Source organism: Eucalyptus grandis, chromosome 8 (genome assembly GCF_016545825.1).
Source record: "Eucalyptus grandis isolate ANBG69807.140 chromosome 8, ASM1654582v1, whole genome shotgun sequence".
NCBI lineage: Eukaryota > Viridiplantae > Streptophyta > Magnoliopsida > Myrtales > Myrtaceae > Eucalyptus > Eucalyptus grandis.
The window spans coordinates 53,101,781-53,390,138 of NC_052619.1; the positions used below are offsets into that span (position 1 = coordinate 53,101,781).

General features: G+C 38.9%; 16 protein-coding genes, 3 long non-coding RNA genes and 2 pseudogenes across 37 annotated transcripts; 10 read left to right on the top strand and 11 right to left on the bottom strand.

Moving 5' to 3' along the window:
• Window positions 1–3,426: 3,426 nt before the first annotated feature.
• On the bottom strand, window positions 3,427–8,368 carry LOC104415037 (probable serine/threonine-protein kinase At1g54610). The gene is made up of 7 exons (XM_010026262.3): window positions 7,967–8,368; window positions 7,192–7,476; window positions 6,738–7,055; window positions 6,171–6,398; window positions 5,111–5,211; window positions 4,629–4,737; window positions 3,427–4,073 (listed from the first exon to the last, which is right to left on the bottom strand). Exons 1-7 carry the CDS (start codon window positions 8,351–8,353, stop codon window positions 3,771–3,773), a joined length of 1,731 nt encoding a protein of 576 aa, XP_010024564.2. The 5' UTR covers window positions 8,354–8,368; the 3' UTR covers window positions 3,427–3,770.
• Window positions 8,369–24,101: 15,733 nt separating this feature from the next.
• LOC104415038 lies at window positions 24,102–26,344 on the bottom strand. The gene is made up of 4 exons (XM_010026264.3): window positions 26,069–26,344; window positions 25,783–25,941; window positions 25,364–25,612; window positions 24,102–24,622 (listed from the first exon to the last, which is right to left on the bottom strand). Exons 1-4 carry the CDS (start codon window positions 26,138–26,140, stop codon window positions 24,347–24,349), a joined length of 756 nt encoding a protein of 251 aa, XP_010024566.2. The 5' UTR covers window positions 26,141–26,344; the 3' UTR covers window positions 24,102–24,346.
• Window positions 26,345–27,383: 1,039 nt separating this feature from the next.
• Window positions 27,384–29,723, top strand: LOC104415041 (divinyl chlorophyllide a 8-vinyl-reductase, chloroplastic). Of its 2 annotated transcripts, none has more exons than XM_018861814.2 (2): window positions 27,384–28,967; window positions 29,561–29,723. In XM_018861814.2, exon 1 carries the CDS (start codon window positions 27,577–27,579, stop codon window positions 28,837–28,839), a length of 1,263 nt encoding a protein of 420 aa, XP_018717359.2. In that variant the 5' UTR covers window positions 27,384–27,576; the 3' UTR covers window positions 28,840–28,967; window positions 29,561–29,723. The 2 variants fall into 2 exon arrangements, with proteins under 2 accessions (XP_018717359.2, XP_039156930.1); XM_039300996.1 differs by having other exon boundaries at window positions 29,564–29,723.
• Window positions 29,715–30,216, bottom strand: LOC120287718. Its single transcript, XR_005545980.1, has 2 exons — window positions 30,062–30,216; window positions 29,715–29,934 (listed from the first exon to the last, which is right to left on the bottom strand). It is a non-coding gene; the product is annotated as an uncharacterized LOC120287718 (long non-coding RNA).
• Window positions 30,217–30,512: 296 nt separating this feature from the next.
• Window positions 30,513–32,779, bottom strand: LOC104415039 (CASP-like protein 1). Its single transcript, XM_010026266.3, has 3 exons — window positions 32,467–32,779; window positions 31,175–31,301; window positions 30,513–30,955 (listed from the first exon to the last, which is right to left on the bottom strand). Exons 1-3 carry the CDS (start codon window positions 32,727–32,729, stop codon window positions 30,719–30,721), a joined length of 627 nt encoding a protein of 208 aa, XP_010024568.2. The 5' UTR covers window positions 32,730–32,779; the 3' UTR covers window positions 30,513–30,718.
• Window positions 32,780–33,671: 892 nt separating this feature from the next.
• On the top strand, window positions 33,672–34,497 carry LOC120287717 (annotated as a pseudogene).
• Window positions 34,498–36,077: 1,580 nt separating this feature from the next.
• LOC120285854 (CASP-like protein 1D1) lies at window positions 36,078–38,355 on the bottom strand. Its single transcript, XM_010026265.3, has 3 exons — window positions 37,999–38,355; window positions 36,697–36,823; window positions 36,078–36,477 (listed from the first exon to the last, which is right to left on the bottom strand). Exons 1-3 carry the CDS (start codon window positions 38,295–38,297, stop codon window positions 36,253–36,255), a joined length of 651 nt encoding a protein of 216 aa, XP_010024567.2. The 5' UTR covers window positions 38,298–38,355; the 3' UTR covers window positions 36,078–36,252.
• A 2,665-nt stretch (window positions 38,356–41,020) lies between these two features.
• LOC104415043 lies at window positions 41,021–45,936 on the bottom strand. Of its 2 annotated transcripts, XM_039301131.1 has the most exons (11): window positions 45,638–45,932; window positions 45,068–45,166; window positions 44,828–44,982; window positions 44,648–44,741; window positions 43,671–43,741; window positions 43,472–43,578; window positions 43,192–43,313; window positions 42,797–42,885; window positions 42,343–42,402; window positions 41,802–41,906; window positions 41,021–41,626 (listed from the first exon to the last, which is right to left on the bottom strand). In XM_039301131.1, exons 1-11 carry the CDS (start codon window positions 45,819–45,821, stop codon window positions 41,510–41,512), a joined length of 1,203 nt encoding a protein of 400 aa, XP_039157065.1. In that variant the 5' UTR covers window positions 45,822–45,932; the 3' UTR covers window positions 41,021–41,509. The 2 variants fall into 2 exon arrangements, with proteins under 2 accessions (XP_039157065.1, XP_039157066.1); XM_039301132.1 differs by lacking the exons at window positions 41,021–41,626; window positions 41,802–41,906; window positions 42,343–42,402; window positions 42,797–42,885 and adding an exon at window positions 42,892–43,091 and having other exon boundaries at window positions 45,638–45,936.
• A 41,884-nt stretch (window positions 45,937–87,820) lies between these two features.
• Window positions 87,821–90,753, bottom strand: LOC104415637. The gene is made up of 3 exons (XM_039300387.1): window positions 90,662–90,753; window positions 88,701–89,059; window positions 87,821–88,623 (listed from the first exon to the last, which is right to left on the bottom strand). Exons 2-3 carry the CDS (start codon window positions 89,055–89,057, stop codon window positions 88,063–88,065), a joined length of 918 nt encoding a protein of 305 aa, XP_039156321.1. The 5' UTR covers window positions 89,058–89,059; window positions 90,662–90,753; the 3' UTR covers window positions 87,821–88,062.
• A 15,850-nt stretch (window positions 90,754–106,603) lies between these two features.
• LOC104415067 (disease resistance protein RPV1-like) lies at window positions 106,604–204,330 on the top strand. 11 transcript variants are annotated; one of them, XM_039298768.1, is made up of 7 exons: window positions 106,604–106,858; window positions 196,516–197,227; window positions 197,540–198,674; window positions 198,889–199,236; window positions 199,317–200,947; window positions 202,401–202,548; window positions 202,881–204,330. In XM_039298768.1, the coding sequence occupies exons 2-5, from the start codon at window positions 196,614–196,616 to the stop codon at window positions 200,868–200,870; spliced, it is 3,651 nt and encodes a 1,216-aa protein (XP_039154702.1). In that variant the 5' UTR covers window positions 106,604–106,858; window positions 196,516–196,613; the 3' UTR covers window positions 200,871–200,947; window positions 202,401–202,548; window positions 202,881–204,330. The 11 variants fall into 11 exon arrangements, with proteins under 11 accessions (XP_039154702.1, XP_039154698.1, XP_039154699.1 ...); XM_039298764.1 differs by lacking the exon at window positions 106,604–106,858 and having other exon boundaries at window positions 196,124–197,227; window positions 202,881–203,645; window positions 203,771–204,330; XM_039298765.1 differs by lacking the exon at window positions 106,604–106,858 and having other exon boundaries at window positions 196,124–197,227; window positions 202,881–202,983; window positions 203,169–204,330.
• Window positions 106,853–108,383, top strand: LOC120286514 (toll/interleukin-1 receptor-like protein). Its single transcript, XM_039298775.1, has 2 exons — window positions 106,853–107,618; window positions 107,967–108,383. The coding sequence occupies exons 1-2, from the start codon at window positions 107,050–107,052 to the stop codon at window positions 108,352–108,354; spliced, it is 957 nt and encodes a 318-aa protein (XP_039154709.1). The 5' UTR covers window positions 106,853–107,049; the 3' UTR covers window positions 108,355–108,383.
• Window positions 108,396–112,738, top strand: LOC120286513 (disease resistance protein RPV1-like). 2 transcript variants are annotated; one of them, XM_039298773.1, is made up of 5 exons: window positions 108,396–108,738; window positions 108,868–109,055; window positions 109,279–109,629; window positions 109,711–111,577; window positions 112,522–112,738. In XM_039298773.1, exons 1-4 carry the CDS (start codon window positions 108,519–108,521, stop codon window positions 111,439–111,441), a joined length of 2,490 nt encoding a protein of 829 aa, XP_039154707.1. In that variant the 5' UTR covers window positions 108,396–108,518; the 3' UTR covers window positions 111,442–111,577; window positions 112,522–112,738. The 2 variants fall into 2 exon arrangements, with proteins under 2 accessions (XP_039154707.1, XP_039154706.1); XM_039298772.1 differs by having other exon boundaries at window positions 108,396–109,055.
• Window positions 114,735–123,301, bottom strand: LOC120286516. 4 transcript variants are annotated; one of them, XR_005545148.1, is made up of 8 exons: window positions 123,096–123,301; window positions 122,033–122,099; window positions 121,676–121,748; window positions 121,426–121,586; window positions 119,046–119,117; window positions 115,976–116,170; window positions 115,353–115,441; window positions 114,735–115,192 (listed from the first exon to the last, which is right to left on the bottom strand). It is a non-coding gene; the product is annotated as an uncharacterized LOC120286516 (long non-coding RNA). The 4 variants fall into 4 exon arrangements; XR_005545149.1 differs by adding an exon at window positions 117,759–117,808 and having other exon boundaries at window positions 114,735–115,441; XR_005545150.1 differs by having other exon boundaries at window positions 114,735–115,441; window positions 121,676–121,963; window positions 122,049–122,099.
• Window positions 135,383–165,997, top strand: LOC108954723 (probable chromatin-remodeling complex ATPase chain). 3 transcript variants are annotated; one of them, XM_039298777.1, is made up of 5 exons: window positions 135,383–135,400; window positions 161,921–162,045; window positions 162,146–162,249; window positions 164,789–164,901; window positions 165,168–165,319. In XM_039298777.1, the coding sequence occupies exons 2-5, from the start codon at window positions 161,974–161,976 to the stop codon at window positions 165,284–165,286; spliced, it is 408 nt and encodes a 135-aa protein (XP_039154711.1). In that variant the 5' UTR covers window positions 135,383–135,400; window positions 161,921–161,973; the 3' UTR covers window positions 165,287–165,319. The 3 variants fall into 3 exon arrangements, with proteins under 3 accessions (XP_039154711.1, XP_039154712.1, XP_039154710.1); XM_039298778.1 differs by lacking the exons at window positions 135,383–135,400; window positions 165,168–165,319 and adding exons at window positions 160,557–160,987; window positions 165,329–165,997; XM_039298776.1 differs by lacking the exon at window positions 135,383–135,400 and adding an exon at window positions 160,557–160,987.
• LOC120287343 lies at window positions 145,314–147,363 on the top strand. Its single transcript, XM_039300119.1, has 4 exons — window positions 145,314–145,389; window positions 145,729–145,924; window positions 146,017–146,685; window positions 147,011–147,363. The coding sequence occupies exons 1-4, from the start codon at window positions 145,314–145,316 to the stop codon at window positions 147,012–147,014; spliced, it is 945 nt and encodes a 314-aa protein (XP_039156053.1). The 3' UTR covers window positions 147,015–147,363.
• Window positions 147,566–151,945, top strand: LOC120287344 (disease resistance protein RPV1-like). The gene is made up of 5 exons (XM_039300120.1): window positions 147,566–148,102; window positions 148,167–148,240; window positions 148,320–148,468; window positions 148,782–150,491; window positions 151,519–151,945. Exons 1-4 carry the CDS (start codon window positions 147,566–147,568, stop codon window positions 150,413–150,415), a joined length of 2,394 nt encoding a protein of 797 aa, XP_039156054.1. The 3' UTR covers window positions 150,416–150,491; window positions 151,519–151,945.
• On the bottom strand, window positions 169,821–173,070 carry LOC120286517. Its single transcript, XR_005545151.1, has 3 exons — window positions 173,003–173,070; window positions 172,751–172,910; window positions 169,821–170,228 (listed from the first exon to the last, which is right to left on the bottom strand). It is a non-coding gene; the product is annotated as an uncharacterized LOC120286517 (long non-coding RNA).
• Window positions 204,331–223,231: 18,901 nt separating the features above from the next.
• On the bottom strand, window positions 223,232–228,533 carry LOC104440334 (lipase-like). The gene is given in 11 exon segments (XM_039298774.1): window positions 223,232–223,760; window positions 223,923–224,011; window positions 224,577–224,597; window positions 224,599–224,772; window positions 226,291–226,452; window positions 226,543–226,615; window positions 226,918–226,985; window positions 227,306–227,358; window positions 227,488–227,574; window positions 228,365–228,440; window positions 228,515–228,533. Coding segments are annotated over 10 exon segments (1,014 nt in total). The 5' UTR covers window positions 228,438–228,440; window positions 228,515–228,533; the 3' UTR covers window positions 223,232–223,546.
• Window positions 228,534–264,494: 35,961 nt separating this feature from the next.
• LOC120287345 (disease resistance protein RPV1-like) lies at window positions 264,495–265,112 on the top strand. The gene has a single exon (XM_039300121.1). The coding sequence runs from the start codon at window positions 264,495–264,497 to the stop codon at window positions 265,110–265,112; it is 618 nt and encodes a 205-aa protein (XP_039156055.1).
• A 172-nt stretch (window positions 265,113–265,284) lies between these two features.
• On the top strand, window positions 265,285–267,828 carry LOC104417484 (disease resistance protein RPV1). The gene is made up of 3 exons (XM_039300123.1): window positions 265,285–265,464; window positions 265,963–266,031; window positions 266,113–267,828. Exons 1-3 carry the CDS (start codon window positions 265,285–265,287, stop codon window positions 267,826–267,828), a joined length of 1,965 nt encoding a protein of 654 aa, XP_039156057.1.
• Window positions 267,829–273,532: 5,704 nt separating this feature from the next.
• LOC120287346 lies at window positions 273,533–283,945 on the bottom strand (annotated as a pseudogene).
• Window positions 283,946–288,358: the final 4,413 nt, after the last annotated feature.

The window sequence follows — 288,358 nt, forward strand, 5'->3', positions numbered from 1 at the left end:
AACGCTCTGTCCACGGGGGATCCACGCGCAAAAAGAAGATCGACCAGAAGCGTTTCGTTTCGGATAGGGTCATGTTGGTGGAAGTATAGAGATAAAAAGAAGTCTCAGAATTCCTAGAATCGTCATGACAGAAATGTTTCCAGCATGAGATAAGACACTACATTGGAATGTGCGTACAGTGCCTTAGAAAGATCAACACAAATGAAGCCTACAACTTTGAGCATCTTTTTGTCATAATATGATGAAGCCTTCAACCCAAAAAAAAAAAAAAAAAAAAACATGATGAAGCCGGCCCATGGGTTCAATGGTTAGCTTAAATTCTATAGGGTCAAGGAGGAGGCGGTCCCGGGGGCCCGCCGGGCCCCCCTGGAGGCCCACCGGGAGGCCCAAACGGACCGGGTGGGCCGAAACCTGGCCCCGGGCCAAAACCAGGCCCTGGTGGAGGTGGGCCAAAAGCAGGGCCAGGTGGAGGTGGCCCAGGTGGGGGCGGACCAAAAAAGGGCACAGGTAGAGGTGGGCCTGGAGGAGGCGCCGGAGGCCCAGGGGGGAGTGGAGCCGGACCGGGCGGCGGAGCAGGTGGGCCAGCAGGAGGCCCGCGCGGGGCGCCGAAGCAGTCGTTCACCAGCCAGCAACAGCACACGACGTACAAGCTGCACCGAAAAATAGTATCACAGGAAAGTGAGAGTTAATTCCGATGTCAGAGAAAAAGAAAACTTGCAACATTCCCGGTTCAGCTGAGCTTCTTTTTTTTAAATCTTTTGTATATCAATTGTAAAAATCAAAAGTTGAAGAAAGTGAGATAACACCGAGTCACCAACCACCATCTATAATAAGGTATACTTTCGAAATTTTATTCCTCAAGCCGAAGGTGCCATAAGAGAAACAGGCATATATAGGTCTGTGATTAAACGCCAAATTCAATTTCTCCTACAATTCATAAGGTCAGCGACGTTACGAAACCTAAATATCAAGCCACGTCTTCGTTCAACCCGCATCTTAAGGGGAATTACTTACCTACTATGGAGCTCTCTATTGTATGGAAAATTGAAAATGCGAAAGCCGGGTTTTTCTACTCCGATATGAGCAATCGCCATTTGTCGATACGGGAGCAAGCTATCGACAATCGCTTCACCAGGGAAAGTACATAACGTAGCAGAATTCTCTCGGGTTTCGGTAAGGGTTTGGATTGTCTCAGTACCTAGGTAAGCTCGCACGCATTTGACAAGGCGTAATTTCAATGATCGACCATTTACCGAACGACAAGACGAGGCCAGGAGCCGAGACACTTACCAGGAAGACAGGGTGGCGCACAAGCCATCAAAGAGGCCCCCGAAAAAGCCCACCGGCCCCGGCCAGGGACCCGGACCCGGACCCCGGGAGGACCGGGCGGGCCCCAGCCAGGCCCAGGAGGACCGGGCCCAGGCCCGCCAGGACCACCGGGAGGTCTCATTCCCGAACCGAAACCCTCGTGTTATGTCACCTTCGCGCGGTGCAGAGCCACCTCGAGTTGCTAAAACCAGGAGCAGTTTCGGGATTCGCTCTCGTGCAAAAACTAGAGGCGGACGATCTACAGTTGGGACGGACAAAAAGCGGTGAACACTAGAGACTGCGGAGACGCAAGTGGAATAGAAAAAGGAACTAAAAGCAATGGAGTTTGAGATAGTTTGTGAGGGGGGCTGTTGTGTGGAAGGTAAATATATACACAGAAGGCCACCCAAGGGACGGTCCGATCTTCTCAGGGGTCGTATTTAGTGGTATTGGGTCGAGCGATGGACACGTGGAGGGGGCTTTCTCTTTATTCTACCAGGTTCTAGACGCCTTTCCGCTTTGCAAATCCGCCTGTCAAACCTCTTCAACTGCTCGTCCTATTACCTACCTTTCTCCGCGTCTCCATCTTGCACTGAATTTCAACTTTGAACACACCACACCCAGCGAGAGGGACGATGATGCCTTTAGTCTCTCCCTCTCGAGCATGTCTCTCATGTGGGTTTCTTAACGGTGAGAACTGGAGGTGGGTCAGATGGGGAATGGCAGCACAGACCATCTGGCTAGTCCATGCACAGAAAGTATACGGGTGTAAAACTTGAAGCGGTTGTATAACACGCGTCCTTCAAATAGAGAGATCCATCTTAGGATTCCATCGTTCTCTCTTGCAGCACGCCCATCACTTTCGCGGCTTCACTGTCATTTACGTATCTCATGCGGCACTAGGAACAAGTATGATTCCAAAGAAGAACCGAGAGCCTAATAATCGGACCTAAAAAAATCAGCCCAGTTTCAAGTTTTAAAATATGCATGATAAATTTCAAATTTCAAAATTAAATAATCTATTTCAACAGATAAGTTTTAAGGGAAATCTGGATGAAATTTGAAACAGTTTACTCTTGCACAGCACACAATATTGGCCTGGAGGCACAGAAGCAATAAAATGCGACATGAATGGAATGGAACGATTTAGAGGAACGAGAGCATTCAGGACGTGGCACTACTGGGTTTGTTTTATAATTAGCGAACAAGATTTGAGGGAGCACGAGTATCCACGAGCTCTTGGTACTATCGCCCGAACAGCTCGGCTTAGGTTACCGCACCTGCTGTCTAGAACTAGGATTTGCAATTACCAAGAGGTTTGGGAATTAAAAAAACAAAAGGTATAGGAAAACGTCACTCCAAAGGAGTTCTCCGTTTGCCTCCTTAAAGGCAGAAAACTGCTTCCTCCAAGATTGACAAACTCATTTTACGATACAGTGGCACAAGCAGCACTGACTATTTCCTACGCATTCGCAAAAGTAGCTCTTACTCATGCAAAGAAAGATCCAATTAACGCGAAAAATCAATCCAGGACCTTCAAGGGTTGAGATAAGATTACGGTTATGCACAGACGGTTAGTCAATGCCCTTGAGATTATGGATCAAAGACTGCATAAGATGCAATCCAATGCAAACACACGTGTTCGAGTTTTCTATAGTGTTGGTTGTTGCACTGAGTCAACCTGAGAACTTCATAGCACAAGGAGTTGGAACAGATAGTAAGAAGATGAACATTTGGCGATACATCAAGAGCTTACCTTACATTACAGAAGGACAACAAAACTGCGGCGTCCGCGAAATCCGCTTCTTAAAAACATGGAGTGACAAACTTGACTCTTGAGAGCAATCGGTTTAATTAAATGCATTCTATGTACCGTAACCAAGTGATGTGTTCATAAATACAACAAGAATTCCTTAACAGGTTCCGTTCTCAAATCGTGACTTCTTAGAGTAGAAAATCATCAAACAAGTAGAGAAATTCAAACAAATACTCAGACAAGAGGAATTCCAAACAGCAACAGCAGTCGTAAGCCACCGCCACTCTTTAACAGTTGAGAAAATTCCCATCATTTAAAGTAGCTAAGAGGAAATCATTTGCTTCAAAAGAGCCATGAGCTCGTTTAGGAACCTAAGCAACTTGGCATAATTCAAAAACTAGGGTATACATATCAAATTAGTGATACAAGATCCACTTTCAAGGAAGAATAGATTTGAAAATAACCTAAATAGAGTATTCCGCGAGAGGAGAAAAAAGAAGGGGAACAAATATAGTTAGAAGAGCTTCTTCCCAAATCACAAATTTACATAACAGGAGGAATGATAAAAATCGTGTAATAAATGGTACCTCTCAACAAAATATAACTCTCTTGCCTTGAACATAGAGTAGCCGAATCCAGTCTTCCTAGCATCCGGAATATCCTCATGTGAAAACAAAAAAAGGAGAAACTGTATCATCTGTCCATCTCAATCTTTCATCCGAAGTTTTGCCGCTTCTTTTCTCAACTGTGCATGCCCATCCCTCTTTGAGTGTTTCTTTTTCCGGGGAGCAACTACGGCACCGGAGTCAACCAATGGTCCCGACCAAGTTTGGAAGGATGTTTTTGGATAGGAAAAATTCGTGGAACTGAAAGGGACATCAGGCGGCTCAAAAACTGGATCAATATGATGTGAAGTACCCAAAGGATAGCCAAGCGCCCCATCTTGGTGTGGAGGAGGAAATTTCTCACTCTTGCTCTTTGCATTGGCATGTGAAATGAGACGCCGTCTCTGGCATAAATGAAGAATACAGACCACAGTAATACATAAATAAGTTTCCAAAGAATGCTTTCCTCAATACTATTCAATGACTATGCAAGAATAGGACATGGGGCACACATACACGGGCATCAAATTATCAGAATGCATAGAAATTATGCTATCTATAAACACTTTTTTCTTGCCATAACAAAATGTGATGCTTTTATTAAGACATACACAGCATGTCAGGAGCCTTAAAAGCTGTGAAATTCTACTTAATAATTTTGTTAGGGCCTGCCTCAAATCAAGGACTCCAGTGTAATCCATTAGTCACAATTAGAAAAACAGTAGCAACTTCTAAATTGGAGTGTAAGAGCTCTCCCAACCAGCTTCCTTTCTCCTTCCAAAGACAATAGAAAAAGAGAACATTCTGCATGGCATTATGGGGCAAGTAGAAACAATATCATCATTGTCATGCCAATGAGACATCCATGCAGATGGAAGGAATGCAGCATCAACAAGTCCAGATTAACAAGGTAGACAACATCAGCAATCAATACATAAAAAGTTAGCTTATCTGCATACATCAAGATTGGCTTGAAGCTCGGCATTGGCTTCTGGAGCAGGCATGGCCCTAGGACGAGGGCGTGTTTTCTTGACCCCGTCAATATTACCTTTGCCAGCAGCTCTCAGTCTGAAAGATGAAGCTCATTTTAGTTATGTCCCAAAAAGAATGTAACTGGTAAAGCTTGACTACATTCCAAAAACAATGTTTTAATATTAGAGGGCAGGACAAAGAATGATAAAGGTAAAACTCCATAAACAAGAACATCCTAAATAAGGCAAGAGAATGCTTTTAAAAAGGTTAGACTGCTAAGCAATCATCACGCAAGAAAAGAAATCCACGTAATATCAAAGCAGGGCGATCAAATTGAAAAAGTTTAATGAGGATAGCATGTGATATCCCCATTCTGATTTCAATATTTTTAGCTCTATCTAACTATACCTTTCTTATGCCTAATTCATTTGGTCCTCTATAGTCAAAACATATATAAGTATATATATACCTTCTAGCTTCTTCATCCCGTAATTTGGCATCCATTTCCTTGCTTGGAGGGTACTTTGGAAGGCTGGAAGGTTCACAAGCATAGGGCTTGGTTGTGAAAAACTGCAACAGAAGCAAAAAGTTGCCATAAATGATGCCATGCAGGTTTCCAAATTGTATATTTGAGGCCAGTAAAACATCATACAGCTCATTTTTCTTAAACAAAAGCATCACCAGTGATTATCAAATAAAGCAAGTGATTGACATAGGAATCTAAAGTTAGGAATCAATTAGAGCAATCAGAACCCAGATTCACAGAGCCTGATAAATCTTCCCTCTTTTTGCCTTCAATGACCTCACTTTAACAGCCAAAAATGGAAACTACCAATGGAATTCTGTCTGCTATAATAATAACTACAAATGATCTCATTGGACATCATTTAACAAATGGCCTTCCAATATTCAAGAGCATGAGGAAGTCCCAATCATTCTATTATTATTCAAATTAACATTTATCAGACCTTATGATAAATTATATTGGAAATGACAGTTTATCCAGAAGAATCCACCAACTCTTGCTCTGTGTGAGTCTCAGTATACCAAAATCCCCAACCAAATGCTGCTAGTTTGGTTTTGCTTGGTAATTTCAACTTTTTCTCATACACTGCCATACTTGAATTGAAATTGCACAACAAAATAAACAAGTGCAAAGCATGTGTCAGATCAATAGCCTCAAACCTAAGTGATCAGCATCTATCAAAAGCCAAAAAAATACGAGCTAGCCCAATACTCTCAAAACGGATGGTTCTAGAAAGGGGAAAAAAGACCTTCGAAAGACATGGTTTTCATCATCATAGAACAACTAGAAAGAACAAGTCAAATATTTGACAAATTATACATTTAGAGCCTATTTCTTTTATAAAAGCGAAAGCTTGCATCAAACAGAAAGCAGGACATATCTCATTGGTAGAATTAAGTATTATTAACTGAACTAACAAAGTAATGATTCACTGCACAAAGATAACATCTAAATGCAAGAGCAGAAACATAATATAGAGCAAATAAAGTGCAAGAGGACTCACTTCACTTCTTAGTGCAGCAGTAGCATTTAGGCGGTCAGCTGGGTCAATTGCAAGAAGGGTTTCAATCAGAGGTAGAGATGGTGGTGGAAACTCCTTAAATGTCTCCGCTATGCAGCGTTTATATGATTGCTGGGGCTTAAAGATGGTTGCATGAGGCAACTTTGATTTTCTCCAATATTCTTCTGAAGGAGAACCACATAGCTTAAATATTTTGTGCAGTTGTTCCACCTAGGCAAAACAAACAAGCACAGTGAGTGTCATTCATAATCTTGAAAAGCAGTGAAACTTCATCATGTTAAGCATTGTACTTTGATGATTGAGCTGAATACAACAAAAAAATTTATCAAATGAGTCTAAAAAGAAGAATTACATCGGTTTCACTATTTATTGGAATGTCAGTTGTTAATTAAATTGCAGAAAGGCAAAATGCTCCAGCGCAGAATATGTTTGTCCCATAAGAAGGTGGAATTCTAACACTCATGGGTTCAAGAAACAAAAGCCCTAGGCAAACCTGGATAGTGCAAGAAACATTAGCAACCGAATTAAGCGATACAGTCAGAAGTTAACCTCAGTTCGACCAGGCATAATAGGCTTTCCAGCTAAGAGCTCAGCCAGGATGCAACCCGCACTCCAGAGGTCCACGCCCACACCATAATCAGTAGCCCCAAGAAGAAGCTCTGGTGGCCTATACCACAGAGTAACCACCCTACTAGTCATATGTTGCTTGTGATTGGGATCAAAGAAAGAGGCTAATCCAAAATCAGCGATCTGAAGAATTCCATCATTGTCAATGAGTAGGTTTGATCCCTTGATGTCTCGATGAAGAACATGGCGATTGTGGCAGTGTTCCAGTCCAGATAACAGCTGGTGCATGTAACATTTGACCTGCAATCCCATTGAGGTAGCAGTGGAACAACTTTAACCGAAGTTTTAAGCATCTCTTCAAATAGGGACAACTTCAGGAAAGCATAGAGTTTCAACTGTCCACCATCGAAACTGGAAGCTGTGGAATCAATCTTACCTGAGACTCGGTGAATTTGATCCCAGGGCTCGCAGCAAGTCCAGCCAAGTCATGCTCCATATATTGAAATACAAGGTACAAACTACACGACATTCTTGAGGTCACCAGACCCTCCAACTTAATAACATTGGGATGATCCAGGCGCCGTAGTATCAAAATCTCTCTTGCCATGAACTTTACACTCTCCGGTTCCAAGTTATCGAACCGCACTTTCTTCAAAGCGACAATCTTCCCTGTTAAAGTATCCCTAGCTTTATAGACATTACTGTATGTACCTTGCCCAATCTGAAAATTTCACAAAATAATAGCTAAGAAACATAAATCTGAATATATTTCACCTCATAGCTATTAAATACAAACTGGATCTTAACGAAGCCAGAAATAGAAAGTTCATCAAAGACAAGCAGAAATCTCCAATCCTAATTCTCACTCATTCAACCGGACAAACACAAGAACTTGAAAACAACAAATGAGACAAGCAGATTGTCCAATATCCATCTAAAAAAATCCACCCATTGACCTCCAAGTGCACGAAACAATCAGATCACCGAAAAACCATCTCGTTTCTGTCCAGATATAGAGCAAAACATCACGTCTGCCAGTGACATAGACGCCCTCAGCTATGCAAACAGTTTAACAGTATCTCGCGCACTTCAAAATCATCAGCAAAAGGCAGCAATCGCTGCATTGTTACCTCCCCGGGCTCATCACACCAAGACATAGACGAAATCCGAAGCACGAAGCACCAAATCGACACCGCATCAGGAGCCATTACCTTATCGAGCTTCTCGAAGCTGTCCGCCCGCCGCGGCGTCCATCCGTTGATGGCTTCCCCGGCGACCTCCGACAGCCACGCCGGCCACCCGGCGGCGACCTGCTCCCCGTAGAGGTGCTTCGGCGGGTTGCTCCGCCTCGGATTCGGCCTCGCGACCCGGCTCCTCTCCCCCCGCACCCGCGCATTGACCCCGTCCTCGACCGCCGCCGACGCAGTCCGCCGACCGCTCCCGTTCCTGACCTCCCCGACCTCCAACTTCGCGACCTTCACCCGGACCACCTCCTCCTCCTCGGCCTCGACCTCCTCGCTCTCCTCCCTCGCCCGCTCCCTCTCCCTCGCCCTCTCTACCGCCCGCCCCGACGCCTGCTTGCCGAACACGCACCCCATCGCGCCCGCATTAACCGCCCCCTCCTCATCGACTCATCCTCCCCCCCCCCCCCCCTCCCCGCAAGCAACGCCGATTCTCGCGGCTTCCGCGCCCGCTCTCCCCTCCAAAACCCTAGAAAGCGCGGCGATGCGAGCGCGCGGAGGAGAGCGATGTCCAACTCAGCTCGCTTCTCCTTCTTTCCACTCCTCCTCCTCCGCCGCCTGCTCCTTCGTCGCCGGCCGTTTTCTCGCCGGAGCTTTTTCCGATTGGAGAATGCGGGCGGGTCAGAGCTGGAGACGAAGCATCAAGATCAGGCAGCAGCGAGAAAGGAAGAAGGAGAAGGAAGGAGAGAGCGTTTTTTTAGCTCTTTTTTTTTTTTTTTTTTTTTTTTGGGGGGCGCTGTGGGGAGAGACAAAAGCAAGAGGAGAGTAATGATTAGCAGTGTTTTGGTCTGCAATAGAGGAAAGAGGGAAGAGAGAGAGAGGGGGGAAGAGAGAGAGTGTGGCACAGTCAATTTAGTCAAAAAAGAGTGAGCTGATAATAAATTAAATAATTTATGACACGTATAAATAAACAAAAAGGGGCAAAGCAAAGGCAGCCCCAGGAAAATAAAAATTGAAAATTAGTGAAAGCAAATTTGGGGTCCGTTTATTTCAAGGATTTTTCTGACTTTCTGATATTTAGATGACCAGAAACTAATCGATTTATTAAAAATATTTATCATGAATTGAAGATAATAGAAAATGGATTTCCTTTCAAGTGAAAAGGAAATCACTTTCTTAAAACTATCAAATAAAAAATGGGCTATTTTCTTTAAATGATTCTTATCAAATGTATTTTCTTTATTATAAATTTTCAGTGAAACAAATACATTTTTAATAACATAGACAAGTGTTGGGTTAACAATTAGCTTATTAATTATGCATTATAACAAGAAACCCAATTTCCAAAAGAATTTTATGAAGTAGAGTTGATGAGATCTCATTAAAATGATCTAATTTTTATTTTAAGATACGCGATGGATATTTACTTAATCTATAGGACACAAGAGTAGGTTATGTTCGAGCACAAGGAGAAAATTATGGTCAATTTCAAAGAATATTAACCAAGTATTTTTATAAAAAGATATAATAATGCGAATTTAGTTATTCGATGAGTGTCCGATAATATCCAAATGAAATCTTAGCTTTATTATGCGGTGTTGCGCCCTCATGATTGATTGAGAGAGACTTCGGTGGGAATTAAAGTTGCATGGGAAGCGAAATGGCTTCTCGCTTTTTTATGGCGATTTTTCCCTCTTCTCATTTTTTTAGGTTAAAAAATGCAACCCCACGTCTTAACATATATATTTTTTTTTATTTTTTATTAATGTTTTTGCTGGGAATTAATTCATATTTTTTTATTTTTCCAGAGCCCCGTCATGCAAAAAGCCAAAAACGACTGCGCTGTGCACTGTGCCGCGCACGCTAGACGAGTCAATTTCGTTCGATCCCCAAAGCTGAGGTGGGGCCGCTTATCCGGTGCGGCGACGACTACCATTTTGCATGTCTCCAGCCAATAAGAGATCAGAAATAACCAGAAATAATGACACAAACACTTCCTTTAACTTTAATTTGATGTGCAATGTGATTTTTAACTTTTCAATTTTTTAATGTGATCCTTCAACTTTATTCCAATATTCAATATAGCTTGCAAAATTTATATAACTAAATTTTGAGGGCTATAATTCAAATATCACAAGGAATAAATTAAAGCTCAAAAATCGCATTATATATTGTGTCATTTTTCCAAGAAATAAAAAGATCAGATGAAAAATGATAATTTTACTTTTTCTTTTTCCTTTTTAGCTTTGAAAACATGATTATGTGACAGTGAAGATGATGTGGCCATGCAAGCGAAATGGGGACAAGGAAGTCCTTTCTTGCAGCAGCATGCAAGAAATCTCGGTGTCGTTTTCGTAGCAAGCTGTATTTGTCTTGTGGGACTATGGATAGGCCAGTATGCTCTAATTATTTTTCCTTCTTTTTCTTTTCTCTTTCTCTTTTATGTACAAGTATTATTGTTTTTATTTTTCTTTTCTGGACGGTGTACAAAGTATTATTGTTGGTGAGTAGTGCTTATTTGCTTTTTTATATACTTGTGTTGAAAAAGCCATTGCAAAGAGTGCAGTTATGCTTTCCGAGAAGTTCGAAATTGGCGCATTTTCGGGATAGAATTTGCGTTGAATCTCCAATTATTAGCCCTCACATTTCAAGCACGATGACGGAAGATAGCGATGCTCATCTTGGTCGGGTTAACGCGGCAATTAGGGTTTCTGTAGCCATTTGTCTAAATTAAAATTAGCGATGTTGGACTTGATTTATATATATGATATAATGTTAAACACTAACTAAAGAGAGAAAATCTGAATAAAGCATGACATCATGGATGTAACCCGTATATTGACAAGAATTATAATGATTTCATTACAAGTTGATTGTTTGGCTTAAATAATAAAAACCTTTGGTGCTTTATGATCACCCGAATTGAAATGATGATAAAGCTAACATGAATTGTCGACATCAGAGTAAATCCCATGGACGTAGCACATTGTATGTGCTCTAAACTCTCTTGCTTTACAAGGCTCGAAGTTCACTTACATTAAGTGCGAAGGAGATAAATTATCTAATTGGTTAAAAGAATAACGAGGCACTTGATTTAGTTGAGAAGTGATCGATTTCAAGTTGGCTCCACTCTAGAATTGGGATGTGGACAGGATTGGTCAATCCTAATATGATTCCCGAATTGATTCAATTCTCAGGTTGGATCAATCCAATTTAAGATTTTGACAATTTCCTTTTCTTTATTCTTTAAAAGAAAAAAAATATATAAAATGAAAAAAGATCAATCCTAGCAATTGAGTTCCGCACCTAGAATCAAAAACAGCATAAAACTGGCATGTTTGGTCCATTCAATCCAATTCTTACGCCGATCTAGTTCCAATGCACACGCCTAATTTGGACGCGACATGTCATTTTTACATCATGATTTCTCCAACTATAGATGGTAGTGGGTCATGATTATCACTCCATGTACGTTGTCTTCTCATATAAGGTGATGTTTGGATCCAGCCGTGTCTGTGACCAGTGATTACAAGCTTAAACATGATTGTCCTTTAATTTTGATTAAGTTTACTCGTAAGTAATATCTATAATTTGTAACTCACCGATTACAGTTGTGCTTGGAGAACTTCTTAGACTCAAGCAAGTGTTAGGTCAGATTTGAGAATTTGGCGCATGCAAGCTCGGATGACTAGGTGGATGACCTTTGGGTTCAGTGACCCGATCCTCATGTCCTTGATTAGCTGATGCCAGTTGAGTTGCAAGAACCAGCTGGCTTGGAGCAGGCTGGACATAGGCCGCGCCGAGCTATAGCTCTGTTTATTGACATAAATTAAGAAATGAACACATCTCGGCGGCTAAAAGTTGCTCGTGTAATGTTTATATCGTCGGTGTGCCATAAAAGTCTAAAATTTATGGCTGGACTTTCCAAACCACGAGATGCAGTAGAATAAATCTTTTTTTCTTTCAGTCCATCTCTTCCACGAAGAAGTATGCATAGAAAAGGTTTCATCATTTCTGGATCGATATTTTGGCACAATTTATGAAAATTATCAATGAAATCTGTTTCAGCGTTCTCTCTCATCGGTGTTATTCTGTGTATTAGATCATACAAACATTACCACTCTCGTTTAATTCCTTACACTTCCGCAATTTTCTTTTGGGTGCCAAAAATTTGATATATATTTGATAGGAATTTTAAAATGTCATTCTCAGTTTTATTTATGGACTTTTATATTTTGGGTAATCAATAATCGCCTATGATGAATAGTGCCATTTACTTCTTTTTTCGGAGGTTGTTTCCTTAAATGATAAATAAATATTTGGAATAGATGCACCTTGTTTAATAATTTATAATAAATGATGTTGTTTAACATACTCTTTTGTTTTATGCTATAATGTGAATATTAAACAAATGTTCATAATATAGTAGCAATTTCTGTAAATAAGTAAATTAGTTGGGCTGAAGGATGCTATTTGATATGAAAGTGAAAAACTCAGGATCTAAATGGTAGGTTTCAAAAGTAGGAATGATGTTTTAATATAAGGTGCAAACCTCATCCTTTTTCTTTTTTTTCCTTTTTTGTGATTATCCTATACAGTTAGTACCGTTATGATGTTAGAGTTAGGCTATAAATATATAAAAGTTGTCCTTCTGCTGACTTTAAATTAGAAAATCCATAAATAAATAGGCCTTCATAATGCTTAAAGTGCACTTTGAAAATTGAAAAATGTCATTTTAGAGCTGTTATTTTGCTGAAATAATTATAAGAAATATCATAGTTTCTTTAGGCCTTTTTGCTTGTTTAAATATGTGCATTAGAAAACTCATTGCTTAAAGCCAATCCATAGATTGAATATTGAGAGAATCGATATGGGCAGACTCGAAGGCCGGAGAGCTAGGACCTATTGAATCAAGAATCAATGCCCCAAGCGCGTCATAATTTTCTAAAACACTTTCAAAAAATAATTAAAAATAATTATAATTTTTTCTTGAATATGCTGCTTTCAAAATCCTTATTGTATTTGGCGAAAGGGACGAAAATTCCCTCATCTGAGTAGGCCAAATGGTAACGTGGCCATGTTAATTTTAAAAGTAAGCATTATCATCTAAGAACGCGTTACTAGCCAATTGCACATGCATACCTGTCACAAATTCATGCATACTTGTATAAGTAATTGCATACTTTAAAACACAACGTTAGGGCGTAAAAAGGCAAAGGAATTACCCTGATTATGTCTTCGAAAGAACGAGAATGGCATCAAGTAATTTTAAGTAAATATTTAAGAATTGCATTTAGAGGCCTCAAATGGTGTGGGACTGAAACTTGTGGGGATGCCGCCCCTTCCCCACACGTGACCGAACCTCGCGCCGCAAGCTTTTTCTTATCTTCGCAAATGAGAGATGCCTCCGCATGTGCACCTAGGTGTCTAATTAATTTATATATATATGTATATGTATATATGTATATATTTCAAATTGAATGGTGGGACTCCATCTTTTATTTTGAATAAGTCATAAGTCTCCATTTTTCCAAAATTTTCTGCACTCCTTTTCAACTATTTAACCGCAAATTCTACCAAACGGGACCTTAATATTAGAGATGGGGGAGGTGCTACAACACTATAGAAACTTAAATAAGTTTGCGTTTGTCTTTTGATATATGGTCACTTATGAGCAATCTAGATGACAAATATGTTGGAGCTTATTTAATCCAAGAAGAATGTTTTATTATCAGATGGATAATTGTGTAGATCTTTATAGTAGATTACATCGGAATATCAATTATTATATAAGCTAATTATATTTTTTTTTAAATACCAATGTTTGTAACATCGATCCAAACTTACACATGACCTCTAAAGGGTGGGTGAGCACAACACACGGTGAAATTAGAGATGCAATTTTGATCAATGCTAAACAATAAAAAAAATACATGGTTGCACACGAAAATGAAAAGGAAAATAAGGTCGAAGGAAGAAAAAGGAAAGGTGAGATCTATATGTGAGATTAATTTTCTTCTTTCCCTTATTTTTTTAATAACTGAGGGACACAAGTGTAGAAGTTTGCTAACTTTTCATTGACTATCTTGCAAATATCTTACCAAAATATTTGGTCTGTACAGATAATTTAGGTGGGATTTGAACACGTGACTTTCAAAAAACGTAGCCCTAAAAGCTTTCTTTACTCTAGCTCGGTTTTGCAGATGATAGTCTCTATTTACACCAGGTCCTAAAAGCAAGATTGCATCCGGATGATGATGGAAATAAAGCGACTTTCAATTATTATTTCTGACTGTTCGCGTTAAATGGCACGCATTTTTGCCCCTTTTATGTTTCAACCCGCGTGCGTAGCAGTCAGCCTAAGCCCAAACGTTCGGATTCCCCCTCATTAAATTCCATTCCGAGGAAAAAGTAAACGCATGTGTTAGGACCGTTGGGCCACCAACTTGACCATCTCAATTAATTTAACTAAAACGTCAATAACAAAGCCTAGTATTAATTTCTTTTTCCAGTTTGGTAGATTGACATTGGACTTTGAGATTTGGACCGGCTCTGTCTAATAAAAATACCCGCATACGCCTATATATCGTTGTTAAACTTATTTGCACAATCTTTCCTCGTGATGTTTTGGTATGCACGTACATATATGTATGTATATACACATTGTTTTTTTTTTGTGAAAATTAAAAAAAAATAAATAGGAAAGAACCCTTTGATGGTTTGGTGGAACTGTGACCTCGCATTCCCCTCCACTAAAAACGACCCCCCTATTAAAGAGAGTTGGTGGCAGTACATTAGGCAGCAGGTCTTGGGTTGACCCCAGCGTTGATATGATGCTCTTTTTTACAATACTTTTTGCGTTAAATGTAAAAAAAATGAAGAGAGAAAATAGTAGCCAATTGACCACTCAACTATACACACACTCACACACGCACGCTTTTATTATGTTTGAATAGACAACTAAATTAACCCCTTCTTTGACAGGCTCTTGGGTTGAGCTTGGTGGTGTTTTGTTCAGTAGGAATTTCTAAGTCTATGCAATTCTTGAAGACAAGATCCTGAAAAAACGAGGAAATGAGACAAAACGAGGTTGGTGAGTTAGGTGAGTATATTCGCTGGATTATTTCTAACAACCTATGGCACCTCATTCCCTGTCGATGGATTCAACCCGCTTGACAAGGTAGTAGAAAAAGAAAGCGAGATTGAACAGTTGAAAAAGCCCTTAATTTTATTTGCTCAAACACGTTAAGAAAGGAACTAACTTTGAATGATGTTTCTTCTCTTATAGGAATTTTGCCATGTCTGAAAACAGAAATGCAGCTTTCAACCCTCTAAAGAAAAACCCTTTCTCAAAGTCGATTTGCTTTTTTATCTATCCCATCACTTGATCAATGGGAAAAAAACTCAATATAAACGTATCCGATAAATGACAAAGATATATGGCAAATTTTCCGTTGACATGAACATGTGACGATTTGAAATCAGATCTCACGCAAGAAAGAAAGATAAACGCGCCAATAACCATTAGACTCTTATTTCCCAATTTTCTTGTAATGATGGTCCATTATTCCACCCAATGGCCTGTGTCTCTTTCATTCTGCTGAGTTTCTTGTACTGAAGCATAGCATGATGGCCGAAGATCAATTCTCTATCTCAAGGACCACCGAGGAAGAGAAATACTCTTGGGAGTCTTGCGAGGAACGCCTGAGAAAGACATGAGAGGAGGAGACGAGGGTGGGGTCTCTTTGGTACGGTTGGTATTTGGTCGCTCGACATGATGAGGGCAGAGGGAGATGGTCGGGACAAAATTAATCAACATGGGACTCCTAATGCCTCTTTCCAAATAATGCCGAGCTTGACGTAAAGTCTCCATCTTGTTGAGAGAGGGTATCTTCTAAGGATAAAATCTTCACCATCCTAGCCATCATGAGTTCATTAGAGTATAGATGTCTGTCGTTCTCTCTTTCTCGTACAATAATAAGATGATATCTCTTTAATCGGCTCTCAATGTTTCACAAACTGAATAAAAGTCGTCTCTTAGAATCTATTCAGTGGCAGGCCAACGATACCAAACCTAGTGGATTCAATCGCGATATGAGCTCGAAGAGATTGCATCTAATGGAAAATTCAATATGGGAACTACACACTTGAGAGGTAAAGACTTTCATGCAGATGTGGCAATGCAAATTTGGATATTAGAAATTCACAAAGATTTTCAAATGCTCGCTTGTGTGTATAACTTGTAAAAGGATTCAGTTCAAGCCAAATGTTGCGAAATGAGGATAGGGAAAACCATTCGGGTGGGGGTCATGCGTCTCGATACTTCGTGTGGGGGAATTGGGCATCTTGTAATATGAGATCACAATCACAACTAATAAAATTTAATCTTGCATGACCTTTTTCTATTTTCTATTTTCTATTTTTGCAATTTTCAGCTAAATAATAAAAACAAAAGAAAAAAAGGAGAAATAATTTAGGGCTTTGTGTTATTTTATTTTCTTACTTTTATACACCATAAATCTCTCGTATAGTAGAGATTCGTGCTTGTTTTTATCGTTACTAGTGTTTATAGATTTTCAATGTCCTAGTGGAATTACAAATGCAACATATTTTGTAACATTTGAATAAATATAAGGGACAGTCGGGCCTCAAGGCTGTTTCATAGGCTTGGCCCAACCACTGATCGGGCTTGGAAAGCCGGCCTAAATATTCCAGCCAAGCCTACCCATTAATGGGCGGTCCCGGGTGGATAGAGGGCGGGCCGGGCTTCGACAGGATACAATAAAACCCAAATTTCTAATTTGGAGGGGAAAATAGTACAGAACTCATTCGTGAACTACTAAAATAAATGGTTAACACAATGAAAATTTCCAAATTGGTATACTAATGACAAATTTACCATAAATTAATTTTTTAAATTAAAAAATCTTAAAATGGTATACTTGTGACAAATTTAGCATTGATTAGTTTTCATTAAATTTTATAATTAAATTACTGAATTTAATGATATGTGATAGTTGAATTAGTGAACCGATTTAGAGTTTTACCCTTTATTTGTCAGAGGTGAACTAACTTGTGATTTTTCATGGTATTACAAATTTAGGTAAATTTGTTAGAAATGAATCAAATTAGGATTTTTAGTTATCAAAAAATTAATTTTGGATAAATTTGTTATAAATATACTAATTTATAATCTTTTTATAGTCAAAAAATTGTTTATGATAAATTTGTCACATGTGTATTAATTTGAAATTATTTGTGGTATTAACCCTAAAATAAAAATGCACAAAGATCTAAATTATTCTCTTGATTTTCGGTTTTATTTAAACTTTTAGCCGAAACTTGCCGCAAGGGCAGACCTATGATGGATCAGTTGACCGGGCCCAATAGCCATCTGAATATTCTTGGTCTTGAGCGCGTGTTTTGCATGCCGTGGTCGAAGCGAAATGGGAAGTCATCCTCCTTCGTCTCCTGAAACCCTAATCTAGAATCATCTCCACACCGCTTCTATAAACCAATCTCCCCGTGAGATTCTTAAGATCATTAATAACTACTACAGGTGATCAGTCTATTAGTCTCACTATTCTTAATTCCTCCACTGTAATATCTCCTAACCACAAGAAAAATCACGAAAAACTTGGAAATTCTGGAGAATAGAAACGGTGCAACTTTTTCTTCTTCCTCTCGTTGATTTCTCTTCTCTCGACCGTGCCAAGTCACTTTTCAAACTTTTCAAACTGTCTCTCTCGGCGGCACTTCTCACACGGGAAGTGAGAACGTGCAGTTACTTGCTTGGTTCTTGCGTGGGAGACCGAACTGACCAGGCTCTTGTCGAGCTGGCGGAAAGGTACTCTTGATCCGTCGGTCCACGGAATCCATCCCCAGCCATGATTGAGCAACCGGTAGGAAAATTAATCCACGGTGGAATTCTCGCTATTTATGAAGGGTGTTTCCGGACTTAAGCCAAAGTTTATGCTTGACCCGAGTTCAAAGATTGATTTTTGGACAGAATCTAGAAGTCATGTTGACACGGGCCGTTGTAATTTCTTAATTCTCAATTATTTAGGTCATCCCTGTCGCACAACTTTACTCCATGTCTATACAGTATTTTATTCCTCATTCTATTAAATTAATTACTTGGAAGGTGATTCGCCAGACTAGATTGAATCATGAAATTTACAGGCAATCTGTTTTTTAATAGAAAATATATTGTTGCTGTCATCATAGATATCGTGCTGTTTCTTTTTAGGTTGTTGAGTCGGATTTGAGTCTTCTAATTGTTACCCTTTCTTGCAAATTCATCAAATTATAATTTGAGTCCTCTAGGAACTTCAAATCATATTTCCATTTCTTTCTTCCTCGGCTGTTTTCTTTTCTCACCAAACTTTGTGGAAATTCGGCATAAGCAAACTTCCCATTAATTTCCCAAATCTGTTTTCTTCTCTTTTGCTCCTGTCAATGTGAAAGATCAAATCTTCATCGACCCCTTTGAAGGGTAAGGCCTGGTCTTTCTTTATAATTTACATATGATCAAGGCAAGAGTCACACCCCAACAAATCATACCCAGAAAATGAAAAGAGAAAATAAAAAAAGCAACTCAAATACGACAACTGAAGTATATGCCATGAAATTACACTAAACCAATGATCAACGGGTAGAATCAGATCCTTCGAGGATCAGAACAAAAACTTGGCCCTACTAGATGATGCGAATCTGATCGTCAACACGATATGGACTTGCTCGGTTACAAGGGAATTTCCTTTAGAAGTCAAGGTCAGCTTAGGCACTATCTGTAGATTACGAGCTATAAAAATGCAGCTAGGAAGGTTGAAGAGGCGTAAAGCAACTTGGCATCAATTGTTAAATGGGGAAAACATACTGCAAGTTCAACACCGGCAGCGGCATTGATCTGAATGGGTTTCTGGTAGTGGTGGTTCTTTTCCTACTGTTCATGGTTCTGTGCGTGGCTCCCCCGAGGCGGGGCTACCGCGTCTATCGCTTCCCATGAAGATGGGCTGATGCTGTTCATTCGCTGTCTGTTGATCATGTATGTTTCTCTCCCACTGTTGCCCGACTTATGGAGAGAGAGAGAGAGGGAGAGATGGCAAAGCCTGAAGCTACTTTGTTGTCTTCTTTCTTTGCAATGAGAGTTTTCAACACTTTATGTATTGTAGAAATTTTGTTTGTTAAACTGTCTATATAGAGTTCAACATTATAGTGGCTACAGAACTTACAATACGAATAGAAAAATTTATAGTTTTATAATTTCTTTGGTCTTGGTCTTGGTATGTAGACTGTTTTCATTCTGCTTCGTCCTCCTTTAGTTCCACCAGCTTCGAATGTTTTCTTTAGCATTAGGTATAAAGAAGACCACTCATCACCCACCGTCCAGCGGAAGAGAAGCATTTCGTGTGGGCAGTTTTGCGACGTGGCCCTGACGCAAGGAGAAACCAGGCAAAGAATTTTTTTTATTTTTCCTTTCTGAAACATAAACGCGAGAGTTGTTAGGAAATGGAATGTAACATGATACAGACATTGTGTTTGACTTGTGCATAGAATACTTTCTTCTATGGTTTACCATTACTTGTAATAAACTGCATTGGAACATCATCATCATCATCATCATAAAATCAAATCTAACCTAATAAACAAAGTCAATCTTCACAGATCAAACTGTGCAGTTCCTTCAAGTCATCTTCCCCTTTCCTTCTTTTCTTGTTGGTTTGCTGACGAATTTTGTTGGAAACCATTAGCAAACTTCCCATGAATTTCCCAAATTTGTTCACTTGCCTTTTGCAATAGTAGAGTCTTGCCCCTTACTTGAAGGATAAGACCTGGTCTCTCTCTAATCAAATGTACGATCAAGAGCAAGAGCTACCCTCACATGTGGAACACACCCATAAAAATAAAAAAGACCCACCCAACAACAACCACCACCAATTCACTTGAGTCTGACAGTTTGGACTCGGTCAATGCCTCGGAGAGTCCAGGTCAGCTTAGTTGGGAAATTCATGTGCTTGTTTTGAAATGTAAAGATAAGTAGATGTCTTTCTCTAATATTAAGATTGTTCATTATTTTAGAGACACCAATTTTGTAGCGAACTGATTGGTAAAGCCCATAAGAGAAATTACTTACCTTTGCATTGGGTCTTGTCCTCCCTAAGCACTTTTGGAGCTCTGATGCCCATTTATGGAGCCCTACAATCTTTGCTTAGTGAATGATATATTTCTTTTTCTGAACAAAAAGGAAAAAAAAAAAAAAAAACAACCACCACCAATTATAATAAGAAATTGTAATAAACCAATAATCAAATGGAGGAACCAGCTTGCGCTCAAATCAGAAGAATTATGGCTCTCAAAGATAAGCATATTTGTTTATCAACTTGGTTAATTCTGATGGACTTTCCATTTAGTTCAAGGTCAACTGCGGTCGTCTATACTTCATAATTAGATTATCGGCACCCACCTATCGTATGAATAAATAAATCTATATATATAAGTCCAAGTTGTGATGTTGATTACTTATATGTATTCAAGTTGTGCTGATTCGAGAGAAGAATTGAAGAAACGATTGAGCCAAGGAAATTCTGGAAAGTTGAAGAGGTGAAAGAGAGATATCGATCTCAAGTTGTTCATGGGGAAATTGATCATCAAGTTCGAGAAAGGTGGTGGTATCGATTGGAACGGATTCGTTATAGCAATGCTTATTGCTCTCCTGATCATGGCTTCTTGCATCATCAGTCCCAGGAGACGGGTCGTTTGCGTCTATCGCTGCCGGTGACGACGGATCGACCACGGTTTCTCTCTTGCTTTCATCTTTCGCTTGGGCCGTCCCTAGAGATCATCGCGGTCTTCTTTTCGTAGCTGAGGTCTGGCGACAGAGATTGTGAAATCTGTTTGTTCTTTGGAAGTTCCTTCTTTCTCTCAGCAGACATTTCGTTTGTCACTCTCTCTATTGACTAATGACGAAACATCCTGGCTGGTTACCTTTCAATGTGGAAACAATCAATTTGTTGTTGTTTGTATTTTTTTGGTTTTTTGGTATTAAGTTTGCCTTCATTATCTTCGGTTCATTCTTATTTACCAGCTTCAGATGCATTCTTAAGCTTGGGGTCTTAACTTTTTGCATTCAAGAGCAAGGTGACTCAAATCTAAAATCAAAATTAGCCTAATAAACAAAGTCAATCTTAACAGATCAAACTGCGCATTTCCTTCAAGCTTCCCTTTCCCTTCTTTTCTTTCGGGTTCGCTTACGAAATTTGTTGGAAACCATAAGCAATCTTCCCATGAATTTCCCAAATCTGTTCACTTCTTTTGCAATGGTCAGTATGGAAAGTCTTGCCCCTTCACTGAAGGGGCAAGGCCTGGCCTTTCTCTAATTGAAAGAACGATCAAAGGCAAGAGCTAACCTGACATAACGTACTCATAAAAGGAAAAGAGACCCACCTAACAACAACCACCACCAATCAAAAGCAAGAGCTACCCTAACAAAACATACCCATACAAAGAAAAAAACAGACCACACCCAACAACAACCACCACCAATTAACACTAAGAATTATAATTAACCAAAGATCAAATGGAAGAACCAGCTTGTGCTCAAATCAGAAGAATTTTGGCCCTCAAAGCTAAGCATATCTTGGGGGAAATTAACACAAAAGTCTTATATCTATTGCAAATTGTACCATTTTAGTTTTAAAATTTCAATGTGACCAATTTAGTTTTAAACCTTTTAATAATTTGTCAATTTAGTTCTTGTAATCGATTTTGGTAGAAAATCACTGATAGTTTAATCAATGTTGGTCATCATATGTGACTTGATTGACATTGATGTGGGTAATTCTTTAAAATTAATTTTTTTTGTTTATTATTATTATTATTTCCTTTTTTTCTTCTCTTTTTTTTTTCCTAACCCTAGGCTAGCCAGGGCATCGACCCTCACCTATTGGTTGGGGAGGGTGTTGCAACCCTTGTTGGATTTGGGCCAAGGCCGACTCCCTCTTGTGGTTGACAAGGAATGCGACCTAGGGTTAGGAAAAAGAGAAAAAGAAAGGAAGAATTTTTTTTGATTATTGTTTAAAAACTTTAAAAATTATCCACGTTAGCATTTATCATGCCACATGTGACCGGTCATGCCACATGAGATGTTCGATGGTCACTACACCGCTGTGTTAGCGATTTGTAGCCCAAATTGGTCAAAATAATTAGATTGATGAATTGCCAAAATGTTTATGATTAAATTGGCAAATCGTCAATAAGTTTATGATTAAATTGACATAATTGAAAGGTTGATGACTAGATTGATATAGGTTTATGACTAAATTGGCCAAATTGAAACGTTTATTACTAAATTGGCATAAGCATGATAAATTTAAGAATTTTTTGGTAATTCTGTCAAACTTTGCTAGGACTAATGGAATTTCCATTCAATTCTAGGTCAACTGTGGTCGTCTATACTTAATAATTAAATTAGCCTCCCTTATAATATGACTAATTAAATTAACACATCAAGTTGTGATGATGATTATTTGTACGTATTCAAGATGTGTTGATTCCTTCACTACCTAATCCTCTCATACACCCACGAAATTCCAGAAAGTTGAAGAGGTGAAAGGGAGACTGATCTCAAGTTGTTGATGGGGAAATTGATCATCAAGTTCGATAAAGATGCTAGTGTCGATTGGAAGGCATTCGTTATGGCAATGACTGTTGCTCTGCTGTTGATGGCTTCTTTCATGATCAGTCGCAGGAGACGGGCCGTTCGTGCCTATCGCAGCCGCTGACGACAGTTCGACCGCAGTTTCTCTCTCGCTTCTGTCTTTGGCCTGTGTCGGTCCTTAGAGATCATTGCCGTCTTCTTCTAGTAGCCAAGGTATGGTGACAGAGATTGTGAAAGCCATCTGTTCTTTGGAAGTTTTTCTTCTGTCCCTCTGCAGACGTTTCGCTTGTCCCTTGGCTCTCTCTGTCGGCTATTGAGGAAATATTCTAGCTTGGTTGGCCTTCGACTGGCTTGTTTTGTCTTCATTATCTTCGGTCCATTCTTAAACTTCCAGCTTCGAATGCATTCTTAAGCTTGAGGTCTTTAACTCTTTGCATTCAAGAGCAAGGTGACTCAAATCTGCACAAAGCTTTTCAAAGAGTTGGAGGCGTGTAGTTGCTTAAATCTGATGAGGGTAAGAATTTATTTTTTGCCCATCTCTTTTCTCATGAAAAAGAAAAATAAATTCAGGATAATGAGACTTGAAATCGATGGCATCATTCTTTTATAAGCACAAAGGTGAGAAGAGACATTAATGCTAATGACCATTTTCGAGCATCATCATAAAGATTTCTCACCCATTACGGAATGTTCGATTTGAGTCATAATTACTTTCTACAGCACTAGCGATCCACTATGGAATGTTCGATTTGAGCCATAATTACTCTCTACAGCACTAGCACCCGAGGGTTAGCCGCCAATGAGCAGAACTTAATTGCATTCAGATCAATGCTTAATTCTTTCTTATTCCACAAACCCATCATTGGATCGGGTTACACTTGCACAAGCCATTATTGCGTGTGACCAATGCATGAATTCCGTCCGCATGTCAACTGTTGAATCTGGTGAGCCCCTGTTTTAGATTTGACCGACACTAGATTCAGTGATCCAGAAAGTCTTTAGATGCATTGCAATGATATCTGCCTGCGCTTTGTAATTCTCCTGTCCCAGTAGTTTCATCAAGCATGTGAGACGCTGAGGAGCAAACACAAAGGGAGAATGCATTCCGAAAGAGAATGAATGCATAAAAATGTCTCCATGTTTTCGGTCATTCTTTGCCGTCTATAGGTCCAATCGACCCAGCTCCGTAACTCGTGATTTGATTTTCCACGAAAGCTAACGTAGGAAAATTACGAATCTAATCCAAACATGTTCTCGAGACTGGAATCAAATAAGCTCGGTGAAGGCTAAGTACAAATAGTGGAATTCCAGAAAACACAGGATAGACTTTTTCGATGGTTCCGCAACTGAAACACAGTATCACATCACGGTAAAAGGTGTACGGTGCAATGAAGAGATGCCGAAGACCTGCATTGCCTTTCTAGATCTTACCAGATGTTCGAATCACCACGTCACAATAGAAAATTTTAAAGGACATCAACATGTAGAGAAAGTGAACTCGATGAATGTCCCAACTTGAACAATTGCCAAATTGAACGACTCCTTGAACATTTGATAAACCAAACAACTCCATGGTTATCCAGTATCTTCAGAATTTATTGATATGGTGGCGAGGATTTACAACATCCTTTACAAACACAACATACAGGTATGCACACTAACATGCACAAACCCCAATCTTCTTAGACACCAGTACATACCATGATCATACTTCTGTGGTACAACCAGATGTCTATATCAATCATCGTTGATCACAGACTTGCGCGCTCCGGGAAAGACCAGGAAGTGCTAGTAGAATGGAATACGGAAATTTGGACGCGAAGGACCTCATGAATGGCACCTCGATGAAGCACGCTGAGGACCTCATTTTCCTGAGGCAATGCTAGATCTTGCAGGGAAACTGAACGAGAATGAGACTCGTCTCGCATTCGGAAGCCATAGAATAATCTGCCGAGCTTCCACCATTTGACACTCACTTGACGTTGTGAGATCTTGCTATTCTGAAGCGCTTCCATGACATGCTTAGCCTGCAAAATTTCTATGATTATTTTACCATGGAGTAAACTCCAACCAATCTCCGGAGTCTCTGTGACATGTTTCAATGCATTGGATAATGATAGAGTGATATTCCTAACTGACAAGCCAGAATGAGACCTCTACCCTTAACAGAACAGAAATCAACAGGCGTATTAGCAGAGAATCCCATTATGCTTAGCCCATACCTGTTCATCTGCATGGTGCGATTCCACAAATCAAAATCAAGTATCTCATATTCAAAGGCAGGGCATTACATATAGTATGCAAATTTAAATTTTTCATTTGCCATTCTTCTTTTCAGCAGTATGTAGCTAAATAAGAGGCCAGATGAACAATCAAGCTGTAAATATCAACTTCGAGATTGACGAAATTTGAGACTGACCCAAATACAATCTTCAAAAAGCAAGTTTTCACATAGAGTGATGCACAATTTTTGCGAGGAAAGGTTTATACCATGTACACAATCTTTCATTTTCCCAACAGATGAGATGACTTGCTGAAGAGATCTTTCCCCTCAATGTAAGAGGAGAAGAAAAATGCTACAGCCATGACAAACACAAATTCCTGCTTTTGTTTCTGGACATTTTAGCACCATTCAAAAGTTCTACACACCGCATATCCAGCAAAGCCAAAACATCATAGTCTGCTCAATGACAGTAATTGAAAGCAAGATGCCCATTTGGCAGTCACGTGCGTCTTTCCTCGGCGCCCCAAAGTAAACAGTTGCTTACCGGCACTTCGAGCCAGTGCATGCAGTAATGTAAGCCGACCAAGTTCAGCAGCACATTCACTTCCGGCCTGAACAGAAACATTTCGACGTCCTCGAATCCGAGCCGCATAGAGCTCAAGTGCTCGATCGCTTTCAGGTAGTCCCTGATCTCTAGCGAATCAGAAAACAGACATTGCTCGACGTGCTGAACAACCAACGCAGCTCGCTCGGCCATCTCGGCATGCCAATTCACGTAAAAGTCCCTCCATCCCTACTTTCAAAATTCCAATCACCAACAAAGTACCCAAAACTACCATGATCAGAATTTCTCCCTCCTCGCCGACAATTGCGCAATCATCAAAATAAGCAATTTTCATCATCAAAAGATTAACACGAACCCAAACCCAAAACCCGAGACCCGATGTTGAAAGAGAAGATTACCTTGAAAGAGGAAGAGTCGCCATGATCAGCCGATGAAGATTCAGTCCACGAATCCAGAGAAGGCCATCTCCGTCGCGCCAGAGGCTCCCACAGGAAATCCGACCCGCACAAGTCCCTCCAGAATCGGCTGCAACTTCCCAGAGCGCACAAATCGCCCACCTGACGATCAAACCCAAAGACCCAAATACGCGAAAGGATCAACAATCAAACAATCGAGTTCTCTTGATCGGTGCGACGATGTAAGAGGCATAAAAAGAGATGAGTCGGCAATGAATTGCTCCGGGACCTGGAGGCAAGACGCGATTTTGAGGGCGATATCTTCTGGCAGGGAGGCTTGGATGCTTCCCGGCTGCTCCATTTCCACTTCCGGCTTCGCCCGCCGGAGCGGGGGGAGAGAGAGAGAGAGAGCGAACCGAACGGAGCGAGCAAGCGTGAGAAACGTGAATACTATGATGCTGTGGTGATGACGATGGTGGAGTTGCACGTGAGGAGAAGAGAGAGAGCTTGCTTCCGGCAGATGAAATGGGGAAGCTTTTGAAGCTTTCCTTCAATGGCGTCAGCACTCAAGCTTGCTTCCACGCGGATGGCGGAGATGGAGGAAGTCGCCCGAGCCGACGCGTGTGATAGGCCGGGTCGGGTGTCGAATCATAGGCCTTCGACACGAGGCCTGGCTCGGCCCGTAAATGGTGTCAAAACTAAACGGAAAAATCGAAACTGAAACCGAATTGAAATCTCATATATTTTCGATTATTTGTATAACTGAAAAACAATCATTCTTTTTTTCGATTCGATTAACCTAAACTAACTGAAATCATAAACACAAATTAAATTTCCAACTTAAAATCTCTTTTCTTTCTCATCTTTTATTCAGTTCAATTTTATTAAATAACACAAAAATAAAGAAAACCGAAAAATTGAAAAACCAAATTGATGGATAAAATTCGCATCTCTATCGATTCAGTTCGGCTCGATTCGGATTTCCTAAAAATTGAAATCAAATCAAACCGTTCACACCCCTAGAGCTCATATTAGAATTAGAGATTTAAATTTGAGATGATTCGCCCAACCCGACTAGCTTTCGGGTCGGTTCCAAATTTTTCTTCTCGTTTTATCCGAAAACCTTCGTAAATTTAAACATGGTTCATGGCTTGGACTTACAAAACCAAATGAAATAACAAGACCAAGAACTCTCGCGTTGAAGTCGTGAGCCTATTGATCTCTCGAACCGTTTTCCCAACCACTAGAAGCCCTCGTCTCCGAGGTCGGCTTCAGCCATGAATAAGTACGATTAAGGTCACTTCTTGAGTAGAATCAAACGAGCCCGAATTCGACGACAGATGGGCTTTACCTTATCGGTTTTCAGCTTTTGAAATAGCGAACCGGTCCTCTTCGAAAACGACCTGTAATTGTATAGACCGGGCCCCCGGGCCGGTCCCAGCCGGTTCAGGGCTCTATTTTGGATTTCCGGCTCGACTAATGTCCTTGGATAGTGAAAGGCCGAAGTGTTTGGTGGGCAAAGCGATAATTCGGAAGGCTCAGGAGGGCCGGATTGCAATTTACAAACTTCAGAAACTCTGCTGACTCGTCATCATCCCACATCCGATGATTCTTGCTGCTCTCGTCGTTGCTTCTCCACCTATCGTCTAGATTTCGTCTCGATTTCCTGAACCCAAGATTCCCAACGGCCGTGAAACACCATCTCGACCTCAAGGGCAGTCATCCCTTTCCAGGAATGCGTCGGTGAAGCTCGACCCGTGCTTCAACTGAGACTTCTTGGAGCTCCAAGAAAGGAAAATGTCACTTTCCCTGTCGTCCAGTGCGTTCAGTATTCAACCCACGAGGTATGAAGCCCTGAGAGCGCGTTTCTCTTCTCAATTCATCAGCCCGATTCAGGTGAGCTCGAGCACGCACGCCCGTTCGGTCTCGCGTGTGAACTCGCCTTCCTTCTTCAAGTTCAGCCGAGAAAGACTCGACCCAGTTGCTGCTTCGGCAGCATCAGCGGCTGAAACAGCGACGGCACCCTCTTCTTTTAGGGACAAAGCCCCCAAGGATATTAACGTTTTGGTGGTGGGGTCAACTGGGTATATTGGGAAATTCGTGGTGAGAGAGTTGGTGAAGAGAGGGTTCAATGTCATAGCCGTTGCTAGGGAGAGAAGTGGGATCAGGGGTAGGAACAGTAAGGAAGAGACGCTGAACGAGTTGAGAGGGGCTAATGTGTGCTTTTCGGATGTGACGGACTTGGAGACCTTGGAGAAGTCTGTGGAGGGGTTGGGATGCGGTATTGATGTCGTGGTATCTTGCCTCGCTAGCCGGAATGGCGGAGTGAAGGATTCTTGGAAGATTGATTATGAGGCCACGAGAAATAGCCTTCTTGCTGGCAGGAAATTTGGGGCTGCGCATTTCGTGTTGCTTTCTGCTATTTGCGTGCAAAAGCCCCTTCTTGAGTTTCAGCGGGCGAAGCTGAAGTTTGAGGCTGAATTGATGAAAGCAGCCGAAGAGGACGGTAAGTTCTCATATAGCATTGTGAGACCTACAGCATTTTTCAAGAGCTTGGGGGGTCAGGTTGAGTTGGTGAAGGATGGGAAGCCTTATGTCATGTTTGGAGATGGAAAGTTGTGCGCTTGTAAGCCAATGAGCGAGCCAGATTTAGCTTCTTTCATTGCGGACTGTGTGTTGAGTGAAGAAAAGGTAAACCGGGTTTTGCCAATTGGTGGGCCAGGGAAGGCTTTGACGCCTCTTGAGCAAGGGGAGATTTTGTTTAGACTTTTGGGGAAGGAGCCCAAGTTCTTGAAAGTGCCGATCGAGATTATGGACTTTGCGATTGGTGTCCTGGATTTCTTGGTTAAGATTTTTCCAGGATTGGAAGATGCAGCCGAGTTTGGGAAGATTGGACGGTACTATGCTGCGGAGAGTATGTTGATTCTGGATCCCGAGACAGGGGAGTACAGTTCTGATAAAACGCCTAGCTATGGGAAGGACACATTGGAAGAGTTCTTTGAGAAGGTTCTACGGGAAGGAATGGCAGGTCAAGAATTGGGGGAACAGACAATTTTTTGAACGATTGGTGCTGTGAAGGAAATGGGTTCAATTACCAATAATTGGGTTAGGCAGCTTCAGTTTTGTAACATTATCTCACCTAAGTTGCGGATCCTTACCCGGAAACTGATCAAGCACCTGTATAATCTGTGAGTAAGATATGTATGTAACGATTGATTCTTACTGCCAATGCACACATTCTGTTATTCATAACTTTGAAGTTATTGATGTCTCGTGCATGGTATTCACCACATTGCATAAAACTATGGATTAGATGTTAGAAATGATTCGAAGAGTAATAAGTTGCATCAAAGATATGGTCCGATGGCAGAAACATATGCTGGCAGTGGAAAACTCATTTAAGTAAAAAAATCAGAATATCAAATGCCCTTGACTAATTATTACTGCTTTGTGAATACTTGCCTGTTGAATTGTTGAGGCCTTCTGTATTCTAGTCGTGATCCGTTTGGATAGTTGCAATTCTTGAAGTTACTTTTAATGTGGTCCTGGAGGAACAATTTGAACAGTTTTGAGATTGATCTTAGATGCATTAGAAAAAATGGAAACATGAGAAAAAAGAAATGCCTTGCTAAAGCAAGAGGAGGTTGGGGTTTTGTAATATGGCTGTCTTTGGCGAAGAACTTTTTGTACGGATGGTTCTTTTTTATTTCTTTTTATTTTGTGTTCATGTTGTGACCCTGGCATGTTCAGCGAATAGCTCATTCTGACATTTTATTTGCAGTAGACACTTCTAGGCAACCCAAAATCTTTGCAGAAAGTCTCTCAGTGAGCATCAAGGTACTTGTGGAAGTCTGATACACATCTTGATGCTGCTAGCTAAAAACTTGGTGTTCTTGCTACATGTCATATATTGAATTTAGGCCTGAATGAAAGAATTTTCAACATGTTCTAGATTTTAGGAATTCTTTGAGACCATTTACACCTGCAGTTCCCGTTCCTGGGCATAGGAGTTAGGTCAGAACTGGAATATGCGAATATGACACCATAACAAGTCCCAAAGCATACTCTTGTTGCTTGCGTCGGTTGGTCATTTCATTTTGAAATTTTCCCAGGATTGTGAAGTATCTTTTCGTTAGATATGGTCTATATGCCAACCTGAGTCAAAACAGGAAATTTGGAAGGTGGCATGCTGGGAAAAAATGGTTGAAAGAGCTAAAAGAGGATGATTTGGCTGCAAGCCAATATCTAGGTGCTAAGAATCGATAGACTTGAATGAGCATACCTCTTCATTGGGTTTCTCCTTGTTTAGCTTTGTGTCATGTAAATGCCATTCGTGTTATATCAGAACAAGGACCTTCTGTGGAAGGAGTTTGTAATGCCCACTTCTTGCTGAATCAATGGCATTGCTTTGGCCAGTATCTTCTCCTCAAAAAAAATTCGTCATTAAATATAATTCTTCTTGGACATAAAGAGTCAAAGAGTGATGGTTCTTGGTCCAATCGGTCAACCTATTTTGCGTTTCTTTGCTACTTCATGCTTTGTATAGGGCCTCTAAAAACCAATCACTTTGGTCCTGGTTAATTCCTGTTTTTCACATATTTTGATGTATGGCGCCCAGCAAAATGTTCTCCTCTTCATGAACCACTCGTCTTGTGAAATTTGAGACGAACTCAAATGTAGATAGAATGTTAGAACCCTTGACGAGTGGGGAACAATATCTGATGGGCCCGCTGTAAGAAAAAGATGGTACATCACTATAAATGCCAGAACAAGACGTATGCAGTGAAAATACAGAGGACAGATGCCCCCTTTTTTTTATTCACGAGCAGAACACATCTATGATCTATCTACCTGTACTTGAGGTACAAAACATGGACAACATTTTCACAGGGGGAACATGAACGGCGAGGCCAATGTCACACTCAAAAGTGTGAGATTTCTACTGTGGGATCTTCTTTTGCAGAGAGAGGATGGAGAGGATGATGAGGAGGATGAGAACCAAAGCAGCCAGGATCGAGACTGCAATGGAGGTCTCAAGGTGCTGACAAAACTTGTCATAGACATTGCAAAACTCGTCCCATCTCTCATGGCTGTTCCCCTGGCGGTTCCCCTTCAGCCATATGTATGCAACCCCTCCTGCTGTCCCCGTTGCTGAGGCCACTAATCCCAGCATCACCTGGGCATTTCACAACCCAGTTTGATCAATCTCAGTGCCACACTGAGCTTGCTCATGAATTATGAGACATTCGTGCTCTTGGGCTGCTAGAAAAGCACGGTCCATTCCTTTACTTGTCACGGTTTTAAAGGAGATACTCGAACAAAAGTTTGTTCATTTACCAAAAGTGAAAATAAAAATAAAAAATAGAGTGCTAAAGTTTGGTGCTTGAGAGCTCACCACATCCCAGACCACAAAGAAGAGGAGGAAGCTGGCTGAGAAGGCCGGCTTCAAGACGACCGAGATGGACGCGAGTGCCGTGATGATGCTGTAGAGGCAAGCCACTGAGAAAGCCACTACAAAGTATCTGCACAGAAATTAACTACTGTAAAAAAGGTGAAATTATTCTTGGAAAGCTTGATTGTTATTTAAAAATTACAGCGAATAAACTGTCATCCAAACAAGATCGGTTCTTGCATGGGTTCCAGGTAGGGAAGGGTTCAGTTACTTGTCGCGCTATGCTATCCGAGATAACTTCCACGCAGTTGCGAGTGCATAGTACTATTGATTTTATCAATTACATCGAAATAAAAGTAAGTTATTAGGTTTCTAAGGAGGACCGCTCACTTCATAAATGTGTGGAAAGTGATTGATTTGGTCGTTGATTTAATCTCTCGTCTTCATTTTTGTTCGTTATGGGGCGACAGTCTTCCAGAGGACATAAAACAAATGGTCAAAATTACATACGAACAACTCGTCACGTGCATAGACCTTGACATTTTGTCTACTGCATTGATATTTATTGTCGCAGCTCATGTTCTTTGTTCTTACAAGACACCCCGGATTAGTAAGCCACGTCGAGCCAATCGATGGACATGTTATTAAAGTCTTGGCAATCAAAAAATTTCTGGTTTTATTTTTCTGGACAGTTGAATTTCAATTATTTGGATTCTCTGGCACGTTTACGGCATTTCCCAGGCGTATAATCAGGACTAATAATAGTTCGTTTGACGTAAAATATCCTTGTTTTTCCTGCAAAAGTTGCAGAAAGATGTTCTTCAAGAACTTCACTTGTGCGGGACACTATTTCACTGAAAAGGAAACAGAACCAAGAACTTAAGCACACGCGCGTAAGAAAATAACGCATGATGATATCTACGGGTGGTTTAAACATCTCTCTGATAGAGACTATTCAGTATGGCAAAACTAGCTTCAAAAGGGGAAAGAAAGAGTTAACTTCTTGATGGGTATAAACCAACTTCTGCGAGCAAGACGGAGAGAGGTATGATCGAAATGAACTACAACCCTAACGTCGAAGGAAGGGATTAGTTCGGCCACGCTCTCGAGGAGCGTAGCAATCGGTGTTCGGCATCTTCTTAATCAGGCAAGGAAGAAGTAGCTAGCAAAAGGAGTGAGAAGTAGAGCTAGGAAGCAAGGGAAGCTGGGCAGGTCTAGAGTCTTTATATTTTTCAAATCCCTTACTCAAAAACAGTAAGAAATGCATGGAACCTTATGAGTAACTAGCGACTTACATGAAAGCAGGGTAGTTATCGAACTTAGCCTCCGCAAGTGCCCCTGAGAATGGTCCTGGAAAAGGATCTTCTCTCGTTTGCTTGCTAAAGACCATGACCAAGAGCGCGATCAGCGTCAAAGCAAACAGCAACCCTCGAAGAGCCGTGAGCAATCTTGCCACGTGTGGAGGACCTGCAGGCGGAGGCGGGGCCTCCACTTTTGGCGGTGGCGCCTCAGCTGGCTTCGCCGCCTCAGGATCGGCTACTTTCTCTTGGGTTGACATGGTTGCTCTAGGTGTAAGCTGGGCTTGAGTCTGTGGTTATGGCCGCAATAGACGCTTGGTCTATATATACATGTAGAAGTGGCAACGACTCGATTCTTTTATATTTTAATTTATCTGTTTTTGGGTTAAATAAGGATGTGAAATTTGAATGATTTTGATTGGTTGGAGTACCAGGTACGCAAAAGCCAGATTGGATGGTTACATATTCTTGCATCTATCACTGAGTTGGAAGGGTCGACCCGGACAAATGAGAAGACCAAAGAACTGTGGACACGCGCAATAACGATGGTCAATTTCAACGGTGTGCTTACGAACTACTTGAGATGAAGTTGGGATTCCTAAATATCTAGTCCGAGCATTAAACCAGCGCGAATTCAGGATTTAGTACACATGATGACTAGAGGATATTGTCATCAACCAAATAGAAGGGTATTACTAGGACCGTCAAATGGGTGAGTCAGGTTAGGCGGGGCTCGAGCTCGTTGATGTCAGGTAAGCTCGGCCTTGCCATAGACCGACAAGGCTTGAGCTCACTGATGAGGCTCGACCTCATCAGAATTTGGTGAGCTCAGGCCTCACCGACTTATGGCAAGGTTCGAGCTCGCCTGTAGCTGGTCGTTGGCCACGGTAGCCTTCAATTGGCCAATGAAGAAGAAAAAGAAAAAGAAAAAGAAAGAAAGGGAATTAAAAAAAAAAGAAAAGGAAATTGAAAAGTAATAGATTTATTGTATTCATTGAGGAAGTTTTTTGTTAGGTTGTTCACTTAATATTGAAAATGGATCAGACGTTCTGACCCATTTTCGACCATATAACTCAGCTTAGAACTTTTTGGACTCATTTTAACTAGGCTTTTATATCTTTATAATCCACATGCAATCCATTAATATTAAATGAGTCAAAAAGTGGGTCATGATCCCATTTTGCCACCCCTAGGTATTACATATGGTCCCATCTTGCCTCGCTAGCCGGAATGGCGGAGTGAAGGATTCTTGGAAGATTGATTATGAGGCCACGAGAAATAGCCTTCTTGCCGGCAGGAAATTCGGGGCTGCGCATTTCGTGTTGCTTTATGCTATTTGCGTGCAAAAGCACCTTCTTGAGTTTTAGGTTGAGTTGGTGAAGGATGGGAAGCCTTATGTCATGTTTGGAGACGGAAAGTTGTGCGCTTGTAAGCCAATTAGTGAGCCGGATTTAGCTTCTTTTATTGCAGGCTGTGTTTCGAATGAAGACAAGATAAACCAGGTTTTGCCAATTGGTGGGCCAGGGAAGGCTGTGACGCCTCTCGAGCAAGGGGAGATTTTGTTTAGACTTTTGGGGAAGGAGCCCAAGTTCTTGAAAGTGCCGATCGAGATTATGGACTTTGCGATTGGCATCCTGGATTTCTTGGTTAAGATTTTTCCAGGATTGGAAGATGCAGCCGAGTTTGGGAAGATTGGACGGTACTATGCTGCGAAGAGTATGTTAATTCTGGATCCCGAGACAGGAGAGTACAGTTCTGATAAAACGCCCAGCTATGGGAAGGACACTTTGGAAGAGTTCTTTGAGCAGGTTCTTCGGGAAGGAATGGCAGGTCAAGAATTGGGGGAGCAGACAAATTTTTGAACGATTGGTGCTGTAGAGGAAATGGGTTCAATTACCAATAAATGGGTTTGGCAGCTTCAGTTTTGTATTACATTCTCACCTAAAGCTGCGGATCCTTGCCTGGAAACTGGTTGAGCATCTGTAAAATCTGAGTAAGATATGTATGTAATAGTTGATTCTTACTGACAATTCACACATTCTGTTATTCATAACTTTGAAGTTATTGATGTATCATGCACGGTATTCACCACATTGCGAGGAATTATAGATTAAATGTTAGAAATGATTTGAAGAGTAATAAGTTGCATCAAAGATATGGTCCAATGGCAGAAACATATGCTGGCAGTAGAAAACTTATTTGAGTAAGGAATCAGAATATCAAACGCCCTTGACTAATTATGATTGCTTCATGAATCCTTGCCTGTTGAATTGTTGAGGCCTTCTGTATTCTTGTCGTGTTCTGTTTGGATAGTTGCAATTCCTGAAGTTACTTTTAACGTGGTCCTGGAGGAACAATTTCAACAGTTTTGAGATTGATCTTAGATGCATTAGAAAAAAAGGAAACATGAGAAAAAAGAAATGCCTTGCTAAACCGAGAGGAGGTCAGGGTTTCATAATGCTGTCGTCTTTGGAAAAGAACTTTTTGTATGGATGGTTCTCTTTTATTTCCTTGTTATTTTGTGTTCATGTTGTGACCCTGGCATGTTCAGCGAATAGCTCATTCTGACATTTTATTTGCAGTAGACACTTCTAGGCAACCCAAGATCTTTGCAGAAAGTCACACAGTGAGCATCAAGGTACTTGTGGAAGTCTGATACACATCTTGATGCTGCTAGCTAAAAAGTTGATGTTCTTGCTACATGTCATATATTGAATTTAGGCCTGAATGAAAAGATTTATAACATGTTCTAGATTTTAGAAATTCATTGAGACCATTTACAACGGCAGTTCCTGGGCATAGGAGTTAGGTCAGAACTGGAATATGTGAATATGACGCCGTGACAAGTCCGAAAGCGTACTCTTGTTGCTTGTGTGGGTTGATCATTTCATTTTGAAATTTTTGCAGGATTGTGAAGTATTGTTTTGCTAGATATGGTCAATACGCCAACCTGAGTTGAAACAGGGAATTTGGAAGGTGGCATGCTGGGAAAAAAATGTTTAAAAAAGCTAAAAGAGGATGATTTGGCTGCAAGCCAATATCTAGGTGCTGAGACTCAATAGACTTGAATGAGGATACCTTTCCAATGGGTTTCTCCTTGTTTAGCTTTGTGTCATGTAAATGCCATTCTTGTTATTTCGGAACAAGGACCTTCTGTGGAAGAGGAGTTTGTAATACCCACTTCCTGCTGAATTATTGGCATAGCTTTGTAATGCCCACTTCTTGCTGAATCAATGGCATAGCTTTGGCCAGTATCTTCTCCATGAAAAAAATTTCTTGTCATTAAATATAATTCTTCTTGGACATAAAGAGTCAAAGAACGATGGTTCTTGGTCAAATCGGTTGACCTATTTTCTTCGCTACTCCGTGCTTTGTATAGGGCCTATAAAAACCAATCACTTTGGTCCTGGTTAATTCCTGTTTTTCACATATTTTGATGTATGGCACCCAGCACAATGTTCTCTTCATGAACCACTCGTCTCGTGAAATTTTAAACAAACTCAAATGTAGATAGAATGTTAGAACCCTCGACGTGTGGGGAGCAATATCTGTGTGGGGAACAATATCTGATGGGTCCATTGTAAGAAAAGATGGTACATCACTATAAATGCCAGAACAAGACGTATGCAGTGACAATACAGAGGACAGATGACACATTTTTTATTCACGAGCAGAACACATCTATGATCTATCTACCTGTACTCGAGGTACAAAACATGGACAACATTTTCACAGAGGGATCATGAGCAGCCAGGCCAAAGTCACACTCGAAGTGTGAAAATTCTACTGTGGGATCTTCTTGTGCAGAGAGAAGATGGAGAGGATGATGAGAAGGATGAGAACAAAATCAGCAAGGAGTGAGATTGCAATGGAGGCTGCAAGGTGCTGACAGAACTTGCCAAAGGCATCGCAAAACTTGCCCCATTGCACATGGCTGTTCCCCTCCAGCCATATGTATGCAACCCCTCCTGCTGTTCCCGTTGCTGAGGCCACTAATCCCAGCATCACCTGGGCATTTATTTCACAACACAGTTTGATCAATGCCAGTGCCACACTGAGCTTGCTCATGAATTATGAGACATTCGTGCTCTCGGGCTGGTAGAAAAGCATGGTCCATTCCCTTACTTGTCACGGTTTTAAAGGATATACTCGAACAAAAGTTTGTTCATTTACCAAAAAAAAAAACAAAAAAAATGGAGTGCTAAAGTTTGGTGCTTGAGAGCTCACCACATCCCAGACCACAAAGAAGAGGAGGAAGCTGGCTGAGGAGGCTGGCTTCAAGACGGCGGAGATGGATGCGAGTGCTGTGACGATGCTGTAGAGGCAAGCCACTGAGAGTGCAGCTACAAAGTATCTGCACAGAAATTAACTACTGTCAAAATGGTGAAATTAATTCTTGGAAAGCTTGATTGTTATTTAAGGATTACGGCAAATGAACCGTCATCCAAACACGATCGGTTCTTGGGCGGGTTCCGGGCAGTGAAGGGTTCATTTACTTCTTGTGCTGCGCTAACCGAAATAGATAACCTCCACACCGTTTGCGTGTGTGTAGTACTATTGATTTTTATCAGTTACATAGAAAGAATAGTAAGATATTAAGTTTGTAAGGACGACCACTCCCTTCATGAATGTGTGAAAAGTGATTGATTTGGTCATTGATTTTATCTCTTTTTCCTTCCTTTTTGTTCTTTATGGGGCGAGAGGCTTCCAGAGGACGTAAAACTAAAGGTCAAAGTAACATAGGAACAACTTGTCACTTACATAGACCTTGAAATTTTGTCTACTGCATTGATCATTATTGTCGCAACTCATGTTATTTGTTCTTACAAGGCACCCCGGATTAGTAAGCCAGGTCGAACCAATCGATGGACATGTTACTAAAGTCTAGGCAATCAGGAAGTCTCTAGTTTCTTTTTCTGGACTGTTAAATTGCAATTATTTGCCTTCTTTGGCATGTTTACGGCATTTTCCAGGCATATAATGAAGACAAATGATAGTTCGTTTGACGTAGAATATCCTTGTTTTTCCTGCAAATGTTGCAAAATGATGATCTTCAAGAAGTTCACTTATGTAGGACACTTCTTCACCGAAAAGGAAACAGAACCAAGAATTTAAGCACATGCACATAAGAAAGTAACGCATGACGATATCTACGGGGAATTTATTTAAACATCTCTCTGATAGAGACCATTCAGTATGGTAAAACAAGCTTCGAAAGGGAAAAAGAAGCTAACTTCTTGATGTGCATAAGCTAACTTCTGAAAGCAAGATGGAGAGAGGTACAATCGAAATGAAGTTCAACCCTAACGTAGAAGGAAGGGATTGGTTCAGGCACGCTCTCGAGGAGTGTATCGATCCGTGTTTGGCATCTTCTCAGTCAGGCAAGGAAGAAGTAGCTAGCAAAAGGAGTGAGAAGTAGAGCTAGGAAGCAGGGAAAGCTGGGCAGGTCTAGAGTCTCTGGGTCTTTCCAATCCCTTACTTAAAAACAGTAAGAAATGCATGAAACCTTATGAGTAACTAGCGACTTACATGAAAGCAGGAGAGTTTTCGAACTTAGCCTCCACAAATGCCACTGAGGGTGGTCCTGGGAGAAGAACTTCTGAGGGTGGTCCTGGAAGAAGAACTTCTTTCGTTTGCTTGCTAAAGACCATGACCAAGAGCGCGATTAGCGTCAAAGCAAACAGCAACCCTCGAAGAGCCACGTCTGCCGTGAGCAAGCTCGCCACGTTCGGAGGACCTGCGGGTGGAGGCGGGGCCTCCGCTTTTGGCGGTGGCGCCTCAGCTGGCTTCGCCACCTCAGGATCGGCTACTTTCTCTTGGGTTGACATGGTTGCTCAAGGTGTAAGCTGGGCTTGAGTATGTGGTTATGGCCGCAATAGATGCTTGGTCTATTATATATACGTGTAGAAGTGGCAACGACTCGATTCTTTTATATTTTAATTTATCTGTTTTTGGGTTGAATAGGGATATGAAATGTGAATGATTTTGGTGGGTTGGAGTTTCAGGTACGCAAAAGCCAGATTGGATGGTTACATACTCGTGTATACATCACTAAGTTGGAAGGGTCGACCCGGAGAAATGATAAGACCAAAGAGCTGTGGATACACGCAATAACGACAGTCAAGTTCAATGGAGTGCTTACGAACTACTTCAGATGAAGTTGGGTTTCGTAAATATCTAGTTCGAGCATTAAGCCAGTGCGAATTCAGGATTTAGTACACATGATGACTAGAGGATATTGTCATCAACCAAATAGAAGGGTATTACTAGAGCCGTCAAATGGGTGGGTTAGGTTGGGTGAGGCTCGAGCTTGTCAATGTCGAGCAAGCTCGGCCTCGCCAGTCTGAATTTGGTGAGCTCAAGCCTTGCCGACCTATGACGAGGCTCGAGCTCGCCTTTGGCTGGTCACTGCCACGGCGGCCATCAACCGACCAATGAAGAAGAAAAAGAAGAAAGAAAAGATATAAAAAAGAAAAAAATTAAGAAGAAAAGAAAATTGAAAAGTAATAGATTTATTGTATTAGTTGAGGAAGTTTTGTGTTAGATTACCCGCTTAATGTTAAAATCCATTTTCAATTTATATAACTCAACTTAAAACTTTTTGGACCCATTTTAGCTGGGCTTTTATATCTTTATAATCCACATGCAACCATTGTACCAAATGAGTCAAAAAGTGGGTCATGATCCCATTTTGCCACCCCTAGGTATTACATGCGGTCCCTAGATTTGGGAAAAATTGTTGGAAGCGATGAGATAATGAACTTTGGCTTGATATTCGATTTTGGTAGGTTAACTTTGGTTCAATTGATCCTTGACATAATGCGGAATTGCTCGTATTGTCCTTTTTTAATTCCTTTGCATCGAATCCATTTTGTAGTTGAAATAGCATGAACCACGTCTGGACCAGTTAATTTAGGTAATGCATTTATAGTTTTACGGGTTATACAACTCAGGCTTTTCTTTATCACACGCGCGAGTTTCTCGTAGAGATTCCTTCTTGTGAGGATCTTGGTTGTAATTGGGATCGGAAACACTTGAATGCGAATGGACTGGAGTGCCTCAATTTCCTTTTGCTGTTCATACTTTACAGTGGAACATCTCATCGTTTGTCCCGTGAAAGTATGCATACCGCCGAACCACATTAATCTTCCATGTCGGGTTTAATTTTCTTGCTTGGATCGTCCTGTTTGCTCTGTGCTTCCATGTTCTTGCGCAACATGCCGATAGCAGATCGTCCATGTTTTGAATGAGGAGATTCGGAAGGATTGACTTTCTTATTGCTGGACTTAAAAGAGATTGTGCCAAGTGAAAATTGAACTTGAAACCTCCCATATTCCAAGTTGCTACGTCATAGTTCTTTCATTACTGAATGACGGGAGACGTGATAACTTTCAAGACTACAATATGATTTATTTTTTCTTGCTCTAGAATTCTAGAATTTTCGGGTGTTATCTTAGAGATTCCAGAAATTTCATTTCCTTTCATTTGTTGTATGAATGGGTTTAGAGATTTTGTTTACTTTATTGAATAGTTCTCTAATTATCTTTTATTAGGACATCACTAGAATTTTTTGGGGCTATTCATATCCCTATTTGTCTCTTTACTAAGCAGATTTCGACGCTGAATCAAAAATAATAGCGGGAGCTTTTCTTTGCTGTGCTTCGTGGGTGTGCGGCTTTCGTGCTCTGCAATTGTTCATTCGTGTTTGCAAATTGCGGTTTGAGTTGTCCTCGTTTCCATTGCATCGCTTGGGCAACATCCAGAAGTTCGAGAGGAGATACTTTGCTAGGAAATGTTCGTCTCGTGTGAACTCCAAGTCTACTCTCTTTAAACTCGGATTGCAAAACTCATTTGGTAAAAGATAATCTTATGAAGCTTAGAGGGTTATTAATTAATTGAGTAGATCACTGAGTTGCCATTACATACCATATGTCAACCTTATTCTTTGCTAGGCAGCGATCATCTCATGAAATCTCATACTATTGAGATTTAAGTACGTAACTTGTGGCTTCAATGTGAATTTTGGGTAAAAGTGATTGAATGTAAGTAGGTAATATGCCGATCCACATATAAGCCAATATTTTTTTATTAGAAAAAATATCAAGAAAAGGAAGAAAAGAAATTCTATCCCCTGGGCCACATTCAACTTCAAGAACTTGCCTACCATCCATCAGTCAAATTGATAGCAACGGCGATGATGATCGACGATCAGCCGGTCAAACACAAGGAGAATGCCCCATCCCGACGCGAAAAGAACAGATGTACAGGTAGTAGTAGCAACTAAAATTCAGGAGGAATTACAATCCTCTAAAATTGTAACTCTAGAGGATTGCGTTTGTCACGTCGTGCACGCCTCATGAAGACAAAATGCATGCATGCACGTATGTGGGTACCAAAGCGATTTCTGATAGTTCCAATTTTCACATTCTTTTCTCATGATGTAACAAGGGCTGTACGTAGGTTCTGCATCTTTGGCACCACGTTTGGACAGTTCAATGAGATAAAATCAAGAAGCGATGGCGGTCCCGTATACCATCATTGAATCAGTCCAGATTGAATGCACTTCTTAATTCTGGACAGCGAAATTCTGTCAGAATTATAACGAAATAAGCCACAAAACTAGATTAAAATCGAAAGGACCACCATATTTATTGAAGTCGCTGTAACTGCCATTTGGTCCCAACTGAAATGCGTGTGCCAAAAGATACTCTCTGCAAAAACTAGTCATCTGAGGTTGTTCTCAGCAGTCAACTGTTGATGATGCAACCATTCTCTCCAATACAGTTAACTCTCTTGGGGATGGAAAAGAATCATTATCTGGAAGTACGGGAATGATAACATTCAAATCAAGGAGGAGCAGATCTTTTAATGGTTCAGGGACCTTCGCAAGAGAAACTTCAGATGCATGTTGCTCAAGACGTGAGTACTCCACTTGTCTTGCTTCTCAGAGGAATTGGCTGAAACTAACATGCCAACCTTAACAGTCCACATAGGAGACAGATCTGCAGCTAATGCATTCAATCTCCAATTCTGTCAAACTTTAACAAAGGGCACCTTCAGTGGTTAGTTCTTCCATGTTCACTTTCACCTCCAAGCCTGTGTTTAATAAGGAACTAACCATGGCCGGGATATCAGATTTGAGAGCAGCAGCTAACGCCTACATGAGCAAATAGGAGCGAGGTCATAAGAATTTTGAGATAGTTAAATGCAGCATATATACAACCAGCAACAGGAATGGTTGCGAAAATATCAATAGAGCAATATATAACTACAAACGAGCGATATTTCTACTTCTACCCAAAGTGAAATGGATATTTAGTCAAAGGAAGTACCTTGCGTTTGTCTTCTTTCTTCCGTTTGATAACCTCGAATGGCCACTCACTGATAAGCTTTTGAAGTTCAACCATAATGCCAGACCTCTTAGCATCAGGTAAACTCTGGCATCAATCCAAGGTATTCACATAGTGAGACCCGAGAAGCGACGTCTGAATAAACAGAACCTACAAAGGGTGTATTTCCAATTTTATCTAATTCAGGAGTCTGAGATGATCTTTCAAACTCAACCACTAGGATTCCTGGAACTCAATTGTGTAATTTTAACCAGACAGTGTAGCAAGCCCCAAATATAAAAACCCAATCACCCAGTCACCCTCAATGAAAGGATCTGTCACAGTAATTTTATCTGAGCACATTATGGGGGACAATTCAGTAAGTCTTCTGCTAATTGTTTTATTACTTAAGAGGATATGGAAAATCAAGGGACTAGTTCATAGGCTGAGGTAATTTAGGATGGCAAGTCCTTAAGCTAGGGGATCATGCCAGATGGTGAGCATATTAATAATAGCTATAGATGCTCTGAGAAGTGAGAACCACCTGATTCAAGACGTGAATGACTGTAGCAGCCTCCTCAGGTTTTCCTTCAAGTAGAAGTCCCTGCACAAAAAAATGGATATAAAACCATTTGGTTCACCACAAAACAAGAAAATGACATTCAGTTAAATTTTCATCTTACACCGGAGTGCTAAAAAGCCCCAATAAATGCTTCCAAAAAGGGAAAAAGTAGTCATATCTCCTTTGGGTGTTGACATTGAATAGTCTCATGCCCAAAGGTGCTTCATGTCCTTGGATGTGAGCCCAAATTTTTTGTACTCAAGCATTAACTCACTCTTTTTTTGGCCATAGGTCTCTCACCTGGTTTACCAAGAACATTGTACTGATCTCTATCACAATATTACTGTTTTCCTATTATCAGATTTTCTAATGCAAGAAGACCTAGAGTTCTCAGGGTCTGATATTTGCGATTTCAACAGTTGTGTTTGTAAACTACCTTCGCACATGAGAACCCACTGCCCATGGTGTGCTGCTTCATGGACTCAGATCTTAACTTCTCAATTTTCCATAGAGATTCAACGTCTCCTAGAAAGGGTAATTTTCGTCAAACCACTAAATAAGATAAAGAAGCATAATCTCAGAACAAACAAAGAAACAGAGAGGTTGAAAGACACAGTCCAGTGAAAATTCTATTTGTATCTTATTTCTACCCTTTTGTTTAGGGAGAGAGAAATCATTGTACAGAAGAATATATTCAAGCACATCCCATCTTTTGTAGTAAGTGGCGGGACCTGGATGAGAAAACTACTTGTGGGAAGAAATGGGAAACAAAAATTGCTGAGGGACAAGGGCTTGAGAGCAGCAAAGGGAGACAGAGTGAGTGTTTCTCACCTACTTTTGCAGCAAACTCCATCCAGATGTCAAATGCAGCTTTATGCAATTTCACGCCACCCTTGACAAATCTCTTCGAATACTTTGCAAGCAACCCCCAATTGTCTGTATCGTTACAAATGCTGCAAAATTTTTCCATGGAAAAAAGGATATCAAATAACATGAGTAAACTATTAGATTGAAAGTAGCAATGCAGACAATGATTAAAATAAAAACAAGTTGATTAAATCCTTCTCAGGATAAACAGCATGAAAACAGGATAAACAGCACAGAAGTGAACCTGGAGACAATATCGGCCGTGCTGGGTTGCAATTGCAAGTTATTCTTCTTCAAAAGCTTCATTACTTCCTGCATGAGGGCAGCATCTCTGTGCTCTTTAGCATATTGCTGCATTGCAAGAGCCCAAGTTAGCAGAATAAATGTGTAAATGAAACAAATGGAAAAAAGAATCACTTGACATAGATACAATTCGTCATTACCAATAGATGGTTTGCAGAGCCAATTGTAGGGGTCAATCCATAGACATTATGCTCCCACAAGGCCTTCTTACCTACAATTTTGTCAACGCTTAGTTTCTATCATCATGGACTTATTACAGCAATCTCCTGACATGAGCTACACTATGGAACTAAATTTTGATTTGATTTATTTTTATTGAAAATTATGAAGAGCTTAATCACTAGAAACAGCTTGAACTGACAACTATTGAAGCTATCAGTTAAAAAAACACATCTGCAAAAAGTGAATGCTATTTGCTAAGCTTCAACAATGAATTCAACAACTTGAAGCAGAGGTGTCATTCAAGAAATCAAAGTCTTACAAAGCCAGCAATGTGTGAGAAGACCCATTTACAGAATAAGCGTTAGATGCATATTAAGTTGGATTAAGCGCAATAGTGTCCAAGTCATGAATAAGTTAACAAGTTTGTACATGTAAAATAAAGTGACCCTTTTAACAATTTAAACACATTGAATCATGTCGAGAAGGTTAACATGTTATTCACACAGGACAAGTTTATACACACATTTAACAATGTTCTATACTTTAAATTGAATATCCTTTTACACATTCACACATGAAAAACTATTTCTCGAATATGTTATGTGTCGTGTTAGTTCCATACACGTGCTTAATAGACGTGTTGCATCTGTGTAGGACAAAATTCTGGTTTACAATAATTGACGCATCCAGGAAAGAAAAAACACAAAAGCACAACTAACTACCTGCGGGATGGTCAAAAGTTCTCATAAGAACTGAATATGTTCTGAATATGTTCTCCAAGCATGACAGGCTTGAGGTAAAAAGATCATTTGAGAACAAGCAATATACAACAAAATGATTGTGCTAATGATAGCGTAAGTAGCAACAATTGAATGCAGAAGAAGAATCAGGTAAATATATCAGCATGATATAGAATTTTTGAACTTGGCACACAACTTGTGTAGATAAAGCTCACCAAAGTCAAGAGCCCTTGCACGCACACATGCTTTTGTGACTTCCCGACAAAGGTTGCAGTTAAAATTCTCATGAATTCGAAGATTTGACAATCTCTGCGATGAAAGAAAAAACAGATGAATTTATCAACTACTCAAAAATTAAAACTTCACTTCTCAAATGGAGCAAGAAGTAAACTGACAAATCTGCGTAGGTTCTGCAAGACATCAAAGAGAAGCTTAATATCCTCTCTGTTCTTGCAATTTTCAATCATCGACCACGTCCATGCGTTTGGAGCCATTGTTCTTTTCGTGTTAACGGACTCAAGAATTTTGTCATACAACTCCTTCACGGTCTCTGCATAATATGACAAGAACCAAATATCAGAGAAAGAACTACACAATATGTCAAGACACAAATTAGATGGGAAAAAGGAAAAAACCTGTGGGTTCCTCCTTTCCGGCACTTGCTTCGGAAGAATACTGTAAACTCGAAATTATTGAATAAGAGGCTGCAGGCAATCTATTGCCATGAACCGGCCCTGTGAATTCCAACGACAATCACATCAAAACCTTTCACTGCCAAGAGAAATGCAGCTCCGTTTTGTATCAACAAACTAATTCAACCCGGAACCAACATTTAAGAACATGAAGCAACTCGACTCAAAGAAGCAACTCGACTTGAAGGAACAATTCGACGTGATTAATCCTATTACAGAATCATGTCTCCAACATCAAATACACAAAGCAAACACGATGAAAACAATAAAAATACGACATCTCAATTAAACAAGCACAATCCTGACCAGGTGCACATTCCTCGAATGAGTTACTCAGAATTCTTCATCAATCATCAAACGCCCCCCTCCCCCAACAAAACCATATCCGGACATCAAACTCAACCTTAAAAAGCCCCCGCTAACAAAGAACCATCGCTCCGGCATCTATAATCCACGTCGAGATCCCTCGGCAGCAATAAACAAAAAAAATCTGACGGACGAGAAGCGCGCTACCTGCGAAACCGAGGGACTGAGTAGCAGAGGAGAAGGAGGAGCTGCGATCTCGACGTGCCTGCGCCCGAATCCGAGCGCATTCCGCGACTCGGCGGTCATTCGGAGGGACGAATCCAGCCGAGCCGAGATGAACCGGAGGCTTGAGAATGCGGCAGAGCCTGCGAGCTCTCGCGGCGGCGTGCATAGCTCCGGCGCGATCGAATCAACGAGCCGACGAGTTCCTCGCGCCGGAAGGTCCGTGCTGTTGCCGAGCGAGGTTTTTCGGCTGCTCAGGGTTTTGCAAGGAGGAAGAAGAAATGAGGTAATGTTCGCCTGCGGCGGCGTCTATGGCCACTTACGGTGTGGAACATTCAGAAAGCTTTTGCAAACGGCACTCTCAAATGGAAATGGACAAATGTTTAGAAATGCTTATTATTTAGCCTAAAAATAAATAAATTATGGCAAGTTGAGAGAAATTTAAATTCCATTTGGGAAGCAAAGTCTTTGTGGGATTAATTGACAACATCTTGATTATCCATTTTACTAACATTATTATAATTCATCTTCACAAAAAAAAAAAAAAACGATATCTAGCTTTCTAAGTTGATATTTTTGGGATTAATTGGCTCATTTTGATTTAGTGATTCCGGAGAGAATTTGTACGTGTATTTGGAATATCGTATAAGTTGAATTTTCTACACGATTAAGTGCAAACAATTTCATATTTGGCGACCATATGAATTTTATGGTTTATAAGGTAGATGATATTGGGAAAATATAAAAAACATGTCTCATTTTTTACTCAATGACTTATTACGTACCTCTAAGTTTAAATATACCAAATACATATGAGTTTTACCTTTGGAGACCCTTTGCACTTCCGCATCAATTTGCCTCGCATCCTTAGTTTTTCTCAAAAAAAGGGCCACCCCATATCCCAAATTCTTATGTCCAAAAATAAGTACTGAAGCCAACTGAAAATTAAACCATTCAAACGTGGAACAAAAAACTAAAATAAGTTTTCAAGAAGGGACGGTTTGATCTTTTCCATATTGGATTTTACTTAGATGCATGCGAAAGTTAATTGTAAACAAGGTTTTTCATTGAACTACCCACAGTAAGGTTGGGTTGAAAGCCAAAAAAAAAAACCACCGATAATAAGAAACGAGCTGTCGTTTTCTAGAATCGAGGGAAATACTCCCCTTTTTAACTTGAGCTGCAACTGTCTCCCCTCCACCCTCTATACACAACGGAAAAAACTCCTTCCTTTTGTCAGCCATGGAAACGGACCGCCTAAGCAAATCGAAACTCCAACAGACAGGAAAAAACCCAAAACTTCATTTCAATCTGATGCATAAAGGGAGAGAGGATCAATCCTCCAATCTAAATTCCTTTCGATTGACATTCTTTTTTACAAAAATGGGTTGTGGGGAGTCGAAACATGCTGTTGCCACCGGAAACACCATAACCAAAAGCAGGAGTTCAAGCGCCCATCCAGAGAAGAACAAACAAGTGGAACAAAACGTTCCTCAGATGGAAGCAATTGGGAATGGAGCGGCATTACTTGTGCGAAAAGAAATCAATAATGCGGTGAGCCAGGATACAGGAACTGCAGCTGATGTTAAGGACATAACTGAACATCCCGGGCCCAAACAAGAGAAGGGAACAGAGGAGAAGAGCCAAAGGCCGAGGATGAAGACAAAGAGGAAGAGAAGCATGTTGAGGAAGAGAAGGAGATTGAGCCAGAGCGAGAGTTAGAGCCAGAGATGAAACCGGTAGTAGAAGAGGAAGAGGCAGAGCCTGGGAGATTCGTATCCCGCAACTCGCCGGATCATTACTTCCGAGAAGAGATGAGGAAGCGCTGGAAGGGAACGCGTCTGAGGGGCTCTCCTCCGAGTACAACTCACCCTGACATGAACCGGTGAAGGAGGGCGAGTACGGTAAAGTGGTTGTGGAAGAGAAGAATCCAACTGGACTGGAAAAGGCAAAGGAATGGAAGAAGGAAATTGACTCCGCTCCTGATGAGGTAATTGAATGAGTCTTGTGAGATTTAATGGCTGAGTTCTAATAATAGAGACATGTATTCAGGATCAAAAGGTCACGGTTGCAGGTTCGCAGACATATGTCTTAACGTGGATTATGTTTATGCTGATCTACACAACCCGTTTTTTTCCCTTGATTTTGATACATTTACTGTGCATTTGGACGTTGACGCGAAGGCCAAGAAGTACAAACATCTCAGACTTGACTGATTGAGCTGGTTTTCTGATCGAGATGGTTGACTCTAGAAAAAGTTTACAGAACCATGTTTTCTGTGCAGGAAGTCGTGGCTGATTTAGCAAGTGGAGAAGTAGCGAAGAGCAACTGAATCGAAGAAGCAGCATTGTGAGAACAATTTCCATAACTAATCTCAAGCAGCCTTTTATGTGTTAGTTACTTAGAATAACAGTCATGTAGTTTGGTTCTAGATGCTGAAAATTATCAGAACAGAGAACAGACTTGAGGTTGGAGCCTGGAAGGCAATTTTGTATCATTTGATATGCGTGCATTGGGGCTGGAGAGATGATCCTAATTTCTATGTAAAAGAAACTCCCAAGGGATGCTGTCACCTTGCGGTGTTACACTCTCAGAAGACAGTTGAAATCAAAAGGATCCTTGAATCACATAAGGTGATCAAATCATAATCAAAGAGTCATGGAGGCTAGATTTAAAGTACTTAAAACAAGTACACTAGCTCAAATGCAATTTGAACATCTAGCTATATCTGAAATAATGACTACGACATTGGCACTTCATTTTAAGACATCAAGTGAATAGCGGCAGTGTATCAAAATTTTATTCTAAACTTGGAATACCTAAAACTAATGTTCTCACAATATCTGAATGCAAGTCCTTGGCGGAGAAAATTTCGTGACTGGTAGTTTGGAAAGTGGAGGGCCACATCTCCAGAACCACATCAGAAAGATCCAATTTTCATGCTTAGATATAAGTAGAGAAATTTTTTCCTAATTGTAGTCTGTGAGCTCGGAGCCTAGTATGATCACATTTTCAATGATCACTCAACGTGGACATCTTTATTTCTGAGATGCCTAACAATGTGGGAATGTGCCTGTCCTAATTTTGATGGATTAGTTATAACAGAAGCTGAGGTTCGGTATCAATTCTTCCCCAGATAGAGGGGATTCTCAATCATCCTGACTAGATTATTGAAAAAAGATATATCTATATCAAAATCATCCCCGAAATTGTTGATGACCCTTACACTATGCATTAGAAGATGAAAAACACGAAACCCCACTGCTCTTTGGCTGTATATCGGAAAAAAATAGAGTTACTGAGAATTGTTGAGTTTGTCACTATCAAATTACGTTGTGATTTTGGTTACTACAGTTAATCAAGTCTACTAATGAAGCATGTAAGTAATTTGTAATCTACTAGCGAAAATACTCATCCACTTATAAAAGCAAACGATTGTTCCTAATTTACAAGAGCATTTCAATAAGGTAAATCAATTTATTATTTTATTGATAACAAACAGTTGACTGGACTAAATAGGTACCAGTTAATTATAAACTGGTGATACTTCCAATTTATTATTGATTATTCAAATTTCTCATAAACAGAACAAAATTTCATCTCTAGCAAATGGAATTTTAGAAGTGTGAAAGATTTCAAACTCTCCAATCTAATGAATAGCTCGGGCTAATTTTTTGATCCAATCTATAGGATTTAAAATGTGTGCTTGAGGGTTGAAGGGATGATCGTTATTTCTATATATCATTCTCCAAATTGCTGCCGCCTTGTTCTCAATTCTATCAAAAGATGGAGTTAATAACAAAGGATCCTCAAATCACTTAAGGTGATCAATTCAAAATGACAGAGTCATGGAGGCTAGATTTATAATGCGTTTGGTAACATTTCTATTCCGAAAAACAATTTCTTTTCAGAAATAGTCTTTTTCTCTTTCTATTCTTTGAAATAATTTCTGAGTAAAAAATGCGTTTGGTAACTATAGAAAAGTTTTATTCTCACAATAGAAAAAGAATAGGAATACATTTGGTATGACTCAAATTTTATTATAACGTAGAATTTCTCTTAATTTTTTAAATAATTTTTTTAAATTTTTTTTGCCCTCTCTTCTTTTTCTTGCTCCTCCTCTAGCTGGCAGGTGGCGGCCAATGACCTGGCAACCGGTGGCAGCATACAACAGGTGACAAGGAAGAAAAAAAAAAAAAAGAAAGAAAATGACTTATTTCTAGAAATCATTTTGGAAACAACAAGTTACGTTTTTTCTTGTTACTCCTTGTTTCTGTACTAAATTTATCCCTTGGCTACTTTTCTATCTCGTGGAATAGAAAATAAATTGACGTTAGCAAATGAATTTCTGTTCTTTTTTAATTCCAAAGAATAAAAGAGCAGAAATTTAGAGAAATATGAACATTATCAAACAGAGTCTTAAAGTACTTGAAAAACACAGCTGTTCAAACGCAATTTTGATGTCGAGTAACCTCAAAATAATGACTAGAATATTGGCACTTTTATTAACACATCCAATGAATAATAGTGAACTTGGAATTCCTATAGAATAATGATCTCATAATGTCTACAAGTCTTTGGTAGAGAAAATTTCAAGATTGTTCCATTTTTGTTTCAAAGAATATATAATGTAAACATTTTTGAAGGAGTCATTTTTCAAGATAATGGCAATGTTTTCTTTTATATGGCGAATATTCATACTTACAATGCACATATCAAAACTCCTTTTTGGCCAGCAAAATTTAGAAATTTGCATGATTTCAAACTACAACCATCCTATTAAATGAATTGCGCCAGATAATTTTTTGATCCAATCTAGAGAAAGTGGATGCCCATGTCTTTGGAAGTGACATTAGGAAGTAATTATTTATATTATCGAGATCTGAAAAGATTCGGACTTTTTATTCTTTTTTTTAAGGAGGAAAAAAACTCTGCATTGTGGTATGTCAAATGTGAATGCAATCACATATTCTGTTGAGATGTAAAACTCCTAGGGAATTATTTAAGTTCTTGAGATTTGAGTCAAAAAAAATTTTAACCAGAAAAATCTGCATTGTGCTATGTAAAGTGGGAAAACATGCACGTTCTCCCCTTGAGATACAAAATTCCTTGAGAATAATTTATATTCTCGAGATTTGAGAAGAGTTTTTATTTTTATTTTTTGTTGATTGAAAAACTGTCGGAGATTCGAGAAGAGTTAGATTTGCTTTTTTAAAAGAAAACTCTGCATCGTACTATTCACGTTCTCCCTTGGGAAGAATCAATACGGTCCTGGATATGGGAAGGATACTTTGCATTAGTTGTTGAAAAACTCGAAAGAATCCCTCCTAATGAACCTGTTTTACGCATTACGTGTTAAAAAGCAACTAAACCAAGTAACATGGAAATCAATCAAAATTTATGCCATTAATTACATGCTCAACCGATTTACCGTTAAAAAAAAAAAAAAAGCTTCTGGCCACGAGGGCATTTTAGCAATTTGGCAGGAGCAAAATACAAATCCTGATGATGATGATCCACGGATTCCAAAAATAACGCGGCTTTGGCCATTTATGGTGTGCGAGTGGTCTGCGAGTGCGTGTGCGGATCAGGCACGGGAAGAACTCATGCGACCTGACGGGAGGCGGTTTTCCCTAAAATAGCCCCGACTCGACACCCAAATCCCAAAAAGTGACACTACAATTATGTACAAGCAAGGACGCTCTGCGGGCAAGTGCGTGGAGCATTCATCACGACACAATGTGGTCAGAAACTCCACGAAAACAAGGATTATTAAAATTCAAAAGAATAATAATGTCACGAAACTAGATTGAAGAATAAAGGGAAGAATTTGAGAGGAAAATTGTGCCTCTATTTTCATTGATTGTAGTCTGTTGTACAATACTGTCTATAAGCACAAGAAGGAATAATAATAAAAGAAAGTGTACATTCCTATAATCTCTCTATTCCTAAAATATAAACAATTTTATCTATTTATGATATATGTAAATCTCAAAAGAATCATATCTTCCAACACTCTCCCTCAAGCTGGTGGCCTGTATATGTCCAAGACGCCTAGCTTGCTTAGGAGATATGTATGTTGCCTTTGACAAATAGGCTTAGTGAAAATGTCCGCGAGTTGCTCCGTGGTTCTGATTCCTCTTGTCTTGATGACTCATTCTTGAATCTTCTCTCGAGTGAAGTGACAATCAACTTCTATGTGCTCTTTCCTCTCATGAACTATAGGATTTGCTACAAGCTTGAGAGCTGAATCATTGTCACGAATAATGTGGTTGGTCCTTTAACCTTTGCCCCGAGATCTAGAAGTAAACCTCTTAGCCAAACTATTTCACAAACAGTTTTGGCCATGGATCGATATTCGGCTTCTGCTAATGATAAGGACACAGTGGATTGTTTTTTTGTTTTCCATGAAAGTAGTGATTCCTCGAATTTGATGCAAAAACCAGTAATAGATCTCCTGCTCATTGGACATGTAGCATAATCTGCATCGCAATAAGCCGTCATCTCCATGTTGCATCTCCGGGAAAGAAGTATCCCCAATCCTGGACATGTCTTCAAATATCTCACAATTTTCATGGCCACATTTAAATGTAATTGTTTAGGACTATGCATGAATTGATTGAGAGTCTGAACTGCATAACAAATATCTGGCCTAGTCATAGTGAGATATATGAGCTTCCCTACTAGTCTCTGATATCCAGACGAATCCTTTAACAATGGGTCATCAGAAGTAGATATGCTAGAATCATAATCAGCCGAAGTTAGCTTGGCATTCTGCTCGATAGGAACAATAGATGGTTTGCAACCTGACAAACCTGTCTCTGAAATAATCTCCATTACAAACTTTCACTGACTGAGTGAAATTCCCTGATCTGAACGAGCTATCTCAATTCCAAGAAAATATTTAGGTGACCCTAAATCTTTAATATGAAATGTGGAATGCAGATATTCTTTCAGCTTCTTCACAGTGGAATCATCATTTCCCTTAATTAATATGTCGTCAACATAAGTCATTAGATAAATAGACGACATACCTTTCTTCCAAGTGAATAGTGCATAATCATACTTGGATTGTCTGAAGCCAGCAACCATAAGAGCACTCGTAAACTTGGCATACCATTGTCGAGACGCTTGCTTTAATCCATAAAGAGATTTACGGAGATGACATACCTTAGACTTCCCCTGTCTCCGTAATTTGGGCAGAAGATCCATGTATATTTCTTCGTCTAGATCACCATGCAAAAAAGCATTATGAACATCCATCTGGTGCAACGACCAGTCATGAAAGGCAGCAACCGATAGAAAAGAGCGAACTGTAACGTCTTTGGCTACTAGAGAAAAAGTCTCATGATAGTCAAAGCCTTCTCTTTGTGTAAATCCTTTGGCAACTAACCGGGCCTTGTACCTTTCTATGGAGCCATCTGCTCTATATTTTATTTTATACACCCACTTGCATCCAATTGGTTTGTGATAAGTGGGTAAAGGTACAACGTCCCAAGTGTGATTATCCATAAGGGCTTTTAGTTCTGCCTCCATAGCCCGTTGCCAACGTGGGTCATGCATTGCTTCATTATAACTAGAAGGCTTGTGCTCCTCATAAATACTATTCATGCAGCATAAATGCTCCGATGATAGCCTATCGAATGAAACGTAGGAAGAGATAGGATAATGAGTACCTGATGACCTAGAAGAAGCACATACGTAATCCTTTGTCCAAATTGGTGGACGGCTAGCTCGACCAGATCGCCTAGGTTCTTCATGTTGAGTCAAAGAGGACTTGTCAGTGTGACTTGGTTATGAAGGAGCTGCTATTGGAGAATCCCTTTCTGTTGATGGTTCTTCAAGTGAAGTTGCCTGAATAGCCTCATTGGAAATTGTAGTTGGTGTATCAAATAATTCCTGAAGTCTTGGAGGAGGAACAACAACATAAGATCCTCCTGGAGAAAGATCATCTTCTGATAGAAAAGGCTTATTAGTTGTCATCTCATCTTTAGAAGAATGATTCATGTCTTGGAAGGGGAAAATATCTTCATGAAATACCACATCCCTACTTATAAAGAATTCTCCTGAGGATGGCTCATACACCCTGTATCCTCGTTTTAGATTTGGATACCCCATGAATATGCACTGGCGAGCACGAGGTCCCATTTTACTTCAGTGCCCTACTGTAGTCACGTAGCATAGACACCCAAGAACTCTGAGATGACTCAGATCCGGCTTTCTTCCATATAGTATCTCAAAAGGAGTTTTTCCTTTAAGAATACGGGACGGCATACGATTGATTAGATATGCTACTGTGACCACGCAATCTCCCTAAAAATTTTCAGGGATAGATGCCTGAAACTTAAGAGCACGTGCTACTTCAAGAAGGTGGCGGTGTTTCCACTCAACGACTCCATTCTGCTATGGTGTGTATGTGCAAGAGCTCTCATGTAAAATTCCATTTAACGTGAATAAAGAACCACATTCACTATTAAAAAATTCTCTACCATTATCAGTGCGAATGTGTTTAATGGATTTCCCAAATTGATTTTTATATATGGCAAGAAAAGTCCTAATGTGAGAAAGAACTTGATTTTTGAACTGCATTAGGAATATCCATGTAGCTTGCGAAAAATCATCAACAATGGTGAGAAAGAATCGAGACCCATCATGATTCAGGGTATGATAAGGTCCCCAAACATCGATATGAACTAATGAAAAAATTTCTTCGACTTGAGAAGTACTGTTATGAAAAGGAGGACGTGTCTGCTTTGCTAATGGACAAATGGGACATTGTGGACAAGGAAATAAAGCAGAGTGACCCAATCTTTGATGATTAAGAAATGTCTTATTATTGATAGCAGAGTTACGCAAAGATTTATTGGAAAGAAATTTGAGATTCTGCGAAAAATCCATCCAAAAATATAGCCCTTGGAATACTCTACCCAAGCCCATTAATTTCCCAGTCGAAAGGGCCTGAAACAAACATTTATCATAATTGAATAAGATTCTACAAGAATTTTCTTCACAGGCTCGGGATACTGACACGAGATTGAAATGGAAATCAGGAATATAGAACACATTTTTAAGCACAATGAGTGGACTAAGAGTTACCGTGCCTATCATTTCAACTTGTGTGGTGTTTCCATTTGGGAGCTGCACCGATATGGAAGATGATAATTTTTTAATATTGGAAAGTAAATTCTTATCACAAACAATGTGATCACTAGCACCTGAGTCAATAATCCATGTACTTCTTGAAATTGAATTCATCAAACAATAAGAAGTACCTGTGAAACCCCCAGTCTTGTCAAAAGTGTCCAGTTTCCTTAGTGCTTCCATCAGCTCTTGATATTGATCATGAGAAATTGTCTTGTCTGATGGTTGCCCTAACACCTGAAAAACTATAGGAAATTTTCCTTTTTCTTTTTCTCCAGGTTTCCCATGCAGCTTCCAGCAATTTTCTATTGTATGATGTGGATGTCTACAATATTCGCAGTACAATTTACCTTTTCCTTTAGAATTAAAATTCCTCCTAGTCGAGATGGGCTTAGTCGTGGGCTGTAGGACTTGGGCCAGGGTTGGCCCAAAATTATTCTCCCCTCCATTTGCTGAAATTCCGGACAAAACATATAACCCATGCAAATTATTTCCGCGCGGCCCATTCGGCCCATGAAGGGTGAGACGTCGTGAGCCGTTGGATCCACTCGCTGCTAGCGACGGATGAAGACCATTGGATTGCCCTATAAAGCCCGAATTGTTAGGGTTGCCGTCGAGGAACCCTAGTTCTCCTTCTTGCTGTCCTTTGTTTCCTCCATTCTTCGGTGGAAGTCGAATCTGCCGTCTTGCAGCTAGAGCGACTTCGTCTCCCCCGGAAACCCTAAGATCCGCGGATCTTTGCTGATTCTCCTATTGGATGGCAAGTTGGTAGATTCGATTGAGGCTCGGCATGGGTTCCATCGTTAGGATTTGAGAATGGAATGAGAGGTAAGCCTCGTTGAGGATGAGTAGGAATCTCGTTGTTTTTTCCCTTTCTCGCATGACTTTGTACTGCTGTAGAATTGGCTCCGGCCATTCAAATTTTTCCTCGGCTGCTTCAAGCTCGTTCCACAGAGCCGAGAGCTTGTTGTAGACGGTTGCTATGCTCATATTCCCCTGTTTTAATTCTGAGATCTACTGTGTTAATGTAAAAATTTTCACCTAATCAAGCTTTCCAAACATTTCTTTAATATTATCCCACATTTGCTTTGAATCCTCCGTCGGGGGGAGACCGGCCGCGACTTCGGATGAAATGCAATTTCCTATCCAAGTCCTGATGAGTTGGTTGCATTTTCTCCAAAGTTGTGCCATCCTCTCGTCAGCAGGAATCAGAATTGTTCCGTCTAGAAAGCCTTATTTATCTTTTGTTACCAGTGCGCACTAGAACTCGCACGCCCAATTTGAGTAGTTATCGGCACCAGTTAGCTCTCTGTTGGTGAGTTTTAATTCTGGTCCGTTTGCGTTTGTCGTGTGAAGTGGGTCGTCGGGCTCCGGTGGACTGCCGGTAGGAAAGATATGATATGGAAAAAAACCGGGATTGGGGTAAGGACTTCCTCCCATGCCTGAATTGTTCGGTCCTATACCCTGATTTGTTTGCCCCACATGACCCAAATTGAGATAGGTCGAGTGGGGATTTGTTCCCATCTTGACTCTTGGTGATCCGCCCGTCTGGTATGGGCTGATGGCAGGGTTTGCCGCATCGACGGTTGGCGGACCTCCATCAGTCCCAACATTGCTTTGGTAGCTTCCTGGCTGTGATGAATGGAACCATGGATATGGTATCCACTGGTATGGATGGCCCATGAAGGGCTGCCTCATATTGAATTGAGCCGGGAATTGTTGCCATTGCACGTTTTGGGTTTGTGCCTGGCTGAATTGTTGTTGAGTTTGTGCCTGGCTGAATTGCTGTTGAGTAGCAGAAGTAATGGTAGACGAATCCTGGATACCTTGTTCTTCTGGCGTGGCCTCTCCAGCACGTTGGTCATTTGAGGTTGAGGTAGAGGTAGGGTCTTGTGATTTAGGCATGGTAAAGATTTCTTCCCTCTATAGTAACGATTCCTGTGGCAACTCTGTTTTGCAAATGGAGTTCCACGAGCGACAATTGAGAAAAAGAAGAGCGGAAGCGACTATAGGATCAGAATTTCATAGGCTCTGATACCATGTCACGAAACTAGATTGAAGAATAAAGGGAAAATTTGAGAGGAAAATTGTGCTTCTATTTTCATTGATTGTAGTTTGTTGTACAATACTGTATATAAGCACAAGAAGGAATAATAATAAAAGAAAGTGTACATTCATATAATCTCTCTATTCCTAAGATATAAACAATTTTATCTATTTATGATATATGTAAATCTCAAGAGAATCATATCTTCCAACAAATAACCGAAAGCATTCTGATTGCTCCCATCTTTTTAATATTTTATTTTAGCCATCGAAAGCACTCGATTGCTCCCATCTTTTTAGAATTCCACTAGTTTATCTACCCCGCTGTTGTATCTTTCCTTTTTCAATTGCGTTACGACGGTAGATAAAAGGGAAGAATTGAGTTGGGAAGGGCCACTTTGGTCTTAAAAAAAACCTGCACTCGTCAACTTTGACAGGCTTGAATGAATCAATTCTTACTGACCACTCCTAGCCAACTGGCCCTCGATCTTTGCATATATAGCCAATCTTATCTTCTATGTTAAATGACCCACAGAGATCCTCATTTGTAATTCTAACTCCTAAAAGTGATTTAGATTTCACAATGTGTTGTACTGATTTTGCTGCTATACTGTTCAATCTTGTCTTCAAGAGAAGATCAGAAGAGATCAATGGAGAGGAGGCAAATGATGATGCAGCTGCAAACGATGAAACAACAAGAGGCTCTTCTTCTACTCACACTTCAACAGAAGGTCAAGGAATGGCTACTTCATTAGGATATGACTATGAAGTATTCTTGAGTTTCAGAGGACCGAATACTCTAGCAGGTTTCACTGACTTCCTCTACACTAGTCTTGATAATGTAGGAATCCGCACATTTAAGGACGGCGAAGAGCTTTGCATGGGGGAGGAGTTTGCCCCAGAACTTCTCCAAGCAATTAAGCAGTCGAAGATCTCAATACCTATCTTTTTGAAAGGTTACGCCTCTACCGTATAGTGTCTCAAGGAGCTAGTCTAGATGGTCGCGTGCCAGAAAGCTGGTAGACAAAAGATCATGCCCATTTTTTATGATGTGGCACCTTCAGAGGTTCGACACCAAATTGAGGGTTATAACATGGCCTTTTCTTCACATAAAAACTAGAAGCGATATGATGAAAAGACTATTCAAGAGTGGAAGGATGCTCTCAATGCAGTCGCAGGAATAAACGGATTGGACCTGCAAAGCATGTCCAAGAGGTGACTTCTTTTAAAATTCCATCTCATCTACATTGGATCATTAAGACTTGTTGCATTTCATATGGTTTTTTTTTTTTTTTTTTTTTTGGGGATTTGAGTTAGCCCTGTTGAAATTGAATTCCGTGTTATTAAAGTTATACTGTAGAAATCACGTTAAGTAATGGCACAAGCCCAAATTTTTCCCATTTTATTCAAAGCAACATTTTTTCTAGTTCACTTCATTTTTTACCAACGCTAATTCATCTACAATGGAATAAATCCTTGAAGTGACACATTTCGAATTCAATATGGTCTTGTCAGAACTTAGTTTAATGTTTACATAATTTTCTAACTCATTGTCTTTTGCGTCCAACAAACTCTAGGTTACAAGGTGAGTTCACAAAAGAAGTTACCCATGAGGTTTTGAGGGAGTTGAAAAAGCCTTATTTGGCCATATTGAAGTCCTTGGTCAGTGTTGACAACCACATAGATGCAATCATGAAAATGATAGGTGTTGGGACAAGTGAAACGTGGATTATAGGAATCCACGGGATGGGTGGCATCGGAAAGATGACTATTGCCAAACTAATCTACAATAAGCTTTCACATGACTTTGGGCATTGTTGCTTTCTTCGTGATGTTTGAGAAACATAAAAAAATAAAGGCATTTGTTGCTTGCAGAATGACCTCATCTCTTACATTCTCAAAACAAAATGCATAGATATAAAAGACATTGATGAAGGAACTTAGACAATTGAAGACATGTTGCCCTTCTTCTTCTTGATGATGTGGAAGAAGAGAATCACATTGATGCACTTGTGGGTAAGCCTAATTGGTTGGGCAAAGGGAGCAAAATTATTATTATTACAAGAAACAAAGAGGTTCCCAAGCCTACAAAAGTGGACAGCCTTTATGAGGTTAATGGCATGGATCCCAATCAATCTCTTCAACTTTTTAGCAAACATGCTTTTAGAAGAGATTCTCCTTTAGAAGAATATATCGACCAATCCAATAGGGCAATAGGCATTGCTAAAGGTCTTCCGCTAGCTCTTGTAGTCATTGGTTCACTTTTATCTTCTTACACTACAAAGAAAAAGTGGGATAAGACATTGAACAAGTTAGCAAAGATTCCTCATGAGGATGTTCAAAAGAAGCTAAAAATAAGTTATGATGCATTAGGAGTTCGACAACAGCAAATATTCCTCGATATAGCTTGTCTTTTCATTGGATATAACAAAGATATTGTGGTTCATTTCTAGGATGAATCTAAATTTCCGGAAGAAGCCATAGAAGTTCTACAGAACATGTCTTTGATAAAGATTGAAGAGCATAATAAAGTGTGGATGCATGACCAACTCAGAGACCTCGGAAGAGAAATAGTTCATCTAGAAAGTAAGATTAAAATAGAGAAGCAAAGTAGGGTGTGGGATCCTAAGGAAGCATTGGATTTGCTGAGGATACATGAGGTAAAATCCCCCATCACTTATGGACATTTTTTTTTTTAAACCAGTTAATTTTTGTGTTCTTTAGCACCATTCGAACTTGCTCCATCAATATTTTTGTTCTTTCTTGATTAAAGGAACGATAGTACTCCAACCCCTTAAAACAGTGAATTTGAATAAATGCATTTCGCTTAAACTCTTTTGTTTTTAAAATTTTCCATTGGGCAAGGAAAAAAAAAAGTTGAAGCTCTTCGTCTCCACTTTGACCATGAGCGGCAGTACTATTTTACCTATAAGGACTTTGAGAAAATATCTAATCTAAGGTTTCTTCAAGTTGACGATTGGAAGGAATACTTTCGTGCAGAAGAGAGCTTCTTTGGCATGAATCGCTGTCAAATGTTCTTCCAATTGATAATTTCCAGGAGAATTCAGATCTCCTTCCACAATTATGATGGCTTTCTTGGCCTAGAATTCCCCCAACATTTAAGATTACAAATTTCTCCATGAAGAATGTGGTTATTCTTGATCTATCAAAGAGTAAAATTACGCACGATTGGAAGGGGTGGAGCCATATGAAGGTATGTTATATGCTATACAACACTTATCATTTCGTCTTATTAGATTATAAGTAATCTTTGCATAATTTTTCTTTTTCATAGGTGATGAAAAATTTGAAAGTTATGAATTTGACCAAATGTGTTTGCTTGGAGAGAACCCCCGACTTTTCTGCTCATTCAAAATTAGAACGTCTGATCTTACGAGATTGTCACAAATTAGTTGAAATTGACAAGTCGATTTGTCAATTGAAAAGCTTAATTTTTTTAGATGTAACATCTTGTGTGAATCTTCGAAGGTTGCTGGATGAGATGGGTAGAGATCTTGCAAGTCTCAAATACCTATATATGAGCGATTGTGAGTCGTTGGAGGGGCTTCCGAATACAATCGGAAATTTGGAATCATTGAATGAGTTGAATATAAGTGGAACGGGGATTAAGGAACTCCCTAATACGCTATGGACATTAGAGAAGCTTGAAGTAATAGAAGGTGAAATGATGCATCATTTTCATATGGAAATCGGCAATTGCATATATAGAAATCGATCTTTGAGGATCTTGAAATTGTATGGTACGACAATACACGTGGTATCGAGGCTTCCCGAAAGTCTTACAATTCTAAAGTTGTCTACATTTTACACAGATGAGCCGCTAGATCTCTCAAACCTGCCTAATTTAAAAGAATTATGGCTAGACTTCAAGCCATCTTCTAATGAATTATGGCTGAACTTCAGGGCATGTGATTCTGATGGGGAATCCGATGGGCCTGTGGAAGAGGCTCTTCCGATGCCATTGCGGACTGAGAATTTAAGCAAACTAGAATCCCTATCCTTGAGCTCTCGGTACGCGAACACCATACAAATAGATATGAGAAGTCTGCTCCTCCAACTTCGGGATCTCTCACTCTCAAGGTGCCCTAATTTGCGTTGCCTCCCGAGCCTGCCCTTCACTTTATCATCCTTAGAATTGGAATCTGAATGCTTGACCACCTTACCCATGGATATAAGTAGTTTCCTTCCTTGACTCCAGTCACTTTCACTCAAGTGCCCTAATCTGCATTGCCTCCTGAGCCTTCCCTGCGCAGTTTATTAGAGTTACATTTGTGCGCATTCAAGTCGGGTTGTTCCATGGAGGATCTATCGAATTTGAAGACACTATCAACTCTTCGCATCATTGATTGTGATGTCTCAAAGATTCGAGGCCTTGATCGTTTGGAGAACCTACAATATTTGGGGCTTTTGCATCTTCAACAGGTGGAGATATTACCCGATCTAAGTAATCTCAATAAATTAGGGTCGCTTGTAGTATTCCATTGTGGAAGTCTGGTTGAGATTCAAGGTGAACTCCCACCATCTTTGAAAAAATTGGAGATTAATCAATGTGGATCTTTACAAAAGTTGCCTGATTTGTCAAGCTTGGAGAGACTGCAACAAGTTAAAATATGGGGTTTCAGGAAATTAGATGTGGAGGATCTATCAAATTTGAAGACACTATCAATTCTTTCCATCTGTTACTGTGCTATCTCAGAGATTCGAGGCCTTGATAGTTTGGAGAACCCACGAGTATTGTCGCTTTTGGAACTTCAACAGGTGGAGATATTACCCAATCTAAGTAATCTCAATAAACTACAAACTCTTCAAGTATTTGTTTGTTGTGATCTGGTTGAGATTCAAGGCGAACTCCCACCATCTTTGGAAGAATTGGTTATTCGTGAATGTGGATCTTTACAAAAGTTGCCTGATTTGTCAAGCTTGAATAGACAGCAAAAAGTTAAAATAATGAAGCAAATTGTAGCTGCCGACTTCTTTCTTCTTCATTAAGTATACTTAATTCATAAGCAAGTGTAGTCTAGTAATCTAGAGTTTTCCAAAAATGGATCATATTTTAACAATTTGCAATAAGTCTGGGAAAAGATCGCATTGTCTAATGAATATCGCGTTGATGTAAATATCAAGTTGCTATAACTTTGCCCAGAACGTGTCATTTTGTCTCCGGGATATTCTATCAAACAAGTTGACTGCATGGACTAACTTGAATTAAAAACACACAAAGTCAACTCTTCTCTCTACCGTATGACTCGACGAACGATACCCCGAGAATCTTGAGCAAAAGGCACACAAAATTCACTTTCCCAGAAGACAGACATGGGGAAGTGCAGTTTTCTGATTCGATCAATCTACTGGGAAGGGAGCAGGGCATCGGCGAGCGGGAGGAAGCTGAAGACGCCGTCAGAGGCATGAGTGCGCCCGTGGAGGGCAAGGAAGGATTGTCGACGAAGGACCAGCGTAAGCTAGGCCCGGTGGCTAATGAGAGACGGCCATTTGAGGGCATGTGCAAGATCACGATGTCGAACAAAATCAAGGTGTTCTTTCGCAACACAAACACTTTTGAGTTGCTCAAGATCTGCGCTTCTCCGTGTGTATATTTTGTCTTCACCTACATTTAGAGACGATGGAGGCCACGACCGCAAAGATCTGCGCTTTCCCCGTGAGGAACGCATGACCCACGGCGGTGGCTAGGCGCCACCGCCGTCACCACCGCAATCTTGCCCGTTCGCATGTTCTCCGTGCGTGAATATATATAAGACTGTCGATGATATTAGCTCACGTATGATGACGTGGCAGTCTAAGTGTTTAAAAGGAGGGAAGGGAAAAAAATCAGAAAAATCATAAGAAACCAAACGTCCTCTTTGTCCGCCTTAAATTGTCGACCGTACCACATAAGACTGTCGATGATAATTGAATCATCACGTCACCGATTTTCATAGAAAATCAGTTAAAGCAATTATGTTTGAATTATCAAAATGTTTAAGATTAAATTGATAAAGTTGAAAATTTTAAAATTAAATTCCATACAATAAGTTAAAGATTGATTTAGTAATTTCTCAAATCACACTCTAACAGGACACACTAACCCAACCCCCGAGGATTAGAAAGTAGGAAGGACAAATAAAAATTCTGATCGTTATCTTCAAATTACTTCAAATATTTCTCCTTTTATCTTATAGAGTTCGACTCCGAAAGATCAAATATTGTTTAATTATCCAATTCCACTACAGAAAAATCGTTAATGGATCCCAATATAATTAAAAGTGACATGAACTCAAGAGAGAATGACAAGTTGACAACAGAAGATAGGATCGAATATTACGTACTTATACATTAAATAGGTTACTAGTAATTCTGCCCTAACTTGGTAGCACTCTTTGTAAATTTTTTGTGACGATGGTCAATTTTTCTAAAATCTTAAGCCTATTTATCAAAGGCATGGTCAATATTTAAATACTCTAACGCTACCCTCATGCATAAGCTAAATATTGGTCTAAGACTAAAGTGTAGAAATATCTAATTGAAGAGACAAATAGAGACTTGATAAGACTTGGATGCGGGAACTCTTGCTTAGGCATTGTTTTAAATCTAAGTACTCCAACACTCTTCACGCATTAGATTTCGGCTAATATACTCAATGTAGACTATAGAATCTGTGCTTATATATATATATATATATATCAATGGAATACTTATAGAATTGGATATTCATAAATTACTCAAGTAAGTATACAAACCATTCTGATAAAACATAAGTGGTAAACTAGAATAGAAATGACGACTAATGATCGAGGTTTTGACCCTTTTATCAATTGAAGATTGTAACTCAAATAGAACCAAGTGTGATTAATTTAACTGTATTTAGTATTATACACGGAATGGTGACAGGTTGGATCGTCATTAAGAGATGACATTCACAATGCTAAAGAGATCTCACTGTAATTATCATTCTATTTATTTAAATTGTGAACCATTTCCACTTTATAAAAGAGAAATCAATTGAAGACGAGCTGATGATACTTGGTCACCTAGGAGAAACATCTGAAAGGGTCACTTCATTAACAGTGGAAGTTTTGTAAATTAGACCGATAGGATTGAGTGTTCTCACATTTCTCCCAACTGAGAATGTAGGCAAAGATGGTCGGGTAAGTGGAATAGTATCGGCTCCTAGCATATGAACCACGGGCGACATGGTTGGTCGATCTATTGGGTCTTCTTGAACGCACAATAGACCAATGTGTATGCACTTTACCACTTGAACTGCATCACATGACTCTTTGATTGATGGATCGGTAAGTTCCAAACTTCGACCTTTAGACTACAACTTCCATGCCTGTCATTTTGGAAGGGAAGTAAGCAAGGACAATTGCACATAATCATGAGGTTTCATATTAAAAAAGTGTGGTGACTAGGAACATACAAGGGTGAGAAGGCTTTCACCATGCTCTTGGAGATGAAGACCGTTATTCTTTCACCCACTTATCATCTCTAGCAAGAGAACTCCAAAATTGAAGACATCTGATTTAACAGAAAATAATCATTGCATCGCATATTCCGGTGTCATTTATCCACCGACCGAAATTATGCGATGAAGTGCAATTACTTGGAAGTAAGAAACAATTGTTGAGAAATATTGTGAGTAATAAGGGTAAAATAGTAACTTAGTTATAATTAGGGTTAAACACATATGAGCATATATATTTGTAACCCTTTTTCACTTTTTAATATATATAGAAAATAATTATCTCTTTCACATGGTATTAGAGCAAGGTTGGTTGGAACCCTAGACGACGGAGCAGCCACTCGCCATCGCGACTCGCCGGAATAGTTGGTTGTCGCCGCCGCTCATCGTCGAAACCTCCCGCCACTCGAGCGTCCCTCTTCCTTTCTCTCGCTTCTTCATGCGGCTCGCGCAATTTGCGCGCGCTGCTCGTGCGGCTCGCATGCGCTGCTCGTGCGGCTCGCACGCGCTGCTCACGTGGCTTGATCTCACTCGTGGCTCACACGGCTTGATCATGCTTGCGGTTTGCGCTGCTTGCGCGACTCTTGCGCGCTACTCACCTAGAAGAAACATCTGAAAGGGTCACTTCATTAACAATGAAAGTTTTGTAAATTAGACCGATAAGATTGAGTGTTCTCACATTTTTCCCAACTGAGAATGCAGGCAAAAAAGGTTGGGTAAGTGGGATAGTATTGGCTCCTAGCATATGAACCACGGACGACATGGTTGGTCGATCTATTGGGTCTTCTTGAATGCACAATAGACCGATGTGTATGCACTTTACCACTTGAACTGCATCACATGACTCTTTGATTGATGGATCGGTAAGTTCCAAACTTCGACTTTCGGACCACAACTTCCATGCCTGTCATTTTGGAAGGGAAGTAAGAAAGGACAATTGCACATAATTCTGAGGTTTCATATTAAAAAAGTGAGGTGACTAGGAACATACAAGGGTGAGAAGGCTTTCACTGTGCTCTTGGAGATGAAAACCGTTATTCTTTCGCCCACTTATCATCTCTAGCAAGAGAACTCCAAAACTAAAGACATCTGATTTAACAAAAAATAGTCCTTGCATCGCATATTCCGGTGCCATGTATCCACTAACCGAAATTATGCGATGAAGTGCAATTACTTGAAAGTAAGAAACAATTGTTGAAAAATATTGTGAGTAATAAGGGTAAAATAGTAACTTAGTTATTATTAGGGTTAAGCATATATGAGCATATATATTTGTAACCCTTTTTCACTTTTTAATATATATAGAAAATAATTATCTCTTTCACATGGTATCAAAGCAAGGTTGGCCAGAACCCTAGACGACGGAGCAGCCACTTGTCGCCGCGACTTGCCGGAATAGTTGGCTGTCGCCGTCGCTCATCGTCGAAACCTCCTGCCACTCGAGCGTCCCTCTTCCTTTCTCTCGCTTCTTCGTGCGGCTCGCGTGCACAGCTCGCGCGGTTCGCGTGCACTGCACGTGCGGCTCGCGTGCGCTGCTCGCGTGGCTTGGTCGCGCTCGTGGCTCACACGGCTTGATCATGCTTGCGGTTTGTGCTGCTTGCGCGACTCTTGCACGCTACTCACCTAGGAGAAACATCTGAAAGGGTCACTTCATTAACAATGGAAGTTTTATGAATTAGACCGATAGGATTGAGTGTTCTCACATTTCTCCCAACTAAGAATGCAGGCAAAGATGGTCGGGTAAGTGGGATAGTATCGACTCCTAGCATATGAATCATGGGCGACATGGTTGGTCAATCTATTGGGTTTTCTTGAACGCACAATAGACCGATGTGTATGCACTTTACCAGTTGAACTACATCACATGGCTCTTTGATTGATGGATTGGTAAGTTCCAAACTTCGACCTTCGGACCACAACTTCGATGCCTGTCATTTTGGGAGGGAAGTAAGAAAGGACAATTGCACATAATTCTGAGGTTTCATATTAAAAAAGTGTGGTGACTAGGAACATACAAGGGTGAGAAGGCTTTTACCGTGCTCTTGGAGATGAAAACCGTTATTCTTTCGCCCACTTATCATCTCTAGCAAGAGAACTCCAAAACTAAAGACATCTGATTTAATAGAAAATAGTTTTTGCATCGCATATTCCGGTGCCATGTATCCATTGACCGAAATTATGCGATGAAGTGCAATTACTTGGAAGTAAGAAACAATTGTTGAGAAATTATTGTGAGTAATAAGGGTAAAATAGTAACATAGTTATGATTAGGGTTAAGCACATATGAGCATATATATTTGTAACCCTTTTTCACTTTTTAATATATATATAGAAAATAATTATCTCTTTCACATGGTATCAGAGTAAGGTTGGCCGGAACCCTAGACGATGGAGCAGCCACTCACCACCGCGACTCGCTGGAATAGTTAGCTGCCGTTGCCGCTCATCGTCGAAACCTCCTGCCACTCGAGCGTCCATCTTCCTTTCTCTCGCTTCCTCGTGCGGCTCGCGTGCGCGGCTCACGCAGTTCGCGTGTGTTGCTCGGGCGGCTTGCGTGCGCTGCTCGCGCGGCTCGCGCACGCTACTGGCGTGGCTTGATTGCGCTCGTGGCTCACACGGCTTGATCACGCTTGTAGTTTGCGCTGCTTGCACGACTCTTGCGCGCTACTCACCTAGGAGAAACATCTGAAATGGTCACTTCATTAACAATGGAAGTTTTGTGAATTAGACCAATAGGATTAAGTATTCTCACATTTCTCCCAACTGAGAATGCAGGCAAAGATGGTCGGGTAAGTGGGATAGTATCGGCTCCTAGCATATGAATCATGGGTGACATGGTTGGTCAATCTATTGGGTCTTCTTGAACACACAATAGACCGATGTGTATGCATTTTACCAGTTGAACTACATCACATGGCTCTTTGATTAATGGATCGGTAAGTTCCAAACTTCGACCTTCGGACCACAACTTCGATACTTGTCATTTTGGAAGGGAAGTAAGCAAGGAAAATTGCACATAATTCTGAGGTTTCATATTAAAAAAGTGTGGTAACTAGGAACATACAAGGGTGAGAAGGCTTTCACCGTGCTCTTGGAGATGAAAACCGTTATTCTTTCGCCCACTTGTCATCTCTAGCAAGAGAACTCCAAAACTGAAGACATCTGATTTAACAGAAAATAGTTCTTGCATCGCATATTCCGGTGCCATGTATCCACTGATCGAAATTATGCGATGAAGTGCAATTACTTTGAAGTAAGAAATAATTGTTGAGAAATATTGTGAGTAATAAGGGTAAAATAGTAACTTAGTTATGATTATGGTTAAGCACATATGAGCATATATATTTATAACCCTTTTGCACTTTTTAATATATACAGAAAATAATTATCTCTTTCACATGGTATCAGAGTAAGGTTGGCCGGAACCCTAGACGACGGAGTAGCCACTCGCCGCTGTGACTCGCCGGAATAGTTGTCTGTCGCCGCCGCTCATTGTCGAAACCTCCTGCCACTCGAGCGTCCCTCTTCCTTTCTCTCGCTTCTTTATGCGGCTCGCATACGCGGCTCGCGCTATTCGTGCGCACTGCTCGTGCGGCTCACGCGCGCTGCTAGTGTGGCTTGATCACGCTCGTGGCTCACACACTCGTGGCTCACACGGCTTGATCACGCTTGCGGGTTGCGCTACTTGCACGACTCTTGCGTGCTACTCACACGGATTGCTCGCGCTTGCAGCTCGTTCGTGCTAGTGTAACTTCTGAAATTGTGAAGCTTGAACCTCAATTCTGCGAAACCCTAGCACCAATGCTGCTGTAAACTCGAGACCCATCTTCAGGAGCTGGTCCGTGTGGTTGATGGCGCAGGAGGGTTCTTGGATTTGCTGCCCTGGAATCACCGATCAGTAGCCACATCAAGTAAACTTGCTTTCTTTTGTTTCTTTTTTTTGGGAAATCAGATGCCTATGGATAATTCTTAGGCGAGAATCCTCATGTAGATATAGAAGCCCCTGAGCTATTCCAAAGATGATGTTCATGCGCATCTTCCAGTCTAAAGATTGCCCCATAGTTGAACCTGTCGATCATGAGAGACTCAGATGAACATCAACTATATAAAGCTAAAATTAACTAGCTAAAATATTCATTGCATCTGCTAAAGCTCAAACCAAAAAGGAAGACATCCGGGCTTTTGTTGGGCATGTATTCATATATCAAGAGTTTTTCATGCTCTTCCAAGCAGCATCCCAATAATCGAACAAGGTTCCTATGTTGTAGTCTAGCAATCGATCACTTCGTTCTTAAACTCGATAAGTCCTTGGCCTGAGGTTCTTGAAATCCTTTTAACTGCAATTTCTTTTCCATATGCCAATGTGCCTTGAAACGGGGTAATGTCAGTAGTGAAATCCCTATATGAGAATTAGCAACGATAACCAAATTCGAATCAGTTCATGTTCGGATAATAACCGCCAGTTTTCCCAATTTTCCCATAAACAGGTGTTGAGTCGCTTCAATGCTTACCTTGTACACGGGGCCAAACCCGCCTTCCCCAAGTTTACATTCATTGGAGAAGTTTTGTGTGGCTGTACGTATAATGTCTAATCGTATCAGAGATAATTCTTGAGAAGTCACCAGCTTTTCTCCTCGAGATCTTTCCTTTGAAAACTCTTCTCCAATTTCTCGTCTTAGATGAAGTAACTGAACCTCTGGGCTGTTTTCCTTCTCCGAGAGTCCAAGAGCTTACTCTCGTTAGGTAAAGGTTAGAAGATGGTCATTCCAATGGCTAGCAAGATGAATTCACTCATACCTTTCTTCAATCTCTTTGTCCTCCTTAAAAATATTAACGAACCCATGATGATTATTAGTAACCCCGATCCAATTACTGAGCTAACTATTGCAATCCATGGATTTCGTTTGACCCCTGTCAAGAAAGGAAAATTCCTTGCATCTAAACATACCACAAATCCGTAGACTCTTTCTTTCACCAAGTGTAAATAGTACCAAGAACTCGTTGAAAGCAAGAGAGTATGATCATAGTTAAGATCGTAAAAGAAAGTCAAGTGCAATATGATACAAAAAACAGCATATATTGAGAATTAGAAGAAACGGAATGACACCATTATACACTTACCATGACAAATTGTGTGCCCATTTTGAGAATTAGATAACTCGTACCTTCATTGCCGGACTCAGTGCTGGTTTTGTTTGTTGTAGAAGGTGTTGGTGCTTGTCCTCTAGGTTCCCCACTAAGATTCATTTGGTACCATACATTATGACTCGGCTGAAGAATTCTCGCACCTCCCCTTTTAAAATTAAGAGCAGTAGGAAACTCTCTGATAGCCGAAAGCAAGCAACTCTTACAGGCTGATTTTGCTATGTCGGGGGTTCACTGTGCAATATCATCCATGGTCACTAAACTTGAGACATTAACGTTTACGGTTGCATATAAACTTTCTGAGGAGATCACCAAGTTTGTTACATTTCTTGCCAAATCCATCACTTTTGCTACAAGGTCCTCATTATCGAAAGTTTGTTCCTCAATCCTGGAAACTGAACTGTTTGTAGGGTCGACAACGAAAATACTCAGTCTTGTCTCCACGATAGAGAAGAACGATCTGTTGGAGCAGCGCATAAGACACTCATTGTACCATATGGTCGCCTCTTTCTGTCCTGGACATCTTTCCATGAGGGTGTTGCTAGCTTCCTGGATGCAAGACTGATAGCGATTGGCAGCAACATTGCCTCTAAAGAGGAATAGGGAAGTTGCATTAGTAGTCACTTATATCTGGGTGGTAATTTTTCAGTTGGCATTGGATCATCGTACTTTGTAGAGAATTTTAATTAAGACCAATATATCAGGTCCATTATAAATCCTATTTCCAAGTGAGCCGATTCCAAAGATTATAATGATTGATTTGGAACGTATTACTCAAAAGTAAAAAAAATTGGTATCTTTCGCACGTGATTTACCTGTAGAGGAAGAGACCATAAACTTTGTCCGGATCTTCACCTTCTGTTGTGTTGTAGAAACCGTAAATGGGTCCTTTGTTGGAAGCAGCGTAGTCGCCCCTGGAGAAGAGGCTTATGAGGTTGTCCTCAAACTTGCTACAAGGAGCGTAGTTGCCCTTTCTGCGCACTGCTCGTGCCTCGCACACGTCATCAACGGCCCCCGCGCACGTGCGTCGCACGTGCTTCGCACGCTCAGCTGACGCACGCGCCTGCGTCTAAAGAGGAATAGGGAAGTTGCATTAGTAGTCACTTATATCCTATGAAGCACGGACACGTTGCCGTGCCTTCCGAGTCGTGTCCGACACGTGTCGACGTGTCCGACACGCTCGGACACGCTCGGACACGTTCGGACACGCGGTCAACGCGTGTCGAGAAATCCGACACGTGGTCAACTTTTCTCGACACGTTTCGACACGCGTGTCCGAGAGAGATTGTTGAAGAAGACGATGGTGGGTAGAGAGGTGAGGTCGAGGAAGCGGAGGTGAGGCCGCGACGGTGAGAGGAACAGCATAAACTGAGCGATGGAGGGCCGGCGGTGAGGGCCTCGCCGCGAGGCTGTAGCTGCTGCGAAGGAGGGAGGGCGGAGGCGGCAGCGATGAGGCAACCGAAAGAGTTGAGAAGATCGTGAGGAAAAACTGAGGGGGCGGGGAGAAGGTGGTGGCGTGGGGAGGGGGAGGGGGAGGGGAGGGGGAGGGAGAGAGAGCATGGGAACATTGGGAAGAACGGGGATGGAGGGGATTGATGGGGGGCACAGCCTCGCAGGAAGCAGGTGGTGGCGGGGGGGAAAGGGAGGGGGAGGGGGAGAGGAGAGAGGAGAGAAGGGGAAGAAACCGAGGGGATGGGGCGATTGATGGGAGCGCAGGTGATGGGGGACGCAGGGAGCAGGTGGTGGTGTAGGGGGAAAGGGAGAGAGAGAGAGAGAGAGAGAGAGAGAGCTAGGGGTGGCAGGGAGCAAGTGGGCGTAGGGGGAAGGGGAGGGGAGAGAAAAGTGGGGGCAGATCGCAAAATCGAAGGGGAGGATTTCGGGGTGGTGGTGTGGGAAAAGAGGGGAGAGAAACGAGGAAAGAGGATTTTAAGGGAATAAATTTTGTTAAAATAAAAAAAATGTTTTTAAATATGCACACATATTAATTATGAATATGTTTTTAAATTTTTTTATGAATAGATTTATTAATATTATTAGTGTAAATTTATTATAAGTTCTTATTTATTCACAAAATTAATAAAAATAAAAATATTTATTTAATATATAACGTGTCGGAACGTGTCGAAATTCTCTACTTTTTAAGAAATGACGTATCGCGTGTCGTGTCGTGTCGTGTCGCGTGTCGCGTGTCGCGTGTCCGTGCTACATAGCTTATATCTGGGTGGTAATTTTTCAGTTGGCATTGGATCATCATACTTTGTAAAGAATTTTAATTAAGACCAATATATCAGGTCCATTATAAATCCTATTTCCAAGTGAGTCGATTCCAAAGATTATAATGATTGATTTGGAACGTATTACTCAAAAGTAGAAATTTTTGGTATCTTTCGCACGTGATTTACCTGCAGAGGAAGAGACCATAAACTTTGTCTGGATCTTCACCTTCTGTTGTGTTGTAGAAACCGTAAATGGGTCCTTTGTTGGAAGCAGCGTAGTCGCCCCTGGAGAAGAGGCTTATGAGGTTGTCCTCAAACTTGCTACGAGGAGCGTAGTTGCCCCTTTCTGCGCACTGCTCGTGCCTCGCACACGTCATCAACGGCCCCCGCGCACGTGCGTTGCACGTGCTTCGCACGCTCAGCCGACGCACGCGCCTGCGTCGCACGTGCTTCGCACGCACGGCCGACACACGCCCCTGCGTCTTTGAATCGCACGCGCCGAAGACACCGTTTCGCTTCAGCTACGCGTGGGGGCGCATCTGGCGGCCTTTGGTAGCATTCCGCCACGCGTCGTGCTCGTCTCGATGAGACCCTCGACCCTACGCCATCAAAAACTGATTTCGACTTATAGAAAATCGAAAAAACGAATGAACAGTGCTCAGGTGTCGGGATTTTTCTGCCCCCGATCGATGTCGGCCGATTTTCAACGAAAATTCAATAAAAAAAATCATTCATAAACATGAAAGGGGTCGGGAAAAACATGAATAAGGATTGGGAAATATGAACTCTCGCTCTGATACCAATGTCGGGAATATCGGATTCCCAAAAATCGGATTCGACACTAAATCGAACCCCTAAAACAAGTGCGGAAGACGAGCCTGGGAAAAAGATATGTATCACCGATCCTAAGGCACATCACAGAATCGAATGTACCTTATTAGCCACAGATTAAATATCGACGCTAATATGAGTAAGAAGAATTAATCTTGTTCGATCCGATGATGCCAATTCTTCTCGAAGGGAAGAGAGTTCCGACTCCTTTTGTTACTGTTCTTCTTTTGGAGTGTTTGGAGGGAGAGAGGGAGGAGGAACGTTCATTACTTGAAAAGATGCGATCCTCCCTCTTTGTTTCTCCCTTAAATACGTCCTCTCCAAAGGACGTGTCCCTTCAACAAAAGACGCTTCCCCAAAAGTTACAGCTCTTCAACATATCCCTCCATCCATGGGCCCTAATCTTATGGGTCAAGCTTTTAGGCCTAACATGGGTGGATGGGCCAACTTAGGCCCATCACATTAATTAATTAAAACCATCAGTCTGTGCATCGACAGGAGTGCCTTGGACGCAGAGGATCGGGCATGAAATCCATAAAGCGAAGGAAATATTTCTTGGTGCATCGAGAATCTTTTTTTCTTGAACTTGGAAAGAACGCAAGCACAGTAAGAGTAATTCAAAGATGGCCATGGACTTTCTTTTAACTCAAGAGGAGTAGGACAATAAGCGACTTCTGGAGGGCGAGGTGAAGAAATTGATCAAGAACCAAGTTTTGCAGTTGCTCTCCCTGATTCCGAGGTTGGTAAAGACGAATTAGTCCAATTTCCACGTTCCGTTATCAACAGGGACAAGCACCCGATTGGCTTTTCTTTTTCCAGAAGAAATGAGGGCGAACTTTCCTGGCTTGCCCTACCAACGAAAATACCTAGTGGAGCCCAAAAAGATCTTTCCGAGTAGCCTCCCGGAGCTCACCCCGGAGCTCACCCTGCAGGTTGCCCAACTCCAGCCCATGTAGACGAAGACCTGCAGTTAGACCTTACCAGAGAAGATGGACTTCCCGACGAGCTTGTCGAGGTTGGACTTGCTGAGGTGGAAGGCAGGCCACTGCCACCCCATCCCTCGAGAGGGGAGGCAACGCTGTCGAGGGAGGGCGGGTGGGTGGCATCGGGCGGGAGGTAGGGGACGAAGGCGGCCTAGAGGGGGAAGCTCTTGAGCTTGATCTTGCAAAAGCAGGGGGAGAAGGAGGGGTGGACAGTAGAGCCCTCGGACTTAGCAGCGATGGGGATCTTGAAAGCGAGGCTCCCTACCATGAGCAGAGAGAAGAAGGAAAAATAAAGGAAAAACAGAAGGAAACTCATATTTAAGGAAAAAAAGCCACGGAAAATCCTAAACTTTGCCCTGAGTGACACATTTACCTCAAACTTTTTTTTGTGCCGTGAAAAACCCCAAACTTTCCAAACCGTGACACATTTACCCCAAATTTTTTTTGTGACACCAAAAATCCTGAACTTTTGTCGTGTGATACATTTACCTCAAAATTATAGGGCATTTTAGTCTTTTCATTTTTAAAGATTTTTAAAGATTTTTTTTCTTTTATTTTTCTTCTCTCTTCCCTCCGCTGGCTGGCCGACGGAGGGAAGCCGGCGTTGGCAAGGGCCGCCCTCGTCGGCGTCGGCAAGGGCTGCCCTTGCTGGCGTCGGGCGAGGGCAGCCCTCGGCCGGGTCAGGTGAGGGCTTCCCTCGCGCCCTCGCCTACGTTGGTGTCAAGCACCCCTCGCCCGATGCAGGCGAGGCCGCCCCCACCTACATCGGGCGAGGGGTGCCCTCGCCAAACGCCGGTGAGGGCGAACGCCAGCGAGGGCGACCCTCGCCGGACGCCGGTTTCCCTCCGCCGCCTTCGCCATGACCGGTGAAGGGAAGAAGAAGAAAAAAAAAAGACAAAATTGCCTTTATGGGGTAGATATATCACAGTTTGGAAAGTTTGGGAATTTTCACGTCAAAAAAAATTTTTTGGGATAAATGTGTCACTCGGACAAAGTTCAGGGTTTTTCGTGACTTTTTCTCTATTTTCACACGGTGAAATTCCGCGTACAGCCAATATTTTGTCCTTTTTGATAGGAACAAATCAACCTAGTATACAAACCCAAAAGACCCAATAAAGACTCGGCAGTGGTTATTAATCATCCTAGGCATGTTCCTCCTCTTGGTTCAAGGCGGAGGTTCGAAACAGCACAACTGTGCATTCTCTAAGGGTCATCTAGAAGCATAGAAATTCTTAAATGTGTGAGACGGGAGGACCATCATACCTTAGGAGACTTGCCTCGAAGGAATAAGGGTACATGTATCTTTGGTAGAAAAAAACAAATAGGATGCTCCACTGAAACTCCATCATTTGTTGATGTTGCGATAAGGTGAGCGATCGAACAATAATATAACAAAAGAAGAAAATAAATCGGACACTAAATTTATGTGATTCGATCGTAAAGGCCTACGTCCACGAAAAGAAACGGTAGTGAATTTCACCATAAATCAGCAATATAAGGAGATTACACACTCAAACACTCACTCTATGTTTCTCAAATTCCAATTTAATACCAAACACAACTCACGGTACAAAATTATCACGCGTTGAAACTCGAAACAAAAACACTCTACGAACGGCTTCGCGTATCTTTTCAAAGCTTCGCGTAACTTTCCTTCTCTACGTGCGTGGTCTTCGCTGGCTTCTAGGAGAAGGATTTATTTATTTTTCTTTATAAGCTGAAGAGGAATCCAGGCGTGCAAATTCGTGTGTGCGCCCAAGGTCAAACTTTTGACCTTGGGCCCCACCTCCTCCTTAGAGCTTCGCATGCAGGTTTCGCGGATTCCTTTCTCTCGGTTCTTCGCGTGGAGAAGCTTCACGCGGCTTTCCTTTTCTGTTTTGTAAAGGATTCCACAGCAAAGAACTTTCCTCCTTTATTTCAGCAAATAGAGTTTTACAAGCACTCAAATTTGAATCATATTTAACAGTTGACGAAGACACAGGACTAGGACTTCACCGCGTTTTTCATGGTCAGAGACATTGATTTTTGCTCTTCAAAGTCTAAGACTCCTTTTACATGCCGACAACTCTAGATGTCTTTTCGAATCTTTTCTAAATGTGTTTTTCTATGCTTTGAATGAGCAACCCTGTTTATGAGATCTTGCGAGTGATGTTATAGAAAATAATTGTACTTTGAAAGGTCGACGCAACATATTCATCGAAATTCGTAATTTTTGCACAAATTCATTGAGAATATTATATGAGTATCATTCTTCTTTTGTACTTTCTTATGTAAGTGTGTTTTGGAAGACAATATTATATTCTTCATAATATATGTTGGCAAATGATGATAGAAAATAATTTTCTTCCTTATTGATTTAATAGATTTCCAACGAGAAGAAAGTTATCAACTATTTTGATATGATTGGTCAGAAGTAATAACTTTTGCCTATGTGGCGCTAGTAAACCTAATCCACGAGTGGGCTGAGCTAAATTTTTTAAGACTACTGAGCATTTTGGGGGGCGGAGGGTTTAGGTCAGAGCAAGGGCCTTGAGGCTCGGACTATTGCGCCCTTATATTTATTTAAAAAATTACAAAAATATATCTAGGCTCAGCCTATTGCGCCCTTATTTTTGCAAACCATCCTCAATCTCAAAGCAAAACTCCACCATGAAAAGAGCAAATAATCCCCCCTTACAAAATTCATTTTATTAAACTGCTTAGGGTTTAATGGGTTTGGTCTTTAGTTTGTTTTGGCTAATTTGGTTGGGTGTGAGAAATTAGGATTTGGAACGGGCATTTTACAAATTAAATAGAAACATACGGATAATTGATGTGAAGGGTGGTTTCCAAAAGTAATGCTCAATTATGTTTTTGTTTTTCTTCAAAAGTAGAGGTATATATGTGGTCGTTCGTGAGCGCTAATGTATGCTTTTGGTTTTTTTTTTTCTTTTATTAGTAATTTTACTATGATATCTAGAATTAATAACCAGCAGTATGACAAACTAAGCACAAAATTCCGATATAGGAGAAAAAATTAGTATAAAACTCACAGATAAAATAATAAAACAATATAACAAAAACCCTATAATTATTTTACATTTATTTTCATTTTCTTTTTTTCCTAGTTATAAATTTTAAAAATAAAAAAGTAAGGTTCCTCCACCGGGCGAGCTTGGCCAGCTAACGTTTTTCCCTCGAGCGCCAACGAGTAGACCTAGGGGCCAAGTACCGTTGCTGAGTCATCCGCACGCGTTTCTTGATACCATTGCTTGCCATTATTGCTTGGCATTACTCATTATTTTTTGTTTACTTGATTATATCAAATGAAAATAGGTCATTAATTATTAATTTTTGTGGAAAAATTATCTAAAAAGTTCTAAACCTATTACTTCTTACTAATTCAATTATAAATATTTTAATATGCTATCTAAGTCCTAAATAATTTTACATTTTGCCTATTGAGTCCATTTGATTAATTTTGACTGGAAATGGATGCGTGGATACTAAATCTTTTATGTGGTATTATTGATGCTGACATAGACATTTTTTTAATGATATTTTAACATTTTATTGAATTTTTATAATTTTTTCTTTTCTCTTATTTTCTTTACCTTTTTCTGGATTTAGGCTGGAGAGGGCATTACGGTCCATATAGGCCATTGGGCAAGGGTCGAGGGTTTGGCAATGGTTATGTTGCCCTTGCTAGATCTGGGCAAGATGAGGGCATCGTGACCCTCGTCGGCCCTAGCCCTAGGCGAGGGCCATGATGTCCTTACCCCTTTTAGGCAAGGTTGCATTAGCGCCATCATGACGTATAAGATGTTTGATTTTCAAGTTAGTGATTTTCAATCAAAATTAGCCGGATGGACTCAATTGACAAAATGTGAAAATGTTTAGGAATGAATTAACAAAAGTGCAATAGGTGTAAGACTTTTTGAACAGCTTTCTCATTTTTATGTGTCTAAATTGCAAATGCGAACATAGTAATTTTCTCATGTGAGAATCACTAACAACATTTCGATAGCAAAGAGTAATGTTTTATAGTGGTTTCAATTAGAAGCGGCAAATGATCAAAATAGCCAATAGGTTCACTTAAGATTATTTGAATTAATTATCATTATTTGGTTTAGAGCTATTGTAATTGAGAGAAAGAAAAGGAAATCTCTTTCCGAAGAGTAGAATTGATAATGAAGATATTTAGATTTAGATGATGCAATGTGCAAAAAATAAAAACAAAAATAAAGGACAACACATGAAAGGTGAGGGTCCTTTTTGGGATTCTCTTCGAGGAAAGAATTCTATTCATTATCACTTGAACAGAAATGTATTTTATATGACGAATGCATCACATGACAGTGACACATGATACAACATATCAATTAACAATAAGATGTATATTCTAGTCAATAGACGCCTCGTCAATGTTAAGTAATATATCTATTTCATAAAGGAAAAATGACAAATGACTCCTGAATTTTGGCTTTAATGCAATGTCATTCTGAAGTTTTTAATTTATCTAATGTGGTCTTAGAACTATTGATATTAGTTGGGCAAAAAACACTCCAAGTGCAAAACTTGGCATAATGGAATACTTAAGTACTAAAATTTATGAAAGTGACACTTAAGTGCCACTTTTTTCTTATGAAGAATGGGACATTTGAGTATTGCATCCGGCAAACCTCGTCGGAAATCTTACGTGACAATTTTTTATTAATTTTCTCGCTTACGTGGCTCGTTGGAAGGCTGGCTCAATAAAAACATAGAAAAACAACGTCGTTTTGGTGCAATTCTCTTAATGTAAAAATTAATCAAATTAAATATAAAATAATGTTTTTTTTTTTAAAAGAGGAGGAGGAAGGCAGCTGACGGCTGAGAGCTGTCTACCCACTATCACCGGAAAGGTGGGAGAGGGTCGATCGGGGCCCGACGACTCCCGCTGACCAGCAACGAGGGCTTGCGAGCCCTCGCCCAGATTTAGGGTGAGGGTTGCGGCCCTCTCTAGATTTGGCGAGGTCGCCAGCCCTTGCCTTGCTAGGCCAAAGGCTGCCGCTGGTTGGGGCGACATGCGGGTCCTCATCAATAGTCGGCTAGGGTCGTCGGCCACCGACTAGGGTTCGGCGGCCTCGGTCGACCCTCCCCCACCTTTCTAGCAACGATAGGGAGGCGGTGGTGGCGAGGGTTAAGCCTTCAACCGCCAATTGCCTTCCTCCTCCATATATATATATATGAATATTGCTTTAAATTTAAATTAATTAATTTCTATATTAATTATTTACAATGTTGGCACCAAAATGATGTTGTTTTACGTTAAGCTCATCGGAAAATCGCCACGTCAGCATTTTAATCGGATTTTCTCGCCGTTGACACTTAACTAATCTATTTTACTTCAATTTTGGCATTTAAGTATTACTTTTCTAACTTTTGATACTTAATTGTCCATTCGTGCCAAGTTTTGGCACTCATGGTGTCCTTGTGTCGATACTAATTCAATGTTGTTGATTTTGTTTGGTCTATGACCGACTATTTGTCATTTGATGAATGGGTTATGGGTTATGGTTATTCATTTCATGCTACACTAAATAAAAATTATTTTATTACTTATCAATGCATGTATAATAGTAAAGTGTGGTTGGAGGATAACAGTGAATGCGATGTTATAGTTGTTGGCGATATTAGAATCAGAATGTATGATGATATTGTAAAGACATTGACCGGAGTTGAAGAAGAACCCAGTTTCCTCGAGTACTTGGATTTAGTTGATTGTCGGTATATCTCAGAATGTGTAATTTTGAAAATTATTTGAGGTGGCTTGGTGATAATAAAAGGAATCAAGCATTGTGAGTTGTGTGAACTTTAAGATGAGATGGTCACTGAATTCGTCGTGGAAACGTTGAATGCGTCTGTTCTGGGCAATTATATACGCAATGGCCGACCTAGAACGTGTTTCTAGCATACAGCCAAAAGCTTTGACCCAAAACCAAGAAAAATCACACGTCACTTTCGTTTTTTGGGTCAAGTAGCCAAGAGCCTATCCAGTTGTCCTTCGATTTGGACTTCGAAAGCGCTTATGAACAGCACTGGCAATCATCAAGACGCGCATGTCCATTCCTTTACTGTAAGAGATTTCTTCCTCAGTTTTCCTACTTCTCACATAATCCCCATTATTAATCAGCTCATTATGATGAACTTTCTCCGCAAATCAAACTATGCTCGACTTCTTTGAGCACGGGCCACGGTATTGATTTAATCTCTACGATATTTTGATTTTGACTTATACGATCATGAACGGATTAACAAGGTTAATAAGGTGCTCTCCTTTTTCACTTTCGATCGAGCTCAAAATCGAATCACGACCGAGCATAAGGATGTGCACAGCACACGAGTCGCGAAACACATGCATTATGGATCGCATCGAGCCGTGTCGAAAGCAAATCCTCCTCACCAGACCGCAACCAACTCCGCAATCTCTTTTCCCCGTCGCCGCCTAGGCCGCCACCCGTTTCGGTCTTCGATCTTCCCTCCTCCCCAGGTCACAACGATGCAAGAAGCAAATCCAGAATTGGATTATTAACCCAGCCGACAAAAACATGCACCGCCCACCATGCAGAGCGAAGTCCAAGTGTCGAGTGGCAAAAGGCGAAACATCTCTTTCTGTTCCTCGAAAGAGAGACGTCCCCGCGATCCCTATCTGTCTCGGGAGGTCGGGAGGGAATTGGAAACTGGGGCAGGATTTTCTTGACTGGTGGTCGAGACGGAATATCTACGAGGCACGCACGATGAGCCGCCAGAATTCAAGAGTTTTGGTTGTTGGGATGCCCCGTGGCCACAAGAGTGCGATGGATGGTTCGTGCATCTTGTGGGAGATTGGTGGAACGTGGAATGTAAGCGCTTACTTTCACGGCCGATCACTTTGCTTATCCTTATTTTGCGCCCGCGCCCGCCCCCCACCCCCCGGGGAATGGCGCAAGATTCCAACCTTCTGCAAAACGTTATCGCCTATGGCAGTGTTTAGGGAGGACAAGCCTCGCTGTGGCTGGGTGAGGCTCCGACAATATCGCCAAACCTTATCTTTGGCTGGTTGATGAGTTGGTTACCCTTGGCGACTGGCTAAAGGAGGAAGAAGAAGAAAATAAAAAAAGAAGGGAAAAAAGAAAAGAAAATAGTTTGATTTTGAAATTGTTTCCAAAAATAAAAGGAGTAACCTTTTTTATTTCTTAATTCTATTACTAATCTGTTTTGGGGAATAAATCTATGCCTAGAAGTAGAAAAATGAGATGACATTATTAAATGAATTTCTATTTTTTTTAAACTCTAAGGAATAGAAAAATATAAATAGTTAAGAATTGACTAGTTATCAAATAGGCTCTAAGTGTAAAGTATCTCCTCTTTCCTTTGCAGACATAATATCCTAAAACAAATATTGTATTCTCTTTTTATTTTTATTTTATTTGTTTTCCAAATTTATATTTTCGTTATGGTTCAAATTCAAAACATATTTTAAAACAAGTAAAATGAAGAAACTGTAAATGGATCCACTGTAAAGCTGCCTATAGAGTAGGTAGTTGAGGTTGTCTTGGAACTTGCTATAAGCAACATGGTTGCCACTCCCTAAGCACCACGTGTTAAGGTATGACCGTGCACTGAAAGGAATGCCTGGGATGAAGAGGATCAGGCATGGAATCCAGGAAGCCAATGGAACTCTCATTGGTGCGTCGATTATCATTTTGATCTCGCCGAGTACAATAAGAGTAATTTAAAGAGAGCCATGGAAGTTCAACTCAAGAGGAGATAGATAATAAGCTACTACCTTTTTCTTCTTTTGGGTTTTCCGGTTCCCCCGGCGGGGGAGGGGAGGTAAACAAATTTCTTTAATATCAATTAAGTCGGTGTGCTATGGTCCTGCATTTGTTTTATTAGATCAAGAACTCGTTTTGCAGCAGCTTTCCCTGATGCCGGAGTCAGCAATGTGATGACCCAGTCCAATTTTCAAGTTTTGTAATAAAGAGAAACTACCCGATAGGCTTCTTTTTCCTAGAAGGGATGAGAATGAACGTTTCTGGCTTTTGCTTAACCTAACAAAAAAGCGGGCTTTTCTGGGAGACTTGACCACCAGACTGGGGATGGTTATAAGTCAACTTAAGAATTGAACCCCAAATACCTCGTATCATAAGGGTGTCCATCCTCCTCGTTCAAGACCTGAGTTCAAATCACCACACTTATACATTCTCTTAAGATAATTTAAGGACACAAATTATCCGATCACACAATGCGATTCGCTTCTAAGGTGTTTTTGTTAGGAAAAAACAAAAAAGAAGCTCCAATTAAACTACGATGCATGTTGACGAAGACAACGAGCCTCAAAAGATTGATCTGATAAGACTTCACAGCTCATCATGTTCTGGAAGCTCGGAGATGTTCTGGGTCTTCGAAAGTCGGTTGTCTTCGTTTATGTGGAAAGCTCTTGATGTCCTTTTCGAATTTCCTCTGAACGTGGGTCCTATGTTGGAATAATTTTTAGATACAATGAAAATAATAATAATGGTTGGAAATATATTGAAAAAGATTAGAAAATAAAGTCAATTGTTTGATAGGGGTATGTGTGCAAAACGGACGGCACGAACTAAGAACTGTTTGGACCGGACCGGACTGGCTAGTTAGGTCCGGTTCTTTGGAGTGTTGGTCCGGTTCCTAATTTGTAAAAGTGAAATTAGTATCCAGGCGATCCGATTCTTGATTCTGAGGGGGAATTGGAGCGTACCAACTACATATACCCTTTTTGTAATTATTTCTTAAAAAATCTAATAAAATGTAAACTAAACACTTTCTTGTCCATTAGTACCACAAGTTATGGCACAATAACTCTTCATTTATTGTCGCTTCTATCAATATCTTAAAATTTATCACTCTTTCTCATTGTTCTACCACTCTTTAGTGGGAAAAATAAAGTGGCCGATTCCATTAGACTAGACCGAAACCAGATGTGGTCCTGGGATCGAAAACCAAATGGTCCGATCCAACATCCTCTTCCAGCACCACACAACAATGGTATGGGTGGACGAGGTGTGGGATATCTAGTTTCCCATCTCTTTATGGCTTGGTTTGCCTATGTTGATAAGGACTTTTACAGTCCTTTACACAGGTTCAATAGTCTGCTTGGTGACATTGATGGATTAGTGTTGACCCCTCCTAATGGCACTGTGGATGACTTCGAGTCTGGCCCTAATTATGACCAAGAGCCCAAGCCCTAACTGTGAGGACACTGGCTTTTGATGGAAACTATCTTTGGTAACCATCCTTGTAGAAGGAGCTAGGACTAACCCCCTTCTCTTATATCTATTTGTATGAGAATGAAAAATCGGAATGGCCCTCAGAAATGAGCTTGTAAATGAATCATTCCGGTTATATAAATGAAGCATAAAAGTTGTGTTGTATATGTTTGTCTTTTTTTTACTATCTATTTCTTTATTATTGACTGGGCGATTGAGATTGCACGCTTTCTTATGTGCTTAATGGAAAGATAAAATTAATGGGAACGGTGACACCCCTTGGGACATCACAAGTCAATCCTACATAGCAAATGTCACGTTCCGTGGCAAGGGAAACATTTGGGGCGTGACATCCCTTGTATCTATTGGTATTAAAGTGAGATTAATACCTAAAATGATAAGGTGCATGGGAAATTGGGATAGTTAGTTAGGAAAACACCTATTGTTTGTGATTGCCAATTGCTTTCTTAGCTAGTGTTCTTGAGGTCTAATCTTTTGTTGGAACTTGCTTTGCAAGTTTTCCCTAGAACCCGTATAGTTGCAGCATGAGTGCCTGGGAACCAAGGATTTTGAGAGGAAGGACTATTTAGGGCTAGTCAATTCCAAAAGGAAAGGCAAAAGAGGACTCTTGATTAGATGGAATTCTGCAAGCTCAGAATCAAGCCGCTGCTGCCCTTATCAATGCTCCAATAGCTAGAAATGGGTTTGGCAATAGGAATAGCAAATGACAGATGTATGGACTGGTTGAACAATTCCTGAAGTTGCGACCCTCAAAGTTTTTTGGGTCAAGTGATCCCAAAGAGGCCATTACATGGATCTACGAACTAGAGAAAGCTTTTGCATTGTTGATATAACATCCTCAAATTCCAAGTCATGAGAATAAGGTTTGATGGTTGATCATGGGAATCAATGACATAAACCTTAGATAGACCAAAACATGGCATGTTCGGTCATGGACCCGGTCCACCCAACCGAGACTTGGTTAGGGCAAATAACCAAGACCAACTAGGAGGTTTATTTTAAGACATCCAATGGACCAATTCTAATTGAAAAGGGTCATTGACAAGTTTAAGAAGGCTAAAAACTTAGTTGCACTCATTTGATTAAAGTTTAGTAAATTTTGGCATGGACCTTGGTTTTCATAGAATTGTTGATCGTATACAAATATGAACGACTCCTCCAATGAGGCGACCCACTATATTAGTCTTATGAATGCCTTGAATGAATTTTTGGACACAAATTAATTAATGTGGGGACAAGTCGCTGGACAAATGTCAAGATTTGATTGGAGTTTTAGAATCTTCCATAGCTTTTTGACTTAGTCCATTTTTATCCATTTAAGTGCCACATGGCCACATCAAGAGAGAAGGAGAAAACTTGCTCCTTAAGTAGCTCGGAAAAAATATCTAAGCCTTATTTAATAATTTTGGACATTAATTCATTAATAAACATGATGAATTATCAACCTAGATTTCTCTAGAATCTTAGGTAAATCTTAAGGTATGATGGGTCTAGATTATAGCCTTGGTGAATAAGTCAATAACTAACTAATTAGAAGAGGACATGATGCATCAAAAGGCTTATGTGTCTCCTTAGGCACTATAGGTAATATCAAACCTAGAATGAGCCTTGGAGAACAAGTCAATATGTGAACCGATCACAAGTGAACACCAAGAGACTTAGGTGCCAACTCAAGAGAATAGCTAGGCCAACTTGCCTCTTAGGTGTAATTATGAGCTTGTAATAAAACTCTAAGATGAGGTAGCCTATAAATGGGAAGAGCCATTTTCACATTTTAAGGCTTGGCCTTTCTCTCATTTCCTCTCCCTTCCTCTCCTCTCTTTCACGCCCTTCTCTTCCAAGCCGCCCTAGATGCCGACTAACCACCAAAGAAGCATCTTAGAGCTAGGTCCAAAAAGTAGTAAGTAGACTTTCCTAACTCTTCAATAGGGTGATGTGCTATGCGTATCGATTTTTGGGTCATGTCATCATTTGCTTGTGTTGGCTTTGTGTTATTATGCTTGTGTTCTATTTGTTTGTGGTTACATCAAGTAAGTTCATGGTCTTGCATCGATGTCAAGCACACTTGGATGTCGAAGAAAAGTCTCACATGACTATGGACGTGTACTAAGGTGGGTGCATGACCCACACCTGATTTCGGGACAACATTGAGACATGTTTTTACTCGAGACAAGTCACAAGTTGATGCCGAAGCAGGAGTGAACAATTCCAAGTCCAAGTCCAAACCACAAACCTAAGTCGCATTCAACATGAGTTTAATTTAGTAAAGCTGGGTCCGAACCAAGATTCTGAAATTCAAAAAGAAAAAAAAAAAAAAAAACAACAACAACAACAACAAAAACGGGATTCTCAAAAAGTACCAAAATTAAAGGTTAATTAATATCCTTTATCTATTTAATTTTTATTTTTTGAGGTATATAAAAAATGCACCTTTCACTATGATGGAAAGTTTTTTGAGTCATATTTTTGAATTCAAACTCAAATCGATCTAATGACTTAAGTTATTCAAACTTCATAAGAATGTAACCGAACTTGAGTGACTCATGAGTTGAGCTTAACTGCAAATTATGAAATTTACTTCTCTCGGGCTAGAAAGAGAGTTTAAAAAGACGACTTGCTATTATGTACAGATTCTTGAATGCTCTCTAAATACTTATGTTGAACTGGATGCAATATTCCTTTTTAGTTAAATGTACTTATAGTATTTTGAGTCAAGACAATTTGTGTAAAATTTCCGAACTATTTATAATGCGAATGTGTTTCGAACTTCTAACCTTGTAGAAACTTATAGCCTTCTTGAAAATTGTGACATTATCTTGTTAGGAATGCAATTTGTTGAAGAGAAACAATAGAAAAAAGATGACAAGCAAAGTTTTAAGTGAAAAAACCCCTTCGGAATCAAAAGAAAAAAAAAATTACAATGTTGCACTATACAATTTTTACACTATCAATATTAGTTTAACATGAGAATTACATGTACACCATTAGCAATAAAAAGCCTCTATGCTTTAATAGCACCTTCTTATGTCACACTTCATAACTCTATCATTATCTTCCCATAATTTCTCTAAATGAATACATTAGCAATACGATCGTCAGCATTGAATTTATGTGTAAATGAATGAGGAATAGAAGAAAAGGTCCACGAATGTTGAGAACAAAAATCATTGGGCGTTTTCATTGGCTATGTGCAAAGTAAATAGAGTTTATGATCTTAGACAACAAAAATCATGATACATTTTTAATGAACAAAGAGCATGAATGATTTTTTTGATAAATATAAAATAAGAACCCAAATGTATGGTAGGCGCCATGTTCGGTGGCTCTCATGAATTTATACTTGTAGTGGGATATTTAAAAAGGTACAAAGATAGAACAATTTTATACACGGCTTAATTTTTCTTACAAAGCTCATGCACTACTCATTCACTTGAAGCAAATGCCCAAAATAAAAATAAAAAAACATGAAAAGATTCCAACTCACCCCTCAAGTTATTAAAAAATCATAGTGTTTTTCCTGAATTCACGAGTTTAAGTTATGTTATAAGCATACTTCTAACCAGTTAGTATCTGAAGTGTTTGCCGCCTCATGTGGAAATATTTTTTCAGACTTTTAGCACGATCATGGAGTTATGATGACAGATTTATATATTTATAAGTGGACTGATTAATAATGACTTGTGTTGAATATTTTGTGTTAGACGACCATCTCCTCCTACTCTATTTATCTATCGAAACAAAAATTCACGACCCATCGTGAATCGAGCAGTGAGGCCAAGTCGGATCACCCCCAACTCGAGCCGGGGATCCAGTTCGCCGTGAGCCAGGCGGTGGCTTCAATTCGCACGGAGGGGAACGAAAAGTACATTTCCTACATTTTCCCCGCACTGCCTGGCGGGAAATTTTCGCACCACTGGCATAAAACCAAAATCGAAGAAAGAAAAAAGAAAAATTAAAACCAAAACGAAAACGAAAATGAAAAGCGAAAAACAATTCAAAACAGAAAATACGCAAAACGCGACCCCTTCTCCTCTGCTTCCTCCCAGATTCGGACATCCGTTCAGATGAAAGTGGAACGGCTACGATCCTTTCACCATCCCACTCCCTCTCTCTCTCTCTCTCTCTCTCTCTCTCTAGAGCAATCACCGATGACCTCGATCGACCGATCGATTGGCCGGTCGCCGCCGTAACTGGCTTTCAGCACCGCCGTGGCGAAACCCTCGAAGCAGCGGGCGTCGCCCGACGGCTCCGAGGAGCGGCGGCGGCAGCTCAACGAGCCCGGTCGACGAGGAGGAGCTCAAGGCACGTCGGACCGCCCCTTCCGAAGAGGATGACGCCGCCGCGGCAGCCAGCGCCGACGAGAATGTCGAGGCCGAGGAGGAGGAGGAGGACGATGAGGCTCGATGTTCGCCTCAGCCGTTCTTGCTGGATTAGTTGAATCGTGCAATTCCACTCCGATCCTTGACAAATCTCTTGGAATGCTCTGCGAGGAAACCCCAAGGCTGCGTTTGGTCGTCCGGATTTCTAAACGGGATAGGACTGGATAGGATAGGATAAGAAATCCATGGATTTCTTCATATCCCATCAACCGTTTGGTGAACTACGGATTTAAAGTCGGATATCCTCATATCATATCCAATCTATTGTTTGGTGAACTGCGGATTTAAAGTTGGATATGCTCATATCTTATCAAATCTATCGTTTGGTGAACTACGGATTTAATTTTGGATATTTTAAAAACACTAACATTAGGCAAGTACAAATTTGCAGGTTTAATATTCACAAAATCATCCAAAACAATATATCTTTTTCAAATTAACAGATTCTCATTGAATTTCATGATTACGTATCGTAATAATCTTTTACGTTCCTTTGAAATAATCTTTTGGATACCCCTTCAACGCCAAATGTTTTTAGAATAACCTCAATTTCAATATATTCACTTTCAAACATGAATTCTTTCTCTCTTACAAGTTTTTTATTTGTTTCCATTTTGTTACAGGTCCAATACCAAATCATGCCTAGGTTTTTTGCCAAAGAGACAGAGAAACTATTTATGAAAATAAAAGACAGAGGCAAATAATATTATAGATAATGGTTTTCTTGGCAATGAACATAGAGATAAAGTTTCAAGCCATATCCACCTCTTTTCAAGTCATGGCTACGATCGAAAGGTCCAAAAAGATAACATTAAAGCTTAGAGCTAACCCCAAAACCCTTTAAAAAAAACATAAAGAAGAAAAAAAAAAAAAGTATGGAGAGAAAACATATCTCCTACAAACTCATAAACAACTCATCATCACTCATTCTCTTCTCTCATCTCTTGGAGAAGTAATTCCACAAATGCTTTCCTGTCTTCTCCTTGAAATCCCAAAAATAGATGAATATTCTCGGGATCCTTCACAATTTTTCTACATAATTTTATTCTATCCATAGTACCTAAAGACATTTGAAGAAGCTCCTCATTGATTTTTCGTTTGTCATTATCCAAATCCTTGGCATGTCCGATGCGGCTAGCGATCATCTCCATTCTCTCGTTAGCCTTTTCCAAGAATGAGCCAAAAGTTCCTGCTATCTCAACTAAGCCAGCAGCCCATTTGTCACTTGCTTTAGCCCTTTTTCTTCTTGAAGAATCAGAAACATTTTGTGCCTGAGAAGATGATAGTGGCGGTGAGTTTTGACTTACACCATTGGTTGCCACATTATCATGATTTTCATATTCCTCATGATCTACAGCCGCATGAGCTTCTGAAGGGTCTTCACTGAGATTTCCTTTGGCACGATCTTTTCCAAATATGTTTGCTAATCGATCATATTGAGGGAAGGACTTCCCTCTCAAAGAAGCAACTCCTGGATAGGTCTACAAAGAAAATTATATTATTTTGTTAAAAATGAAACAATTAATAAAGAAGACAAATGAGAAGAAGTGGCACAAACCTTGCAATATTTTTGCCAACTATCCTCAGAATGAATATCGACACAATGCTTTTCATGGTCCCACCCAAAGCCACTTTGATTCCTCAAGTCATATATCTGATTATACAACTTTTTCAAGTTTTTCATTTTTGACTCTATGTGAGGATTACCCTTGATGCCAGAATGAGGGAATTTTTCTTCAAACCACTTCTCTAACATAACCATGTAACCACTCTTGAAGCCGTTATCGGCTTTCATTCCTCGCGTAACTAATTCTTCAAGACTATCTAGAAGTGCATTTTCTTCATCTATTGTCCATATACGTCGGTCTCTCTTTGTTCCCCTTCCTTGAGTTTGACTGAAATTGCTACCTTCCATTCCTAAACAAAAAACTATCTCAGCATATATGTTGATTGAACCACTCCCAGATTTCTTAAAGTAACAAAAAACAGAGAAAAAGAAAAATAACTCAGCATTCAATTAGCCACGATATTCAACCCACACAACAAAATACAGGGATCTCCTTCATATGATAATATCTTGCAATTTCTACTAAATACAGGGATCTCCTTCATTACTTGAACTTCTCTTACTAGAAAGAAATTTACTTGAGATTTACCTGGAGTGAGAAGATCAATACATAATGTATGACCTATAAAGGCATAATCAATAGGGAACAGAGGATCAGTACAAGGATTCTGATCAATGCAGGAGTATGCGATCATGTCGGGAGAAGTCTACATTAGCATTCAATATTAGAATGCAACCCACGCCTTTTAATCGGACCCACGACCATACTCAACAAGAGGACGTCAAGCACGGCCAGATCAATGTACAAGAGGTTGCGAGAGTCACAATGCCACAACTTAAGCAAGGACTGGGGCCCTCTTAGTTTCAGAATAAGCTCGGCATAATCTTCCTGCTCAGACCTTTTACTTTCAAACATCACATCCAAGTCCGAACAATCGAACAATCGACAGAAAACCATAATTCAGGCATGACTAACGACTGATCACTAATTCCCAGACAGAGTATAAGCAGCATTTCCTCCACAATCAAGAGACCGTTTGAGCAAATGCAAAAGACTGATTTTTTATGCGGAATCTTGAATTCGTGCAAATTTCACCCTATGCGCAAAAAATCAGCTAAAATGGACCAACTGCCACAAGCCCAGAACCATGAAAGTAAGATTGACATGTAAGAAATACTCTCATCAGTTTCCTCTGCTGAATGTCATGAAATAGAGAGCTACTCCGGAGGATAGATCAATACACATTAAGCCACAGTCCGACAAACCATCATAAAAATAAAAATAAAAAGCTTTTTCCCCCATCGAAGTAAGAACTTTGAGGAAAAGTTGAGAAAGTTCGCACTTTTCCTCTCGCTAAGCTATCGTTGCCCATGGTCAGCTCTGTGAAGAATGAAAGCCAGCTACAGCAAGGTCACTTTTCTTTTTAAGAAGAGGAGATCTAAAAATAAAGAATATTGCTGATAGTCTCTTGCTTGAACAGATTGACCCACGGCATCGTTATGGCCACAATTTGCATCTCTCATGTGCGGTTGTCGTGGGAAAGGCGTTGGGGGAGGGAGGGGGGTTTGGAGAAGGGAGAGAAAAATCACGGCAAGACAGGAACAATTGCGAATCTTTTGAGTCAGCCACCATAGGAACATTGTCGATTCTCCACAATTATTTAATTATCTCACAAAGAGAGAGAGAGAGATGCAGTAGCCTTGGAAATCTGGGTATTGAAGAACAGAACCAAGAACGAACAATTCGCGTTGAAGATATCAAATATTTTGCACAAAAATAGAAAGGCCTTTATAAATCTACAGATTCAAAACTACCAAGAAGACGATCTCCAATCAACCAGCAAAAAAACCTAGAACTACAATTCTGACGACGTAAGCTGAAACATAGATGAAACAGAAAACAATCCACAACTACTTTAGAAATCAACGTTAGAGAGAGAATGATTATTTACCTTTGAAAATTCGTCGCTTTCGTAAAATTTCGATGAGAATCGGAGAGCTATTGAGAAGAAGGCTTCAACGTCGATAGGAAACAGAAAGTCGTCTGTGAGTGAACGACGGAGAAAGAAAAAAAAAAGCGTAGGGTTTTATGTTCGGATAAAAGAAATCCTATCCGACCTTATCCCACCCCCTCGGATTTTTTATCCGGTCTATATCCCTCCTATATCCGACCTTATCCTATCCTGCAGCTACCAAACATGGGATAGGATAAAACATATCCTATCCTGGTTTTTATCCGGTCCACCAAACGTAGCCCAAGTGTCTGGATCGTAACAAAGGGCTTCAAAACTTTTCCATAGGAAAAAGGATGTCAAATAGCACGAGTATATCGACAAATTGAGGGTCGCAACGCAGACAAAACGACAATAATAATAAAGGACAAGTTGATTTTATTCATTATAAGATTTCACATAGTTAACAGTTAGGTGCTTTAATGGTGTACTACATGATGATGACGACATCCTTTTCAGGATCAGCAGCATGGAATCAGGACAATCGGCATGAAAGTGAACCTGAAAGCAGTATCGGCCGTGCCGGGCTGCAATGGCAAGTTATTTTCTTTCAAGAGCTTCATACCTTGCCGCATGAGTGGAGCATCTTTCTGCTATTTAGCATAAGGCTGCATTTCCAAACCCCAAGTTAACAGAAGAAATGTGTAAGTAAAACAAAACGAAAGAAAATCACTTGATATAATCATATAAGTACATATAATCATTATAGATATATGGTCTGTAGAGTCAATTGTAGGGGTCAAATCATAGATATTATGCTTCCACAAGGCCTTCTTGCCTACAATTTTGTCAGCCCTTAGTCTCTATCATCAAGGACTAAGTACCCCGTGGTAAGGATTTAGAGATATAAATGCTGATTAAATTATGTATTCTCAAAGACAACTAATTGCTGTAATCTCCTGACATGAGAAACGCTGTTGGAAATGCAGTTTGATTTGATTTATTTTGCTTGGAAACAATGAAAAGCTTAATTACTAGAATTAGCTCAAACGCATAATCCCTCAAGCTATCAGTTCGAAAAAACATGTTTTGCCCAAATTGAACGCTCTCTGTTGAGCTTCAATGATGAATCAAATAACTTGAATTGGAGTTGTCATTCAAGAAATAAAAGGCTTATAGAATAAATGGATTACACATATTAAGTTGGATTGAGCTTAATAGTGCCCAATCATAGACAAGTTCACAAGTTTGCACTGAAAAATAAAGATATCATGATTGACACTTTTAACCAATTTAAACACAGATAAGCATGATGAGCAAATTAACATGTTACTCCCAGAAGACACGTTTATACACATTCGACAATATTATATGTATTTTAAATTAAATGTGGTTTCAGAAAATTAAATTTGACAAACTCTTTCTTAAATTGACAATTAAGAACATGAAGCACTCGACTAGAAAAAACGATTCAACATGATTCATTCTATCACTGAATCGTGTCTCCCAACATCAGATTTATACAAAGCAAACACAATGAAATCAATAAAAATACGACATCTCTATATTTATAGGCACAATCTTTGACAGCATAATCAATCCTGATCTATATATAATCTCTGCTTCAACTTTGATTGCACCAGGTACCCATCCGTTTGAGGAATAATGCTTTTGGTTACTCAATCTATTTCTGATAATAAATACTAAAACAAAAACACATGTTTTTTATACTCGGAGTTGAATTAACATTCTTCTCTCGCCAAAAAAAATAAAAATAACATTTTTAATTCTACCCCAAATTCTGATAACATTATTTCCTCTTTAATTTTCTTATGCCACATCACATATTCTTGGTTCATTACCAAGACCATAACCGATCAGTATTCATATTACACCATTTCTACCTTGAAATCTGAATTTGACTAATTATATTTGTGCTTACATTTCTTTGGCTTTGAACTAAGTTTGCAACAGACTTAAACTTCAGCATTTTCCTTTTCCAAGTGCGCACATTAACAAATCCCTACCCTAAGAATAGTAATTGGGCCATGTCGGCCGAGACCCAGCATAGACTGACCCTCTTGGGCCCAAGCCCATGAGGGGCCGTACCTAGTCAGCCCCGTTAGCAATAAGGGGCTATATCAATATGCCCAAGCAATGGCCCAAGGCCATTTTCATTTTCGGGGTGATTGTATTCGGAACAAAAAAATGAAGGTAGTGACAGTAATTGAAGATCTCAATGATGATTTTTCGTGAACTTAATTATGAAAAGAAATTCCTTGGGAAAAGAAGGGGCAAAATAGGAAGAAGAAGTTATGAACTTTTTATTTCCACCAAAATGCATCCTCATGGTTTTTTTTTTTTTAATTCTTGTACACTTCTTTTGACTAAAATCTTGTGGATAGCACAAAAGACGTGCTAAATGTATTGGCGGCTCTTCTTTTCCACATTCGCAATGGTCACATCTTCTTTTTCTTTGCTTTATTGCTTTATACCTTCTCCATCATCACTGTGCTTTATACCCACTCCCACCTTGCATGCTTCTTTTGACTATAATCTTGCTAGCCATTTCACCATCAATGACGGTTTAGGTCCCCAAAAAATGTTTTTTTTTTTTTTATTATGACTTAGACTTCATGCAATGTGAACCAACGTTTGGAAAAATCGCTACAATGTTGATCTAGGACTGTCCATAGACTTTGATTGATTACGGGAGCTCTCAACCACTACAATTAGGACATCAAAAGAAATTAAGGAAACATCTTGGAATCGCTAATGAACCTTATTTTATGCATCAACTTGTTGAACAACTTGGAAGAATCCATCCATATTATTTCACTGATGAACCTTATTATATATATTAGATGTTGAAAAAACTGCATTATCAACTTTGACAAGTTGGAATGATGTTGCCACATTCTTATAATTCTAACAAATTGGTGCACGACTCTCTGTATATTTAGCCAATCCCCATTTTCCTTGTATCTTCCTATTTGTTTCTCATTCTTATTTCCTCGGTATTATCAAAACATATAAATTAATATAGAGCTATCCACAAGTGAAAGGCTTCTCTACGATATCCGTGGAATGTGGGCATCGGATGGATGGTTATTACCAAAATCATCTTTAATCACCCGATTGAGCATTTTTGCATTCTTTTTCAATATCCGAGAAACTTAAAAATCAACGGTGTCGAGTGCTTGCAAAATCATTTCATCTCTATTTTCTTGTAAAAGGAAATTGACAAGTATAATGAACATAAATGAAGGTATTAACAATTAAAATATGCTATCTAATAAAAGAGTTCCCCTTCTTTAAGTTGATATCGACAAAAAGAATCATATTGATGCATTAGTGAGCGCACATGACTGGTTGGGTACAATAACCAAATGCGCTTCTTCTAACATCAGCTAATGTCTAGCTAAATCTAAAACATGACCCGAACCACTTAATTTTAAATGAATAGAAATGGAGCAAGTTCTTTTTTTTTTTTGGCCATCTTTTTCCCTTAATGATACATCTCTGAAAGTAATAACCAATGGAGTTGAGAGCCACATCTTTGAAAAAAATATCTGAATGAGAGAATTTTCATACTTGAGATCCAGCAGGAAATTATGTCTTCTATTAATCGAAGTCTATGAGCTTAATACCCTAGTGCTAATGCTTTTTTTTTTAGACTTAGACTTCATGAGATGCAAACAAATGTTTGAAAGAAATATGTAATGATGTTGATCTAGGACTTTCCAAATATATTGATTGATTACATGGGGGCTCTCAACCACCACAACAAAAGAAATCAAGAAAGCATCTTGGAATCGCTGATGAATCGTATTTTATGCGTTAGGTGTTGAAAAACTTGGAAGAATCCATCCATTCGTCTTGGAATCACTGATGAACCTTATTTTATGCATTAGGTGTTGAAAAATGTGGAAGAATCCATTTGCATTATTGCATTGATGAACCTTATTTTATGTGTTAGGTGTAAAAAAAAAAAAAAAATTGCATTTTCAACTTTGACTGGCTCGAATGACGTCGCAATGCTATTATTGACCAATCCTAGCAAACTGGTCCACTACTCTCTACATATTTAGCCACTCCAAAATTTCCTTGTAACTTCTTATTTGTATCACATCCTTGTTCCCTAGCTATTATCATAAACATATGAGTTGTCCGCGAGTGGCAGGCTTCTCTGCAATATCCATGGACTTGATGGTATTAGACAATTGAGCATTGTTACTTTCTAACATCCTTAAAAAGGAAATTGACGGGTATAATGAATATTAATCAAGGGATTAACAATTAAAAAATTTGTTGTCTAATCTAGGAGTTATCCTTCTTCTCGATGATGCAGACAAATAAGATCATATGGATGCACTTGTGGGTATACATGATTGATTGGGTACAGTAACCAAATGTGGTTGCTCTGACATTAATAATTTTGAGCTAAATTTGAAAAATGACCCAAATAATTTAATTTCGAATGAGTAGAAGTGCATCAAGTTATTTTCTTTTTGCCTTGTTTTTCTCTTTATAATACATACCCGAAAGCATTAACCAATAGAGTCGAGAGCTGCATCTTTCGAAAACATCTTCTAAAAGAGACAACTTCATGAGATTCAATAGAAATCGAGTCTTTTCTAATCAAAATCTATGAGCTTAGAGTCTTCTGCTAATGCATTTTTTTTAAGACTTAGAATTTATGCCATGTGAACAAACATTAGAAAGAAATGCTCAACGATGTTGATCTGGGATTGTCCAAATATATTGATAGATTACATGGGAAGCATCTTGGAACTGGTGATGAACCTTATTATATGCATTATGTGTAGAAAAATTTGGAAAGATCCATCCATATTATTTCAATAATGACCCTTATTTTGTGCATTAGGCGTTGAAACAACTAGATTATCAACTTTGACGGGATGGAGTGATGTACCCACGTTATTATTGACCAATTCTAGCAAGCTGGTCCATAACTCTGCGTATTTAGCCAATCCCAACTTTCCTTGCATCTTTTTATTTGTATCACATTCTTATTCCCTCGATATTGTGGCAAATAGAGCTATCCATGAGTGGAAGGCTTCTCTATAATATTCTTGGAATGTGTGGCATTGGATGGACTGCTATTGCCGAAAACATCTTTAATTATATTTCACTTGATTGAGGATTGTTGCTTTCTTTTTCGATATCTGAGAAACTACAAAAATAAAGGGCATCGAGTGCTTGCAAAATCAATTAATCTCTTACATTCTTAGAAAGGAAATTGGCAGATTTAAAGATTATTGATGAAGGGATGAACAATTAAAGATAGGCAGTCTAGTAAAAGAGTTCTCATTTTTCTCGAGAATGTGGATGAAAAGAATCATATGGATGCAGTTGCGATTAGGTACAAGGAGCCAATTAATTATTATCGCTACTGGAAATAAAGATGTTCTCAACACTTCCGAATTAGATTGCAGTATGAACTTAACGGCATTAATCCCGACCAAACTCTTCAACTTTTATTGGGAAAAGTTTAAAGTCGACTGTAGTCCCTTTCACAATCTTGGGGTGGGAAACCAAGTATTCATCTGTTGAGAGCCAAAATCTTGAAAAGCTAGTGAGGGAAGTTGTTGCCTGTTGATGAAATCCATATATCCGACGGAACTCAATGTGAAGTTTCACCCTGTTTTTTTTTTTTCAAAGAAATCGTTAGAACAAGGTAGAAGGATTTATTTTGCATATTGGAGCATCATACGCAATGTTATTGGGGTAAAAGGCTTTTTTTTATTCCTTAAGAAACCAGATTGTCTCTTTTTTCCTTTTATGCAGGGCCATAAATATGAAAATTGCATTTCATCTAGGGTGTGTTTCACGGAAAATGAGTGATTTAGAAAACATTTTTTTAAAAAAATTCTTTTATCGTTTAGTAAAATTAGTCAACAGAAAATATTTTCATCATCGTTAACAATCTAGTGTCTAATTATTTTTGTGGACGATGAAATTTTTTTTCCATCCATGTATTTTTCTAAATGATACAAATGATCATTTTTCTGAAAATGTTATCCAAATCACTCATTTTCCACAAAGAGAACGCAACCAATGTGTGCTCTCTACATTAATACTTAAATAGAACTTGCTCATCAGTACCCAAATGTTCTTTTGGGACAAAAAACTTGAAAGGCTTGCCTCGGTATTTCCTCGTTTGTTATGGATCACAGATCTTTGGGAGTATGCATTTAATTGATTACTTTAAAGTACTAGCTAGATAAGTTGCCAAATCATCTCAGAAAGATCCGTGGGTTTTTTAAAATCATGTCCCTAAGAAAATAACTACCGTCACCGCCACAATTAGAATTGGAAAGTCAAGTTAAGTCTGCAAATATCTCATTATGGACTCTCTGTGGTAAATTGAGTAATATTCTATCTTGCAATAAGAGAAACAACCCAAAGTTTTTAACAACATCGCTTACGACGTTTATGTATCCCACATTGTTTGTCTGCAGGATTCATATGCTCTTTATACACTTATCGGGATTAAGTCCTGCTCCAATTTATTTCGCATGTACAGACATTTGTCAAATTCTACGTGCCTTGCTTCTAGGTTAAATGGCTAGAATGTTCTCGGTGTACAAGGATTCGAACAAAAGATTGAAGAGCCACACCTTCAAAAACGTTATCCGAAACACTTTATTAGTTGAGATTTAGGAGGTGTCAATTGTGTCAATTATCCTAATTGAAGCGGATTCCGAGTTTGATCGGTGAGGATAAATCAGAGTCCGTGCGTTTTTGGATGATGAAGAAGCTCGAAGAACGTATACTTGGAAGTGAAAGTACCGAATGGAAGTTGCTTGATGTATATGTAGTACCGAGGCTTATTTCGAAAAGTCATGTCCATCTAAATTTGTTAGACTTGCTAATGAGCACGTTTCCAGTGAAACCATTGAAAGCTTGACATATAAAGCCAATAAAATAACAAAAATTATAATCTCAACTGAAAGGCAATTTTATTGGTCAACGGAAATTGAACTGGGAAATGGAAGTTAAAGAAAACTCCATTACTCATAAAGAAAGTGGGGGTAGCCTTTGATACGTTTTCAAAATGTAATGTTTAAGGAAATACATTCGTAAAACTCAGATTAAATTTATTAAATTTATAAAATCATATTTGATTAATAATTAAAAGTTGGAATTTGAAATTCGCATCAGTGGAATTGGGATGCTAGAAAAAAAAACTCAAATTAAAATAATCTCTGTTAGAAATGGCGAGCAAAGTATAAAACATGTTAAGATAAAGTAAACCGATGGTCTAATTTGAAAATTAGAAATTAGTCCTGAAACTAGTATTGGGCAATGTTTTAAAGAATTTATGTCAATAAGAGAAAGCAAAGGTCCGTATGTCTTCAATGACTTACATTTATCAAATACGATATGACAAAATAATTTGCACGCTTTTGTGCTTTTGTTCGAAACTATATATATTCAATTTAATGTTCTTTGTAAGCAATCGAATAAATAGTCGACATTAAATAAGATAAAAAGGAGGATATTTGATATAGCTTATTTCAGTAACTACACTGACAATTAAATCAGCATAATTGAATCTATATATATACGAATGATCATAGTTAAAGTAGAGAAAATGATTGCAATGGGGCATGCCACATAGCTCATGTTTGCGCATAGGTTTGCTAGACCCACTTGGTGTAGCAAGAGTATGAACTATCTACTTGAATGTATCTTGCATATTTTAATACTAAGACTTTATGCAATGTGAACAAATGTCTGGAAAAAAAAATGCCAAACAATGTTGATCAAGGACTGTCCTAATATATTGATTAGTGACATGGGGGCTCTCAACCACCACAATTAGGATAGCTAAAGAAACCTAGGAAGCATCTTGGAATTACTGATACACCTTATATTATGCATTAGCGGTTGAAAAACTGGGAAGAATTTCTCCATATTATTTCCCTCATGAACCTATATAATGAATTACGTGTTAAAAGCGACTACACCAAGCAACATGGAAATCAATCGAAATTTATGCCATAAATTACATGCTCAACCGACTTACCATTAAAAAAAAAAAAAATCTGGCCACGAGGGCATTGGAGTAATTTGGCAGCAGCAAAATAGACATCCAGATGACAGTGATCAACAGATTCCATAAGATAGCGCCGTTTTGCCATTTGTAGTGTGCTTGTGCGTGTGGATCAGGCACAAGAACAACTCATACGAGCCGACGGGAGGCCGTTTTCCCTAAAATAACCCCAACTCAACACCCAAAACCCAAAACTGACCTACAATTATGTACAGGTAAGCAAGCGCTGCGGGCAAGTGCGCGGGGCATTCATCGCGACACAATGTGGTCAGAAACTCCACAAACACAATGATTAAAATTCAAAAGAATAATAAACGAAAGCACTCTGACAGCTCCCATCTTTTTAATATTTTATTTTAGCCGCCGAAAGCACTCGATTGCTCCCATCTTTTTAGAATTTCACTAGTTTGTCTACGCTGCAGTTGTGTCTTTCCTTTTTTAATTGCGTTATGGCGGTTGATAAAAGAGAAGAATTGAGTGGGAAGGGGCCACTTTGGTTTTAAAAGAACCTGCATTCGTCAACTTTGACAGGCTGTAATGAATCATTCTTTTTGACCAATTCTGGCAAACTGGCCCTGGACTCTCTGCATGTTTAGCCAATCTGTCTTCTGAGTTTAATGACCTAAAGAGATCTCCATTTGTAATTCTGGCTTCCAAAACTTTTTCCATCTCTAGCTGTCACTGCTTTTGCTTCTATACTTTTCAATTTCTTCTCTTGGAGAAGATCAAGCGAGATCAATGGAGAGGAGGGCCAAAAATGAGGGAATAGCGGGAGGTAAAATTGGTAGAACAGCCTATCTAAGAAAACTTGAATTGCATAAATAGAATATATAGAATATTAATGTTGCTGTTTCATGTTTGTCGCTCTTCGAGATTGCGTTCTTTCTCATTCTTTATGGGACATTTGTAAAATTACATATGCTAAGAATGGAATTTTGTTTCGTGATTGGTAGATAGGTAAAATTGGTAGTAAATTCTACATCGTCTCGTAAAATTTTATAATTGGTAAACTGATGATAACATACAAAAAAAGAAAATACTAGTAAGGTTGGGAAGATTACCAAAAAGTCTAAGTCCTAAATATTTTAATTATACCAATTGAGTCATAAATATTTTCACGTTTTGCCAATTAAATACATCCAATCAATTTTAGTCATAAATTGTTGATATGGACGCCAGCTGTCCCATGTGTTACAACCAATGTTAACTTGGCTTTTTTTTAATTTTTTAATTTTTCCTTTCCTTTTCTTTTTTGCTATGGTTAGCAAGGGTTGCTAGGTTGTCGCCTTCATTCAACCTCCCTCAAATCTGGGCAAGGCCATTGCAGCCAGCAAGGCCACAGTGACCCTTGCTTGCCACAATATTAAAAAAAAAAAAAGGTAAAGAAGGAAAAGATAAGAAAACAAAGCAAAAAATCAAATCAAATCAAATAAAAAAAAATATTATTCAAACTTCTTTGCGTTAATGCCGGCTGTGCCACATAGGACGGCTAAGCTCATATTAGCAATTTCCAGCTAAAATTAACTAGATGAGCTTAATTGACAAAACGTGAAAATGTCCAAACTCAATTAACACAATTAAAAGGTTTATAATTAAATGGGCATAACTACAATAAGTTTTAGACTTCTTTGGTAATTTTGCTGTTAAGGTTACTAGTTGTTATTCATGAACGACGTTAGTAACTTACAACCGTCAATGTAATAGTAACCTATTAAGTTATTCATTAATTCATTACTCATAAATAAATCTTAACGGTGTAAAATAGTAAGTTAACAGTGAAATTAATAATATTCTACAAGGAATTTATAGTTGTAAAATAGTAAATCTATTAGGAAGATACAACCGTTACCTGATGTTTGGGTATTTCGATGTAGTATCAATGTTAGTGACTTACAACCATCAATAAAATAGTAACTTATTAAGTTTTTTTATAAACTTACTACTAAAAACTAAATTTTAGATGGATGAACAATAAGTACCAATGAAATTAACAACTATTGAAAAATTTCCTATGCCACTTTGAAGTTGACAAAACCATCTATCTATTTCAATATTTGAGAAATATATATGTTGTTTTTTTTTTTTCTATATACACTAATACAAGGAGAGCTTTATCACAAATAATAGATCCTGCTGTATGAAGTGAAAAATTGATGATAATTGGAGGGACCTTAATAAAGGTAGCAATTATTGGCGGGAAGCCTTTAAGACTTACGCGTTGCTAATAGAAGGGGTTCCTTATATCACATGAGAAGAATATGCACGTCAAATTATTATCCATCATGATTTGAAGATCCAGATATTTGAAGATCCAGATATTCCATTGACTATTAATCAAAGTCTCAAGTACCTTTGACAGCAAGCCACAAGCCTAGAACTAAAGAGATACACAAAGGAGAATCCAATTTCTTTTTCAATCAATTTGGTGAAAAATGATTATTTCTTGATTTAGGCAACTCTATTAATGGAAACTACACCGTTACTAGAAAGATTTGATTGTATCGACAAGCAGACCTTATGATGATCATCCAACAGTTAGCTTGGATCTTGAAAACTATTTAAGAAAATCAACACATGTTGAAGAATACACGAATTGTGAGAATATGTTACTAACAAGTATATATTGCTACTCTCAAAATTGAAACAATGTTAATAATCTATTAAGAATTTATAGCAAAAAAATTGTTATTTTGATTACTACGGTTAACTTAGACTACCAACTAAGCATGTAAGCAATTTGTAATCTACTAGAGAAGATACTCGTTCACTTATAAAAGCAAATGATTGTTCCTAATCTACAATAGTATATCAGTAGTAAATCGGTTTATTTCATTGGTGCGTTATTGAAAAATAAATGTTGCCACTCGTAAATTTGAAACAAGGTTAATAACCTAATTGGAATTTATAGTGGTAAGATATTTGTTCAGTTCATAAGTTACAACCGTTAATTGAAATTACCGGTAAAGTACGTAAGCATTTGTAATTTACTAGCGAAAGTACCCACTCACTTATAAAGTCTAAGAAAAATGGTAATATGTGATTTGGTTTGAGGATGAAAAAATTATTATTTTATTGATAAGTTACAAATAGTTGATTGGATTAAAAAGTTATCAGTTTTACTTATCGACAATATTTCCAATTTACAATTCATGGAAGAAAAGTCTGTTTTTGGTTAATGGAATTTAGAAATGCGCAAGATTTCAAATTGCAACTATCTGATTAGATGAATGACTTGGTTAATTTTTTGATGTAATCTCGAGAGAGGTCCATATCTCCATAAGTGACATTAGGAAGAATTAGTTCATGTTCTCGAGATTTGAGAAGATCCAAACTTTTTCTTTTCGAATAGAAAACTCTACATTGTCCGATGATAAATGCGAATATATTAACGTTTTCCCCTTAAGATTTAAAATTTCTAGGAATTATTTAGTGGAAAGGTATTTTGCTAGCCTTGGTCCGTCCAGTGGCTTAACCTTCCAATAATATTCCGTCACTTTAATACTCACACTTGCTAGCAAGCACCGGTGAGGGACCACCTATTAATTTCATCGATTTTCTAGTAATGTGAAAGCCTTGGGCAAGAATTCAAACAGCCACCAAGGATTCTTGTCTTGGTTTTGCCCATCGAGCAAAAAGCTGTGTGTCAGTAATTAAATATGAACTCAAGAAGGAGAGTGAAGGACCAAGTCTTAGAAATGAGCAATATTCGTTCTTGAGATGTGAGAAGGGACCATCTTTTATCGAAGCGGATGAGCGTGGCGGTCTTCGAGACCATCCCAGCACGCGAAACATGCTAATTTTATATTTTTTATTCCTCATGCCTAGTGCAGTGTCGACATTTTCAGAACCTCAATTCTAAGAATCATTCCATGTGAACATCTTTATTTTCGAGATGCCGACCTTGTTGCCATGTGCCTACCATCATGAATAATTTACTGAAAAAAAATTATATAGAAAGCGTCCATGAAAATGCCGAGGAACCTTATAACGTGGGAGAAGTTGAAACACACACGACGAGGCTACTGCTTAGCTGTACATTGGAAAACGATGGAGAGTGTGCACTGTGCATCCTTGGCTTTGCCGCATTCAAAGTACGTTGCGATATTCTATCGAGGCAGCATCATCATGTCTAGCAAATTAGGGGGGTGCATGACAAACTTTTACAGAAATAATTTTTTTATTTTAGACTTTGAAATAAAAATCCATTTAGTAAACTTATTTTATTTTTTTTTATTTCTGAAATAGATTTTTATTTCAAAAATAGATTTGGAATAGAAATCGAAATAAAATTTTTTACTTTTCTATTTCGGAATAGAAATAAGAAATAAAAATTGTTCTCATTGTTTGTCGCTTCCATCGGTCGCTACTGCCATCACCGATCACCATCATTGTCCGAAATGAAGAAATTTTATGTCATTATCAAACGAATTTTTATTTTTGGAATATAAATTTTGTATCGTTATCAAGCGGGTATTTTTGCTTAAAAATTTATCTAAAAATAAAAAAATCTATTTCTCTTCCAGAATTCAATTTCTGGCCATAATAGTTATCATTCACACCCTTAGCAATTTTTTCTTATTTAAACAAAAGGTTCCTAAAAAAGGATAGGTAGCGTCCTTGAAACTTCGTTGATACGTGTAAATGAAAAAAGTGTGGACTCTGTATTACGTGGGAGAAAAAAGTGACTTACAAACAACCATGTTAATATGTCAAAATTTCCATCAATACAAATCACTATCAACATCGCCACAATGCAGATACATACAATTGACTAGCACAAACTTGACAATTCTATAAATGACGTTGGTACAATACTAACAAATAAATGTTGGTACCCATAAAATTGAAACAATATTGATCATCTATTAAGAATTTATGATAGTAAAATAGTTATTTTTTCGGAAATTACCACGTTTCACGGACATTGCTAATAAAATATGTAAACAACTTGTAACCTATTGACGGAAAAACACACCTACTTGTAAAAGCAAATAACTATTTGTAATCTTCAAGAATATTTCACCTAGTAAATCGGTTATTTCATTAGTATGTTACTAGCAAATAAAAATAGCTACTCGTAAAATCAAAACAATGTCAATAATCTATTAAGAGTTAAAATTGTTATAATCGTAAGTTACAGTCCTTAACCGAGACTTCTAGCAAAGCATAGCAGCCTGTAATCTAGTAGGGAAAAATGATCATCCTCTTATAATTTCTCCCTGAAAGGAGAGACCAAAAGTGAAATGCTAAAATCAAGGTGGACGAATGCGAAAGTCTTAAGCACGGAGCGGAAGAGGATGAAAGCTCATTTGTTTTGCAAGAAAGAAGGCGAAGTGAATTATCTCACCTCTTCAACTCTAAAAGTTGCGAAGTCTAGTTTTCTTTTAAAATCTTAAACTTTGACTCTAAAAATTGCGAAGTTCAGATTTTCAAGTTCGCCACTGTCCAAGCACATCACATTGGATTTTCAATGTCTGTCGTGGACCTAACTTTGATGAAACAATTTTTTTGATTATCATACGAGTTTTGGATTTGATGATATAAAAACAGTTTGAATAATTGATATTACAATCGATATAAAGGTTAGAATTTTTTTATGGAACCGCGCACTTGCTGTCATCGAATTTGCCGGCCACCCATTGCCATCACGAGCCCTCACCTTCGTGCATCAATCTGTCGGCGAGTTTGTCTTGTCTTCGACGCCTTCGTCCCTTTTCCTTTCCACACAAAGCTCAGAACCTATGTTCATGGAAATCGCGACCGACAGAGAGTTCGCTAGCCTCGCACGGCCGCGAATATGCGGTTGTATGGCCGCGGCGTCGGGGCATGGCTTAGCTAATTCGCTCAATTTATTGAGGAACGGAGAGGTCTTCAGCCCTGTTTATCATTAAAATCAACACCAAAAAAGAAAAAAAGATAAAGAAATTTGCGGATCTTGGCAGCAGCAAAAAGGCAGAAAGCAATTGATAGGGGAGAGAGAGGAACAGAGGAAAAGAACAGGGGTCGTGATAATGATGCGCGTGCTGTCAGCTGTCGGGGGTCACATGGGGGAGGAAAAAATATTGGGTGGTCCGGGACCGCCACGTCAGCGTGGTCCCGGACCACTCACACGGCGCCATGTGTATGAGAAGTCGGACAAAGGACGAAAATCGGAGCTCACTTCTCTGACGCTCTCTCTCCTCTTTCTCTCTTTTGTCCCCTCCCCTCCTATGTGGCGCCATATGAGTAGTCCGGGATCATGCTGACGTGGCGGTCCCGGACAACCCAATATTTTCTCGAAAAAGATGCTAAATCAATGTGGGGTCACGCGTCCCGATGGATGATTCATCCCTGCATCAGTTGGGTTCACATGCGCTGGTGTACGGACGGCCAAAGACCTGCTCGGAGAATATTTTCTCGGAAGTGAAGAGAGCTGTAAATGCAGTAACCCCAAAAGAATGGAACGAACAAAGCCACGAGTGCGTCCTGTGCCCTGTCATTCCTGTAAATTTGCGGGCAAGGACAAGGGCAGGGGCATTTATCGCGACATAGTGTTGTTAGATAATTCAATTGAAGAAGGAAGATGCATTTGACACCGGGCGGTCCATTTCGGGGTGAAAACAAACTCTACAAAGACAATATAATTAAAATACAAATGACCCACAGATACCTCCTAGTGATTTAAATTTCACAATGCATTGTACCGATTTTGCTGCTATACAGCTCATCAATTTTGAGGGGCATGGAGTTGGGTTAGGGTTTTTGAAGATAAGGGATTTGGAGATAAGGAAGAAATGTGCAGTTTTAAGCTCATCATTGATCAAGCAAATCGTCACGTCGGATTTTCAACATCCGTCTTGGAGCAAACTTTGACGGAACGTATTTTTTTGTTACCATAAGAGTTTTGGATTTTCATGATATGAAAAATAGTTTGGATAATTGGCATTGCAATAAATATAAAGTTATGAATTTTTACGAAATCACCACTCACTATCATTCACCACTTGCTGCCATCGAATTTGCCACCTCCCTTTGGCATCATAAGCCCTCAACTTCATGCTTCAATCCGTCGGCGAACTAACATGTCGCTCGCTCGAGTCTATCTTCTATGCCTTCATCTCTTTTTTCTTTCCACTCAGAGCTCATAACTATGTCCATAGAATTCGTAACCATCAGAGTTCGCTAGTCTCGCATGGCCACAGATTTGGGGCTGCATGGCCATGGGTGTTGGGGCTCAACTTAGTGAGTTTACTTGATTTTCTAAGCAACGGAGAGAGCCCTCAGCCCTCAGCTTGATTATTATTAAAATCAATACCCAAAAAAAAAAGATAAATAAATTCTTCATTATGAGGGCATTTGGGTGTTGCCGGTGCTGGTGCACACAAATCACTCATGCAATTGCGAGGAACTTTGAGGAGGTCTTTTAGAATGACCACGGCAATGAGGTTTTTAGGGTTTTAGACAAGCATGAGTAGAGCAGCGATAGATTTAGTCTTTTGATATAAGAACGTGCTTATAGCTGTAAACTATAATCTTTTGATTTATAGGTTTTGTCTTGTTTTGCAATTCTTTTGGGATTTGTTTGCTTGAAAGTTTGCTATCTTCCTCCCATATTCGATTACGATAAAAAAAATAAAATTCTTTCTACCAAAAAAAGAAAAATCCGAACTCATGTATACCGATGGATAACGTGGGCGCTATGGAGAATTCACCAGATCTATCGATGCACGAGTTGGGTTCACACGTGTCGGTGCACAGACAATACCCGCTCGATGAATATAGAGGGAGGGAGAGCGCTATATATTTATATAATATGTACGGGCAAAGACGCGAGCGTGAAGTAACCCGCAGAGGCAGGACGAGTTAAAACTCAATAATATTTGGTTTTAGTCACCGGAAGCAACTCAATTGCTAACCCATCTCTTTAGAAAATCCAGGGTTTTCTACTAGAGCCCTTGGCTTCCGCCGGAGCTGCTGCTGAAGTTGTGCGCGTGGACATCGCAAACCCGTCCTCCGAAACACCACCGCAGTCTCGGCACGCGCGGCGAATCGCTCCCTCCGTCGAGCCCCTGGCGAAGGACCCGTCGATATATTCACCTCGATAGCTCCTTGCCGCAATCGGAGCCAGATCTGAGGTGAGTCTCCAAGGGCCCCACTTTTTGGTGTTTAGAAAGAACCCCTGGCATTTTGTCAGCTTTGACAGGCTGCAATGAATCGTTCTTAGTACAGGGATCTCGTGGCTTGAAAGTTTTTCCTATCTCTGGCTGCCGCTGATTTTGCTGCTATTCTGTTTCAATTTTTTCCTGGAAGAGATCAAGCGAGATCAATGGAGGAGAGTGCAAAGAGACGGCGCGTGTGTGAAAATGATGGAACATCACGAGGCGCTTCTTCCACTCACGCTTCAACAGAAGGTCAAGAAGTGGCTGCTTCATTAGGACATGACTATGAAGTATTCTTGAGCTTCAGAGGACCAGATACTCGAGCAGGTTTTGCCGACTTCCTTTATACTAGTATGATAGATATGGGAATCCGTGCATACAAGGATGATGAAGATCTCCGAACGGGAGAAGAGTTTGGCCCAGCACTTCTCCAAGCAATTGAGCAATCGAGGATCTCAATACCTATCTTTTCTAAAGGTTATGCCTCTAGTGTATGGTGTCTCAAGGAGCTAGTCAAAATGGTCGAGTGTCGGAAAACAAAGGGACAAAAGATTATGCCCATTTTCTATGATGTGGCACCTGCAGAGGTACGATACCAAACTGGGGGTTATAAAGAGGCCTTTGATCTACATAAAAACAAAAACCGACATGATGAAGGGACTATGCGCAAGTGGAAGGCTGCTCTCGAAGAAGTATCATTTCTAAACGGAAGGGAATTGTCCAACATGCACAACAGGTGAATGCTTTAGCATTCCATCTCATCTACCTTGGATTATTAAAACTTGTTGCAATTCATATGGTTTCTTTTTGGGATTTGAGTTAGCCTTGTTGAAATTGAATTCCGTGTTATTGAAGTTATACTGTAGAAATCATGCTAAGTAATGGCACAAGCCCAAGTTTTTTTCATTTTATTCAAAGCGACATTTTTTCTGGTTCACTTCATTTTTGTACCAACGCTAATTCATCAATAATGAAATAAATCCTTGAAGTGACACATTTCAAATTTAATTTGGTCTTGTCAAAACGTAGTTTAATATTTATGCAATTTTCTAACTCATTATCTTTTGTGTCCAACAAACTCAAGGAAAGAAGGTGAGTTCGCAAGAAAAGTTTCCCACGAGGTTTTGAGGGAGTTGAAAAAGCGTTACTTGGCCATTTCAAAGCACTTGGTCAGTGCTGACAACCACGTAGATGCAATTATGGAAATGATAGGTGCTGGGACAAGTGAAATGCGGATTATAGGAATCCACGGGATGGGTGGCATCGGAAAGACGACAATTGCCAAACTTATCTACAATAAGCTTTCACATGACTTTGAGCATTGTTGCTTTCTTCGTGATGTTCGAGAAACATCAAAAAGTAAAAACATTCAATGGTTGCAGAATCAGCTTGTCTCTGACATTCTCAAAACAAAATGCATAGATATAGAAGACATTGATGAAGGAACTCAGATAATTGAAGAGGTTGTCTAATAAAAGAGTTCTACTTCTTCTTGATGATGCGGCAGGGGAATCACATTGATGCACTTGTTGGTAGGCGTGATTGGTTGGGCAGAGGGAGCAAAATTATTATTACCACAAGAAACAAATGTATTCTTGATGTTCCCGAAGTGGACTGCAGTTATGAGCTTAGCGAGATGGATGTTGATCAATCTCTTCAACTATTTAGCAGACATGCCTTCAGACAAGATTATCCTTTGGATGAGTATATCGGCCAATCCATGAGGGCAATAGGCATTGCTAGAGGTCTTCCACTAGCTCTTGAGGTCATAGGCTCACTTTTATGTCGCACTAAAAAGGAAAAGTGGGATCTCACATTGAAGAAGTGGGAAAATGTTCCTCCTCCAGCAATTCAGAGTAAGTTGAAAATAAGCTATGATGCATTAGATGATCTACAACAAGATATATTCCTCGATATAGCTTGTCTTTTCATCGGAGGTAACAAAAACATTGTCCTTTATTTTTGGGATGAATCTAAATTTCCAGAAGAAGCCATGGAAGTTTTGCAGAACATGTCTTTGATAAAGATTGAAGAGGAAAATATAGTGTGGATGCACGACCAACTTAGAGACCTCGGAAGAGCAATAGTTCGTGAAAAAAGTAACAAAAATATAAAGGAGCAAAGTAGAGTGTGGGATCCTAAGGAAGGATTGGATTTGCTAAGGAAACATAAGGTAAACACCCCCCTCTTTCTCAAAAAAAAGAAGAAAATATATATTCCTAGTATTTATGGACACTTTATAAGAACAAGCTGTTTACTTTTTGTTTTGTCTACCGCCATTACGACTTCCTCAAACTATAATTTTTGCTCTTTTAAGATTATAGGAATGATAGACTGAACTCAACCAATTAATATAGTGGAATGTGTTTCCTTTTTAAAATTTTTCCTTTGGGTAGGGAGAAAAAAAAGTTGAAGCTTTGCGTCTCAATTTGGACAATCACCAGCAATATCGTTTTTCCTATGAGGGCTTTGAGAACATATCAAATCTAAGGTTCCTCGAAGTGGACGGTTTGATGGAAAATTTTCGTGCAGAAAAGAGGCTTCTTTGGCATGAGTCACCATCAAATGTTCTTCCACTTGATGATTTCCAAGAGAATTCATATCTCCTTCCACAATTGCGATGGCTTTCTTGGCCTAAAATTCCCCCAACTTTTAAAATTACAAATTTCTCCATGGAGGATGTGGTTATTCTCAATCTATCAGAGAGTAAAATTACGCACGATTGGAAGGGGTGGAGCCACATGAAGGTATGTTATATGCTAGACAACATTTATTATTTCGTCTTATTAGATTCTAAGCAATCTTTGCATGATTTTTCTTTTTCACAGGTGATGAAGAATTTGAAAGTTATGAATTTGAAGAAATGCAATTGCTTGGAGAGAACCCCCGACTTCTCTACTCATTCAAAATTAGAACGTTTGATCCTACAGCGTTGTTACAAATTAGTTGAAATTGACAAGTCGGTTTGTCAATTGAAAAGGTTAGTTTTCTTAGATGTAACATGGTGTAGGAATCTTCGAAGGTTGCCGGATGAGATGGGTAGAGATCTTGCAAGTCTCAAATACCTTTATATGAACCGTTGTAGTTTGTTGGAGGGGCTTCCGAATACAATCGGAAATTTGAAATCATTGAATGAGTTGGATATAAGTGGAATGGGGATTAAGGAACTCCCCGATACGCTTTGGACGATTGAGAAGCTCGAAGTAATAAAAGCTAACTTTGTGTTTGATCTTGATATGGAAATCGACAATTGCATCTATAGAAATCGATCCCTGAGGATCTTGGAATTGATTTGTAAGAGAATACGCAAGGTACCAAGGCTTCCCGAAAGTCTTACCATTCTAAAGTTGTCTGGATTGTACACGGACACATTTTTAGATCTCTCAAACCTGACTAATTTAAAAGAATTATACCTGAACTTCGGGCCACGTGATTCTGATGGGGAATCCGATGGGCCTGTGGAAGAGGGTCCGATGCCATCGTGGATTGGGAATTTAAGCAAACTAGAGTCTTTAGACTTGCGGTCTCCATACGTGACCGCCTTACCAACAGATATTAGAAGTCTCCTTCCCCAACTCAAGTCACTTTCACTCTATTGCCCTAAGTTGCGTTGCTTCCCGAGCCTTCCCTCCAGTTTGTTATCCTTGCATTTATCATCTAAATGCGCTACCGCCTTACCCATGGATATGAGTAGTCTCCTTCCTCGACTCAAGGAACTTAAACTCGGGTGCCCTAATCTGCGTTGCCTCCGGAGCCTTCCCTCCAGTTTATCAGAATTGAGTTTGTACGATTGCAAGTCGGGTTGTTCCATGGAGGATCTATCGAATTTGAAGACACTATCATTTCTTCGCATCAATGACTGTGCTATCTCAGAGATTCGAGGCCTTGATCGTTTGGAGAACCTACGATCATTGTCGCTTTTGAGACTTCAACAGGTGCAGATATCACTCGATCTAAGTAATCTCAATAAACTACGGTATCTTTTAGTATCCAGTTGTGGAAATCTGGCTGAGATTCAAGGCGAACTCCCACCATCTTTGGACAGATTGGATATTCAATCATGTGAATCTTTACAAAAGTTGCCTGATTTGTCAAACTTGAAGGGACCGCAACACGTTCAAATAAAAGGTTGTGGGAAGTTAAATGTGGAGGATCTATTGAATCTGAAGACACTATCATATCTTCACATCACTGACTATGCTATCTCAGAGATTCGAGGCCTTGATCGTTTTGAGAACCTACGATCATTGTTGCTTTGGAAACTTCAACAGGTGGAGATATTACCCGATCTAAGTAATCTCAACAAACTAGCGTATCTTCATGTATACGATTGTGGTAATCTAGTTGAGATTCAAGGTGAACTCCCACCATCTTTGGAAAGATTGGTGATTGGATTATGTAGATCTTTACAAAAGTTGCCTGATTTGTCAAGCTTGAGGGGACTGCGAGAAGTAGGAATAGAGTATTGCAGGAAATTAAATGTGGAGGCAATTTCTTCACTTTGCTCGGAGAAGGGGGTCGAATTTAAGCGAGACGAGACGAGACGAATTAGAGGGTGAAGATGACGAATCTAGATGCAAATTCGGATATGGATCTGAGGGAGAAGACCGACGGATAAGTGCATGTCGCTCTTGAAATCTTCTTAATCCCAGCCCACAAATCGTTCTTTTGCGCACAAACTTCAGACAAATTGAAGTAAGTCCTTTCTTCTGGCAACATATTTTCCCTTTTCCACAATCGATCTCTTTCACTAATATGAACAGAGAAGCCTCACATGCACTTTTTGATGACCTTTTCGGGAGCTGACATCTGTAAATCTAATGAAGGCATTGAAACTATGTTACCTCCATTTTGGTCTGATTTCTCCTTGGTTTTATGTTTCCTACCTGGAGTTATGCATCTCGATTGCATCGTTTTTTATTTGATTTATGACAATTCATTAGAGATCCTCATCGATTTGCTACTTCACATATTTCAAAGTTGATACCTTCTGCTTTGCATTGGAGATAGCTTTGCTATACCGTAGACAATTAGATGGAATGTGTGTTGGAAGGTCATAGCATTATGGTTCTCATCCTGGAATTTTGTAGGATAATCAACTCATTGTTGCAATTGTGAAGAAGACGGACTTTTGTATTGATATGCTTACGTTCAGTTTATTTTCCTAGAAAGGGTGTGCTTCTTAGTGGGATTTGCAAATGTTATGGAGATGTTATAAAATGAAGAATGAGGAATTTCACTTGGATTGCGGCATCAAAAGAAGGTGTAGCAAAGCTTCCTTCTGTGACAAGAGAGAACTATTTAGCTTCTCCAAGATATCATAAATCATCTTATAGTTGAGGCTAAATTTTAGTATTGTCTGTGCATAGGACATATGATAAGCATTGACTTGGGGTCAGAAATTATATAAATGGAATCCTGTAATCTCTCCATTTTTTTCCTACATTTTGTAGGAATTGTTATGCCTGGGTGATTATCTGTAATAGGAGTCCTTCCATTCACCTCAAGTTATAGTAGAGGATTCTTTTAGGTTTTAAGATTGATGAGTATCGAGGGAGACATCTCAAACAACTGCCTTTTTGCTGGTTTATGATATTGAGGAATTAAAGTTAGCGAAAACTCACAGAACTTTTGTGCAGGGAGCTGTGGCTACTTGGGCAACTTTACAAATGAAGACCGAATGAAGGACAATGAAGGATGACATTTAATCTGGACTGTAATCCCTTTCACAATCTTGGATTGCTAAACTGTGTATTCATCTGTTGAGAGCCAGAAACATGAAGATTAGTGAGGGAAGTCGTTGCCTATTGACGAAATTGTTAAATTTGTTTAACTTGATATGAAGTTTCAGTTGGATGGTTAGCCCTTTTTCTTCAAGAAATCATTAGAACAGGTTGAAGGGATTTATTTTGCAACCTAAGATTCTCTCAGTTGGATGGTTAGCCCTTTTTCAGTTGGATGGTTAGCCAGGCCTTTTGGAGACTTTCCAACCTAAGATTCTCTCAAGTTGATAGTGTAAACTTGCAGGTTGAACTTATGGAAGACCTTCGTGCACAAATGAGGCTTTTCTTTGACACAACATTCCATCGAATGTTCTTCCAACATGTAGTTTCCAGAAGAAGTCACGTTTCCTTCCCGAATTGCGATGGCGGGGATGACACTCCTCCCATAGTCAAAATAACAATTTTTGCAGTCATCTCAGTTTGTCTTGGAGCAAAGTTACAGAGAAATGGGATCGTTGGAGCCACATTAAGCAATGATAATGCTGTGGATCATCTCTTATACATTGTGTCGTATCTCGATTAGATCCAAACCTTATCTTAGCAAGCTCTTTCTGTGGCAGACGGCAAACTGATTATGCGTCATGGATCTAACGTGTTGCAAACACTTCTAATAGAACTCCTGACTATATGTTCATTTAGAACGATTGACTTGGAGTAGTCATGTGAAAGCTTGGTCCAAATTGACGATCCATTGGTCAGTTGAATCACTTAGCTTCCTTAAATGTGAAGTACTACAGGAAACTTTGCAACCTACTGGATAAGCTTGAAAAACTAGAATCTTTAAAGAACTCCTGATTGATTGCACATTGATTCGGAAATCCCTGAATATCAAGCATTGACGGATCTTAAAATTAATTGTTCATCATTGAAGATAAACAATTACGCAACTTCCCATCAACTAGAGCTCTTACAAGCCTTGTATATACAAACTGATGCTAGTATTATTATGTTCGAGTGCATTAATTTTGTTAATTTACATGATGGTCATTAATGTGAGATCTTTGGAAATTGCTAGTTTGTACTTTAGATTTGAGGCCAATACCCGTGCCTTATAAAATTATGCTTTGTTACAGCTTAAACAATGAAGGACATAATCAAATATTTAGGCTGTAATCAGTTATAAAAGATCTTTCATTCACCTTTTGATTATCCTAAAGGAGCTTTAGGTTTTTACACTGATAGGGAGAATCGTTCCCTGACGAAAGTCCCATATGATGATTTGAGCTTTTTCTCTGGATAGTAAGAGATGGAGTCTTTCTGTGCAGGTAAACTATGGCTCTCAATTAATGCTTACAATTAAAAACCAGCTGGCCAGGTAAAGAAAGATACGAGTAAGATGACAAAACAGTATTTCTTTCCCAACAATTTGGTATTATACTCTAGCCTTTACCGTAATGTACAAACTCTACCTAATCTTATAGTGTCAAGGACTTGGTCTCTTGCACAATGTGCTTTAAACGGTCATAACAGGCAATATATGCTTTGAAATGAAGAAGAAAATTTAGTTTTTCAAGAGTTTTTCAAGTTTCCATTATTGTTAATTCCTACATATCAGGAAAAAGCAAAAAGAAAAAAAGAAGAAAAAAAGAGAAGAAGTTAAAAGCTTACAACTCTTGTTCCAAAGGCTGATTAGATTATTGTTATAAATCAATGCCAAGACGATAGAAATTGTTTACCTCCTGAAAAATAAAATTTAGCAGAGTTTGCCAGTGGAAATGATGCAGGACAAGGTCATCATCTGTTTCCAAGATGGCTGATTTGATAGTTCATCTGCATAACTAGGCCAGGAAAAAGTTCAAGTACTTTGGCCAAAAAATCTCATGCGCCAATGTGCTTGTAGCATAAGGAAAGGTTACAACTTGAGAAGTGGTCTCTCGAGACAGTCTTTGTTTCACCTTATAAAACCGGTTAATTGCCTAACCGTGCAAGTCTCACAGTTCCAAAATTTCGCCCATCTGCTAATTTTGCGAAGTTCAACACGAGTTCAAGCCCCAAAAAAGGGGGGAAAAGAAGGAAAATAGCTGCATGATTCAACTATGAATAGCTCAACTCAGCATCCACACATTATGTCTGGTAAACAGCCACAGGCCCAAGATTAGATCGACAGACAAACATGCAAACACATTCATTGAATTGAAATCCTGGAGTTGTATTTACAAGGAATTCAACTTTGTGCTATTTACATTTAGATTGAATTTGAGCTCCTATGGATCTTATGGATATGGACAAAGGATCGATGGAATGTATTTTGTGACCAAACTTCATCACAGAGGTCCCTGATGATTTATGACAAACCAGGTGCTGACCCAGGAGAATTTCAACTGAAGTTGCTCTTGGCATTGGAGTCTGCAGCCTCAATGCAGAAGGAGAAGGATTCCTAGAAAGCATAAGATTTCCTTTGACATCTTCACCTCCATATTCCGTCAATAGTGCATCCACAACGATTTTGCATGATCCCCATGTCTCAGCCATTAATTCCCCACTATAGTAAGACTAAATGGTCTACAATGTTGTCCCATTTACCAATCTGAAGAAACACACCATCATCAGTTGTCCACAATATTCCTGGTACAAATGGACATTCTCCAGAACAAGCTAGTCTATCACACCACTTATTGCATGTAGCATGATAAATCCACGAAAATAATTGCTTGAACAAGTAGCTACGACTGAAACTAGCTCCTTACTTGCTGCATGATGAATATTCTCCAGATGTATCCCAATCCTTCTCAAACTGGTAAACCAGACTACCAAATCCTATATTATACAGCCATACCTACAACACAAAGGGAAGATTACAATAACATGTGAACACTGTTATGAGTATGATTAGTCACCAGAGAAGCAGGTGGAATCAAATCATTTTCACATTATCTCACATCAATATGTTTATCTGTGGCTATCTTTGAGCTAGTCACCAATAATTTCAAGCATTAGTGTACATACATAATTTAGACTGTATAATTGCACAGAAATTTAAGACTAGGTAGTCACCCATCACATGCGCACGATACATAGCAAACATCATACGTGTATTAAACTATGGAACAGGTACGAAAGATTAATGATGGCTTTTGCAGGAATGAGAGTTACTCAGATATTTTTAAAGGTCAGGAGTCCTACAAAGTACCCTGCTTTGTAGAGAAGATAAACAAACAAGACAGTTATAATTTATACGCTGAATACAATGTTGGAATATATAAGACTTCACTGCCTATGTAGGTTGATAGAAATGCGAAGCAAACGTCAAATTCAGTCAGCGACAATTCCCCATTATTTATTTGATATTCTGTCAAGATCAAAGCTATACCTATCTAGGGAAGTGATGGCATGTCTCCTGTGGGAACCGAGAATAGTACGGAGGCAAATGAGGCACAACAACAAGTCCAGTAGTAATTAGAAATGTTATTGGCACACGGTCACTGTAGTAAGACAAAAACACTGCATTGCCAATACGAGGTTGTCCAAATGTTAAAACCTGAACATTCCATGCTTCATGATTGACCTGGAAAATAAGAGTTTCAGTTATTTAAGTAAATCAAGCAAATGGTGATCTGGAAAAAACAGCTTCAGCACACAAAATTAGACAGCCAAATAACTTGAAAATTAATACACAATGGCCCTTTCAAGACAGGAAAAAAAAACACTTTGTGTCAATAACCATGTATTACATTTTACATACAAAGATGAACAATAGAGTAGCCGTTTCTCTTCATGAGGGTTGAAGGTCTAGCATTAACTCCATCAAGATCCCATTCATAATTTCCCAACACCAAACCCCACATGCAACAAAACCAAACCCACCCTCAGCACCAAAAAAAGGTGTTAATAATATGGAATAGTGAGATTAGGCGTGAATTTACAACGGAGGCACAATTAATTGCTTCCACAAGAAGCACTTGGATGTTGGTGGGGTGAGTCACATCCTGGTAGTAACATAAACATTCCAGGATCGTGGTGAAAATGCCCCTTGAACTACAAAACTTACTGTCATAAACAGCAACAGAGAAACTAAATCTAAAAAAGGATCATGACGCATGGGCGTGACATCACAATTGGCTTGAAACAATTTTCAGCAAGAAACCAGAAAAAAAAAAAAAAAAAAAAAAAAAAAAAAAAAATTTTAGATCACTCAAAAGTGTTACTACAAGATGCTATACTTGCTACTAATACCATGAGAAAAGGTATAGTCTAAAGTTCATGCAACCTATATCATATCATAGGCCACACAAACATTTATAATCAGACTCCCAGGATAAAGTTTAACTCTCAAAAATCACCACTTGTCATGGAGATGGGAATCAATGGGACATGAATTTGGATCGAGTTCCATTTCTGGGACCAGTTGTGCAACAGGTGCCTAAGAAAGTACCCTGGACCACTCTGCTTAATAAAGCTGAGGGAGAAGGCATAATTTAGACATCTTAGAATTGGCTCCAGCCTACAACATATCTGGCTCTATAGTCCAACTGAAAAGGGGCTTGCTTCTTTTGATTAGAGAGAGACAGAGACAAAAACAGCACACAGAACGCATATTTAGGATCAATATATAATTTATCTTAAAATGCATTAGCACTTCAAGATTACATGACATAAAATTTGAGCTTCAAGGACTTTAAAAAGTTATATGTCCAGACCATAAGCATATCAACAATCCCATAAAGTTTCCAGCAACTAAACTTTGTAATGATTAATTGGAAGTGTCTTGAACCACTATATTTAGGTATTCAACCAACTTGAAGCTCCATAGGTTAACAGGTAAGATTCAATTCACACAACTAGATACTTCAATAGTTGGTGGTTCTAGTAAAGGGCTGTTTGCGCCCCATTCTACTTGTGTTTTGTCTATGGGTTGATTTACCAAAAATGAAAGAAAACAAGATGCTGTCAATAATGAATTGAAAAAGAAAATATGAGAGCGATGGAAAGTTCAAGATTCACATAAAGAGCCTAGACTCTTCAACACAGATTTGGCAGAGAATTCCAGATGACTCTTAACAGTTATGAACTGGATACTTGGAATAACATGATAGGAGAAAAAAAAACAATAAAAATCGCGAGTACCGACTATAACAGTTTTTTGACTATCTTACCACAAGATCTAGTCCGCAAAAGGATGCCACAGCCCCTCCCATAGAATGCCCTGTCACGGGGTGTCAATGGTTCGGTTCGGATCGGTTTTCATTTTTTTTCTCTTTTTTCAATAAACTCTAATATTAAAAATCAAGCGTCACAAAACTCAAAGAGGCAAAAACCCAAACATGTCAAATGCACCTCCAATGAGCATACTTGTATAAACAACCAATCCATAAAGCAAATTTTGAGCATCAAGAGCTCTAGTATCAGACTTCATTCCATTCAAGATTTCATGACTCCGCCCCAACCATATTCAGATTCCAATAAAAGAAATAACAAAACAGGGGTCACACTTTTGAAGGAAAAAAGACCAGCACTACCCAGCCCCAAGAAACTGGCATTGCCAATTTCATCGCCATATTAAACAGACCCATAAATCTCCCGTTTCCGTTTTCCAGGTGAACTACTCAACCCACCAAAACAAACGCACAGAACTCCCAACCGAAACCACGGAAAAAAAGAAGAACTTGGACCACAATCGCCAACAGAAACCCATAATGGGTCCTTCATCAAGCACTGTTTCGTCCGTCAGAAAAAGAACAAAGAAGAAGAAGAGAGAAACTAGAGAGATGGAGCTTGGAAGCGGTTGGAGGTTACAGAGGGGAGAAGCTCGAGGACGAGTGGGTTAAAATAGAGAGGGAGAGGGGACCAAACTCGTTGGTTGAGCTCCACTTTGGGGAGCGAATCATCAATGCACAGAGGGAGCGAGAGATGCGAATACGTGTGTTTTTTCTCTTGAGGTTTCTTGGAGCGACGAATCTGTCTTGAGTACCCATGGCCAAGAGTTCGCTTTGAGGAGAGAAAGAGAGAGATCCCAAGGAAACGAGAGATTGAAAGCATATATTACTTTTTTAGAGCTTCGAGAGTGAATTTTTATTTGGACGGTCCAATTCGCCTAACCGAACTGAACCGATAAAATCCAAACCGATAAAAAGAAAGCTGATTTTCTTCATTATCCGAATGGAAGATCGAAAACCAAACCGAACCAAACCGAAAATATATGAAATTTCAGCTCGATTCGATTTTTTGGTTCGGTTCTAACACCCTAGTCACCATGGCGTTAGGGTATATAAATTCTTAGCTCTTACAACAGCATCCAAAATATCAAGTCGAATTGTCATATAGTGATAAGCATAATAAAATCTACAATAAACCTAAGCAAAGCTTAATTAATTAAGACTGTAACTCAATCCAAACCAGAAGTATTCATAGCTTGCAAGAGGCTAATCATCTCTAGAACTCACCATAGCACCAAGCATGTCAGGGTAGTTTATGTCGAGCAATTCCAGTAGAGATCTTCAACCTAATTCAGCATGCTGTAAACATAAATAGAAGTAGCCACATCATTGAGGTCCATGGCCACCTAAACATTTGCCTAAAAATAATACATACATACATACATATATATATATATTCATAAATAGAGACAAACAAGGAGATGCAATTAAAAAATAAAGGCATCACAAGTGTCGCAAATTATTAGGTGACTACGACACTAATTATATATTTAGAAGTAGTGCTGAACACAAACAATCTATTCACTGAATCTAAACCTCTGCTTTCAGATCAAACGGCATTAACAACCGGTTCAGAAGCTACTATAAGGAAGCAGCATATATGCCCACAAAATGTCCTCTCAAGAATTGGCCATTTAGTGTTGAGGATTCGTTCTTCAGGCAACCTTAGCAACAATATCGTATTAAAACATATTAAAATATTTTATTGACTAAAATAAAATATTTAAATACCTTGGTCTTTCCATCACATCTTGGACAAGTCCAACTATTAAGTTCTGGCAAATCTGACTTGCATCTAATTACAATTTTATTGCTTTGAAATGATGAAACCTAAAGGGTAATAACAACAGCCTATGGGAAAATGCGGAAATCTTTAGAGAGAACACTTATGACAGATGCATACTCCACCAACAACGTCGCAAGAGTGTGATTGTAAACAGCTATATGAGCCTTGAAGCTCATTCTAAGTTTTGCATTTACCAGTTAAGAAAATTTCAGATTGAAAATGCAATCACAATTCATCCAATCGCAAGCAATGGAGCAATTTTCTTATATCTCTAGCAAGCTATTTCAACGAATTAAGTGAAAAGAAGACTTTAAGGAAACATCAACTCAAAATAATATTTCAGTGTATTTCTACTGCCCTACGTGACCTTAAAGAGTTATATATTCAATGCAATGCGATGAAAGGGGAATAGGTAAACAACACAAGGCTCCTCTTTCCCATGAAGTTACTCTACTGAAACCTCCAAGTTACAATTCATTACTTGACTGGAGAAAAGCTGAACAGCTAATAGCCAATCACTGTGAGATACTCGAGCAATTTTGTCCCCTAAGTAGAAATAGCAAGGTGAGATCTGTATCCAACAAATACATGGAAATTCGATCAATCTAACCATATTAGTTCAGAACAATTTTCCGCAAGAAACCAGCAAACAAAAATGACATTTTCAATCATCCAAGTGTTCAGACAAGATGTCACAGTAGCTATTAATATTTCAAGAAAAGGTTTAATCTAAAGTTCATGCAATCTATTATCCTATTGTAGGCCACGAGAATGTCTGTATAATCCAAGTCAAAGATGAAGTTTTTTTTTTTTGATGACTTGGGAACCCCGTACAGCCGGCAGCCGGCAAGGTAAACCCGAGGTGACGCTAGCAAAGGACCCACCACCCCGACATCACACTTAAGATCCCATGCGGCTAACGAGATTCGAACTTCTCTCCTTCTCACAAAGGATAATGGGAGTCTTATCCAACTGGGTCACCGCAGGCGATAATAGTCAAAGACAAAGTTAGACCCTAAAAAATCACAACTTGTCATGGATAAGAGAATTAATGGGAGATGACTTTGGGATGGTAACCATTTCTGGTACCAATTCCATAACAGGTGCCTTGGAAACTCTAGACCATCCTTTCCAATAAAGCTAAGACAAAACACGTAAGTTAGACATTTTAGAATTGGCTCTGGCCAACAACATATTTGGCTAGCAGTCCAACTGAAAAGGAGCTGCTTCTTTTGGTTAGAGAGAGACAGACAAAAACAACGCATAGAATCCATAAAATTTTTTGGATCAATATATTTTAGTTTAAAATGCATTAGCACTTCAAGATTACATGATAAAATTTGAACTTCAAGTGCTTGCAAAAGTTACATATCCATACCATAAACATTTCAATAATCCCTTAAAGTTTCCAGCAAGTAAACTTTGTAATGATTAGTAAAAAGTCTTTATCCACTATATTTAGGTATTCAACCAACTTGAACCTCCATGGCTTAAGAGGTAAGACTCAATTCACACAACTAAATACTCCATAATTGCCGTTTCGATCAAGGGCCGTTTGCACCCCATTCTGCTTGTGTTTTGTCTATGGGTTGATGTACCCAAAAAAAAAAAAAAAAAAAAGAACAAGATGCTAATCAATTCTAAATATAAATATGAAGCCATAGAAAGTTCAAGATATGCAGAATCTTTAGAGTCTAGACTCTTCAAGCCAGAGTTGGCATAGAATTCCCATAACTCTTAAATTTACCAAAACTGAATAATTGGAAAACACAATAGAGAAGAACCAATATCTGAACCATAACAATTTTTTAACTATCTTACCACAAGATCAAGTCCCCAAAAGGATGGCATAGCCCCTCCCATAGAATGCCTTGTCACCATGATGTTGACGTCTCCATATAAATCCTTGGCTCACTTAACAGCATCCAAAGTACCACGTCACATTATCATATTGTGATAAGCATAATAAATCCACGATAAACCTAAGCAAAGACAATAGAATAAGACTGTAACTCATTCCAAATCAGAAGTATCCACAACTTGCAAGAGGCTTACTGTATCTAGAACTCACCATGGCACCAGGCATGTTGGGGTGGTTTATGTCAAGCTGTTTCCAGCAGAGATCTTCAACCCAATTCTATATGCTGTAGAAATAAATAGAAGTAATCACTAACTGAAAACCTCAAACAACTTTTCCAAGAACAAAATTAGTGAAGTATGTGATCTTCTCATGACTTCATCTAAAATTACAAGCACATAACTTTTGTGTCTCCATGGAAATGATTCACTGTTTTCCCTTCTTATGGACAGCAGATCCATGTGCTTTGTGTACATATCCACCATAGGCTACTCTTCTTAGCTTAAATTTTCAGCAAATCGTTCGCATGTCAAATGTGAGAGGAAGAATTGCCAAAGTTAACATGCATACCTATGTTCTCGAGTACCTTTGAAAGCTGTAACCGTAGCATTAATATCCTGGCCACCATAATATATGCCTACAGGTAATATATATATCGATTAGAAATAAAGACAAAATTAGATGAAATTCAAACATAGAGGCATCACAAGCATCGCAAATTGGTAGCCACCGTGACACAAATTATATACTTGTAAGCAGTGCTGGACGTCAACTATTAGTTCAATGACCTTGAACACCTAATTTCAGATCCAAAGGCATTAATTACCAGTCAGAAGCTAATAAGAGGATGCAGCATATGCCCACAAAATCTCATCTGAAGAATTGGCCATTTAGTACTGAGGACCTATTCTGTAAGCAGCGTTAGCAACAGTGTCATATTAAATCGTAAGGCTCCTCTTTCCCATAAAGCTACACCACTGAAACCTATAAGCTACAGTCCATTACTCGACTGGAGAAAAGCTAAATAGCTGATAGTCAATCACTGTGAGATACTCAACAAATTTTATCCCCAAAGTAGAAACAGCAGTTTGAAATTTTTGTGTCAGACAAATATAAGGGAATTCGATTGATCTGACCCTATTCCAGTGGTAGCGTCAATCCAAAATCGGTAATCCAAGATCTTAACAAAACCAACCAAATACAACACAACACTGATAGTCATATGCTTTGAAAACATTGAAATCTACACCAGAGGAATCGTTCGGCTATAGTATGCCCCACTCAATCAGGCACTACAGCTCCACAACACGGTCAGCGATTCCCCCCAACCTTGAAATGCCTAACCCGCCAAATTCACCACACAAATCTCACTTCCCCGGCCTTAAAACTGACGTACTCGATACTAGAGCCTGTCCATATGAACCTTATCACGATCCAGACTCCCAATCCGAATCAAGTCAGAGGATCACAACTGTAACTGATTACATGAACACGAATTGCAATGAAGCATGATCAGAACCACCATCGCCCTCAACCACGACCTGTTCTTCTCCTCAGTAAGGGGATGGATCGAACAGCGTTGTGGAGCAAAAACACGATATTGCGCAACAAAAGAAATTCCGATCTTCGTTACCTTTCCATATGTAAGCAAAACAATCATGCGCGATCGAATGGCGCGATCGAGCGATCGCCCGGCGAGATGGATAGATCGATTGCGGTCTTCCTCCGTATTGCTCGAATTCAAACCTCCAATCCTGGTCTTCGCAGCGCTCATCGCACTATAGCGATTTCCGCGACGGATGGCCATCGAAAGCTCCGGCGACTTGGGGGTGGGGGTGGGGGAACGGAAGGAGGGTGACGATGGATTTGCCCATTTTTTTGATTTGCCCTCGGGCGCTTGCTCTGTCGGCGGGCATATTCGGTGTCACGTTCGGTGATTTTGTTGTTTCCATGAGGGCAATGAAGGAAGTTTGGCTAAAATGAGTCGTGCTCCCGGACAAATTTGCGTTCTCCCCGTCTCTCCTCTTTTGGCGCTTCCTTTGATGTCTTTCAAATGGGCACTTTGACTCGGCATGGTTCAATTAAGTCGATGTTACTTATCCATTCATGAATATTGGTGGAGGTATATAAAAATACGATTGCTCTATTATGATCGCAAGCTTCTTGAGTTAAATATTTTCGATTCCAAGCTCGGATCAATCTCAAACTAGAATTATGCAAAACTTTTCTTTGAATTCGAAAAGAATATGATTCAACATATATTAAAAGCAAGCTGAGCTTAATTATGAATTATGGAACCCCCTCTCTCGGGCTGAGAGAGTTTGAGAAAGCAACTTGTCATGACGTATCAATTCTTTAATAGTCATTGAAGCTTATATGGAAGTGGATTCAATAGTTTTTACTTTTTTATAGATCAAATGTAAATACAATAGTTTGAGTGGACTTGTACACTTACCGATGGATTGACTGGTTATGACCCAAACAAGATATTTTGTGACGGATATAATACTTTATGTATCAACAAAAATGGATAAATCGTATTGATTATCTCACATCTTTTTTTTTTTTTAATAAGGAAAAAAGAAAATCGCAACCCATTGTGACTCAGGTGGGGAGGCCAAGTCGGATCACCCCCAATCCTCGTGCAGCTCAACGAATGTTGTTTCTGTTGAGGTTGACCACTCGTACTAGCGCAAAACGATTGACTCACTCGAGGTTGCCCTGTGTGCGGTGACGGTTGCTACCATCGTTGTTTTTGCTGTTCTGTTCCAAGGTCTCTTCCAGAGAAGAGTGAAAGCAGCAAGTAATATCACCGGAGAGGGCAATCCAAATAATGATACTGCCATAAAACCATGGAGCAGCGTGAACGGAGAAATGATTTTGAATAGAATGACGAAACAAGGATAAGATGTCCCTCAAAAGTGTTCTTACTGGTAGATGAATCCAACGCTGGATAACTCAGTTAATACCTCCTCTCAGACAAGCTACCAAGATGGAAGGGAAAGTTTGACATGGATTTCTGCCTACAAAGGGATTGCTGCATGACCTCAATAAAGCATATGCTTGAATGTCAAGGATTGTAGAGTCTACAAATTCTCTGTGCTTGACATGGACTCCTGCCTTAATCGAGTATTCTGCAGTCAGAGAAATTCCAGACCTTGAGAGTCTGGAAGTCTTAGAACTTTGGAGCTGAACAAACTCAACCAACTAGGCAAATTGGATGGTCTGAGTGGCTTGAGAAAACTAATGGCTTTCCATTTACATCATTGTGGTAATCCGGTTGACCGAATTTGTTGGAAAATTTATGGATCTCCACCGACAACTCAGTCCTGAAGTTTCCTAATGTATCGACGTTAAAGAAATTAAAACAGATAGGCATACTTCACCATAGGTGATTTGGAAATTCAGCACGTTATGGAGTTGCTTGATCGAACTTTGGCAAGCTTCTGCAAGAGAGAAAACAATGGATACCTGCTCTGTTGAGTACTTTTTTCTGATAAGAAGCGCCTTCTATTCTGTTACAGATATGAATTACTCTGAGGTTCATGCAAATTTTCCCTTCATGTGCACTTCGCATGTCCACTTCTTATATGGTTTTATAATTCTATATACCCTTATTCAAATCTTCTTTGTTTTAATTTGGTTTGGTTAGGATGTTTCGGTGGCTTTGATTGCTAATTAACTTACCCAATGAGGTCGAGTCAATTTGTATAACTTCTAAGTGCATTATCTTGTCAATTTACTATATGGTGATTTATCGGAGGAATCCTTATAATTGTTGCCTCATATTACTAAATCTGAAGTTGTTCAATGCCCATGCTTCACGCAGGAGAACGTTAACTTCATCACACTGTATAGGATAAATATTTGTTATAAAAAGTGTGAGATATCTCAGCACCGAGGGCATCACCTCTACGACAATAACCTTCTAAAAAGTGCAATATCAAGAAGATAAATACTCTATATCGATTAACGCATGTCCAGTTTGTTTTTCGGGTAGAGCATTGCTCTTAAGTTGGATTCACATGAGTTGAAGAGAAGGTGTAATGATTCCACGTGGCATGTACTGATGATATTGTCGAAGAGAAAAATAACTTGAAGCACCTCTGGATTGTCTCCCTCTCACCTGAGTTGTCATGGACCGGTATCTTCATAACCAAATTTTTCTTAGGTGATTGCTGCATGAAAAGTGTTTCTATTAACTGTTTCATTATGCAGTCAAAGGATCGGCTTTTCTATCAATTAAGGGACTCTGCGCAAGGATTCATGACATTTTGCTTGATTCTCAGCTAGCTTCCCAACATGCAAATACAGCATCTTTGTTTCATGAGGTAATTAGTATCCACTTTCTAATAATATTGCTGAGAAACCGGGTAACTAAAGGATGATATCTCTAACTTTTGGCTAAGGATAATAGCTTTCTTTTATTATGACGGACATGTTGCACTTGCTGGCTTTAGAATCAGTTGTCATTCTGTTCACCAAATTGCTCATGTGGATTCTGATCATCTGTTTTTCCTTTGCAATTGTAAGCTGTTTTCTTCGGTGTTACCCAATGTGGCGGACTGCATAGCCACAGTTAAGATGGCGCAGGTATGTCTTCACTTTCCCCTTTGTGGTGGAAATCGCCTTCGTCTTCATTTTCTTCAGAACAATCTGATCTTATGTGGTTTTCACGTGGACGTAGGATTGTACCATTATGAAGCCCCATGCATATCTAGGCGACATTACTCCAGTAAATAAGAGTTCCATTAAGTTATTCATTAAGAGTTCCGGAGTTTAGATAACACACATTGCCTTCGCAATGAGAAGAAGCCGAATTTTTCTTTTCCTTAAATCTTTGAAGTTTCGATGGTTCTCCTGGGGTGGGCTCTGTATTAATCAGACTGTTGCGTTCAGATGATGTTTTCCTTGGATTCCATTTCATTCTGACTCGATGCACTTGAAGCAATTACCTTTTACATGGTTTACTCTCTTACTAAGTAGATCATCCAAACCAGAGATATTAGTTGATACCATCCCAAGGATTTTTATATTTTAGTCAACACAGCCATTTCTTGTATGTGCGAGCAAGAGCAAGTTCATATATGGCACTGATTAGTTGACATGGTCTTAAGAGTCCTAGATTGTCTTAGACCCTCTCTGCAAATGCAATTTAGATATTCATCTTGCACAGCAGATCCATAATCTATTTGATACATTTTCAAATTTAGGTTCACGTCAGTGCTTCAGAGTGCCTTTTGGAGATGATCACCCTCTGTAGGCAGCTTCCTTCAACGTTCAGGACAGATGCAGTTTGGAAGGATTTACTGGGCCATCTACATGAGGTGGAAAAGGATGAACAAGCCAAGTCCTTGCTTAAGAGATGCATCCATTTACTAGAGACTTCATAGAGGAAATGTGAGAGCGAATTGGTTTCAAGGAAGGGTGCGAAGAGAGTTCTGGCCACTGTAGGTGAAGCATGATAAATGGGTAAATTCCAAATGTGTAATGATCGCTCTTGACTGTTCATGAATCAAGGCTGACGCCGCCTTAGTAACTTTTTAAATAAACTAAAATGTTTGAATCCAGACAGAAGCAAGAATTAAGCAAAGCAAAAGCAGAGCTTAGCTAGACACACGTTCTCCCTGCATTTCTCAAGCACGTGGTAATTACAGATTTAAATAGATAGCGCACGGGCTTGATATCTTTCACGGAAGGAGCCGACTACTATGTTCCCTTTTACTCTCATTTAGCTCTGTACGTTCTTATTAGCAAACACCGAATAATTCTGAACTAGCCAACCCGATCTTCAGTGCATAAGATAATCTTCTTCTTCTTCGTTTCCTGTTTGAAAACGAGCATGATATTGTTTTTGTTTTTTCCATAGATTTTAGTTATTAAGGTAGAATGAACTCTTGGGAGCAGGAATCCTGATCCATCTAATGATTGGTGATCTGATGCAGCCTGTTACGCCTCATTACTTCATCTAATATTTACAAGCACAGGATTTTCCTGTCTGCCTCGGGGGAAATGATTCACCCTTTTCCGTTCTTATGGACAGCAGACCTGTGTGCCCTGTGTACGCGTTCACCGGAGGCTGCTCTTCTTAGCTTAAATTTTCAACAAATCCTTTACATGTTGATTATAAGGGGAGGAATTGCAAAAGTTAACATGCATACGTACAATCTTGAGTACCTTTAAAAGCTATAACCGTGGCACTAAGGTCCTTGGCCACCCCCAACATATGCCTACACATAATATACACATGCACACATTGTTTAGAAATAGAGACAAACTAGTAAATGAAGTTTAAAGATAAAGCCATCACAAGCATTGCAAATTGGTAGGCCACTATGACACGAATTATATACCTATATGCAGTGCTGAATATTAGCTATTAATTCAATTATCTTGCATGTCACGCCCCGATCCTCAGGCACGCACACATCCGTCTCACTTGGTCGATTTTATAATGCGATATCCCGGACAATGTATCGCCGACCCTTTCATTTTTTAGCACATGCGGAAGCAGATAAAATCCCAAGACAATAAAACAATGAGATAGAAAAGCAGGGCCATATTTTTTTTTTTTTTTTGATAACCCAGGGAACTCCCGCACGGCCGGCAGCCGAAGAGTAAACCCTGGGAAGGCCCGCAGGAAACCACCACCCACGCACCCCAGGTAAGGCACAGGGCCATATTTTTCATATTGAAATTTATAACCAAACTTTTGTACATGACATCAATTAGAGAACTTCATAACTATTCACATCAATTGGAGCTCACAAAAGAAGATGGAATCTCAATCCCTTCGGTTATACTCAAAATCTCTCTCGGTATTATCTTCTTCTTCCAAAAATCCTTCTACTCGGGTTTCACTTCCGAGTTCTCCTTCTCGATTCCTCCTCGCCTCCTCAACGGGGTCCCGAAATGTTTTTCCCCAAACCGGGATGAGACTACGTCTCGCGAGTTCTACCCCACTAAGCCCAATTAGTAAACTATTATACTATAGGCCGCCTATACACGCATAGGGCGTAAGACGTACCTTAGCATCAGATCCCACTTGCAAGTCAGTACAATTCACAATAAACATCTATTCACTTCAAACAAATCGAACCAGTCGATTACATGTCATACGAATCAATCCCCACTGTGGGATATTTAAAAGCTAGGCCACGTGCATTCTCCAGGACGACCTTCCAAGTCTCCGAGTTCACGTGCCTTGAACCTTGGGCCCACGTGCATTCTCTCAGGCGACCTTTTCGCCAAAGTGATGCATCAAGTCACCGAGCCCACGTGCCCTTTTAGATGCCTACACTTAGTCACAGAGCTCCATCAATGCTCTCGGGCGTCAATTTGCCAAGGTGACGTACAGTGAACACTTTACTATGCTCTCGGGCGTCTTTTTTCGCCAAGGTGATACACGATCACGAGCCAACATAAGCAATTCAATATGCTCTCGGGCGTCTTTTCGCCAAGGTGATACACTGATCACAGAGCCAACATAAACAATTCAGTATGCTCTCGGGCGTCTTTTTCGCCAAGGTGATATATTCATCACAGAGCCAACACAAACAATTCAATATGCTCTCGGGCGTCTTTTTCGCCAAGGTGATATATTCATCACAGAGCCAACACAAATAATTCAATATGTTCTACCACTGAACTCACGTGTATTCTCCAGGTGATATTCCAATTCACCGAGCCACGTGCTTCTTTCAAGTGGTTAACAATCAACTTTCAATACTGACAACCAATGCCCAACAATTTCTCAATCAAATAATTAAATCAATTCAACAAAGCATTATAAATACTGAATAACATACTTGGCCAACATACTTGGCCATTTACCAATCAACAATTCAATCTCAATCAATTCCAATCAATTTAGGGTAAATCCCTAAAATATCACAATTTATCCAATTCCATACAACGTGGAGCTCAAATAAATAAACGGACTGCGCAACGACGATCAGCACGAGATTTCGGTTGTCGGCCATCAAAATCTTAATTTCCGAAAAATAATTAATTAATTAATTAATTTCGAAAATTAATTATTAATTATTAAAAATTCAATTTAGCTCAAAATAAGGCCCGATTAAATAAACGAACTTCACCACAGTCATCAGCATAATTTTCCGGTTCCAGGCCATCTCAGTTGAATTTTCGGAAAATAAATAATTATTTAATTAATTTCGAAAATTAATTAATATTAAAAATTCAATTTAGCTTAACATAAAGTCCGATTAAATAAACAAACTTCGCTACGATCATCAGCATAATTTTCCGATTCCGAACCATCTCACTTGAATTTTCGGAAAATAAATAATTATTAAATTTAATTCCAAAAATTAATATTTAAATACCCAAAAATCTCACTTAGGCCCGAATCGCCAAATTGAAGTCCAATTAGGGGTCGGAAAATTCCCGAGATGCTTCAATAAATAGTAGACCACGTCTACTTGCTAATTGCGCAATCAATTTATTTAAATCACATCACAATTGACTAATAATTGCTAATTTATTCTAATCTAACAACCTAAACATAATTAATTAAAATTAAACCAACCTAAAGCATAATTAGCCAACTAATCCAGGATTAGTGAGATTACTCACCAAATCGCGCGCAAATCGGATCAATCCAACAGCGGCGACGCGAGGAACAATTGTTCCCAAAGCACGGCTCGGGTTCGGGGCCGGGAAACGGCCCAAAACGGCCTTGAACAGTGCTGGAAACCCATTTTTCCAGCTGCTGTTCATGGCCAAACGAGGCTATTCCGGTGACTGAGATGGCGGAGCAAGGCCGGCGGAGGGCGAGGGGAACGTCGGGGAGGTCGGGCGGAGTCGGGTGGTGGCCGGAGGTGGCCGGACAGGGGCTGGTTGGGGCGGAACCGAGCTGGGTCGTGGCTGGATCGCGCGGCTTGGGCGCGCACGGACGAGTGGCTGGACGGCGGCGAGCGCGCGGGCGCCGCGCGGGCGGCGGTGCGGCGGCGAGACGAGCGGCGGTGCGGGCAGCGACGGTTCCGACGAGCTGCAACCGTGCGGCTTCTTCTTCCTCGTTTCTGGTTTTCACGGGCAAGAAACGAGGGGAAGGGGGCTTTCGGTCACGTGGGGGAGTGGGGGAAGAGAGAGAGAGAGAGAGAGAAGATAAGAGAGAAGGAAGTTTGAAAAGTCAAAATAAAAAGTGAAAGGGGAAGCAAAATGAGAAACGGCAGAGGGCAATCGGTGGGGAAGGGATTCGCACGAGGGGGAGGGGAGAGAAGAGAGAAGAGAGAGAGAGAAAGAGAGAAAAGGGATAGAGAGAAAAAGGAAAAATAAAATACATAATGCCTTTATGTACATTTTCCTTTTCTCTTTTCCTTTTCCTTTCTATTTTCTTTTTGATCTTCAATTTTTTCTCCGATAATTTCTTTATTGAAATTTCGGACCCGTCAATAAATTGACGAGCGATGAGACAGGATCCTATTTATCCAGTCAAATTAAAAAACATTAATAACCAGTTCAAAAGCTACTGAGTCCCGTATGCTTCACATAAAGTGACATTTCTAGAAAATGTTTTTGTAAAATCATTTTTTAAGGAAAGTGATAATATTTTTTGGTATTTGACTGAAAGTTGAAAGGAAAGTATTTTTTTTTTCCTTTTCTAAATAAACATGCATTTCCCATGTTTGGTCTCTAGCCCAGCCTCTACAAACCCGGGTCTATAGGCCGGGCTCAGGCCCAAGTCCATCAAGGCCGAACATTAGACTCCGTGCTTGTGCCTCCTTGTGCCCTGGCCAAGATCTATTGAGCCAAAGGGAGAAATACTATTGGAATTATAAAGATGTGGGCTTATTATATAAAGTATGGATTGTTGAGTTTCAACTATTCTAACCCAATTCAATCAGAAGAAAGTTGGTCCGTGAGTAAATTGATCCGCAAAGTGACACTAAAATTTATTCCTTCGCCTAAATTCCTCATAGAAGAAAAAAAGACAAGTTGATTTATTCTCCATAGAGAAGGCAAACATTATCCAAAAAGGAATTATTATCCTTCTTAATATTGTGCCCAAAAATCATTAAAAAAAAAAATCTCAAGATTAGTAGTCTAACTTGTTTTCTTCCAATTTTTAACTCTCAAGATTAGTAGGCAAACATTATCCAGTCATTCATGCTTCCTTTTTAAATCTGCAATTCGCCATCCTCAAGACAATGCTTCAACAGAAACTCCCCCTCCAGCAAGAGTTTCAACATCGGCCAATCAATCACAAGCTAATCGCTATTAAAAGGAATAGAAGCAAAAGAGCACAATCTGCTGCAATTAGCTCCAAAGGTTGATTCTGCACTCCTTTAGAGCGCTCTCCATGTAATTGGTGATACCGCAGAGCCAATCGCCGTTCTGCTTAGCGGCCGTAGTGCTTGTGACGGCATTGGAGGAAGACGAGATGGTAGCATCAGAGATCGCGTAGAGCAAACCCTTGGGCCTTGGCCCTGCCGAAGAGCTCCTTGACGAAGACCGAGAGGCGGAAGGAAGGAGGAAATGAAGCTCTGAAGGAAGGACGTGAGAAAGAAGTCCTAACGTGAAAAAGAATGGACTTCCCCAAGAAGGACTGGAAAATTTCTTTGACCACATTTTCCACCCTCAGAACACCAGAAATTTTGAAAAAAGTTTTCCCTAAAAAATATTTTTCGCAAATCAAAGGAAGCCAAGGAGGATCCGGCATATATGCCCACAAAATCTCATCTCAAGAATTGACCATTTAGTAATCGGGATCTATTCTTCACACAACCTTAGCAACGATGTTTAGTTAAAACATATTGAATTGCCTTAGTCTTTCCAAAACTATTAGAACCACGTCCAACTAAAAAGATCTATCTAATGTGACATGTAAACCTACAAAATCTCATCTCAAGAATTGACCATTTACATTCACACAACCTTAGCAACAATGTCTAGTTAAAACATATTGAATGGTCACAATTGGCAATTTATGCTTTGAAATGATGAAGGAATTTCAGTTTTGCTAGTTTCCGCTAATGTTAATTCCAGCATATCAGAAATAGAAGGTAAAAGCTTATAGCTCTCGTTCCAAAGGCTGATCAGATCATTCTTACATGTCTATGTCAAGATGACATAAATTGTTTACCTCCTAAAAGTTTGAAATTCAGTAGCCAAGAGTCAATTACTGTGAGACACTCAACAAATTTTATCCCCAAAGTGAACAAAAAAGGGTGAGATCTATATCGAACAAATATAAGAAAATTTGATCAACAACTTCCCCCAACCCTGAATTGCCTAATCAGCTAAATTCACTATACAAATCTCACTTTCCCAAGCTCAAAACCGATGCACTCGACCATAGTGCCTGTTTGTTCGCACCTTATCACAATCAAAAACTCCCAATCAGAATTTTGAGCCAGAGGATCACAGCAAAAACTGATCCATGAACACGCATTGCAATTGACCTCTCACTCCACTTGCAGCGATCAAGCACGTCGAACCGTCACTCTCCAACCACAACCTGTTCCGCTCCATATTCTAAAAGAGAAACGGATCGAACAGCGTCATCGAGAAAGCTACAGCGCGATCGCGCAGTGAGATAGGGAGATTGACCGCGGATCTTTGTCCATATTGCTCCAATTCCAGTCTCGCAAGTTCGTGGATTTCATGGCGATCGAAAGCTACTATGACTTGGGGCAAAGGAAGGAGAGGAAGATGAATTTACTAATTTTCCTGTTTTGCCCTCAGCGTCTTCTTCTGTCGGCGGTCACAATCGGTGATTTCGGCGTTTGCGTGGGGGCACTAAAGTAAGTTCCGCTGATATTTCAAATTCGGGGTTCTCTCTTGGAGCTCCCCTTTGATGACTCCACATTAGCACTTTGACTCGAGCTTAGTTTTTCTTCTTCTTTTTTTTTTTTTGGCTCGTCTCTCAAGCTTAGTTTAATTGGCTGGATCCGAACCAGGATTCTGAAATTCGAACAGAAAAAAAAAACACAACAACAAACCAGGATTCTCAAAAGGACCAAAATTAAAGATTGATTAATATCCTTTATCTGTTTAATTTATATTTTTTAGGTATATAAAAAATGCACCCTCCACTATGGTGGAAAGTTTTTTGAGTCATATTTTTGAATTCAAACTCAAATCGATCTAATAACTTTAAGTTATTCAAACTTCAAAAGAATATAACCGAACTTGAGTGACTAATGAATTGAACTTAACTATAAATTTTGAAATCTACTTCTCTCGGGCTAGAAAGAAAGTTTAAAAAGACAACTTGCTATTATGTATAGATTCTTGAATGCTCTCTAAATACTTATGTCGAACAAGATGCAATATTTTCTTTTCCTTTTTAGTTAAATGTACTTATAGTATTCGGAGTCAAGACAATTTGTTTAAAATTTCCAAACTATTTATAATGCGAATGTGTTTCGAACTTATAACCTCGTAGAAACTTATAGCCTTTTTGAAAATTGTGGCATTATCTTGTTAGGAATGCAATTTGTTGAAGAGAAAAAATTAAAAAAGATAACAAGCGAAGTTTTAAGTGAAAAAATCCCTTCGGAATAAGAAAGAAAAAAAAATTACAATGTTGCACTATACAATTTTTACACTATCAACATTAGTTTAACATGAGAATTACATGTACACCATTAGCAATAAAAGTCTCTATGCATTAATAGCACTTTCTTCCGTCACACTCCATAACTCTATCATTATCTTCCCATAATTTCTCTAATCGAATACGTTAGCAATATGACCGTGAGCATTGAATCTACATGTAAATGAATGAGGAATAGAAGAAAAGGTCCGCGAATGTGGAGAACAAAAATCATTGGGCTTTTTCATTGGCTATGTGCAAAGTAAATAGAGTTTACGATCTTAGACAACAGAAATCATGATACATTTTTAAAGAACAAAGAGCATGGATGATTTTTTTTATAAATATAAAATAAGAACCCAAATGTATGATAGGCGCCATGTTCAGTGGCTCTCATGAATTTATATTTGTAGTGGGATATTTAAAAAGGTACAAAGATAGAACAATTTTATACACGATTTAATTTTTCTTACCATTAAAGAAATGAAATAAAAAAAATTGAACATTAAAAGATTCTAACTCACCCCTGAGTGATTAAAGAATCATAGCATTTTTCATGAATTGTTATGTTATGAGCATACTTCTAAGCAGTTAGTATCTTAAGTGTTTACTGCATCACGTGGAAAGATTTTTCAGACTTTGAGCACGCCGGTGAAGTTGCAATGCCAAATTTATATACTTTGAATTAATTAATAATAACTCAAATCAAATATTTCATGATGGATGATCGTCTCATCCTGCTCTCTTTATCTATTGAAACAAAAATTCACAACCCATCATGACTCGGGCGGTGAGGCCAAGACGGATCAACCCCAACTCGAGCCGGTGAGCCAGGCGGTGGCTTCAATTCCCACGGAGGGGAACGAAAGTACACTTCCTACATTTCCCCCGCACTGCCTGGCGGGAAATTTTCGCACCACTGGCATAAAACCAAAATCGAAAAAAGAAAAAAAGGAAAATTAAAACCAACACAAAAACGAAAATGAAAAGCGAAAAACAATTCAAAACAGAAAATACGCAAAGCGCGACCCCTCCTCCCCTGCTTCCTCCCAGGTTCGGACATCCGTTCAGATGAAAACGAAACGGCTACGATCCTACTTTCTCTCTCTCTCTCTCTCTAGAGCAAGCACCGACGACCTCGATGGACCGATCGATCGGCCGGTCGCCGCCGTAACAGGCTTTCAGCACCGCCGTGGTGAAACTCTAGGAGCAGCAGGCGTAGCCCGACGGCTCCGAGGAGCGGTGGCAGCAGCTCAACGAGCCCGGTTGATGACGAGGACCTCGAGGCCCGTCGTACCGCCCCGCCCGAAGAGGATGACGCTGCCGCGGCCTGCGGCGCGGACGAGAATGTCGGGGCCGAGGAGGACGACGATGAGGTTCGACGTTCGCCTGCGCCGTTCTTGCTGGATTAGTTGAATTCTGCAATTTCACTGCAATCCGTGACAAATCTCTTGGAATACTCCGTGAGGAAACCCCAAGTGTCTGGATCATAACAAAAGGCTTCAAAACTTTTCCATAGGAAGAAGGATGTCAATAGCACGAGTAAACCGATAAATTGAAAGCAGCAATGCAGACAAAATAATAATAATAAAGAACGAGTTGATTTTATTCATATATGAGTATCTTTCGCATGGTTAACAGTTAAAGCTTTAATGGTGTACTACGTGATGATAATAACATCCTTTTCAAAATAAAAAGCTTGGAAGCAGGATGATCGGCTTGAAAGTGAACCTGAAAACAGTATTGGCCGTGCCGGGTTGCAATGGCAAGTTGTTCTTTTTCAAGAGCTTCATAACTTCCTGCACGAGTGTAGCATCTTTGTTCTATTTAGCATAATGCTGCATTTCGATGCCCTGAGTTAACAGAAGAAATGTGCAAATAAACCAAAACGAAAGAAAATCACTCGATATAATATCATAGACGTTATGCTTCCACAAGGCCTTCTTGCCTTCAATTTCGTCAGCCCTTGGTTTCTATTGTCAAGGACTAAGTGCGCTGTGGCAATTTAAATGCTTAGACAAAATAAGGATAAGAGATATAAATGTTGATTATATTATGTACTTCCAGCAACAAATTAATTGATGTAATCTCCTGACCAAAGACACACTATGAAAATATAGTTTGATTAGGAATCAACTCGAATGGATAACCAGTGAAGCTATTGGTTTGTAAAAACATGTTTTGCCCAAAGTAAATGCTCTTTGCTAAGCTTCAGTAATGAAATACGTAACTTCAAGTAGAGATGTCATTCAAGAAATCAGAAGCTCGTTGAGCTAGCAATTCGTCAAAAGATCAATTTACAAAACTAGTGTATGACACATATTAAGTTGGATCGAGCTTAACAGTGTCCAAGTCATAAATGAGATAACAAGTTCGTACATGAAAAATAAAGACGTAACCAATTTAAACACATCGAAGCACGTTGACTAAGTTAATGTGTTACTCCCACAGGACACGTTCATACACATAAAATTAGACATAACTCTACCAGATCTTAGTTACCCTTGAATCGGGTCACATGATTCACCAGTTTAGATTTGGCAGTGGGAGTTAGTAGCATGGGAGTTGTGGTCGGCATGGTGACGCCATAATGCTTGGAGTGCAACGTCAACGTCATGAAGCTAGAGTATTTTCCTTATTTCAGAGACAAACTAGGAAGAAGTTATACGTTACCGCAGATAAAACAATGAAGGACATTTTCAAAAGTTAACTAGAAAAATGGTGTCTTTAATCAATGAACGTGTAGAATTAGCACCAAACAAATTTTCATAAATATAGTAAGTTTCCTTTCATTCATTTTTTCAGATTATTATTTACAAGTGGGCCCAGCACCTTGGTACTAATACATAATATTTATATGCCTTCTCTGGTAGGAGAAAAACTTATATCAATTATTGATTTCTGAAACTCTTTAGCTCACTAAAGATTAATATCTATACTTATCAGAATCACTATCATTCCCCCAAATATATTCGATTAATTATTTTGTAATATTCCTATCAATGCAAAAATGCACAAACTAATAATTCTACTTTATTTATCATGCATTTAGATTTTAAAGTTTGAATCTTTTCTATCTTATAAGTTATAAATAATCTAATAAAAAGGGACATAGTTTTATCTTTCCATAGATTCATGGATACAATTTCTTCTTATACGTGAATAATATTATTCAATTCATTAGTAATTTGAATATTTTGTAATAAGAGAATTGTGCCAAATCTTTTAAATAATAACTTTTCGTATACTCGCAATGCGGGTACACTTTTTCTAACAATATTAGAAAGGAACGATATAATTGATCACGAAGATTATGTAATAGTACACACAAAAGATATTGGCTGGAAAGGAAAAATGAGAGGAACAAAAAGAACTTCTTTTTTATAAATAAAAATAAAAAATAGAGGGAGGATACTGTTATAACCTTCAAAGAATAATACTTTTGATCACGCAATTTGACAATATATGCTTGGTTATATTCTCTATTTCTGATAATATGCACTTAAACAAAAACATAATTTATTAATATTCAGAAATATTGCATTCAAGACAAAGGTGAAATAACATTCTTCTCATAAAAAAAAAATAATAACATTCTTAATTTTACTCCAAAATCTAGGACATCTTTTTATTTTCTTCGTTTTTTTTCCTACTTGACATCACATATTCTTTGTTCATTACCAACACCATAACTTATTGGTGTTTTTACCGCAAAATTTTCTTCCTTCCTCAAAATCTGAATTTGACACATCATAGTCACGCATTATTTTATGTGTCTTTGGCTTAACAAAGTTTTCAAAAAGACTAGAACTTCAGCATTTTTTTACGTTTCCTGATATGTACATTAAGATTGTGTTTGATAACATTTATATTCTCTAACAGTTTATTTCTAGAAACACTTAGGGTGCGTTTGGTAACAATTCTTTCCCTGAACCGATTTTGACAAGAAATGATTATTTTTGATTACATTCCGGAACCGATTACGAATAAAAGAACGTGTTTGGTAAATCGTCTAAAATTTCTGATTTTGGAATAGAATTGCGTTTGATAACGCGTTCATTGATTATGTTCCAAATTATTTTTTTAAATTTTTAAATAATTTGTTCTACTTTTTTTAATCTTTTTCCTTTTTTTCCTTTTTCTCCTATTTTTCTTCTTCTTCTTTTGGTCGGTCGCCGGGCCGCGACCCGGCCGAATGAGGGCTAGCGACCTCACTAGAGCGTCGCCGGCCCTCGGCGAGGCTGGCCCTCGTCGGGCGAGCCTCGCCAGTGGATAGGCGAGCCTCGGCGGGGCTGGCGAGGCCCGCCCGGCCACCCGGTCGAGCTAGGCGAGCTCGGCCGTGGCCGAGCGGGCCTTGCCGGTGGACGAGCGAGCCTTGCCGGGGCCAGGGCGAGCCTCCGGTGAGCTCCGGACCCGGTGGCCGTGACCCGGCGCGGCGGTGGTGGGCGGTGGTGGACGGTGGCGGGCGGCGGTGGGCGACGGTCGCGGGATGGCGGAAGGAAATAAGAAGATTTTATTGTGTTGATTCTTTTTTTGATTCTTGGACGCAAAATCAACTTTTTTTTTATTCTCAAATCTACTCCCAAACTGATTCTGGGAACAAATTTGTTCCCGGGAACAAAAATTTTACCAAACGCGATTTTCGTCCCAAACTAATTATGAGAATAAAAAATCGAATCGATCCACTGTTTGGCACGTTGCCAAACGGGGCCTTATTTCTATTTACGTTTTGGGACCGGAAGTACGTTTAGTACGATCTCAAATATTTTTTTGACTTAAAATTTATTTTAGTCTATTAATAATATTATTACATTTTTCTTGTTTTTCTCCTTTCTCTAACCAATCGCCACCCTTGGCCATAGTTGGTTAATGACCAACCAAATGAGAGTTGATGAGGTCACTGGCCTCGGGGAAGCCTTGCCGACCACCAGTGAGGTTCCCCTAAGCCTTGCCGTGACTGGGCAAGGCCAACCTTGTGATGGCCAGATGAGGTCGAGCCTTGCTGTGGTCGGATGATGCTCGACTTCACCTATATTTGCAAGGCTGAGCCTTTCTCAACCATTGTGAGGCTAGGCGATGCTGACCTTGCGGTGGCCTAGGGAGGCCCGGCCTTACCAAATCTAGGCGAGGTTGAGCCTGGCCTAGCCACAATGAGGCTCGGGGGGGCCTTGCCAAGAGCCTACAGGGTTGTTGAGTCTCGTCTAGTTGGTTGCCGACCATTACAAAGGTTGCACGACTGGCTGGAGAAAGAAGAAATGAAAAAAAGAAAGGGAAGAAATGAAGAGAAAGGAAAATTTTCTTTTTAAGTTGTTTTTAGAAACAAGAAACAAGAAATAATTTTATTTTTATTTCTTATTTTATTCTAAATCTATTGTTCTCAGGAAAAAATAATTATCAAATGCGTTTATGCTTTATTTCTATTTTAAGGAAAAAAATAGAAACATTTATTTTCAAGAGCATTATTAAATGCAGCCTGAAAAATCCCTGCCTAGACACGACACAAACCGGCTCCCGTGGGCCCGAGCCCGTGAGGGGCTGTTTCAGGCTAAGCCAATTAACAATAGGGGTGATTGTAGACTTGTAGTCCGAACGAAAGTGAAGATGGTGAGAGTAATACAAGACGATTTGTCATGAATTTAATTATGAAAAGAAAATACACGTAGTAACAAAAAAAGAAGGGGCAAGAACGGTAAAGATCAATACTGAATAAATTTTCCACCGGCTTCTTCTGACAAAAATGTCGCCGACAACGCAAAGGTCCGCTAAAGCATTGGCGTGGTCTTCTTTTCCACATTCGGATGACTCACCTTCTTTTTCCTTCGCTTTTATTGCTTTATTTCTTTTCATCATCACTCTGCTTTTTGTAACAAGATTTTCCTTGGATTCTCTTGGGGCCAGTTTCGCCGTGAATGATGGGGGTGAAGTCCCAAAAGATGGTTTTGTAGTAGGAGCAAAAGTGAAGATGGTGAAAAAGAAATATTTATGTGATTGTTTTTAATTAATTATGAAAATAATATTTTATTTTAAATTATAAAAAATAAATATAAAATTATTGAAAATTATTGCGAGATTTATCTTTTTCAAGAATTCACGACTCATAATATATTATATATTATGAGCATAATAAGAAAGAGCAGTAATAAATAATTTTTTTGCCATTGAAGTGCACCCTCGTGTTTTTAATTTTTTGCCTTGCGGGCGTCTTCCGACTGAAGTCCCACCGACAGTAGAAAGGCACGCTAAAGCATCGGTCACCGAGCCATGCTACCCCGACACTGTACAGACTCGCCCCTCTTTTTCATATATGTAACAAAGAAATTTCTCGGGTTTTTAGTGTCGACCTTTTGTATTTCGCCTTAACTTTATTTATATATCATTATTTTTTACCCAAAAAAAAAGAAATTCCTCGGGGCATGGGAAAGGAAGGGGGCTAAAAGCCTAAAACAGGACGGGCCAATAATGAACAACGGCTTGCCAACGAAATGCATCCTCCTCGGTCCTCGCGTTTCTTTTTTCTTGACGGTCTTCTTTTAACTAATATCTTGCCGACGGAACAAGGGGCGCCAAAGCATCGATGGGTTTCTTTTCAACACTGGCAGGACCCGTCTTCTCCTTCTTTGCTTTATTGCTCTATTGCTTTTCATTGTCGCTTCTCATTGAATGAACCTCGCTTTATTACAAGTTCCCAAGAAATGGTTTTGCACTTGTCATCAAACCGGTAGGTTAATTATTTTGATAATGTTTTCTTTGCCAACAGCATTTGATATATCATTCAGACCACAATTTCAATATTTTCGAGTGGATTTTCAATGAGGACTTGAATCCGACCAAAAAAAATAAAAAATGAGGACTTGAGTAATAACGTACTTTTGCCGTTTCACGCAACATATTTTATTTAGTGACGACTTTAATTATTTTTGCAATATGTGGCTTTTTTTCAATTTTGTTCCCAAAATTGTGTACCTTTACTCACCATGCACTTGCTGTCCATCATTTGAAATTCGACAAATAAGTCCAAATAATTTACAAGTAATGTTATTGAATATAGTAAAATCAATATAAAAGATATTATTACTAAATTAGAATTTTACTTTTAGCAAGTAAATAAATGAATTGATGAAAAGAGATAATATACAAGCATAGAAATGTGGACACTTCTCATGTTCTTTTAAAAAAAGAAATCCATTTTGGAAAAACTGAATTTCTGGAACTCTTTAGCTATAGAAAGTAAACCCGAACTTTCCACTTGCTATTAAAAATGAACATATTTTTAGTTTCTCGTGGAGATTATAAATTTTTAGTTTTGTAGTAAGACATGATGAAATCTTAATTTTCTTTCAACTTTATCAAGTCAATTTAGATATTGCAGGAGAATGTTAAAATTAAATTTAACATATCAATTCAAAGTTTCTATCTTGGTCTCTGTCTAATGCATAATAGCACTTGTCTTTTATCTTGGGTTTTATTTATCTTCATTGCTTCTACACCGACTATAAGTGCATCTTAGTATTCCCGATCAATGAATTACAAATTTATATATGGTTTTATTTCTTTTCATTGATTCCGGTTGCCAACTGCTTCAATTAGATTAATCAAACCATTAAAAAAAGACTTGCCCAAGGTCTTCTAAACACCATTAGCAAGTTTATTTTTATTTTTTATATTTGTGGCCCACAGCAAATAGATCCAAGCACAGTTTTTCCGTTGAAGAGACGGGACTTCCCTTTTACAAAAACCCTTACTATTGCTACTCATCCTATTAAAATATAGTAAAATACAAGTTAATTCAAAATTATTGAACTCACAATATAAAGATAAACCCAGTATATTTGAAGTAAAAGTAGTTTTTAGAATGATAGTAATCAAAAATATTAAATGGGCGATTATCGGCACTACATAGATATGGAAGCAGCTTTTGCAAACGTTGTGGAATTAGAATTTTAAAATTCTATGGTTGAAAGAAGTTCTATTAAAGTCCTGTACGTTATCTATATACACTAATATAAAGCCAAAACCTTGAGTTTGGTCTCCTTCCTCGAAATATTCATTTTATACTTGACAGACACTGTTCTCTTTAATGATGAGGTAAAGGTGTTATCTAATGGGCAGAGATGGAAAGCGTTGTTTTTTTTTCTTCTGCCACTCTGCGTATGCAGCAACAGCGTTTGAAGATGGACTAAGGAAACAGAAGAAGCTAAGGACAACACGTTTAGACGTGGAAGTGTAAGTTGTGAATTGCTGCTTAATCGAGCTTTTTTAACTCATCATGATTAATAATTTCAATCTTAAAAAGATTAAAAAAAAAAAAAAAGAGTTGTCACTCTTGGATCATACATGCTCTCTTATCCCAAAAATGAGTAGATTAAAAGTGCAACTCTAAAAAGAAGGTGGACGAATGTGAAGTCTCAAGGGCGCAGCAGCGGAAAAGGAAAAGCAAAGCAAGAATACATTCCATTTCACACTTCTTAAAGCTGAAATTATGGTATTTTGCATATTGAGTTTTAAGTAAGATTGTTTCAATGATTATCTCACTCCGAGGACTCTAAAAATCGCTAAGTCCAAATTTTTATAAAATTAGACTTTTACATGTTATCTAAAGTCACTTTGGACTATACTAAAGTTATATTAGATCTACATTAGCTCTGTTTACTTGCCGTTGTTTACGCATACCGCTACATCGGATTTTTACTAGTCGTCTTAGATGAAATTGTAACGCAAGTTGCTCTTTGGTCATTAGTAGTATTAGTAATTAGTAATATGAAATTTTCTTTTTGAAGGATTGGTGTCCCCTGGTAAAGTACAGACTTTTTATGGAATTTTTCAGAGTGATTGCAAATCCATATCAGATTTTTAAGCCCATTGTTGTCCAAACAGGTGTCACCTTGGATTTTCGATGTCTATTTTGGACCCAATTTGACCGAATGTATTTTTTTGGTTATTGTGTAAGTTTCGGATTTTTATGGCGATAGTGATTTCCTTTTGGTGAAATTGTTATGAATTGTACTTTTCTTCGAGTTTTTCTCGTTCATAATGTTTTACCCAAATTGTTTGGCTTTTAAGTCGGCTGAGTTTGGACATATTTATTTCCATGCACTCGAAAGTAATAGCCGTGCTAAATTCTTCGTTTTGTTTCCGTTGACATTTCTTGATTTGGTAACGGAGATATTGGGTTCTCAAATTTGGTAAAAGTTAAACTTTAGCAAGAATTTGATTTTTTAGGAGAAGCAAATGTTGTTTACATTTCTTCCATTCTTGATTTTGTTTCAAGTTCAAAAAGGTATTTGCCATGGTAGTTGCAGGCTTGTTAGAAAAACTTGTCGTGTCTTTGGCAAATGTGGTTGTTTTTGGAAGGGAACGGAGTAGCATTTACTCTCTATTCCCAAAGGGTCACATCCATGGCAAGCTACTCTCTTCCGAAAAAATAGCCATGGCATAAAACTATGCATTTTTCCATGGCATAAAACTTCAGGCTAATGAGATGTGCAAAACTTTCACGTTTTCCAAAATTGATTTTTTTCTTTTTAAAATGAGAAATATCTATATTTTCACGCTTGTATAGCATCTATTTTCATAAATCTATATATTCACTTGCTAAATGTAAAATTAAGATTTGATCATATCAATTATTATATCAATTTTAGCACACATCTTTTTGAACAAAATTGGAAAAGAAATCCATAATTGTTAGCATAAAGCCATTTCTTGGGAACCTGACCATCATCCACGGCGAAACTATCGGCGACATGGAGAGGTATAATGGAGAGGTATAAAGTAAAGTGATAATGGAAAGGTATGAAGTAATAACGCATAGAAAGTAATAACACAAATAAAAAGAAGGTGGGGCCATGCTAATGTGGAAAAGAAGGGCCACTAATGCTCTTAGCATACCTTTTGTGCTGTCTGCGAGATTTTAGTCAAAAGAAGCATGCCAAAATAAGTTCATAATTGCTCTTTCTTGTTTTGCCCCTTCTTTTCCATAGAAATTTCTTTTAATAATTAAATTCATAAAAAAAAAATCATCATTGAGATCTTATTTGTCAAATCTACAAAATGGACATTCTCCTCTATCTAAATTGACTTGATAAAGTTGAAAGATTAGGACATAAAAAAATAATTAAGATTTCATCACATCTTAATATTGAACTAAAAGTTTATATCCTCTATGATAAAGTTGAATTTTTATGGCATTTTTTATAAGCAAGTGGAAAGTTTTAAATTCTCTTGAATATTTGGCTAATGAAATCCGAAAAACTTTCACCTTTTCCAAAAGTGATTTCTTTTAAAAGAAAATGAAAACTATCCAGATTTTCACGCTGTATGATATCCATTTTCATAAATCTATATATTCACTTGCTAAATGTTAGATTGGAATTTGGTCATATTAATTATCATATCAACTTTAGCATACTTATTAACATTACTCGTAAAAAACCTGAATTTATTTGTCAAACTTCAATTGATAGAGAGTGAGTTCTTACTAAGTAAAAAGTGCACATCTTTCTTAACAAAATCGACTAAAAAAAATCCATAATAATAAGCATAAAACCATTTTGTGCGTGGTTTTGATAATTGGTATTACAATGGACATATAGGTTAGGCTTTTTTACGGAACTGCCAATTGCCATCACCGTATTGCCAACCACCCATTTCCATCTTGAGTCCTTACCTTCATGGCGTCAATCCATGGGCGAGTTACCTCCTTGCCTGCCCAAGTTGTCTTTTATTCCCTCGTCTCTTTTTATTTCTGTGCAAAGCTCATGATCCATCTCCATGGAAGTCGCGACCAACAGAGGTCACTAGCCTTGCACGACCGTGATCTGTGGTTGCGCGGCTATGGCGTCGGGGCTTGAATCAGTTAATTCCCTCGATTGTTAGAGCAATGGAGAGAGGCCCTCCGCCCATTTTATCATTAAAATTAATATCGAAAAAGAAAAAGAAAATTCCTCACCACGAGGGCATTTGGGTATTTTGGCGATGGCAAAAGACATGATGTAATTGACAGGGAGAAAGGAGCGGAGGAAATAGGACAGAGCGGGTCGTGATTCTAGCTCGGGTTTGAGCCAGTTGGGCAAAGAGTCAAAGACCCAAGGGACCAAGGCGCAAGTGCCTGGTGCGATCCCATTTACGTAATCTGCGGGCAAGTCCGGTCATTTGTCGAGACACGTGTTGTTAGAAAATTCAATAAAAGATATATTTATAATTTGTCATCATTTGGGTGTTCGCCCTAGGTGCCCACCCTTCCAACATGGAAGGGGGAGGTGAGGTTCAAATCCCCACTTTCTCGGGGGAATGGGGATAGGGACGCGTAAGTTTCGAGTGGGTTGCGACTCCCACGCCCCGCAAGAGGCAAGGCACAAGTCTGCGAGTGAGTGTAGCATAGGAATAGAGTAGGACTGACAAAAGAAAAAAAGTGTGAAGTAATCCATAGAGATAGCATAAATTAAAATTCAACAATGCCAAAAGAAGGAGAAGGGTTTCTTCTAATATTCTGTTTGTCACAGAAAGTGACTCAACTGCTCCCCCATCCCTTAAGAATTTTACTAAACTTTTTCTCTTTTTTTCAGAAATCGCATTCCACTAATTTTATTTATCCCGCAATTACACTGTTCTTTTGTCAATTGCGTTGTGTCGGTGGCGAGAAAAGAGACGGATTTGCTTTTCTTTCTTTTCAGAAAAAGAGTCTTCCTCATTTACTCGGGTAAAGGGTCCTGCCGGGGCTTTCGCCTCCGCCCGAGCTGTTGCTGCCGTTGGGCGCGCAGATCTCGCGAAATTGTCCCCCGAAACGCCACCGCAGTCTCGGTACGCGCGGCTGATCGCTCCCTCCGGCGGGCCGCCGGCGAAGGATCCCATCGATATTTCACCTCGAGAGCTCCTTGCCGCAGTCCGGAGCCAGTTCTGAGGTGAGTCTCCAAGGGCCCACTTTTTGGTGTTTAGAAAGAACCCTGGCATTTTGTCAGCTTTGATTGGCCGCAATGAATCGTTCTTGGTACAGAGATCTCATGGCTTGGAAGTTTTTCCTATCTCTGGCTGCCGCTGCTTTTGTTGCTGTCCTGTTTCGACTTTTTTCTCGAAGAGGAGATCGAGCGAGATCAACGGAGGAGAGTGCAACGAGACGGCGCGTGCGTGGAAATGATGGAACAGAAAGAGGCGCTTCTTCTACTGACGCGTCAACAGAAGGTCAAGAAGTGGCTGCTTCATCAGGATATGACTATGAAGTATTCTTGAGCTTCAGAGGACCAGACACTCCAGCTGGTTTTACCGACTTTCTTTATACTAGTCTAATAGATGCGGGAATCCGCACATTTAGGGACGATGAAGAGCTCCGCGTTGGGGAAAAGTTTGCCCCAGAACTTCTCCAAGCAATTGAGCAGTCGAAGATCTCAATACCTATATTTTTGAAAGGATATGCCTCTAGCCCATGGTGTCTCAACGAGCTAGTTCAGATGGTCAAGTGCCAGAAAAATGAAAGACAAAAGATCATGCCCATTTTTTATGATGTGGCCCCTTCGGAGGTTCAACACCAAATTGGGGGTTATGCAAAGGCCTTTCGTTCACATGAAAAGAAGCAGCGATACGATGAAGAGACTATCCACAAATGGAAGGCTGCTCTCAGTGTAGTTGGGGCAATAAACGGGTGGGACCTACACAACGAGACCAACAGGTGACTTCTCCTAGCATTCCATCTCAAGTGCATTATATCATTAGAACTCGATGCATTTCACACGGTTTCTTTTCTGGATTTGTGTTAGCCTTGTTGAAATTGAGTTCCGTGTTATTGAAGTTATACTGCAGACATCAAATTTTTCCCATTTTTTCGAAGCAACATTTTTTCCAGTTCACTTCATTTAAGTACCAATGCTAATTCATCTACAATGGAATAAATCCTTGAAGTAACACATTTTGAATTCAACTTGATCTTTTTAGAATTAGTTTAATGTTTACATGATTTTCTAACTCATTGTCTTTTGTCTCCTAACTAACTTTAGGTGAGAAGGTGAGTTCGCAAGAAAAGTTACCCATAAGGTTTTTAGTGAGTTGAAAAAGGCTTATCTGGCGGTATCAGAGTGCTTGGTTAGTGTTGACAATCACATGGATGCAATCATGGAAATGATAGGTGCTGGGACAAGTGAAACACGAATTATAGGAATCCACGGGATGGGTGGCATCGGAAAGACAACTACTGCCTAAATGATCTACAATAAGCTTTCACACGACTTTGAAAATTGTTGCTTTCTTCAAGATATTCGAGAAATGTCAAAAGGTAATGGCATTCAATGCTTACAGAATCAGCTAATCTCTGTCATCCTCAAAAAGGAACGCATGGATATAAAACACATTGATGAAGGAACTCAATGATTAAAGATAGGTTGTTTAATAAAAGAGTCCTCCTTCATCTCGATGATGTGGAAGAAGCGAATCATATTAATGCACTTGTAGGTAAACGTGATTGGTTAGGTAGAGGGAGCAAAATTATCATTACTACAAGAAACAAAGATATTCTTGAGGTTCCTGAAGTGGACTGCAGTTATGAGCTTAGCTGCATGGATCATGATCAATCTCTTCAACTATTTAGCAAACATGCCTTCAGAAAAGAAAATCCTTTGGATGAGTATATTGACCAATCCAAGAGGGCAATAGGCATTGCTAGAGGTCTTCCGCTAGCTATTGAGGTCATAGGTTCACTTTTATGTCACACTAAAAGGGAAAAGTGGGATCACATATTGAAGAAGTTGGAAAATGTTCCTCATGCAGAAATTCAGAGTAAGTTGAAAATAAGCTATGATGCATTAGATGTTCGACAACGGCATATATTCCTCGATATAGCTTGTCTTTTCATTGGATATGACAAAGACAATGTGGTTCATTTTTGGGATGAATCTAAATTTCCGGAAGAAGCCATGGAAGTTTTGCAGAACATATCTTTGATAAAGATTGAAAAGTTTAATAGAGTGTGGATGCATGACCAACTTAGAGATCTCGGAAGAGAAATAGTTCGTCAAGAAAGTAAAATGGAAATAGAGGAGCAAAGTAGGGTGTGGGATCCCAAGGAAGCATTGGATTTGCTGAGGAGACCCGAGGTAAAATCCCCCATGCAATAAATCTCCAGGATACTTATGGATATCTTCTTTTTAAAAAATGCAGTTACTTTTTGTGTTCTCTAGTACCATTGTGACCCACTCAATTAATATTTTTGCTCTTTTAATATTAGATGAATGGTAATATGCAACCCCTTAAAATTGTGATCTTGAAGTGTTTCCCTTCAACTTTTTATTCTTAAATTTTTCCTTTGGGCAGGGGAAAAGAAGAAGTTGAAGCTCTTCATCTCAAGTTTAACCACAAGAGGTGGTTCCATTTTACCTATGAGAGCTTGAAGAGCCTTTCAAATCTAAGGTTTCTTCAAGTTGATAATTCGGAGGAATATTCTTATGCAAAAACGAGGCCTTGTTGGAATGAATCGCCTAATGTTTTCCCGGAGGATTCAAATCTCCTTCCACAATTACGATGGCTTTCTTGGCATTATATTCCCCCATCATTTAAAATTTCAAATTTCTCTATGGAGGATGTGGTTATTCTTGATCTGTCTTGGAGTAACATTACACACGAGTGGCAAGGGTGGAGCCACATGAAGGTATCTTTTATGATAGGAAAAACTCATTATTTTGTCTTATCATATTTGAAAGTAATCTTTGCATGATTTTTCTTTTCACAGGTGATGAGGAATTTGAAAGTTCTAAATCTGTATCTTTGTTGTGCTAGATTGGAGAGAACTCCTAACTTCTGCTCAATCAAATTTAGAACGCTTGATCCTAAGCGAGTGTTGGAATTTGGTCGAAATTGACAAGTCAATCTGTCAATTGAAACGCTTAGTTTCCTTAAGAGTAGATAAATGTTGGAAACTTCGAAGGCTACCACAGGTGGTGGGTAGAGATCTTGCAACTCAGCAACATTGCAATTCGTCGGACAGGCTTTCGGATACAATCGGAAATTTGGAATCGCTGCTTGAGTTGGATATATCTCGTACGGAGATTGAAGAACTACCCGATTCTATCGGAAAGTGGAAAAATTTGAAAGTAGTGAAGATTGGTAGTGCCATACGCAAAATACCCGATGCCCTCTGGATGATTAAGAGCCTTGAAGAAATAGAAGTCGAAGTTAAGCCTGATTTTGATGTGGAAATTAGCGATTGCATCTTCGAAGATCGATGCCTGAGGAGCTTGCGCTTGACGTGGGCTAGAATAAACAAAGTACCGAGACTTCCTGAAAGTCTCGAGATTCTATCTTTGACTAAAATATATATGGATACATTTCCAGATTTGTCAAACCTCGTTAATTTAAAGGATTTGACGCTGGTGTTTGGCCCACGTAATGATGGTGGGGAATCTGGTGGGCCTGTGGAAGCATATCCAATGCCGCGGTGGATTGAGAATTTAAGCAAACTGCAGTACCTCATCCTGTGCTCCGATTACGTGACCACCTTACCCACGGATCTCAGTAGTATCCTTCCCCGACTCAAGTCACTTTCACTCAAGGGTGATCATTTGCGTTGCCTCCCGAGCCTTCCCTCCAGTTTATCAGGGTTCACCTTGAGATCTGAATACGTGACCACCTTACCAAAAGATATTATAAGTCTCCTCCCCCAACTCCGGAATCTTTCACTCTCGTGCCCTAATCTGCGTTGCCTCCCGAGCCATCCCTCCACTTTATCATTCTTGTCTTTGAAATCTAAATGCATGACCACCTTACCCACGGATATGAGTAGTCTCCTTCCTCGACTCGAGAGACTTTGGCTCGAGTGCCCTAATCTAGGTTGCCTCCCGAGCCTTCCCTCCAGTTTATCAGAGTTGGAGTTGACCGGTTGCAAGTCATCATTTTCCCTAGGGGATCTATCTTATTTGAAAGAACTATCATATCTTTGCATCAGTGATTGTGCAATCTCAGAGATTCGATGCCATGATCCTTTGGAGAACCTACAACGATTGCGGCTTTGGGATCTTCCACGGTTGGAAACTTTACCTTCTCTAGGTAATTTCAACAAACTACGTTATCTTTATGTATCCGAATGTGGTAATCTGGTTGAGATTCAAGGCGAACTACCACAATCTTTGGAAGTATTGAAGATTTGTAAATGTGGATCTTTAAAGGAGTTGCCTGATCTGTCACCCTTGAAGGGACTAAAAACGGTTAGAATGAAGTGTTGCGGGAATTTAGACGTGGAGGCAATTTCTTCGCTTTGCTGTGAGAAGTCAGTCGAATTTGGGGAAGAAGACAGTGATGTTGAATCCGAATCTCAGCTAGAAGACGACGAATTTGAATCTGAATCTGATGGAGAAGGCGACGAGTACGAGGAAGAAGACGACAAATCTGAATATGAGGAAGAAGACGACGAATGAGTGCACGATCTTTTGAAAGCTTCTTGATCCACGTCCACAAATTGTTCCCTCGTGTTCAAGCTTTAAACGGATTGAGGTAAGTTAATTCATCTGACAGCCAATGTTTTCCCTTTTCTACAACGTAGTTCTTTCTCGGATATGAACAGTGAAGTTTCACATGCACTTTTTAATTACCTTTTCACGAGTTGATGACTGCAATTCTGATAAAGGCATTGAAGTTATGATGCCTCCGTACAATCAAAGGGTTGTTAATTATGTACAAATATCCGTTCTTTTTTCCTAGTTTGGTTTTGCGTTTTAGCTATATTTTCTCTTGGATGGTTTCTCCTTGCTTTTATGTTTCCCAGCTGGAGGTATGCATGTCGATTGCATTGTTTTTATTTGATATGTAACAAATCATTAGAGATCCTTGTCAATTTGCTGCTTCACACATTTCGAAGTTTAATCCTTGCCTCGCATTGGAGGTAACTTTGTTATGCTGTAAACAATTCGATGGAATGTGTGTTGGAAGGTCATATAACTATGGTTCTCATCCTGGAACTTTACAGCATAGTCAACTCATCGATGCAATTGTGAAATAGACACTCTGTATTGATATGCTTATGTTAAAGTTTATTTTCCAAGAAAGGTGTGCTTCTTAGTGGGATTTGCAAATGTTATGGAGAAGTTATACAATGAAGAAAGACGGATTTCACTTGGGTAGTGGCATCAACAGTTCGCACAGCAAACTTCCATATGTGACAGGAGAGAGAGGAGCTACTTAGCTTCTCTGATGCATCATAAAGCATCTTATAGTCAAAGGTTAATATTTCAGTATTCCTGGTGCAAAGGACATATGATAAGTCTCGCTAGGGTCAAAAATCATGTAAATGGACTCTTGTGTGATCTCCATTATCGACTACGTCTTTTAGAAATGGTTATGCCTATGTGATTATCTGTAATAAAAGCCCATTCATTCACCTCAAGTTGTACTAGAGGACTCTGAGGTTTTAAGTTTGACAAGAACTGTGAAGGGAGACATCTCAAACAACCAGCTTTTTGCCGGTTTCTAGTGTTGCTGAGGTTTTAGAGTTTGAGAAACTTACAGAAATGTTTCTGTGCAGGGAGCTGTGGCTAATTAAGTATCTGTACAAATGAAGACCGAATGAAGGAAAATGAAGATGACATTTAGTGTCGCCTCAATTCCCTTTCACAATCTTGGGGCAGCAAACTGTGCATCCATCTGTCGAGAGACAGAAACTTGAAGATCAGGGAGGGAAGTCATTGCCTAATGATGAAATTGTCAAATCTGTTGAACTCGATGTTAAGTTTCATTGAATGTCTCGCATTTTTTGCCAGAGCAGGGCAGGGGTATTCATTGTGAAATTTGTAGCATCATATATAATGTTTTTGGGGGGGTAAAAGGGCTATTTAAGCAAACCTGATTGTTTATTAATCTTTTTTGTGGAGCCACAGAATGAATATTGCACTTCATCTGGATGTGTGTTCTCTTCATTGACATGCAATAGAACTTGCTTATCAGTACACAAATGTTACTTTGCGAGGAAACACTCGAAGAGCTTGTGCAGACGGGGTGAAAAATTGTGTGTGCTTAAAGAAGTGTTCACGGTAGTGCCTGCCAAAATCAGTTCATGGACTTCTTGATGTGAAAATGGTGCTCAAGGTAGTTTTCCTCATGAGCATGATAGGCACTCACAGCACATGAAACAGGAATTGTTGGAATTCATGAAATGGGCGGTGATGTCAATTGAGTCTCACCAAAATTATCTACAATAGTTTTCACATGGTTTTGAGTACTGTTGCTTTCTTTCTAACGATTGTGATACTTCAGAGCTCAAGGGCATTCAGTACTTAAAGAATTAACTAATCTTTTGTGTCCATAAGTGGAAATTGACCGAAATAAGTAATGTTGATGAAAGGATCAAGATAATTAAAGATAGGCTATCTAGTGAAAGAGTTCTCCTCCTTTTCTATGATGTTTACAAGAAGAAACAATTGAATGCGCTTGGGGGAAATATCTATGATATTCAGGCATTATTGAATTCTTTGACGCTAAGTGTCAAGTGCTGATGGATCTCGAGATTCTGAGTGCTTCACATTGTTTATAATCGAAGATAATCTCTTCCATTGGTCACTTGACATCTCTATCGAGGCTATCATTCAGAACAACCACAATTACACAACTTCCCCTGTCGATTGGAGCTCTTACAAACCTTGAATACTCGTCTTTGAAAGAATGTAGATGTATACAGAGGCTTCCAGACTAGAGTGGCAATCTACAATGGCTACTTGAGTTCGATATGTCCTACACCTACATTAAAGAGCCACCTTCTCGATGGGAAACATGAAAAGTTTGAACGTTGTGAGGACGTATAATTGTTCCATTGAAAAGGTACCTAGTGCCTTATGGTTGCTATAAAAGCTTGAAGAAATAGATGCGGCAAGGTGAAAGCTTGCAACCGGAAACTATAAATGACATTTGCAGATATTCTTCTTTGAGAATCTTGAAATTGACACTGATTTAAACATGACGATACCAAGACTTTCTCGTCTGCTTACACATTGATTCATCGATGATGACACATTTCAGATTTCTTAAACCTGACTAGTTTAAATGATTTGTATTTGGCCATTTGACAAGATGTTTACCTGTTGGCAATTGTCCACTTGTGGAAAATCCTATGCCATGGTGCATCGTGAGACTAAATAAAGTGGAGTCTTTGACCTTGTCGCCTGCTGTTGTAACCACCTGATCAACGGATATTGGTCAGCTTTCTCTACTCAAAAGACTAGAACTTTGGTGTCCTAATTGGCTGCGCCTCCAAAGGCTTCCCTCAAGTTTGTCTTATTTATCTGTTGAATCTTGCTGGTGGAGGAGAACAGCGATGGATCTCTCAAATATGAATAGACTATCAGAACTAAGAATGGTAAAATCTGCAATAACAAAGATTCAAGCCATTGACTGTTTGAAAAATCTATGAATTCCGGAACTCATCGATCTTGAAAAGGGAGATTTTCTTTAATCCGACTCATTTGAAGAAGTTGAAGTCACTTGAACAAGATTATTGGAGTAATGTGGATTTTGCTCGTTGCAAACTACCAGAATCTTTGGAAGAATTCTTGATTGGAGGCCCTGCCATACCCGATCTAAGTTGATCGGGTCTAAATGCTTCGCAGAGAGGGGATAACATGGGTGAGGCCTGACTGTTTCAACTTGAAGAGGTTCAAATGATGCAATGTCTAGCATTGCTTAGGAGATTCGTCCACTTCTCAAAAAATTTAGAAGACATGCTCTACAAAGGAGTACATTTTCCAATAAGAAGTGCATGCAGTTCTTGAAAGGTCAAACATTTACAACCAGATATGTTGTCAGGAAAGCTCTGAAACATAAACAAATTATTGGCCTAGGTCCTTTTAGCAGACTTCATTATTGTTTTCCTTGAATTCATTATTGTTTTCCTGGAATTGTGTTCTTTATACTAAATTAGAATCACAATTTGGCAAATTGACTTGAAACCTGCACCCTTGTATAGTTAATTACTGGGCTTTTCGCAACCACTTTCTATTTTGAAGATGGATGGCTGCAAAATGCTCATGAAATGGACCATGGTTTCTTTTGATCTATTTCACGAGTTAGATTCGGTTAAGACATATTCCCTTTCAACGATTTTGGTTGGTGAATAAAATTTCTGGTATAAAGACTAAGTCAAATTGATATGTTAGTTTACTATAGTCAAGTGCATTAATCTTGTCAATTTACCCATTGGCCTTTTATGTGAGATCCTCGGAACTTGCTCGGTTGTACACTTTGAAGCTGATATCCATGCCCTGTAAATATTAACTTCACTACACCTTAAACAAGTAGAGCTTTAGGTTTTCATCAGAGACAGAAGCTCTGTCATTCACCTTTTCGTTTTCCTTGAAATGGAGCTTTAGGTTTCAACATTGATAAGGAGAACCACTGCCCAACAAAAGTCCCACATGACAACCTAAGCTTCTCTCTCTCGGTAACAAGAGAAATTTACAGGGTCTTTCTATGCGGGTAAGCTGTGGTTAACTCAATAAATGCATAGAATTGACAACTAGCTCACCAAGTAAAGGAAAATATACATGAGACGACAATACATTTTTCCCAATGCTTTGGTGTTGTACTCTGGCTTTTATCGCAACATTCGAACTGTAAATTATCATAAGGTATCAAGGACTTCGCTGGTCTCTTGCACAATGTGCTTTGAATGGTCATAATTAGCGATATATCCTTTGAAATGATGAAGGAAATTTAGTTCTTCAGCTTTCCACTAATGTTAATTCCTGTATATCAAGAGAAAAAAGGAAAAGCTTACAACTCTCATTCCAAAGGCTGATCAGTGTTACATGTCAAAGTCAAGATGACATAAATTGTCTACTCCTAAAAGTTAAGATTTAGCAAAGGTTGCCAGTGGAAATGATGCAAGAGAAGGTCATCATCTGCTTCCGAGATGGCTTGATGTAATAATTAATCAGCATAACTCCCTGCCAGACAACAGTTGAAGTACTTGCGCCAAGAAGTCTTTAGTGACAATGTGCCTATATAGTAGAAGGTGAGGTCACAGATGGAGAAGTGGTCTCCCGAGGCACTCTTGCTTCACCTTACAAAACCGGTTAAGTCTGGCAAACAAAGCCACGGGCCCAAGATAAGATTGAGAGGTCAACTAGCGAACGCATTCATTCAATAGAAATCACGGAGTTGTATTTACAAGAATGACACATTCAACTTCGCGGTATTTACATTCAGAGTGAATTTGAGTAGAGCTCTTATGCGTCCTGTGATGGTTGTGGCCAACAGATTGATGGAATCCATTTCATAACTGTCATCACAGAGGTCCCTGATAATCTTTGAGAAACCAGGTGCTGACCCGGGAGCATTTTAACTGAAGTTGCTCTTGGCATGGGAGTCTGAAGGCAGCCTCAATGTAGACGCAGAAGGATTCCTAGAAAGCAAAGATTTCCTTTGACGTCTTCACCTCCGTATTCCTTCAATCGTGCGTCCATTACAATTTTGCATGATCCCCATGTCTCAGCCATTAATCCCACGCCATAGTAGACTAAATGGTCCGTGATGCTGTTACCAGTTACCGATCTGCACGGATGCACCCTCATCAGTCATCCACGTATATTCCTGGTAACAAAGGACTGACATTCTCTAGAACAAGCTGGTTTGTCACGACTCATTGCGTCTAGCATGACAAATCCACAAACTAATTGCTTGAACAAGTAGCCACGACTGAAACTACCTCATTGCCTGCTACATGATGGGTCTTCTCCAGAGCTATCACAAACTTTCTCGACCTGATATACCAGACTACTAAATCCTATATTATACAGCCATACCAACAACAAAGGGAACATCCCAAATACATGTGAACATTGACATAGAAAAGATTATGAGTAGTCACCAGAGTAGCAGGTGGAATCAAATCATTTTTGCATTATCTCACATCAATATGTTTATCCGTGGCTTTCTTTGAGCTAGTCGCCAATAATCATAAGCATTAGCAGACACACAATAATTAAAATGTGTATAATTGCACAAAGCTTAAAACTAGGTCAAGACTAGGTTATCAGCCATCAGGAAAAAGAGAGAGAGAGAGTATATAGCAAACATTATTAAGCGTCTTAAACTTTGGAATCAGTATGAAAAAACTCATGATGGCTCTTGCAGGAATGAGTCACTCAAATATTTCTAAAAAATCATGAGCACTACGAACTACCCTGCTTTGCTAAGACGATGACAAACAAAACAATTATTTTTTATACGCTGAAAAAAGAGAGTACATACATTGTCGGAATAATGAAACTTGATTAGATAGGTTAGAAGAAATGCAAAGCAAACGTCAAAGTCAATCAGCAACGATTCCCCATAATATAGATGATATTCCATCAAGATCAAAGCCTTCCCTCTCTAGAGAAGTGATGGTAAGTCTTCTGTGGGAACCGAGAATAGTAAGGAGTCAAATGAGGCACAATATCATGTCCACTAGTAATACGTATTGTATTTGGCACACGGTCACTGTAGTAAGATGCAAAAACTGCATTGCCAATATGAGGTTTTAACATTTGGACAACCTCGTATTCAAAAATACGAGATTGTCCAAATGTTAAAACCTGAACATTCCGTGCTTCATGATTGACCTGGAAATGAAGCATCCCCAGTTATATAAGTAGCAAGCGAATAACAACTCTAGCACGCATAATTAGACAGCCAAATAACTTGAATGTTAATACATCAATGGCCCTGTTAGGATGGGCCGAAAAAAAACATTGTGCATCAAAAACCATATATTGCATTTCACATACAATGGTGAACAAAAAAGCAGCCCTTTCTCTCCATGAGGTTTGAAGGTCTAGCGTTACTCTGCAAAGTCCCCGTCCACAATTTTCCCAACACCAAACCCCACACCCACAATAAAACCAACCCTACTCAGCTTCAAGAAAAGATGTTAGCAATATGGAATAGTGGGATTGGGGGTCAATTCACAATCAAGGCGCATTTACATGCTGCCACAAGAAGCAATTGGATGTTGGTGGCGTGAGTCACATCCTGCTAATGGCATAAACAAAAAATTCCAGGTTCATGGTGAAAATGCCCCTTGAACTCCAAAACTTACCGTCATAAATAACTAAGGAGAAACAAAATCAAAAAAAGGGCCACAACGCATGGGCATGATGTCATAATTGGCTAAGAACAGTTTTCAGCAAGAAACTAGAAAAAAAAAAGTAAAATTTTAAAACCATTGTGTTAAGACAAGATGTTATGCTTGCTACTAGTTCTTCGAGAAAAAGTATAGTCTAAAGTTTATGCAACCTATGATCCTATCAAAGGCCACAGGAATGTTCGAATCTAAAAAAATGACCACTTGTCATGAACAGAGAACAATGGGACGTGACTTTGGGATGGGTACCATTTCTGGTACCAGTTCCACAACAGGTGCCTAGAAAAGTACACTGGACCACTCTGTTAAACAAAGCTGAGACTAAAAGCACAATTTTAAACATCTTAGAACTGGCTCCAACCTACAACATATTTGGCCCAGTAGTCTAACTGAAGAGGAGCTGCTTCATTTGATTAGGGAGAGACAGATAGCAACAGCACACAAAACACAAACTTAGGTTCGGTATATAATCTATCTTAAAATGCATTAGCACTTTAAGATTACATGACATAAAATTTGAGCTTCAAGTGCCTAAAAAAGTAATATGTCCAAATCATAAACATAACAACAATCCCATTAAGTTTCCAGCAAATGAACTTTGTAATGAATAGTCGGATGTCTTTACCCACTACATTTAAGTATTCACTTAACTCGAAGCTCCAAAGCTTAACATGTACGGCTCAATTCACACAACTAGATACTTTGGCTAAGAACAGCTTTCAGCAAGAAACCAGAAAACAAAAGTAAAATTTTAACTTTACCAAAAAAAAAAAAAAAAAAAAGTAAAATTTTAAAATCATTTGTGTTAGGACAAGATTTTATGCTTACTACTAGTACTTCGAGAAAAAGTATATTCTAAAGTTTATGCAACCTATGATCCTGTCATAGGCCACATGAATGTTTGACTTTCAAAAAATAACCACTTGTCATGGAGAGAGAACAGCGTCGTCGATATTTAAAAAAAAAAAAATGCACTCCAATCTCCACACCTTTCATGTATGCAAACAATCACACGCGATCAAAGCGGCGCGGATGGCCCGGCGAGATAGATACAGAGAGAGATCGATCGCGATCCTCGCCCGCGTCGCTCGAATTCGAATCTCGATTCTGGTCCCTCGCGGCGGCGGCGTTCGTGGACTTTCATTATGGCGATTGAGAGCCGCAGCGACTTGTTGGGGGCGAAGGGAAGCGGAGGACGACGACGAAGTTACGTATCTTTCCTGATTTGCCCCCGGGATCTTCCCCCGTTGGCGGGCATATTCGGCGTCCGCGTTCGGTTATTTCGTCGCTTGCGCGAAGGCAATGAAGGGAGTTCGTCTGAAATCGGGGAGCGCTGAGAATGACCGCGCGGCGATTTCTTCTGTTTTATTCTGCTTTTGCACAAAACTTGGGATCCTATCTGTCTCTTTTTCGGAGCTTCCCCTTGGTTTCTCCACGTCAGCACTTTGACTTGCGGCTTGGTTCATGCTAGAATTCCAAAAAAAAAAAACTAAAATTAATGCTAATATTCGTGGAGGTATATGAAAATGCAAGTACTACTTCGGACGAATGTTTTAGAATTCAAGCTCAAATCAATCTAATAACTTGACTTATTCGAATTTGAAAAGAATGTAATTATGTTTGAGTGACTGGCAAGTGGAACTTCATCGTGAATCATGAAATCTACTTCTCTTAATTTAAGAGAGAGTTAGAGAAAGTGACTTGCTGTATGCATTGATTCTCAATGCTCTTGGTGTCTTTATTGACCTAGATACAATAGTTTTATTAAAAAATTTCAAATTAGCACACTCTTGATAAATTTACCATAAATTAATTTTTTGATTATTATTCATTAAAAATCTATACCGATATACTTGTGATAAATTTACTTATTATTAGTTACTGTTAAAATTCACCATTAAATTGTTGAGTTAAATAATGTGTATTGCTAACAAATATACTAGTTTTTCATTAGTTTACGTTAAATTTACTATTAAATTGCCAAGTTTGATGATAGTTGACATACGTACAAATTTAAGGTTTTACCTTTCCTTTATCATAGTTGTCATGGTATTCATCCAATTAAACGAAAATTAATGAAAAAATGAAGTTGTCACAAATATGCCATATTGAAGTTTTTTGTAGTAAGTTTGTCGAATGTATATTAGTTTTGGATTTTTTTATGGTTAAAAAATTAATTTGGAGTAAATTTATTATGAGTGCACAAATTTTGAATTTTTCGTGACATTGACTCTTTTTTTTTTCTAGAATTTCAAGTCTAGTTGCTTCGTCTAAAATGTACAAACTACTCATAATATGAGCACATTTAAAACTAATCACTACCTTGAAAATCACAGCATTGTCATCTGATAGTTGCTCGATGGAAAGTATGAGTCATACAAACATCGGGATCGAATACTTTACATATAAAAAGAACACGAAGTCCAATGAGTTTCTAATCTCAAACAAAAGGGTTGCAAGTGTACATTTTAGGAGGACAAAGATTGCAAATGAATATTTATTTTTTCATTTTGCTTTTAGCTCCCACTAATAATATTAATAAGAACATTAATACGAGGTGTGTCCCATATTTGGTGGCTCTCACAAATTTATATTGGTAGTGGAATATTTATAAAACTACAATGAAATTAATATAGAAAACAATAAGTGAGAGTTAAGAAAAAGGTGATGTTCAAGAAAAATTATCGTGAAGAGCAAAATGGTCAATTTTGTAGACGCCAAATCTTTTCCTTTATATGTACTAGAGATAAATGAATTGGTGTGACTCAGCTCAAACTTTACAAGCACAAAACTGATTGATACAACGCTCATTTTTTGTTGCTGGCCGTGCAATACTCATTTGCTTTATAAAGAGAAGATATGAACACGAAAAAAATAGCAAATCCACCCTTAACACATGTTAGCTCAATGATAAAGAGGTCGCATGGCCCTTTGCAGGTTCATAAATTTGAGCCATATCAAGGACGAATTTCCAACTAGTTAGAATGCCGAGCATTTATAATCTCATTCCAAACTTATAGCACATCGATAGTATTTATAATAATTGACTCATACGCATATTAATAAATATATTAATTACATTTCAAACTAAACGCATTATAATGATTAATGAATAATATCAAGAGTGAATAGTCGTAATATTAATCACATTTTCGTACTTTTTAATTTATCAGAAAAATTTCGCAACGCATCACGGCGTGGGCGGCGAGGCCAGGCCGGACCACCCCCCGGATCCTCGAGCCGCGGTTCCATCTCGCGCGCTGGCCAGCGCTGGCATTAATTCCCGCGGCGGGAAACGAAATTACATTTCCCCCCAACTCTGACTGGCGGGAAATTTTCGCACCTGGTCGCATAAAACGAAACCGAATAAAGAAAAAAAAACCCAATCGATAATTAAAAAAATCACAATTAAAGCGGAGGAACTATTTAAAACAAAATTACGAAAAAGCGCAAACCCTCCTCCCCCTCCTCGCTTCCTCCATTTTTGGACACCGACTCCGATCGAACGAGCCACTCATCGGCCTCCGCCCCCTTTTTAATTCCGATCGTCGCTTCGGATTTCGATTCGGCCTCTCTCTAGAACGAGCAGCGACGAACTCATCGATCGACCGATCCCGCCGATCTCCGCCGTGAGCAGGTCTTCGGCACCGATCGCCATGGCGAGGCCCTCGAAGCAGCAGGCGTCGTCCGACAGGCCCTGTCGGACGGGTCCGAGGAGGAGGAGTAGCCGCAGCTCGACGAGCCCGTCAACGAGGAGGACGAGGAGGAGCTCGAGGCCGTCGCCCGCTCCGCCAGCTCCGCCGACGAGGACGACGCCGCCCCCGCCGCCGACGACGACGCCGACGAGAATGCCGAGGCCGAGGAGGAGGAGGACAATGAGGTTCGGTAGCTCGGCTGCGTCTCTCTTTTCTTTTCTTTTTTCGTTTTTTTTTTTACTGGATTAGTTGGGAATTTCAGCGCCGGATCTCTGGTTTGCTTGCTAGGCTTTGCGGGGTTCGGTGCTGTTGTAGGTTTCTCAGGTGTTTTGCGCTAGGTAGTGGATGTGTGCTTCGTGTTTGAATGCGAGTTTTTACTAAGTTTTAGAATGAGCGTTGGATTTCTACCGAGGATGTTGAGTTAGACACTCGAGACAAGCTGCTGTTCTAGTGGTCTCTCGTGATTCTTTTACTGCATTCGTTTCTGCAGATTGGCGCATGCTGTATTGATCCCTCCGCTTTACTAGTGTATTGCGCAGAATGAAGGCTAATAATACAAAAGTATATACGTATAGATACATGTACTGTAAGGTTAAATTAGCACAAGAGTTGAAGCACTTTCGAGGTGAACCTGTTTCTTGCTCTTCGTTTGGGGTCATACTCTCGGTTGGATGAAGAAGAGTGGAAGTTGAGAGTGTCTCTCGCTCGTAGTGCAGGCATGGTGTTCAACCTTCATATTGTGCGTGCCAAAAGTTATGCCTTTGGTCGGTTGTTTATTTGCATCTCCATGGCTAGAGTACTTGAGCAGAGCTGCAACTTTTCATGTTTCTAATATTCGAAGCTGATGACTCGGGTTTTCCCCTTTTATTTCAACATTTCCTTTTGATTGAAAGCTTCATTAATCACCTCTCACCATATACAAAGGGGAAAACGATGGCAAACAGAGCTTGTCTATCTTTCTCTGCTTCTGTCTTTACATACACATGACTTCTTAAGTTGGCAAGTGCTTCCATACGTCTGAAATGTTGTTAGATACTTGTAACTATGACTTAGTGAGTATTAGAAGTGTTGCTGCTACTTATTTATTTTTGCATTCTTTTTCCTCATTCATTGCACAGGAAGATAATGGTGAAACAGAAGTTAGCAAGATGAAAAGGCCAGGATTCGTGAAATGCAAAAGTTGAAGAATCAGAAGATTCAGGAAATACTGGATCAGCAAAATGCCGCTATTGACGCTGATATGGTGCCTTTCCATTCTAAAAATGACTATTTCTTGCATTATTTCGAGTTCATGTATTGATTATGCCAGTGACATTTTCTTGTTTTTGAAATAATTTTTCAAGAATAATAAGAGAAAAGGGCGGTTGAAGTATCTTCTGCAGCAAACTGAGATTTTTACTCATTTTGCCGGAGGAAACCAGTCCGCTTCACAGAAAATTAAAGGAAGGTACCATTACCAATGACAATTCTCTCTGTATTTTGTGCATTGCAGATATGATCTCTTGTACATATGTTCCTTTTGACAACCTGCTGAACAATGTCTACATAGGTCCTAACTTTCTTCATACTTCATAGTTGCTTAATTGGGACTGAAAGCTTTGTCTGATCCTTGATGGGCCTTTTGCTATATATTAATAATTGCCTAATGCTGGAATTCTTTAGAGGAAAGGTCCCTATGGTCCAGTGGTCTAACCTAGGGGTGAGCGCGTTCCGGGTTACCGGGGGAACCGAACCGGGGAGGGTCCGGTTCGGTTCCCGGTTCCGGTTCCCCCGGTTCCGGTTCCTTTTTTCTAGGAACCGGAACCGGTTGCGGAGCCGGTTTAGGGCTCCAAAATCAAAAGTCGAATCTCCAGTCCACAGCTCTTCATTCAGATTTCAGTCTTCAAAGTTTAGACCTCACACACACAATCATGACTCACGCCGCCGAACGCCGCTCGCCCTCGAGGAGGCCGCCGCCGCCGCTGTTGCCAGACCCCGCTGGACGCCAGTCACCGACGCCACTCGCCCAATCCCTCGCCGCTCGACGCCAGTCGCCGCCCAAATCCGTGAGTCACGCCACTGGACGCCGCTCTAAGTCTCGCCGCCAGATGCCGCTCACCTTCGAGGCCGCCGCCGCCGGAAGCCGCTGGACGCCAGTCGCCGACGCAGCTCGCCCGAACCCTCACCGCTCGGCGCCGCTCGCCCAAACCCTCGCCGCTGGACGCCAATCACCGACGCCAGCCGCCGACGCCGCTCGCCCAAACCCATATGCAATTGTACCTCGCCTTTTCGATCTCGCTGAGACTCGACTGCTTCTGGTCGAAAGATCGACCGCCCTCCATTGCTGGTCACGTGGGCTTCCCGTTTCTTGATTCCGGTTAGATTCTGGGCTTGTCCGTTTCTCTGTGTTTCGTGGGTCATGTGCTGTTTCGATGAATTTTTCAGTTTTGGGCTGTGGGAATTGTGGGATGGTTTCTTGGGTTCGATGAGTTCCGTGGAAAGGATGGTGTTGTGGGTTCGTCGGCCTTTCTTTTCTTTTGATCGAATTCACGATGCATTTTTCGCTAAACTTCGTCGGCCTTTCAGGTAAATATGGTCTTCAGTCAGCTTGTGAAGATGCCACAAGACAAGTTCAGTATTGGTGGTTAAATCTTTTGCTATATATATTTCTTTATGTAGGTGGTAGTTGCTCCAATTCTCTTAGGATCTTATGTTCCTGTTGATGCCATTAAACTGTCGATCAGCACCTTGCAGGTATATATGGTCTTCAGTTAGCTCGTGAAGATGCCAAGCTTTCCTCTCTTGTACATCTTCAGCAATGCTTATTTTTTCAAATTACTATTTCTTGCTTTAGGCAAAGTGGTAGGTTGCCCTGTTAGAAATAGTAGCTCTTTGATATTCTAAAGTGTGTGCTGTAACTACATTTTGAGCAAAGCTTTTGATCTATTCCCTAGATGTGTAGTACAGTAAATTTAGCAGAGCATCCACAAGTTATTGAAATTCATTTTGAGATAAGTGAATTTGTCATGTAGGATTGATTTTCACAAAGAAAAAGGATTTTTTGGGCCCTATGCTACGTCATAATCTTCCTTAATTTGAGTGAGCAATGACACTTGTGTCTGTTCTTTTGCATTAATTTCATTGTCATAATCATTTGAACATGCAAGTTTTGAGTTGTCGCAATGATTCCATTTTCTCTAATCCATTCTTATGTACCTTTTCTTTTGCAGCATTAACCCATTTAGGCTCATTGGGTTCGGACTTTCAGTATGGACTTCAGCTGCTTCTCATATAAGACCTTTTTAAATGCAGGCTTTGCTCCTATTCAATCAAAAGAAAGACCGTCAGACATAGAGACGCCTTCCTGTGAAACTCAAGATTCTTCTTGTTATGTTTTACTTTTTGGAGACATATCACTATGTTTATGTCTGCTTATTATGTCAACTGATATCTCATAGAGCAATGGCAAGATTTCAGTATGATTGTTTGCAATCTAGTACTGAACAAAAGACCTTGTCCTTCAAGTTACTGTAAAGTATGCGTGTACATTATAATTCAAATTTGAAAATGAAAAAAAAAAAAAAGAACCTGTGGAACTTGGAACCGACCTTGGAACCTGTGACAAGATAGATTCCGGGTTCTTGGTTTTGACGGGTAGATTCCGGTTCCAAATTTTTTGGAACCTGTACTCAGAGTAGGTTTCAGACGGAACCGAACCGGAACCTGAAACCGCTCACCCCTAGTCTAACCCTTGCTACACTTCCAGTTACATTTGGTGTTAAGGTTTCATATTCAAAGGGAATTGGGATTCGGTAACATTTATGCAAATTAATGATGTTCGGTTGTAACCTTATATTGATTGTTCTCTCCCAGTGGACAAATAAACGTCTGCTCATGCTTAAAAGTGAAGAAAACATGTTGTGAAGTTCAAGTCATCATTTGCCAGACCATTTCTGTGTTAAGCATTCATGTTGGTTCAGTGACGTTTTTCTTTGCTTGACGTGTAGGGGTCGTCATGAATCTAAAATAACTGAAGAGGAAGAGGATGAAGAATGTCTTAAGGAGGAAGAAGATGGCTTGTCTGGTACGGGAAACACACGGCTGCTGTCACAACCCTCTTGTAATCTTTCTCTCTCTCTCTCTCTCTCTCTGTGGTTTGATTGAAAGAAGGATAGTCTTTGCTGCTCATATCTCTGCTGTACCCCCTGCTTTGACTTGGAGAAGCTGTAATGTTTGCTGCAATTTTAGAACACTAAATAATGTGGGATTGTAAATGTTCTCTTTGTTGACATGATTCCTTGTCATTAACAATTATAATAATCCAAGTACTTACTTTGGTGTTGACTAAGTAGAGATTTTTGACATCCCTTCCTGGCCCTTGTCTAGGTGGGAACCTCTTGCACTGGGGACACCCTTTATTGTATTGTCGTCTGGCTCCAGAGAGATTCTGTTTTGCTCTGATTTATGCAATTATCTTGCCAACAGGATGTCTCCAGCAAATATAAGTTAACTGCTTTCTTAAGTTCTATATGTATGCTTTTTTGCAGGTATACAAGGAAGATGCGGGATTACTAGCTTGCTGGATTGAATTGGCTCATAAGATTGTATGAGAATGGCATTAACGGAATACTTGCAGATGAAATGGTAGGTCATGGGCTGCAGCATTTAGACGTGTGCAGTATGGAAGCTGGAAAGGCTAGAAGATGCAGATCTCAGAGAAAATTTGCTAATAGAAATTCCAATGATATCTTGGAGATGTTCATCATGTAAGATCTTGAAATTGACATATGCTGAGATAACCAATTATCGAGGCTCCTAGAAAGTCTTATATGTCTACAATATTCATACCGAGTTAATGATGGCATTTCTGGTCTCTCCAACTTGAAAAGCTTGAGAGATTCGTCCTTGGCTAGCCAATAACTCTCTTCCCCCAGTTGACTAGGAACTTGAAAAGATTGTGGAAGATTCTATCCCCAGTGGATTGGTAGGTTAAACAGACTGGAGTCTTTAAAGTTGTCCTCTTCGATAATGACCACCTTATCGCAAGATATTCCGCAACTTTCTCATCCCTAGAGAGTTGAACTCTGTCGGGAATGTTTGTAGTGCCTCCCGAGGCTTCCCTCAAGTTTACCGTCCATATGTATTAGACATTTCCTATCAGTGGGTACATTAATAGACCTATCAACCTTGAAGAAACTGTAAGAACTTCTAATTGAGTATTGTGTAGTTACAGAGATTCGAAGCCTTGAAATTCTGGAGAATCTTAAAACTTTGGAGCTGAACGAGCTCCACTTCCTGGACAAATTGGCCGACTGAGTGGCTAGAAGAAACTAATGGCTTTTCATTTACATCATCGTAATGATCTGGTTGACTGGAATCACTGGACAATTTGTCCATCTACTCCAGCAACTTTATCCTGAAGTTTCTAATGTTTCAAAGTGGAAGAAATTAAAATGAATAGGCATCCACCCCCGGAGATTTGAAAACTCAACACATTATAGAGGAGCTCGATCAAATTTGGCAAATTTCTGCAAAAGAGAAAAGAATGGACACTTGATCTGTTGAGTACTTTTTTTTTTTTTGGATAAGAGGTGCTTCCCATTCTGTTGTACATATGTGTAACAAAGAGGTTTATGTAAATTTTCTTTTTAAGTTCACTTTGCATGTTGACTAGTGATAGTTCTGCAAGTACCCTTGTTCAGATTTTCTTTGTTTTAATTTGGTTTGGTTTGGTTTAAATGTTTTAATGGCTTTGAATTGCTAATTGACTTACCTCATGAGGTCAAGTCAAATTATATGAACTCCAAGTGCATTATTTTGTCAATTTACTATGTGATGATTTATTTGAGGTACCTTATAAATTGATACTTCATCTTACCGAATTTGAAACTGGTCGATGCCCATACTTCATGTAGGAGAACTTTAAAGTAGCTGTTACAATGTGCATGAAAGCATCTCGGCACTTGTGGCATAACCTCTATGGTAATAACAAACACAAAATTGCGACATGAAGAAGAATAATAATCTACATAGGTAAACACATGTCCAATTTGGTTTTTGGGTAAAGCAGATTTCTTAACTGGATTCACACAAGATGAAGAGAAGTGGTAATGATTCTTAAATAAATTAAAGAAATGTTCCAATTCCAACTTGGTCCGGCATTATTTAATGTTTATGTAAATATGAAATAATGACCCAATCATTAAATTTCAAATGAATAGAAGTGTGGCAAAACTTTTCCAAGTCTAAATATATAACATGGAATGATCTCGCGCCGTCTGCAAGTTCTTATCTTTTTGCCTCTTTTTTATATCTTTTGTAATAGATAATCCACAAGCATTAACCGAGATAATGAAGAGCCAAAACTTCGAAAACACTATTTGAAATAGAGAACTTTCATACTTGAGATCAGGAGTCAATCTATCTATATAATCATTATAGTCATTAGAGAGGCTTCACAAAACATTTTGCCAATCACTAAAGAGGCTTCCGAGTTTGATTGGGAATTTAGAAATGCTGGTTGAGTTGGATTCCAAATGGGATTTAACAAGTCACATCAAATTCGTGAGCTTATTTACTAGACTTGTAGAGGCCCAAAGTTCTAATACAGCACTCATGAATAATTTTTCCCATCTACATTGACACAAGACTATGCTTACACATTGGTTTTGTGTACTCTATTTTAATAGTATTTTGTACAATAATCAGCACAAAGCATGGATTTATAGGGGTTAAATGCGAATGTTGCTTCACCTCGGAATAAATGTGATTTTTATAATTTGATTGGTAGCTGGGGGAGTGTCTTGGATGAAGATCAAGCCCGATAATTCCATCGAGCTTCATGTTTTGGTGTCAATTCGGGCCTGGGCCCTCTTAGCCCATTAAACTGGATCGATTAGAGTTCGCCTTAATTAGGATTTAGTTTTTTTTTTGGGGGGGCACAACAAATTTATTTGGAAGTTCCATGTCTACTTTTGTTGACTTTGACTTTAAATAAATCTGCCCATTCATTTGGGGGCAAAAGTGGATTCTCATCCCCAAAATTCTGCACCACATAGTAAGTGATTTTCTGCATTAGAGAAACATAAATAATTGTCAAATGACAGGCTGGAGTGATGCTTTGAGGAAACATCCTTATTAACTTATCTGCAACAAAACTAGCCCACAACTCTTATTCAGCCAATCCTATGGCTTCTTCAAAGTTAAATGACCTACCAAAATGTCATTCAAAATATCTTCATTTTTACTACCTTAAGATTATGTGGTATAGGAACAAACGCCTTGATAGCACCTATACGAAAAGTCTTTCTTTTCCTTAAAAAATAGTAGGAGTTAGGTAGTGGGATCACCACCTGTTTTCTCTTTTTCTTGGAGCTTTTGAGCTATAATGGGGGAAGCTCAATTTTGATTCAAATGGAAGGAGTCTATTTCAAAGAAATCTGCAATGAGACTTTTGGAGTTTCGTTTTACTAAAACAAATGTCTAAGGGAGTATATTCGAGGCTAAAATTATCAGAAAACAAATTCAATCTTCCGTTGATCTCAATTCAAGGATTTTGATACTTCCAAGGAATTTTTTTGACTCATGACATAATTAAAAACTTTAATCTTAATTTATTTTGTCATGCTTGGATCTATATCTAAAAAGATTTGAGAACTTATTAATTCCGAAATGAGAATTATTTACACATTTTGATCTAGCAAGATTTTATTTTTCCTTCCTAGCTTCACCATCACGTGCCTCCTCCATGTTCTCCTTATCAAACTATCAATCAGTTTGTTTAATCAACATTTGTATCCCATCGAGATCTGAAGGTCTTGCTGGTGTTGGCGCATTCACATTGCTCATGCACTGGCCTGCAACTTTGAGGAGGTCAGCTCATCAAAGTTACCAGTAAAAGACAGGTCAAATTGATGTTATGTTACCACATTCAAGTGCAACATAGTGCTACTACATTCAAGTGCATTACTTTTGTCAATTTATGCATTGGTCATTTATGTGAGATCATTGGAACTTGCTTGTCCGTACTTTAAATTTGAACCTTATAACGATGCCTTGTGAAGCATAACTTTGTTATACGTCAAACAATGAAGGACATAGTCAAACGTGTAGATTTTAATCCGTGACAAAAGCTCTTTCATTCACTTTTTGGTTACCTAGGAATGGAGCTTTAGATTTTGACATTGTTAAGGAGAATCGCTAAACAACAAAAGAGTCCTATATGTCTGCCTAAGCTCTTTCTCTTGGTAAGGCTCTTTCTCCTGGTAATAAGTAAGAAAAACTTATGGGATGTTTCTATAAAGGTAAGCTGGGGCTATGGCTATTAACTCGTAGATTTGAAGATAGTATATCTTTCCCAACGTTTTGGTGCTATACTCTGGCTTTTGCTGCAATGTACAAACTCCTGCTTATCATACAATCTCAAAGGTTTAACTATTCTCTTGCACGATGTGCTTTGAATTGTCAGAATTGGCAATTTATGCTTTGAAATGATAAAGGAATTTCATTTTTTCCGGTTTCCGCTAATGTTAACTTCGGCAATCAAAAGTAGAAGGTAAAAACTCACAGCTCTCATTCCAAAGGCCGCTTAGATCATTCTTACATGTCTAAACCAAGATGATATAAATTATTTACCTCCTAAAAGTTGAAATTCAGCAAAGGTTGCCAATTGAAATGACGTAAACTTCAGACAAGATCATCATTTGTTTCCAAGATGGCTTGATTTAACTGTTAATTTGCATAATTGCCTACCAAGGAATAGTTGAAGTACTTGGTTGCGTGGATGTGCCAATGAGCTAGTAGTAGAAAGTAAGGTCACTGATTGAAAAGTGTTCTCCCTATACAATCTTTATTTCACTTTATAAACCGGTTAATCGCAATACCACGCAAGTCTTACAGTTCCATAGCTCACACACATCTGCCGATTTTGTGCACTTCAACACTAGTTCAACCCCAAAAAAGGGGGAAAAAAAAAAAGAAAAAAAAGATTCAGCCGGAAAAAAGTTGCGTTTTATCGATTCAGCCTTGTGGCGCATTCATTCAATAGGCATCACATAGTTGTATTTACAAGGATGATACATGCAACTTCCTGCTTTTTACATTACAAGTGAATTTCGGTAGAGATCCTATGCATATTGTGATGGACATGGAAAAAGATTGATGGAATGCATTACGAGAATAAAATTCATCCAGAGCTGCCTAATGATCTTCATGAAATTAGGTGCTTACTTAGGAGCATTTTACGTTGAGTTACTCTTGGCATCAGAGTCTTAACACAGCCTCAATGCAGAAGCAGGACTCCTGGAAAGCATATGGTTTCCTTTGTCTTCGCTTCCATATTCCTTCAATCGTGGGTCCTTGATGATTTTGCACGATCCCCATGTCTCCGCCAATAATTCTACACCGTAGTAGACTAAATGGTCTGTGAGGCTGTTACCAGTTACCAATCTGCAGGAACACATTCTGATAAGTCATCTGTAAATATTTCCAGTAATAAAGAACTGGCGTTCTCTAGAACAAGCCGGTCTGTCACGAGTTATTGCACCTAGCATGATAAATCCACAAAATAATTGCTTGTAACAGGTAGCTACGACTAAAACTACCTCCTTGCCTACGACTAATCACAAACTTTCTCGACCTGATAAACCAAACAGCCAAATCCTATATTATACAACCATGCCTACAAAAAAAGGATTCCAATTACATGTGAACACTGACATAGGAAAGATCAAAATTATCAACAGACAAGCAGGTGGAATCAAATTATTATCTCACATCAATATGTTTATCCATGGCTGTCATTGAGATAGTCACCAATGATTACAGGCATTAGTACACATACATAATTTAAATGAGTAATACCTTATAATTGCAGAGAGAGAGAGAGAGAGTAAATGATACACATTATTACGCGTCTTAAATTTTGGAATTGGTATGATTGCTTTATGGGAATGAGAAGAGTTCCTAAAATATTGTTAAAAAGGTCATGAGTACCACAAACTACCCTACTTTGTTAAGAAGATAAAACAAAACAAAACAGATAAAATTTAAACGCTGAAAAAAGTAAGAGTACAAACATTGTTGGAAAAGATAAGACTTCTCCAGTTAGATAGGTTGAAATAAATGCAAAGCAAACGTAAAATGCAGTCCAGCAACAATTCCCCATAATTTACGTGATATTCCGTCAAGATCAAAGTCATACCAATTTAGGGAAGTGATGGTATATCTTCCGTGGGAACCAAGAATAATACGAAGGCAAATGAAGCACAATCTCATGTCCTTTATTTATATGTATCGTATTTGGCATGCTGTAGTAAGAAAAAAACATTGCATTGCCAATACGGGGTTGTGCAAATGTCAAAACCTGGACAATCTGTGCTTCTTGGTTTACCGGGAAATTAAGCATCCTTAGTTATCTAAGTAAATCAAGCGAGTGCTGGTTTGGAAAAAACAGCTTCAGCACACGTAATTAGATAATTAGACAGCCAAATTACTTGAATGTTAATAATTTCACAAGAGGAAAAACTACTATGCATCAATGACCATATATTGCATTTCACATACGAAGGTGAACGATGGAACAGCCCTTTTCTCTCCATAAGGGTTGGAGGTCTAGCATTACTCTGTCTGGATCCCATCCATAATTTTCCCAAAACCAAACCCCACAGCCGCAACAAAACCCACCCAAGCCTCACCCCCACAAAAAGTAGTTAATAATATGGAATAGTGGGTTTGGGGGTTAATTTACAACCAATGCGCATTTAAATGCTTCCACAAGAAGCACTTGGATGTTGGTGGGGTGAGTCATATCCTGCTAAAAACATGAACAAAACATTCCAAGTTCATGGTGAAATTGCCCCTTGAACCTCAAAACTTACAATCATAAATAGCAATGGAGAAACTAGATGTTAAAAAGGGCCATGACGCATGCAAGGGGCCACGACCCATGGGCATGATGTCACGATCGGCTCAGAACAATTTTCAGCAAGAAACCAGCAAACAAAAATCACATTTTAAATCATCCAAGTGTTCGGACAAGATGTAACTTATGATCCTATTGTAGGCACATGAATGTCTGTATAATCTGAGTCCAATCCAAAGTTTGACCCTCAAAAATCACAACTTGACATGGAGAAGAGATTTAGCGGGACATGACTTTGGGGTGGGCACCATTTCTGGTACCAGTTCCACAACAGGTGCCTAGAAAACTCTAGACACTGTCCAATAAAGCAGAGACAAAAAGCATAACTTAGACATTTTAGAATTGGCTCCAGCCTACAACATATATGGCTTGTATTCGGACTGAAAAGGAGCTGCTTCTTTTGGTTAGAAAGAGACAGATAGAAACAACGCACAGAACACAGATTTAGGATGAATATATTCTAGTTTAAAATGCATTAACACTTCAAGATCACACGAGATAGATTTTGAGCTTCAAGTGCTTGCAAAAGTTAAATAGCTAGACCATAAGCATATCAATATACCCATAAAGTTTCCAGCAATTAAACTTTGTAATGATTAGTTGGAAGTCTTTATCCACTATATATGGGTATTCAGCCAACTTGAAGCTTCATGGCTAAACATGTAAGACAATTCACACAACTAAAAATGTTGACCTAGGTGGTTCAGGTAAAGGGATGTTTGCAACCCATTCTGCTTGTGTTTTGTCTATGGGTGGATTTACCAAAAACAATAGAGAGACGAGAGAGAGAGAGAGAGAGAGAGAGAGAGAGAGAGAGAGAGAGAGAGAGAGAGAGAGAGAGAGAGAGAGAGAGAGAGAGAGAGATGCTGACCAATTGTAAATATAAATATGAAGCCATAGAAAGTTCAAGGTATCCAGAGTCTAAACTCTTCAAGGCAGAGTTGGCAGGAATTCCAAGTAACTCTTAACAGACCAAAACTGAATAAATGGAAGAACACAATAGAGAAGAACCAATATCTGAACCATAGCAATTTTTTAACTGTGTTACCACAAGATCAAATCTGCAAAAGGATGCCACAGCCCTCCCATAGAATGCCCCATCACCATGATGTTGATGTCTCCATATAAATCCTTGGCTCTTTTAACAGCATCCAAAGTGCGAGGTTGAATTCTTGCATCGTGATAAGCATAATAAATCCATGATGAACCTAAGCAAATAAAATAGAATAAGAATGAAATTCATTCCAAATCAAAAGTATCCACAACTTGCAAGAAGAGGCTTATCATCTCTAGAACTCACCATGACACCACGCATGCCAGGTAGTTTATGTTGAGCCATTTCCAATAGAGATCTTCAACCCAATTCTATATCCTGTAGACATAAATAGAAGTAATCACTTACTGAAAAGCTCAAACAACTTTTCCAAGAACAAAATTAGTGAAGTATGTGATCTCCTCATGACAAAATATAAAACTACAAGCACATAACATTCGTGTCTCGATGGAAATGATTCACTGTTTTCCCTTCTTATGGACAGCAGACCCATGTATTTTGTGAACGCATTCACTGGAGGCTACTCTTCTTAGCTTAAATTTTCATGAAATCCTTCACATGTCAAATGTAAGAGGAATAATTGCTAAAGTTAACATGCATACCTATGTTCTCGAGTACCTTTGAAAGCTGTAACTGCGGCATTAAGGTCCTGGGCACCATAATATAAGCCTATATGTAATATATATTGATTAGAAATAAAGACAAGAAATTATATGAAATTCAAACATAGAGGCATCACAAGCATCGCAAATTGGTCGCCACTGCGACACGAATTATACACGTGTAAGCAATGCTGGATGTCAACTATCAGTTCAATGACTTCAAACCCCTAATTTCATATCCAAAGGCATTAATAACCAGTCAGAAGCTAATAAGAGAAGGCAACATATGCCCACAAAATCTCATCTCAAGAATTGGCCATTTAGTACAGAGGACCCATTCTTTACGCAACCTTAGCAACAATGTCATATTAAAACGTAGTCAAATTACCTTTTCTTTCCATCACAACTAGGACACATCCAACTAAAAAGTTATGTCAAATCTGACATGTAAACTTGCCAAATATAAAGCTCTGCTTCTAATTACAATGTTATTGTATTGAAATGGTGAAACCTGAAGGGTAATAACAACAAGCTCTAGGTAAATGTGAAAATCTTTATAATGAACACTTACAGCAGATGCATACTCCACCACCATCATCGCAAGAGTGTGATTGTAAATAGTTGTATGAGCCTTGGACCTCACTCTAAGTTCTGCATTTACCAGTTGAGAAAAATTCAGATTGAAAATGAAGTCACAAGCTCATTCAATTACAAGCAAAGAAGCAAGGCTGTTATGTGTCTAGCAAACTATTTCGACAATCAAGTGGGAGTAAATTTCTACCCTTCCTCCTTCGTGAACTTAAAGAACTATATATCAATGCGATGAAAGGAAGTAAACAACATAAGGCTCAATAAAGATACAATAAGCTTCCATTACAGAATAGCCAATTCGATCAACTGTGCGATACTTCCTCCTTAGAAACAGCAAGATGAAATCTGTAAACAACTAAGGAAATTCAATCGATCTCAATTTTCCAGGTATTGATCCAGACTTGGTAATAACCAAATACAACACGATGCTCAGTCACATGCTTTGAAAACATCCAAATCTACACCAGAGAGATCATCAACTATAGTTTGCCCCCATTCAATCAGGCACTACAGCTCCACAACATGGTCAACAATTCCCCCCAAACCTGAAATGCCTAATCAGCCAAATCCACTACACAAATCTCACTTCCCCAGGCTCAAAACTGACGTACTCGATACTAAAGCCTGTCTATATGAACCTTATCACAATCTAGACTCCCAATCCGAATCAAGTCAGAGGATCACAACCATAACTGATTACATGAACACGAGTTGCAATGAAGCATTATCAGAACCACCATCACCCTCAGCTCAACCATGATCAGTTCCGCTCCACATTATTCTGCAAGAGGGACGGATCGAACAATGTCGTCGAAGGAAGGAAAAATTTAAAAAAAAAAAAAAAGATATCGCGCGACAAAAGAAATTCCAATCTCCGCAACCTTTCCATATACGCAAAACGATCACGCGCGATCAAATGGCGCGATCGCCCGGCGAGATGGAGAGGTCGATTGCGGTCTTTTGTCCGTATTGCTCGAATTCAAACCTCGAATCCTGGTCTTCGCAGCGTTCGTGGACTCTGTAGCGATTTTCGCGACAAATGGCGATCGAAAGCTACGGCGACTTGGGGGAAAGGAGGGCGGGGATGAGGAGTTTACCGATTTTCCTGATTTGCTCTCGGGCGCTTGTTCTGTTGGCGGGTATATTCGGTGTCATGTCTGGTGATTTTGTCGTTTCTGTGAGGGCAATGAAGGAAGTTTTGCTAAAATGAGGCGTGCTCCTGGACAAATTTGCGTTCTCTCTGTCTCTCTTCTTTTGGCGCTTCCTTTGATGTCTTTCAAATGAGCACTTTGACTCAGCTTGGTTCAGTTAGTGGGTTCGAACTAGAATTATGAAAAATGCACTAAAATTAGAGTCAATATTACTTTTTTTTTTATTGATATTCATGGAGGTATATAAAGATGCGGAGTACTCTAATATGATCACAAGCTTATTGAGATAATTTTTTGCAATTCCAAGCTCAAATCTATCTCATAACTCAAATTATTCAAAACTTTTCTTTTGTCAATATTATTCAAACTTGGAAAGAATGCGATTTGACATGTGTGAATCAAGTGGAGATTAATTATGGATTGTGGAACCACAATTCGAGAACACGGCTTATTATGACGTATTGATTCTTAAATATTTTTGAAACTTTATAGAAGTGGATTTGATAGTTTTTTTTTTTTTTTTGGATAAATGTACATACAATAGTTTTAGCTGAGTCATTTTATCTAAAATTTACAAAATATTTATAGCGTGAATACGATTGGACTGATCACCATATTATAAAATGATGCCATCACCATCTCATAATTGCTTGATTGATAAATGAGTCATACAATCATAGGGATTGAAAACTTTACTTTATGTGTAAAAGATTATTAAATAAAAGAAAAAGGTCCATAATCTTTGAGAACAAAAGTCATTGGACTTTTTTCACGGGCTATGTTCAAAGTAAAAAGAGTTGTGACCTCACGCAACAAAAGTCACGTAATGTCATTTTAAAAATATCAAAGAGTGTGAATGATTTTTATTTTTAAATCACATTTAGCTCACACAAACAAAATAATATAAGAACCCCACCCCAATGCATGGTTTTAAAGAATGTTTGGTGGCTCTCACGGATTTATATTCATAGTCAAATGTTTATAAAATCACAAAAAAATCAGTACACCAAAAAAAAAAAAAAAAAGTGGAAGTTAAAGAATAAGTGAAATTCAAGAGAAATTACTAGGAAGAGTAAATTAATCAATTTTATAGAAACCAATCTTCAAATCTCTTCCTTTATTGGTAACATGTACGCATCAATCCCTCATTCTCCTTAAGTCAAATTTTATAAGCACAAAACAAATTATAGATCACTCCTTTTTTTATCAGGCTCATGCACCGCTCATTCACTTTGAAAGTATAAAAAAACCAAAATTGAACATGAAAAAGCCGTAGTCACAATCCAACCCCAAGCATGGCAACCCAATGATGAAGGGATCATGCCATCTTCCATTAATTCATGAGTTCAAATCATGTCGCAAATGAACTTTTAACCAATTAGTATTTCAGGCATTCACAACATTCTATGGAAAGATTTTTAAGCTTTTGGCATATTAGTTATGATGATAGACTCGCACACCTGACAATGGACCGAGTGATTATGGCTAAAATGAGATATTCTATGATGCACATAACACTTTATGTAATGATGAGAATGGATAATCGTATTGATCATCTCTTCCCACATTTTTTAACTTATCAAGAAAAAAACAATTGCAATCCATCGGGACTCGGGCGGGGAGGCCAAGTCGGACCTCCCCCAATCCTTGGGCCGGTGGGTCCATCCTGCTTGTAAGCCCACATTAGCTTCAATTTCCACGGCGGGAAACGAAAATACATTTCCCTCCACCGGCTGGCGGGAAGTTTTCACATCACCCGCATAAAATGAAAATGGAAAAAAAAAAACCGCAATAAAAAAACTACTACAAAAATAATAATAATAAAAGTGAAAAACTATTTAAAACAAAATTATGAAAAAACGACTCTGATCGAACGACCCACTCCTCCTCTCTCCTCCTCATCCTCCTCCACTTGCTCAAATCTTCTTTGTTTAATTTTTGTTTGTTTAGATGTTTCAGTGGCTTTGAATTGCTAATTAACTTACCAAGTGAGGTCAAGTCAAGTTATGTAAATTCCAAGTCCATTATCTTGTCAATTTACAATGCGGTGATTTATCTAAAATACCTTATAAATTATTGTTTCGTCTTACTGAATTTGAAATCGGTCAATGCCCATGCTTTCTATAGGAGGACGTTAACTTCATTATACTGTATACATTAAAGTAGCTGTTACAATGTGTACAAAAGTATCACACTAACAGCAATGTGAAGAAGACAAATAATCTACATTAGTAAATGCATGTCCAGTTTCTTTTTTGTTTTTTTTTTTGTTTTTTTTTTTTTTTTGTTTTTTAGGTAAAGCATGGCTCTTTATTGGATTCACAAGAGTTGAAGAGAAGGCGTAGCGATTCTTAATTAAATTTAAAAAAAAAAAAATCTAGTTGCGAATGGACTTGGTCTGACATTATCTGATGCTGAGGTAAATATGATATAATGATCCAAACCGTTTAGTTTCAAATGAATAGAAGTGTGGCAAAAAATTTCCAATTCTAAAAGTATAACATGGAATAGTCTCGCATTGTTTGCAAGTTCTTATATTTTTCACCTCTTTCTTTTCTTTTGTAGTAGATAATCCATAAGCATTAACTGAGAGACTAAGGAGCCACTCCTTCAAAAACATTATCTAAAATAAAGAACTTTCATACTTAATATTGGGAGGAGTCAATATCTTTTCCCATCTACGTTGACATAAGACTGTACCCACACATTGATTTTGTGTACTTTATCTTAATAGTATTATGTATAATAATTAGCACAAAGCATGGATTTTGTCTAACTAGATCACTTTGTGACAAGCAATTTGTTGACACTAACAAGGGATTAAATGCGAAGGATGGCTTATCATGAAATAAACATGATCTTTTCTTTATTTGATTGATCGCTAGGGGGAGAGCTTTGACGTAGATCAAGCAACATAATTTTACTGGGCTTGATGTTTTGAAGTCAATTCGGGCCTTGGCCCAATCAACTCTTTAAACTGGATAGACCGAAGTTCACCTTAATTAGGATGGGGAAACGAACTTGGTTGGAAGTTCCATGTTTGCTTTTGTTGACTTTGACTTTGAATGAATCCGCCCATTTTTCTAGGGGCAAAAGTCGATTCTCATCCCCACAATTTCTGCACCACGCCGACCAGTGATTTTCCGCGTCAAGAAACGTAAATAATTGTCGACTTTGATGGCCTGGAGTGATGCTTCGAGGAAGCATCCTTACTGACTGATTTTGCAGCAAAACTGGCCCACGACTCTTTGCATGTTCAGTTGATCATTTGGCTTCTGAGTTCAAATTCATTTTTAGTACCTTAAGATTCTGTGAGAAAGGAACAGAGGTCTTGATAGTTAGGCCACATATGCACGAAAAGTCTTTCTTTTCCTTCCAAAAGAGTATGCGTTAAGGTAGTGGTACCCCACCTGTTTTCTCTTCTTTTTGGAGCTTTTGAGCTATAATGGAGGAAGCTCAATTTCAATTCGAATGGAAGGAGTATGATTTTTAAAAAATCCACAATGAGACTTTTAGACTTTCATTTTACTAAAATAAAAGTTTAATGGAGTGATAATCAAAGCTAAAGCTATCGAACAAATTTGATTTTCCTTTTATTTCAAATTGATGAATTTAATACTTCTTAAGAGCCTTTTTTGCCTCATTGAATACTAATAACTTTAATTTGTCAGATTCGGATGTACATCTAAAAAGACTTAAAGTGTTATTAAGAACTTTAATCTGTCAGATTTGGACGTACATCTAAAAAGACTTAAAGAGCTTGTGAATTCTGGAACGGAGCAGATTTAGACCTCCGGATCTTGCGAGATTTTACTTTTCCTCCTTGGCTGCCCCACCATTTCCTCCGTGTCGTCCTCATCAAATAACAATAGGTTCGTTTAGTCCACATCAGTACCCATCGAAATCTGAAGGTCCTTCCTCTTAAAAATAAAAAATAAAATCTGGAGGTCTTGCTGTTGTTGGAGCATTCACATCAATCATGCACTCCCCGGCAACTTCGAGGAGGTCAGCTCGTCAATCACCGGGAATGACCATGGCCATGGGCATGGGGTTAGGGTTTTGGAGGCGTGTGAGCAGAGAGCAGTGACGACGAGGGGAAGATCAAGGATTTGGAGCAAAGGAAGAAACGTGCGAAAGGTCGAGGAAGGATGTGGAAGGAGTTTGTCGTGGAGTTTAAATGAAGTATACCTAGAAAAGAAACTAAATAAAAGGAAAAGATAAAAAATTCTAACCCTGGGCATGTTGAATATTTTGGCCTCTTCATCCAAATAAAGAGAAATCCATCATATGCTTTGTTCTCCCGAAAAGAAGTAAGACCAAAAGTGAAATGCTAAGGAGAAGGTGGACGAATGGTGAAGTCTCAAGTGCGTAGCTGAAAAGGCTAAAAGCAAAGCAAGAATTTATATTTCCATTCCACCTTTTTTTCTTTTTAAGTTAAAATTATAGCTCGTTTCTTTTGCAAGAAAGACCGTGTAAGTGGATCATCTCTTTTCTTGAACCCTAAAAGTTGCTAAGTCCAGTTTTTTTTTTTTTCAAAAGCTTAAACTTGTGACTCTAAAAATTACAGAGTTCATATTTTTAAGTTCGTCGCTGTCCAAGCAAAATGCCACAACATCCGTCTTGGACCAAACTTGATGAAACGTATTTTTTGGTTACCACACAAGTTTTGGATTTTGATGATATAAAAACAATTTGGATAATTGATATTACAGTAAATATAAAGGTTAGGATTTTTTATGGAACCGCCCACTCGCCATCATCGACTTTGCTGCCCACCCATTGCCATCACAAGCCCTCAACTTCGTGCATCAATCCATCGGCGAGTTAATGCCTTGCTCGCTCGAGTCTGTCTTTTGCCTTCATCTCTTTCTCTTTTCGAGTAGAGTTCATAACCTATGTCCATGGAATTCGCGACCGGCAGAGGTCGCTAGCCTCGCACGGCCACAAATCTGCGGTTGCATGGGCGCGGTGTCGGGCTCCACTTAGTTAATTCGCTTGATTTTTTTAGTAACGGAGAGAGGCCCTCAGCCCTGTTTATCATTAAAATCAACACCTAAAAAGAAAAAGGATAAAAAAATTCCTCGACATGAGGGGCATTTGGGTATTCTTGCAGTAGCAAAAAGACAGAATGCGATTGATAGGGAGAGAGAGAGCCGAGGGAAAAGGACAAGGGATTGTGATTATGGTGGACGGAACGCAGAAATGTCGGTGGTCACATGACTCACATGGGGTGACTGATGATATCGTGGGCAGTGGAGCAGAAGTCAGTTAATAATAAAAAGATGTTAAATCAATCAGGGCTCACGCGTACCATTGGATGAGATGGACCCATTACGGAAAATTCACATGAGCCATCTGTGCATGAGCTGCATTCGCACGCGCTGGTGCGCGGGCGGACAAGACCCGCTCCAATAATAGGGAGGAAGTGAAGACTGAAGAGAGCTGTAAATCCAGTCCATATGCCGCGTTTGGCAAGGGCAAACTCCGAAATGATGGAATTTCAGCCCACGCGTCCCGATTGAAATTGCCATATTTTCCCAAACTTCTGTTGTATTTTTCAGGTTCGGAGAGCACGAAAAAGGGATGGGGCGTTTTCCCCAAAATAGCCCCGATTCTTTTTCCCTGACTGGGACACACCCCTATCCCGAAAGTGACGCCACAATTATGTAAAAGCAAAGCCAAGAGTGGGTCCCGTACCCCATCACTCCTGTAAATTTGTTGGCAAGTGCCTGGGCATTATCGCCATACAGTGTTGTCGGATAATTTAATGGAAGAAGGAAGACGCGTTAGACACCGTGCGGTCCCGTTTCAGGGTGAAAGCAAACTCTGCAGAGTTAGCCAATCCTGTCTTCTATGTTTAATGACCCGCAGTGATCTCCATTTATAATTCTGACTTCGATTTAGATTTCGCCACGTGCTATGCTGATTTTGCTGCTATACAGTTTAGAGAGATCAAGAGAGATCAATGGAGGAGAGGCAATGATTGTTTTATTCATCATTGGATTGATCGTTATCCAAACCATAAAAAGCTTATGATATTGTACGTACCAACTCTTTACGAGTGACTTTGGTTGGCTAAAGAATGGTGGATAGAAATTGATTCTGGCAAATGCAACTAATTTTGGTTTCTGTCAAGTCAATATCGTGAAACTTCAGTTGCAAAGCGGCTATTTTTCTATTGTGAAATATAGGAATTTTTAGTTACCACGACATTTATCTATAAACTTATAAATACTTCCAAACAAACAGTATCTGTTCATAAACATTTCAATTTTTAAATAATCTAATCAATCGTGTCATCAATCAATAAAAAAAGTTGTTACTGTCTTAATTTAACTAAATGGAAAGTACAAAAGTGTGTGTGTGTGTGTATATATATATATATAGTTCGGCCTTGCATTGAAATACAATCATTAGATTAAAAATTGCATGAGATTGGCTGATGTAATCTTGATACGGACGCCGATGATCCAAGCCTAAGCCTCACTATGCTTCATTTTAACGTGGCATTAACGTTCGCTGCTACTCTCAGAAAGAGAGGGAAAAATAAGACAGAACAGCGCACGGGTGGTGCAAGAAGACTAAAACATCATGGGATTAGAAGGGCAAAGTCAAAGTCTACAAAGACTTGGAATACCATGGTCCATGATAAACCAGCTATGCTCCAAGAAGGAATCACACCGAATGATTCATTTATCTCGTACTTTGTGCCTCACAGCAAACTTCCATGAACGTCGAGATTTAATCAAAAAGAAAAAAAAAGTCTCTAGATCACTCTGTAAATCCAACACTGATTTATTGTTCTCTCATTCACTGGCAAAAAAACGACAAATTGATCTCAATTCTCATATTCATCGATAATTTCATCTTGCAATTTCCTCTGATCAAATACCATTATTTGAAAATTGAAAATTATATAAAAACAAACTCTTAGGGTGTGTTTATCTCAATGATGATTTTTTTGTCACAGGAAAATGTTTTTAGGAAATTCAATTTTAGAGAAGGTAAATCAGAAAAAAAAATATCGTTTATGGTGAAAACTAGTTGAAAAAATTAATTTTATCGTAATTGGTAATAAGTGAATCCACTAAATGCAGCTTGTGTTGTTAAAAGTAATATGTAATGACTAATAAACCGGAATCGATATTGTCTTCATTTATTCTGCAATCCATCAGCATAACAACGATTGCAAAGAAATTAGGATAGAAATAAGGGAAAACGATTCCTTTTTATCAAGTCATTTTCTCTAAGCTTTTTATTTTTAGCTTATGGTAAATGCTTTCCATCGATCGAATAGTTTTACGTAATTCAAACATTGAAAGTATGGAAAAAAAATTTCAAAAATGATTTTTCATCAAACAAACTGACCTTGACTTAAATAATGAAGGAAGAACGTGAGAGACAATTCCATCTTTTGTTTTCTTTTTTTGGGAAAGTATTACCCTTCGGAAAAAATTGTACAAATGTTTGCAAGCTAAAGTTGTTGATGAATCCAGACAAAAAAAAAGACATTGATATATGTCAAATTTGAATGACGATGGACCATATAATTGATGCCAATAAAGAGATCCAAAGTGAACAATCATATTACTTCGTACTCTTTCCTGTCCCGAAAAGGAGAAGAACATAAGTGAAATGCTAAAAAGAAGGTGGACGAATGTAAGGTCTCAAGCGCGTAGTGGAAAAGGACAAAAGAAAAGCAAGAATATAATCCAATCCATTCCACTTCTCTTAAAATGAGTTGAAAAACACTTATCTAAAAGTATCGATTGCTTGGTCAATATCGATCACCAAGTAGATAAAATCATGAAAATGATGAGTGCGCAAATAAGTGAAATACTGATTATTGGAATTTATGAGATGGCTAGCATTGGAAAGATGATTATTGTCAAAATCATATGCAATTAACTTTCACACGATTTTGGAAATTGTTGCTTTCATCTGATATCCAAGACTTGTGACTGCAGTCAGAACAAAAGGAAAGATGGGAAAACAATATCTCAATGACGATGTTTCACGAACATAACTAGGAAAAGAAATTCCTCGTGGCCCGGAAAAAGAAGAGGGCAAAATAGGAAGGAGCAATAATTAATAATTTCTTGCCACCGAAATGCATCCCCATGTTTCTGTTTTTTTTTCCCGCAGGGGCTCTTTTGACTAAATCTTGCCGACAACACAAAGGTAGGCTAATTTCAAAGCATGGGCGGGTTAACTTTCCCACGTTAGCGGGACCCACATTTTCTTTTTTTCCTTTGCTTTGGTGCTTTACTTCTTTTCACCATCACTTTGCTTTTTTGACAAGATTTTCGTTGGATTCTTGCGGGCCGGTTTCATCGTGAATGACGATTGAGATCCCCGTGAGTTAATTACTTTGATCGTGAATGACGATTTGGCGCAAGGAAGAAATGTGCAGTTTTAAGCTCGTCATTGATCAAGCAAACCGCCACGTTGGATCTTCAACATCCGTCATGGACCAAACTTTGACCAAACGTAAATTTTGACGGATCGTATTTTTTTCATCATCATACAAGTTTTGGATTTTGATGATACAAAAAACAGTTTGGATAATTGGCATTGTGATGAATATAAAGGTTAGGAATTTTTAGGGAACCGCCGCTTGCTGTCATCAAATTTGCCGCTGACCCATGGCCATCACAAGCTCTCAACTTTGCGCGTCAATCCATTGGCGTGTTAACACCTTGCCCACTCAAGTCTGACTTTTATGCCTTTGTCTCTTTTTCTTTTCGCACAGAGCTCATAATCTATGTCCATGAAATTCGCATCTGACAAAAGTCGCTAACCTCGCTTGGCCACAGATCTGGATTGCTTGGCTACCTGTGTGGGCCTTGACTTAGTGAGTTCGCTCGATTTTCTAAACAATGGTGGGAGGCCCTCGGCTTTGTTTATCATTAAAATCAATACCGAAAAAGGAAAAAGATAAATAAATTCCTTATCATGAGGGCATTTGGGTCTTTTGCCAGCAGCAGAAAGACAAATGCAATTGATTTCGAGTGCAGGGAAACAGAGGAAAAGAGGGTCGTGATTATGGATGGATGAACGGGTGCTGTCAGCACTCGGTGATCACATGGGGTGCTGTCAACTTTTGTTGACTTGACTTCGAATGAATTAGTAGAGGGCAAAAGTCGATTCTCTCAATCCAAAATTTCTTCACCACATGACCTAGCGATTTTCTGCGTTAAGAAACGTAAATAATTTGTCAACTTTGGCCGGCTGCAGTGATGCTTACAGAAAGTATCCTTACTGACCAATTTTGCAGCAAAACTGGCCCATAACTCTCTGCATATTCAGCCAAACCTTTGACTTCCGAGTTCAGCAACCTGCCAAAAAGTAATTAAGAAAAATCTTCCCTTCTAATATTTTTGTGGTGAAGGAACAAAGATCTTGATAATTAAGCCCGTCTCTGTACGAAAAGTCTTTCTTTTCCTTAAAAAAAAGAGAAGTTTAGGCAATGGATCCCACCTATATTCTCTTCTTCTCTGAGCTTTTGAGCTAACGGAGGAAACTTAATTTTGATTTGGATGGAAAGAGTCTGATTTTAAAAGAATTTGCAACAAGACTTTTGGAGTTTCGTTTTTACTAAAACAAAATTTTAGTGGAGTATAATCAAAGCTAAAGTTATGGGAAAACAAATTTGATACTTCTGAGTCCTTTTTAACTCACTAAGTTATTGTGATTAATAACTTTAATTTTAATTTTTTTTCACGCTCGGATTTATGCCTAAAAAGATTTAAGAACTTATGAATTCCACACCTCCAAATCTAGCAAGATTTTGTTTTCTATTGTAACACATGGAATGTTTAGTTATCACAAAATTGATTTAGAAAATAAGAAAATACTTGCAAACAAACACAATAAATATTGTGGCCAATCATGTCACCGATCAACAAAAAAGTTGATATTGTATGATTTAACTAAATGGAAATGGAATGTGCTGCATATATAGTCTTGTGTTGCATTGAAATACAATTACTATATTAATTGCCTGAAATTGGTCGCTGTGATCTTGAGAGAAAAGAATCAGAACAGCGTGCGGGGGCGGTGCAAGAAGACTGAAACCAATGATGGACCCAAGTCAAAGTCTATGAAGACTTGGACTACCAACCGTCCATGATGGACTAGCTTGCTCAAGAAGGAATCACACCAATGGTTGACCCAAGTCTACAAAGACTTGGACTACCAAAGGCACACGCTAAAGCATTGGCGGGACTTCCTTTCCACACTAGGATGTCCCCATCTTCTTTTTCCTTTGCTTTTATTGCTTTATTTATTTTCATTACCACTTTGCTTTTTAACAAAAATTTCCCCCGGATTCTTCGAGGCGGTTTTGCCGTGAATGACTATTGAGGTTCCTAGTGGGTTACTTAGGGCGCGTTTGGTAACGATTACATTAGGGGCGATTACGATCGGGCGGTGCTTTTTTATTACATTAGGGAATCGATTACTATGATTTAAACCGTTTGGTAATTGTCAAAATTTCGATTAGGAATAAATTGCGTTTGATGCAGTGTTCACTAATTACTGTTCCAAATCAATTTCTTTTAATTTTTAAATAATTTTTTTACTTTTTTCCTTTGTTTTCTTTTCTTTTTTCTTTTCATTTTCCTTTTTTTTTTTCTTTTTTTCTTTTTTTCCTTTTTCTTTTCTTTTTCTCATCTTCTTCTTCTTCTGGCGGTGTCATGCCCAGGGCCAAGCCAGCCTGCAGACGAGCTGGCGACCTCACGGAGCGTCGCAGGCCCTCGGCGAGCGGGCCCTCGTCGGTAGAGCCTCGCCGGCGGCCGGGCGAGGCTTGCCTAGCCCGCCGAGGCTCGGCGAGCCCGGATACGATAGGCCCGGCCCCACCGTGGCAGGCCGACCTCGTCGGGGCTGGCGGGCTACCAGGAGCCACGGCGGGGCCCAGGCGAGCCTCGCCTGCCCGGTGGGGGCTGGCGAGCCTCGCTGGCCACGGTGGGGCTGGCGTCGCGGGTTCGCCCGGCCCTGCCCGATCCCAGAACGAGGCTCGGCCTCGCCGAGATCTGCGGCCGGAGAGCCTCACCCGTGGCCGAGGCGGGCCTCGCTCGGCCCCCGGGAGGCCTCGCCCGGCCCGGCGAGGCCGGCCCTTGCCCGCGAGGCTCGGCCTCGCCCCGGATCAGGAGGCGAGCCTCGCCGGTGGGCTGAGCAGGCAAGCCTTAGGCGGCGAGCTCGCCGGTGGGCTGAGCTTACCTCAGGCGAGCTCGCCCAGGACCTCGCCACTGTCAGCGAGCCTCGGCGAGCTCGCCGGGCCGGCCCAGCGCGCGCGGCGGCGGCGGTGGCGGCGGACGGCGGACGGCGGCGGGCGGCGGTGGCGGGCGGCGCGGCGGCGGTGGCGGGACGGTGGCGGGCGATGGTACGTTGAGCAAAGAGAGAGCCACTTTTTGTGATTCTTTTTTCGATTCGAGAATCAAGAATCATATTTTTTAATTCTAAATTCTTGTCCAAAGCGATTACTAGGGAACAAATTTGTTAGGGAGCAAATTCCTGGCAACGATTAAGGGCTGAAATTGATTAGAACAAAGAATGGAATCGACTGTTTGGATGGTTACCAAACAGGGGCCTTACTATAAGAATTTTGTGAAATAATATGTATTTGACGTTTTACATTATAAATGGCATTTTAATTACAACTGCTATCAATATGTGGATTTTTTTTTTAATATTGTTAAAAATATGTGCACTTTTACTCAATAAGCATGAGCTCTTCATCATTTGAAGTTTAACCAATAAATATAGGTTATCTACGAGTAATTTAAATAAGTATACTAGAATTGATACATTAAGTGACATGATCAAATCATGATTTACCAAGTGTTTTTGGACTCATCAAGTCATCTTGTGAGTAATAACTTTAATCTTAAATGTTGTTTTTGGTCACCCTCAGATTTATGCCTTAAAAGATTTAAGAACTTATGAATTTTGGAAGGGAACATCTTTACACCTCCAGATCTAGGTGAGATTTCGTTTTCTATTGTGAAACATGGAATGTTTAATTACCACAAATTTGATTTAGAAAAAAAAAAAAAATACTTGCAAACAAACATCATTTGCTGAAAAATACTTTGATGTTTAAATAGTTTAGCCAACCGTATCATCAATCAATAGAAAAGTTGATACCGTCTAATTTAATCAAATGAAAAGTATGAAAGTGCTGTATACATGTGGTTTTTGTTGCATCGAAATATAATCATTAGATTATGAATTGTATGAGATTGGTCGATGTGATTTTGATATGGACGCCAACAATCTAAGACCTAAGCTCCCCGTGCCTCGTTTTAAGGCAGCACTAACATTAGCTACCTTTCTCAGAAAGAGAGAAAAACATAAGAAAGAACAGCGTACGGTTGATGCAAGAAGACTGGAACATCACGGGATTAGAGGGGCGTCAAAAGTCTACGAAGACTTGGACTACCAACAGTCCATGATGAACCAGCTTTGCTCCAAGAAGGAATCAAACCCGTGATTCATTCATTTGGTAACTTTGTCCCTCAAAGTCATACTTCCATAAACATAGGGATTTTATCAAAAAGATGGAAAAAAAAATGTCACTAGATCACTCCATAAAATCCAACAATGACTCATCGTTCTCCCATTCACCCGCAAAATTTACATGGCAACAAATCGATCTCTAATTCTCATAATTCATCAATAATTTCATGACACCATTTCCTCCGATCATATATAGTCATACGAAAATAGAAAAAAAAAAACTCTTATGATATCTTTATCTCGCAAAGAATTTTTTCGTCTTGGGAAAAATGCCTTTAGGAAATAAATTTTTGATAAAGGGAATCAAAAGAATTTGATTGCTTTGAAAACAAGTTAAAAAAAAGAAAAAACTGATTTTTATCATAATTGGTAATAAGTGAATCCACTAAATGCAGCTTGTATCGTTAAAAGTAACACGTAATGACTAATAAATTGGAATCGATTTCGTCTTTGTTTATTCTATAATCCATCAAAATAACAACGATTACAAAGAAATTAAGATAGAAATTATGAAACCATACTTGTAAAATATAGATATGATTGTGCTTTAGGAATGCGAAGAATTTGAGAATTAATAAAGTATATTCATCTCACTTCAAAGGGTAGCAAAAAATAAGGGTAACGATTCCTTCTTGCCAAGTCGTTTTTCTATAAGCTTATTGTTTTTAGGATTAATACAACAAAAAATCTCAAATTGGTACACCCTTGATAACGCAAAAAATCCCAAACTGACATTTATGACAAATTTAATCTTTTTTAGTTTTTGTTATATTGAGTTAATACTATGAAAAAAATACAAACTAGTGCACATGTAACAAATAGAGTAAAACCCCAAACTAATACATCTATCAATTGTCAAAATTTGATGTATGCTTTTGTTGACTTGACTTTGAATGAATTCACCCTTTTTTTTTTGGGACAGAAGTTGATTCTAATCCCAAAATTTCTGCACCACAAAGTCCAGTAATTTTCCGCTTTAAGAAACATAAATAAGTATCAACTTTGGCAGGCTAGAGCGATGCTTCGAGGAGTCATCCTTATTGACCAAATTTTATAGCAAAACTGGCCCACGACTCTCTCTGCATATTTCACCCAGTCCTATGGCTTCCAAGTTCAATGACCTACCCAAAAGTCATTCAAAAAGATCTTTCCATTTCATTTCCTTGATATTTCTATGGTGAAGGAACAAATGTCTTTGATAGTTAAGACTCGCATCTAACACGAAAAGTCTCTCTTTCCCTTTAAAAAGAGTAGGAGTTAGGCAATGGGATCCCACCTGTTTTCTCTTCTTCCTGAAGCTTTTGAGCTATAATGGAGGAAGCTCAATTTCAATTCGAATAAAAGGAGTATGATTATAAAAATACTTGCAACAAAACTTTTGGACTTTCGTTTTAATAAAACAAAAAAGTTTAGTGGAGTAATGATCAAAGCTAAAGCTATCAAAGAACAAATTTGATCTTTCATTAGTCTCGAATCAATGAATTTGATATTTCTCAAGAGTATTTTGACTCATCGAGTCAATTGATTAATAACTTCAATCATAAATTTTCTTTTTGTTAGATTTGGACATACGTCTAAAAAGACTTTAGAGCTTATGAATTCCGGAATGGAATAGCTTCACATCTAGCGTGATTTCACTTTTCCTCCTTGGCTGCCCCACCATGTGCTTCCTTCATGTTGTCCTTATCAAATACCAATCGTTTAATCGACGTCAGTACCCATCGAAAATTGAAGGTCTTGCTGGTGTTGGAGCATTCACATCAATCATGCACTCCCCGCCAACTTTGAGGGTGTCAGCTGGTCAATCACGGGGAATGACCATGGCCATGGGGTTAGGGTTTTGGAGGCGTGAGCAGAGAGCAATGACAACGAGGGAAGATCGAGGATTTGGAGTAAAGGAAGAAACGTGCAAGGTCAAGGAAGGATGTGGAAGGAGTTGTCGTGGAGTTTAAACGAAGTTTACCTAGAAAAGAAACTATATAGAAGGAAAAGATATAAAAATTCTAAACCTGAGCATGTTGAATATTTTGGTCTCTTCATCCAAATAAAGAGAGATCCATCATAGGCTTTCTTCTCCCGAAAAGGAGTGAGATCAAAAGTGAAATGCTAAAATCAAGTGAGAAGAATGGTAAAGTCTCAAGCGCGAAGCAGAAAGGATAAAAAGCAAAGCGATAATTTATATTTCCATTCCACTTTTCTTTTGAAGTTAAAATTGTAGCTCGTTTCTTTTGCAAGAAAGACCGCCCACTGGAATATCTCACTTCTTGCATCCTAAAAGTTGCTAAGTCCAGTTTCCTAGACCCTAAAAATTGCAAAGTTCAGATTTTTAAGTGCATCTTTGTTCAAGTAAAATGCCATGTCAGATTCTCAACATCCATCTTGGACCAAACTTTGATGGAATGTATTGTCTGATTACCCTATAAATTTTGGATTTTGATGATTTAAATACAGTGGGAATAGTTGATATTGTGGTAAATATAAAGGTTGGGATGGAACTTCCCACTTGCCGTTGTCGAATTGGCCGTGCGCCCATTGCTATCACAAGCCCTCAATTTCGCGTGTCAATCCATCGGCAAGTTAATGCCTTACACGCTTGAGTCTGTCCTCTATGCTTTCGTCTCTTTTTTCTTTCCGCGTAGAGCTCATATCCTATGTCCAAGGAATTCGCGACCGACAGAGGTCGCCAGCCTCGCACGGGCACACATCTGTGGCTGCATGGTCGCGTCATTGGGGCTTGACTTAATTAATTCGCTTGATTTTTTTAGGAACGAAGAGAGCCCCTCAGCCCCGTTTATCATTAAAATCAATACCAGAAAAAGAAGAGGATAAATAAATTCCTTGCCAAAGGGGGCATTTGGGTACTTTTGCAGCAGCAAAAAGATAGAATGCAATTGATAGGGGAGAGAGGGGAGCAGAGGAAAAGGACGTGTCGTGATCATGGTGTGTGTTCTGTCAGCTGTCGGTGGTCACATGGGAAGAGTGATGATATCGTGTGCGGTAGTGAAGCCAGGCTGTCCAATAAAAGAGTTCTCCTTCTTCTCGAGAATGTGGATGAAAAGAATCGCATGGATGCATTTGTGATGAGGTACGGGGAGCTTATTATTACTCCTAGAAACAAAGATGTTCTCCATGCTTCCGAATTTAATTGCAGTATTAACTTAACGGCATTAATCCCAATCAAGCCCTTCAACTTCTATTGGCAGACCGTGTAATCATCTGCTGGGAGCCAGAAACTTGTAAGACTAGTGAGGGAAGTCATTGCCTTTTGATGGAATAGTTAAATCTATTGGAACTCGATGTGAAGTTTTAGTAGAATGGTTTGCTTCTTTTTTTCTCTCAGAGAAATTATTAGAACTAGATACAAGGATTCATTTTGCAACCTGGGGCATCATATGCAGAATTTTTGAAAACTATGTACCTAAGAAAATAACTACCATCACTACCACAATTAGAATATGAAATCCAAGTTAAGGATGCGTTTATTTCGCAAAAAATGAATGATTTGAAATATAATTTTTGAAAGATGATCGTTTATACCGTTTGAAAAAATTAGTCAATGAAAAATATTTTTATTGTCAATAACAATTTATACCTAACTATTTCCGTGGGCGATGAAAATTTTTTCCATCCATTTATTTTTCTAAATCATATAAGCGATTATTTTTAAAAAATATTTTACAAATCACTCATTTTCCTTAAAATGAACGCACCTTAAGTTTGGAAAAATTTAATTATGGACTCTCAATGGTAAATTGATTAATATTCTATCTTGTAATACAAGAAACAACCTAATTTTTTTATGACATGTTCATGTATCCCACATCTCTTGTTTATGGAATTTGTATACTCTTTATATACATCTGGTCTTTATCCACCTATTGGCTTAGTCTTTTGAATTGATATGATAGTAAAGTTGATATTTTACCAAAGTTAAGTTATGCTCTAGTGTATCTCGCTTGTGCAACCCCCTTTGTCAAATTCTACATGTTTTTTTATTTATTTATTTTTTTTTTTATGTTATATGGCGAAAAGGTTTGGAGTAGGCAAGGATTTGCACAAAAGTGTGAAGAGCAAGCTGCACCTTTAAAAACATCATCTGAAACACTTATTAGTTGAGATCCAAGAGATGTCAATATTTTGTTAATTATCCTAGTCATTGAAGAGGCTTGACTGAACTCTTGCGAGTCATTGAAGCGGAATCTGAGTTTGATTGGTGAGGATAAAGCGGAGTCCCGTGCTTGTTTGGATGATGGAGAAGGTCGAAGAACATATATTTGGAAGTGGAAGTACCAAATGGAAGTTGCTCGATGTATATGCAGTACCAAGGCTTATTTCGAAAAGTCTCGTCCATCAACATTTGTTAGAATTGCACAAGAGCACGTTTCCAGTGAAACCATTGAAAGCTTGAAAACTATATTAAAATTTGAATATAAATTATAATCTCAACCAGAGGCAATTTTATTGGTCAGCGGAAATAGAACTGGGAGATGGAAGTTAAATGAAAACTCCATTACTCATAAAGAAAGTCAGGGTAGCCTTTGTTACGTTTCAAAATATAATGTTTAAGGAAATACATTCGTAAAACTTATATTAAATTTACTATAGTTATAAAATCAGATTTGATTAATAATTAAAGTTGGAATTTGAAATTTGCATCGGTGGAATTCGGATGCTATAGAAAAACTCAAATTAAAATAATCTTTGTTAGAAATGGTGAGCAAAGTATAAAATGTGTTAAGATAAAGTAAAACGATAGTCTAATTTGAAAATTAGAAATTTGTCCTCAAACTGGTAATGGACAATCTTTTAGAGAATTTATGTCAATAAGAGAAAGCAAAGGTCCGTACGTCTTCAATGACTTACATTGACCAAATGCAATATGATGATATAATTTGCACGTTTTTGTGCTTTTGTTCGAAACTATATATATTCAATCCAATGTTCTCTACAAGCAATTGAATAAATAGTCGACATTAAATAAGATAAAAGGAGGATATTTGATATAGCTTATTTCAGTAACTACTGCTTGGCAATTAAATCGGCATAATCAAATCTATCTATCGAATGATCATAGTTAAAGTAGAAAAAACGGTTGCAAAGGGCATGCCACGTAGCTATTGTGCATGGGTTTGCTTGGTGTAGCGAGAGTGTGAACTGCCTACTTGAATGTATCTTGCATTTTTTATTACTAGGATTTTATGCAATGGGAACAAACGTTTAAGAAAAATGCCAAACAATGTTGATCAAGGATTGTTCTAATATTTTGATTGATGACACAGGGGCTCTCAACCACCATGATTAGAATAGCAAAAGAAATCAAGGAAGCATCTTGGAATTGATTGATAAACCTTATTTGACGCTGTTGAAAAACTTAGAAGAATCCCTCCATATTATTTCACCAAACCTATTTTTATAAATTACGTGTTAAAAAGCAACTACACCAAGTAACATGGAAATCAATCAAAATTTATGCCATAAATTACATGCTCAACCGACTTACCGTTAAAAAGAAGAATTAGCTTCTGGCCACGAGGGCATTGGAGTAATTTGGCAGCAGCGAAATACGCGTCCAGATGATCAACGGATTCCAGAAAATAACGCGGTTTTGGCCATTTAAGGTGCGCGTGCACGTGCGCGGATCAGGCACAGGAACAACTCACAACCCGACGGGAGGCCGTTTTCCCTAAAATAGCCCCGACTCGACACCCAAATCCCAAAAGCGACGCTACAATTATGCAGGAGCAAGGACGCGCTTTGGGCAAGTGCGTGAGCCACTCATCGCGACGCAATTGTGGTCGGAAACTCCACAAAGACAAGGATTATTAAAATTCAAAAGAATAATAACCGAAAGCACTCTGATTGAATTTGCTCCCATCTTTTTAATAGTTATTTTAGCCACGGAAAGCACTCGATTGCTCCCATCTTTTTAGAATTCCACTAGTTTATCTACCCCGCTGTTGTGTCTCTCCTTTTTTCAATTGCGTTACGACGGTGGATAAAAGAGAAGAATTGAGTTGTGGGAGGGGCCACTTCGGTTTTAAAAAAACCTCCATTCGTCAACTTTGACAGGCTGTAAATTGTAGAAGCAACTGCACATATAGTTAACAGAACTATGTCTATGTGCAGGAGGCTGTGGTTCATTCCGCATGTGAATTAATTAGAAGAGCAATCAAATTGAAGGTTCGGGACCGGATTGAATTCTTTTCTACCATAATCATAAGGAATCTCAGGATGTGTTATCAATTTACTGTCTAATTTATTTCTCAACACCTAATTTGTTAAATAGAATTACATGTTGGATATTTCGATTGTCACTCATAGTGTATTCAATTCATGGAATCAAATCATGGGCACAAATATGTGGCTATATGGTCGTGGCATTGGGGTTTGTCTTTGGCAAATGTGGTTGTTTTTGGAAGGGAACGGAGTAGCATTTGCTCTCTATTCCGAAAGGGTCACAACCATGGCAAGCTGCTCTCTTCTGAAAAAATAGCCATGGCATAAAACTATGCAATTTTTCCATGGCATAAAACTCAGGCTAATGAGATGCGCAAAACTTTCACGTTTTCCAAAAGTTATTTTTTAAAAAAGAAAATGAGATATATCTATATTTTCACGCTTGTATAGCGTCTATTTTCAAAAATCTATATATTCACTTGCTAAATGTAAAATTAAGATTTAATCATATCAATTAATATATCAACTTTAGCACACATTTTTTGAACAAAATTGGAAAAGAAATCCATAATTATTAGCATAAAGTCATTTCTTGGGAACCTGACCATCATTCACGGCGAAACTATCGGCAAGATGGAGAGGCATAAAGCAAAGTGATAATGGAGAGGTACAAAGTAATAACGCATAGAAAGTAATAACACAAAGAAGACAAAGGTGGGGCCATGCTAATGTGGAAAAGAAGGGCCACTAATGCTCTTAGCATACCTTTTGCGCTGTCCGTAGGATTTAAGAAGCATGCTAGAATAAAGGTTCATAATTACTCTTTTCTATTTTGCCCCTTCTTTTCCCGTGGTAATTTTTTTACAATTAAACTCATAAAAAAATCATCATTGTGATCTTATTTGTCAAATCTAAAAAATATACATTCTCCTCTATCTAAATTAACTTGATAAAGTTGAAAGATTAGGACATCATAAAAAAAATAATTAAGATTTCATCACATCTTAATATTGAACTAAAAGTTTATATCCTCTATGATAAAGTTGAATTTTATGACATTTTTTATAAGCAAGTGGAAATTTTAAATTCTCTTGAATATTTGGCTAATGAAATCCGAAGAACTTTCACTTTTTTCAAAAGTGATTTTTTTTAAAAGAAGATGAAAACTATCCAGATTTTCACGCTTATATAATATCTATTTTCATAAATCTGTACATTCACTTGCTAAATGTTAGATTGGGATTTGGTCGTATTAATTATTATATCAATTTTAGCATACTTATTAACCTTACTCATAAAAAACCTGAATTTATTTGTCAAACTTCAATTGATAGAGAGTGAGTTCTTACTGAGTAAGAAGTGCACATCTTTCTTAACAAAATCGACTAAAAAAAGTCCATAATAATAAGCATAAAACCATTATGTGCGTGGTTTTGATAATTGGTTTTTTTGATAGTGGTATTACAATGGACATATAGGTTAGGATTATTTACGGAACTGCCAATTGCCATCATTGTATTGCCAGCCACCCATTGCCATCTTGATTCCTTACCTTCATGGCGTCAATCCATGGGCGAGTTAACTCCTTGCCCACCCAAGTTGTCTTTTACGCCCTCGTCTCTTTTTATATTTGTGCAAAGCTCACGATCTATGTCCATGGAAGTCGCAACCAACAGAGGTCACTAGCCTCGTGCGGCCACGATCTGTGGTTGCATGGCCACGGTGTTGGAGCTCGAATCAGTTAATTCTCTCGATTGTTAGAGCAATGGAGAGAGGCCCTCCGGCCTATTTTATCATTAGAATTAATATCGAAAAAGAAAAAGAAAAAAATTCCACACCACGAGGGCATTTGGGTATTTCGGCAACGGCATAAGACAGGATGTAATTGATAGAGGAGAAAGGAGCAAAGGAATAGGACAGATGGGTCATGATTTTGGCTCGAGTTCGAGCCAGTGGGGCAAAGAGTCGAAGACCCAAGGGACCAAGGCGCAAGTGCCATGCACGATCCCATTTCCATAATCTGCGGACAAGCGTGCAGTCATTTATCAAGACACGTGTTGTCAAAAACTTCAATAAAAAATATATTTATAATCTATCATCTATTAAGTGTGAATTAATTCACAGACATAGCATAAATTAAAATTTAACAATGCCAAAAGAAGGAGAAGAGTTTCTTTTAATATCTTTTTTAGTCACGGAAAGTGACTCAATTGCTCCCCATCCCTTTAGAATTTTACTAATTTTTTTCTCATTTTTCAGAAATCGAATTCCACTAATTTTATTCATCCCACAATTACACTGTTCTTTCGTCAATTGCGTTGTGTCGGTGACTCGGTGGTGGGATAAGAGAAGGATTTGGTTTTCTTTCTTTTCAGAAAAAAGAGTCCTCCTCATTTACTCGGGTAAAGAGTCTTTCTGCCGGGGCTTTCGCTTACGCCGGAGCTGCTGCTGAAGTTGCGTGCGTGGACATCCCAAACCCGTCCACCGAAACACCACCGCAGTCTCGGCACGCGCGGCGAATCGCTCCCTCCGTCGAGCCCCTGGCGAAGGACCCGTCGATATTTCACCTCGATAGCTCCTTGCCGCGATCGGAGCCAGATCTGAGGTGAGTCTCCAAGGGCCCCACTTTTTGGTGTTTAGAAAGAAACCCTGGCATTTTGTCAGCTTTGACAGGCTGCAATGAATCGTTCTTAGCACAGAGATCTCTCCATTTTGCTAGTTTTTTGGCTTCCGAATTTTTCCAATCTCTGGCAGCCACGGCTTTTGCTGCTGTCCTGTTTCGACTTTTTTCGTCGAAGAGGAGATCAAGCGAGATCGATGGAGAGGAGTGCAAAGAGACCGCAAGGAGATCAAGCGAGATCAGTGGAGTGGGATGCAAAGAGACGGCACACGGGTGGAAATGATGGAACAGCAGGAGGTGCTTCTTCTACTCACACGTCAACAGAAGGTCAAGAAGTGGTTACTTCATCGGGATATGACTATGAAGTATTCTTGAGCTTCAGAGGACCAGATACTCGAGCTGATTTTACCGACTTTCTTTACACTAGTCTTAATGATGCGGGTATCCGCACATTTAAGGACGATGAAGAGCTCCGCATTGGGGAAGAGTTTGCCCCAGAACTTCTCCGAGCAATTAAGCAGTCGAAAATCTCAGTACCTATATTTTCGAAAGGTTATGCCTCCAGCGTATGGTGTCTCAAGGAGCTGGTCCAAATGGTCGAGTGCAAGAAAACCCAAAGACAAAAGATCATGCCCATTTTTTATGACGTGGCACCTTCAGAGGTTCGATACCAAACTGGGGGTTATAAAGAGGCCTTTCGTTTACATGAAGAGAAGCAGCGATATAGCAAAGATACTATCTGTGAGTGGAAGACTGCTCTCAGTGCAGTTGGGGCGATAAACGGATGGGACCTACATAGCAAGACCGATAGGTGACTTCTCTTAGCATGCCATTTCAAGTGCCTTGAATCATTAAAACCCGTTGCATTGCATATGATTTTTTTTTTCTAGATTTGTGTTAGCCTTGTTGAAATTGAATTCCATGTTTTTGAAGTTATACCGCAGAAATTATTCCAAGCAACATTTTTTTGCAGTTCACTTCATTTAAGTACCAACGCTAATTCATCTACAATGGAATAAATCCTTAAAGTAACACATTTCGAATTCAATCTGGTCTTCTCAGAATTAGTTTAATGTTTACACAATTTTCTCACTCATTGTCTTTTGTCTCCATCTAACTCTAGGCGAGAAGGTGAGTTCGCAAGAGAAGTTACCCATAAGGTTTTCACTGAGTTGAAAAAGGCTTATCTGGCGGTATCAGAGTGCTTGGTCAGTGTCGACAACCACGTGGATGCAATCATGGAAATGATAGGTGCTGGGACAAGTGAAACACGAATTGTAGGAATCCACGGGATGGGTGGCATTGGAAAGACAACTACTGCCAAAATGATCTACAATAAGCTTTCAGACGACTTTGACAAGTGTTGCTTTCTTCAAGATATTCGAGAAACATCAAAAGGTAATGGCATTCAATACTTACAGGCTCAGCTCATCTCTGACATCCTCAAAATGAAACGCGTGGATATAAAAGACATTCATGAAGGAACTCGGATGATTAAAGACAGGTTGTCTAATAAAAGAGTCCTCCTCCTTCTTGATGATGTGGAAGAAGCGAATCATATTAATGCACTTGTAGGTAAACGTGATTGGTTAGGCAAAGGGAGCAAAATTATTATCACTACAAGAAAAAAAGATATTCTTGAGGTTCCTGAAGTGGACTGCAGTTATGAGCTTAGCGCCATGGATGTTGATCAATCTCTTCAACTATTTAGCAAACATGCCTTCAGAAAAGATTATCCTTTGGATAAGTATATTGGCCAATCCAAGAGGGTAATAGGCATTGCTGGAGGTCTTCCACTAGCTCTTGAGATCATAGGCTCACTTTTATGTCACACTAAAAGGGAAATGTGGGATCTCACATTGAAGAAGTTGGAAAATGTTCCTCATGCAGCAGTTCAGAGTAAGTTGAAAATAAGCTATGATGCATTAGAAGTTCGACAACAAGATATATTCCTCGATATAGCTTGTCTTTTCATTGGATATAACAAAGATATTCTGGTTCATTTCTGGGATGAAAATAAATTTCCGGAAGAAGCCATGGAAGTTCTACAGAACATGTCTTTGATAAAGATTGAAGAGAATAATAGAGTATCGATGGAATCCTTTCCTTTTTTCAAAGATAAAAATAGAGTGTGGATGCATGACCAACTCAGAGACCTTGGAAGAGAAATAGTTCGTCAAGAAAGTAAACTGAAAATAGAGAAGCAAAGTAGGGTGTGGGATCCGAAGGAAGCATGTGATCTGTTGAGGAGACCTGAGGTAAAATTCCCTTGCAACAAATCTCCAAATTACTTATGGAGATTTTCTTTTAAAAAAATGCAGTTACTTTTAGTGCTCTCTAGCACCATTGTGACCCACTCAGTTAATATTTTTTTTCTCTTTTAATATTAGATGGAGGGTAATACCAAACTCAAACCTCTTAAATTTTGTGACCCACTCAGCTTTTTTATTCTTAAATTTTTCCTTTGGGCAGGTAAAAAAAAAAGTTGAAGCTCTTTATCTCCAGTTTGACCACGGGAGGCACCATTTTACCTATGAGAGCTTTAAGAGCCTATCAAATCTAAAATTTCTTGCAATTGATGATTGGATGGAATTTTTTAGTGCAGAAGAGAGACTTCTTTGGCATGAATCATCATCAAATGTTCTTCCAATTGATGTTTTCCAGGAGAACTCAGATCTCCTTCCACAATTACGATGGCTTTCTTGGCCTATAATTCCCCTAACATTTAAGATTACAAAATTCTCCATGGAGCATGTGGTTATTCTTGATCTATCACATAGTAAAATTACGCATGATTGGAAGGGGTGGAGCCACATGAAGGTATATTATATGCTAGACAACACTTATTATTTTGTCTTATTAGATTCTAAGTAATCTTTGCATGAATTTTCTTTTCACAGGTGATGAAAAATTTGAAGGTTATGGATTTGACCCTTTGCCGTTGCTTGGAGAGAAGCCCCGACTTCTCTGCTCATTCAAAATTAGAATATTTGATCCTACGACAGTGTCACAAATTAGTTGAAATTGACATGTCGATTTGTCAATTGAAAAGCTTAGTTTTCTTAGATGCAATATGTTGTGAGAATCTTCGGAGGTTGCCGGACGAGATGGGTAGAGATCTTGCAAGTCTCAAATACCTATATTTGTTTGGATGCCGTCAGTTGGAGAGGCTTCCGAATACAATTGGAAATTTGAAATCGTTGATTGAGTTGGATATAAAATGTTCGGGGATCAAAGAACTCCCTGATGCACTCTGGACAATTGAGAAGCTTGAAGTAATAAAAGCCACAAATTTATTCGATTGTGAAATTTGCAATTGCATCTCTAAAAATCGATCCCTGAGGATTTTGAGATTGTCTGGTGTTAGACTATACGTAGTACCGAGGCTTCCTGAAAGCCTTAACATTTTAGAATTAAAAGTATTGTATATGGATACGTTTCCGGATCTCTCAAACTTGACTAATTTAGAAAAATTAATGCTGTCATTTAGTCGACGTGATTGTGATGGGGAATCTGATGGGCCTGTGGAAGAAAATCCGATGCCACTGTGGATTGGGAATTTAAGCAAGCTGGAGTATCTATCCCTGACATGTCCGTTCGTGACCACCGTACCAATAGATATGAGAAGTCTCCTTCCCCAGCTCAAGACACTTGAACTCTGGTGCCCTAAGTTGCGTTGCCTCTCGAGCCTTCCCTCCTGTTTATCATCCTTGTGGTTAGGATCCGCCGTGACCTCCTTACCCACGGATATGAGTAGTCTCCTTCCTCGACTCGGCTTCCTTCTTCTCGAGTGCCCTAATCTGCGTTGCCTCCCGAGCCTTCCCTCCAGTTTATCAGAATTTAGGCTGTGGGGTTTCGAGTCGGGTTGTTCCATGGAGTTTCCATCGAGTATAAAGACACTACCAGTACTTTACATCCGTGGCTGTGCAATCTCAGAGTTTCGAGGCTTTGATCGTTTGGAGAACCTAAAAGATTTGCTGCTTTGGGAACTTCAACAGGTGGAGATATTACCTGATTTAAGTAATCTCAACAAACTAGAAAGTGTTGACATACGTAGTTGTTATAATCTGGTCGAGATTCAAGGTGAACTCCCACCATTATTGGGATCATTGACACTTCAGTTTTGTGGATCTTTACAAAAGTTGCCTGATCTGTCAAGCTTGAAGAAAGGTGGGCATATTACAGTAAGGCGTTGTGGGAAATTAAATGTGGAGGCAATTTCTTTGCTTTGCTTGGAGAAGGGGGTCAGATTTGAGGTAGATTTCTCGGAGAAGGGGGTCAGACTTGAGGGAGAAGATGACGAATCAGAGGGTGAAGATGACGAATCAGAGGGAGAAGATGACGAATCAGAGGGAGAAGATGACGAATCAGAGGGTGAAGATGACGAATCAGAGGGAGAAGATGACGAATCTGGATTTGAATTTGAAATTGTGAGGGAGAAGACTGACGGATAAGTGGCCGTCGCTCTTGAAACCTTCTTGATCCCCGCCCGCAGATCGTTCTCTTGTGTGCAAACTTCAAACGGATTGAGGTAAGTCCTTTTATCTGACGACCGATGTTTTCCCTTTTCTACGATCGATCTCCTTCACGGATAAGAAAAGAGAAGCCTGACATGCACTTTTTAATTACCTTTTCGCGAGTTGATGTATGATAATCTGATGAAGGCGTTGAAATTATGGTACCTCCATTTTGGTCTGGTTTCTCCTTGGTTTTATGTTTCCTAGCTGGAGTTATGCATCTCGTTTGAATCGTTTTTATTTGATATGTAACAAATTATTAGAGATCCTTGTGGATTTGCTGTTTCACATATATCGCAGTTGATAACCTGGCTTCTCATTTGAGATGACTTCGTTATGCTGTAAACAATTAGATGGAATGTGTGCTGGAAGGTCATATAAGTACGATTCTCATCCTGCAAATTTATAGGATAACCAATTCATTGTTGCAACTGTGAACTAGACAGACCCCCTGTGCTGATATGCTTATGTTCAGTTTATTTTCCTGGAAAGGTATGCTTCTTACTCGGATTTACAAATGCTAGAGAAGTTATGAAATGAAGAAGGACGAATTTCACTGTCAATAGAACTAATTAGCTTGTCCAAGGTATCATAGATCATCTTGTCGTTAAGGCTAAATTTCAGCAATATCAATGCCTACTGCCTAAGACATATGCTAAGTCTCACTGGGGTCAGAAATCATGTAAATGGACTTTTGTGCGATCTCTGTTATTGCCTATATTTTCTAGAAATGGTTATGCTTAGCTGATTATCTATAATAGAAGCCCCTCCATTCACCCCAAGTTATACTAGATGATTTTTTTCAGGTTTTAAGATTGACAAGAAGTGCTAGGGGAGACATCTCAAAAGAATGCCTTTCTGCTGGTTTCTAATGTTGAGAAGAGGAATTAAAGTTTGAAAAACTTACAGAAATTTTTTTGTGCAAGGAGCTGTGGCTAATTGGGTAGTTGTACAAATGAAGAACAAATAAAGGAAATGAAGATGACATTCAAAGTGAAGTTATTAATTACTTATTAATTACTTTTTTTGTGAGTTGATGCCTGGAAATCTGAAGAAGTTATCGAAATTATGGTACCTCCATACAACTAGAGGGTTCTTAATTATGTACAAATGTATGTTTTCTTTTCCTAGTTTGGTTTGGCTTTTTTAGCTAAATTCTCTTTGGATGGTTTCTCCTTACTTTTATGTTTCCCAGCTGGAGGTATGCATGTCAATTGCATCTTATTATTTGATTTATGACTTAGAGATCCTCATCGATTTGCTGCTTCACATATTTCGAAGTTGATACCCTCTGTTTCGCTTTGGAGATAACTTAGCTATACTGTAAACAATTAGATGGAATGTTTGTTGGAAGGTCATAGCACTATGGTTCTCATCCTATAATTTTAGAGCATAGTCAACTCATTGTTGCAATTGTGTAGACGACAGACTCTGTATTGATATGCTTATATTCAGTTTATTTTCCAGGAAAGTGTGTGGTTCTTAGTGGGATTTGCAAATGTTATGGAGAACTTATAAAATGAAGAAAGAGGAATTTCACTTGGGTATCGGCATCAATAATTGGTGCAGCAGAGCTTCCATCTGTGACAGGAGAGAACTATTTAGCTTCTCCAAGGTATTATAAATCATCTTATAGTTAAGGCTAAATTTCAGTACCATCGGTTCTTAGGACATGTGATAAGTCTCACTTGGGGTCTGAAATCATGTAAATCGACCCTTGTCTGATCTCCATAATTGCCTCCATTTTCTTGAAATGGTTATGCCTAGGTGGTTATCTATAATAGAAGCCCTTCCATTTACCTCAAGTTATAATAGGTGACTTCTTTAGGTTTAAAGATTGACAAGAAGTACTAAGGGAGACATCTCAAACAACCAGCCTTTTGCTGGTTTCTAATGTTGCTGAGGGACTTAAAAGTTGAAGAAACTTACAAAAATCTTTCTGTGCAGGGACCTGTGGTTAATTGGGCGGCTGTATAGATGGAGATCGAAGAAGGGCAGATGATGGATGAAATTTGATGTTGACCGTGTTCCCTCTCTCAATCTTGGGGTGGTAAACACTGCATTCATTTGTTTTGGGGGGTAAAAGGGCTATTTAGGCAAACCTGATTGTGTTTTTTTTTTCCTTTCCTTTATGGTGGGCCCACAAAATGCTTATTACATTTTATCTGAATGTGTGTTCTCTTCATTGTCATGCAATAGAACTTGCTTATTAGTACCCAAATCTTCTTTTACAAGGAAACACTTGAAGGACTTGTCTGGACTGGGAGAAACATTGTGTGTGCTTAGAGTGGTGATTGAGGTAGTCTTAATTGCTCTTGCCAAAACCAGTACATGGACCTTTTGATGTGAAAATGGTGTTCAAAGTAGTCCTAGTCATGAGTATGATAGGCACTCACAACACAAGAAACATGAATTGCTAGTATTCATGGAATAGACTGTTTTGAAGAGATGACTCTCGTTGAACTTATTTACAATTAGCTTTCACATGGTCTTGAGCACCGTGGCATTTTTTCTAACATTCGTGAGACTTCAGAGCTAAAGGGTATTCGATTCTTGCAAAATAACTCATGTCCAATGTCCTCAAAAGGAAATTGACAGGAACAAGTAATGTTGATGAAGGTATCAAGACAATTAAAGATAGGCTTTGTAGTAAAGGAGTTCTCACCCTTTTTGATGATGTTGACCAGAAGAATTAATTGAATGCACTCATGGGTAATATCAGTGATAGTCAGGCATTACTAAATTCTTCAATGCTGATTATCAAGCAGTGAAGGATCTCAAAATTCTTAGTGCTTTTTGTTTGTCATTGAATAATCAGTGCTTTTTGTTGATCGAAGGCACTGCCATCCTTAATGGGAGTTGACTGGGTTGAAATACTTCGCAGAAAGGGACAACATGTGGGAGCCCTTTTATCAGGTTCAAATGATGCAATATCTGGCATTGCTTAGAAGATTCAGCCATTTCTTGAAAAATTTAGAAGACATGCTCAGCAGAGGAGTTCATTTTCCAATAAGAAGTGCATCCACAGATATTGAAAGGTATCCACAACCAAGTCTGTTATCAAGGAAGATTTGAAACTTAAACAAATTTCTTATTGCCCTATGTCATCTCAGCAGATATTGATTGTTGTCTTTCCTGGGATCGTTATCTGTTATACATAAATTACAATCACACTTTGGCAAGTTGACTTGAAGTCTATTGTTCTTGTACGTATAGTTATTAGTGGCTGTTTTTGCAACCATTTCCTACCTGCAAGATGGATCACTGGAAACTACTCATGAAATGAGACCATGGTTTCTTCTGATCTATTTCATGAGTTTGATTTGGTTTAGATATATTACTTTTTGACGTTTTTGGTTGGCTAATTGAGTTATCAATAAAAGAGAAGTCAAATTGATGCTGGTGTTACCACATTCAAGTGCATTATAGTGTTACTATATTCAAGTGCATTACTTTTGTCAATTTACGCGTTTGTCTTTTATTGGAGATCCTTGAGCTTGCTGGTTTGTACTTTAAATTTGAACGTCATAACCCCGCCTTGTAAAACTCAACTTTGTTATTCCTTAAACAATGAAGGATACAGTACCCCGCCTTGTAAAACTCAACTTTGTTATTCCTTAAACAATGAAGGATACAGTACCCCGCCTTGTAAAACTCAACTTTGTTATTCCTTAAACAATGAAGGATATAGTCAAACGTGTAGGTTTTAAAAGAGAAGAAAGCTATTTCATTAATAAGCAAGAAAAACTTACGACAAAAGAGTCCCATATGAATGTCTGAGCTCTTCCTCTCAGTAATAAGCAAGAAAAACTTACGGGTTCTTTCTGTATAGGTAAGCTACCACTAGCACAGTAACTATTAGATTGGATGACCGTACATCTTTCCTAACGTTTTGGTGCTGTACTTCGGCTTTTACTGTGATGTACAAACTCCAGCTTATCATACAGTGTCGAGGAATTGATTGGGCTCTTGCACAATGTGCTTTGAATGATCACAATTGCCAATTTATGCTTTGAGAAGTAGAAGGTAAGGTCACTGATTGAAAAGTGTTATCCCTAGACAATCTTTGTTTCAACTTATAAAACCAGTCAATCGCCAAACCGTGCAAGTCTTACAGTTCCAGAAGTCACACATCTGACTATTTTGTGAAGTTCAACACGAGTTCAACCACCCCCCAAAAAAAAAAAAAAAAAGACACCAAATAAGGATGGAAGAAGCAGGGTGATTCAGCGATGTATAGCTCAGCTCAGCATCCACACATCGTCATTAGGTTTTATCAAATCTGGTATATTAGATTAGATTAATAGGTAAATTTGCGAGCGCATTGATTCAATAGGTATCACATAGTTGTATTGGATGATACCTTCAGCTATATGCTATTTACATTTCAAATGAATTTCGGTAGAGAGATCCTGTGCATCTTGTGATGCACATGGAGACAGATTGATAGAATGCATTACGTGAACAAACTTCATCTAGAGCTACCCAATGATCTTCAAGAAATTAGGTGCTGACTTAGGAGCATTTTACTTTTAAGTTACTCTTGGCATCGGAGTCTTAACATAGCCTCAATGCGGAAGCAGAAGGAGTCCTGGAAAGCATATTGGTTTCGTTTGTCTTCGCTTCCATATTCCTTCAATCGTGGGTCCATGACGATTTTGCACGATCCCCAAGTCTTCGCTATTAACACACCATCGTAGACTAAATGGTCCGCAAGGCTATTACCAGTTACCAATATGTAGAAACACATTTTGATAAGTCGTCCGTAAATATTTCTAGTAATAAAGGACTCGCATTCTTTGGAACAAGCTGGTCTGTCAAATGACTTATTGCACCTAGCATGATAAATCCACAAAATAATTGCTTGTAACAGGTAGCTACGACTGAGACCACCTCCTTACCTGCTGCACATTGGATCTTCTCCAGAGCCATCACAAACTTTCTCGACCTGATAAACTAGACTACCAAAAATAATATCATACAGCCATACCTACAAAAGAAGAAGGATTCCAATTACACGTGAACACTGACATAGAAAAGAGTAAGATTATCTCACATCACAATGTTTATCTGTGGCTGTCATTGAGCTAGTTGCCACTAATATAGGCATTGGTAGACAGACATAATTTAAATGAGTAATACCTTATAATTGCACAGACCTTAAGACTAGGTCATCGGCCATCATAGAGAGAGACACACACACACACACACATATTATTACGCGTCTTAAAATTTGTAATTGGTACGGGAAACTCATGATAGCTTTATAGGAATGAGAAGGGTTCCTTATATATTGTCAAAAAGGTCATGAATACTACGAACTGCCCTGCTTTGTTAAGAAGATAAAACAGACAAAACTATTAAAATTTATACGCTGAATAAAGTGAGTAAGTGAGTACAAACATTGTTGGAAAAAATAAGACTTCTCCATTTAGATAGGTTAAAACATCAAAGGCAGTCAGCAACAATTCCCCAAAATTTATCTGACATTCTTTGGGAACTGAGAATAGTACCGAGGCAAATGCGGCACAATATCATGTCCATTAATTATATATTATTGAATTTGGCATGCTGTAGTAAGACACAAACATTGCATTGCCAATACAAGGTCGTCCAAATGTCAAGTAAATCAAGCGAGTGCTGGTCTAGAAAAAACAGCTTCAGCACACAAAATTAGACAGTCAAATAACTCCAATGTTAACACTTTCGCGAGGGGAAAAACTACTATGCATCAATAACCATATATTGCATTTCACATATGAGGGTGAACAATAGAACAGCCCTTATCTCCATGAGGTTTGGAAGCCTGGACCCCATCCATAATTTTCCCAAAACCAAACCCCACAGCCACAACAAAACCAACCCCAACCTCACCCCCCCAAGAAAAGATATTCATAGTAAGTAGTGGGATCGGGGTAAATTTACAACCAAGGTGCATATAAATGCTCCTACAAGAAGCACCTGGATGCTGGTGGGCTCAATTACATCCTGCTAATGACATAAACAAGGTTCATAGTGAAATTGCCCCTTGAACCCCAAAACTCCCCGTCATTAACAGCGAAGGAGAAACTAAATCTTAAAAAGGGCCACGACGTAAACAAAACATTCCTGGTTCATGGTGAAATTGCCCCTTGAAACCCAAAACTTATGGTCATTAGTAGCAAAGGACAAACTACATCTTAAAAAGGGCCACGACGCATGGAAGGGCCACGAAGCATGGGCATGATGGCTCAAAACAATGTTCAGCAAGAAATTAGCAAACAAAAATGACATTTAAATCATCCAAGTGTTCGTACAAAATGTTACAATTGCTAGTAATACTTTGAGAAAAGTTTATTCTAAAGTTCATGCAACCGATGATCATATGCAGGCCACGTGAATGTCTGTATAATCTGAAGATGAAGCTTGACCCTAAAAATTCACAACTTGTCATGGAGAAGAGAATTAATGGGACATGACTTTGGGGTGGATACCATTTCTAGTACCAAACTCATTCAATTGACTAATCACTCCATGTCACGCATATTTAATAATTAGCCACCATCACTATTTTACTTTGTAACTAATCATCCGATTCTTCTCAAAATGTTGTCTTTTCCTCTCGGGTCGTAGAAAACTTTCTATTATCATGTATGCACTTTGTGCGTGCTTCGACATTAGTGTATATAATTGAGTTTGGACTGGGTGACTTTATGCAATTAAAAAGAAAACAAAACAAGACCCCAACCGGACATGCATAAAGCTAGCAGTTTAAATGACTCTTATTTTTTGGTAAGTGAGATCATACTTTTGTTCCCGTCGCATGAATGACCTAAACCTTAGAAAAACCTTAATAAGACCGGTGATCTTTGATCATTCAGATTTCAAAAGACGGTTATTTTAGTTGCTTCGGAGAAAGCGAATGACAAGAGAGGGTGTTCTTGTCGTCACCACGGACATGAAGCCTCTCGTAAGAGCACGAAACATCTCATCTTCGCACCCTCAAAGGCACTTTGCTCATATGTAATAAGTTGTGGAAGCCATGGTTTCAATCTATTTGCCAACACTTCGGATATGATCTTATATGCAAAATTACAAAGGCTAATTGGTCTGAATTGATCTAATCTTTCTGGATTTTGTACTTTCGGAATCAATGTGATGTGAGTTTTATTCAGTTCTGGATTTAGAAGTCCAGACCTGAAAAAAGACTGCACTTCCTCAAAGATACTCTGTTTGATCTTCTCCCAATGATGTTGATAAAATTATCCATTCAAATCATCAGGACCTGGCGCCTTCAAAGATCCCAATTGAAAAACAGCATCCTGTACTTCTTCCATTGTGATTGCTACAGATAGTTGCTGGTTTATTTCTGGAGTTACTATATTTGGGCATTATTGCAAAGTAGAGTCAAAATTCTGGGGACCCATTGACTTATAAAGCTCTTCAAAGAAGTCTACTGTCATTTGTTTTAGAGCCCCTATATCTCGCGCCCATGAGTCCTCAGTGTTCTTAAGCATGGAAATTATGTTCCTCTGTTTCCTTTGAATAGTTGTTGCATGAAAAAATTGTGTTTTTGTCCCCCCACTGAAGCCATCTAATTCTTGATCTTAGTCCCCAATACATTTCCTCTTGACACCACAAGTTCTCAATTTGTCCGTTAAGTTCCTTTCTCTTGTGCAAGTCTGCCTCCAAATTCAGATTATTCGTTATCACTTGCAGTTTGTCTTTCAACATCTTTAGCTTCTTTTGGCTGTTTTGTAATGTTTTTTTACTCCACATTGACAAAAACCAGGATACTTCTATGATTTTCTGTGCAAGATCAGCCTCTTTCAAGCTAGATAGATGCCATGATCTTTTAATAATATCTCCACACTCCTCATGCTCTAGCCAAAAGACTTCGAATTTAAAAGTCTTTTTTCTTTTCACCTTGTCAGCTGACAATGATAGCAAGAGAGGACTATGATCAGAGCCTATAGAGGGTAATGCGAAGGCTTCCACTTCTGGAAATAACACTCCACTCAATGCTACAAACTGCTCTATCAAGCCTCTTTTTTACATACTCTTGTCCTCCACGATTATTTGCCCACGTAAATGCACAGCCTTTACTTTCTAAATCCATCAAACCACAAGCATTGAGGAAATCTCTAAATGCACTCATACGATATTGCTCAGCCAGTCTCTTTCCCACCTTTTCCCAATGATACAATGTTTCATTAAAGTCACCAACACAAACCCAAGGTGGGGAATTCACATTACTCAACTGCTGTATTTGTTCCCATAACCTCAATCTTTCTTGGAATATGGTTGGTGCATAAACAAAGGTAGCTCTAAAAGGTCTCCTCATTTCATCATCCCCCAGTATTACATCAATGAAGTCATTTGTAGCTAAATTCAAAGATACAGAAATCTCATCCTTCCATAGCAAAGCCAAACCCCCACCACTCCCCCTTAGATTTATGACAAAGTAATTTTGAAAGTCTAGTTTTTTGCTTGTTCGACGAACTACTAATTCCTGGTTTTTTGTTTCCATTAAGAACACCACCTTGGGCCTATCTTGAGCCACAAAGGCTCTTAAAGCTTGGACTGTCAAGGGTGTGCCCAACCCTTGACAGTTCCAACATAATAGTTTCATTTGTAATCCGGTGGCTTATTCGGGCTAGCCACCAAAGCCCATCTTATGGATTCTTCAACCATATGAACTCGTGTTTCCAGTAGTTTGGTCTCATCTAACATTTGATAGCCTGACGACTGTTCATCATAAGGACTGTATCTTCTGCCCTTTTAATTTCCCTGCCGTTTGACCTTCTTTGCTTTTCTTGCCCAAGTAGTCCAGCTTTTTGTGATGAAGGGAGCTCTATCATTAGGGGAAGCATAGAATCTGAATCAATCTCCTCTTCCCTCTCTTGAGGGTTGGAATCAGTCATGTCACCTTTGTCTGACAGCTTTCTTTTTCCTTTATCTTCTTACATTACCCAAACTGGTTTGAGGTCTGCTGGATTCTCTTTGGACCACAATAATCTGTCCATCATTCACTGGAGTTTCTGGTATTACTTCATCTTCAACCTCCTCCTCCACATATTCTTCATAGAAAGCCTTCCAAAAAGGGCTGTTGCTATTTGCCTCGGCCTTCAACCATGGTCCATAAAGCAATTTGTCATTCGTAGAAAATAATTCCTCGTCATACGGCACCAATTCACAACTCTTAGCATAGTGCCCTATTCTCTCACATGAGTAACAAAAGTGAGGGAGTCTTTCATACCTAAAGTCAAGCCAGTGTTCCTTACCCTGAAAACTAGAAATCATGCTAGATAATAAAGGGGAAGATAGCTTTAACAATACTTTGGCTTTTCCCACAACAATGGAATTATAGCCCTTTGTTTCAATTTTTACTTCTGATACTTCCCCTACATTTTCTGCAATTTTTTTGATGGCTTCTTCTGTTCTCCCTTCAATAGGTAGTCCGTGAATTTGTATCCAAAATGAGCAAGAGTCAAAAACCAAGCAATGCGGAGGAGTGCTTGGTTCCCATGGTTTAAGGGCCAGCAGGTGACTAGAAAATGACCATGGCCCTGCGTTTAGAATCCTGTTTCTTTCCTTCAAAGAGCTGAAGACAAAGGAAAATAATCCGGGTTCCAAATGCTTGCAGGTGAGAGCTTCTGATTTCCATGCTTTCTTCATGGTTAACTGAAAAGCTTGGAAATTAATCGATGGGCTACCATGAAGTCTTCCCAGAATAGTACGTTCACATTCCCTCAACTTCTCCTCTGAAACAACCTCATCTAACACGCAGGTCTTTCTTTCCGACCATAGATGTCCTAGCCTTCTACTTAAAGCTGCCATTCACTTATCTCTATCCCTGTCTCCTTCCATATTTAGTACCCAGAAAGAACCAGGATGCCCAACCCTAGACTGCTGCTTTCAACATTAACAAACCAGAATGCACACAGGAGACAACGGAGAAGGGCTACATACTATCCATTTTTCACAATCATCAAGGAGAAAGCGAGAGAAGAGCTACCGGACTAGAATGACCTGTCCCTCACGAAACCATAGCTAGAGAATGGTAATCCGAGAGCAAGAAAAACTACCCAGAGCAAAAAGTCCAGCCAATATACGAGTTACGAAGAAGAAGCTGCAGGTGTGGGCCTCCTTCCATTGCCGATCCCCAGAATCCTTAGAAATTTGCTATACAAGACATCAATATCCTCCGCTTTTGTAATTTTCAATCACGCACTGCGTCCATGCATTTGGAGCCATTGTTCTTTTCGGATCGATGGATTCAAGAATTTTGCAATACATCTCCTTCGTGATTTCTGCATATTATTGTAAGAATTAAATATCAAAGAATAACACAATTCGTCAAGAGAGCTCACCACAGTTTATTGAAGAAAGCAAAAACAGGTGTGTTCCTCCTTTTCAGCACTAGCTCCAGAACAACATGGTAAACTTGACATTATTGAATAAGGGGCTGCTGGCAATCTATTGCCATGAACTGGCCTAGTGAATTTCAACGACATCATATTAAAACCTTTTACTGCCATCGAAAATGCAACTTCATTTTGCATCAACAAGGACAAGAACATGAAGCATTCAACTAGAAGAAACAATTCAACGTGATTAATTTCCTATTACAGAATCATGTCTCCAGCATCAAATTTATACGAAGCAAACACAATGACAACAATAAAAAGATACATCTCTATATTCACAAGCACAATCCCTGACAGCATGATCATTTCTGATCTATATATACTCTCCGCTTCAACTTCCCTTCACCAGCTACACATCCCTCGAACGAGTTACTCTGACTTCTTCATCGATCATCAAATTCCTTTTACCCCCGTGTCTAGACATCAAACTCAACCTAAAAAAGGCCCCCACTAACAAAGAACCATCACTCTGGCATCTACAATCCACGTTGAAATTCCCTAGTGGAAAAAAAGAAAATCCTAATAGACAACAAGCATGTTATCTGCGAAATTGAGGGACTGAGCAGTAGAGGAGAAGGAGCTGTGATTTTGACATGCTTTGACACAAATTTGAGCACATTCTGTGACTTGGTGATCATACGGAGTGATGAATCCAGCTGAGTTGAGATGAATGGGAGGCTTGAAAATGTGGTAGAGTCTGCAAGCTCTCGAGGCAGCGTGCATGGCTTTGACGCGATTGAATCACAAGTTTACGAGTTCTCATGCCTGAAGGCCGTGTAAAGACTTTGCAGTCCAACATCTGTATTGTAACTGTAAACTAAGACGTTACTAGGTGATTTTCTGGTGAAATATCTATATTTTCACGCTTGTATAGCATCTATTTTCATAAATCTATATATTCACTTGCTAAATGTAACATTAAGATTTGATCATATCAATTGATATATCAATTTTAGCACACATCTTTTTGAACAAAATTGGAAACGAAATCCATAATTGTTAGCATAAAGCCATTTCTTGGGAACCTGACCATCATCCACGGCGAAACTATCGGCGACATGGAGAGGTATAATGGAGAGGTATAAAGCAAAGTGATAATGGAGAGGTATGAAGTAATAACGCATAGAAAGTAATAACACAAAGAAAAAGGAGGTGGGGCCATGCTAATGTGGAAAAGAAGGGCCACTAATGCTCTTAGCATATCTTTTGTGCTGTCCACAGGACTTTAGTCAAAAGAAATATGCTAGAATAAAGGTTCATAATTGCTCTTTCCTATTTTGCCCCTTCTTTTCCCATAGTAATTTTTTAAAAATTAAACTCATAAAAAATCATCATTGAGGTCTTATTTGTCAAATCTACAAAATGGACATTCTCCTCTATCTAAATTGACTTGATAAAGTTGAAAGATTAGGACATCATAAAAAATAATTAAGATTTCATCCCATCTTAATATTGAACTAAAAGGTTATCATCTATGATAAAGTTGAATTTTTATGACATTTTTTATAAGCAAGTGGAAAGTTTTAAATTCTCTTGAATATTTGGCTAATGAAATCCGAAAAACTTTTACCTTTTTCAAAAGTGATTTCTTTTAAAAGAATATGAAAACTATCCAGATTTTCATGCTTGTATGATATCCATTTTCATAAATCTGTATATTCACTTGCTAAATGTTAGATTGGGGTTTGGTCGTATTAATTATCATATCAATTTTAGCATACTTATTAACATTACTCGTAAAAAACCTGAATTTATTTGTCAAACTTCAATTGATAGAGAGAGTGAGTTCTTACTAAGTAAAAGTGCACATCTTTCTTAACAAAATCGACTAAAAAAATCCATAATAATAAGCATAAAACCAGTTTGTGCGTGGTTTTGATAATTGGTATTACAATGGACATATAGGTTAGGATTTTTCACAGAACTACCAATTGCCATCTTCAGTCCTTACCTTCATGGCATCAATCCATGGGTGAGTTAACTCCTTGCCCGCCCAAGTTGCCTTTTACGCCCTTGTCTCTCTTTATTAATTATCCATGTCCATGAAAGTCACGACCAACAGAGGTCACTAGCCTCGTGCGGCCACGATATGTGGTTGCATGGCCCCGGTGTCAGGGCTCGAATAAGTTAATTCCCTCTATTGTTAGAGCAACGGAGAGAGCCATTCACCTATTTTATCATTAAAATTAATATCTAAAAGAAAAAGAAAAAAATTCCTCACCACGAGAGCATTTGGGTATTTCGGCGATGGCAAAAGACATGATGTAATTGACAGGGAGAGAGGAGCGGAGGAATAGGACAGAGCAAGTCGTGATTCTAGCTCGGGTTCGAGCCAGTTGGGCAAAGAGTCAAAGACCCAAGGGACCAAGGCGCAAGTGCCTCGTGCAATCCCATTTCTATAGTCTGTGGACAAGTATGCATTTATCGAGATAGGTATTGTCAGAAAACTCAATAAAATACATATTTATAATTTATCATCGCTTAAGTGTGAAATAATCGACGGAGATGGCATAAATTAAAATACAACAATGCCGAAAGAAGGAGAAGGGTTTCTTTTAATATTTTGTTTTAGTCACAGAAAGAGACTCAATTGCTCTCCATCCCTTTAGAATTTTACTAATTTTTCTCTTTTTTTGGGAAATCGAATTCCACTAATTTTATTTATCCCGCAATTACACTGTTCTTTTGTCAAATGCGTTGCGTCGGTGGCGAGATAAGAGAAGGATTTGGTTTTCTTTCTTTTCAGAAAAAAGAGTCCTTCTGCCAGGGCTTTCGCCTCCGCCGGAGCTGCTGCTGAAGTTGCGCGCGCAGATCTCGCGAACCCGTCCCCGAAACGCCACCGCAGTCCCGGTACGCGAGGCTGATCGCTCCCTCCGTCGAGCCGCCGGCAAAGGATCCCATCGATATTTCACCTCGAGAGTTCCTCGCCGCAGTCCGGAGCCAGTTCTGAGGTGAGTTTCCAAGGGCCCACCTTTGGTGTTTAGAAAGAACCCTGGCATTTTCTCAGCTTTGACAGGCCGCAATGATTTATTCTTAGTACAGAGATCTCAGGGCTTCGAAGTTTTTCCTATCTCTGGCTGCCGCTGCTTTTGCTGCTATCCTGCTTCAACTTTTTCCTCAAAGAGATCAAGCGAGATCAATGGAGGAGAGTGCAAAGAGACGGCGCGTGTGTGAAAATGATGGAACAGCACAAGGCGCTTCTTCCACTCACGCTTCAACAGAAGGTCAAGAAGTGGCTACTTCATCAGGATATGACTATGAAGTATTCTTGAGCTTCAGAGGACCAGATACTCGAGCAGGTTTTACTGACTTTCTTTACACTAGTATGATAGATATGGGAATCCGTGCATACAAGGATGATGAAGATCTGCGAACGGGAGAAGAGTTTGGCCCAGCACTTCTCCAAGCAATTGAGCAATCGAGGATCTCAATACCTATCTTTTCTAAAGGTTATGCCTCTAGTGTATGGTGTCTCAAGGAGCTAGTCAAGATGGTCGAGTGTCGGAAAACAAAGGGACAAAAGATTATGCCCATTTTCTATGATGTGGCACCTGCAGAGGTACGATACCAAACTGGGGGTTATAAAGAGGCCTTTGATCTACATAAAAACAAAAACCGACATGATGAAGGGACTATGCGCGAGTGGAAGGCTGCTCTCGAAGAAGTATCATTTCTAAACGGAAGGGAATTGTCCAACATGCACAACAGGTGAATGCTTTAGCATTCCATCTCATCTACCTTGGATTATTAAAACTTGTTGCAATTCATATGGTTTCTTTTTGGGATTTGAGTTAGCCTTGTTGAAATTGAATTCCGTGTTATTGAAGTTATACTGTAGGAATCATGCTAAGTAATGGCACAAGCCCAAGTTTTTCATTTTATTCAAAGCGACATTTTTTTCTGGTTCACTTCATTTTTGTACCAACGCTAATTCATCTACAATGGAATAAATCCTTGAAGTGACACATTCAAATTTAATTTGGTCTTGTCAGAACTTAGTTTAATGTTTACGCAATTTTCTAACTCATTGCCTTTTGTGTCCAACAAACTCAAGGAAAGAAGGTGAGTTCGCAAGAAAAGTTTCCCATGAGGTTTTGAGGGAGTTGAAAAAGCGTTACTTGGCCATATCAAAGCACTTGGTCAGTGTTGACAACCACGTAGATGCAATCATGGAAATGATAGGTGATGGGACAAGTGAAACGCGGATTATAGGAATCCACGGGATGAGTGGTATCGGAAAGACGACTATTGCCAAACTTATCTACAATAATCTTTCACACGACTTTGAGCATTGTTGCTTTCTTCGTGATGTTCGAGAAACATCAAAAAATAGAGGCATTCAATGCTTGCAGAATCAGCTCTTCTCTGACATTCTCAAAACAAATGCATAGATATAAAAGACATTGATGAAGGAACTCAGACAATTGAAGAGAGGTTGTCTAATAAAAGAGTTCTACTTCTTCTTGATGATGCGGAAGAAGGGAATCACATTGATGCATTTGTTGGTAGGCGTGATTGGTTGGGCAGAGGGAGCAAAATTATTATTACCACAAGAAACAAATATATTCTTGATGTTCTCGAAGTGGACTGCAGTTATGAGCTTAGCGAGATGGATGTTGATCAATCTCTTCAACTATTTAGCAGACATGCCTTCAGACAAGATTATCCTTTGGATGAGTATATCGGCCAATCCATGAGGGCAATAGGCATTGCTAGAGGTCTTCCACTAGCTCTTGAAGTCATAGGCTCACTTTTATGTCGCACTAAAAAGGAAAACTGGAATCTCACATTGAAGAAGTTGGAAAATGTTCCTCCTCCAGCAGTTCAGAGTAAGTTGAAAATAAGCTATGATGCATTAGATGATCTACAACAAGATATATTCCTCGATATAGCTTGTCTTTTCATCGGATATAACAAAGACATTGTCGTTTATTTTTGGGATGAATCTAAATATCCGGAAGAAGCCATGGAAGTTCTGCAGAACATGTCTTTGATAAAGATTGAAATGGATAATGAAGTGTGGATGCACGACCAACTCAGAGACCTCGGAAGAGAAATAGTTCATAAAGAAAGTAAAATGAAAATAGAGAATCAAAGTAGGGTGTGGGATCCCAAAGAAGCATTGGATTTGCTAAGGACACCTGAGGTAAAATCCCCCATGCAATAAATCTCCAAGTAACCTATGGACATTTTCTTTTTTAAAGATGCAGTTACTTATTGTGTTCTCTAGCACCATTGTGACCCACTCAATTACTATTTTTGCTCTTTTAATATTAGATGAATGGTAATATGGAACCCCTTAAAATGGTGATCTTGAAGCGTTTCCCTTCAACTTTTTGTTCTTAAATTTTTCCTTTGGGCAGGAGGGAAAAAAGGAAGTTGAAGCTCTTCGTCTTAAGTTTGACCGTGAGGAGCAATTCCGTTTTACCTATGAGGGATTTAAGAGCCTTTCAAATCTAAGGTTTCTTCAAGTTGACAGTTCAGCAGAATATTTTGATGCAGAAAAGAGGCTTTTTTGGCATGAATCGCCATTAAATGTTCTTCCAACTAATGTTTTCCCAAAGAATTCAAATCTCCTCCCAAAATTACGATGGCTTTCTTGGCATGATATTCCCATAACATTTAAGATTACAAATTTCTATATGAAGGATGTGGTTATTCTTGATCTGTCTAATAGTGGAATTACGCACAATTGGCAAGGGTGGAGGCACATGAAGGTATCTTTTATGGAAGGAAAAACTCATTATTTCGTCTTATAATATTCGAAAGTAATCTTTGCATGAATTTTCTTTTTACAGGTGATGAAGAATTTGAAAGTTCTGGATTTGAGCCATTGTCAAAGGTTGAAGAGAACCCCCAACTTCTCTGCTCATTCAAATTTAGAACGCTTGATCCTAATCGACTGCTCCAATTTAGTTGAAATTGACATGCTTAGTTTCCTTAAATGTAGAGGTATGTGAGAAACTTCGGAGGCTGCCAAAAGTGGTGGGGAGAGATCTTGCAAGCCTAATTGAGTTGAATATATCTATTACGAAGATCAAGGAACTACCCGATTCCATCATCGAAAGTGGAAAAATTTGAAAGTATTGAGTATGATTGGTACTCCCATACGCAAAATACCTAATGCCGTCTGGATGATGGAGAACCTTGAAAAACTAGAATTCGACGTTGAAGAAGCAGAATTCGCCGCTGAAGAAACAAAATTCGAAGCTAAGGATGATTTCGATGTGGAAATTGGCAATTGCATCTACAAAAATCGATGCCTGAGGATCTTGTATTTGGTGAATGTTAGAATATACGAAGTACCGAGACTTCCCGAAAGTCTCATCAAACTATCCTTACATACATTGTACATGGATACGTTTCCAGATCTGTCAAACCTGGTTAATTTAAAGGAATTGTGGCTAGGGTTTGGCCCACGTAATGATGGTGGGGAGTCTGGTGGGCCTGCGGAAGCATCTCCAATGCCACGAGGGATTGAGAATTCAAGCAAACTGGAGTCCCCGAACCCGCGCTCTGATTACGTGACCTTACCGTAGATCTTAGTAGTATCCATCCCCGACTCGAGTTACTTAGACTCAAGGGCGCTGATCTGGGTTCCCTCCCGCGCCTTCCCTCCACTTTATCAACCTTGTACTTACACTCTAAAGACGCGACCACCCTAACAACAGATGTTATAAGTCTCCTTCCCCGACTCAAGGAACTTCTTCTCCGGTGCCCTAATCTGCGTTGCCTCCCAAGCCTTCCCTCCAATTTATTATCCTTGCGATTGGAATCCGAATGTGTGGCCGCTTTACCCACGGATATGAGTAGTCTCCTTCCTCGACTTGAGGAACTTTGGCTCAAGTGCCCTAAGCTGCGTTGCCTCCCGAGCCGTCCCCTCAGTTTATCAGTGTTGTGGTGCAACGAAGTTCATTATCTTCCCTGGGGGATCTATCAAAATCATCGTGCAATCTCAGAGTTTCGAGGCCTTGATCCTTTGGAGGACCTATCCGAATCTGAGCAAGAAGACGACGAATTTGAATCTGAATCTGAGGGAGAAGGCAACGAGTACGAGGAAGAAGACAACGAATCTGAATCTCGAGGGAGAAGACGACGAATGAGTGCACGATCTTTTGAAAGCTTCTTGATCCACGTCCACAAATTGTTCCCTCGAGTTCAAGCTTTAAACGGATTGAGGTAAGTTAATTCATCTGACAGCCAATGTTTTCCCTTTTCCGCAACGTAATTCTTTCTTGGATATGAACAGTGAAGTTTCACATGCTCTTTTTAATTACCTTTTCACGAGTTGATGACTGCAATTCTGATAAAAGCATTGAAGTGATGATGCCTCCGTACAACCAAAGGGTTGTTAATTATGTACAAATATTCTTCCTCTTTTCCTAGTTTGGTTTTGCTTTTTAGCTATATTTTTTCTTGGATGGTTTCTCCTTGCTTTTATGTTTCCCAGCTGGAGGTATGTATGTCGATTGCATCATTTTTATTTGATATGTGACAAATTATTAGAGATCCTTGTCGATTTACTGCTTCACATATTTCGAAGTTTAATCCTTGCCTCGCATTGGAGATAACTTTGTTATGCTGTAAACAATTAGATGGAACGTGTGTTGGAAGGTCATATAACTATAGTTCTCATCCTTGAACTTTACAGCATAGTCAACTCATCAATGCAATTGTGAAATAGACACTCTGTATTGATATGCTTTTGTTAAAGTTTATTTTCCAAGAAAGGTGTGCTTCTTAGTGGGATCTGCAAATGTTATGGGCAAGTTATACAATGGAGAAAGACGGATTTCACTTGGGTAGTGGCATCAACAGTTCGCACAGCAAACTTCCATCTGTGACAGGAGAGAGAGGAGCTACTTAGTTTCTCTGATGCATCATAAAGCATCTTATAGTCAAAGGCTAATAATTCAGTATTCCTGGTGCGAAGGGCATATGATAAGTCTCGCTGTGGTCAAAAATCATGTAAATGGACTCTTGTGTGATCTCCATTATCGCCTACATCTTTTAGAAATGGTTATGCCTATGTGATTATCTGTAATAGAAGCCCATTCATTCACCTCAAGTTGTACTAGAGGACTCTTAGGTTTTAAGTTTGACAAGAAGCTGTGAAGGGAGACATCTCAAACAACCAGCTTTTTTGGTTTCTAGTGTTGCTTTGAGGCTTTAGAGTTTGAGAAACTTACAGAAATGTTTCTGTGCAGGGAGCTGTGGCTAATCAGGCATCTGTACAGATGAAGACCGAATGAAGGAAAATGAAGATGACATTTAATGTCGCCTCAATTCCCTTTCACAATCTTGGGGCAGCAAACCGTGCATCCATCTGTCGAGAGACAGAAACTTGAAGATCAGGGAGGGAAGTCGTTGCCTAATGAGGAAATTGTCAAATCTGTTGAACTCGATGTTAAGTTTCAGTTGAATGTTTGGCACTTTTTTTCCGGAGCAGGGCGGGGGATTCATTGTGAAATTTGTGGCATCATATATAATGTTTTTTTTTTTTTTTTGGGGGGGGAGGGGTTGTAAAAGTGCTATTTAAGCAAACCTGATTATTTATTAATCTTTTTGTGGGGCCACGAGAATGAATATTGCACTTCATCGGATGTTTGTTCTCTTCATTGACATGCAGTAGAACTTGCTTATCAGTACACAAATATTGCTTTGCGAGGAATACTCGAAGAGGTTGTCTGGACAGGGAAAAAAATTGTGTGTGCTTACAGAAGTGTTCACGGTAGTGCCTGCCAAAATCAGTTCATGGACTTCTTGATGTGAAAATGGTGGTCAAGGTAGTTTTCCTCATGAGTATGATAGGCACTCACAGCACAAGAAACAGGAATTGTTGGAATTCATGAAATGGGCGGTGATGTCAATTGAGTCTCACCAAAATTATGTACAATAGTTTTCACATGGTTTGAGTACTATTGCTTTCTTTCTAACGATCATGATACTTGAGAGCTCAAGGGCATTCAGTACTTAAAGAATTAACTCATCTTTTGTGTCCATAAGTGGAAATTGACTGAAATAAGTAATGTTGATGAAAGGATCAAGATAATTAAAGATAGGCTATCTAGTGAAAGAGTTCTCTTCCGTTTTGAGTACTATTGCTTTCTTTCTAACAATCATGATACTTCAGAGCTAAGGGCATTCAATACTTAAAGAAATAAGTAATGTTGATGAAAGGATCAAGATAATTAAAGATAGGCTATCTTTTTGATAATGTTTACAAGAAGAAACAATTGAATGTGCTTGGGGAAAATATCTATGCTATTCAGGCATTACTGAATTCTTGACACCAAGTATCAAGTGCTGATGGATCTCGAGATTCTTAGTGCTTCACATTGTTTATTACTGAAGATAATCTCTTCCATTGGTCACTTGACGTCTCTTATCAAGGCTATCTTTGAGAACTACCACAATTACACAACTTCCCTTGTCGATTGAAGCTCTTACAAGCCTCGAATACTCATCTTTGAAAGAATGTAGATGTAAACAGAGGCTTCCAGACTCGAGTGGCAATCTACAGTGGCTACTTGAGTTCGATATCTCCTACACCTGCATTAAAGAGCCACCTTCTCGATGGGAAACATAAAAAGTTTGAACGTTGTGAGGAAGTATAATTGTTCCATTGAAAAGGTACCTAGTACCTTATGGTTGCTGTAAAAGCTTGAAGAAATAGATGCAGCAAGGTGAAAGCTTGCAACTGGAAACTATAAATGACATTTGCAGAGATATTCTTCTTTGAGAATCTTGAAATTGACCCTGATTTAAACATGGCGATACCAAGTCTTTCTTGTCTGCTTACACATTGATTCATTGATGATGACACATTTCAGATTTCTTAAACCTGACTAGCTTAAATGATTTGTATTTGGCCATTTGACGAGATGTATATATTTTTTTTTTGGTCGATAAATTTGACAAGATGTTTACCCGTTGACAATTGTCCACTTGTGGAAAATCCTATGCCATGGTGCATTGTGAGATTAAATAAAGTGGAGTCTTTGACCTTGTTGTCTGCTGTTGTAACCACCTAATCAACATATATTGGTCAGCTTTCTCTACTCAAAAGACTAGAACTTTGGTGCCCTAATTGGCTGCGCCTCCAAAGGCTTCCCTCAAGTTTGTCTTATTTATCTATTGAATCTTGCTGGTGGAGGAGAACAGCGATGGATCTCTCAAATATGAATAGACTATCAGAACTAAGAATGGTAAAATCTGCAATAACAGAGATTCAAGCCATTGACTGTTTGAAAAATCTATGAATTCCGGAACTCTTCAATCTTGAAAAGGGAGAGTTTCTTTAACCCGACTCATTTGAAGAAGTTGAAGTCACTTGAACTAGATTATTGGAGTAATGTGGATTTTGCTCGTTGCAAACTACCAGAATCTCTGGAAGAATTGTTGATCGGAGGCCCTGCCATACCCAATCTAAGTTGATCGGGTCTAAATGCTTTGCAGAGAGGGGATAACATGTGTGCTGCCTGACTATTTCAACTTGAAGAGGTTCAAATGATGCGATGTCTAGCATTGCTTAGGAGATTCGTCCACTTCTCAAAAACTTTCGAAGACATGCTCTACAAAGGAGTACATATTCCAATAAGAAGTGCATGCAGTTCTTGAAAGGTGAAACATTTACAGCCAGATATGTTGTCAAGAAAGCTCTGAAACATAAACAATTGCTTATTGGCCTAGGTCATTTTAGCAAACTTCATTATTGTTTTCCTCGAATTCATTATTGTTTTCCTGGAATTGTGTTGTTTATACTAAATTAGAATCACAATTTGGCAAATTGACTTGAAACTTGCACCCTTGTATAGTTAATTACTGGCCTTTTTGCAACCACTTTCTATTTTGAAGATGGATGGCTGCAAAATGCTCATGAAATGGACCATGGTTTCTTTTGATCTATTTCATGAGTTAGATTTGGTTTCGACATATTCCCTTTGACGGTTTTGGTTGGTGAATAAAATTTCTGGTAAAAGACTAAGTCAAATTGATATGCTAGTTTACTATAGTCAAGTGCATTAATATTTGTCAATTTACACATTGGTCTTTCATGTGAGATCCTCAGAACTTGCTCGGTTGTACAATTTGAAGCTGATATCCATGCCCTGTAAATATTAACTTCACTACACCTTAAACAATGAAGGAGATATCCAAATTGTAGGTTTTCATCAGAGACAGAAGCTCTGTCATTCACCTTTTCGTTATCCTTGAAATGGAGCTTTAGGTTTCAACGTTGATAAGGAGAACCACTGCCCGATAAAAGTCCCGCATGACAGCCTAAGCTTCTCTCTCTCGGTAACAAGTAAGAGAATTTACAGGGTCTTTCTATGCGAGTAAGCTGTGGTTAACTCCATTAATGCATAGAATTGGCAACTAGCTCACCAAGTAAAGGAAAATATACATGAGACGACAATACATTTTTCCCAATGCTTTGGTGTTGTACTCTGGCTTTTATCGCAACATTCGAACTGTAAATTATCATAAGGTATCAAGGACTTCACTGGTCTCTTGCACAATGTGCTTTGAATGGTCATAATTAGCAATATATCCTTTGAAATGATGAAGGAAATTTAGTTCTTCAGCTTTCCACTAATGTTAGTTCCTGTATATCAAGGGAAAAAAAAGGTAGAAGCTTAGAACCCTCGTTCCAAAGCCAATCAGTGTTACATGTCAAAGCCAAGATGACATAAATTGTCTACTCCTAAAAGTTAAGATTTAGCAAAGGTTGCCGGTGGAAATGATGCAAGAGAAGGTCATCATCTGCTTCCAAGATGGCTTGATGTAAAAATTAATCAGCATAACTCCCTGCCAGACAACAGTTGAAGTACTCGCGCCAAGAAGTCTTTAGTGACAATGTGCCTATAGTAGAAGGTGAGGTCACCAATGGAGAAGTGGTCTCCCAAGGCACTCTTTGCTGCACCTTACAAAACCGGTTAAGTCTCGTAAACAAAGCCACGGGCCCAAGATAAGATTGAGAGGTCAACTAGCGAACGCATTCATTCAATAGAAATCACAGAGTTGTATTTACAAGAATGACACATTCAACTTCGCGCTATTTACATTCAGAGTGAATTTGAGTAGAGCTCTTATGCGTCCTGTGATGGATGTGGCCAACAGATTGATGGAATCCATTTCATAACTGTCATCACAGAGGTCCCTCGTAATCTTTGAGAAACCAGGTGGTGACCCGTGAGCATTTTAACTGAAGTTGCTCTTGGCATTGGAGTCTGAAGGCAGCCTCAATGTAGAAGCAGAAGGATTCCTAGAAAGCAAAAGATTTCCTTTGATGTCTTCACTTCCGTATTCCTTCAATCGTGCATCCATTACAATTTTGCATGATCCCCATGTCTCAGCCATTAATCCCACGCCATAGTAGACTAAATGGTCTGCGATGCTGTTACCAGTTACCGATCTGCACGGATGCACCCTCATCAGTCGTCCACGTATATTCCTAGTAACAAAGGACTGACATTCTCTAGAACAAGCTGGTTTGTCACGACTTATTGCGTCTAGCATGACAAATCCACAAACTAATTGCTTGAACAAGTAGCCACGACCGAAACTACCTCATTACCTGCTACATGATGGGTCTTCTCCAGAGCTATCACAAACTTTCTCAACCTGATAAACCAGACTACCAAATCCTATATTATACAGCCATACCTACAACAAAGGGAACGTTCCAATTACATGTGAACATTGACATAGAAAAGATTATGAGTAGTCACCAAAGAAGCAGGTGGAATCAAATCATTTTCGCATTATCTCACATCAATATGTTTATCCATGGCTGTCTTTGACCTAGTCGCCAATAATCATAAGCATTAGTAGACATATAATAATTAAAATGTGTATAATTGCACATAGCTTAAGACTAGGTCAAGACTAGGTTATCACCATCAGGAGAAAGAGAGAGAGTATATAGCAAACATTATTACATGTCTTAAACTTTGGAATCAGTATGAAAAAACTCAAGATGGCTCTTGCAGGAATGAGAGTTACTCGAATATTTCTCAAAAGTCATGAGCACTACAAACTACCCTGCTCTGCTAAGAAGATGAAAAACAAAGCAATTATTTTTTATACGCTGAAAAAACAGAGTACATACATTGTCGGAATAAATGAGACTTGGTTAGATAGGTTGGAAGAAAAGCAAAGCAAACGTCAAAGTCAATCAGCAACAATTCCCCATAACATAGATGATATTCCATCAAGATCAAAGCCTTGCCTCTCTAGGGAAGTGATGGTAAAGTCTTCTGTGGGAACCGAGAATAGTAAGGAGGCAAATGAGGCACAATATCATGTCCATTAGTAATACGTATTGTATTTGGCACACGGTCACTGTAGTAAGATGCAAACACTGCATTGCCAATACGAGGTTGTCCAAATGTTAAAACCTGAACATTCCGTGCTTCATGATTGACCTGGAAATGAAGCGTCCCCAGTTATATAAGTAGCAGACGAATAACAGCTTCAGCACACATAATTAGACAGCCAAATAACTTGAATGTTAATACATGAATGGCCCCGTCAGGATGGGCGGAAAAAAACATTGTGCATCAAAAACCATATATCGCATTTCACATACAATGGTGAACAAAAGAGTAGCCCTTTCTCTCCATGAAGATTGAAGGTCTAGCGTTACTCTGCAAAGTTCCCATCCACAATTTTCCCAACCCAAACCCCACACCCACAATAAAACCAACCCTACCCTCAGCTTCAAGAAAAGATGTTAACAATATGGAATAGTGGGATTGGGGGTGAATTCACAATCGAGGCGCATTTACATGCTGCCACAATAAGCAATTGGATGTTAGTGGCGTGAGTCACATCCTGCTAATGGCATAAACAAAAAGTTCCAGGTTCATGGTGAAAATGCCCCCTTGAACTCCAAAATTTATGTCATAAATAGCAAAGGAGAAACTAAATCAAAATAAGGGCCACCACGCGTGGGCATGATGTCACAATCAGATAAGAACAATTTTCAGCAAGAAACCAGAAAACAAAAGTAAGATTTTAAAATCATTTGTGTTAGGACAAGATGTCATGCATGCTACTTGTACTTTGAGAAAAGGTATAGTCTAAAGTGCATGCAACCTATGATCCTATCATAGGCCACATGAATGTTTGACTCTCAAAAAATCACCGCTCCTCATGGAGAGAGCACAATGGGACATGACTTTGCGGTGGGTACCATTTCTAGTACCAGTTCCACAACAGGTGCCTAGAAAAGTACACTGGACCACTATTTAACAAAGCTGAGACAAAAAGCATAATTGAGACATCTTAGAATTGGCTCCAACCTACAACATATCTACCCAGTAGTCCGACTGAAGTGGAGCTGTTTCATTTGATGAGGGACAGACAGACAGCAACAGCACACAAAACACAAACTTGGGATCAATATATAATCTATCTTAAAATGCATTAGCACTTTAAGATTACAATACATAAAATTTGAGCTTCAAGTGCCTAAAAAAGTTATATGTCTGGACCACAAACATATCAACAATCCCATAAAGTTTCCAGCAAGTGAACTTTGTAATGAATAGTTAGATGTCTTTACCCACTACATTTAAGTATTCAACCAACTCGAAGCTCCAAAGCTTAACATGTGCGACTCAATTCACATGACTAGATACCGATAATTGGTGGTTTGCGTAAAGACTGAGCGCAACCCATTCTGCTTGTGTTTTGTCTATGGGTTGATCTAACAAAAACATAAGCAAAGAAGATGCTATGTATGACAAATTGTATATACAATTACGAGCCATAGAAAGTTCAAGATCCACGTAAAGAGTCTAGACACTTCAAGGTAAAGTTGGCAGAGAACTCCAGATAAATCTTAACAGACCAAAACCGAACAGTTAGAAGAACATGATAGAAAAGAAACCAATAAAATTCACAAGTCCCAGGCATAACGGTTTTTCAATTTATCTTACCACAAGATCGAGTCCACAAAAGGATGCCATACCCCCTCCCATAGAATGCCCTGTCACCATGACGTTGATGTCTCCATATAAATCCTTGGCTCTAATAACAACATCCAAAATACCAGGTCGAATTGTCGTATTGTGATAAGCAAAATAGAATCCATGATGAACCTAAGCAACAATCAATAGAGTAAGACCGTAACTCAATCCAAATCATAAGTATCCACAGGTCACGAGAGGCTTATCATCTCTAGAACTCACCATGGCACCAGGCATGCCGGGGTAATTTATGTCAAGCTGTTTCCAATAGAGATCTTCAACCCAATTTTGTATGCTATAGACATGAATAGAAGTAATCACTAACTGAAAAGCTCAAATGATAAAGAGAAGTGACAGAATTTTTCACAGAAAAAAATTAGTGAAGTATCCGATCTCCTCATGACTCCATCTGAAATTACAGGAGAGTAACTTCCATGTCTTGGTGGAAATGATTCACCCTTTTTCTATTAGTATGGACAGCATTCCCATGTGCCCTGTGTGCGCATTCACTGAGGCCGCTCTTCTTAGCTTAAATTTTCTTCAAATCTTTTGCATGTCAATTGTAAGGGGAGGAATTGCAAAAGCTAACATGCATACCTATGTTCTTGGGTACCTCTGAAAGCTATAACCATAGCATTAAGGTCCTTGGCCACTCCAACATATGCGTATATATATAAAATAGTTTAGAAAAGAGACAAAAGATTAGATGCAATTCAAACATAGAAGCATCACAAGCATCCAAATTGATAGGCCACTGTACAGTGATTTATATACCTGTAAGCAATGTTGAACGTCAACTATCAGTTCAATGACTTCGAACCCCTGCTTTCATATCAAAAAGGCATTAATAAACAGTTCAGAAGCTCATAAGGCGAAGTAGCATATGCCCACAAAATCTCATCTTAGGAATTGGGTATTTAGTACTAAAGATCCATTCTTCATGCAACCTTAGCAACAATGCTATATTAAAAAGTAGTCAAATTATCTTGGTCTTTCCATCACATCTAGGACATGTCCAACTTAAAAGTTCTGTCAAATCTGACATGTAAACCAGCAATAGAGAGCTTTGCATAAAATTACAATTTTATTGTGTTGAAATGGTGGAACCTGATGCGTAACAATAATAAGCTCTAGGTAAATCTGAAATTTTTTTTAACGAGCACTTACGGCCGATGCATACTCCACCAACATCGTGGCAACTGGCAAGAGTGTGATTGTAAACAGCTTTATGAGCCTTGGACCTCACTCTAAGTTCTGCATTTACCAGAAGATAAAATTCCAGATTGAAATGTGGTCATGAGCTCATTCAATCACAAGCAATGAATCGAGTTTCTCATGTCTCTAGCAAGCTATTTTGACGAATCAAGCGAGGGGAACGCTTTAAGGAAATATCAACTCAAAACAACACTCGGTATATTTTTGCAGTCCTTCTTCGTGAACTGAGAGAACTATTTACACAATGCAATGCGATGAAGAGGGATAAGTAAAGAACATAGGTTTCCACTTTTCAATAAAGATGCTCCATGAAAACCTACCGGCAACAGTCCATAACTCAACCAAACAAAAGCTGAATACCTGATATTCAATCACTCTAAGACACTCAACAAATTATATCCCCAAAGTAGAAACGGCAGAATGAGATTTGCATCAAACAAATATAAGGAAATTCAATCAATCTGACCATATTCCAGGCGTAGCATTGATCCAAACTCAGTAATCTAAGGGCTGAACATAACCAGCCAAACACAACTCAACGCTCGTCCTTCGTATGCTTTGAAAACACCCAATTGTACACCAGAGGGATCATATAGCTATATAGTTTTGCCCCATTCAATCAGGTACTCCAGCTCCACGACACAGTCAACGATTTCCCCCAACCCTGAAATGCCTAATCCCTTAAATTCACAATACAAATCTCACTGTCCGTGCTCAAAAACTGACGTACTCAATCCTAGCGCCTTTCTATTCGCGCCTCGTCACAATCAAAACTCCCCATCGGAGAATCAGAGCAGTTGACTGATGCACGAACGCGAACTGCAATTACCTCTCGCCCCGCTTGCGGCAACCAAGCACGTCAGAACAACCATCAACCTCAACCACGACCCAGTCCCCTCCATATCCTGCAACAGAAAACGGATCCAACAGCGTCGTCGAGAAAGGGACAAAAAAAAAAAGAAAACTCCAATCTCCGCACCTTTCATGTACGCAAACAATCACGCGCTATCAAAACGGCGCGAATGGACTTTATTATGGCGATTGAGAGCCGCAGCGACTTGTTGGGGGCGAAGGGAAGCGCAGGACGACGCCGAATTTACGTATCATTCCTGATTTGCCCTCGGTTTCTTCCTCCGTCGGCGGGCATATTCCGTGCCGCGTTCGGTGATTTCGTCGCTCGCGCGAGGGCAACGAAGGAAGTTCATCTGAAATCGGGGACCGTTGAGAATGAATGACCGGGTGGCGATTTCTTCTGTTTTCTTCTGCTTTTGGTCAAAATTTGGGGTTTCTGTCTCTCTTTTTGGAGCTTCCCTTGCGGCTTGGCTCAAACTAGAATTCCAAAAAAAGAAAAAGCTAAAATTAATGCTAATATTCGTGGAGGTATATGGAAATGCAAGTACAACTTCGGACGAATGTTTTAGAATTCAAGCTTGAATCGATCTAATAACTCGACTTATTTGAATTTGAAAAGAGTGCGAGTATGCTTGAGTGACTGGCAAGTCGAGCTTCATTGCAAATCGTGGAACCTACTTCTCTTGATTTAAGGGAGAGCTGCAGAAGACGACTTGCCATGTGTATTGATTCTCAATGCTCTTGGTGTTCTTATTGAGTTGGATACAGTAGTTGTTATTTGGGTTGATACCATAAAAAAACTCCAAACTAACATACACGTGACAAATTTACTCATTATTAGTCAGTGTTAATTTACTCTAAATTTACCTCAAATTAATTTTTTGATCACTAAAAACTTATACCAATACACCTATGACAAATTTACTCATTACTAGTCGGTGTTAAAATTTATTATTAAATTGTATTGCTAATGGATATACTAGTTTAAAATTTTACATTCCATTAGTTTACATTAAAATGTTAATTGCAGAGTTTGATGATAGTTGACATATGTACAAATTTAAGGTTTTACCTTCCATTTATTATAGTTATCACGGTATTGATCCAATTAAACAAAAATCAACGAAATATAAATTTGCCATAAATGTACTATATTTAAGGTTTTTGTAGTAAGTTCATCAAATGTATACAAGTTTTGGATTTTTTATGGTTAAAATATTAATTCAGGATAAATTTATCACGAATGCATCAATTTTGAATTTTTCATGATATTAACTCTTTTTATTTTTTAGAATTTCAAGTTTAGTTGCTTTGTCTAAAATATACAAACTACTCATAACATGAGCACGTTTAGAACTGATCACAACCTTAACAATTACAGCATTATCGTCTTATAGTTGCTCAATGGAATGTATGAGTCATACGAATATCGTGATTAAATGTTTTACATATAAAAAGAACATGAAGTACAATGAGTTTCTAATCTCGAACAAAAAGGTTGCAAGTGCACATTTTAAGAGGACAAAGATTGCAAATGAAATTTTATTTTTGATTTTGCATTTAGCTCACACTAATAATATAAATAAGAACATTAATATGAGGTGCGTGCCATATTCGGTGGCTCTCACAAATTTATATCGGTAGGGGAATATTTATAAAACTATAGTGAAATCACTATAGAAAACCTAAGTAGCATTGACACCAACACGCGATGCGATACAAAACAACACCCAAACATGTCATCTCTCAAAAAATAAAGAATTCCAACATGCTTGACATGTTGTATATTATACTCATATTTTATATATAGTTAATAAATTATTATTTTTATGATTATTTCAATCAATTAATCTGATTCAAATTCACAAATAAATAAATAATAATAAAATCACATAATAAATTTACACTAAAAACATTAATTCATAATTTATTAATATCCTTTATTGTTTCAATTTGACAAATTCAACTCTATTTCAATAAATCCATAAAAATTTAAAAGAAAAAACAAGTAATTCATATTATAGACCCGTGTGTCGGGCGTGTCGAAAGAAAGAAGAAAAAACTTGAAGGTAAATTGTGTATCATGAAAGCGAGAGTCAAAAGAGAATATGAGAAAATATTAAGTTTTCTTCTTTCTTAGTTTTTAATTTTTATTATTGATTGTTATTTTTTTAATATATATTTTAACCATTCATTTATTAAAATTTTCTAAAATTGACCTCGCATATTGGAATCACGTGTCGAAAACTCATATCCGAAATTCGACTTTCAGTATTAAAGAATGTTGAAAAAATTGATTAGATGTTGGATTTTCGACACGTGTTAACCAAAAGTGTTGGACACGTATCGAAACATCAACAAGACACAAAAACTTCAAGAAAGTGTTAATGTTTCATAGCAAAAAAACAATAGGTGGGAGTTAAGAAAAAGGTGATGTTCAAGAAAAATTATCATGACGAGCAAAATAATCAATTTCATAGACACCCAATCTTTTCCATTATATGCAGTAGAGATAAATGAATTAGTGTGACTTAGGTCAAACTTTACAAGCACAAAACTGATTAATAATTTCATACACTGCTCATTTTTTGTTGCTAGGCCTATACACTACTTGTTTGCTTTATAAAAAGAAAATATGAACATGAAAAAATAGCAAACCCACACCCGGAGATGTTAGCTCAACATTAAAGAGGCCACATGGCCCTTCGCAGGTTCATAAATTCAATCCATATCAAGAATGAATTTCCGACTAGTTAGAATCTTGAGCATTTATAATCTCCTTCCAAACTTATAACATGTTGATAAAATTTATAACGATGGATTCATACACGTATTAATAAACATATTAGTTGTGTTTCAAACTAAACGCACTATAATGATTAAGGAATCTGATTATGGTGATATCAAGAGTGAATAGCCATAGTGATCATATTTTCGTACTTCTTTGTTTATCAGAAAAATTTCGCAACCCATCAGGGCGTGGGCGGCGAGGCCAGGCCGGACCACCCGCCTGATCCTCGAGCCGCGGGTCCATCTCGCGCGCTGGCTAGCGCTGGCTCTAATTCCCGTGGCGGGAAACGAAATTACATTTCTCCCCTCCCCTCTGACTGGCGGGAAATTTTCGCACCCAGTCGCAGATAACGAAACCGAATAAAGAAAAAAAAAAAAAGCAGAAATAAAAGAGCCCAACCTAATTAAAAATCATAATAAAAGCGAAGGGACTATTTAATACAAAATTACGAAAAAGCGAAAACCCTCCTCCCCGTCCTCGCTTCCTCCATTTTCGGACACCGACTCCGATCGAACGAACCGCTCATCGGCCTCCGCCCCTTTTAATTCCGATCGTCGCTTCGGATTTCGATTCGGCCTCCCTCTCTCGCTCTCTCTCTCTCTCTCTCTCTAGAAAGAGCAGCGACGAACTCATCGATCGACCGATCCCGCCGATCTCCGCCGTGAGCAGGTCTTCGGCACCGATCGCCATGGCGAGGCCCTCGAAGCAGCAGGCGTCGTCCGACAGGCCCTGTCGGACGGGTCCGAGGAGGAGGAGTAGCCGCAGCTCGACGAGCCCGTCAACGAGGAGGACGAGGAGGGCTCGAGGCCGTCGCCCGCTCCGCCAGCTCCGCCGACGAGGACGACGCCGCCCCCGCCGCCGACGACGACGCCGACGAGAATGCCGAGGCCGAGGAGGAGGAGGACAATGAGGTTCGGTTGCTCGGCTGCGTCTCTCTTTTTTTTTTTACTGGATTAGTTGGGAATTTCGGCGCCGGATCTCTGGTTTGATTGCTAGGCTTTGCGGGGTTCGGTGCCGTTGTAGGTTTCTCAGGTGTTTTGCGCTAGGTAGTGGATGTGGTGCTTCGTGTTTGAATGCGAGTTTTTACGAAGTTTTAGAATGAGCGTTGGATTTCGACCGAAGATGTTGAGTTAGGACACTCGAGACAAGCTGCTGTTCTAGCGGTCTCTCGTGATTCTTTTACTGCATTCGTTTCTGCAGATTGGTGCATGCTGTATTGATCCCTCCGCCTTACTAGTGTATTGCGCAAAATGAAGGCTAATAATACAAAAGTATACACATATAGATACATGTACTGTAAGGTTAAATTAGCACAAGAGTTGAAGCATTTTCGAGGTGAACCTGTTTCTTGCTCTTCGTTTGGGGCCATACTCTCGGTTGGATGAAGAAGAGTGGAAGTTGAGAGTGTCTCTCGCTCGTAGTGTAGGCATGGTGTTCAACTTTCATATTGTGCATGCCAAAATTATGCCTTTGGTCGGTTGGTTTTTTGCATCTCCATGGCTAGAGTACTGGAGCAGAGCTGCAACTTTTCATGTTTCTAATATTCGAAGCTGATGACTCGGATTTCCCCTTTTATTTCAACATTTCCTTGTGATTGAAAGCTTCATTAATCACCTCTCACCATATACAAAGGGGAAAACGATGGCAAACAGAGCTTGTCTATCTTGCTCTGCTTCTGTCTTTAAATACACATGACTTCTTAAGTTGGCAAGCGCTTCCATACGTCTGAAATGTTGTTAGATACTTGTAACTATGACTTAGTGAGTATTAGAAGTGTTGCCGCTACTTATTTATTTTTACATTCTTTTTCCTCATTCGTTGCACAGGAAGATAATGGTGAAACAGAAGTTAGCAAGATGAAAAGGCCAGGACTCGTGAAATGCAAAAGTTGAAGAATCAGAAGATTCAGGAAATATTGGATCGGCAAAATGCCGCTATTGACGCTGATATGGTGCCTTTCCATTCTAAAAATGACTATTTCTTGCATTATTTCGAGTTCATGTATTGATTATGCCAGTGACATTTTCTTGTTTTTGAAATAATTTTTCAAGAATAATAAGAGAAAAGGGCGGTTGAAGTATCTTCTGCAGCAAACTGAGATTTTTACTCATTTTGCCGGAGGAAACCAGTCCGCTTCACAGAAAATTAAAGGAAGGTACCATTACCAATGACAATTCTCTCTGTATTTTGTGCATTGCAGATATGATCTCTTGTACATATGTTCCTTTTGACAACCTGCTGAACAATGTCTACATAGGTCCTAACTTTCTTCATACTTCATAGTTGCTTAATTGGGACTGAAAGCTTTGTCTGATCCTTGATGGGCCTTTTGCTATATATTAATAATTGCCTAATGCTGGAATTCTTTAGAGGAAAGGTCCCTATAGTCCAGTGGTCTAACCCTTGCTACACTTCCAGTTACATTTGGTGTTAAGGTTCCATATTCAAAGGGAATTGGGATTTGGTAACATTTATGCAAATTAATGATGTTCGGTTGTAACCTTGTATTGATTGTTCTCTCCCAGTGGACAAATAAACGTCTGCTCATGCTTAAAAGTGAAGAAAACATGTTGTGCAGTTCAAGTCATCATTTGCCAGACCATTTCTGTGTTCAGCATTCATGTTGGTTCAGTGACGTTTTTCTTTGCTTGACGTGTAGGGGTCGTCATGATTCTAAAATAACTGAAGAGGAAGAGGATGAAGAATGTCTTAAGGAGGAAGAAGATGGCTTGTCTGGTACGGGAAACACGCGGCTGCTGTCACAACCCTCTCGTAATCTTTCTCTCTCTCTCTCTCTCTCTGTGGTTTGATTGAAAGAAGGATAGTCTTTGCTGCTCATATCTCTGCTGTACCCCTGCTTTGACTTGGAGAAGCTGTAATGTTTGCTGCAATTTTAGAATACTAAATAATGTGGGATTGTAAATTTTCTCTTTGTTGACATGATTCCTTGTCATTAACAATTATAATAATCCAAGTACTTACTTTGGTGTTGACTAAGTAGAGATTTTTGACATCCCTTCCTGGCCCTTGTCTAGGTGGGAACCTTTTGCACTGGGGACACCCTTTATTGTATTGTCGTCTGGCTCCAGAGAGATTCTGTTTTGCTCTGATTTATGCAATTAACTTGCCAACAGGATATCTCCAGCAAATATAAGTTAACAGCTTTCTTAAGTTCTATATGTATGCTTTTTTGCAGGTATACAAGGAAGATGCGGGATTACTAGCTTGCTGGATTGAATTGGCTCATAAGATTGTATGAGAATGGCATTAACGGAATACTTGCAGATGAAATGGTAGGTCATGGGCTGCAGCATTTAGACGTGTGCAGTATGGAAGCTGGAAAGGCTAGAAGATGCAGATCTCAGAGAAAATTTGCTAATAGAAATTCCAATGATATCTTGGAGATATTCATCTTGTAAGATCTTGAAATTGACATGTGCTGAGATAACCAATTATCGAGGCTCCTAGGAAGTCTTATATGTCTACAATATTCATACCGAGTTGATGATGGCATTTCTGGTCTCTCCAACTTGAAAAGCTTGAGAGATTCGTCCTCGGCTAGCCAATAACTCTTCCCCCAGTTGACTAGGAACTTGAAAAGATTGTGGAAGATTCTATCCCCAGTGGATTGGTAGGTTAAACAGACTAGAGTCTTTAAAGTTGTCCTCTTCGATAATGACCACCTTACCGCAAGATATTCCGCAACTTTCTCATCTCTAGAGAGTTGAACTCCGTCGGGAATGTTTGTAGTGCCTCCCGAGGCTTCCCTCAAGTTTGCCGTCCATATGTATTAGACATTTCCTATCAATGGGTACATTAATAGACCTATCAACCTTGAAGAAACTGTAAGAACTTCTAATTGAGTATTGTGTAGTTACAGAGATTCGAAGCCTTGAAAGTCTGGAGAATCTTAAAACTTTGGAGCTGAACGAGCTCCACTGACTGGACAAATTGGTCGACTGATTAGCTAGAAGAAACTAATGGTTTTTCATTTACATCATCGTAATGATCTGGTTGACCGGAATCACCGGACAATTTGTCCGTCTTCTCCAGCAACTTTATCCAGAAGTTTCTAATGTTTCAAAGTGGAAGAAATTAAAATGAATAGGCATCCACCCCCGGATATTTGAAGACTCAACACATTATAGAGGAGCTTGATCAAATTTGGCAAATTTCTGCAAAAGAGAAAAGAATGGACAGTTGATCTGTTGAGTACCTTTTTTTTTGGATAAGAGGTGCTTCCCATTCTGTTGTACATATGTGTAACAAAGAGGTTTATGTAAATTTTCTTTTTTAAGTTCACTTTGCATGTTGACTAGTGATAGTTCTGCAAGTAACCTTGTTCAGATTTTCTTTGTTTTAATTTGGTTTGGTTTAGATGTTTTAATGGCTTTGAATTGCTAATTGACTTACCTCATGAGGTCAAGTCAAATTATATGAACTCCAAGTGCATTATTACTATGTGATGATTTATTTGAGGTACCTTATAAATTGCCATTTCGTCTTACTAAATTTGAAACTGGTCGATGCCCATACTTCATGTAGGAGAACTTTAAAGTAGCTGTTACAATGTGCACGAAAGCATCTCGGCACTTGTGGCATCACCTCTATGGTAATAACAAACACAAAATTGCGACATGGAGAAGAATAATAATCTACATAGGTAAACACATGTCCAATTTGGTTTTTGGGTAAAGCAGATTTCTTAACTGGATTCACACAAGATGAAGAGAAGTGGTAATGATTCTTAAATAAATTAAAGAAATGTTCCCAGTTCCAACTTGGTCCGGCATTATTTAATGTTTACATATATATGAAATAATGACCCAATCATTCAATTTCAAATGAATAGAAGTGTGGCAAAACTTTATCCAAGTCTAAATATATAATATGGAATAATCTTGCGCCGTCTGCAAGTTCTTATCTTTTTGCCTCTTTTTTATATCTTTTGTAATAGATAATCCACGAGCATTAACCGAGATAATGAAGAGCCACAACTTTGAAAACACTATTTGAAGTAGAGAACTTTCATACTTGAGATAAGGAGGAGTCTATATATATACATATATATATATATATATAATATCATTATAGTCATTAGAGAGGCTTCACAAAACTTTTGCCAGTCACTGAAGAGGCTTCCGAGTTTGATAGGGAATTTAGAAATGCTGGTTGAGTTGGATTCCAAATGGGAATTAACAAGTCACATCAAATTTGTGAGCTTATTTACCAAACTTGTAGTGGCCCAAAGTTCTAATACAGCACTCATGAATAATTTTTCCCATCTACATTGACACAAGACTATGCTTACACATCAGTTTTGTGTACTCTATTTTAATAGTATTTTGTATAATAATCAGCACAAAGCATGGATTTATAGGGTTAAATGTGAACGTTGCTTCACCTCGGAATAAATGTGATTTTTATAATTTGATTGGTAGTTGGGGAGTGTCTTGGATGAAGATTAAGCCCAATAATTCCATCGAGCTTCATGTTTCGCCGTCAATTCAGGCCTGAGCCCTCTTAGCCCATTAAATTGGATTGATCGGAGTTCGCCTTGATTAGGATTTGGTGTTCTTTTTTTTTTTTTTTTTTTTTTGGGGGGGCAACAAATTTGTTTGGAAGTTCCGTGTCTACTTTTTGTTGACTTTGACTTTGAATGAATCCGCCCATTCATTTGGGGGCAAAAGTGGGTTCTCATCCCCAAAATTCTGCACCATATAGCAAGTGAGTTTATGTGTTAGAGAAACGTAAATAATTATCAACTAACAAGCTAGAGTGATGCTTCGAGGAAGCATCCTTATTAACTGACTGGCAACAAAACTGGCCCACAACTCTTATTCAGCCAATCCCGTGGCTTTCTCAAAGTTAAATGACCTACCAAAAGGTCATTCAAAATATCTTCATACTATTGTAAGATTATGTGGTATAGGAACAAAGGCCTTGATAGTTAAGGCTTGCACCTATACGAAAAGTCTTTCTTTTCCTTCAAAAAGAGTAGGAGTTAGGCAATGGGACCACCTATTTTATCTTTTTCCTAGAGCTTTTGAGTTATAATGGAGGAAGCTCAATTTTGATTCAAATGGAAGGAGTCTGATTTCAAGAAATCTGCAACAAGACTTTTGGAGTTTCGTTTTACTAAAACAAATGTCTAAGGAAGTATAATCAAAGCTAAAATTATCATAAAACAAATTCGATCTTTCGTTGATCTCAATTCAAAGATTTTGATACTTCCAAGGAATTTTTTTTTGACTCATTACATGATTAATAACTTTAATCTTAATTTATTTTGTCATGCTTGGATCTATGTCTAAAAAGATTTGAGAACTTATTAATTCTGAAATGAGAATTATTTACACATTCGATCTAGCAAGATTTTATTTTTCCTTCCTGGCTTCACCATCATGCTGCCTCCTCCATGTTCTCCTTATCAAAATATCAATCAGTTGATTTAATCAACATTTGTATCCCATCGAGATCTGAAGGTCTTGCTGGTGTTGGCGCATTCACATAGCTCATGCACTGGCCTGCAACTTTGAGGAGGTCAGCTCATCAAAGTTACCAGTAAAAGACAAGTCAAATTGATGTTATGTTACCACATTCAAGTGCAATATAGCGCTACTACATTCAAGTGCATTACTTTTGTCAATTTATGCATTGGTCATTTATGTGAGATCATTGGAACTTGCTTGCCCGTACTTTAAATTTGACCCTTGTAATGATGCCTTGTGAAGCATAACTTTGTTATACATCAAACAATGAAGGACATAGTCAAACGTGTAGGTTTTAATCCGTGACAAAAGCTCTTTCATTCACTTTTTGGTTACCTAGGAATGGAGCTTTAGATTTTGACATTGTTAAAGAGAATTGCTAAACAACAAAAGAGTCCTACAAGTCTGCCTAAGCTCTTTCTCTTGGCAAGGCTTTTTCTCTTGGTAATGAAGTAAGAAAAACTTATGGGATGTTTCTATAAAGGTAAGCTGGGGCTATGGCTATTAACTCGTAGATTTGAAGATAGTACATCTTTCCCAACGTTTTGGTGCTATACTTTGGCTTTTGCTGCAATGTACAAACTCCTGCTTATCGTACAATCTCAAGGGTTTAACTGTTCTCTTGCACGATGTGCTTTGAATTGTCAGAATTGGCAATTTATGCTTTGAAAATGATAAAGGAGTTTCATTTTTTCCGGTTTCCGCTAATGTTAACTTCGGCAATCAAAAATAGAAGGTAAAAACTTACAGCTCTCATTCCAAAGGCCGCTCAGATCATTCTTACATGTCTAAACCAAGATGATATAAATTATTTACCTCCTAAAAGTTGAAATTCAGCAAAGGTTGCCAATTGAAATGACGCAAACTTCAGACAAGATCATCATTTGTTTCCAAGATGGCTTGATTTAACTGTTAATTTGCATAATTTCCTACCAAGGAATAGTTGAAGTACTTGGTTGCGTGGATGTGCCAATGAGCTAGTAGTAGAAAGTAAGGTCACTGATTGAATAGTATTCTCCCTACACAATCTTTATTTCACCTTATAAAACCGCTTAATCGCAATACCATGCAAGTCTTACAGTTCCATAGTTCACACACATCTGCCGATTATGTGCACTTCAACACTAGTTCAACCCCAAAAAAAGGGCCACGACGCATGGGCATGATGGCTCAAAACAATTTTCCACCAGAAATTGGCAAACAAAAATGACATTTTAAATCATCCCAAGTGTTTGAACAACATGTTACAATTGCTACTAATACTTCAAGAAAAGGTTTAGTCTAAAGTTCATGCAACCTATGATCCTATCGTAAGCCATGTGAATGTCTGTATAATTTGAAGACAAAGTTTGACCCTCAAAAATCACCACTTGTCATGGAGAAGAGAATTAATGGGACATGACTTTGGGGTTAAAATCATTTCTGGTACTAGTTTCGCAACAGATGCCTAGAAAACTCAGGACCACTTTGTCCAATAAAGCTAAAACAAAAAGCATAATTTAGACATTTTAGAATTGGTTCTAGCCTATAACGTATCTGGCCCCGTAGTCCGATTGAAAAGGAGCCGCTTCTTTTGGTTAGAGAGAGACAGACAAAAACAGCGTGCAAAACACAAATTTAGGATCAACATATTCTAGTTTAAAATGCATTAGCACTTCCAGATTACATGACATAGAATTTGAGCTTCAAGTGCTTGCAAAATTTATATGTCGAACATATCAATAATCCCATTAAGCTTCCAGCAAGTAAACTTTGTAATGATTAGTTGGAAGTCTTTATCCCCTATATTTAGGTATTCCACTAACTTGAAGCCCCATGCCTTAACTTGTAGAACTCAATTCACACAACTAAATATATCAACCATAGGTGGTTCAGGTAAAGGGTTATTTGCAACCCATTATGCTTGTGTTTTGTCTATTGGTTGATTTGCCAAAAAAGAAGAAAAAGAGAAAAAACCAAGATGCTGACCAATTGTAAATATAAATATTAAGCCATAGAAGTTCAAGATATCCAAAGTCTAGACTCTTCAAGCCAGAGCTAGCATAAATTGCCAGGTAACTCTTAACAAACCAAAACTGAATAAATGGAAGAACACAATGGAGAAGAACCAACATCCGAACCATAACAAATTTTTAACCGTCTTACCACAAAATCAAGTCCCCAAAAGGATGCCATAGCCCCTCCTAAAGAATGCCCTGTCACCATGACGTTGATGTCTCCATATAGATCCTTGGCTCTTTTAACAACATCCATAATACTAGCTTACATTGTCGTATTGTGATAAGCATAATAAATTCATGATGAACCTAAGCAAAGACAATAGAATAGGAATGTAACTCATTCCAAATCAGAAGTATCCACAACTTGCAAAAGGCTTATCATCTCTAGAACTCCGCATGGCACCATACATGCTGGGGTAGTTTATGTCGAGCTATTTCCAGCAGAGATCTTCAACCCAATGCTATATGCCATAGAAATGAATAGAAGTAATCACAATATTAAAAGCTCAAACAACTTTTGCAAGAACAAAATTAGTGAAGTATGTGATCTCCTCATGACTCCATCTAAAATTACAAGCACATAACTTTCGTGTCTCAGTGGAAATGATTCATTGTTTTCCCTTCTTATGGATAGTAGACCCATGTGTTATGTGTACGTGTTCACCATAGGCTATTCTTCTTAGCTTAAATTTTCAACAAATGCTTCGCATGTCAAATGTGAGAGGAAGAATTACTAAAGTTAGCATGCACACCTTTTTTCTTGAGTACCTTTGAAAGCTATAACTGCAGCATTAAGGTCCAGACCTCTATGATATATGCCTACAAGTAATATATATTGATTAGAAATAGAGACAAACAATTAGATGCAATTCGAACATAGAGGCATCAGAAGCGTTGCCAATTGGTAGGCCACCACAGCACCAATTATATACCCATAAGCAGGCTGAACGTCAACATGACTTCGAACCCCTGCTTTCAGATAAAAGGGCATTAATAACCACTTAGAAGCTAAAAAAACAAGGCAGCATATGCCCACAAAATCTCATCACAAGAATTGGCCATTTAGGACCATAATGGGGTCCTATTCTTTAAGTTTACGCAACCTTAGCAACAATGTCATATTAAAATGTAGTCAAATTACCTTGGTCTTTCCATATCAACAAGGACATGTCCAACTAAAAAGTTCTGTCGAATCTGACATGTAGACCTACAAAATAAAAAGCTTTGCATCTAGTTACAATGTTATTGTATTGAAATGGTGAAACCTGAGGGCAATAACAACAACAACAAGCTCTGGGTAAATGAGGACGTCTTTATAAAGTACACTTACAGCAGATGGATACTCCACCACCATCGTCGCAAGAGTGTGATTGTAAACAGCTTTATGAGCCTTGGAGCTCACTCTAAGTGCTCCATTTACCAGTTAAAAGAATTTCAGATTGAAAATGCAGTCATAAGCTCATTCAATCACAAGCAATGAAGCAAGTTTCTTATGTCTCTAGCAAGCTATTTCAACAAATCAGATGAGAGGAACACTTTGAGGAAACAACAACTCAAAACAATATTTCAATATATTCCTAACGTCCTTCTTCATGAACTTAAAGAGCTATAAATTTAATGCAATGTGATGAAAAGGGAATAAACAACATGAGGCTCCTCTTTTGCATAAAGCTGCTCTATGGAAACCTACAAGCTACAGTCCATTACTCGACTGGAGAAAAGCCGAATAGCCGATAGTCAATCACTGTGAGACACTCAACAAATTTTAATCCCAAAGTAGAAACAGCAAGGTGAAATATTTGTATCAAACAAATATAAGGGAATTCGATCAATCGACTATATTCTAGTGGTAGCATTTAATCCAAACTCGGTAATCTAAGAGCTTAACAAAACTAACAAGAATACAACACAACACCGTCAGTCATATGCTTTGAAAACATCCAAATGTACACCTGAGGGATCATTCATCTATAGTTTGCCCCATTGAACTAGGCACTACAGCCACACAACATAGTGTACAACTTCCCCCAACCCTAAAATGCCTAATCCGCCAAATTCACCATACAAATCTAACTTCCCCAAGCTCAAAACCGATGTACTCAACACTAGAGCCTGTGTCTATTCACACCTCATCACGATCAAAACTCTCAATCCGAATTGAGCCGGAGGATCACAGCAAAAACCGATACATGAACACAAATTGCAATTGACCTCTCGCCCCACTTGCGGCATTCAAGCACGTTAGAACCGTCACTCCCAACTATGACCTGTTCCGCTTCATATTCTACAAGAGAAATGGATTGAACAGCATCATCGAGAAAACTACGGTGCGATCACGCAGCGAGATAGAGGGGTCGGTCGGGATCTTTGTCCGCATTGCTCGAATTCCGGTCTCGCAAGTTCGTGGATTTCATGGCAATTGAAAGCTACGGCGACTTGGCTCCTTGGGGCAAAGGAGAGAGAGGGAGATGAATTTACGAAGTTTCTTGTTTTGCCCTCGGCATCTTTTTCTGTTGGCGACCACATTCGGTGATTTCGTTGTTGCGAGAGGGCACTGAAGTAAGTTCCAATAATATTTTAAATTTGGGGTTCTCTCTCTTGGAGCTTTCCTTTGATGTCTCCACATTAGCACTTTGACTCGAGCTTCTTTTTTTTTTTTTCGGTGGTCTGTCCAACGAGCTTAGTTCAATTAGTTGGGTTCCAATCCAACTGGGATTCTAAAATTCGAAAAAAATTAAAAAAACCAACAAATCAGGATTCTAGAAAACGCACTAAAATTAAGGCCAATATCCTTTGCCTATTTTATTTATATTTGTAGTGGGATATTTTAAAAAGTACAAAGATATTAGTACACAAAAAAAAAAATCAAAGTTAAAGAAAATGAAATCCAAGAGAACTTATCCAATCTTTAGATTTGTTCCTTTATAGGTGATATAGATAAATCAATCCCTCATTTGGCTTAAGTCAAATTTTGTAAGCATAGAATAAATTTATACACGGCTTAACTTTTTTTACCAAGCTCATATGCTACTCATCTTAGGTGTTTGTTGCCTTATGTGGAAAGATTTTTTAGACTTTTAGCACATCGGTGGGATTACGATGATAGACCCATACACTTAAGATCGAATTGATTAACAATGACTCAAATAGAATATTTTGTGATGGATAATCATCCCCTCTTATTCTTTATTAAAACAAAAATTCATAGCCCATCATGACTCCGGCGGCGAGGCCAAGTCAGATCACCCCCACCTCGAGCCAGGGGTCTATCTCGCCGTGAACGGGGCGGTGGCTTCAATTCCCACGGAGGGAAACGAAAAATACATTTCCCGCGCGCTGCCTGGCAGGAAATTTTGGCACCTGTGGCATAAAACCAAAATCCAATAAAAAGAAAAAGAAATTGAAACCAAAGCAAAATCGAAAATGAAAAGCGAAAAACAATTCGAAACAGAAATACTCAAAATGCGACCCCTCTCTCTCTCTCTCACCAGCACCGATGACCTCGATCGACCGATCGATCGGCCAGTCGCCGCCGTAACAGGCTTTCAGCACGGCCGTGGCGAAACCCTCGAAGCAGCAGGCGTCGCCCGACAGCTCGGAGGAGCAATGGCAGCAGCTCAACGAGCCTGGTCGACGAGGCGGAGATCGAGGCCTGTTAGACTGCTCCGCCTGAAGAGGATGACGCCGCTGCGGCCGCCGGCGCCGACGAGAATGTAGTGGCTGAGGAGGATGGCGATGAGGTTGGTTGTTCGCCTGCGCCGTTCTTGCTGGATTAGTTGAATACTGCAATTGCACTCCATCCTTGACAAGTCTCTTGGAATGCTCTGCGAGGAAACCCCAAACGTCTTCTGGATCGTAACAAATGGCTTCAAAATTTTTTCATAGGAAAAGGAATGTCAAATAGCAAGAGTAAACCGATAAATTGAGAGTAGCAACGCAGACAAAATGATAATAATAAAGAACAAGTTGATTTCATTCATGTGAAGAGTATTTTTCACATGGTTAACAGTTAAGTGCCTTAATGGTGTACTGCATGATGATAATAACATCCTTTTTAAGGATAAACAGCTTGGATGCAGGACAATCGGCAGGAAATTTAACCTAAAGACAGGATCGGCCGGGCCGGGTTGCAATGGCAGGTTATTCTCTTTCAAAAGCTTCATAACTTTTGGACGAGTGTAGCATCTTCGTGCGTTTTAGCATAATGCTGCATTTCGATACCCCAAGTTAACAGAAGAAATGTGTGAAAGAAAAAAAAAACGAGACGAAAGAAAATCACTTGATATAAGTACATATCATCATTACAGATATATGGTTTGTGGAGCCAATTGTAAGGTTCTATCCATGGACATTATGCTTCCGCAAGGCCTTCTTCCCTACAATTTTGTCAACTTTCTATCATCAAGGACTAAGTCCCTCATGGTGATTTAACTTATTAAGCAAAATAAGGATTAAGAGATATAAATGTGGATATGATTATGTACTCCCAATGACCATTAATTGCTGTAATCTCCCGACATAAAGAAAAGTACTAATATTGGTATTAATTCAATCTTAAAATTTTTCATATTAATACTAATTTAATTCATCCGACCAATTTTGGCTAGTTAACGCCTATGTAGCATGGACACGGACACGCGACACGCGACACGACACGATTATTAATAATTTTATTTTTATTTTTTAAAAATAGAGAATTTTGACAATGGTTAGATGACGTTATATATTAAATATATTTTTATATTATAAATACATAAATAATAATAATAATAATAATAATAATAATAATAATAATAATAATAATAATAATAATAGCCTATAATTAATTTACACAAAAAATATTAAATAATATCATTCATTATTTTAATTTGTTACAATAATACATAAAACTTAGAGGAAAAAAAACATTGTTTAAAGAAAAATGCTGAAATGATACTTTTAAATTTATTTATTTATCATATATAGAATTTTTTTATTACTTCTTTCATAGTAAAAGACTTTTAAAAAAACTAAAACAATTATAAAAAACAAAATTGAAAAAAAAAAATTGACCCCGTGCGTGTATATTTATAGCAAATTTATTACTTCTTTTATTATTTCTTTTGTGTATATTTATATTTTGACCCCTCAAGTATTAGAAATTTTTAAAATTGATCTCGTGCATGTGGAAATGTTGGAATTTGATTTGGATTTCGGAGAAAGTTGATTACATCGGATTTTTCGACACTCGTTGACCGCGTGTCGAGACGTGTCGGAGCATGTCGGGAAGTTGGAGTGTCGAATACGACACAAAAGCTAGAGTTTACTGCTACATAGATTAGCGCTAACGTAGATGCTAACCTTCCACTGACATGACAATTTTTAATAATTTTTTTCTTTTTCCTTTTCTTTTTTCTCTTCGTCCTCCTTGGATTCCTTGCAATGGCCAGTGAGGCTTGCTACTACCCTTGCCCAATGGTTAGCCACTACTTGAGAAGAAGGCCAAGAGGAAGAAGAGGAAAAAGAAAATAAAAATAAAAAACAGACAAAAAGGAAAAAAATTCAAAAAAAATTCAAAAAAATTATTTAAAAATTTCCATGTTGACGTTTGCCAGCCCTTGAAGTGGAGGTGTCATTCAAGAAATTAGAAGCTTGTAGAGCTAGCAATTCATCAAAAGATCAATTTACGGAATAAATGTATGCCACATATTAAGTTGGATCGAGCTTAATATTAGTGTCTGAGTCATAAACGATATAACGAGTTCACACATGAAAAACAGAGACACTTTTAACCAATTTAAACACATGGAAGCATGTTGAGCAAGTTAACATGTTTCTCCCATTATACATGTTTATACACATTTAACAGTGTTGTATGTACTTTAAATAAAATGTGATTTCATAAAATTATATATGAAAAACTCTTTCTTGAACATGTCATATGTGTCATGTTACTACTTCATCCATGTTGCAGTTAAAAACTCCCATGAATTCAAAGATTTGACAATCTCTGCAGTGAAAAAAAGAAAAAAAAAGTTGGTTATCAACTGTCAAAAGATCATAACTTTATTTCTCATATGAAGCAAGAAGTCAACTGAAAGATCTGCATAGGTTCTACATGACAATAGAGAGAAGCTTAATATCCTCTCTTCTTGCAATTTTTCAATCATGCATTGCATCTATGCATTTGGAGCTATTATTCTTTTCGTATTAATGGATTCAAGAATGGCGCAATACATCTCCTTCATAATCTCTGCATTATATAATAAGAATTAAATACCAGAGAACGACACAATTCGTCAAGAGAGCTCACCACACTGTTAACTAAAAAAAAGAAAAAACCGGCAGGTTCCTTCTTTCCAGCACTTGCTCTGGTAAACTTGACATTATTTAATAAGGGGCTGCAGGCAATCTATTGCCATGAACTGGCCCCGTGAATTTCGACGTCATCACATCAAAAACCTCTTACTGCCAATGAAAAATGCGTCTCCGTTTTGTATCAACAAGGGGACGAAATAATTCAACCCAGAACTGATATTGAAGTCTGAAGAACATGAAGCGCTAGACTAGAAGAAACAATTCGACATGATTCATTCTGTTACAGAATCATGTCTCCAACATCAGAGTTGTACGAAGCAAACACAATGAAAACAATAAAAAGATGACATCTCTATATTCACAAGCACAATACCTGATAGCATAATCATTCCTGATCTATATATACTCTCCGCTTCAACTTGATTGCACTAGGTACACTTTCCTTGAATGAGTTACTTAGACTTCTTCATCATCATCAAATTCCTTTTGGCCCCCATAGCCAGACATTTAACTCAATCTGAAAAAGGCCCCTACTAACAAAGAACCATTAACCTGGCATCTACAATCCACGAAAAATTCCTCAGTAGCCAAAAGGAAAAGCCTAATGGACAACAAGCACACTACCTGCGAAACCAAGGGACTAAGCAGTAGAGGAGGAGCTATGATTTGGATATGCCTGGACTCAAATTTGCGCACATGCCACGACTTGGTTATCATAAGAAGAGATGAATCCAGTTGAGCTGAGATGAATCGGAGGCTTGAAATGCAGTAGAGTCTGCGAACTCTCGAGACAGCGTGCATGGCTTCGAAGCCATCGAATCATGAGTTGACGAGTTCTCGAGCCTAAAAGTCATGTTGTTTTTTTTTTTTCTTACGAAGGTCGTGTTGTTGCTGAGCGAGTTTTTGATACTTTTATATGCTTTGAGGAATTATACTTTTGATCACTCACTCTATTTCTGAAATTCTCTCGCCAAAAAAGAAAAATTAACATCCTTAATTCTGCTCCAAATTCTAAGACATCTTTTTCTTCTCTTTATTTATTTATTTACGCCACATGACATATTCTTGGTTCATTACCATGACCATGACTTATCGGTATATATACTACACCAGCAATTGCACATTGAAAGTTCCTTTCTCCCTCAAAATGTGAATTTGAGCCATTATACTCGCACATTACACTTCTCTGGCTTCGAGCAAAGTTTGCAACAGACTTGAACTTGAGCATTTTCCTTTCCTGACATGCACATTAACAAATCCCTACCCTCGGAATGGTAACTGGGCCATGCGGGCCCAGACCCAGACCGGCCCTCTTGGGCCTGAGCCCGTGAGGGGCCCTACCAGGCAAGGCCTGTTAGCAAGAAGGGGCTGTGCCAATGCCTGGGCACCGGCCCAAAGCCTTTTTTTTTTTTTTTTTCAAGGGTGATTGTAGTCAGAACAAAAAAGTGAAGATAGTGATAGTAATCATCTTTCATGAATTTCATAAAGAAAAGAAATTCCTCGTAGCATGGGAAAAGAAGGGGCAAGACAGGATGCATCAATTACGAACTTTTTTTTTGCCACCGAAATGCATCCTTATATTTTTTTATATAATCTGCATGCTTCTTTTGACTAAAATCTTGTGAACAGCCCAAAAGACACTCTAAAAGTATTGGCAGCTTTTCTTTTCCACATTAGCAATGGCCCAATCTTCTTTTTCTTTGCTTTATTGCTTTAGGGTGGGTTTGATTCAACCTATCCATTATCACTTTGCTTTATACCTTTCCCCCTTGCATGCTTCTTTTGACTATAATCTTGCCAACGGCCCAAAAGACACTCTAAAAGCATTGGCAACTTTTCTTTTCCACGTTAGCAATGGCCCCATCTTCTTTTTCTTTGCTTTATTGCTTTAGGGTGGGTTTGGCTCAACCTCTCCATTATTACTTTGCTTTATACCTTTCCCCCTTGCATGCTTCTTTTGACTATAATCTTGCCAGCAGTTTCGCCGTGAATGACGGTTTAGGTCTCTAGGGAATGGCTTTATGCTAACGATCATGGATTTTTTTTTTTTAAAAAAAGATCTGCACTTTTACTCGGTAAGCATTTGTCCTCCATCAATTGAAGTTTGACAAATAAGTCCAGAGGTTTGCTAAAATTGATATATGAATTGATAGATCAAATCTTATTTAATATTTAGTAAGTGAATATATAGATTTGTAAAATTGATATTTACAAGCATGAAAATCTGGATAATTCTCATTTTATTTTCAAGAAAATCACTTTTCGAAAAAAGTAAATTTTTTTGTTCTCATTGGCTTGATATTCTAGAGAATCGTGAACTTTCGACTTGCTATAAAAAACCAAAAAAAAATGTCCTGAATATTCAACTTTATCACAATAATGTGAGCTTTCAATTTAATATGAAATGTCCTGACCTTTCAACTTTATCAAGTTAATTCAGACATTGTGGAGGATGTCCATATTGTAGATTTGACAAATAAGTTCAAAAGACCAACTAGAGTTTCTATCTTGGCCCCCTATCGACGTATAACAACACTTGTCTTTGTTTTTTTTGTTATTTATTTATTTATTTATTTTATTTTCATTACTTCTGCGACGTGGATACTGTTCCTAGTCAATGAATTACCAATTTATATTTAGCTTGATGAGTTTGAATTATTAGTGTGAGTACAGCTACCAACTACTTCAATTGGATAAATCAAACCATTAAAGAAAGACTAAGATAACGAGGTCTTCTAATCAACAGTAGCAAGACCTTTTTTTCTTTTTGGTGGCCCATAAGAACAAAAGCCACTTTGCTGAATACCTGGAAACTGCTATTTTTGTTCCCACGACAACAGCCAAAATTGTTCCCACGACAAGTTTTTAGTTGAAGAGGCGAGACTTCCCCTCGTACCAGAACCTTACTATTGCTCCTCATCCTATAGAATATAGTAAAAATAAATATTAAAATTTTGAACCTAAATTAAAAAGATAAGCACAATACATATTAATCTAAAAGATTAATTATGTTTTTATCGGTATTAAATAGATAAGGAAGTTGCTTTTGTAAATGTTGTGGAAGTAGAATTCCTAAATTTCTATGGTTGAAAGAAGTCTTATTCAAAGTTCCAAACATTATTTAGTTATTCTAATGTAAAGCCGAAAACTTGAATTTGGTGTCCTCCCCTCAAAATATTCATTGTAACTTTGACAGATATTATTCTCTTTAATGAGTAATGAGTAAGATGAGGTAAAATTGTTGGCTAATGGGTAGAGATGGAAAGCATTGTTTTTTTTCCAGGCCAATGCACCAATATCATTGAATGAGGAATAGAAGAAACTACTGACAACACCTCTAAACGGGGAAGTGGAGTTGTGAATCAGAGCTTGCAACTAGCCACCCATTAGCTGCAAAAGCAAAGCCAGATTCCTTAATAAGATGCCTATTCTTTTTTTCTTTTTTTCTCTTAGTCAGAAGAAGAGGCATTCTAGTTCCTTAATTTATAGTGGGAAAGGAATAAAAGGTCTTGACAGCGGATCCGCATCTGGACAAGAAGTCTTTCTTTTCCTTTGATAAGGTGAGAGTTAGGCAATGGATCCCACATATTTCTATCTTTCTTTTTTCCTATCCTACTCTAATTCTTTGCCTCTTTATAAAACGTTGGAGTCGAATCTCATACATAAAACTAAATGTCCCTACTCCCAACTCTCTGAGAAGGTTTGAAATTGAATTCCTCACCTTAGAGTGGTCACTGAGGCAATCCTCAGTGATTACCTATTTCTCTTCTTCTCTTAGGTCTTGAGCTATTGGAGGAAGGTCAATTTCAATTAAAATGGAAGAATTCTAATTTCAAAAATCTGCAATGAGACTGTTGGAATATGAATTACTAAAACAAACTTCTAGTGCAGTAAAATCAAGCTAAAGCTATTAAAAAATAAATTTGACCTTTCATCGATCTCAATTCAAGGAATTTGTTCTATTCATCCACTCAATCGTCTTCAATAATAACTTCAAATGTAAATTTTTTCCATCACACCTGGATCTGTGTATGTAAAGATCTATGGATTTATGAGTTTCATAATGAAATATTTTTGCACCTCCGGATCTAAAGAAATTTTATTTTTCCTCCTTAGGTCCATGTGCTTCCTCCATGTAATCCTTCCTTATCAAGCATCAAGAGGCTCAGATTAATCAACATCTTTACCGATTAAAATTTGAAGGTCCCGTTGGTGTTGGCGCATTCATCACTCATACACTCACCGGCAACTTTGAGGAAATCGGCTCATCAACCACCAGGAATGACCTTGGGCACGGGGTTGGCTTTTGGAGACGTGTGAGCAGAGCAGTGACAACGAGGGAAGACCAAGGATCTAGAGCAAGGAAGAAATGGGCAAAAGGTCAAGGAAGGATCTGTCATGGATTTATAAAAAATAATCAATGTTTCAGCATGTGCTCATTGCTTCTTCGTCTACGTTAGTATCTCCCTCAGAGTGAAAGAAATATAAATTAAATAACGGACGCATGGCATGTAAAAGTATGATCTAACGTTTCTTGTCCAGGTTTTGACAGATATTTGAGGAATCAATCCACTAGATCCATGCATTTTATTCATTTACTAGCAAAATAAAGGCACACACATGTAACGAAAATACATTTTGATAGAAATGAGAGTGTCATTTGAATTATTTTAATTAGGAAAAGAATTAGAAAAATTGAGGATTATCAAATTGGCCCCATTTTGGGAATCTAGATAAATTGGTGGCAGAGTGCTGTCAGAATGCTTTTGAATATCACATTGTCAATTATTTAGTCAACATATAGCTACTACCAGTTTTTTTGAGCTGACATTATTCATACTAGTATATAAAGTAAAGAGAATATCCTATTTTTAGGGGATGTCCATGATTATATAAATATTGAACCTACGAACAATTGCGTAAGTTAACAATTGGCAAATGATGAGATGACGGTGCCGTAAATTTTCTAATTGGAACGGTGGTTTCCCCACCTTTAGTTATTCACCTTAAATGATATTAGTAGATTTGTTTATTAAAATATAAACTAATACTCTCTCAAAATGTGATATGAATTGCACTGTTAATTTACAGTACTGATAGGCTTGCAAAGGTCTTAATAATTCTATTTATGAGTTTTATTTGCATAGCCTTAGACAGTGCTAGTCTTATACACTGTTTTGAATTATAAAATTTTTAAGGGCCACATGAATGCTCACGAGACGGAATGTGTGTTAGCTTTTGTTCTATTAGCCATTTTGTTTTGTCAAATTTGCATCCTTAGTTTTGCGTTCGCCAGTTTACCCCGTAAAGACTAGTCAAATAAATTTCAAGGGCACTATTGTTTATTCAAGTTTACCAAATGGTGCTTTATCCATTATACTTGTGAATTGTTGCTTCCTTTCTATAACCCGAAGCCAATACCCATGCTTTGTGCAGGGCGATATTCTGCCGTCCGTCGGCTGAAAATTTGGAATTTTTCAATTTTTTTGGTAATAAATATAAGCGAAAATAGCTTATCGAGTAAATCCATAGTAAATTACAACACTGTCAGTATTTTACCAACATTTCTATAAAAGAAGTAAATTTCATGAACACAAATTGCAATTACCTCTCTCCCCACTTGCGGCGATCAAGCGCATCAGAACCATCACTCCCAACCACGACCTATTCCTACTCTATATTCTACAAGAAAAACGTATCGAACAGCGTCCTCGAGTAAACGAGTACGCACCACGAGAAAAAGTTTAATCTCCATACGTTTCACATAACGCAAATAATTATGTGCAATCAAATGGGGCGATCGTGCAGCGAGATAGTGAGATCGATTGCGATCTTTTTCTGTTGCTGTTCAAATGCAAACCTCGATTCCGGTCTCGCAGGTTCGTGAATTCTATGGCGATTTTCGGGACGAATGGCGACTGAAAGCTACGGCAACCTGGGGCAAAGGAAGGAAAGGATGATGAATTTACAGATTATTTCCTGATTTGCCCTCCGGATCTTATTCTGTTGGCGGTCACTTTCAGTGATTTCGTCGTTTGCGCGAGGCCACTGAAGGAATATCAGCTAGAAATTCAAATTTGGGGTTCTGTCTTCTCTCTTTTGGAGCTTCTCTCCCCTTGATGTCTCCACATTAGCACTTCGGCTCAGCTTTAGTTCAATTAGTTTTAATATCCTTTATTTGTTTATTTATATTTTTTTCAAGGTATATGAAAATGTAATCACTTTTAGAAGCACCGCAAAGGCATGTTCGACTTTAAAAGGCAACTGTTTTCGGTTATACATGCCTACTTTTCTCAATTTGGCTTAATAAGCAGTGGAAGAGGAGAGCTCCATTGAACCAAAGTAGTTGTGCCTTCAGAGTATAGAACCATTAGCCGCTCTGGATAAAAAGACATGTCCGGTTTTATTAAAAAGGCGGTCCTTAATCTAAAGTTTCTAAATATGCAGGCGAGGACGGTTGCCGTGAAGGACGAGAAATTGCACGAAAAGTAAAAAGAGGCTTCTACGATCGATGGTGGAAGCGGCGGGAGCCAATAGCAATGCTGATCCTGAAGAGGTACTTGAGTTTGCGAAAATGTTTGCGAGGCTGAATAGAAATGGCAGGGCTCAGGACCATTGTAATAGGGATTCCTTATGCTATAGTCTTCATTAATTCCTGTTTCTCCAAAGAAATGCACCATGCCTAGGTGATTGTCAATGAATGAACACATTTCATAATTCATGTCAAGTCAATGCAAAGTCTCTACAAACCAAGACGTTCCTATTTACAGAAGACCATAGCCCTTTGCCCCAAATTTTACCACAATTTGAGGTAAGTGTACCATATGTGTACTAGTTTGGAATAAATATGGTATAAGTACACTAATTTGAGAGCTTTTGTAAAAATATGGCATGAATATCTTAATTTTGGAGTTTTCGGTGATAGCAATCCTAAAGTCACATCAGATCCACGTCAGCTTCATTTACCTATCGTTGTATAAGCAAGTTGCCGCATAGGGACAAGTAGGTATTTTTGGGTCATTGATACAAGTTCAGAGAAATTGATAACACGAAAAATTGAGACATTGGTGTCACACCAGGTAAAATTTACGCTTTTTGATAGAATTTTCTCAAGCCAGGTTGGCTTCATTTGCCAATCGATGTCCACATAAACAAACACATCCAAATTTTAATGAGCAATGAATTTTAATGGAGGTACTGACTGATACAAATTAGGGATTTCGATAACGAAACCCATCGCCAGCAGGAGCCCTCACCTTCGTGCGTCAATCCACCATAGCGACGTTAACTCCTCGCCCGTAGTTGTCCGCTACACCTCCATCTCTTTACATCTCCTCGTGGGCTCACCACTCATGTCGATGGAAGTCACAACCACCGTCGATTCACTCCAATGGAGGTCACTAGCCTCATACGGCCACAGATTCGAGGTTCGGTGAGGCAAGCCACCTCCATGACCGAGGTGTTGGAGCTCAACTCGGTCGATTTGCTTGATTCTTGGGGCAATTGAGAGAGAAACCCTCGGCCCTACTTATCATTACGATCAATACAAAAAATAAATAGGCTTCTTCGCCTCGAGATATGCATTTCTCGGTATTTTCGTAGCGGCCAAAGAGAAATGCAGTGATGCACTTGATGATCTACAAGATTCCGGAAAATCACGGGAACAGCTCGTATGGCCAGACGGGGAGCAGTTTTCTCCAAAATATGCCCGACCGGACACCATAAATCCGAAGGTGTTAGCATTAGCTGCCAAAGACAACAGGGTGCGGGCGGTGCAAGAAGACTGAAAACCAATGATTGACGCAAGTCAAAGTCTACGAAGTCTTGGACTATCAACGGTCCATGATAAGCCAGCTTGCTCAAGAAGGAATCAGACCATTGATTGGCACAAGTCTTCGATTCACCATTGATTGGCCCAAGTCTACGAAGACTTCGGACTACCAAAGGCACACGCTAAAGCATTGACGGGACTTCTTTTCCACGTTAGGATGACCCCATCTTCTTTGTTGTATTGCTTTATTTCTTTTCATTATTCACTTTGCTTTTTAACAAGAATTTCCCTCAGATTCTTCGAGGCAGTTTCGCCGTGAATGACTATTGAGGTCCCCGGTGAGTTCATTACTATGAGAATTTTGTAAAATAACACGCATTCAACTTTTTACAAAATATATGGCATTTTAATTACAATTGCTAGCAATATATGGATTTTTTTATTAATGTTGTTAAAAATATGTGCACTTTTACTCAATGAGCACGAGCTCTTCATCATTTGAAGTTTAACTAATAAATCTAGATTATTTACAAGTAATTTAAATAAGCATATTAAAATCGATACATTAAGTGACACGATCAAATCATGATTTAATATTTAGCAAGTGAATAGATAGATTTGTGAAACTAGATACTACTCAAATGGGAATCCGATACTTCCCAAGAGTGTTTTTGGACTCATCGAATCATCGTGGTTAATAACTTCAATCTTAAATATTGTTTTTAGTCGAACTCGGATTTATGCCTGAAAAGACTTAAGAACTTATGAATTTCGGAATGGAACATATTTACACTTCCAAATCTAGCGAGATGTTGTTTTCTATTGTGAAACATGGAATGTTTAATTACCATAAAATTGATTTAGAAAATAAAAAAAATACTTGCAAACAAACACCATCTGTGCATAAATACTTTGATTTTTAAATAGTCTAGCCAATTGTATCATCAATCAATGGAAAAGTTGATACTATCTAATTTAACTAAATGGAAAGTATGAAAGTGCTATCTACATGTAGTTTTTGCATTGCACCAAAATACAATCATTAAATTGCGAATTGATGAGATTAGTTGATGTGATATTAATACAGATGCCAACAATCTAAAACCTAAGCTCCCTGTGCCTTGTCTTAATGTGGCATTAATATTAGCTACCACTCTCAGAAAGAGAGAAAAAAAAAAGGACAGGACAGCGTATGGGGCGTGCAAGAGGACTGAAACATCATGGGATTAGAAGGGCAAAATCAAAGTCTACGAAGACTTGGATTGACAACAGTCCATGATGAACCAGCTTTGCTCCATGAAGGAATCAAATCAATGATTAACGTTGAAGGACTATCAAAGGTGCACGCTAAAGCATTGGCGGGTCTTCTTTTCCACGTTAGGACCCATCTTTTTCTTTGCTGTATTGCTTTATTTCTTTTCATTATCACTTTGCTTTTTTGACAACATTTTCCTTGGATCCTCACGGGCCAGTTTCGCCGTGAATGACGGTTGAGGTCCCTAGTGGGTTAATTACTTTGATAGTTGATTGATTGGTGGCCACCATTCGATCAAGGATTTTTTAAATTTTTATTTTTGGCCTAGCAGCACTTGATAAGTAGGATTCTGAACTTTTTTCCATGTCTAAATCGTTTCTCAAAGAAAAGATCAAGTGAGATCAACATAGGGGAGGCAATGCTTGGTTTATTCATCATTGGATTGATCATAATCCGGACTGTGAAAAGCTTATGATACCATACATATCAACGCTTTATGAGTGACATTGATTGGCTAAAAAATGGTGGATAGAAGCTAATTATGGTATAGGCAACCTATCTTGGTTGTTGTTGAGTTAGTATTGTGAAACTTCAATTGCGAAGTGGCTATTTTTTTTTTTTTTATCGTGAAACATAGAATTTTTAGTTATCACGAAATTGATCTAGAGTTGTGAAGTGCAGTATACATATAGTTTTGCCTTGCATTGAAATAAAATCGTTAGATTCAAAATTGCATTACCTACCACTCTCCAAAGAAAATAAATAAATAAATAAAAGAACAGTGTACCGGTAAGGGCAAAGTCAAAGTCTACGAAGACTTGGACTACCAACGGTCCATGATGAACCAGCTTTGCTCGAGAAGTAATCACACCAGTGATTCATTCATTTGGTACTTTGTCTAGATAGATATCCATAAACATAGAGATTTTATCAAAAAGAAGAAAAAAATCACTAGATCACTCTTACGTAAAATCCAACACGAGACTCATCATTCTCCCATTCACCCGCAAAATTTGCATGGCAACAAATCGATCTCCAATTCTCATATTTATCGATAATTTCATCGCATAATTTCCTCCAATCATATATTGTCAAAATCAAATAAAAACAAAATCTAAGGATGTCTTTATCTTGTTGAGAATTTTTTTGTTGCAAGAAAAATGCTCCTAGGAAATTCAATTTCAGAGAAAGGGAATAGGAAAAATTTGATTATGGTGAAAACAAGTTGAAAATTGATTTTATCGTAATTGGTAATAAGTGAATCCACTAGATGCGGCTTGTATCGTTAAAAGTAACATGGAATGACTAATAAACTAGAATTGATATCTTCTTCATTAATTCTATAATCCATTGAAATAAAAACGATTACAAAGAAATCAAGATAGAAATTATGAAATCATATTTGTAAAATATTAGATTAATCGTGCTTTGGGAATGTAGAAAAATTGAGCATTGATAAAGTATATTCTTCTCACTTCGAAGCGTAGCAAGAAAATAAGGGCAATGATTCCTTCTTGCCCAATTGTTTTTCTCTAAGCTTATTGTCTTCAGGGTCAATACCACAAAAAATTCCATACTAATATACCCGTGAAAAATTTACCCAAAATTAATTCTTTAACCACTAAAAACCTTAAACTTGCACATTTGTGATAAAGCGATCCTCAATTAGTTTTCATTAAATTAGATTAATACTATGAAAAAGTACAAACCAATACATATGAGAATAAAATCCCAAACTGATACACCCATCAATTGTCAAAATTTAATGTCTGCTTTTGTTGACTTGACTTTCAATGAATCTGCCATTAATTTGGGAGGTAAAAGTTGATTCTAATCCCAAAATTTCTACACCACATAGTTTGCTGATTTTTTTTTTTTGTCGAAAGAAAATTGTATTCATTACTCAAAAGGATGCAGAAGTATATAGTTTTTATGACAAAGCAAATCAAAACAAAGCATGAATACTAAAAAACAAAGCCAAATCTAGAACACAAGGAGGATCAATAGAGCATTTGCAAAGTTAAGCACAAACCATTCCACATGAATGGATTTAGCAAACAAAATTGATAGCCGATCACTGGATCTAATGTCTTTGTCAGTGATGAGCTCACAACAGAAATTCCTTCTTCAATAATTACAATGTTGTTAGTTGACAGTGTGTGCCTAGGTTCGGCTTTCTCTACACCATCGTCATATGGAAACATTCATAATGGTTAGACAAACATATATTTAACATGTGGAGGAGCAAATCTTTGTAATTTAATGAGACGCCAAAACTCCTACAATTAGCATTGAAATTGGAGGCAGAGAACTTGCACATGAAAAGAGCAGAGGGGCATTGGATCCCCAAAATTATATTTATTAAACTTTTGGATCTAAATTGAGAGAGGATAGCACCCAAATTTAGAACTAGATCGAGACCGGATGAAAAAAACTCTCAAATCTAAATCGGGAGAGAAGAAAAAATAAGAAAGAACAATGCAATATGAACAAAATCAGCAAAAGAGAGAGGGGAGGGTGAGACTAGTTAGACACGTGCTTTGCATGGTGTCTAAAACCGGTACGCTAACCATTACCCCCCGGTTCTAGACATTGTGCAAATCCCATCTTCTACGAAGACAAGATCATTAAAATGCGAACTGGCCCTTGACTCAATTCCGTCTTTTACATTTAATGACCCAAGCGGATCTCTATTTGTAATTCTGGCTTTTGAAAGTGATTTAGATTTCGCAATGTGCTATAATGATTTCGCTGCTATGTAGTTCAATTTTTTTTCTTCAAAGAGAGATCAATGGAGGGGAGGCAATGCTTGGTTTATTCATCATTGGATTGATCATTATCTAGACCGTGAAAAGCTTGTGCTACTATACGTACCAACTCTTTACAAGTGATTTTGGTTGGCCAAACAATGGTTAATAGAAGCTGATTTTGGTAGATGCGGCTTATTTTGGTTTCTGTCAAGTCAATATTGAGAATCTTTAGTTGTGAAGTAGTTATTTTCTATCGTGAAACATGTTTATGTATCACAAATCTCTTGTTTATGGAAATCATATACTCTCTATATACATTTGGTCTTTATCCACCTATTGATCATTATCCAAATCGTGAAAAGTTTATGCTACTGTACGTACCAACTCTTTACAAGTGATTTTGGTTGGCCAAACAATGGTTACTAGAAGCTGATTTTGGTAGATGCAGCTTATTTTGGTTTCTGTCAAGTCAATATTGCGAATCTTTAGTTGCGAAGTAGTTATTTTCTATCGTGAAACATGTTTATGTATCACAAATCTCTTGTTTATGGAAATCATATACTCTCTATATACATTTGGTCTTTATCCACCTATTGGCTTAATCTTCCGAATTGATATGATACTAGAGTTGATATTGTACCAGAGTTAAGTTCTACTCTAGTGTAGTTCGCTTGTGCAACCCCTTTGCCAAATTCTACGTGCGTCTGTTTTTTTTTCCTTATGTTATATGGCGAAAAGGTTTAGAGTAGGCAAGGATTTGGACAAAAGTGTGAAGAGCGAGCTGCACCTCCAAAAACATCATTTGAAACACTTATTAGTTGTGATACAAGAGATGTCAATACTTTGTTAATTATCCTAGTCATTGAAGAGGCTTCACCGAACTTTTGCGAGTCATTGAAGCCGAATCCGAGTTTGATTGGTGAGGATAAATCGGAGTCCCGTGCTTTTCTGGATGATGAAGAAGCTCGAAGAACATATATTTGGAAGTGGAAGTACCAAATGGAAGTTGCTCGATGTTTATGCAGTACCAAGGCTTATTTCGAAAAGTCTTGTCCATCAACATTTGTTAGACTTGCACAAGAGCACGTTTCCAGTGAAACCATTGAAAGCTTGAAAACTAAATTAAAATTTGAATATAAATTACAATCTCAACTAAGAGGCTATTTTATTGGTCAGTGGAAATAGAACTGGGAGATGGAAGTTAAATGAAAACTCCATTTCTCATAAAGAAAGTGAGGGTAGCCTTTGATATGTTTTCAAAATATAATGTTTAAGGAAATACATTCGTAAAACTTATATTAAATTTACTATAGATATGAAATTAGATTTGATGAATAATTAAAGTTGGAATTTGAAATTCGCATCAGTGGCATTCGGATGCTATAGAAAAACTCAAATAAAATAATCTCTGTTAGAAATGGTGAGCAAAGTTTAAAATGTGTTAAGATAAAGTAAAACGATAGTCTAATTTGAAAATTAGAAATTTGTCCTCAAACTATTAATGGACAATCTTTTAGAGAATTTATGTCAATAAGAGAAAGCAAAGGTCCGTACGTCTTCAATGACTTACATTGACCGAATGCAATATCATGATATAATTTGCACGCTTTTGTGCTTTTGTTCGGAACTATATATATTCAATTCAATGTTCTCTATAAGCAATTGAATAAATAGTCGACATTAAATAAGATAGAAAGGATGACATTTGATATAACTTATTTCAGTAACTACATTGGCAATTAAATCAGCATAATCAGATCTATATATCTAAATGATCATAGTTAAAGTAGAGAAAACGGTTGCAACGGGGCATGCCACGTAGCTATTGTGTTTGTGCAGGGGTTTGCTTGGTGTAGCGAGAGTGTGAACTGCCTACTTGAATGTATCTTACATTTTTTATAACTAGCTTTTCATGCAATGTGAACAAACTTTTGAAAAAAATGCCAAACAATGTTGATCAAAGACTGTTCTACTATTTTGATTAATGGCATGGGGGCTCCCAACCACCATGATTAGGATAGCAAAAGAATTCAAGGAAGCATCTTGGAATCAGCTATTGAACCTTATTTGAAGCTGTTGAGAAACTTGGAAGAATTTGTCCATATTATTTCACTAAACGTATTTTTATGCATTACGTGCTAAAAAGCAACTACACCAAGTAACATGGAAATCAATCAAAATTTATGCCACAAATTACATGCTCAACTGACTTACCGTTAAAAAGAAGAATCAGCTTCTGGCCACGAGGGTATTGGAGTAATTTGGCAGCAGCAAAATAGCATCAAGATGATCAACGGATTCCAGAAAATAACGCGGTTTTGGCCATTTTTTTTTTTTTGGTCTGAAATACGACTATTTCATTAAGTTCGTAAATAAGAGAGGCCCGGTAAATGGGCATCAATATATAATAAGTCTATTAAAATTTGTGGAGGGGATGAAACCCAATTCCAAGGTAGGCGTGCGCATGCGCGGATCAGGCACGGGAACAACTCATACGACCCGACGGGAGGCTGTTTTCCCTAAAATAGCCCCGACTCGACACCCAAACCCCAGAAGTGACGCTACAATTATGTACGAGCAAGGAGGCGCTGCGGGCAAGTGCGTGGGCCACTCATCGCGACGCAATTGTGGTCAGAAACTCCACAAAGACAAGGATTATTAAAATTCAAAAGAATAATAAACGAAAGCACTCTGATTGCTTCCATCTTTTTAATATTTTATTTTAGCCACCGAAAGCACTCGATTGCTCCCATCTTTTTAGAATTCCACTAGTTCATCTACCCCGCTGTTGTGTCTCTCCTTTTTCAATTGCTTACGACGGTGGATAAAAGAGAAGAATTGAGTTGTGGGAGGGGCCACTTTGGTTTTAAAAAAAAACCTCCATTCGTCAACTTTGACAGGCTGCAAATTGTAGAAGCAACTCCACATATAGTTAACAGAACTATGTCTATGTGCAGGAGGCTGTGGTTCATTCCGCATGTGAATTAATTAGAAGAGCAATTAAATTGAAGGTTCGGGACCGGATTGAATTCTTTTCTACCATAATCATAAGGAATCTCAAGATGTGTTGTCAATTTACTGTCTAGTTTATTTCTCAACACCTAATTTGTTAAATGGAATTACATGTTGGATATTTCGATTGTCACTCGTAGCGTATTCAATTCATGGAATCAAATCATGGGCACAAATTTGCGGCTGCATGGTCGTGGCATTAGGGTTTGTCTTTGGCAAATGTGATTGTTTTTGGAAGGGAACGGATGCTCTCTATTCCGAAAGGGTCACAACCATGGCAAGCTGCTCTCTTTTGAAAAAATAGCCATGACATAAAACTATGCAGTTTTTCCATGGCATAAAACTCAGGCTAATGAGATGTGCAAAACTTTCACGTTTTCCAAAAGTTACTTTTTAAAAAAGAAAATGATATATATCTATATTTTCATGCTTATATAACGTCTATTTTCAAAAATGTATATATTCACTTGCTAAATGTAAAATTAAGATTTAATCATATCAATTAATATATCAATTTTAGCACACATCTTTTTGAACAAAATTGGAAAAGAAATCCATAATTATTAGCATAAAGCCATTTCTTGGGAACCTGACCATCGTTCACGGCGAAACTATCGGCAAGATGGAGAGGCATAAAGCAAAGTGACACTGGAGAGGTATAAAGTAATAACACAAAGAAGACAAAGGTGGGGCCATGCTAATGTGGAAAAGAAGGGCCACTAATGCTCTTAGCATACCTTTTGCGCTGTCCGTAGGATTTAAGAAGCATGCTAGGATAAAGGTTCATAATTGCTCTTTTCTATTTTGCCCCTTCTTTTCGCGTGGTAATTTTTTTTTAAAATTAAACTCATAAAAAATAGACATTCTCCTCTATCTAAATTAACTTGATAAAGTTGAAAGATTAGGACATCATAAAAAAAATAATTAAGATTTCATCACATCTTAATATTGAACTAAAAGTTTATATCCTCTATGATAAAGTTGAATTTTTATGACATTTTTTATAAGCAAGTGGAAATTTTAAATTCTCTTGAATATTTGGCTAATGAAATCTGAAGAACTTTCACTTTTTCCAAAAGTAATTTCTTTTAAAAGAAGATGAAAACTGTCTAGATTTTCACGCTTGTATAATATCTATTTTCATAAATCTGTATATTCAATTGCTAAATGTTAGATTGGGATTTGGTTGTATTAATTATTATATCAATTTTAGCATACTTATTAACCTTACTCATAAAAAAACCTGAATTTATTTGTTAAACTTCAATTGATAGAGAGTGAGTTCTTACCAAGTAAGAAGTGCACATCTTTCTTAACAAAATCGACTAAAAAAAAGTCCATAATAATAAGCATAAAACCATTATGTGCGTGGTTTTGATAATTGGTTTTTTTTTTTTTTTTTTTTGATAATTGGTATTATAGTAGACATATAGGTTAGGATTTTTTACGGAACTACCAATTGCCATCATTGTATTGCCGGCCACCCATTGCCATCTTGAGTCCTTACCTTCATGGCGTCAATCCATGGGCAAGTTAACTCCTTGCCCACCCAAGTTGTCTTTTACGCCCTCATCTCTTTTTATTTTTGTGCAAAGCTCACGATCTATGTCCATGGAAGTTGCGACCAATAGAGGTCACTAGCCTCGTGCGGCCACGAGCTGTGGTTGCATGGCCACGATGTTGGGGCTCGAATCAGTTAATTCCCTCGATTCTTAGAGCAATGGAGAGAGGCCCTCCGCCTATTTTATCATTAAAATTAATATCGAAAAAGAAAAAAAAAAAAAAATTCCACACCACAAGGGCATTTGGGTATTTCGGCAACGGCAGAAGACAAGATGTAATTGACAGGGGAGAGAGGTGCAGAGGAATAGGACAGACGGGTCATGATTCTAGCTCGAGTTCGAGCCAGTTGGGCAAAGAGTCGAAGACCCAAGGGACCAAGGTGCAAGTGCCACCCGCGATCCCATTTCCGTAATCTGCGAACAAGCGTGCGGTCATTTATCGAGACACGTGTTGTCAAAAACTTCAATAAAAATATATTTATAATCTATCATCTATTAAGTGTGAATTAATTCACAGACATAGCATAAATTAAAATTTAACAATGCCAAAAGAAGGAGAAGAGTTTCTTTTAATATTTTGTTTTAGTCACAGAAAGTGACTCAATTGCTCCCCCATCCCTTTAGAATTTTACTAATTTTTTTTCTCATTTTTCAGAGATCGAATTCCACTAATTTTATTTATCCCGCAATTACACTGTTCTTTCGTCAATTGCGTTGTGTCGGTGACTCGGTGGTGGGATAAGAGAAGGATTTGGTTTTCTTTCTTTTCAGAAAAAAGAGTCCTTCTCATTTACTCGGGTAAAGAGTCTTTCTGCCGGGGCTTTCGCTTCCGCCGGAGCTGCTGAAGTTGCGCGCGTGGACATCGCAAACCCGTCCACCGAAACACCACCGCAGTCTCGGCACGCGCGGCGAATCGCTCCCTCCATCGAGCCCCTGGCGAAGGACCCGTCGATATTTCACCTCAATAGCTCCTTGCCGCGATCAGAGCCAGATCTGAGGTGAGTCTCCAAGGGCCCCACTTTTTGGTGTTTAAAAGAACCCTGGCATTTTGGCAACTTTGATTGGCCGCAATGAATCATTTTTAGTACAGAGATCTCATGGCTTGGAAGGATTTACCATATCTCTGGCTGCCGCTGCTTTTGCTGCTATCCTGTTTCGACTTTTTCTCGAAGGAGATCAAGCGAGATCGATGGAGGAGAGTGCGGCGCGTGGAAAATGATGGAACAGCAGGAGGCGCTTCTTCTACTGACGCGTCAACAGAAGGTCAAGACGTGGCTACTTCATCGGGATATGACTATGAAGTATTCTTGAGCTTCAGAGGACCAGATACTCGAGCTGCTTTTACCGACTTTCTTTACACTAGGCTTGATGATGCGGGAATCCGCATATTTAAGGACGACGAAGAGCTCCGCATTGGGGAAGAGTTTGCCCCAGAACTTCTCCAAGCAATTAATCAGTCGAAGATCTCAATACCTATATTTTCGAAAGGTTATGCCTCCAGCGTATGGTGTCTCAAGGAGCTGGTCCAGATGATTGAGTGCTGGAAAAATGGAAGACAAAAGATCATGCCCATTTTTTATGATGTGGCCCCTTCAGTGGTTCGATACCAAACTGGGATTTATGCAAAGGCCTTTCTTTCACATGCAAAGACGCAGCGATATGGCAAAGATACTATCCGTGAGTGGAAGGCTTCTCTCAATGCAGTTGGGGAAATAAACGGATGGGACCTGCACAGCAAGACCAATAGGTGACTTCTGTTAGCATTCCATCTAAAGTGCCTTGGATCATTAAAACCCGTTGCATTGCATATGATTTTTTTTTTCTAGATTTGTGTTAGCCTTGTTGAAATTGAATTCTGTGTTTTTGAAGTTATAATGCAGAAATTTGTCATTTTTATTTCAGCAACATTTTTCAGTTCACTTCATTAAGTACCAACGTTAATTCATCTACAATGGAATAAATCCTAAAGTAACACATTTTGAATTCAATCTGGTCTTCTCAGAATTAGTTTAATGTTTACACAATTTTCTCACTCATTGTCTTTTGTCTCCATCTAACTCTAGGCAAGAAGGTGAGTTCGCAAGAGAAGTTACCCAGAAGGTTTTCACTGAGTTGAAAAAGGCTTATCTGGCGGTATCATAGTGCTTGGTCAGTGTCGACAACCACGTGGATGCAATCATGGAAATGATAGGTGCTGGGACAAGTGAAACACGAATTATAGGAATCCACGGGATGGGTGGCATTGGAAAGACAACTGCTGCCAAAATGATCTACAATAAGCTTTCACATGACTTTGACATTGTTGCTTTCTTCAAGATATTCGAGAAACATCAAAAGGTAATGGCATTCAATACTTACAAGCTCAGCTCATCTCTGACATCCTCAAAACAAAATGGATATAAAGACATTCATGAAGGTACTCAGATGATTAAAGACCGGTTGTCTAATAAAAGAGTCCTCTTCCTTCTTGATGATGTGGAACAAGCGAATCACATTGATGCACTTGTAGGTAAACGTGATTGGTTGGGCAAAGGGAGCAAAATTATTATCACTACAAGAAAAAAAGATATTCTTGAGGTTCCTGAAGTGGACTACAGTTATGAGCTTAGTGCCATGGATGTTGATCAATCTCTTCAACTATTTAGCAAACATGCCTTTAGAAAAGATTATCCTTTGGATAAGTATATTGGCCAATCCAAGAGGGCAATAGGCATTGCTGGAGGCCTTCCACTAGCTCTTGAGATCATAGGCTCACTATTATGTCACACTAAAAGGAAATGTGGGATCTCACATTGAAGAAGTTGGAAAATGTTCCACATGCAGCAGTTCGAGTAAGTTGAAAATAAGCTATGATGCATTAGATGTTGGGCAACAAAATATATTCCTCGATATAGCTTGTCTTTTCATCGGATATAACAAAGACATTGTCATTTATTTTTGGGATAAATCTCAATTTCCGGAAGAAGCCATGGAAGTTTTGCAGAACATGTCTTTGATAAAGATTAAAGAGAATAATAGAGTGTGGATGCACGACCAACTCAGAGACCTTGGAAGAGAAATAGTTCGTCAAGAAAGTATGACGAAAATAGAGGAGCGAAGTAGGGTGTGGGATCCCAAGAAAGCATTGGATTTGTTGAGGAGCTGTAAGGTAAAATCCCCCTCAAAAATGGAAATTTCTTTATGGATTTTCTTTTTAAAAACCCAGTTAATTTTTGTGTTCTTGTCTAGCACCATTCGAACTTGCTCCATCAATTTTTTTGTTCTTTTAAGATTAAAGGAATGATAGCAACTCAACCCCTAAAAATAGTGAAATTGAATAAATGTGTTTCCCCTCAACTTTTTGTATTTAAATTTTCCATTGGGCAGGGAAAAAAAAAGTTGAAGCTCTTCGTCTCACTTTGACCATCAGCGGCAATATCGTTTTTCCTATAAGGACTTTGAAAGAATATCAAATCTAAGGTTTCTTCAAGTTGACGGTTCGAAGGAATATTTTAGTGCAGAAGAGAGGCTTTTTTGGCATGAATCGCCATCAAATGTTCTTCCAATCAATGATTTCCAGGAGAATTCATATCTCCTTCCACAATTACGATGGCTTTCTTGGCCTAAAATTCCTCCAACATTTAATATTACAAATTTCTCCATGAAGGATGTGGTTATTCTCGATCTATCAGAGAGTAAAATTACGCACGATTGGAAGGGGTGGAGCCACATGAAGGTATGTTATATGCTAGACAACATTTATTATTTCGTCTTATTAGATTCTAAGCAATCTTTGCATGATTTTTCTTTTTCACAGGTGATGAAGAATTTGAAAGTTATGAATATGAAGAAATGCGATTGCTTGGAGAGAACCCCCGACTTCTCTGCTCATTCAAAATTAGAACGTTTGATCCTACCGTCTTGTGGCAAATTAGTTGAAATTGACAAGTCGGTTTGTCAATTGAAAAACTTAGTTTTCTTAGATGTAACATGGTGTAGGAATCTTCGAAGGTTGCCGGACGAGATGGGTAGAGATCTTGCAAGTCTCAAATACCTATCTATGAGCCAGTGCCGTTTGTTGGAGGGGCTTCCGAATACAATCGGAAATTTGAAATCATTGAATGAGTTGGATATAAGTGGAACGGGGATTAAGGAACTCCCCGATACGCTCTGGACGATTGAGAAGCTCGAAGTAATAAAAGCTGAATTTGTGCTTCGTCTTGATATGGAAATCGACAATCGCATCTATAGAAATCGATCCCTGAGGATCTTGGAATTGTTTTGTAAGAGAATACGCAAGGTACCAAGGCTTCCCAAAAGTCTTACCATTCTAAAGTTGTCTAAATTGTACACGAAGACATTTTTAGATCTCTCAAACCTGACTAATTTAAAAGAATTATACCTGGACTTCGGGCCATGTGATTCTGATGGGGAATCCGATGGGCCTGTGGAAGAGAGTCCGATGCCATTGCGGACTGGGAATTTAAGCAAACTAGAGTCTTTAGACTTGCGGTCTCCATACGTGACCGCCTTACCAACAGATATTAGAAGTCTCCTTCCCCAACTCAAGTTTCTTCAACTCTGTTGCCCTAAGTTGCGTTGCTTCCCGAGCCTTCCCTCCAGTTTGTTATCCTTGCGTTTATCATCTGGATGCACGACCGCCTTACCCATGGATATGAGTAGTCTCCTTCCTCGACTCAAGAAACTTGAACTCCGGTGCCCTAATCTGCGTTGCCTCCCGAGCCTTCCCTCCAGTTTATCAGAATTGAGTTTGTACGATTGCAAGTCGGGTTGTTCCATGGAGGATCTATCGAATTTGAAGACACTATCATTTCTTCGCATCAATGACTGTGCTATCTCAGAGATTCGAGGCCTTGATCGTTTGGAGAACCTACGATCATTGTGGCTTTGGGAACTTCAACAGGTGCAGATATCACTCGATCTAAGTAATCTCAATAAACTACGGTATCTTGTATTCAAATGTGGAAAGCTGGCTGAGATTCAAGTCGAACTCCCTCCATCTTTGGACAGATTGGATATTGATTTTTGTGGATCTTTACAAAAGTTGCCTAATTTGTCAAACTTGAAGGGACTGCAAAAGGTTCAAATAATGAGTTGTGGGAAGTTAAATGTGGAGGATCTATTGAATCTGAAGACACTATCATGTCTTTATATCTCTGACTGTGCTATCTCAGAGATTCGAGGCCTTGATCGTTTGGAGAACCTACGATCATTGTTGCTTTGGGAACTTCAACAGGTGGAGATATTACCCGATCTAAGTAATCTCAACAAACTAGAGTATCTTGATGTATACCTTTGTGGTAATCTGGTTGAGATTCAAGGCGAACTCCCACCATCTTTGGAAAGATTGGAGATTAAAGAATGTGGATCTTTACAAAAGTTGCCTGATTTGTCAAGCTTGAAGGGACTGCGAGAAGTTAAAATAGATTATTGCAGGAAATTAAATGTGAAGGCAATTTCTTCACTTTGCTCGGAGAAGGGGGTCAAATTTAAGGGAGACAAGATGAATTAGAGGGAGAAGATGATGAATCTAGATGCAAATTTGGATATGGATCTGAGGGAGAAGACTGACGGATAAGTGCATGTCTCTCTTGAAATCTTCTTAATCCCAGCCCACAAATCGTTCTTTTGTGCACAAACTTCAGACAAATTGAAGTAAGTCCTTTCTTCTGGCAACATATTTTCCCTCTTCCACAATCGATCTCTTTCACTAATATGAACAGAGAAGCCTCACATGCACTTTTTGATGACCTTTTCGGGAGCTGACATCTGTAAATCTGATGAAGGCATTGAAACTATGTTACCTCCATTTTGGTCTGATTTCTCCTTGGTTTTATGTTTCCTACCTGGAGTTATGCATCTCGATTGCATCGTTTTTATTTGATACCTAACAAATTATTAGAGATCCTTGTCGATTTGCTGTTTCACATATATTGAAGTTGATAACTTGGCTTCGCATTTGAGATGACTGCGTTATGCTGTAAACAATTAGATGGAATGTGTGCTGGAAGGTCATATAAGTATGATTATCATCCTGTAAATTTACAATATAGCCACTCATTGTTGCAACTGTGAAGTAGACAAACCCCTTGTGCTGATATGCTTATGTTCAGTTTATTTTCCTGGAAAGGTATGCTTCTTACTGGGATTTGCAAATGCTATGGAGAAGTTATAAAATGAAGAAAAATGAATTTCACTTGGGTACCGGTGTCAATAGTTGGTGCATGCAGCACAACTTCCATCTGTGACAGGAGAGGAGAACTATTTAGTTTCTCTAAGGTGTCATAGATCATCTTGTAGTTAAGGCAAACTTTCAGTAATTTCAATGTCTATTGCCTAGGACATATGATAAGTCTCACTGGGGTTAGAAATCATGTAAATGGACTTTTGTTTGATCTCCAGCATTGCCTATATTTTCTAGAAATGGTTATGCTTAGGTGATCATCTGTAATAGAAGCATTTCCATTCACCTCAAGTTATACTAGAGGATTCTTTTGGGTTTTAAGATTGACAAGAAGTACTAAGGGAGACATCTCAAATGATTGCCTTATTGCCGGTTTCTAATGTTGCTGAGAGGAGTTGAAGTTTGAAAAACTTACAAAAATCTTTCTGTGCAGGGAGCTGTGGCTAATTGGGCAGCTATGCAAATGAATACCAGATAGAGGAAAATGAAGATGACATTCAAAGTGAAGTTTTTCGTCCACTTTACAGTTACTTTGGGAGTTGATGCTTGGAAATCCGGAGAAGGTATTGAAATTAGGGTACCTCCGTACAGCCAAAGGGTTCTTAATTATGTACAAATGTATGTTTTCTTTTCCTAGTCTGGTTTGGCTTTTTTAGAAATTCTCTTTGGATGGTTTCTCCTTGCTTTTATGTTTACCAGCTAGACGTATGCATGTTGATTGCATCGTTATTATTTGATTTATGACAATTCATTAGAGATCCTCATCGATTTGCTACTTCACATATTTCAAAGTTGATACCTTCTGCTTTGCATTGGAGATAGCTTTGCTATACCGTAGACAATTAGATGGAATGTGTGTTGGAAGGTCATAGCATTATGGTTCTCATCCTGGAATTTTGTAGCATAATCAACTCATTGTTGCAATTGTGAAGAAGACGGACTTTTGTATTGATATGCTTACGTTCAGTTTATTTTCCTAGAAAGGGTGTGCTTCTTAGTGGGATTTGCAAATGTTATGGAGATGTTATAAAATGAAGAATGAGGAATTTCACTTGGATTGCGGCATCAAAAGAAGGTGCAGCAAAGCTTCCTTCTGTGACAAGAGAGGAGAACTATTTAGCTTCTCCAAGATATCATAAATCATCTTATAGTTGAGGCTAAATTTTAGTATTGTCTGTGCATAGGACATATGATAAGCATTGACTTGGGGTCAGAAATTATATAAATGGAATCCTGTAATCTCTCCATTTTTTCCTACATTTTGTAGGAATTGTTATGCCTAGGTGATTATCTGTAATAGGAGTCCTTCCATTCACCTCAAGTTATAGTAGAGGATTCTTTTAGGTTTTAAGATTGATGAGAAGTATTGAGGGAGACATCTCAAACCACTGCCTTTTTGCTGGTTTCTGATATTGCCGAGAGGAATTAAAGTTAGCGAAAACTCACAGAACTTTTGTGCAGGGAGCTGTGGCTACTTGGGCAACTTTGCAAATGAAGACCGAATGAAGGACATTGAAGGATGACATTTAATTTGGACTGTAATCCCTTTTACAACTTGGGTTGGTAAATTGTGTATTCATTTGTTGACAGCCAAAAACTTGAAGATCAGTGAGGGAAGTCGTTGCCTATTGACGAAATTGTTAAATTTGTTTAACTTGATATGAAGTTTCAGTTGGATGGTTAGCCCTTTTTCTTCAAGAAATCATTAGAACAGGTTGAAGGGATTTATTTTGCAATTTGGGGCATCATACGTAATGTTTTTGGGGATAAAAGGTTTATTTATGCAAATCAGATTGTTTATTAATCTTTTTCGTGGGGCCCTAAGGATGAATATTGATTTTCATTTAGATGAGTGTTCTCTTCATTGATATGCAATAGAACTTGCTAATTAGTACCAAAATGTTCTTTTAATAGGAAACACTTGAAAGGGTTGTCTGGACAGGGAGAAGTATTGGGTGCGCTTTAAGTGGAGTTCAAGGTAGTCTTAGTTGCACCTGCCAAAACCATTTTGGACCTTTCGATGTGAAATTGGTGTTCAAGGTAGTCTTAGTCATGAGTATGATGGGCACTCACTCACAGGAAACACGGATTTCGGAATTCATGGAATGGATGGTCTTAGAAAGACCGCTCTGACCAAAATCATCTACATTCAGCTTTCACATTCACCGTTGCCTTCTTTCTGACACCCATGAAACTTTAGAACTCAAGGGCGTTGAGTACTTGCTCAATCAACTCATTCTGCATGTCCTCAAAAGGAAATAGACAGAAATAAGTAATTTTAATGAAAAGATCAAGATAATGAAAGATAGGCTGTCTAGTAAAAAAGTTCTCGTTCTTTTGTATGATGTTGATCAGAAGAATCAATTGAATGTATTCATGAGTAATCGTGATTGGTTTGATGGGGAAGCAGGCTTATATTTACCACTAGAATCAAAAATGTTTTCTATGTTGATGAAATTGATTGGAAATGCGAACTTATTGTTATGGATTTCAACTGATCTCTTTAAATTTTTAGAAAACATTCCATGTAGAAGTGGAATTGTCACTTTGAAGAAGTTGGAAAGAGTTCTTCATGCAGAAGTTAATGCTAAGTTGAAATAAGTTATGAGGCATTAGAAGATGGAAAAAAAGAAAATCTTTCTCAATATAGCTCATCTTTTCGTTGGATATGACAAAGACATCATGGTTCATGTTGGAATGAGCCCACATATTTTCTAGAAGAAGTTATGGAAGTCGTAGAGAACATGTCCTTGATAGCGAATCTTGAGGATAACAAAATATGGATGGATGATCAGCTAAAAGGCCTAGAAGAGAAATCACCTGTCAAAATGGTGGTATGAAAATAGAGAAGCAGAGTAGACTGTTGAATCACGGAGAAGCATTAGATTTGCTGATGAGAAGCAAGGTAAAATTCTGCAATGATCTATTTCCAAGTTCAATAACACAAGTAATATGCCCCTTTAATTTGGAGACTTATTTCTATTACTCCATTTTCTTTAGCACCGTACTCATCTACCGCACTAATATTTAACGTCCTGTAATGCTATGGGAGGATTTTACTCGACCTTCATAAAAAATGAACTGGAAGCCTTTTGGCGGGGGAAAGACGAAGTCGAAGCTCTTTGTCTCAAGTTTGACCATCGATGACAATGCAGCCAGGCCTTTTGGAGACTTTCCAACCTAAGATTCTCTCAAGTTGATAGTGTAAACTTGCAGGTTGAACTTATGGAAGACCTTCGTGCACAAATGAGGCTTTTCTTTGACACAACATTCCGTCGAATGTTCTTCCAACATGTAGTTTCCAGAAGAAGTCACGTTTCCTTCCCGAATTGCGATGGCGGGGATGACACTCCTCCCATATTCAAAATAACAATTTTTGCAGTCATCTCAGTTTGTCTTGGAGCAAAGTTACAGAGAAATGGGATCGTTGGAGCCACATTAAGTAATCATAATGCTGTGGATCATCTCTTATACATTGTGTCGTATCTCGATTAGATCCAAACCTTATCTTAGCAAGCTCTTTCTGTGGCAGATGGCAAACTGATTATGCGTCATGGATCTAACGTGTTGCAAACACTTCTAATAGAACTCCCGACTATATGTTAATTTAGAACGACTGACTTGGAGTAGTCATGTGAAAGCTTGGTCCAAATTGACGATCCATTGGTCAGTTGAATCACTTAGCTTCCTTAAATGTGAAGTACTACAAGAAACTTTGCAACCTACTGGATAAGCTTGAAAAACTAGAATCTTTAAAGAACTGATTGATTGCACATCGATTCGGAAATCCCTGAATATCAAGCATTGACGGATCTCAAAATTAATTGTTCATCATTGAAGATAAACAATTACGCAACTTCCCATCAACTAGAGCTCTTACAAGCCTTGTATACACAAACTGATGCTAGTATTATTATGTTCGAGTGCATTAATTTTGTTAATTTACAGGATGGTCATTAATGTGAGATCTTTGGAAATTGCTAGTTTGTACTTTAGATTTGAGGCCAATACCCGTGCCTTATAAAATTATGCTTTGTTACAGCTTAAACAATGAAGGACATAATCAAATATGTAGGCTGTAATCAGTTATAAAAGATCTTTCATTCACCTTTTGATTATCCTAAAGGAGCTTTAGGTTTTTATACTGATAGGAAGAATCGTTCCCTGACGAAAGTCCCATATGATGATTTGAGCTTTTTCTCTGGATAGTAAGAGATGGAGTCTTTCTGTGCAGGTAAACTATGGCTCTCAATTAATGCTTACAATTAAAAACCAGCTGGTCAGGTAAAGAAAGATACGAGTAAGATGACAAAACATTATTTCTTTCCCAACAATTTGGTATTATACTCTAGCCTTTACCGTAATGTACAAACTCTACCTAATCTTATAGTGTCAAGGACTTGGTCTCTTGCACAATGTGCTTTAAACGGTCATAATAGGCAATATATGCTTTGAAATGAAGAAGAAAATTTAGTTTTTCAAGAGTTTGTCAAGTTTCCATTATTGTTAATTCCTACATATCAGGAAAAAGCAAAAAAAAAAAAAAAAGAGAGAAGAAGTTAAAAGCTTACAACTCTTGTTCCAAAGGCTGATTAGATTATTGTTATAAATCAATGCCAAGACGATAGAAATTGTTTACCTCCTGAAAAATAAAATTTAGCAGAGTTTGCCAGTGGAAATGATGCAGGACAAGGTCATCATCTGTTTCCAAGATGGCTGATTTGATAGTTCATCTGCATAACTAGGCCAGGAAAAAGTTGAAGTACTTTGGCCAAAAAATCTTATGCGCCAATGTGCTTGTAGCATAAGGAAAGGTTACAACTTGAGAAGTGGTCTCTCGACAGAGTCTTTGTTTCACCTTATAAAACCGGTTAATTGCCTAACCGTGCAAGTCTCACAGTTCCAAAATTTCGCCCATCTGCTAATTTTGCAAAGTTCAACACGAGTTCAAGCCCCAAAAAGGGGGGAAAAAGAAGGAAAATAGCTGCATGATTCAACTATGAATAGCTCAACTCAGCATCCACACATTATGTCTGGTAAACAGCCACAGGCCCAAGATTAGATCGACAGACAAACATGCAAACACATTCATTGAATTGAAATCCTGGAGTTGTATTTACAAGGAATTCAACTTTGTGCTATTTACATTTAGAGTGAATTTGAGTAGAGCTCCTATGGATCTTATGGATATGGACAATGGATCAATGGAATGTATTTTGTGACCAAACTTCATCACAGAGGTCCCGGATGATTAATGACGAACCAGGTGCTGACCCAGGAGAATTTCAACTGAAGTTGCTCTTGGCATCGGAGTCTGCAGCCTCAATGCAGAAGGATAAGGATTCCTAGAAAGCATAAGATTTCCTTTGACATCTTCACCTCCATATTCCGTCAATAGTGCATCCACAACGATTTTGCATGATCCCCATGTCTCAGCCATTAATTCCACACTATAGTAAGACTAAATGGTCTACAATGTTGTCCCATTTACCAATCTGAAGAAACACACCCTCATCAGTTGTCCACAATATTCCTGGTACAAATGGACATTCTCCAGAACAAGCTAGTCTATCACACCACTTATTGCATGTAGCATGATAAATCCACGAAAATAATTACTTGAACAAGTAGCTACGACTGAAACTAGCTCCTAACTTGCTGCATGATGAATATTCTCCAGATGTATCCCAATCCTTCTCAAACTGGTAAACCAGACTACCAAATCCTATATTATACAGCCATACCTACAACAAAGGGAAGATTACAATAACATGTGAACACTGTTATGAGTATGATTAGTCACCAGAGAAGCAGGTGGAATCAAATCATTTTCACATTATCTCACATCAATATGTTTATCTGTGGTTAACTTTGAGCTAGTCACCAATAATTTCAAGCATTAGTGTACATACATAATTTAGACTGTATAATTGCACAGAAATTTAAGACTAGGTAGTCACCCATCACATGCACGCGATACATAGCAAACATCATATGTGTATTAAACTATGGAATAGGTACGAAAGATTAATGATGGCTTTTGCAGGAATGAGAGTTACTCAGATATTTTTAAAGGTCAGGAGTCCTACAAAATACCCTGCTTTGTAGAGAAGATAAACAAACAAGACAGTTATAATTTATACACTGAATACAATGTTGGAATATATAAGACTTCACTGCCTATGTAGGTCGATAGAAATGCGAAGCAATCGTCAAATTCAGTCAGTGACAATTCCCCATTATTTATTTGATATTCTGTCAAGATCAAAGCTATACCTACCTAGGGAAGTGATGGCATGTCTCCTGTGGGAACTGAGAATAGTACGGAGGCAAATGAGGCAGAACAACAAGTCCAGTAGTAATTAGAAATGTTATTGGCACACGGTCACTGTAGTAAGACAAAAACACTGCATTGCTAATACGAGGTTGTCCAAATGTTAAAACCTGAACATTCCATGCTTCGTGATTGACCTGGAAAATAAGAGTTTCAGTTATTTAAGTAAATCAAGCAAATGGTGATCTGGAAAAAACAGCTTCAGCACACAAAATTAGACAGCCAAATAACTTGAAAATTAATACACAATGGCCCTTTCAAGACAGGAAAAAAAAAAAAACACTTTGTGTCAATAACCATGTATTACATTTTACATACAAAGATGAACGATAGAGTAGCCGTTTCTCTTCATGAGGGTTGAAGGTCTAGCATTAACTCCATCAAAAACCCCACATGCAACAAAACCAAACCCACCCTCAGCACCAAAAAAAGGTGTTAATAATATGGAATAGTGAGATTAGGCGTGAATTTACAATGGAGGCGCAATTAATTGCTTCCACAAGAAGCACTAGGATGTTGGTGGGGTGAGTCACATCCTGGTAGTAACATAAACATTCCAGGATCGTGGTGAAAATGCCCCTTGAACTACAAAACTTACTGTCATAAACAGCAAAGGAGAAACTAAATCTTAAAAAGGATCATGACGCATGGGCGTGACATCACAATTGGCTTGAAACAATTTTCAGCAAGAAACCAGAAAAAAGAATTAAAAAAAAAAGTAAAATTTTAAATCACTCAAATGTGTTACTACAAGATGCTATACTTGCTACTAATACTATGAAAAAAGGTATAGTCTAAAGTTCATGCAACCTATATCATATCATAGGCCACACAAACATTGTATAATCAGACTCCCAAGATAAAGTTTAACTCTCAAAAATCACCACTTGTCATGGAGATGGGAATCAATAGGACATGAATTTGGATTGAGTTCCATTTCTGGGACCAGTTGTGCAACAGGTGCCTAAAAAAGTACCCTGGACCACTCTGCTTAATAAAGCTGAGGGAGAAGGCATAACTTAGACATCTTAGAATTGGCTCCAGCCTACAACATATCTGGCTCTGTAGTCCAACTGAAAAGGGGCTGCTTCTTTTGATTAGAGAGAGACAGAGACAAAAACAGCACACAAAACGCATATTTAGGATCAATATATAATTTATCTTAAAATGCATTAGTAGGGATGTGCAACCGGACCAGATCAACCCGATTCCCGGATCGGCCCACCCGGAAAATAGGGTTGGGAACCGATTCCGGTTAAAACCGGTCCGGGAACCGGTTCCCAAAGTTCAGACCCTGTTTGAACCGGTCTGGGAACCGGTTCCGAGGGAATACCCACCCGGGAACCGGATCGACCGGACCGGTTCGGGAACCGGTTTGAGAACCGGTTTTTAAGACAAAACCCTAATTCGTTTCTAACTTTCTATCTTTACTCTCAAGCTCTCACAGTCACCTCCGCCGATCCATCCGAGTGCTGCGCCGCTAACGCTGCTTCCGCTCACCCACCGTCCTCCAGATCAGGGCCCCCATCCTGGTCCCAGCCATCCTCGCCACCTCGGCGCCGTCGGAGAGAGAGTAGGTTTCCGGAGAGGTTGAAAAGAGGCTTCCCGGGGCTCCCTTTGCTCTGGTTTTCTTCATCTGAAACCAGAGAGCGGTTGGCTAGAGGAGCAAAAAGGGATTTGATTCTCTCAAGGTCTGAAGATCCCTTTTCCGATTTGGTCACTCCTTGTGGGATCTCGGGAAAAAGTTGTCCGGCAGATCCATCGGTAGCACGCGCGCTGGAGCGAGAGCGAGAAGCGAGAAGAAACGCGGGTTTTGTTTGGTAAAGGTCCTTTTTTTATTTTCTTGGTTTCTGGGTTTTCAGCATCTCCGGAAAAAGCTTTTGAATTGCACTGCGTGAGATCTTTTCGGCATTTTGGGTTGATCAGTTGATCATTACATTCCATCGATTGAGGGCAATGTTTTCGTGTTTTTCGGGTTCGAGAGAATCTCTTTGGGGTGGCGTTGTATGGGGTAAGTAGGATTGTTATGATTGCATTGGTTTTGTCATGACTTGCTTCCGATGCTCTTCAGCGATTGTTTGTTTTGGGTTGGTGCTCTAAGGTTGTGGGTTGATGATTTTGAGTTGGGATTTGCGGATCTTGGGGCAATTCTCAAACTTTTACAAACAGGGTAAGGTGTTTCTAAAATTGTTTTTGGCGTTTGATTGAGGCGTGTTTCTTTTCTTGGCTTGGTAATGGGCAAATGTCAGGATGGGTTGTTTGGCTAGAATGAATATATGACAGAGCTGGTAAATTTCCTCCCTCCCCAGCGTCAAAATGTGGATTATATGTAGTTATGGTGTTTTTGTCTGAATTGTGTTTCTTGACAAACGCTGCTGAGTTTTACTTTGGCTTGGCCAAATATTAGCCAGTTCATTCAACCACATGGTCATTTTGGTGAATTATTTGTTCTCGTCCAGTTAATATAAAGATACGGCAATTTTTATGCAAAACAGGTTCTAATATAAACAGGGTCGACCCTGTTCCCGGATCGGAAAAACAGAGTGAGTCGGGAACAGGGTCCAATCTAAACAAGGGGTCGGGACACATTCAAAAAAGAAGCGGTTATAACAGAAGTCGGATACGGTCAGTGTCTGACCCTACCCACCCTGGACCCGATCACCCCTATGCATTAGCACTTCAAGATTATATGACATAAAATTTGAGCTTCAAGGACTTTAAAAAGTTATATGTCCATACCATAAGCATATCAACAATCCCATAAAGTTTCCAGCAACTAAACTTTGTAATGATTAATTGGAAGTGTCTTGAATCACTATATTTAGGTATTCAACCAACTTGAAGCTCCATAGGTTAACAGGTAAGATTCAATTCACACAACTAGATACTTCAATAGTTGGTGGTTCTAGTAAAGGGCTGTATGCACCCCCATTCGGCTTGTGTTTTGTCTATGAGTTGATCTACCAAAAACGAAAGAAAACAAGATGCTGTCTATAACGAACTGAAAAAGTAAATATGAGAGCAATGGAAAGTTCAAGATCCACATAAAGAGCCTAGACTCTTCAACACAGATTTGGCAGAGAATTCCAGATGACTCTTAACAGATTATAAACTGGATACTTGGAATAACACAATACGAAAAAAATAAAATAAAATAAAATTCACAAGTCCCGACTACAACAGTTTTTTTGACTATCTTACCACAAGATCAAGTCCGCAAAAGCATGCCACAGCCCCTCTAACAGAATGCCCTATCAAGGGGTCTCAGTAGTTCAGTTCGGTTTTCTTGAAAAACTGAATTGAACCAAACCATTAGAGTGCACACTTGAACTGAACTGAACCTCGAACCAAACCGGCTCGGTTCGGATCAGTTTTCGTTTTTTTTCTATTTTTTCAATAAACTCTAATATTAAAAATCAAGCGTGACAAAACTCAAGAGGCAAAAACCCAAACATGTCAAATGTACCTCCAATGAGCATACCTATATAAACAGCCAATCCATAAAGCAGATCTTAAGCGTCAAGAGCTCTAGTATCAGCCTTCATTCCATTCAAGATTTCATGACTCCGCCCCAACCATATTCAGATTCCAATAAAAGAAATAACAAAACGGGGGTCAAACTTTTGAAGGGAAAAGACCAGCACTCCCCAGCCCCAATAAACTGGCATTGCCAATTTCATCACCATATTAAGCAGACCCATAAATCTTCCGTTTCCGTTTTCCAGGTGAACTACTCAACCCACCAAAACAAACGCACAGAACTCCCAACCGAAACCAAGGAAAAAAAAAAAAAAAAAAGAACTTGGACCCCAATCGCCAACAGAAACCCATGATGTGTCCTTCATCAAGCACTATTTCGTCCGTCAGAAAAGATTAAAAAAAAAAAAAAAAAAAAAGAAGAAGAGAAACTAGAGAGATGGAGCTTGGAAGCGGTTGGGGGGTTACAGAGGGGAGAAGCTCGAGGACGAGTGGGTTAAAATAGAGAGGGAGAGGGGACCAAACTCGTTGGTTGAGCTTCACTTTGGGGAGCGAATCATCAATGCGCAGAGGGAGCGACAGATGCGAATATGTGTGTTTTTTCTCCTGAGGTTTCTTGGAGCGACGAATATGTCTTGAGTACCCAAGGCCAAGAGTTCGCTTCGAGGAGAGAGAGAGGGAGAGGGAGAGATTCGGAGGAAACGAGAGATTGAGAGCATTTTTTACTTTTTACGGCTTCCAGAGTGAATTTTTTATTTGGACGGTTCAATTCGCTTCACCAAACCGGACCGATAAAATCCGAATCAATAAAAGAAAATTTGGTTTTTCTCATTATCCGAACCGAAAATATATGAAATTTCTATTTGGTCACCATGGTGTTGATGTGTATAAATTCTTGGCTCTTATAATAGCATCCAAAATATCAGGTCGAATTGTCATATCGTGATAAGCATAATACAATCCACAATGAACCTAGACAAAGCTTAATTAAGATGGTTTGTAACTCAATCCAAATTAGAAGTATCAATGGCTTGCAAGAGGCTAATAATCTCTAGAACACACCATGGCACCGGCATGCTGAGGTAGTTTATGTCGAGCAATTCCAATAGAGATCTTCAACCCAATTCTGTATGCTGTAAATATAAATAGAAGTAGCCACAGCATTAAGGTCCATGGCCACCCCAACATATGCCTAAAAATAATATATATATAGAGAATAACAAGGATATGCAATTCAAACATAAATGTGTCACAATACGCTTTTTCTCTTACCAAAAAAAAAAAAACATAAATGTGTCACAAGCGTGCAAATTGTTAGGTGACTGCGACACGAGTTATATACCTAGAAGCAATGCTGAACACGAATCATCAATTCATTGAATCCGAACCTCTACTTTTAGATCAAAAGGCATTGATAACCAGTTCAAAAGCTACTAAAAGGAAGCAGCTTATATGCCCACAAAATGTCCTCTCAAGAATTAGCCATTTAGTGCTAAGGATCCATTCTTCAAGCAACCTTAGCAACAATGTCGTGTTAAAACATATTAAATTACCTTGGTCTTTTCATCACATCTTGGACAAGTCCAACTATTAAGTTCTAGCAAATCTTACATGTAAACCTGCAAAATAAAAAGCTTTGCATCTAATTACAATTTTATTGCTTTGAAATGGTGAAACCTGAAGGGTAATAGCAACAAGCTATGGGTAAATGCGAAAATCTTTATAGATAACACTTACAGCAGATGCGTACTCCACCAAGATCGTCACAAGAGTGTGATTATAAACAGCTATATGAGCCTTGGAGCTCACTCTAAGTTATGCATTTACCAATTTAGAAAATTGAAAATTGAAAATGCAATCACAAGTTCATCCAATTACAAGCAATGGAGCAACTTTCTTATGTCTCTAGCAAGCTATTTCAACAAATTAAGTGAGAAGAACACTTTAAGGAAACATCAACTCAAAACAATATTTCAGTATATTTCTATTGCCCTTCATGAACTTAAAGAGCTATATATTCAATGCAATGCAATGAAAGGAGAATAAGTAAACAACACGAGGCTCCTCTTTTCCATAAAGCTACTCCACTGAAACCTACAAGCTACAGTCCATTACTCGACTGGAGAAAAGCTAAAGAACTTATGTATGTATGTATGTATGTATGTATGTATGAAGAAATAGCGGGGTGAGATCTATATCAAACAATTATATAAAAATTCGATCAATCTGACCATATTAAAAAGGACCATGATGCAAGGGAACGGCCATGACCCACGGGCATGATGTCACAATTAGCTTAGAATAATTTTCAGCAAGAAACCAGCAAACAGAAATGACACATAAAATCATCCAAGTGTTTGGACGAGATTTCACAGTTGCTATTAATATTTCAAGAAAAGGTTTAATCTAAAGTTCATGCAACCTATGACCCTATCGTAGGCCACGTGAATGTTTGTATAATCCAAGTCAAAGACAAAGTTTGACCATCCAAAATCACAACTTGTCATGGATAAGAGAATTAATGAAAGATGACTTTGGGGTGGGTACCATTTCTGGCACCAGTTCCACAACAGCTGCCTTTAAAACTCTGGACCACTTGTCCAATAAAGCTGAGACAAAAAACATAAGTTAGACATTTTAGAATTGGCTCTGGCCAACAACATGTATGGCCCTAGTCCAACTAAAAAGGAGCCGCTTCTTTTGGTTAGAGAGAGAAAAACAAAAACAAGGCACAAAACACATATTTAGGATCAATATATCTTAGTTTAAAATGCATGAGCACTTCAAGATTACATGACAAAATTTGAATTTCAAGTGCTTGCAAAAGTTACATATCCAGACCATAAACATATCAATAATCCCACAAAGTTTTCAGCAAGTAAACTTTGTAATGAATAACCAGTAGGGTTTACCCCAGTGGCCACCCTTTTAACATGAAAGGAAGAGGTAGAGGGTTCGAATCCCCACCTTCTCGAGGGGTTGAGGTGGGGATGATTTAATTTCAAGTATGGGTTTTGACTCCCACACATTGTAAGGAGAAATGACAAAAGTCTAAGAGTAAGAGTTAGTGTAGAAGTAGAGTAGGACCAAAAAAAAAAAAAAAAAAACTTTGTAATGATTAGTTGGAATTCTTTATCCATTATATTTAGGTATTCAATCTGGTGGCTTAACAGGTAAGACTCAATTCACACAACTAAATACTCCATAATCGCTGGTTCGGTTAAAGGGCTGTTTGCGCTCCATTCTACTTGTGTTTTGTCTATGGGTTCATGTATCCCAAAAAAAAAAAAAAAGATGCTAACCAAATTTAAATTTAAATATAAATATGAAGCCATAGAAAGTTCAAGATATCTAGAGTCTCCAGATGCTAGACTCTTCAAGGCAGAGTTGGTAGAGAATTCACGTATCTCTTAACGGACCAAAACTAGACAAATGGAAGAACATAATAGAGAAGAACCAATATCTTAACCATAACAATTTTTTTAACTATCTTACCACAATATCAAGCCGCAAAAGGATGCCATAGGCCCTCCTATAGAATGCCTTGTCACCATGACGTTGATGTCTCCATATAAATCCCTGGCTCACTTAACAGCATCCAAAGTACAAGGACACATTGTCATATTGATAAGCATAATAAATCCACGATGAACCTAAGCAAAGACAATACAATAAGACTATAACTCATTCCAAATAAGAAGTATCCACAACTTGCAAGAGGCTTACCATCTCTACAACTCACCATGGCACTAGGCATGCTGGGGTAGTTTATGTCGAGCTGTTTCCAGTAGGGATCTTCAACCCAATTCTATATGCTGTAGAAATAAATAGAAGTAATCACTCACTGAAAAGCTCAAATAACTTTTCCAAGAACAAAATTAGTGAAGTAGGTGATCTCCTCATGACTCAATCTAAAATTACAAGCACATAACTTTTGTGTCTCCATGGAGATGATTCACCGTTTTCCATTCTTATGGACAGCAGACCCATGTGCTTTGTGTACGTATTCACTGCAGGCTACTCTTCTTAGCTTCAATTTTCAGGATATCCTTCGCATGTCAAATGTGAGGGGAAGAATTGCTAAAGTTAACATGCATACCTATGTTCTTAAGTACCTTTGAAAGCTGAAACCGTAGCATTAAGATCCTGGCCACCATAATGTATGCCAACAGGTAATATATATTGATCAGAAAAAAAGACAAAAAATTAGATGAAATTCAAACATAGAGGCATCACAAGCATCACAAATTGGTAGCCACTGCAACACAAACTATATACTTGCAAGCAGTGCTAGACGTCAACTATTAGTTCAATGACCTTGAACACCTGATTTCATATTCAAAGGCATTAGTAATCAATCATAAGCTAATAAGAGAAGGCAACGTATGCCCACAAAATCTCATCTGAAGAATTGGCCATTTAGTACTAAGGACCTATTTTTTAAGCAGCATTAGCAACAATGTCATATTAAAACGTAAGGCCGCTCTTTCCCTAAAGCTACTCTCGTGACATCCTGAATTTCGACCCGTCCCGATTTTATGAAATTGACATTTCGCCGACGCGCCTATGGTCCTTTTTCTCTGAGCTAATTACTCACGAGTTAACCAATCTATTGGGCGAAGCCGTTAAGGGATATAACCGCGGTAAAATCCCTAAAAGCTACCTAATTGGTTGGATTGGACTAAAATCGTGTTGGATCGATTTTAACCACGAAGTTGAATTCGGTTTTGGGAATCGGACGTTCGAGCATGTCGCGGTTCATTTATAAGACGTCGTCTTGTCTTTCGGAGAAATTCTGTTGAGTTTGGGATTTTTACGGAAAATCGTTTCGGACATAGCGGAAATTCGTATGGGCCAAATTAAAGAAAATTGGGACTTCCAAACTGAACCTTTGAGTGTCGGGATTTATAGAAAATTGTTCGGGACTTTTCTTCATCAAAATTGGATTTTAATTTTGGGAAATTGTTGAAGAAATTGAAGACCAAAAATTGAGTGAAATTCGGATTGGGCATAGGGCTGCATTTTGGCATCTATTTTGTGCTAGTTTTGGACTCAATTAAGCTAGAAAGTATTTGGGGAACATTTAGATATTTATGCAAGTTTTAAGGAGACCAAGCATTGAATGGAAGGGATAGAGCCTTGACTTTTGGTCCTTATTCTTCAATACACTCCAGCTGGTTTCTTTTATCCTCGTGCGTCTTCTTCATTTCCCCGAACCACCTCAATCTCTCTCTCGGTATGCAATCCACCGAACCAGCTCTCACTTTCCTTTCATTTTTTCATCCAACGTCCACCAAGTCCAACCAATAATCCACCGCCCCTCTCCACTATAAGTTGTCCCCCATGGTCAACAAACCCATGCACGAAACCTCCATCGTTGACCGCTCCTCCACGTGTGTCCAACGACCCCACCGAAGTTGTCAATTGCCGTGTCCTCCGTTTCCTCGAGTTCATGAAGCAAGTGAAGCTCGATTCCTCCGAGCTCTCTCTGTCCACGCGGCCATCTTCAAATCTTTGCACCGCCAGCAGCCCAACAAAGATTGAAGACCACCGAAACAGCTCCTGTTGCCTCGTGTCTTCATCTTCACCGCCAGTAGCTGCTTTCATCGTGCGCCAGTGAAGTCCACGATCCATCCCTGCAGCCACGGGCGAAGCCAGCAGCTGCTACATCCGTTTCTTCTCCTGCGTGTGCATCTTCGGGCCAGTCGCACGTCTTCAGCCCAAGAATTGAGCCCAGCAAGCCCGCATCTTCAGCTCAGAATCAAGCCTAGTTCAATTGCAATTTGGCCCAAAGATTTAGTAACTCAGCCCAATTTCTTGAAGCCCAGTCGGTGAGCAAGCAGCCCACTCGAAGCAGACTTCAACCCAACTTAAGTTCAGCCCGGCCCAGATTTGAAGTCAGCCCAAGCTCAGGTCCAAGCTCAGCCCAAGCCCAGCAATTTGCTGTGGGCTTGCGAGGCTTTTAGGCCCGGACCGTGTGCCCATCGACGTCGCCGAAAACCCGAGTTTCGGCCGCTATTGCGTCACTGTCGCGGTGTTCCGGTCTTCACTTTGCCAAATGCCAAGTGAGTAATCTCACTAATCCTTGCTTAGTAGACTAATTATGCTTAAAAGTTGATTAGATTTAATTAATTGCAATTATGTGATTAGATTAGTGATTATTAGTTAATTGCATTATATATTAGTTGTTTGGTTAGTGTACTTAGATAGAAAATTGCCTATAGTATTTATTGGATGCTTCTTGGGATTTTTCCCGACCCTTATCGGGTGTTAATTAGGCAATTCGGGCCTAAATGAAATTTTTAGTAATTAATTATTAATTTTCGATATTAATTAATTAATTATTTATTTTCCGAAAATTCAACTAGGATTGCTAGTGACCGGAATTTTACGCTGGTGATCATGGTGAAGTCTGTTTATTTAATTGGGCTTTATTTTGAGCTAAATTGAATTTTTTTAATATTTATTTAATTTTCGAAATTAATAAATTTTTTTTTCGAAAATTAAGGCTAAGATGACTGATGATCGGAATTTTGTGCTAATTGTCGTGGTGCAGTCCGTTTATTTATTTGAGCTTTGAATTGTGCCAAATTGAATTAAATGTGGAATTTTAGGATATATTCCTAAATGGTTGTTGTTAATTATTTGATTGAGAAATCGTTGGGTATTGATTGTCGGTATCGAAAGTAAGTTGGTAATCACCTGAAAGAATATATGTGGGCTTGGTGAATTGGGATATCACCTAGAGAATGCATGTGAATTCGGTGGTTGAATAGGTCATTTTGGCAAAGAGGTCGCCTTAAAGAATGCACGTGGCTCGGAGACTCGGTATGTCCTCTTGGTAAATGCACGTGGCTCGGTGACGAGTATGGCATCGTAAAGAAGGTCGGGTGGGACTATAAAGCCATTGAATCTTGAGAAGGTCGGGTGGGACCGTAAATCCATTAGATATTGAAAGGGTCGAGTGGGACCGTAAAGCCATTGAATATTGAAATGGTCGAGTGGGACCGTAAAGCCATTGAATATTGAAAGGTCGAGTGGGACCGTAAAGCCATTGAATATTGAAAGGGTCGAGTGGGACCGTAAGCGGATTGAATATTGAAAGGGTCGAGTGGGACCAATAAAAGCGGGTGAATCTTGAAAGTGGTGTGAATGGACCGTAAGCCATTAAATCTTGAAAGTGGTCGAGTGGGACCGTAAAGCCATTGAATCTTGAAAGTGGTCGAGTGGGACCGTTGAAAGTGGTCGAGTGGGGCCGTAAGCCATTGAATCTTGAAAGTAGTCAAAGTGGGACCGTAAGCGGGTGAATGCTTGAAAGTGGTCGAGGCCGGGGCCGTAAAGCCATTGAATCTTGAAAGTTGCTGAGTGAGACTGTGTCTTCCACCTATGCTTAAGTTGTGATCAGAGGATCGTGATTCGTAATTGGAAATTGAGATGGAATAATTGAATCGACCTAAAAATGGTCCGACTGACATGTAATTGACTAAGTCGATTGAATTGTGATTTGACCGATTGTTCATGAAGATATGTGAAGCATCCGTATATAACCTTGAATTGTAGGTTGGGACTAATGCCAAGATACGTCTTTTGACCTGTGCATGTTTGGCAACCTATAGTATAATGGTTTACTAATCGGGCCTTAGTGGGGTAAAATTTGCTGAGATGTAGTCTCATCCCGGTTGTGGGACAACATTTCAGGCCCGTAGATGAACCCGATGAGGAGGAATTGGAGAAGGAGAACATTGAAGTGAAACCCGAGGAGAAGAAAGATTTTGAAGAAGAAGATGATCCGAAAGGGATCACGAGTACGACCGGATGAGGACCGAGGTCCCATCCTCTTTTAGGGAATCTGTTTTGATGTGAATAGAGTGAAATTAGAAAGTCGTGTATAGTTTTGTGAAGCTCTAAAAAAAATTTATGTATAAAATTTTGGTTGTAAGTTTCAATATGAAAAATATGGCCTTACTTTTCTATCACATCGTATTATTGTCTGGGGATTATAGCTGCTTCCGCATGTGCTTAATAAAAGAAAGGGTCGGCGATATATAGTCATGGGATATCGCATTATAAAATCGACCAAGTGAGAAGAATGTGTGCGTGCCCGAGGATCGGGGCATGACATACTCCACCGAAACCTACAAGCTACAATCCATTACTTGATTGGAGAAAAGCTGAATAGCTGATAGTTAATCACTATGAGATGCTCAATAAATTTTATCCCCAAAGTAGAAATAGCAGGTTGAAATTTTTGTGTCGAACAACTACGAGGAAATTTGATTGATCTGACCCTCTTCCATTGGTAGCATCTATCCAAACTCAGTAATCCAAGAGCTTAACAAAACCAACCAAATACAACACAACACCATTAGTCATATACTTTGAAAACATCCAAATCTACACTGGAGGGATCATTCAGCTATAGCATGCCCCACTCAATCAGGCACTACAGCTCCACAACACGGTCAACAATTCCCATCGACAGTGAAATGCCTAATCAGCCAAATTCACTGCACAAACCTCACTTCCCTGGGCTCAAAACTGACGTACTCGATACTAGAGCGTGTCCACATGAACCTTATCGCAAGCCAGACTTCCATCCGAATCAAGTCAGAGGATCAGATTCACAACCGTAATTGATTCCGTGAACACGAGTTGCGATGAAGCATTGTCAAAACAACCATCACCCTCAACCATGATCTATTCCACTCCACAATATTCTGCAAGAGGTACGGATGGAACAATGTCGTCGAGAAAAAAACATGATATCGCGCAACAAATGAATTTCCAATCTCCGCACCTTTTCATATACGCAAAACAATCACGTGCGATTAAATGGCGCGATCGCCCGGCGAGATGGAGAGATCGATTGCGGTCTTTGTCCATATTGGTCGAATTCAAACCTCGAATCCTGGTCTTCGCAGCGTTCGTGGACTCTGTAGCGATTTTTGCGATGGATGGTGATCGAAGCCTCTAACGACTTGGGGGGAAACGGAAGGAGGGGAATGATGGATTTGCTAATTTTCCTGATTTGCCCTCGGGCGCTTGCTCTGTCGGCGGGCATATTTGGTGTCACGTCCAATGATTTTGTCATTTCTGTGAGGGCAATGAAGGAAGTTTTGCTAAAATGAGGCGCGCTTCTGGACAAATTTGCGCTCTCTCCGTCTCTCCTCTTTTGGCGCTTCCTTTGATGTCTTCAAATGAGCACTTTGACTCTGCTTGGTTCAATTAAGTCAATATTACTAATCTATTCATGCATATTGGTGGAGGTATATAAAAATGCTATTACTCTATTATAATCGCAAGCTTCTGGAGTTAAATATTTCCGATTCCAAGCTCCAATCAATCTCATAAATCGAATTATTCAAAACTTTTCTTTGAATTCAAAAATAATATGATTCAACATATGTGACAAGTGAGCTGAGTTTAATTATGAATTGTGGAGTTGAGAGAGAGTTCGAGAGCGCAACTTATCATGACATATCAATTCTTGAATATTCATTGAAACTTATATGGAAGTGGATTCAATAGTTTTTTACTTTTTTATAGGTAAATGTATATACAGTAGTTTGAGTAGACTTGTATACTTACTGATAGACCGAGAGGTTATGGCTCAAATAAAATATTTTGTAACGGATATAACACTTTATGTAACAACAAAAATGGATAAATCATATTGATCATCTTTTCTGACATTTTTTTTTTTAATTTATCAGGGAAAAAAAGAAAATTGCAACCCATTGTGACTTAGCCGGGGAGGCCAAATCGGACCACCCTCAATCCTCGTGCAGCTCAACGATTGTTGTTTCTGCCGAGGTTGACCACTCATACTAGCGCAAAACGATTGACTCACTTGAGATTGCCTTATATGTAGTGACAGTTGCTATCATTGTTGTTTCTGCTGTTCTGTTCCAAGATTTCTTCCAGAGAAGACTAAAACCAGCAAGTAAGATCACTGGAGAGGACACTCCAAATAACGATACTGCTATATGAGCAGTGTGAATGGAGGAATGATTTTGAATAGAATGATGAAACAAGGATAGGGAAGCT

Coding starts and splice junctions, on each gene's coding strand:
- LOC120285854 (XM_010026265.3), bottom strand. CDS start 38,297: ATGTCAACCCAAGAGAAAGTAGCCGATCCTGAGGTGGCGAAGCCAGCT. Junction 36,824..37,998: donor GAAAACTCTCCTGCTTTCAT/GTAAGTCGCTAG, acceptor ATTTCTGTGCAG/ATACTTTGTAGCTGCACTCT. Junction 36,478..36,696: donor TCTTTGTGGTCTGGGATGTG/GTGAGCTCTCAA, acceptor ATAAATGCCCAG/GTGATGCTGGGATTAGTGGC.
- LOC108954723 (XM_039298777.1), top strand. CDS start 161,974: ATGCAAAAGTTGAAGAATCAGAAGATTCAGGAAATACTGGATCAGCAA. Junction 162,250..164,788: donor TCACAGAAAATTAAAGGAAG/GTACCATTACCA, acceptor CTTGACGTGTAG/GGGTCGTCATGAATCTAAAA. Junction 164,902..165,167: donor GCTGCTGTCACAACCCTCTT/GTAATCTTTCTC, acceptor GCCCTTGTCTAG/GTGGGAACCTCTTGCACTGG.
- LOC104417484 (XM_039300123.1), top strand. CDS start 265,285: ATGGAAGTTTTGCAGAACATGTCTTTGATAAAGATTAAAGAGAATAAT. Junction 265,465..265,962: donor ATTTGTTGAGGAGCTGTAAG/GTAAAATCCCCC, acceptor TTCTCCATGAAG/GATGTGGTTATTCTCGATCT. Junction 266,032..266,112: donor AGGGGTGGAGCCACATGAAG/GTATGTTATATG, acceptor TCTTTTTCACAG/GTGATGAAGAATTTGAAAGT.
- LOC120287343 (XM_039300119.1), top strand. CDS start 145,314: ATGGGGATAGGGACGCGTAAGTTTCGAGTGGGTTGCGACTCCCACGCC. Junction 145,390..145,728: donor GGCAAGGCACAAGTCTGCGA/GTGAGTGTAGCA, acceptor ACTCGGGTAAAG/GGTCCTGCCGGGGCTTTCGC. Junction 145,925..146,016: donor AGTCCGGAGCCAGTTCTGAG/GTGAGTCTCCAA, acceptor TTCTTGGTACAG/AGATCTCATGGCTTGGAAGT.
- LOC104415041 (XM_018861814.2), top strand. CDS start 27,577: ATGTCACTTTCCCTGTCGTCCAGTGCGTTCAGTATTCAACCCACGAGG.
- LOC104415037 (XM_010026262.3), bottom strand. CDS start 8,353: ATGGGGTGCGTGTTCGGCAAGCAGGCGTCGGGGCGGGCGGTAGAGAGG. Junction 7,056..7,191: donor TCAAATTCACCGAGTCTCAG/GTAAGATTGATT, acceptor ATGGGATTGCAG/GTCAAATGTTACATGCACCA. Junction 4,738..5,110: donor CGGGATGAAGAAGCTAGAAG/GTATATATATAC, acceptor TTCATCTTTCAG/ACTGAGAGCTGCTGGCAAAG.
- LOC120286513 (XM_039298772.1), top strand. CDS start 108,519: ATGGATGTTGATCAATCTCTTCAACTATTTAGCAGACATGCCTTCAGA. Junction 109,056..109,278: donor ATTTGCTAAGGAAACATAAG/GTAAACACCCCC, acceptor TCCTTTGGGTAG/GGAGAAAAAAAAGTTGAAGC. Junction 109,630..109,710: donor AGGGGTGGAGCCACATGAAG/GTATGTTATATG, acceptor TCTTTTTCACAG/GTGATGAAGAATTTGAAAGT.
- LOC120287345 (XM_039300121.1), top strand. CDS start 264,495: ATGGAAATGATAGGTGCTGGGACAAGTGAAACACGAATTATAGGAATC.
- LOC120287344 (XM_039300120.1), top strand. CDS start 147,566: ATGGATCATGATCAATCTCTTCAACTATTTAGCAAACATGCCTTCAGA. Junction 148,103..148,166: donor ATTTGCTGAGGAGACCCGAG/GTAAAATCCCCC, acceptor TAAAAAATGCAG/TTACTTTTTGTGTTCTCTAG. Junction 148,241..148,319: donor CTTTTAATATTAGATGAATG/GTAATATGCAAC, acceptor TCCTTTGGGCAG/GGGAAAAGAAGAAGTTGAAG.
- LOC104415067 (XM_039298768.1), top strand. CDS start 196,614: ATGGAGAGGAGTGCAAAGAGACCGCAAGGAGATCAAGCGAGATCAGTG. Junction 197,228..197,539: donor CTACATAGCAAGACCGATAG/GTGACTTCTCTT, acceptor ATCTAACTCTAG/GCGAGAAGGTGAGTTCGCAA. Junction 198,675..198,888: donor ATCTGTTGAGGAGACCTGAG/GTAAAATTCCCT, acceptor TCCTTTGGGCAG/GTAAAAAAAAAAGTTGAAGC.
- LOC104415039 (XM_010026266.3), bottom strand. CDS start 32,729: ATGTCAACCCAAGAGAAAGTAGCCGATCCTGAGGCGGCGAAGCCAGCT. Junction 31,302..32,466: donor GATAACTACCCTGCTTTCAT/GTAAGTCGCTAG, acceptor ATTTCTGTGCAG/ATACTTTGTAGTGGCTTTCT. Junction 30,956..31,174: donor TCTTTGTGGTCTGGGATGTG/GTGAGCTCTCAA, acceptor TGAAATGCCCAG/GTGATGCTGGGATTAGTGGC.
- LOC120286514 (XM_039298775.1), top strand. CDS start 107,050: ATGGAGGAGAGTGCAAAGAGACGGCGCGTGTGTGAAAATGATGGAACA. Junction 107,619..107,966: donor TTGTCCAACATGCACAACAG/GTGAATGCTTTA, acceptor AACAAACTCAAG/GAAAGAAGGTGAGTTCGCAA.
- LOC104415637 (XM_039300387.1), bottom strand. CDS start 89,057: ATGGAAGGTAGCAATTTCAGTCAAACTCAAGGAAGGGGAACAAAGAGA. Junction 88,624..88,700: donor GTTGGCAAAAATATTGCAAG/GTTTGTGCCACT, acceptor TTTTCTTTGTAG/ACCTATCCAGGAGTTGCTTC.
- LOC104415038 (XM_010026264.3), bottom strand. CDS start 26,140: ATGGAGCAGCCGGGAAGCATCCAAGCCTCCCTGCCAGAAGATATCGCC. Junction 25,942..26,068: donor AAATCGCGTCTTGCCTCCAG/GTCCCGGAGCAA, acceptor TTTGATCGTCAG/GTGGGCGATTTGTGCGCTCT. Junction 24,623..25,363: donor TGCACTGGCTCGAAGTGCCG/GTAAGCAACTGT, acceptor GAAATTTTGCAG/GCTAAGCATGTCATGGAAGC.
- LOC104415043 (XM_039301131.1), bottom strand. CDS start 45,821: ATGCACGCCGCCGCGAGAGCTCGCAGGCTCTGCCGCATTCTCAAGCCT. Junction 42,886..43,191: donor GGAGTTTGCTGCAAAAGTAG/GTGAGAAACACT, acceptor TACCCTTTCTAG/GAGACGTTGAATCTCTATGG. Junction 41,627..41,801: donor AGAAAGAAGACAAACGCAAG/GTACTTCCTTTG, acceptor TTGCTCATGTAG/GCGTTAGCTGCTGCTCTCAA.